This window comes from Silurus meridionalis, chromosome 4 (genome assembly GCF_014805685.1).
Source record: "Silurus meridionalis isolate SWU-2019-XX chromosome 4, ASM1480568v1, whole genome shotgun sequence".
In the NCBI taxonomy this organism is placed as follows: Eukaryota; Metazoa; Chordata; class Actinopteri; order Siluriformes; family Siluridae; genus Silurus; species Silurus meridionalis.
In genome coordinates, this window is record NC_060887.1 from 21,036,431 (window position 1) to 21,324,788 (window position 288,358).

Consider the following 288,358-nt stretch of genomic DNA (forward strand, 5'->3'; position numbering starts at 1 on the left):
ACAGTGTGTTGGAGATCCTTGTGAAGCCTAGGTTGCCTAGGTAAGATATTAAATAAAGGAGATGAAAAAAAGATGGAGAGAATACAAATGGTCTAATTTCTTCTTTGTATTTCATATGTACAAACATTAATTTGTAACAAATGAATTTTACATTGTAAACAGTCCTAAAAACAAAACAAAATTGTTTTATTACAGAACAAAAAATTAAACATTCATATAGGATATATACTTTATACTTTATATAGAATAGATACCACCTACTAGATTAACTGAAAAAAAGTTTAAAAATGTTGAATGTTTAAAGTGTTATTTTTTTTTTTCGATTTATATATATACTGTATATAGACAGGGTGTGTGTGTGTGTGTGTGTGTGTGTGTGTGTGTGTGTGTGTGTGTGTGTGTGAGGTATTTTAAAAGCAGTATTAATATTTATTTTATTTGTATTATTTATTTTTTCATTTATTTATATAGACATGCAGAAGCATATTCTGTAGCCATTATCAATAGATGCAGATGTGTTCAAGATATTCTTTAACATAATATACAGTTAATGCTTTGCAATGGGTTTTTTATATTATTTATTATATTATTAATATAGTCATGAGACATTAATTAGCAATTAACATAATATTAATAAGGTGCATTTCTCAAAACATTATAAATATTTATTATATAAATATTTTATTCTTATATTTGTTCTTCAATACACAAGTGTTTTTTTATTAGCATTATTATTATTATTATTATTATTATTATTATTATTATTATTATTATTATTATTATTAAAACTTTCTTAATCTAAGAATAGGCTTTTTGGTGTGCAATCAATGGCCAGGTTACAGTGGCTAAAAATGATAGTTTTGTTGGTCTTGGTCGATACACCTAACACGTGCCCATAACCAAACATTACTCATTGGGTCTGTATGAAGTGTTTGTCAGGGCTTGTGACAAGGGTGGCAGTTGTCAACCAGTGCCAACAGAGATGAACACACAATCCAGGGGAGAAATAATGACTATATTTAATTGGGCATTGAGGAAATTAGTAGATGGTAATGGTGACCTGCCTGTGCTATACCTATGTGTTAGGTACTCAGGAATAAAATTCAGATTATTACAAATATTAAAATTGTGACTATCTATCTATCTATCTATCTATCTATCTATCTATCTATCTATCTATCTATCTATCTATCTATCTATCTATCTATCTATCTATCTATCTATCTATCTATCTATCTATCTATCTATCTGCTACACCACTACTGACAATTTCTGGGGGCTTTTTATAGAACACTTACTCACCTTTGTGAAAGGCCAGGAGGACAAGATGATAGAAATGGAAGAGCAAAATGTACTGATAATGGGAACTATCTATCCAGATAACACACAAACAATAAGAATTATATCCTAAAGCGTCTAGTTAATTAATTGTTGGTCAAAGTAGGCAAATTGTTTGTTTTATGAGCATAAGGTATGACACCTTGTTTTTATAGACCTACAATGAGTTTTATAAAATAATACAACCTTTTCTGTCTCATTCCAAAGAGCATGTTATTATTGTAAATTGTTGACTACAACCATGTCTTTTGTCCTCTATTCAAATATACTGTCTATCTGTGTCTATTTATATGGATTTAGTTTAATTTGACTCCAGACTGTTGATCAATTTACTTGCCATGCTGCTTTTCTTTTGGGGCCATCGAAGAAATACTTAGAAATTGTTTTTAACAAAACAGTCTCGAATAAAACATAAGTCTTTTGTTAAATTGTTCCTTATATGCACTCATGCTTACGTTATAATGAAATATACAGCATGACAGGGATAAATAATCAGTATGCTTAAAATTACCTTGTACAAATCATCGAAAGTGGCAGAAAGCAGACAGCAGAGGGAGGCTGTCAATTTCACATTATGACATCATATCAAATAATCTTTAGGACGGATCACCAAAAGCTGAAATGACATTCTTTACAAACACAATAAAAACCTCCATAGTCAATTCACAAGAATGATCGTATGACAGGTTTACTATTGGAAACCTATTACTCAGAGAATAAGTAACAAAAAAATCACAGATTCCAGGTCTTCCTTGTGAAGCTCGTTACATAGCACCTACAGATTTTAATGATGCCAAGTTCTTCTGCCTTTGGTTTCTATCTTCACTCTTGGTTTAGTTAATTCTTTATACCATTTGTTTTGGTGGTTGATGTGTGGAGTTTGTTTGAACCTCAATACAGCTGTATATGAGTTGGTTTGGACTTTGTGCTGTCCCTTGTCTCAGCAGGGGGCTCCCAATTATTCCACTGATTAAGATACCCTCACGCAGGAAAAACTAATTGGCTTTTTGCTGAAGAGAACTGCAAATTTTTTCAGTATTGGCATAAAAATGAGTTTTGGAGAAAAAAAACATGATCGCAATTCTTTTCTTTAGAATCAGTGGTTATTTTGATAAATGTCATACTGAGAACAAATTTGTCCTGCAATTTATCCTACCTGTTGCCACCATCTTGTTATTTAGATCACAAGCAGGAATACACCTTTGGCATGATCACTTATTGCCTTTAAATTAATTTTAAAGTGCAACTCTTATTTTCATGACAGCAGCTGATGAAATCACACATTCTCTTTAGTCTTAGTATTTCTGCTGGCTGTGGTGCCTATGTTTGCTCCTATATGATGCCCAGTGGAACATAGAGAGGCAAGTGGTTACGTGGGGTGGGGTGGGACGGTAGATTGGCAGGCTGGGATGTGGTGGTGGTTGGGGTGGATGGGGGAGTGACATTTGTTCTTGGTTTTGTAGAGGACTCCCTGCTGTTTTCTGCTGGGCTTAGCTTGAGCCTCAAAGTGAGCTGGCCAACCAGCCCTCCAGGAGCTCTAACATTATTCTGTTCCCCAGCTCCCTCATGCACACAATGTGCAAAAATTTGTTGAGCAACGTATACAATTTTTGTTACATTTGTAGTCTATAAACCATGTAATATTATATATATTTTGTTAAATAATTTTCACTCACAAAGGTAGAATAATGTTCATGTCAGACATTGTGCATATAAATCTATTTATTCAAAGCTCAACTACTTCAGAAAATAAATATGACATTCATATTACAGTAAACAAGTGTTACAATGATACACATATCTAGCAGTTTTATGTTTGCCATGGCATACCAGCTCATCAGATTTTGAATCAGTTGACTAGTAATAAAATTCAGGTCTCACTTCAAGAAAAAAGGCAACATAACCTTTATTGTAACAGCCTCCTATCATTTCATTGCATCAGCATTAACAGTAAGTGCTCTAACACATATTCATTATCTGTCTAAAACATCTCCCATCTCCTTGAAGCCTTGAAGTTACACAGAGGGCTCGCATATGCCGCATCTGATTTGTTTCCATATGTTAGTGATTCGTGTGATGATTGCCTTCATAGTGATAATGCATTGTTTCAGAAATGGCAGGAACGTGTGCGCAAATGAGAAATCAGACCGTTTTCAACTTTTTTTTGTACTTTTGAAATGAATCATATGTGTTAAGAAGCCAATCACATGTGTTTGAAATGGTCTTGCTTAAACATTTAATCTCTTATTTGTTTAACATCTGTTTTTCACATTTGAATGTGAACATATTGATTTATCAGTAGTTTGAAATAAAAAAGGCACTAAGAAAGCAAAAATTAAAATGCATAGTAAATAAATATTTAGATATTATTAATGTCCTAGACCTCCAGGGCATTTCATAGTCACTCAAACAGCATCCGTTAATAGGATTTAATTTGTGTGTGTATATATAAAGGTGGTTACTATCTTAAGCTTTCAGTGCCTGGACCCCTGATGTTTTTATTCATCTTTCTTAACTATTAATGCTGCTCAGGGTTATGATGGATTCAGACACTATGGTTGCAAACCAGTGCACCATGAACACACAATGACAAACTCATTCACACCATAGAGTTCAATTTAGCAGAGCCTATCTGTTAAGCATTAATATATATGCTTTTGGAAGCTGGGAGGAAACCAGAGAACATGGAGAAAGAAGGTCCAGGAGCTCTGATACAGCGACGCTACCTGCTGCGCCAATGTGCAACCCCCTGATGTTTTTAATCAATGTTAGCAAACATCACAGGATGTTTTTAATTAATGTTAGTATGTTTAAGACCAGTCAGCTTTTTTGTCATTTTCTCTCTCTCTAAATGGTGCTATAGTTTTGTTTTATTGGGCTATACATTTTCACAAGAGATTTTTTCATGAGATTTTCTCAGCTTGATAAAAGCCTTAACGAAGGACATGAAAATTGAATACTTTCCCCAGAGTTGCATTGTCAAATAAACAATCAAACTTTTAATATTTATATTATATATGGCATTATACAGATAGATTTCAGTCTTAAATGTAATTTATACATGGTACTTAAACCATGGTAATTCAGGTAACACAGTCATACCTGTACTGAAATTGTATTTTTAGAACGAAAGTACAGAAAAGTAGTTTACTCTTTTCTCAAACATTTAATCCTTTTTTCCATCATGATTCCATTAACAGAAGCTGCCATGTCCTTGGATTTAATATGAAGGTAAATCCTGACCTTTAAGTGCACAAAGTGTGTACTGAATTATTCATCCTGGTCATGTTTGTGATGGATCTGGACCATATTCCAGGAAAAGCCAGGAATGGGCGCAATACCAATCCATCACAGGGCATCACGCACACACATGCACACAAACATTCAAATTTAGTCATTAATTTTGGGAGCTGAGTGAACGCTATCTGCTGTGTTACCATGCATGTTGAATTATGACCCAATAATGAATTTTTTTCAATCAAATGTCTACCTTTGAGTTTTACACTAACTCAAAATATACACAGATTTGCAAGCCAAGGACCACCACTGACTGGATTATTTGTATGGTGGTTTATTTTCAGTACAGCAGTGACACTGATATGGTAATGAGTGTGATGCTGATACAAGGCTATCAGGCGGCACTGTATTGATAGGATAATGTAACACCATGGTGTCAGATACTGGGTAGCGATCCAGTCCAACAACCAGAACTACATAAACAACAGCCATTGTGCAGGTCAGAAAAGAGTACAGTTAACACAAATTTTGCTGTGGTGTGCTAAAATTATCTACCACCTAAAAAATAGCTGGTCAGCAAAGGTACTGTGGTGGTGCATTTTTACTGATAGAGTAGAGGATGACTGGCAAATATAGGTAAGACTGGAAAACTATAATTGTATTCCTACAAAATGCACACAATGGGCACTGAGTCTATCGACAAGGCAGCTATAGTAATTTTTTTTCTATTTTCTATTTTCTATTAATCATGGCATGTTAAAAAATAGAGCAAGAAATTGTGGCACTGTATATGATCAATAGCACAGACAGTGAACTGGTGAAGTATAGTGTCATTCTAAAAGGTCGGTGAGTCACAATATTCTGGATCAATCCCTCACAGATATTTCAGTGATATTTTAAAAGTATAAATAATCAGCACAATAAGATAACTTACAACAAATTCGGCTTCATTGTAACACATTAGAGACGGTGAAACCTCAAAAGAAAAATATTATTTTATATCAAAAATGGGAGGGCATGATTTTAATAGATTTGTTTGGGTTTCTGTGTGTGTACAAGTGATAATAAATAGACACTGCATGCAAAAAACACAGCCGGATAGACAGAGTTGCAGTTCCACACATACGAGTTGCACAATGTGCAGAGGGCGAGACCATGACAGGTTAGAAATAACAGGTTGGCTGACAACATACAAGTGTTTTTTGTTTCCTTATTCACTTTTGAGGATGTATTGAACATTGTATTTGTTGTATGGATATAGTCTTTATATGCATTTTTCTATATTTTAATACATATAATTCATTTGGTGAGGTTTGTTATAAGATTTACTTATTCATTATATGATGTTATGTGACACTTATTTGATTCCCATTTAGTAGCTGCAACTGAATTGTTTTGTCTTATTTGTTATGAGTGAAATTATTTACTCTACTAAATATAATAATATAGGTTAATATAAAATAATAATAATTAAGTGAAGTTATTTTCAACTAGATATATTTGCACCATATGTTAAAGAAGTATTTATACTATTCTAAGTATTCAAAATAAGTATAAAGTATATACTTATATTTACAGTTATATTATTGTATGATGATACACGTATATATATTTATTTAACCTGTGGAATAATAGTCCATGTCTCAGGTATTTCAACAGCCAGTAAAGAAAATTAGAAAACATTTAAAATACAAAATGATTGTGGGGTAATTCAGCATAATCTATAAATTAGGTACATTTGACTGCAGTTTAACAGTTCCAGTTAACCAGAAAGGTGCCAAATTTTTGCACTGAAATTATATTAGAAATCTGTGACACATTAATTACATTCATAGGAATATTGATTAATCGTGCATTGCATCCCAGCTACAAATATGTAAAACAGTGCTGACTGTCATGCGCACACACACACACACACACACACACACACACACACACACACACACATACACATAGACACAGACATACACCCTAAATACACCTACCTATCAGTGTAATACTTACTGAAACTATATTTTACATGGCTAAATTATATTTGGATGTAATTGACATCTTTGTCTTCATAGTTTATTAGAGTCACTGTTCATTCATTATCAGCATTATTATAGTAATCAAATATTAATATTGATATTACTATAAAATAATATTAATATAAATAATTAATCACAAAAACAGCACATTTCTAGGCACAGAGCAAATCTCTACAGTACATGTGCAGCTCAGTGCACAATATGTATAGTTTTTGCTTGTTTAACTGCAGTGGGCTTTAGCTTCATGGTATCTTTCTTTTGATCATTGTCCCTAACCCCTAACCGCTAGCCCTGACACCCTGAACAACCATACTATGACAAAATAACACTATGATTGGATATTATATATACCGTATTCCTGTAGTTTGCAGTAAGTACTATTCATTATATTCTTTTACTCTGTTTACTGAATAAACCTTGTCTTTCAACTCCTAACACACAAAATATGGTATTTGTCTGTCATATGAAAGCCTGACATAATATTTAAAACTTTTTCTAAAACTAAAACAAGCACACATTTTATTTACATGATGTATCACATACAATTTACTAAAATGACCACTTAATGTAATCTTTGCTGATGTTAAATGCTAGCATTTCATTAACTGTAAAATCAAATAGGTTATCATTGAACTATTTATTTTTCAATATATATATGAAGACCTTTGCAATTCATGTCCTCTGTTTAATATAGAAAATGTAGATCATTTATAAATGAAATAAAATAACCCTGTTTAAGATGCTATTTTATGAGGTTAGACAGCTAAAATAGACAAGCATGCAGAAAAACAGCAATTCCTTTTTGACATATTTACATATTTAAAACATATTTAGCTCACAACATCAGGGTAATTGCATTTTTCTTTGGATAGCTGCAGATTTACATTACCAGCATTCATTCTGATTTTCCATTGAACTGCAGTGAACTGTAACTGTCATATGATTACCGTGAAAAATTAAGCCACTTTCAGGTAAACTATCTGCCAATTGCCAATTTAGCAAACATTGAATAAGATACCAAACTGTCATTACTGTAATTACTATTCACATAACTGTGAATAAGTATATAGTGTGACAAGAGCATGAAGTGCTAGTTTAATTTGATGGTAGTACTGTGCCAGATGAGGTTAAATGTAATTGTTGTGCTTCTCTGATGGAAGGAATGAATTTGTGTTCGGATCAGAGAACTATGGATTGGGTTGTTTAATATGAACACAATGCTGTTATTTTTATTCATAAAAATTGATAATGTACCTCATTTCTGCATGTCGGCTGTTCATGTTTGACTGCACTTATCACTGCTTTTCTTCAATAGTAATTATAAGCATAGTTCCTTTTTTTATTTCACTCAGAAAAGTTTTTTTTTTTTTTTACAATGATTTAAACAAGTGTAATTGTATTGGACATTATGCTTAGTGTGAGATAGTGGAATTTTGATGGCATTTTGTTTTTCCACAATTGTGGCCATTTCAGCCACAGATGTTAAGGGGATTTCTGCTCTCTGCTAAATGATGCAGAATGGCTAGGCAGTGTACAGCTGGAGGGACAAATAAGCAGGATATTGAGCAGATCATACTATGAATACAAATGAAATCCAGAGGAAAAGCTGAATGTATAAGATATTTTATGAACACAAAGATCATGACTGCTTTTCAAGATACATTGAGAAAAATATATATTGAACCCCAAGGCCATAAACATCGCAACAGCTTATTTAAAACACATAAACTTGGATATGATGTCAAAGGTTTATTATTGTATTATTGTAAAATTATTTTCCCATCTCTCATGCGTGTTTTATACTGAGTTGAAAGGACATAAATATTTACAGTATCCAGTTAGTATGATTTTTAGCTAAAACATACTTTCAGTACATATTTATTCCTTTTAATACTAAATTTATATCACTGAGGTATGAACAGTTAAAACAGTCTATTTGACAGTAAAACTATTCTTTTAGGTATTTTTAGCAAAGGTTTAAGCAATAAGCACTATGCACTAAGCACTAAGGCTATAGCAATAGCATGATAGATAAATATTGTAATTTTTTATCAACGGCTGTGTATGTGCATTTATTTCTGTATGCTTCTATGTAATTGGTCATTGCTTGAAAAAGCAATATTTGCAATTCATTCATAATATCTGTAGTCCATTTTTATTTATATTTTTTTTTAATTGTGCTTTTGTATACCTAAAAAAAAGTATTTTATACTTTTTATACTCAATAAAGAAATTATTAGCATAAACATTCAGAACTGATTAAAAAAAAACATTTATCGTTGCCAATGTTTTCCTTCCTTTTCTCATGGTTTCCATTTACTTGCAATTATTTTGAATGGATATGACAAATCTTGATCTCGTTTTTGATTAAAATGCTGCTCACTTAATACAAAGTTTGACACTGACTAAAATAAAAACAAAAAGACTAAAAAAAGAGAGGGGTGACACACTAAAAAGTAATGAGGTACCATTAGCATTATGCACTATGCCACCTTGGCAGGTAAAATAGACATGATGTTGGTTATAATTGGCCAGTGGAGTGGCTCTGTATGAGTGCCTCATCACACCATGTACACATATGTTACATAATTTAGGAAGGAAAAGTACAACACAGCCAGGTAGCAATCCCCTTTCACACCCCATTAGCTATCACTGATCCGGCACAGGCATAGAGCAGCCTGATCCATGGCACACTAATTATTTTTACATCAGTGACTGTTTTTTCCCCTTTTCTCTTACAAATGTGACAAGTAATGCATAATTCAAAGCACCTGTGCTTCAGGTCTATGGGAAAAAGGAGAAGATGTTATTGCAGCTATTTTACCAAGAAGTAAGTGATTAGCTCGATATCCAACCCTAACAGGTGCGGAGAGATTGCCTGGCATTTACAACCAAGAATCTCATACTAACACTGAGAATCACCTGTGCAGGTCTGTAGAGAGAACATCATTTTTAATTACAGAACACTGAAATCTACACGTCTGAGGTTGTATTATTATTATTATTATTATTATTATTATTATTATTATTATTAATAATATTATTATTATTGTCATTATTATGATAATAATTATTATACAAATCCAGATATTCTTTGGAGAATATTGATTTTTTTTTTCACAGAGAGCATGACTCTGAATACCACTGTTTACCACTGAGCAAGCATAGTTCACCCCCTTCCTTCTCTCTATGTTCAGAAACTTTAACACAAATTCAAACAACACCTGAATTTTTAAAGCATACTCACAAAGATACTTATTTGCCAGCATAAAAAAAGTTAAATATAAAAATAAAACAGCACACTACATTGGTATCCAACCTACCTAGCGTTGTTTTGAGTCTCATCTCACTGAGAATATAATTGGTAGAAAATGCCTAGGCCATCTGCCTCCGTCCAAAATGACTCCCTTTTGATGCCATCCTACGAAGAAAACAGTGTCCAAATCTTCAGTATAAATTTTGCAGCGACAGGTAAAGCAAACTATTCTTCATGTGAGAGTTTCAGGGGAGGAAAGTATGGTATTCTGGTTGCTTGCCTTGTGATATTTCTGAGCCTTGAGCCTTGAAGAAGCCGCTTTTCTTTTCCCTAATTCTGTGGACTTGGAGCTTTGAAGCCCCCCAACTGTGCACAGTATGGTCTTTGAACCGGGAAAGAAATTCACAGATTAAAAAAAAGGGAACCTACTGCTCAGCACATATTGCATTGTCTGCATTCATCTTGTTTGGGTGCCTTTTTTCTTTGTGGATGCGCTGAACATGCAGGATTTTGAGGAGTTATTCATTCCAATCTCAAGTATAATACTGAGACATCAGAGAAACTCACACTACATAGTTTTTTTCACTATTACTTTGCCATCATCTTCACTGAAACTGAATGTTTTCTATTTTTAATATAGAATTTAATGAATTTATTATAGTGATACATATATTAAAACTAATAAGAATATAATTAGTATAATGTTTGCATAGGTATATAAAAAGAATATTATTTGTATTAAAATTGTTATTAATTTTGTAAATATATATTGTAAATATATATTGTCTGGGCTATTATCTAAATCTGTACATTTCCAGACTGTGTGTTCAACATTAAGTACTAAAAAGAGGCAGACAGCCTCTTTCTTACTTTAATGCCTTTGTCAATATACTTCAGTCTTTCAGATGACAAAAACAAACAAGCACAATGTTTAGTGCTCTTTTTCACTGAATGCAACCAAAGCTGTGCAAGACCTTGTGAGAACCTAAACCAAGGCCAGAATAATACACATTGTTGGCCCGCTGTAATGTTATGCAAATGGTCGTTTGTTGAGGGGCGGCTGCAGTGGATCTGGGCTTGTGCCTTTGATAACCTCCATTACCAAAGGATTAAGCAAACGCTGATGTGCTCTGTCTCTGTGCACACTAGTCCAGAACTAATCTTTTGACCAAATTTTTGCTGATGAAAGTGCAATGCCCTTTATCTGCTGATTAATTTAAATTAAAAAATTTTAATTGGACATATTTCTGTCAAATGTATTTATATATGGAACCAGCAAATGTTTACACTTTAAATTTGTTACTTAAAAATTGACCATTTTTGTGCCTCAGTCATTAATTTATTTATTTTCTATAAACCTACGTAATACTCTGAACTATTAAAATAATCTCATAACTTGTTTTTTGCTGCATGAGGAGCTAATTTAAATGTTTCTCCTTGTATTCCATTATAACCATAATCATCTCACATTGAGCTAGTAGCTTTTTTCTTTTCTTTTTTACCACTTAGGAGTATTTACATTTTGTTATCTGATGTAGCTTATATACAAAGTGTCTTTTACCAATTCAGTGTAAATTAAAATAGGATACACCTGAGCAGGTCAGGATTAAAGGTCTTGCTCGATGACCCAACAGTTGCAGTTGGTTGTTCTGGAATTGAAACCACAACTTTCCACTCAGCATCCCAATACTTTAACTACTTAGCGACCACTATCATACACACATGCCATTATAATATATTAATTAATTATAATGGAAAAAGATAACAGAACAACTGAAACACCTATGAAGATTTATGATGACCTTTAATGTTAAACATCTTATTAGAGTTGGCTTATAACTGGACCACATAAAACACACTGATATCCCGGTTTTATTGATTACTATGCCCATCACAAAAACCACAGTGATTGAACATACATGCATTAAAATGATGCCAGGGAACTGATGAAACTTATCCTCATGTTGTCATCAATCATTTCCAATCTTTTTTGTTACTGCATTACAACCATTGACTGTGCAGGTAAAGCAATAATAGCCATTTTCAAAATCTTGCTTTCTACTGTGCTTTTTTTGACTCAATAATTTGATCACTAACAGCCCTCTCCCGCTCTCCCAGTAATGCTGTCAGCACTTTGGCCTTCAGGTAGTCTCAGTACTTATTTGATTTTGTAGCTGATTTTCTGCTAGTCTGGGAAAACAGCCATGTGTCAATGTACAGGCTGAAAGAACGATTGTATATGTTTTAGCACATTACTGCTCACGGTTACCTTTCAGCTGCCTGATTAGCGCTACAAAATAGATTAATTTATGCAAAATTATCACATAACATTTTGGTTACAGTAATTATTTGCTTATATGTTAGTGTGATATCAGTAGCCGTTTATGCATTCCCCTTTTCCAGTCCAAAAGACTGGAAGGAAAAATCCCTGAAAGTGCTATACTACTAAAAAGGGTCCTATTCATTATTTACAACATTGATGTATTTTTGCACACACAAAAAGCAAAAAAGCTTAATATCGATCCTCATTTGGGTTATGATGCTCACTATAGCTGTGATCTATTCAGGGAGCTTAAGAATTACTAAAACAACCAATGAACAGGAAACACACTAAAAGGAACATTGCTTTTATTTCTAAGCTGCATTATTTAGTCCAGTGTTTGGAGCTAAAGCTGGACTTTTTTTTTGCAGTCACTCAATATATTAACCATGTAGATAATGATTTAGTTTACTTTATTTTCAGTAAAAACATAGAAAGTTCATGAAGAAAAGAAAATGAATCATTAATAAAGTTAGAAAATGAACCTGTTTGATGGACCTGCAAGTCAAGAGCTTTTATTTGCTTAATCATATCAGCTGGGTGAATATGGACTCCAGGAACAGCACAGTGACATTAGGGATCTGTACGTTAGCTGCTGATAAATTAATAGAGGTGAAATCCAGTTAGAACATTTTATAGTGGTAAACCAGAAAGTATATTCAGCTAATTCACTCACACTACTATACAATTTAAGATTAAATACAGTGTACTGTATATTTCATATTATTTTTTGTATTTATATTTCATTGTGAATCACTTCTTTTCAATGTAATTAAAGTTATTACTATTACTATGAGCTGTCAATCAATTTACCCATAAGTGTAGTAACTATAGCAACACACAACACTCTATCCAGCTGTGGCTTCTTTGAGAACTGTTTCTATTCACAGCACAGAAATAAACAAAATATTTTAACCTATTGTGTCTGAAATGTCTGTTATTTTATATCGTAGAGCTGATGTATAAGCAGTATCACACTCTCAGTCATTGTGGTGAATATGAACAATACACATGTCTAAATCACAGCCTGTGCTTGACTGTGAGGGTAATATTTCTTATAATGTAATTCATTATATCTCTATTCTATTCTATTCTATTCTATTCTATTCTATTCTATTCTATTCTATTCTATTCTATTCTTTTCGAATGACAGTATGGAAATACTGTACCTATATACAAGATCATTTCACCATAGAAATGTGGCTAGCATAACTCTATCCACTCTATTCACTCTATCCACTCTATCCACTCTATCCAGTGCTGGCTCTGCTACCCTATTGGACTTGAAAATATTAAACAAGTTCTATATTCAGAAACACTGTGCTACCCACCAGAGGGACCAATTTGAAGCCTCCTTCACACCTTGCCACTGCATACCACACATACAAACATGCACACACAAACTCTGCATCTCATCTCTGACAGGTGGGACTGAGTGTTGGCTCTTTCAGGGGGTCTCTCCAGGGACCATCTCTGGTGTCTCCCACACATCTCACATACTCATTGAGTGGGCAATTTTGACAGGCTCAGACACAGCGGTTTAGTTTTCGAATTAACTGACCTTGGTTAGTTAAGACTCTGCAGTGGGTTTTACATAACATATGCCAAGTCAGGGCCGATCTGTTTAGAGGAACTTTTATAATGAATGTGGTTCAATAAGAAACAGACTGTTTACATGTGTTTAAAAAACAAAATCAGCTGAATAAATAAAAGATGGGTTGATATTTTACCTTTCATTATTAAGTCTTCTGTATATTTGCATTATAAACAAAGAAGGAATATGTTAAAATACTGTATATATAAATCAGGACCTGCAAGACTGAACTTGTGTAATTCAATTAAACTACATTGCATTACAAAATTTAACCTGTTTCATTAATTAGTGGCAAACTCCTGCTGGATTTAAGTAGAGAAAAAATGTGTAATTTACATTAAGAGGGAAAACAAGATGGGTAGAAATATAGGAGCTTTTTATTCATAAGCAATATTTGTGTATACAATGGCAATGAATTTTTGGCCATGTTTGTTTGATCCCTAATCCTTAGCATTGTCTTAAAGCATCTATAATCTGTGGTGAACATCCCTAAATTCTGGCATTTTGGAGGAAATCCACCCTTTCCTTCAGTCCCATATCCTGCTTTTAAACCCTGCCCTTTTAAAGACGTGCAATGCAGTGGTGTTATGATGTAAAATAGTGATGTGTGATGTATTGATGTTAGTGGAGGCTTTTATCGCTGTACACATGATTTATTAACAAATTTCTTAGCAATACCAGATTTAATTGAATTAGTAGAATAAGCAAGGTGCAAATGCCTTAAATTTTAAATGGGTTAAATGCCTTGACCTACATAGTTACTTTGGTAAATTGTATGCATGTGGAGGTTTTTTTTTTTATTGGGGAAGTTTTTTATTCCAATTAATCTTAGAAACATCTTTTATATATATCTTGGTATATAATATAATATAATATAATATAATATAATATAATATAATATAATATAATATAATATAATATAATATAATATAATATAATATAATATAACATTATATATATATATATATATATATATATATATATATATATATATATATATATATATATATATATAATAATGTATATATAACAAGATTAACAATGTCTTAGAAATCTATCCTTCACTGTAGTGAACATTATACTTTTCCTTTAAGATATAACAATTGTCTATTAATTTCTGGCAGTATATTATTAATGTCGAATCTGTATGTGAAATGTAATCATATGTAATGAAATATCAGTGTGGTGGAGTTTTAAAATCATAGTTTAATCTTAGTTAAAATCTTTTTTTTAAAAGGCAATGAGATTGTTCAATGTCTTCTTTCAGTCTTTTGCAGCTTTTTGAAAATACGAAGATATATTTGCGCTATTAAACCACTAATACCACAGTCTTGTGACTATCACTTCATTTGATCATGGTAATAGATCAAACTGTACATTGTCATTCTATTTAATTAAGATAACAACATCATTATTCTACTTCCCGACTTGCACAATTGGATTATATAGGTTTCTGATTTTATGTATTAAACAGAATTTTATTTGATTCAATGTAATATTTTACAATGTACAGAATGTCATTGTTAGCACTAAGAACATGGCCTCTTATTACCAGCTTTAACGATTATATCAAACATAAACTTGTTAATATCATATTTTTGTACTTGAATAATAGTTTTAGCCTTATCTTTCTACATATTAATAATTTTTCTTAACTTTATTAGTTAATAGTAGTGTCCATTGGCTATTTGTCTTTACCAAGCTGGAGGATAGTAACTGTTTTTTCCTGGCTGGTATTCAAATAGGATTTATCTTTGAAAAAAAATTCATTATTATTAAAGAACTGCATTTTCAAAATGGTATTAATTAATTGTCATTCATTTCAGAATGTATGTTGTGTGGTATGTTATGATGTCAACGTCAGGTGGGAAAATTTATGCCAAATCCCAATTGACTATATCTGTCTAGCAGCAGAAAAGCAGGCTGACATCAATATTAAAGTCTTTTCATTCTCTTAAGTCTCTTAACTTGTTTTCTTAGGCTGTGTTGCAATATAAGGCAATTGTATTTTTCATGTATGTCCACTGATGATTAGAATAACCCCAAGAGGGAAATAAAGACATTTGTAGAATGAGATTCCTCCATGCTCGCAGAGTCTTTGCGCTATGAACAAGCACAGTTAGGACAACAAGCAGTCGGTTTCAAACATGTTTTTTTCAATATTACAGCCAATTTGTTAGTCAAATAATAGTTTATGTAGAAAACTAGAATAAAAGACACACAAGAATACAGAATTAAGCTACACAGGAATGTCAATTTCTAATTAAATATGTATTAAACCATGAGGGTTTTTTTATTAATTTACACATTAGCTGGACACTCTGTGAGTGAATTTACTTTTATTCACAGTGTTTACAACTCCTAACTTGTAGTTTTCAAGCCAGTCTACCCATCAATAAATAGCAGGGAGCAGTGATCCAAACAAACCAATAAAGTGTGATCACTGAACCTGAAACAATATTGCACGCAATGCATGGAAGTGTGATGATTGGTACTCCCTTTACAAAAAGCTTCTGTTCTAAGCAGATCAGTTTAATTGGGTTCCAGAAGTGTCCAAAATATTCTGCTATTTTTACTTTGACAAAAAATGTGGACAACAAATTGCATACTGGGAGCATGTGTGGCACAGCAGGTAGGTTTACAGCTTACTACACTCAGATTGATATGGCACATCTGTTTGAGACAGAGCCAAGTCTGTAGATATTAGGGTTCAGTTCTTATAGTGAGTGAAATTCAAATGTTACAAATTATGAGCAAAGCATTTAAAACGACTGTAGGAAATTGTGCAGACAGGATTATATGTATCTAGGTCCAAGGAACCAATAAACAGTCTTCTGTATCTCAGTTCTGGTGATAGGCTTTATTTAGAGCCTGTTTTCTTATCAGCCTGTTATCCTTCTCCAAATAAATTATATTGTGCAAATGAGCTACTCTGCATGGCCTCTCTTTGGTGATGTCCTGATTGTCCCCTCTGGCTCTCCTCCAGACATACTGTATATGAGTTCCATGGTCTTGAACTTTGCAAACAAGAGATATTATGCCATATTTAAATTTTCCCTGTTAACTGCACCCCACAAAAATGGCATGAATTTGTTTTCCTTGAATATCATTTACTTCTGTGTTTCACATTACTGCTGCATTGAAATCTAGCAGATTGAATATATAAGAGACTGTCATGTTACAGAATCCCAATCAAGGATGTTAACGAATATTTAGCAAGACTAAGCATGTGTAGGGTTTAAAGGAAGGTTCTAATTTTAAACACTGCAATATTTACTTAGTAGAATAATACTTTTGTTTTGGAATTCAAGTTTTTGAAAAATATGTCTGAAAAAATGTCTGTGCTTTTTATGTCATATTCACCAGCTTTGGTCTAGGTGTTATATTTTCATGATTGCAGGCTTTATTTGTGTGTTTGTGCAAGAGGCTGATAAATCAGGGACATGGGGGGCTGAGGCACTTAGTTGAATAGCAACCTTAAAGAACTGTAGAGATGCTAAAACCTTCTGCTGTGTGAAAATGGCTGTTGATTATGTGTTATGAAGCCCAGTGGAGGAGTAGGGTGTAAATCTAAAGTGCCCTTAGGGGACATATCTAGGTCTGTACAGTGGTGCAGTAGGAGAATGTCTGGGGTTTTGCTCAGTGCTGTGAATTTATAAATGCTGTGAACTATAAATAATCAGGTTTGGACATTTGATTGTTATATAAAATGCCAAATAAAATTATTTTAAAACTATTACAGCTTGAAGAAACAATTTAAATGAGGGTATTAGGTTAATGAAGGTCTTTTTAGGGTCTGGGCTGTGTTAAGCATACAATTCGATTTAATAACAACATTTTTAGTACAAACCCATTTTTTGTAGAAAACCTAATTGAGAAACCTTGTTGGACTGCAGTTATCTCACTGTACAGATGCTAATGGAGCTTTGCATTAAAGATCAGCACATCTCATTAATAGACACCTACATAGTTTATGTTGGCTGTAAGAGAGACAGAAAACCGAATAAAAAATTACAGTTGCCCGATCTGTGCCGCATCTTAAATGTTCCTAAAACTTGCAGGGTGCCTTGCTTTCTGTTTTGAGTTTATAATCTGTAATTGTATGTTTAGCTTAGCTAACATTAGACTATATATATTTAAATATATTACCAGTGCTACTGATGTATTTTGGCCAAGGTGGTAAAAAAAAAGAGAAATCAGTAGACTGAAAGACCAAAGATTTTTGACCTAAAAAGATTAAATAGGACGAAACACTATACAAAAATGTTAATGGTCATGATAATGAAGTGATTCGATATGCTGTTTTAGTTCTTCTTTGCTCTCCTGCACTGGTCAATGTCAGACACATTCAAGCACTTCCATGTAGACCTTAGACAACTGATTTGTAAAAAGATCTGATTGAAAATGTAATTTAATTTTACTGTTTACTGCACAGTACACACACCTTAAAGAACGAGCAGAGATTTCACAATTGCTGCTTCTGGCAGTTCCTGACTGCACAGCTGGTAATATTATTGTGCCCACCCCGAGTTTCGAACCCAAAATAAAGGCTCATCTTAGTATTTTTTTCAGGCCATCAGTTCTAGATTATTAATTTGCTTTTAAAAAAGGCAAGGGGAAAAAAAAAAACAATATTGCACAAGTCTAGCTCCATCTAAATAGTCAATTGTAGCTATCAACATATGTAAAGCTACAGCAGTGATGGCATCCTGTTTTAACATTACACTAGAATAAAATCAGAATCTAATCTTTTTCTTGTTTTTGTTAGTAGTCGGTAAGGAATACATATTAGCTTCTTTCAATTGTAAGCGAAAGAGTTATGGGAAAGGTGAAGTTACGTTGTACCTTATTGTATTAATAGTTCAAAGTTTCTGTCACTCTAAAGAACAAATACATAAACAGTTTGGCAGTTATACAAATTTACTCAATAACTAAACTGTTTTATTGTACAAACAATAAGCAAATAATGAACAAGGTTCTGTGAAAAGGCAAATTGAAGAAAATTTGTGTTTTTCACAGCGCTAAAGCTAATTTTCATACCTATAAGGCAAATACGCAGCATGATACTTTTTGTGTCATTCAATCAGTAACAAATAATGAAACCCCATGACCTTTGTGAATATTTAAATATGAACTGCACAGCATCTTAGCTCATGGACAGATGGTCTTATATTTTCCTGTAAAATATTTTGCTAATGAGCAGAATTTAGCCAGTAATGGCATACTGCCCAGGTTCTACTCCAGTAAAGCTTCTGCAAACCTTGACATTTATGACACTATATTTGCCTGTTGGTACAATGTTATTACTGCTGTAAAAAGTTACAGGTCTACCATCCTTTATTCTTTCTTTATTGTTGAGCCAGTTCTTAAATTGACTTCTAGTAGACTAATGTATCTTTGCTTTTGTAACTGCCAAGTTTACTGTCATTTACAAGCTAATTGTAGGTATATAGTTTATCTATGTGCCAGCACTCTGTGATACTAAAGAAAGTTTTATGTCATTAATTTTCTTTCTAATCTTCATTTAACTTCTCAACAAAATAAGAGTTAATTGGGCAACGCACTCTGCTTTGTTGTAACTTATAGAGCCCTGGCAGCTATATATTTTCATAGGGAGTTTTCTTGTTTGAAACATTTAATTACTGCTATATTCTGAAAATAATCTCATACACATTGATTTAACTTTTCACCCAGGTAGCAGCTTACATGTAGTTAAAGAGATGTTCCTTTAATTACTGGTTTAATGTTTTATAGACTTAACTGCCATTATAATATAATATAATATAATATAATATAATATAATATAATATAATATAATATAATATAATATAATATAATATAATATAATATAATATAATATAATATAATAGCTGGTGGGGATGTTTGAAGACAAATCCTTTTATTGCATCAAACCTGGGATTCAGTAAAGCACAGCTTAGCATGTTCTAAAAATGCCCTCTTTATAAATACAATGCACTTTCATTTTGTTCAAACTGTAGTTGCTTTAAACTTTTTTTTCTTTGGTTTCCTTTATTTCTCCATGTATGCTGTGATTTCCCAGAAACCCATGCTAGGCCCAGGAGCCCTGCCCTTGCCTTATAATTATGAGAGTTTGGTTAGCCATACACTATCCTTCTCTGCCACGACTTCTCACAAACCCATCATTTACTGCAGGTCCTTTATGCAGACCTAGCAACCGCACCCCAGCAGCAGAGGGAGCACAGATGTCAGGGTTGGTGTAGACCAGGCCTCTGGTGATGGTGCACAAATCAGGGTGGAACATACAGTGGCTCCAAAGACGCTCCTGCTGGCAGCAAGCCTCTTGAACACAAGCTTCTCCTGACCCTGTGGAAAAAATAAACAAGCGCGTCCACCAGAGAGTCACAACTAGCAGCTACTAAACTAAAAAGTAGTAATTATTTCTTGCCGTCAGCAAGCAAGAGCAGCTACAGATCAGCAAGTGCATGGAAGTCCATGTTTTTTTTTTTATGTATCACAAAGTACCAGGTTTACCAATTCCCACATTTTACTCTGCAATTTGTGCAGTACAACACACACAGCTGTTTGTTACGATATACTGGTTGCTTTGAAAAATAATGTATTTACGTGTTCAGTATTTAATTTTTTTCTTGCCCTGCTTGAGAAACAGAGTACATGTACATGTCTGAGTGAATTAGCCATATTTTATTTCTACCTTTTTAATAAAATGGTACGATACTCTTTCATGCCAGGAAGCTTGATTAATTTACTTGGCTCTTGTAATATCCGGGTCTGTTTGTGCCAACAAGGAAATCTTTTAGGATTCAAATCAAGGACATGTTTTCAGTTGTGGGAGACCTGGTTAAGAAATAATTACATGATAATTACAACTTGAAACTGTAATTAAAATAAATTCAGTCTCTGGATAGATAATATCTTTGCATTCTCAGGTCCAAATGATTACAGAAGACCTGTAATGGAATGCTGTCCTTCATAAAACATCTTGCATATGCTTCTTTGTATTATTCATATCATTTGTATAATACATGGCTTATAACCATAAAAAGAAAGGTTAGAGAAGTAACTTAAAAAATTTGTTAGTGTGTGTGTGTGTGTGTGTGTGTGTGTGTGTGTGTGTGTGTGTGTGCGTGTGCGAGTGCGAGTGTGTGTGTGTGTGTGTGTGTGTGTGTGTGTGTGTGTGTGTGTGTGTGTGTGTGTGTGTGTGTGTGTGCTTGTGTGTGTTCCCAGGACCAGGTGTGTTCAGTATGTTGGCTCTAGCACCATGTCTGCATTGAGGGACCTTTCCTCTCATCTAAACAGATGGGACACAAGACGGACACTCTGCAAACACATTGCTAAAACATTTCAGCTTCTGTTCATGCCTCCACTGCTGCTCCTGAACCAAACTCACTAATGAAATTTGGCCAAATCCAGTCAGTCTATGGCTACTTCCAGATCAGTGAATGGATAACTGCCATGGTCAGACTAGAGTGCTGCAGCTGAGCCCTTACCAGAGGGTCTGTGTCTCAGCCGGTTTTAGTCTTCTGTTGGAATGGTGAACATTGTTAACATTGTGGCCACAGACATGAAAGAAGGGAAAATAATTAAATAAGCTCAGGCATAGAATGTAATCAGGTGTGTTAGGGCAAAATGTAGATAGGTTTAGGTGAATCATGGGAAATGAATTTTTATTATTACTATTATCATTTTTAATCATAGCGACATGTCCCTCTTATACCATAAGTAGTTGATGCCATCATTTCCTCATCCTTAATCTTACATAATGTGTGTAAAACGTTTCTGTAAATTCTCTCCAGTGTCAGAGTGAATAAAGAGCTTTAGAGAAGTTAAGTACTATATCAAAAGTTCTAAAAACATGAAAAAAATACCCAAAATGTGTGCATGTTATTTTTTCAATGATGAAGTGTCTACTGATTGCATTGCTGTAGAATTGTGCAGATGCAGGATTGGTTGATACTTGGTAATAGCAGATTAACCAGAATTTAGGTCAAACTATTTATTTTATATACCACATTCTGTGTACATGAGCCTCTCCCCAACACCATGAATACTAACACACTCAGTGTAATATATAATAATTAGGGCTGTCAATCAATTAAAATATTTACTTGTGATTAATTGCATGATTTTGATGAGTTAACTCGAGATTAATCGCATCTTAATTGCACATTTTTGTCTGTTCTAAATGTACCTTAAATTAATCATTTTCATGTCTTTAATACTCTAATATTAAAAATATAATATCTAATAAAGATATGGATCTTCTTCTTCTGGCTGCTCCTGTTAAGGGTCACCACAGCGGATCATTCGCCTCCATACCCCCTGTCCTCTACATCTGCCTCTTCCAAACCAACTACCTGCATGTCTTCCTTCACTACATTCATAAATCGCATAGACAAATATGGATGCTTTATGCAAATGTACTGTATGTTCATTATTAGTGAAACCGTACTCAACATAGATCATGAAGACAAAATATTCTTGTAAATGCTTTTTCAAAGTAATTATAGTGTTTTAATTTGCGTAAATCATCAGGACACCAAATGGAACTATGTTTCCACATTGACGGTTTTAATCGCCACATGTGTGCATTAGGGCAGTTTTTGATGCTTGATTTGAGACTTGTTGCATCAGTAAAACAAATGTTAATTGATAATGCTAAATGCTAAAAATATTTTTTTTATAGAGTTAATTATTATTTTTTTAGTTAAGAAAGGACGTTGTGAATAAATGTGTTTTGCATTGAAGGTTTATTTCGCCTCTTTTATATTTATTTATTTATTTACTGCATTAATCTTGTGTTAACATGTATTAACGTGTTAATTTTAACAGCCCTAACAATAATATTTTCTCAAAATGATTTGAGCTGAAAAAATTCCAGACTCTGAAACAGACAGTTTTAGCCAAACCTTTTCCGCAGTGAACAGTAGGATAACAATCAGTGTACCTTTTCCCTGACCGCTATTGGGCTACACGGTTTGCATGTAAGCCGCTGCTCTACATCTACAGAGCAGCAGATGGAAAAGCCTGATAAACAAATAGTGCAGATCACATGAAACAGGCTGAGAGCTAATGTTTTTGTATTGGTATGTTGGTGATTGTACAGCAGTTCGTACAAGGTTTATACTGAAGAAAAGCACTTATCTACAATTATTGTACTTCAAAGCAGGGAAAATTCTCTGCCATTCATATAGCTTAAAAATATAGTTTAAAGTAGAGTCTGTAACATCAGCAGGGAATGCTTGATGACTGAGACTTGCAGTGATACTAGTCTTACATAGGAATTGATACTGATGGCAACCTGTCAGAGTCACTGCTGCAGATTACGATGCACAGAAATATGACATTTAGTCTGATGTAGGGGGAGATAACCAGAATCAAACAGCATATTTTTGTTCATATTTAGCTTCATGATTTGTCAGGTTTATTATATACCTCCATGAAGTAGCTGTTGTTGAGTAAACTCTAATTCCTGTTATTTCTTATAGAAGTTTAAAGAAGTCAATCAGTTGCTAGTAAATTTTCCCACTTTAAAATGTCATAAAGCTAAAATGTCGCATTTCATAAATTAGAAAAGGCAAATTTCTAAAGTCCACTGTCTTGAAGACTTTCTCAAGTGAGATAAGCTTCAGCTAAAAATGCTGATGGGGAGCCTTTTTTCATAAATTTTAACCACTTATATGTAGTTAAACAGAAAAGCATTTAGCCTGTCACTGGGAAAGTGTTGTGCTCAGAGACAAGAGAGCAAAACTGCCTGTCCTCTCTGTGTCGAATTAATGGCCCTAGCGCGGATCTACTGGGGTGGCACTGGGTGGCACCCTAAAAAAAAAGCTTTGCCATTTACCACTATTTTTAAAAGTATGTTTTTCAGTAGCATGTGTCGTCAGGATTGTCCAAACCTTCTACAAATGACATCACAGGACAACAAAGCATTTGCCGGTGTATATCAATATGCTGATTAAATGTGGTTTCTGTGTATTTGTTATTTGTTTGTTTTTGACTTATATGAAACGGTAATTGATACACTGATGTTTGTATCCGTATATAATCTGTATTTTTTGTCATGCTTAGTAAATTAAACTCACTACAGGTTTGTGTAGAACTCCAGATACAGAAGTCAAATATACCTTACCATCTCTTCAATTTATGTTTTATAATCCAGATATGCAGGTAAATAAAAAGTCAATCATACATCAGTCTTTATTTAATTTTTATCGACCAATATAAAAATGTGCACCACAGCGTATACACCGAATACATATATCAATCCTTGAGTCTTAGAATTCATTCTCATGCCACCTCCTTACCACCTCATAAATAATTTTCAAGATCCACCCCTGGATGGCCTTACACTTTCCCTCATTAATCATATCTATACTAGTCAATCACGAGTAGCTGTGAGCTCATACATGCAGAACAAGGCAGATAGTGGTTTTCTCCAAGTGTGTTACAATGACCTGGGGTGTAGCATGAACAGCAGTTTAAAATATGTAGTTGACTGGCTTAACATGATTTATAGGAAGCACATGCTAGCGTTCACTAGCTGTAGCATTTGTATTATATAAATACATTTGTACATTTATATTACACATATATGCTTAAAGCATTTGCCCCTTACAGAAACCATAACTGCAAATAAGTATGTGCAATTGTAATAGTGATGCCTCTTAAGCACCATAAATGATAATTATAGGCTATGATTGTTTAATTAGTTATTTCTATAGAAACAGCAGTATATAAGAACAAGCACACTATAAACTATGTTTGATATTTACCCTTTTAAAGCAAAAGATTTGTTTAACATTATCACCGATTAATATTTGACCTGTGAATCAATACATTAAAGGTTGTGTTAGATTGCTATCTGCACACGTGTGCATTTTATCAGAGGGCATTATGGCTCATGAGTATTTAAAAATCCAAGTAATCTCATCATGGTGTCATTCAATAAGGTCACCATTATTTCTGGTGCCTTCTGTGTTTTGCTTTGGACTGTCCTTCCAATGATAAAGTACCACAATCCATTACAAACAAGATAAACATGCTTCGGCTGCACTGAAATTGGACTTGATTGCAGTCCGTCAATACTACTACAATGCCTTTGTAGATAACAGAGCTGACAAACCATTATAGGTCTTGCTGCTACAAGAAAATGTCAGTTTGTATACATGATAGGTGTAGAAAGAAGTCTGTTATATGTAAAACCTGATCAGATCCAGCTGCTTGATTCATTTAAAATCAATGATGATAATGATGATGATGATAATGTCATTATATTCAGTAACTAGAAAACAGAATTACAAACAGGACATGGACTAAAAATAAATCTCTATAATCATCTGAATAAAACTGAAACATAAAATGCCCTGGTTGCCTTAAAGCTATTTTTGTTTTTAATAAAAAATAAATTAAGGCTTGTACACATTGCAGTGCTGTGACTATGCTTATGCACGAGAGGCTTCCCAGCTCAGTCGAGGAAGAGGTTGTTGAAGGGTAAAATATGTGAAGGTTGTATGGGGTTGCTGATGATAAGTTAGTTCAGTGACAGCTCTCTGGTGGCCAGGAAGAAGCTAGGCTTGATATTATCTCCCAGTCACAGGTGCATCCTGCGGCCACATTGCCATGAGCCAGGCGCTTGGGGAACAAGCACAGGTGGCTGAGAGCAAGACGAGGAGCGCAGGGCAGCAGGCTAGCATGTGGCACTGATCCAGACTCTCCACAACATATGCCAACAGGGTGTGGGAAGAACATGGGCTAGTGTGTGTGTGTGTGTGTGTGTGTGTGTGTGTGTGTGTGTGTGTGTGTGTGTGTGTGTGTGTGAGAGAGAGAGAGAGAGAGAGAGAGAGAGAGAGAATGAAATCAAATATAATTTCACATTCGTAAGTACGCTGGGTGAACTGGGTGTAACATGATAAACAAGAGCGTGATTTGGTTAAGATGTGTACAAAATGAAAGCTCTATAAGTAGCTTAAAGTATAGATTAAAAACACTATATCTGTTTTATATTTATGATACTAAACACACAAAGCTAAACATCCCTACTCACGGAGCTGGCATTGTCATCGATAGAGGAAAATCAATCAAAGAAGCCTTTATGTCATACTCCATAACCCCCTCTCTCTTTCTCTCTTTCTCTCTCTCTCTCTCTCTCTCTCTCTCTCTCTCTCTCTCTCTCTCTCTGCCAAGGCTATTAGGCTCACCTGGGCACAGCTCCCTGGATGATGCATCAACCCACAACGCCAACGCCAGCTTGCATTATTATCATATTTCATCAATTATGTAAACATTGTCCTGCTGAGCAGAGCTGCCACAGAGCACCATCAGGTCCCGCCCCTAAATGCATGCAAATGAGCATGCCTGCAGGCGTGAGCTGACCTCCGCCTCGCCTCGTCTCCAGCTCTCACTGTGATTCGCTCCCGCGTGTGTCAGACAGGGCTGAACTGCAGTCCCACAGAGCCTGGCAGCACACAGCCTCAGGGCCAAGCTCTGGGAATGTTAGCACATACACACAAGTTTTTCTGGGCAAGAAGTTGCTCCTTGCAACAGTTAAAAAAATTTTAATTCCTTCACATGAACTTGATCTTGCAGTCAGTAAGCCAATCTTTTAGCATGAGATGGCCTTACAATATTTTAAACAACTCAAGTATGGATAAAGAGAATGTTCAACAAGCATTATAATTGCAAGAGCAATGTTTGACAAAAATACATGCGACTTATGACCACATCTTCATCTAAAACAAAAAAGTAGGAACTACTACATGCAACCACGTTCTGTTGTCATATACAGGTTAAGTGGGGTCATTATGCTCACATTACTGTATTTTAGACCACTTTATAATTAAATTTCCTTTATTTTGTTGCCAGTTATGAGTTACAATGAGATTCATTCTGTAGAACCAGTAAAATGTTGTTCTGTCAGGTACAGGTACAGGCTGCCCCCTGGTCTAAAGGGCAGTCACAGACAGTGAGTTATTTACTAAACATGGCTGAATTCCATTAAGCAAAGACTATTGAGAATTAACAGCTGTAAAAGGAACTGAGGTCGTTCCTGCACTCAGTGAAATGATAGATCTGCTGCTTCTCTTCTCCCATGTCAGCTTACTGTTGTATCTTAAGACCAGATAAAGATCACTGCCAAGATGCTTTCCTCTTTTTTTTCAACACTCTCTGTGGATAACAATTTTTGGCAACATTTCTATGTATTTTTTTTGTACAAATGTTGTAGAATGTGAGCTCTGTGAATTCTGTGTGATCAAAGAAATGTATAAATGAAGCAATGAATAACAACCTGAGTGCATTTCAAAAATTAGTACCAGCTTTCATCTACTCAATGCTATTGTTGTTCTGTTATCAGCCAATGAGCTGCCATGATGTAGTTAGATTCTACAGGTTAATGTATAAAAAGTGGCAGTGGAATAATATGGACAATTCTGAATTAATCAGTATGTGTGTGTGTGTGTGTGTGTGTGTGTGTGTGTGTGTGTGTGTGTCTAGGACACATAGAGATACTGTTATCTGTGCAGGAGAAAACATACCCAGAGAGGTCCTGGCTCACAGCGCTTGCTCTCAGCAGGGTGCTTCTCTGACTGCCTGATTGCACAAGATAACTGCAAATTACTGTTAACTCTCATAAACAACACCTAACAACACTGGCTATCTCTTTTAGAGGATGCACAGCTCTAGCTTCCAATAATTAATTGAATCATATTTTAATTGTTGTATTTTATTGTTTTTTTATTGTCTTTTATTGTCAGTCTAACTGATGTATGTATGTATGTATGTATGTATGTATGTATGTATGTATGAGGAGGTGCAGTGAAAGTGTGACTTGTTGGGGCCATAAAATACACTTGTATTCAGATGACAATAATGTTCAAAGCTGTAGTGAAGTGTGCCTGGGATCCACTACTAACAACTTTATAAACCTTGAAAACCCTCTGCATGAGGTGGTTTAAAAGCAACTGTGTACAGGGTCAACCAAATGCTAAAAAATAATTGTAAATGTGGTACAAAAAAGGTAAACAATCAATAAATGCTCTTTTTTAATGAGGAACAAATAGTCCTAGTTTAGGTTTAGTCTACCTTACTGAAAATGCTGCTGTGAACATAATCATTTTTTTTGTTGATTGATCTAATGTTTGAGTTTGTGACCCACATATATGCGATGATGAGGGTTGCCAGATCTGTACAAAACATTGTGCATCTTATTAGAGCACAAAGTTTACCTGTAATAGTTTTTTTTCTAAAATATTCTTGTATTCAAACAGATATTCTCATTAATAAATAATATTTGAATGGGATGAATAAAAAAAAACTGCATCAGCAGTTCAAATGTATCTGAGGAGGGTGACAAAATCAGGGATTGCCCAAAGTTTAGTTAATAAACATTTCACAGCTATTTTATGTGCTGAAGTCAAGTCAAGTCAAGTCAAGTTTATTTGTATAGCGCTTTTCACAACAGACATTGTCTCAAAGCAGCTTTACACAAATCAACAGTGATGGTGAATGGTGTGCATTTGTCCCTGATGAGCAAGCCGTGGCGACTGTGGCAAGGAAAAACTCCCTTAGATGTTATGAGGAAGAAACCTTGAGAGGAACCAGACTCAAAGGGAACCCATCCTCATCTGGGTGACATCAAGAGTTTGATCATAAATCTTTCAACAATACAGAACACTGGAGAGTGAGAACTAACATGATTACTGGAGTATAAGATTATAAGTAATGTTCTTTCTGCAGTCTTATACAGTCTATATGGTTAGTAGCTCCGAGTTTTATAAGCTCAGCATTTGTGATCACCACAGATCCAGCATCAGCTTCTCCATGCCAGAGCCTTTAAACACTCCAGGAGGTCCAATGTCAAAACTCCACACATGTAGCGGGATCCAAATGGCACTGGTACGTCTCTAGATGGTTCAGGATGTTTGTGAGTTCGGCTCCTACTTCTTTAAAGGTCCGTAATCATCACGAGGTGGGAGGTGACTGGAGCTGGAGCAACCTCAGGATGCCTCGGGATGGGGAGAGAAAGAGAAGCAGTGGAGAGGAATTAGCGTAGCTGCTGTTCATGATATTAACAGCACAAGTTGATAATGTGCATGTGATCAGAGTGCTGACTAAGAGTTTTTGTATGGCTTAAATAAATACAAACGTGTGAGGGATCGAAACACAATACCTTGTCTTGCCTGGCTCTAAGTTTAATATATAGGTTGCAAGTTCTTTAATGCAGAACACAGCCAAATTACACCTAAAATGCTGCATCCCTTAGTGCTTCTACTACTTTCATTGCTCTCTCTTGTTCTCTATCTCCATAGCCAAAGTTTTCTATAGTCATTTAGATATAATATTTTAAAACCATATTAACCATATTTTACATTATGTAACATTAATTTTGCATGAGCATGAAATTTGTTAAAAATATTGATTTCACAGATTACATGTACACACCAAGTATTGATTATGACAATTTGAACCAAAAGTCAGTGATCTGTTAAAGTTACTCATATGTCTCTGCTGTAATTCGGTTTTCACAGGGTCATGATGGCTTCAGCCCTGTGTGTGCACTGAGATTATATTGTGTTATACTGTGTTGTTGATCTGTGTGCAGTGTACTGTACAGATAACACTTAACTTTAATTGTGTTTCTGTGTGTTTTTCTCAGTGAGTGATTTGTGTTTGTTTTTTTGTTTGTTTTTGCAGCATTGTATCTTGGTGAGGTCTGCTTGCTCTTGTTTGTGGCTATTCCTAATGTAGAATGTTTTGTGTTAGTGAAATAAGGTTCAGGACCAGCAGAGTGGTCTCTCTCCAATGATCTTCTCTCTCTCTCTCTCTCTCTCTCTCTCTCTGTGTGTGTGTGTGTGTGTGTGTGTGTGTGTGTGTGTGTGTGTGTGTGTGTGTGTGTGTGTGTATGTGGGTGTGTGTGTGTGTGTGTGTGTGTGTGTGATTATTAGAAACTGGAATCTAACCTTGATTTAGTGTTGAAGATTTGGCAAAAAAAAAAATGAAGCACATTTCTTTGCTTTGTAAAGATTGCTTTATTTCTTTTGATTAAAAAGTATAGACAAATTTCTGGGTGTTTTCAAAAACAATCTTCCCTGTGTTTTTTCTGTATGTATTAAAAACAGCAGTAGTATTGGTCCAATCACAAGTTTTTGATCAGGGACTTCTCAAATAGAGACCAATGATAATTATTAAGAAGGTGACTGCTCTCGGTTTTTTTCTTTTTTCCTATTTTCATAAGCTACACTTGTCCTGTTTCTCATTAGTTATTTTCTAAATCAGGGATGGAAATTCATTCATTCTTTCTCTCTGTTCTCACTTGCAGGGCTGGAGTTCATTTTATATAAACTAAAACTAAAAATTATTTTTTATGACAAATCTTGTTAAGTGACTAGGGATATTTAAGTAGTGGGGAAAGCCATGGCTTGGAATATTTTTTTATAACAAATAGTTGTAGCACCAAATTGGACTTTTTCCAAACTAATGTGGGAGTCTGAGGAATAACCATTCCTCAGCATTGCCCTATAAATATTTAATATTTAGATTGCAGCAATCAGAAAATGCTGGAAACATATTAGATTTATTCACCACTTTTGCTTTTTTTCAACAAACTAATATGTTTATTTGAGGTCTTTAGTACAGGAGTTATAGCCAAGTCCCAATAGGTCAATATGGCATGATGAGATTCCTTTCTGTCAGTCAAACACACAGGCAATGGCACTCATCATCTCCTAGACAATCTTGGCTGCCACTTGACATTTTTAGTGGTAAAAATGCCAGGCTTGTTCTAGTCCTGGATTATTGTGACATTCCGACAGGAGGTCTTTCTTCGAACAAATCACAAAACTCTACAGGAATATGTCCACCATTAGTGCCCAATTGTGTGTACAATGTCATGATCAAAATTCCACAATCATACTTTATGACATTTAGAATATGACTTTTTAATAGTTGTAATAATGTTACTTGAGCCATGTCTTAGACATTGCTAGCAGTTAAGTTTATTATCTATCTATTCAGAATTGATTTGGTTTTTTTTGTTCAAGGAAAAAGAAAAGAACCAGATGCTCTCTACAGAAACATTTGATGTGCCTTATCAGCTCTAAGCAGGTTCAGCAACCCAAATGGGTCATCTGATGGCATAGAACAGACAATTATACCCTACCCACCCCACCGCCTATAAAAAAACAGCTTTTAGGCCCACATGGGGTGGTAAATTCAGTGGGACCTCAGACACTATGATGAGTCCTGTAGTGGAGATACATGTCTCCATCTGCCATACTGTCCTACTGGGTAAATTTTGGCCTAACTAATGGGATTATAAACACATAAAAAGTTGACCTTCTTATTTTGAGATAGTGTTATGGCATTTTTGAGTTGACCAATATGAGATATAGGTGGCAAATGTAACTGTAGTGAGAAATTCAACTTTTATTCACTTTTTCTTTAAATTTTCATAACCAGGTGAGAGTAAAAACAGCATTCACATATCAGCAAACACTAGTAGTATGCGGATGACTGGGGCTGGCTTTGGGCTCTGAGATTCATTCGTTCATTCGTTCATTCATTCATATATTTATTCATTCATTTGACTTCAGTAAATGCTTTTTATTTTAGTCAGTGTTTTTAAGTAAATTCTGGTAACACTTAACACAAAGTCTTTCTTTCTTTCTTTCTTTCTTTCTTTCTTTCTTTCTTTCTTTCTTTCTTTCTTTTTACTTTGTCTTTTACTTCATCCCCTTATTATTAGTAGTAATAGTACTAGTGGTAGTGGTAGTAGTATTAGTTTCTTTTTTCTTTTGAGCTTTTTCTTCATTCTGATCCGAGCATATTTTGATTGCTAACAGACTGTGAGAATCAGATGAATGTGCCAAAAGTTGGAGTTGCTTTCTCTCTCTTTACAAATAAAACGAACTTCATGGTCAAAGGTTTGTAAACAGCTGACCATGAAGGTCAATCATAACATGGTTTGCCAAAGCTGGAGTTGAAAACCCTGAGTAGCCTGTACAATGTCCTGACCTCAACTGCACTGAAAATCTTTGAGATGAACTGGAATGCTATTTGCACCCCAGACCTCCTCACCCAACATCAGTGCCTGACATCACTAATGCTCTTGTGACTGAATGGACAAATCCCTACAGCCATGCTCCAAAACTAAGCAGAAAGCCTTTTTAAAATAGTGGCGGACCAACTTTATGTGGTGGTCAAATGTCCACTTAAAGATATACTTAATTTAATGGTTCAGAAAATACCTTTTTGGATTTTAACAGGTGTGTTTATATTTTATTTTATATAAATAACTGTCATTGATTTGAACTAATACTCATTAATCTGGCCATTTAATAACCCATTTATTCCTCATATCATATTCAACATATTGTTGTCAGTGCATTATTTATTTATTTATTTATTTATTACATATTCCTACAGAGCATTCACACATTTGCACTACAGAGCTAGCTATTCTATTAGTATTTTCAACCCATGCAGCATTACTGCTCAAAGATGTACGTCTTAATCCTCTGATTATTCAGCTTCTGATCCATGTGTGTCTGCTTGTTTTGGCGTGTATATATATGTATATATATTTTCTATTGCTGTAGTAGAATTACTGGATGCCTTTTAAGTAGTGTGCTGAAATTGTAGTATGCAACAGTCGAAACATATTATTAAAAAGAATTCATACATGATTTTTTTTCCCCCTTGCTAAATTAAGCTTAATGAATCAGGATTATTGGTAGAGAAAGTCATTAAGTACAAAACACAAACAAACCCAAGTTCCTCCAGTGGCAGTGTTTGAGGAGGAAATGTAAGAGATTACTGGATATGGAACATCTGCTGCCAAGGATAATCACTATGAGAAATAGACAAATGCTCACAAAATGTATTTGTAATTTTCAAAATCATGTGCCAATTTGTGAGGCTGGTAGAACTGTAGAGATGCAGCTCGGCTACTTCTCATGCAGCCGCAGCCTCTCGTCCAGGCAGCGTATCGACTGAACCGACAGGAAAAGAGAGAAAGGGAGAGAAAGGGAGGGTGATAGCTGCTGAAAAATTCATGCCTCTGCCAGCTCTGTCTATTCGCTGCTCAGCAGGGGCCCGCCTTTGATACTTCACACTCATGGAAAAAAAATGCAAATTATTTTTTCACTGCATAACATGGAGGTAGTATATCCCAAGCAAGTGATAGAAATCTTCTGCCAAAACAACATGAAACATAGCCACTACTCCCCGGAACTTGCAGCTCTTTTTTGTAGCTGGTGGCATTAATAGTGGCAGTAGTCAACCATAAATTTCAGAATTATGCATACCATCCAATTTTTTTTTTTTTACATATACAATAAACTACAAACAATACACAAATAATAAGTTTTCAGCCTAGGCAGTGCTGACTAATAACAATCTAATGTTTTTAGCACTATGACTGAAATGGAAGAACATCTTCATTAGTGTAGTAAATATGCTTACATATCTACTTCAAATTTATATGTCCCTGAATCTGAGAATGGCAATATTAAAAACAATATATTGTGAGTATGAAGGGTGATGTTGTTGTGGGCAGCTGGAGGGGAAATATTGGCTTTGACAGGTAGCACACCAGGGGGCCAAAGCACTAACACTGGGATCTATTCTCTGAGCCTGGCTCGGTTTCAGGAATGCTGATTAGATATGCTCTGACATATCGGCTATGTCAGGGAGTAATCCACCAATGCGGTCACAAACCCAACCTTTCCCTGCTTGTTTCTTACCCACTATCTACTGCAGCCACCACCAGTGCTATTGCTTCATGCACGCTTTGTTTGGTGGATAAGAATAACATATTTTGTAATTTGTTTTCATTTGCACGTTTCTAACCTTTATGATAGGTGAATGAACATTTCTAAATAATTGGCTGATCGTTGTGTTAGAGGGATGGTGTAAGTTGTGGGGGAGGAATAAGGCATGCTGGGATATAGGGTGGGGTGTAGTGATGTCTTAGTGAGGTTGGCAAGGTTTGTGTGTGTGTGTGTGTGTGTGTGTGTGTGTGTGTGTGTGTGTGTGTGTGTGTAATAATGTGTTTGCCTTTGTGGGTGCCCACATCAGCCAATTATGAGGCGACATCTGGGTTAGCTGACAACTCACTGCAGATGAGGGCAAAGTGTGTGTGTGTGTGTGTGTGTGTGTGTGTGTGTGTGTGTGTGTGTGTGTGTGTGTGTGTGTGTGTGTGTTGTGTTCTGCCAGCAGAGATGCATTTAGGAGAACAGATTTGAGCTCTGAATTCACAGCAGGGTGGTGGGTAACAGTGACACACAACACACATGTGGCAGTCTCTGCCTCAACTCATATATAAGACAATAGATCTGTTGCTCAGAATTAATTGAAATATACTTTCACTGAACTGTTTATGGATTTGTTGTCTAATTCATAAGCTGGCATTATACACAGTGGGCTAGAAGTTTTGGAAACTATGCATAGTTTTAATTGAACATTTCATTTCTTTTGCCTACACATAAGTCATTTTCAGATTACAACGTTTTGTCTTTTCTTGTTCTTCAATGTCCACCTGAGATTTAAATGGAGTTAAATATTTGCACCTGTGCTTCATGGTTTATTAAATAATATATAGAATAAAATATAGATATAGTTATAAACTCTCTGATGTTACATGGTGGTATGGTGGGGTTTTTTGGCAGCTTGATTGGCTCTCATTGTCAGTGGGGTATGTAGCAGATGAATGGCACAGATTCCCCATGGCTGTGTTGCTCATGCTGAGGTTTGTGACATACATTAGCTTTGAGAAATGGCCTCCCATAGTGGGCCGCCACACTCACAGAGGAACAGCATGAATGCTCCAGTCACTGCGCACACACATTGTACACGTGTGTGTGTGTGTGTGTGTGTGTGTGTGTGTGTGTCATTGGGGAAACTTGGACTACTAATATTACTGTATTAATTTATTATCCAATTCTACAAGTTCTACCTCTAACCAGTAATAACTATTTTCATTAAACAATAAACTGAGGTCATTAATCATTAAGGCGCTATGTATATACAGTATATTGAGTGATATATTTAATTAGAAAGAAAATTCAAACTTATATTTTAATAAATCAAAAAATCTACAATCACTATATTAATTAATAAAATAAGGAGAGTGGGGTGGGAAAGAAACACCTTTGCACTGGTTTCAGGGCCCCCCTGTAGGGAACATCCATGGCTCAGATTTACACCAATATATTACTCTACTGAGACTATATGAGGTGCAGTATAAATATCATTCTTTATCTGAGGTGCATGTATTTGACACTAGAGCAGAAAACCGACCCTGGTAGAATGTGGGTGTTCCAGTTTTGGGCCATTCTTCTCTCATGACCTCTACAGCGTGATCTTGATGCAGAGGCTCATTGACTCTTTGCAGCAGAAAGATTGAGAAAAACACAAAAGCGAGCATGTTCTTTATTTTATTAATAACTTAATCAATCTTAAGGTTTGTGTTATTTTTCTTCTGTTGTTTTTACTGTTTGGTTATTTATTGTAGTTATATAAGTATGAAATTAGCAATAAGTGCTGCACTTATTTAGTTGTATCAGTGTGCATTTAAAAAATTTGAATGTACTTTTAACCTGTCCTTCTCACATAATCAATGACATTGGTTATAGTTAATAAAGACTTAGATGAGACACTAGTTTCTAAAACTATTTTTCCCATAGTCCTCTGCTCCTTTGTTGAACCTGATTGAAATGTGTGTGTGTGTGTGTGTGTGTGTGTGTGTGTGTGTGTGTGTGTGTGTGTGTGTGTGCCTGAGTGTGTGTGTGTATGTGTGTGTGCCTGAGTGTGTTTGTGTGTGTGTGTGTGTGTGTGTGTGTGTGTGTGTGTGTGTGTGTGTGTGTGTGTGCCTGAGTGTGTGCCTGAGTGTGTGTGTGTGTGTGTGTGTGTGTGTGTGTGTGTGTGTGTGTGTGTGTGTGTGTGTGTGTGTGTGTGTGTCTGTGTGTATGTTTCTCTCATTCAAAGGTGAGAGGATTTGACTGTGTCTCAGAATGGTTTGGAAAATCCAACTTGTTCCTAGACACCGAAATAATTAATCCCCCTGGTGTTTGCTCTTCTTTCACTCTTTCAATGCTTTTCATAAAGGCTTACCAGGCTGCCGGAGCCTGGACGAAGAGCAGAGGAAATAAAAGTCAGTGAGCGAATGAGAGACTCATCAGGGATAAGGGTGTCTTAATGTGGACTCACCCCCCAATCCCTGCCCCACATGCTCCTGAGACCATGAAACATCCGCCTTTGATGATAACGAAAAGATAATTTGGCTGGTTTCATTTCCTTTTCAATTATGCTCTAAGGATTGTGTTGTGCCATGATTACCATTTTCATGGCTGAAATGTATAAAGGGAGCATTCAGAGTCATATATGAGAATGTGTTCGAACCATCTATGACTCAGTCAGTAAAACTTTCACTTTTCAGATATGTTTGTTTATGTGTGTAAACAAATGATTAAAATGTTACTATGGGTACTGTAGTAATAAAAGTTATAGATCAGTTTTCAGAGAGAGTTCAAGCAAATCATCTGTCAATGATGATGTTACTAAAAGTGTATGAGATCCAAGCAGTGGATATGCAAAATCTGTAAAGCCTAATATTAATCCCATGAGTTATTCAATTTATTGCCGTCATAGCAACAAATAATTATTTGGAAATGTCATTATGTTGGATTACTTATGTCACTGGAAAAGAGAAGTACTTCATATTTTTTAAGGTGCCAAAGTGTTTAAAAGATATAATATATTAAATTGATGCATGCACAGTGATAGATAACAAAAATGTTATTTCAGTGTCTGTGTAATTCCTGTAAATATTTACATGTATTACAAGTACATATTTTGAAGATTTTGTGATGAATCATTTATTCATTTATTTACATTTCCCAAACTCTCTGACACTGCCAGCAATAAACTATTAAATATGAAGTAAAAAAAGAGAAGTAGTCTCTGTATTATTTTGGAAGAATTTAAAGTCACACTTGATTTAGTCCGTTGTAAATTATCATAAAAAATATCATTTTGAATGGATTATTGTCAGCACCATACTATGTCTGTTTATTTTAATAATACTGTATTTAAAATATAAAAAATATTACACATATCTGTTTAATAAATATTGACATATTGTTACATGTTCTATCCTAAATGTCCTGCTTTTAAGTTATTAAAGGAATAATTGTTAGTCAGTGGTAAGTCTGTTTAAAAGCATAAGGGAAATTCCTACCAGGTGTGTCTCAGCTGGGTGTAAGAACATTCAAGTACAAAAGAGCTTTTAAATACAAGAAGGCTACAGGCCAGGTCTATGATTACAGGGAAAAGGCGGCCCGATTTCCACAGCAGGACTTCATATTGACTGCAGTAAAATATGAAGGAATATAAACTAATCCTCTGGTAAAGGCTGCAGGCACTCCTGAAACTCACTGCAAATCCGTTAACTGTCTTCTTTATAATTTTAGTATTAGCTCTAGGTGGATAGTTTATTAGTGTGCCTCTCATGAGTGTGCAGTAATACCAGCTCGAATATAATGAGAATCCAGTTGATTCTGAAGAGTCTGAGGAGAATCAAATCTCACCTTAGTTATTAGCTAATATAAGCAAGTGATTAGACAAATAATATCTTAAATGATTATTTACAAGGTTAAGTAATGCTTTTATGTTGTTTTAAAAGTATTATATAGAAAATAAATCTCTTTTCAGTGTGTGATACTGTATTCCTGAACAACGACATATATCATTACTTTATCTTAATGCACAAGTAAACTTCATGGAGAAAGTATGTGACACTGAACCTGTGACAGTCAGGCTGACTAATTTTAACTGACCCATTTGACCTATGACTATTGCATTATTTTGTATAAATGACCATATAATCTGTGAATTATGAAAAAGTAAAAAACTGGAAAATCTTGTGCTGTCTTTCTGTATTGCATTTATATGTTTGCTTTATATATGAAATGGTTTGTTACTAGACCATGCCCCTCGATTTTGGCACAGCATGTGCCTTCACCAGATGACTTAATTACATTCTATGCAGCGATGCTCTGCAAATGAGTACATGGCCACCACTGTGAGCTGCTAATAATAAACAGTGGGCAGCAGGACCGGCACAGCCAATAAAGGCTCTGAGATACAAACATCTTATTCTGGAGCACTCATGATTTTCCACTGGTTATATTTAGTAACAAGCAGCAGAACTGAGGTGAGTTGAAGAACCCAAGCAGATAACAGTGTCATCATGTTATATCTTGTTAGCTTCACTGTAGATTAGACGATTTTTGAATAAAGTTCACAATAGCACATTTCTAATCATTCCTAGCATTTAACAAACATATAATTCTTATTTATAATGTTGATATGATTTTAACAATAATCACTTAATTATTATGCACAATTCAGTTTTAGACATTAATTTACAATGAGAGCTTCTTTATCACAGTTTTATTTGCCAGTAACTCCTGGACATTTAATTTACATTCAATGGTTTCGGATATCAAAGAAAATTTTTATCTCAACTGGATTTACGGACGTTTTCTTTATCTATATATTGGTGTGATGACTGTCAGTTTAACAAGTCAGATTTATATCATTTTACCTGCTTTATTTATTCATTAATAATTTATCAGGGGGTCACAAAGTCAAACACAGTATGTAAAGAATAGAATGACTTTCATGTTAGCCTGTAGGTGAAAAATGAAATGGGAGCATCCGCATTCAATTATATGCACTTATGAGCACACCAGTAGGTCAAATATAAAGCACAATACCCCTGAACACACATTTCTAAATCAATTCTTGTAAGTAGTCAAATAATAAAAGATACAAATATAAAAAATACAGTTTGAAAAATACAGATTTTGAAACATTGTAAACATTTAAATTGTTTCATATAGATTTTTCATGTGTTATACCAGTGATATGCATATTACATCATACTAGAAAAATTGCACTGCTATTCTGTGGAGAATACTACAGTTTTAACTGATATTTCAATGTATAGCCAATATCTAATTATAATAATGTTCTTGTTTAAAATTGGAGATATTTCCATTTACTTTGCAGCTCAGTCCTCACCCTGTCTCGCTCTAGTACCTGTTTCATTTTTATGAGTGTGCAATTTGCTTAATTGCTATTTTTAAAGTGAAGCTAAATGAAGGTCTCTTTCAAGTTGGACAAAACAAAAAGGTTTTAAGAGACAATAACAAATACATTTTCTTTCAATTCGTTTATTATTATAATATTAAATAACACAATTCACATATTATAATAATATGTATACATGATTTTGCATGCTATTTTTTAAATGCACAGTATTATTAGCTTCAGGTATTGTGATTTTTTCTCTGTTTGATGACCTCTTGGTAAGTGGATTTACAACAAAACACAATCACTTTAGATTATTTTGTGTTGCTGCGTCGTGCGTTCAATCCGTTAATCCTTCCATCACAGTGTTTCATCACAGTGGTCTGTGCTGTGACTTTGCTGCCCCCCTGTGGTACATTTATTTTATTACAAGTTTATGAATCACTATGCGATCTGTAGTTCTGTTCCCTGAATTTGAGTGACTGTAATATTGGCAGGATGTTTCGTTATAAACACGATGTTGTTGTATTTGTATTGCTTTTCTTCTTGCTTTCACTTTCGGTGAAAGTTGCGTTTCTTACGTTGCATTATGTTTGCGACAGGGGGCGCTGTTCTTGAACATTGCTGAGATGGCTAGTTTAATAGGAGGCCCTGCTCAGTCAGTCGCACTGTTAGGATGGAAGAAGAACCGGAGTCCAGAGCAGTGACCACAGTGAACAGGAGTAGCAGAAGTTACACACTGGAGGATTTGGGCCTCTCACACTCTGCTCTGGCTTATGATCACAAGTTTATGTGCTCTCTTCCAGGAATACTTATGTTAGGAGAAATAGTAAGTAAATTTTGTCATTGGTATGATATATATATATATATATATATATATATATATATATATATATATATATATATATAAGTTGACAGCAATCATGTAAGCAAATTAAAATGGTGTGATTAACCTGTAACAGCACATGTGGCTTCTGTAACTGTTACATGATACACAATTTACTTTGTGTCCTTATGATGATTTTAGAAATTTCTCCACTGTGGGACGAATAAAGGTATAACTTATCATATCTTATCTTATGATGACTGTACAATAATAAGTAAAGATACACAACAAATTAATATTCATTATCAGAAATGGCATAGCAGTAATCCAAGTATAATATTAACAATTTTCCTGTATGACTTTATTTTCATTCAGTAAATAAAACTGACAGAAATCCTACGTCGGCCATTCTGTATGTCCTGTTTGCACACTTTAGTTTGAAATATTACGTCTACGTTCTTATAATATAGTATAATGTTAAGTACTTTGCATTGAAACTACCCTCGTTCAGCCTGATCCTGAAACTTTTAGCAACAAGAAAAAGAGCCACACATGTAGATTCCACAGAGGAGAGGAAGTGGACAAACCAAAACAGTTTAGTCAAATGACTCTTCCTCTCTCCCTTATTGTTCTTTTTCCTTCCACAATCCATCCTGAATCACATCCAAGCATTCAGGGAGTGTTTAATCTCTGGTTAGGCCTATCTGCTGAATGCAAAACCACTTTTCCTGTGACACCAAGCCTTTAGTGAAGAATTCTTTGTTACTTCTAACAGGAAGGGTTGCTGGGACGGCATGGGGAAACACAGACACTGCATACCCTAATGCTCACAATCTGCTATTGATTATCCCCCAAGATTTCATCTGTATGTCTGCATTTGTTTGAGTGGCACATTAAAAGACTGAATCATATAATAATGCATTTCATATTTATAGAATTAAGGTTTGTTTTCCAGGTTTGTGGGCTTCTTGTGTGGACTCTTCTAGGTGGGACTGAGTATTTGCAGGTGCCGGGGTTGGCTTGGGTGATGTTTGTGTCAGTGGTGTGCTGGATTCCGACTGTCTGCCTTCTTTTACTGCACCTAACCACTGCTCACACAAAGATCCCCCGTGTCCCATGGTCAACTCTGGTGAGTTCTTGAGTCTGGAGTAGTTCAGTTAACACAGGAACAAATGTAGCCTATATAATAGTAGGTATTTTGTAGCTATCAATAGTATTTTTTACAGAAAATGAAATTAAGTTTTAAACCCTAACAAATTTTACAGGGATTGTGCTTCAATGGCAGTGCTACAGTTCTGTACATGACAGCTGCAGTGATTAACGCTACATCGGTGCCACAAGCCATTAGGGGGCGCTATTACTACATCAGCTGGATTGCTTCCACGGTAAGAGGAAAAATTTCACTTCCTCTTGAGAGCTTGATTAGTTTGGAATGAGTTCATTTCCACACTTGAAAACAATGCCACATATGCTGTAAACACTTCTGAATATTTCTTTCCTTTTTAAATTTTATAGACGAGACAAGAAATAGCATGTATAATACTCTGTTCCCATATTCATAGTAAAACACGAGAACATTAGTCTCCTGGGAACAACCTGTAATCTGCAACATAATAGGCACTTAAACAAGTTCTCTTCTGTAAATATGACCCATATTTGATCTCTTTTCAGGTATTCGCCTTCTTAGTTGTCCTTTGTTATGCAGCAAATTCATATGTGAGCTACAAAACCTGGAGATCGAAAACTGACGATACGTAAACAAAATGACTATGACAATGGGATTTTATTATTCTCATGCACATACCTATCAATTTTATATAGTACATTTGGTCATTGAGAATGTTCATATTTTTACGCTCACCTATAATGTTTTTAAAACAAGATGTTTTTTATATTATATACATTCAAATTTGTATATTTTCTTTTTGCATTTAGTAGTGCAATAGTGCAAAGCCATTTACAACTATGTACAAATTAGGGAATATTTGCCTGTGTTCTAATTAGGATGTGTATAAGAACCAAATTACTTAATAAAATAAATGCTGTGTTCATATTTGTTAAGTAGATGCTGTTTATCACTGTAAACTTTACTATAAGATAATAAAAACAGTTTCTAATAATACTGCACATGTAATGCTCCATAATCAATGCTTTTAATAACTGATGTAATTAAAGGTTTGAGTATTTGAAGCTCATTTTGATTTCTGCTTCCAGCTTATTTTTTTACAAGAAATATAATACGGTTGTGTTAACCTTCCCCTAACTGCTTGCACAAGCCCTTGTTTTTTTGTCTTGCTTTTGAGGAATTAATAGGAAAGTCACAGTGTGTCAGGTGAAAATAAAGTGTTTTTCTAAAGTGAATGGTTGCCATCATGTAGGTTCACAGCAGGCGTTATAAATAATAATAGCAGTTCTTAACAGAAAAATCATTTATGGAGAAATCTTGTAGCTGGACACTATATTTACATTTAGCGGCATTTAGCAGACGTCCTTATCCAGAGCGACGTACAAAAGTGCTTTAAGTCTCTAGCAATTAATAAATCTACACTGGTACGCAAGATTACAAACTTAATATAAATATAACTCTTTAGTTATATTTATACACTATATGTATTTAAGTCCTGGAGCTAGGCATGATTAAGGGCCTTTTGCTGAGGAGCCAGTTTGCTAATTCTGTGATTTTACCTCATTGACATCAAGCCACAACTGGCTAGGAAGTTCTGCTTTTTTTATATAACTGACAAGAATCCATCTCACCCACAAGACTGAGGAGGAATAAAACATGGTCTACATGTAGTGTGCTTGTCTGACCGATAAAGGTATTTTGTTCTGTAGTAGATTTGCAATACAACAGGGAAACTATTTAATTATTTAATACAAAATTGCAAAGAAACACATCTCCATGTTTAAATATTCCTACATTACTTCATTCTAATGGTTGTTCCTTCAATTCAGTAGGCAAAATAATTACAATTATTAATTTTTTCTTGTAGGATATTTTTGAGCAGGTTCTTTGACACTTTTATTAAACCACCAATAACTGGTATGAACAGTCCTCATTCTACAACCACTAGAAATCACCAGTACTATGATCATGAGTTCCTCTGGAAAAGTACTGTAAGTGAGTAAGTGTGTAAACAAGTTCACTAGTTGATCTGTGTCCACGTTGTCTCTCAGCAGGTTAGAGGATGACTATGTATGATTATGACATGCAGAGATGAATGCAGCTAGATGCTTCAACATCTTCAAAATACATAGAATCTAATGTTAATGGAGTAATAATGAGTTTGGTCCAATCCAACAGACGAGCTCCTGTAGCTCAAATTGCTGAAGAAGTTAATGCTGGTAATGCTCGACAGGTCAGGACTGTTTTGGCAGCAAAAGGGGGACCAACACAATATTAGGCAGGTGGTCATGCTGTTATGCCTGATCAGTGTAAATTACATATATTACATACTCTGTTTGAAGTTTTGAATAGAAGGTTGATGTGAGTTAAATGCATACAGGTTTTGGTCATATGTTTAACGGTCAATGGGAAAAAAAGAGTGGGACGAGAAAGCCAGAAATCTTTAAACAAAAAATTTCAGTCTTTTTAAAAATGTTACTTAAATTCCTGTCACATTACACATTTGCAAAAACCTCGGAAACAGAATTAAAATTAAAGGTCATAAATTAATATACATAACAGTCTACATGAGTAAATGACCATGTAATCGAAATAGTACATTGTAACAAATTATTGTCAGCTCTGAAACATAGTCTCCCATTATTACATACCTGCTCCTATTATAAAGACTTCATTTGAGCAGTCATTTTACTGAACCTTTTAACCTCATCAATAAATGTGTAACTGCATATTGATGGTGACTGGAGCTTGTGGCTTAGACAGTGTCATCCTGCACTTGTAGGATTACCCAATAAGTAAGTCATCATCAGAAACATTCTTGTTCATTGTGGCTTAGATGAATGAGGGGAACACTGAATGGCACCAAAGTCATTCCAATTACTGCAAATATTTTCCCTTTTAAGGGATATGCAAATACAAAAACCGAGTTAGAATTAGCCAAATACAGGCCTAAAATCTATCCGCTAGATGGCACTGTTGTACCCATAAATGCACATTCAGCCATTTCTTAACAATAAAAAAATTATAGAAAAAAAAATCTCACCGAATATAGAGTAAGTGTGTCCATGATTAAGAGCACAAACTAGGGTTTGAGGTGAGGTCCAAAGAATAATTATTTTGATCTGGGTATTATGTTTTGTATTATACCTTGGTTTTGAATTCTTGATTTGATTGAAAAATAAATGGTTAAAAAGCAAATGCTTTAATAATTTGAAATATGCATTTGTGGGCAAGTTGTAGCACTTTTTACTTTGGTATAAGATTAATAATACAATTGCTGTTGTCGTAAACTAGCTTATCTATGTTTCATCTCCTCAGGCCACCCATAATGTTTTATCCTTAAGCTACCTTGCTAATCTTAACGATGCATTATTGTAAAGTGTGTGTGTGTGTGTGTGTGTGTGTGTGTGTGTATCTGTGTGTGTGTTACAAGAATATTATTTGTTCTTTTGATTGATGACAAAACAATTTTCCACAAAACAATGTTCTGGTGCATTTTAGAAACTTCAGGCAGAAAATAACTATAGTAAGAAAAATCTGAAATCAATTGCATTTGATTCACTTGTTTCATTTTTGGTTTGTTTGTTTTAAATGCAACAGCTATAAGATGATGCATAAGGCAGCTATAAGATTACGCATTACTTTGGCAAGGGCTCTACTAAAAGGCCTAGCATATACGACATACTAAACAGCGTGGACTCTCAGGCTACTTGTGGTCTGAAAACTGGAATCCTGCCTCAGGAAAACTAATGTAATCTCCATAGTGAACATTTCAGCTACACCACGACCGTCTTTCTTGGATCTGCTGCAACACAAAAAGAATGTAGTTGCCATTATTATAATCAATTATGTGACCATACGAGATATTGCCTCTGAAATTAACCTTGGCACTGGTGGAGGCATTTATAATTAAAATGGAATACTCACTGTATTATTTGGATATAAACGATACAGTGGCGTTTAAGTGGTGAAATAATAGCTAAGCCTCTGGTGTATATGAACAAATGCTGCTTTTGTTAAACAGTAATTCTTTTTTTTTTTTAATAATAGTGTGGGCAACCTTTCATTGGAAAGCTGTAAGCATATGGAAAAAGTAATAGTATACTGGGCAAGCAGTGATCATGGGATTATTATTATTATTTTTTTTTTATTCCATGCTTTCTTCCCAATGTTAGAAAAATCCTCATTTTCCCCCAAAATTCAATAGTATATTATTTTTGCTTGCAGTCTTTCAAGAATAGCATGCATCAAGGTCAACGTTAGACACAAAGACATGTCTATGAATGTAAATTATTATTGCACAAAATCAAGATTTGAGAGAGTATACAGTAAATACATAAAGTTTTGAATAAGTAGAGTCACCTGTAATATGTCCTCTATAATAAAAGGTTTATAATTATTTTCTGTTGTGTAAGTCTGACAATAGTATTGGAGTCAGATAAGCTGGGTTTTTACAGTCTTAACTGCTGGTGCCTACTGATTCCTGACTCTATTGAAGTCGAAATGGAGGATTTGATCTCTATTCATTTTGCTTTTTCAGCCTTGAAAGCCTCTTTCATGTTCGTTTGCTCTGAATGGGGCTCAGATGCAGCTCCACATCCACTGTTCAAACTTATTAGTATTAGGTGGGCTTTTGATCTACAGCATTAAAACACTTTATCTGGCATCCTAACTGCAGTGTACGATTTAGTTTCTTCTCTCCACACCACCATGTCAAAACGCTGAAGCTGAGAAAATTGTATTTGATCGCCAGAAGCAGCATAGCAAGTAGCACATTCACAGCACACAGTGCAAATCTAATCCAATCGATGCTCTCTTTAATAGCTATTCTGAACGGTTCAATTCTTGTTTGCTCCCTCAAAACACTTCTTTTATTGTCAATGTGCGAGGTAATAAAATTGTCTGCATCTCAAGGAAAGTTAAAAGCTTGGTCCAATGAGGTTCATTTTCCAAAAAACAGTCATAAATGTGTTTTACATGATGTCAAGTATAAATACATCATGTAAAAACAACGCTATAAACAACATACTGTTTATGCATTATACACTTATTGTTATCCAGTGCGATGATGAAACACACAAAGGACCACAAACAGGAAGTAACGAATGACCAGTTTGCTCACCCATCTTCTTACAGACATTTTAGCTACTTTCACTCTCAATCTAAATAAAGTACCTAAATATGAAATATGACATTTACAATTGTTAGCTTTTCCAAGAAACCAGATGTGTGCATCAAAGAGAAGTTAAAGGCTTATTGATGAAAATAAAACTTTAATGTCTAATTCAATGCACGATTCATCAGATGATGTAACTCTCCTGGAGTTTTCAGATCCCAACACCAGGGACATGTTAAAGTAAATGCCTAACTTCAAGGAAGTTATTTAAAGGTTGAAAGTACTTATGTCACCTTCAATTAGCTTTGTTTTACATCTCCACTGCACATGGAGGCACCCTGACATTCACTGCAGGAATAAAATGGTCTGATATACTGTGTAGAAGTACTGTATACACCACGTATGTGGGATAAAACTGAGATTTGAATCCAAATGTCTTAAATACACAAACATCTTGCAGTTTTGTCTTGATCCTTTCTGTAATATTTTCCAAGCACCTCTTAACAGGTGTATTTATGATCAGTACTCTTCAACCCAAATTAATCATTCTTGTTCTTTGTGAGTGGTCTAATAATTACACTGATACTGCTGAATCGCAGAGCAATACATAAAATACCTTACAAGCACATTCCGTCTTTTGGATTGACCAGGAATGTCAACAAAACTTAGCTCTTATGGGAACAAGTATGATCCAGTAGACTCAATATGGACAAACTGAAGGCTCAAACAGAGATTCAAACATCTGGCTTGTCTCAAGTGCCCTCAAACATCATTTACTTACTGTAAATATAAAATGACAGTTAAAAGGCCTCTGTGTATCAGTTTCACTCGAAACCCTTTTTACAGTTTGATATCATAGAGTATTTTTCATCTAAATTCATCAAACAGCCACCACTACAACTAAAGTCTTTTTAGAAGGTAGAGAAACTATACAAAGTCAAATTTGCTATCTGGAAAAAATAAGGGATTTTCACTAGAAGATGATCAGAATTATTATGAAATGGTTGTGGTGAAGTCAAGCATGTATTGAATTTATATGTGTTCAATTTTTCAACATATGTGGTACTATTAAAATTTGAAAACAGAGCCATAAACAGTGTTAATTCATTTTTCTATTGTGGTCAAGAGCAACCTTTTTATTTTTGTAATCATATTGTATTAAAATTGTGTATTAAATGATAAATAGAAATTAAATTTTATTTAGCAAACACAAGTAAGCAGAGTGGTCAACAGCAAAAGAAAAAAGAGAACAATAGTAAACACAAGCCTGCAACCCAGTCATTAGGGTTGCATAAGCCAGTGCACTCTTTGTGCCAGTCCCAAACCCGGATAAATGGGGAGGGTTGCATTGGGAAGGGCATCCAGCGTAGAACATGTGCCAAATCAAATATGCAGGTATTGTAGCCAACAGGGTACCAGTGGAAATTGGGCTACTGTTGGCCGAAGGAGGAGAAGGAGAGGAGGAAGACGTCTACAGAGACGGCAGGGAAAGGAGAAGTGTAGGAGAGTGGAGGTTAATGTTGGTACTTTAAATGTTGGTACTATGACTGGTAAAGGGAAAGAGATAGCTGATATGATGGAGAGGAGAAAGGTAGACATGTTGTGTGACATGTGATATGTTCTATGTAGAGAGACTGTAAGATGTTGGCAGGGGACAGTGTAGCTAGACAGCATCAGATGGTGGTCTGTAGGGTGGTTTTGGAGGTAAAGAAGAAGAGGATGAGAGTGAGGACTGAAAAAAGAATAAGATGGTGGAAACTTAAGGAGGATGACTGTAGTGTGAGATTCAGGGAAGAGGTCATACAGGGACTCAGTGGTGTTGAAGAGGTGCTGGATGATTGGGCAACTGATGGCAATGTTTTTAACCAGGTTGTTCAACAAAATTTTGTAAAGTGAGAGGATGCTGGAGGAATGGAGAAGTGTGCTGGTACCGATCTTTAAAAATAAGGGAGATGTGCAGACCTGCAGTAACTACAGGGTAATAAAGTTGATCAGTCACACCATAAAGCTAGGGGAAAGAGTAGTGGAAGCCAGGCTGAGAGGTGACCTTCTGTAAGCAACAGTATGGTTTTTATGCCAAGGAAGTGCACCACAAATGCATTACTTGCTTTGAGAATGTTGATGGAGAAGTATAGAGAAGGTCAGAAGAAGTTGCATTGTGTGTTTGTGGATTTAGAGAAAGCGTATGACAGGGTGCCGAGAGAGGAGTTGTGGTATTGTCAGAGAAGTATGTGAGGGTGGTGCAGGACATGTATGAGGACTAGGGCTGGGACGATTCACTAATCTGGCGATTCAATACTATCCCGATACTTTTGTGCCGATTCAATACATATTGCGATTCTGTAGCTATTGCGATTCATTGTTTAAATTGTGATTTTTGTTTGCTTAATAAAGATTAGACAATGGCAAATACTTGATCATACCCTTAAAAAGACTGTATATGAGTTATATTAACACAAATAATGCATCACATCTTTCTGAATTTTTATTTCAGGAGCATACACATACATAGTGCATAAAGAACCTTGAAGCATAAAACTTTTCAAGTACCAAAAACTTGAAAATAATATTTAAATGTGCAACAAATTACTAAAAACAATACTCTCTGAAATAAAATAAAAGTGTTGTTAAACTGTTCCAATGTCCAACTCAGTCAAGGTGCTAATATACTTCTCTCTCTTCCTCACCTCGGGTGAGAGCTATTATGGCATCTCGTTGAAACGTCTGGTATAAGTTTGTGCACAGGGAGCTCCAGTAACTTTTGTTTTTCCTGCAAAACATGAAGTCCTGCAGCACTTCTATGGAAATATCCAGTAATACGTTGTACTCATCCGAGTAATTTCGCTTCAGTGCGCGCTGTGAGGCCAGATTATGAGTGTGCGCGTAGCACTTAATATGGAGAAAGCCGGTTAATTGGGCAGCGATAACCATATTAGACACATTTTCTGTGACTAAAGCAGGGTCTTTATCCGTTAAACAATTCTCAAAGAGGTTTGCTTCACTGACTTTGCAATAGTTTTGCTTTCTCGCACCAACTTAAAACGGATACGACGTCATCTAATACGGACAACGACAAAATACGTTTGGCCCTCTGTTGGAATAAAAGCGGTAACATCTTCCCACCACCTCTCTGAAAAAGTAAAATAATTAAATATATATCGATTCTGAGGTAGACAAATCGATCTCAAAATCGTTTTTAAAAGAATCGCGATAGTTTGGTGAATCGATTTTTTCTCCCACCCCTAATGAGGACAGTGTGACAGCAGTGAAGTGTGCATTAGGAATGACAGACTGGTTCAAGGTGGCAGGTGGACTGCATCAAGGATCGCCTCTGAGCCCCTTCTTGTTTGCAGTGGTGAAGGACAGGTTGACGGACGAGGTCAGACGAGTTTCCATGGAAAATAATGTTTGTGGATGATATTGTGATTTGTAGTGAGAGTAGTGAGCAGGTATAGAAGAGCCTGGAGAGGTGGAGGTATAAGCTGGAGAGAAGGGGAATAAAAGTCAGTAGTAAGACAGAGTACATGTGTGTTAATGAGAGGGAGGGCAGTGGAGTGGTGCGGTTGCAGGGAGAAGAGGTGAAGAAGGTGGATAAGTTCAGGTACCTGGGGTCAACAGTGCAAAGTAATGGAGATTGTGTTAGAGAAGTGAAGAAAAGAGTGCAGGCAGGGTGGAGTGGGTGGAGAAGAGTGGCGGGAGTGATTTGTGATAGAAGGGTATCTGCGAGAGTAAGGGAAAATGTATAGGACTGTGGTGAGACTTGTGATGTATGGTTTAGAGACAGTGGCATTGACTAAAAGACAGGAGATGGGAGAAGCCGAAAATAGAAGAAGAAGAAGTAGAAGAAGAAGAAGAGGAAGAAAAAGGAGAGCAAAAATAAGCATACAACTAATAAGCATAAACCAAAGGCATCAAATTGACATCTTGTGCTACCTTGGGTAGGGAGGAACATGAGAAAGGATCTGATTAATAAATACATTTAATAAACCCTAGCAAAATAGAATATGGTCAGCATAGTGGTACAGTGAAGTATAGAATTGCCATCTCCCAGCTCCAGTGTTCAATCTCAAGCTAAGGTAAACTCCTCTTGTGAAATAGTGCTCTGCGATGGCCTGGCTTACCAACTGGGGTGAAACTTCCCACCGTGCATCCAGTGCTAGATAATACCCACTGGGATTCCAATCAGGATAAAGTGGTAACGGAATGAGAATATGTGAAATGTAAAAAACAAAAAAATATATATAAACCTGAGAAAAATTCGAATGGTATCCTAATGGCGGGTTATTCTCTTGCCAATTAGCTTTTCTTGTTTTGAAAGGTGGTTTCCTCTAACCAAACTTAATAAGAAACAGCAGTGGTGAAATCACATATTTCAGTGTAACCAGCCCTGATGACGAACAACATAATTATAGGCCTAAAAAAAGAATGGCGTATTGTAAAATGTTCTTTTTTTTCCCTAGTCTACTGCTGTGGTCATTTATAGACACACACACATTTTATATATATATATATATATATATATATATATATATATATATATATATATATATATATATATATATATATATATATATATATATATATGTGTGTGTGTGTGTGTGTGTGTGTGTGTGTGTGTGTGTGTGTGTGTGTGTGTGTGTACATACATACATACATGTATGTACACACACACACACACACACACACACACACGTATGTATGTATGTACACACACACACACACACACACCATTTTATCTTCTCAAGGGACAACACTATACAAATGAAACTTGGATATATTTAAGAGTATTTTGTATAGCAGTATAGATTTATAGATATGTAGTACAGAGCTATTTTGACAATAATGACTGTATGTTGAGTTATTTTCAGAGGACAGTAAATATACTATACTATACTATACTATATACTACATAGTATTGTCCCTTGAGAAGATGCTAAAATGGTTGCTGAAATGAAAGGGGTGTACTCACTTTTGTGAGATATTGTATATCAATTTAATAAAATGACAAATTACATGTCTAACAAAAACACATAGTGGTTTTCACTTTACTACATGTACGTATACACAGGGTATAAATGACTCATTTGTATAAAGCCAAATAATTAGAAAAATCAAAAAACAAATAATATTCAAAATTAACTGTTTAATAAGGTCTGATTGTGTAGAGTAGTGATGGCTTATGGGTGAGAGACGAATTGGTACACAGTGGTTTTCATATGCATTGTTTTTCATTGAAAAGTGCCTAAAGATAAAACCAGTGTTGGTAAAATTAAATGCAAATTCCAAAAGCCTAAAAAAACCCATCTCTTTCCGTTCAAATTCTTTTTGTTATGTTTGGCAAGTGGAAATATTTAGTGTTAAAGTCGAGAAAAGTTTATCTGGGAAGCATTTCGTCAAGGTCTGCCACAACATACGACACCACGGCCCACACAGCTGAACAGAGATTCATCTCGGCTTTGTTCTGCATGGTCATCATGTCACCCTCAGTGTGGTGAAACCAGAAGTACTTGCTGTCTGCTGTATGCAGGCTAGCACCTAGGAAAGAGAAACATGGAATGAAATTAGAAAACTTAGCAAAAAGCACAGTTTAACCTACACCTACTGTTTATCACTCTTTTAATTCCAGTGAACCTGGAAACTAGGCACCTCTGAATGAAAAAAAATCTAAATGTTTAGGTGAGCAAAAGTTTTCGGACTATACTTTCTATAAAGTATTTTTACATATACAGTGGGGGAAATAATTATTTGATCCCCTGCTGATTTTGTTAGTTTATCGCCTTACAAAGAAATGAACAGTGTAGAATATTTATGGTAGGTTAATTTTAACAGAGTAAGAAATAACAACAAAAAAAATCCAGAAAGAAATAATAAATTAATATTATATATAAATTATTTTGTATTTGATCGAGTGAAATAAGTATTTGATCCGGTTCCAACAAGCAAGAATTCTGACTCCCACACATTCAAATTAGTCCTGTCCCTTATTATGTGTATAAAAGACACCCATCACAGAATCAACCACTTCTATTCAAACTTCTCCACCACTATGCGAAAGACCAAAGAGCTGTCAAAGAACATCAGGGACAAGATTGTAGACTTGCACAGGGCTGGAATGGGCTACAAGACTATCAGCAAAAAGTTTGGTGAGAGAGAGACCACTAATTTAAATAAGATAAGTCAATAACCATTGCAAGAAATCATACTACCTTCAACATGCATAACCGATTATCTTGTAAGCTTTTCCTTTATGAGCAGATCCTTTCTTTCTCCACATTTTGGCTTTTCTAACACTTGAAATAGGTTAGTCTTGATCCCAAATTCTTATAGCTTCTTTCTCTATCTCTTTTTGTAGTTTCTTATATGGCTTTCAGATTTTACTGCTGAACAGTGAGCTGCATCTTAAGGCATGGACTCTATATTTCTGCTCTTTTAGTATCTTTAAACAGTGGATTGTGTTACCTTCACCCCTGCCGTGTGGAGGTTGTTGTAGTGGTTGTGATGTCACTGACTGTTGTTTTTGGATTTTTTTATAGCTCTTATAATGTTTTGATTACTAACTGCTGTTGGCTTCGCTGACCTGTTCAGTGTTATTAATGCCATCTTAAATTCAGATCTATTCTCTTAAAATCCTCTTTTGATCTCAGACCTAAATGTTTCCAATGTATAGCAAAGAAACATAAGACGTGTTCCAGTACTCACATAGGGGACATTATCTGCTGGCTTTAATGTTGTTTCTCAGAATTGCTTGAGTCACTGAGCTGCACGTCATGTGCCTGAAGCCCTCAGTTAAAAGATTTGATGACTGAAAGGTCAACAATCATCAAAAGGTTTCCGATATGTGCCGCCATAGTCATATTCATTATATATCCTTTTACACTGTAATGCTTGTTTTGGAACCAAACCTTAAACATACCTCTCTCTCTCTCTCTCTCTCTCTCTAACACACTCTTGCATGCATGCACACACACACACACACACACACACACACACCACAGGTCCTGATATAAGTTGTTTGAGGAACATTTTCCATTCTTCACTCAATTGTTTCCATTTCAAGAATGAATGGGAAAATGGAAGAACCGCCATCAAAAGCACATGTGTTTGTAGTTAGAGTTCTCCAGTTTCTGTACTGTTTCCAGATGGAAATCTCTTCATCCAGAACCCTCAGCTATCCCTCTGCTATTGTTGAGGAAATGCAGCAAACAGTCAAAGGCTTTAAAAACACCACTTAGCCAGCGAATTTAGCTGTATCTGCACAGCGAAAAATAAATAGTCCAGAGGTGGAATAAATTGTTGTGCTCATTAAGAAAGGAGAATAATGGCGTGTCCAGGTGTTTTTAGAACTACACTAAATTAACAAGGCATTGAACAAATTCCAATCCAGCTTAGCATGATCTAATAAATAAGCAGATACAACAGCTCCTATTTACTGCTGCAAAACAGGAGATGCTGTTCTCCCATTGAAAGAAAAACATTTAAGTATGCTTGAAATACTGTAAAATATATTCACACAGAGAATGTGCAAAAATCTATCTTGACTGTAGAGTCACTCTACAGGGTTGTGCATGTTTGGACAGCTGGATGTTGGTGTGACTCATTTGTTTAAACATTTTTGGTTTGAAACCATTGCAGAGTGGTCTCTATACATTTCCTCATTGACATTTTACACTTCACATTTTCCAAAAGACACTGACTAATGTCATGGCTATCTATCTGCTATCAGCAGAATGGCATTTTGTACAGCAGTTCATTAACGCCCAGCCTTCAGAATACTTGTACTGTACTTCACAGAGAGGACTTTGCCATGACTAAAGCCAAACAGCATCAAGCAAATCCATTAAGCCAAACACAATTTAATTTGCAGTCATGGCAACATGACTGATAAGAACAGAAAATAGAGACAATTTCCTTTAGCATGGGAAAGCTGAATAGAAAAGTATCATAGCAAAACAAAGGATTTTCAAATATTCTGAGGAATACTATCAGAAATAACATATAACATTTAATCATGCTCAGGATGTCTCATTCTATTTATTTACTAACAAAAAATCAGCCGAATAGAAAAACGTACAATTTAAATCCCAACAGTAATATGGCAGCCATAACCAGGAGCCTAGGGAGCAATTCTGGCCACAAAATTCACCTGGCTTTTGGTGGGGTGGTGTGGTTTTCTTTCTCCCCTGTCAATCACAGTGACACAACACCCATGAAAATTTATGAGTTCATGTATGGCAGAAGAGGATAGTTTTCCTCCAGTTCCAAAAAACAGTGCTTGCTGGCTTTACATGTTGGGAAGCATGTGCTGGCCTTCCCCTTCCACAGCTGGTAGCTGCTGTGTGATGAGGGAGAGCTGTTTAATGAAAGAAATTGGCAAGTGACCAAACTGGGAAAAAAAATAGGGAAAATCCGATTTTATACTGCGTATGCTATGAAGTTATTAGGCACTTTTCCTGATCAGTAAAGTAAAAACCCAGTGGCTGGTAGCAACTTTCAACCAAATATATAAGGTAATAAAAACACTGGGCAGGTTCTAATTTAACTTTTCCATGAGTGCCTCATATTCAAACTTTATTACATAAAGCAGTGAAAGCACTGATGCAGGTCTGAAATGTGTTTCCACTGTGTCTGTTAAGTATAAATGTACTTGGACCTTAAATGAAGGCTCTTCAATGTGCCGGTCTAACAGCATCTATGTGAATCTAAGGAAAGCTCAGTTTCTCCCAAAGTATTTAAAGCATTTTATGAAAGTAATTTTATGGTTCCTTGCCTGAACTCAATTAATTTCAGTTCTTTAGTGAATAAATTACACAAACTCCCTGATGTCCCTGATGCTTTTTTTTCAAACAGATATAATAAAAAACTCTCTAGCTTATACACACTAAATAAATTATCGGTGACATTTGCTGATAATTATATGTATAATCGAACATAAAAAATTTATTGAATCAGTATTAATATAGGCAAAATGTATTCTTTAGAGCCGTGGTGCCCAATACGTCGATCCCAAAGGTAGTGTGGGTAGATCGCATGACATAAAAAAAAAAAATAGATATTTATTTATGCATTTTTATAGTAGATAGATCATTTTGACAGTAATTTTATAAGTAGCTGACATGCTGAAAAAAAGTGTGTGCACCCCTGCTTTAGAGGATTGAATTTTTAATTAAGCAATATAATTCATTATGAACTTACATATATAATAAGCAAAAGTATTGAAACACCTTAGTGGTACCACACGGTTGGAGGCTCACAATTGTATAAGATGTTAATAAATGCAGTAGCATTACATTTTTTTCCGTCACTTGCACTAGGAGTCCCAAACCAGTTCCAGGATGTCACTGCCCCAAGGAGCTCCATAAAGATCTTAAGTGACCTGCTATAGAACTCTGAACCTAACCCTATTAAAACACCTTTGGAATACTGACTGAAACCCAGGACATTCTCATCTGACACCAGCACCTGATTTTTCTAACACCCTTGTGGCAAAATGGTCCCAAATCTCAGCATCTAACCTCCAAAATCTAATCGAACATCTTGCCAAAAACATTTGTCCTTATGAATTAAGATAGACAGACAGACTATGAATAAGCTAATGTCATTTTAACATTTAAAAAACAGACTGCACAATTACCTAATTGCTCATGTTAACAATTGTTCAACTGACCTGGTACACCAGCCTGCATCCACATGTTTATATCGGTTCCTTCTCCATGTTTCTCTAGGGATGTTACATTAATGGGTGCCAGCAGTTTCATTACTTCCTTCATAATGGCTCTGGCTTTGTCACTTCCAGTAAACTGCAGTCCAACAGGGGCAAATGTGCCCATATCAGACTCCATCACAAGGTCAATGTTGGAAATGTTTGTCTGTAAAACATTTAGACGATAAGATATAAGGGAAAGATTACATTTTCTGTGATGTAACAATCATTAAGCTCTTATTTCATTGTTGAACTGATGTACAATGTATGAGTCTTCATTAATATTTATTAGACAGTGCACTAGTTTAAATTATAATCAAGAGAATTTGCTACTCCTTAATATCAGAGGAAAACAACAGAGAAGCCACATGCTGTCTTCATGAACATATTCACGTTTTAAATAAGCCCAGGGAATACTTTTAAGTTAATGCTCTGCAATAGGAAGCTCAAGGTCTCACATTCTGAACATTCAGACACTGAACTTCACATTGTTCACTGAGAAACTGTCTTTAAGAAATTGGTGAAATTTAAAATAGTATTGGATTGATTGCACAGGTTTACATAAAAAAATCATAAAAACAGCTTCAAATTTTAAAACATCTAATATGGAAAGATAAAAAAAGGAGAATGTAGAGTGCTACTTCAATGAAAGTGGATGTAGAAAATAATCTAAAAGGTAAAAGATCAATAAAAACAATTTCACAGCTATCTGTGACTGGGAGTCAAGGAAGAAAAATTGCTTGTGCTCTCTGGGTGAGAGAGATGGCATTAGTCTCTCTTCCCTGTCAGTCAACACCATGCAAACCAGCTGTGTGCATCTACAACCTACTGTCTAGATAGAGTGCTTTGAATAAAGAGTGCATTCAGGGAAAGCATGCGTTTGCCTTCATCTTCACCAGTTTGAAAGATCATGATATGAGAGTTAACTAGTGGGTGGAAATTCTTAGACCAAAGGGGAAAACAATGGCATGGATCAATAGGTGAGTATGAGCATCATTTACATAATTCACATCACATAATTAATTGTACAAGTTAAATATGAATACTTTGTGTTGATTGTAGTATTGCAAAGCTCCCACACCGCCTGCTTCCTCAGCAGTCCACAGAACAGCCCTCAGTGTCCTCTTAGGACGCAATCCTACAGATCAAGAATAAGAAAGTATTAGCCAACTATAGATCATATCACTCTACAATGAGCAGTAAAATGACACAAAATCATTTTGCTCATGAGTAAAAGAATGACTCTATGGCAAAAAAAAAAAAAAAACCCAGGCTAGAGCAGCTTCAGCATTATGGCCAACCCTTTATCTTTGGTTGCACTTAAAAATCTGTAGAATCAGCAGAATCACTGTATTTAAATAATATGGCCTTATATTTTAAAAGTAATTTGTAATAATAATAATGGGATACAAATGAAGGCTGGTATTTAAGTTATAACATGTGAAGACCTCAGAAACACAATACCTATAGTTACCCACAAGTATATGTAGTAAGCTTTAGTTTATATTGCAGTTGTCTTATGGCCTAAAATACTAATAATAGCATTCAAAATGACATACACAATTACTAAATCATTTTGCCAAAAAACAGTTTCAGTTTATTTTTCATTTGCAAAAAATCCTGCCAAAAATTTTGAACCGTAGACTTTGTTTTTTTCATGTAGAGGATAATGAACGAACGTTTAGCACTACAGCCACTAAATTGTCCTGATATTAAATTAAACCTACAAAAAATTTGCTAAAAAAAACGTACAAAACATTTGGTGTAAAGAAACGTCCTTTTCTCTAAACAAATTATGCAACATTTTGGAAGAAATTTAATTAATATTTCATTATCATTCCTCTTTCAGCATAAGAAGCAAGAAATGCTTCTAATTATTTCTTGAAAGGCTGCTTCTACACTTAAAAAAACAGCCATATGTAACAAATATAAGCCATAGTAGACTACATAGGACTCATTTCAAGACATTAAGATTGCACTATTGTATTTTCTCAACAACTGTAAAAGAACGTTGACTTACATGCAGGCTGGCACTTAGTGTAAATCTAGAGTTCAACAGAACCATGCATGAAACTGTTGTTTGGGAGAAAATGTTTGCAAATGATTGCAGAAGGATTTTCTTTTTACTTACTCCAGTAATTAGATTTAAAGCTAACCAATATTGCAAGTTATTTAGTTTCATTATCAGTAAAGCCAAAACTTGTGATTACAAATAAAAATATGATTAATTATGCAGTGATATTCCTGCCAGAAATTATGACACACTCACTTGGGAAAGAGTAAATCTACAAAACAACATTCTCAGACTTGTAATGGTTCAAATTACATGCAATTAAATGCAGAGCAGTAGCTTATTGGGCGTTTTTATCATTCTCGAGTCCCAGGAGTGCAATTCAGACAGAATGCAAACAGATTCTTACCCAGGTCTTTGATGAGAGACAAGGCTTCCCAAGAAATAGCCACTCCACCTCCATCATCCATAGCCCCCTGTCCTACATCCCAACTGTCTAGATGGCCACTCAGCAAAACAACCTTCAAAGAACATCAACATATAAATATATAACTAATTAATATTTTGCTAGTAATTATTTTGTTATTGATTTTTGTTTTTAATATATTTATCTATATACATTTTTTGCCCATGATTTGACAATTATAATCTTCTTTGTCCATTAAGCCCGGCAGTCTACCCTTTATATTTTGCTTAACCCAAAAAGCCATGGCAGCTTTGCACTGTTCTTTCTCTGCATGTAAAATTACCGTTTCTATATTATGAATGCTCACGGTTTACATAAACATGCCAGCATGCAGATATACACTTCTGCAAACAAATACATTATTTTAAACTCTCTTCCTGTGGACACAGGAAGCATTAAAAAACTCTAAATGTACCAAACCAAGAGGCATCGTGTCAGTACCAGTCAACCCAAAATGCCAACTTCTTTTCTTAGTTTAAGTTTTGTTTACATGTGGTTATGGATACTGAACTTTTTTTATTCAATGTACTGATTGCTTCAGTCCAAAGGAGAAGTAAGAACTTCCATGACTAATGGTTTGATTTCTACAGATATAGGTATGAGAACAGAAAATAGCATAAATGGTAACATATAATAACATTATACTAACACTCATTTTCTGAAAGCCAGTTTAAAGTGTAAGGATGATATACTGATTATAGGCTTGTCTCCAGGCAGTGCTCTAAGTAAAGAGTAAAATTTGGGGGGGGCATGCTGTTATAATCGACACAGGGTACTATGATATTACCACCCCAAAGTTTTTAACAACACTACTCAAATGGTTTAATTACTCCAATACCACAACAACTGCCAAAACAAACTATTCGTAAAAGAGGTTTTTTTTAATAAATGTTTATACATTTAATCATATTTAATGTTGTGGAACAGCTCAGAGACAAGTTAGTTCCTGTTATCAAGTTCCTGTAATACAAACTATAAACAGTTTCTCCACTCTCTTCATGCTTTCTTGCTGTTAAGACTAAAAAACATCAACGTCATGTTACTGAGAAGACAAAGAACAGAAATTTCCTCTGAAATGAAAATTCTTCATTGTCAGGAAATTTAAAGAACAGCTTTTTCCCAAGAATGCAAAAAAAAATTAAAAATTAAAAAAGAAAAGAAAAAAAAAACCTGCACGAAATAAAACAATTCATAAAACAATTACACATTGTGTTTATATGAACTGTTACCAAAAATGAATTAACATCTTTAGATTAACCAAAAAAAATTCAACAATGCTGTTATCAGAAATAACATCCTCACTTTAAACCAGTGCTGAAAAAGTACAATGTTTCTACTATGCTTTTTTATGCTTGTCACATACTTTTAAAGCACAGTAAAATTCTTTCTTCACATATCCTAGCGGTGTTAAAAAGCTGGGGTCAGAGCGCAGCGTCAGCCATGATATAAGGGCCTTGTTTAAGAGTCCCAAGAGTAACAGGTTGGCGAAAACAAGCATTAACCTTCCGATCAGTAAACCAGAGCCTTAACCACTGAGCTACTACCTCCCCTATTACTGAATTGCCATAACCCAATGCATTATCATGTGTCTCAAAGTTCGTTGTTTTCAATTTATAAGCCTCTAGTCACAACTTTGCCCTTGGTATTTGTCTTAAGTATACATAGGGACAAGTTATTTTCCTGACACATTCATCTTATTTTGAGGTTGAGTTGCTAGGGGCAATCATGAACAAAGATTCCTTGATATCTGCTCCTATGGGGCATCTTATTTTCATGATTTATTTCATAATGAGAAATGCAAGACAGCCACTGGAAGTCACTGAAAATCTTTATTAAAGTAAAACAACCCTTGGGGTTTTCTAGCCAGGAAACAGCAACTGCATAAATCAGACACTGCTGAGAATGTATAGTAGCACAAACATTAGACAGATAAATGAAGCACGCAGCAAGCTGAACTGCCTGATGAATGATTTTATTCTATATTCTATATTATGACTAAGGCTGAAACGATTCCCTGAGTAACTCGAGTAATCCGAATACAAAAAGCATTGAGGAAAATTATTTGTTTGTTTACTTTATGGACTATACTCCATTTGGCCTATTTAACTACACATGGAACACTGGGAGACAATTATTACTGATGCACTACCCACTAAACTCTGTTGCACTCTAGACAGTTAAACACTATGGAAGCCTTTTTACACCACATTAAAAGTTTGCATAATTTCGACAATGTTTAAGCCAATCAGGCAGCTTCACCTCTCTCTATCGTGCCAGAAAGATTTACACATTGAAAATGAAATTGGCCACATAGATTTTTATATACAGTACAGACCAAAAGTTTGGACACACCTTCTCATTCAAAGAGTTTTCTTTATTTTCATGACTATGAAAATTGTAGATTCACACTGAAGGCATCAAAACTATGAATTAACACGTGGAATTATATATGGAATTATATACATACACAAAAGAGTGTGAAACAACTGAAAAATGTCATATTCTAGGTTCTTCTAAGTAGCCACCTTTTGCTTTGATTACTGCTTTGCACACTCTTGGCATTCTCTTGATGAGCTTCAAGAGGTAGTCACCTGAAATGGTCTTCCAACAGTCTTGAAGGAGTTCCCCGAGAGATGCTTGGCATTTGTTGGCCCTTTTGCCTTCACTCTGCGGTCCAGCTCACCCCTAAACCATCTCGATTGGGTTCAGGTCCGGTGACTGTGGAGGCCAGGTCATCTGGCGCAGCACCCCATCACTCTCCTTCTTGGTCAAATAGCCCTTGATGCCTTCAGTGTGACTCTACAATTTTCATAGTCATGAAAATAAAGAAGACTCTTTGAATGAGAAGGTGTGTCCAAACTTTTGGTCTGTACTGTATAAATATTAAATATTTATATTTTAATTATGATTTATTTTTATTTATATATTTGTATTTTAATGTAAACAGGTTCCACTGCATTCTGATGTCATAAAAAGAAATTATTAAATCATATTACATAATACTGAATCAATGTTTATGTGATAATGTAAAGAGATAAGGACTTTGAAGAGAATAAAGTCATATAGTACATATATAACATACAGTGTTGCAACACAGTGTTGCAGTCAACAATGAAAAACATGCCAACATGTTCTGTTAAGACGTCTGTCTGAAATGGCACCAAGTAACCTTTCTAATCAAGAAGATAATCTGTAAATTGAGTCATGTCAACTAAACTTCTATCTGGTTAGTTCGATATATTTCACCACTCATCCGATCAGCTTCTTCATTCCTGGAACTAACTTTCTAACCAGATAGAATTCCAGTTGACATGACTCAACTCCCAGATATCTACAGCTGGATGACTGAGAATATTTTATTAATTTTCACATTATAAAACAAAATACTAAACACCCTATACATATTCCCAAGTGTTGCCAAAACAATCCTGCTGTGTGATTTGATCACAGCTGTCACAAATGTGAACAAGATTGGCAAACCTATTAAGTAATTTATTGCTAACAACAATGCTATTCATGTCCCAGCATCAGTTCATATAACATACATACTAACTGTCCGACATTAAAATAGGATCCCACCTCCCACTGAGGCATGAAAGTAAGAAATTGCTTTCGAAAAAACACTGATTCTTTAAAGAGACTTATTTAGATGCTATAAATATATCTAAATAAAAATTTCATACCAGATACAGAATTGGTTACATCCACAAAAGATAGTTGGTTGAGGAATATCACAGCATAAATGAATTAAATTAGGTAAATGTTTTTTTTTTATTATGACATGCAATAAAAATGTCTCCTGAACTCACTAAATTAGACTTAGCAAACCTGTTCCTCTTATAAATGCACACCATGTTATCCACATTACACAGACAAAAACATTTACCAATTTGTCCAAACTGTTTTCTACATTTGACACATAGCCGCTGTGTGGGAGGGACTTCTGGTCTGTTAGAAAGCAAATAAACATAAAAAAGACCCAAAAAAGCATTTGGTGGACATATCTAAACATCCAGCAGACATTCCATTTCCTCACATATTGACAGTGAATGTTTACAGGAATCTACAATTATAGAAAACCCCATCAAAAATATACTTGTAGACAGACACACAGAAAACACCCTGACATCTTCCTGTAGTGAAAATCCACATTCAACCTGACTAAAGATATTAAACCAACTATCCAGGAAAAAAGATGCATCTTGAAAGAAAAAACAATATATAAATAAACGCTAAATGCAAGCATGTCATAAATCTGGAGCTCTTATTTAAGAGCTGCCCGTTGTGTGCTGTAACTCCAAAAAAAAATCACAGCATACATCATTTAGACCATCTGTATATATAATGCAATGTTTGCAAAAAGGGGAATTCATTACAGGATATAAGGTTATAACAGCAGAAAAAACTCATGGGTCATCACAAGGCTGTCATATGGCAATGAAAATAAAATGTTTGCATCCTAACATTGAGATAGAGTAAGGAAAGACTGCATACGATTTGTGTGTTTTAATGATAAATGGTCCTGTCTTACACAAGCAGTGTCACATTAACTAGGGCAAAGTACAGTCATGGACATTAACATTGTCACTGCTGAAACTGGCTCTCTGATCAGAAATGTGTTCAAATAAAATGACCTGAAAACAGACTCATGTGGTTTTGACACCAGCATCAAATAACTATGTACCTTCTGTGTATTAAAACAGACAACAGCATACTGTAAAAAATAACTGTTATATCCGACCATACTGCTGTATCTAGTGAAGAGGCATTTAAACCCAAGCTGGTTAAAAAACATGACACTATGCAGCTATTAGAGTGTCTGACCATTTTAAAACCAAAACCTAATTTTGCAGGAACATCACTGAGATATGAGTCCAGAAAAAGAAAAAGTTGGGTAAAAAAAATTCTATAGATAAAAACAAACAATAATTCAACTGTGCTTGAATCCAGATAAGATAGACACTACTGAGCACATGCTAACCAATGTCTAACTGCTGATGTCACGAGCATATAATACTCATACTGAGAAAGACAACTGCATGTGTCTGGGTATTAGCATTATTTTATTTTTCACCTTAACAAACAGTTATATTGGGACATTCACAGACCACTGCTCAGAGTCTAAACCTCATCAAATCTCATGCAGAGAACATTTACATTCCTAATCCAGAGTTTAGTCTTTGCAGTTAGAAGTGTAACACTTAAGCTATTGTATTTAACATTTGAGCTTCAACAGAGAGCAACAGTGTATAGCTTTTCATAAGTAACACCCAAACATAGATTTCCCATTATCCACAACTTCCTATTATAAAAATATTTTGAGACGTCTTCCACTTACAAAACTGGCAGCCTTAAATCTCTCTAAAAAAGTCTTACATGATGAAAACCCAAAAGGCTTGAGAAATCTTTTAAAGATGTTCTTGAAGCTACCAATCTTCCCTGGTGGTCATGAAGATGCTATGTTTGGTGCCACAATGCTTTATTATTGCTTGATGCATTATTTATAGGACATAGGGCTGCCTGAAGAAATAAATGGATATGACATGGCAAACCCCACAAGACAACAGCAGTGTAAACTTTCAGCTCAATTCTCCAAACTCACTGAAAACAAACTGTCATTCCAGACAGATAATAAAATTGTATGTGCAAGGAATACAAAGTGTCTTAAATATATATTTTTAGCATGCCATCTCATTTAGAAATGCACTGGTTAATTAAGAACCAGGTACGAACAGTACGTTTCTTCAGATTTTAAACATGTTCTTATCTAATTAAAAATCATACAAATACAGGATAAAATCTGTTAATGCTAACACCAGCAATCAGAATGGGGAAAAAGACTGCAGTGACTTTGACCATGGCAGATATATAGAGTTTATACAGAACATTGCAAAAAAAACATCTAGTTAAAAAGGTCAGGGGAAATGGCCAGATTGGTTTGAGACAACATGAAGGCTACAGTGACTTTTATATATGCAATCAATGTGCACACACACAACACTCTAAACATTGGGTTAATGGGCTACAATAACAGGAGTCTACATCAAGTTCCACTACTGTCAATCCAGAACAAGAATCCGAGGAAAAATGGAACTAATGCGTAACTACTGCTTCCATGCTATAAAGGAAAGCCATCTGTGGAATGTTAATGAGAGCTATCTAAACAGGTTCAATGAAAATGATACTGAAGAATGCAAAAGTGGTAGAAATTGTATCAACATTAACATTTTAAACATTCCTCCACATTTCCTTTGGCCATAAAATTGCATAAGAGAAAAAAGAAAACATGTGGATCTAAAACTCCTGTGTTGAGACACCACCCTTCATCCTATGAAGATGATTCAAGCTGTATAGTGTATATGTGTGTATGTGTGTGTGTGTGTGTGTGTGTGTGTGTTGGTGTGTGCGAACTTTCCAGACCATGTCTATGTTTAATCAACTAGCAATGTCCTCTCCAGCAGGGCTTTCAGCTCCATCACTGTGGGGGAGGAACTGTCTGTGGATCTGTAATTACTGCAGACTGGGGCAGCATGACTGTCACACATCTCCAACTACAACCCAACTGGCACCACATGGGATAATATAGGATGGCAAAGCACCATAAAGAGTAGGGGTCATTTCATGTCACATCACCTGAAGTGTAGAGGGATTTTTTCACAAGCTATTGCAAATATCACAGCCATTTTTTTTCAAGTTGAGCCAAAGATTTTAACTTTTAAAATGTTTTGAAAAACAAACAAATAAACACAGAAAACAACACTCTTGTTGTTTGTCTGTCGATCTCTACATAAGAAATATGCTGTCAGAAATTAGATTAATCTTCTATAGCAGGAAAGCATTCGCCAGTTGTCCAAAGATAACAAGTCTAATTCTCAACAGTGCCACAATTTTTAATGATTGGGAATTTAAGAGAGGAAAAACTGTCAGTGCTTCCTGTGTGGGAGGGGTGAAATACACTCATTTTACTGTCAATCACAGCAACATTTGTCAATCATGGCTGTCGGTAAACTCATGCGTGAGGAAGGGGCACCTAGAACTTTCCTCTGACACCTTACTTATGTTACACTACAGCAACTCACAAAGGTAAGACTGGCTTTATGCATCTCATGTCTAAGAGAAAGCAATCATTAATTTCCATCTACAGTTGTGTGACTGGGGATACCTTGGTGGTGATTGGCCAAGACCAAAATTAGAAATAGGAAAATAAACAAAAAAACTTAATTAATTAATTAATTAATTAATTAATTATTAATAATTGTAATAATAATGACACTTGAAAATACTGTGGCATCAAAAGTCACATTTACTTTTTCAACACTTCTAGAATTCTTCTATTACTGTGGCCCTAATGTTTACTGGAGTTGCAATATGAATAGGTAAGTTGGTGTACATGAAGCCTATAAACAGAAATAATGTGCTCAAACATCATAATCATCCCCATGTACTAAGTGTAAGTGTGAGTTATTTAAACTAGAATGAGCAAACATGTGACCATAAGGAACTTGACCAAGAGAGAAAAATCCCAGAAAATGTGAACCATTGCTTTTCACATGATCTGTGTGATGCAGCATTTGATTATCATTAACAAAAAATATGTATTATAACTCATGACAGTTACAAAATAACAACTATTACTCAAAATGACAATCTTCCTCCTAATAATAAAGAGGTTTTTCAAAGATGCATCTATATCTTGCCATTGTAAACAAAATACTAAATTCACTAAAACAATTTATCCTTTGAAACTTGAATAAAAAGTTATAAACCTAAAAACAATGATGAGTGGGAGATCATGAAAGAAAAGCTTCTTCAATCATTAGGTAAAATTTTCTCCTAAATCCCCCCACAACCAACAGCAGGCCTGTGACAGAAAGCTAAAGCTTTCCATGCAATAAAAACACTGCAAACAACCACTATGGTTAAAAAAAGAACAGCAAACACCACACTGGAGCTCCACAAACAGGCACCTTTCTTATTTACATCCATGACGGATGTCGTGCCCCACACACACACAGGCACACAGACACACACACACACACACACGCACACAAAATCTGATGGCAATAAAATTATTCTTAGTGGAATTGCATCTTTGTTAACTTATATAACAGTCCACATATTACATTAAAATTAGGTTTCAGTATTGTATAATGAACATATGTAAAGGTACAGGATATATTCACCAAATATTTTATTTGGTGGTCACCTGTACACAATCTCATTCATACAATTATTTAATCTGCTAATTGTGTAACAGCAAAAAATCATGCAGATCCAGTCCAGTATTTGTAAATCATTAAAATGGGGAAAAATGTGATCTCAGTGAATCGACCATGGCATGATTGTTGGCTGGTTTGAGTATTTCTGTTGCTGCTGATCTCCTTTTCACACACAAGTCTCTAGAGTCTACTCAGAATCATGCATTAAAGACAAAAAGCATCCAGTGAGTAGCCGTTCTGCTGACAGAAACACTTTGTTTGTGATAGAGGTCAACAGAGAATGGCCAGACTGTTTCAAGCTGAAAGAAAGGCTACAGTAACCAAGTCGGGATACATTTCTGTCACCAAGGAAAAGAAAGCTGAGAATGCAGTGGGTTACAGGCTCAACAAAACTGGACAATTGAAGACTTGAGGAATATAGCCTGGTCTGGCGATGGACACAGATAGTAGGATCAGAATTTGCCATTAGTAGCATAAATCCTGCCTTGTGTCAACAGTCCAGGTTGGTGGAGGTGGAGTAATGGTTCGGTGATTGACTTTGGCCCACTTTATCCCCATTAATTCCAAACAATCATCACTTAAATGCCATTGCCCAGTTGTGGATTGTGGCTGACCATGTGCATCCCTTCATGGCCACAATTAACCATCTTTTAATGGCTGCTTTCAGCATGATATTGCACCAAATCATAAAGAAAAAGTCATTTGTAAACCCAATTTAAGCCATCACAGTCAGTTTAGTATTCTCCAGTGGCCTTTCTAATCACCAGAACTGAATCCAGTTTAACACCATTGGAATGTGGTAGAACAAGAGACTGGCAGCATGAAAATGTACACTTAGGTCTTTCAGTGGCTAAGATAGAAAGGTGTCTAAAACACAAAGTGCATTATAGCCGGTATAGTTTGTATAGCCGCAGAACAATCCAAGTCATGAGCGCCGTCCCTCACCTAAAGCACCTACAATAGGCATGTGAGCATCACTTGTGTTGTATTACACTGCAAAAATATTCCAGTTTTGTTTTGAGGAACATATAAAAAAAAAGTGAAGTGTTGACTTAGGCTCAAAATTCACATCTCAGTCTAACAGAGCTTTTGTGGGAGGTGCTTCAGAAATGTAGACCCTACTTCAGTCCCTCCTCACAACTTACAGAACTTAAAAGATCAACTGTGAAACCAGAAAACACAGCACACCATTAGAGGTCTTGCAGAGTGCATGCCTCAGTCAAGCAGGACCTACACAATATTAGGCAGCTGGTTTTAATGTTATGGCTGATCAGTGTATATAATTGGTTCTTATATATTTATATTAATAGTCAGAACCAATTATTGAGTTGGTTTTAGATGGTGTGATTACTTCCTGGTGTCATTATTTACTGTCAAGAGTGTTCCCCCATTAACTTTCAGAAATATGAAACAGTAGGGATATGCATTTATAAAGAAGTTGTGCTTGATCAGTGTATAAATGATGATTTCTCACTGCTCTAGACAGGACATATCAATTTGTCTCACTTCTAGTTTGGTGTCAATGCGGAATATAATATTTACAGACATTCCTACTACGGTACTACTACTACTACAATGTTGTTGCTTTTGCCCTGTTCAATTCATTGCTTTGTCAGTCTGATATTCCTGTCGGACAATGTTATTGTTTTGACAAAATCCCAGTTTGAATGACCATAAATCTTTGAGGCATTTCTCAAGCACGGCTTGCATTTGGTTTCTGATGGTTAAAAACATTTTCAGCCACAATTTTGTGTAACAAAGCCCAATTGCAAAGGTCAAATTTTCGAAGATTACCTGGATGACTGAAAACCTTAATAATCATGTTGAGAAAAAGGAGACTTAACTTTAACCAGCTCCAAATACAGGAAAAGGAAGGTGTGAAGCCTGTAGGGTGACCATAATACACAACCTCCTACTGAAGTGTCTTACGCAAGTCTTGGACAACACTATGTGCTTTGACGACATGAAAAATCTACAAAAAATAAGTTGACAAGTGAGTACATGTTCCCTCAGACAACAGATCATCTCTAGGATGACATCTGTGTAATGATTTATTGTCATTAAGGGTTTTCTAATAATATCCTTTTAAAGGAAAAACAAAGAAAAAAAGCAATTGTACGTGCTCTGTGTTTTATGCACAGGCATGTACATTACATTTATGATGTGACCTCTACCATTTAGTCTCATGACTGAGAGAAAGGAGAGGGAAACAACCATAACCATATTTCTCTTTGACCATATTATTAATTATACTTGAGAGCTAGCAAAATACAATTAGATAAAAAGGATATATTAAAAATAAAAAGACTTGGTCAAATATAAAACCAATAAAAAAGAAATGACTGGTTGACCACAATTTAAAATATGAATGGAAAAAATAAGAGCTTTTAAAGGTAAAAACACACCAATGTGAAAATCACTGTCATCACTGATTATCATCCGTAAGGGAACTTTCATTCCAGCATTTTTACTACGATTATTATTTACTTTTATCTTTCAAACAGTGATTTTAAAGAATCAGCAACTGAAATGAATGTTCACTGTAACTTCTACAATCAGTGGCTGCATATTTGTATGCATGAATGTGTATTTTCAAGTATGTGTAAGTGCAAGAAGCACAGTGTTTAAAAAAAGGCAAAGCCAAGGTCTGAAAACCATCAGGATTATCAGGTCTTTATTACCTCTCCCCACTGTATTACATAACTGCATCCTTTCCTTCTTGCAAAAACACAATTAAAGGGAATACAGTTTTAAAGGGGAACAGTTTAGACAATTAGATAAACACTTGGGTATTTTACAGCAACTGTCTTAATACAAAAATATTCAAATTACTTTTAATGCAGATATTGTATTAAAGGACGATTATTATTATAAACAGATGAGCTCGCCTGGAACACTAGGACTTTTAAAAACAGACTCTATGTTCAATACTGTGTATAGAAAACAGCAGTTCAATGTACTAGGACTTTTAGAGAATTTAACAGGACTGTTCAACTTTTGGTATTATGACCTCGAAACAGCCATCAGACATTACCCTTTACTAACAATTTACTCACTGGGATATAGAGTCATGGAGAGTTCTGTCATTTTCAATGTTAAAATTGTCAATGCACAGTGGGCAATATGAAGCTATCCTATTCTGTTAATTGGTTGAAAGCTGAAGGCATCCTGTTGTGTTCATCTAGGCTCCAAAATCTCTCTCTAAAACATTAATCACCATTTCAAGAGAAACCACAAAACTGACCTCACATGAGTAGTCAAAGGGCAACTTCTGCTATCACTCTATAATTGGCTCCCAGAGGCTGCTGGTGAGTCATGCAAAAGCACACGTCATATACACGTGAAATGGTCACTAACTAGGCAGTTATGAAGCACAGCAGAGTCTAAGACCATGTTTGAAGCCTTTAAGCACTTACTTGCTCTGGGTGCTCAATGCCTTTTATCTCAGCCACTGTGTTGAAGGAGTCCACGTATTCAAGATTCTGAGCCTCCATAGTTAAATGCAGCACAATTTTTGTGCCTCTGTGTGCCATCCTGGCCATCATCTCAGCATCTTCCACCGTAATACAGGCTGTGGGGATCTGAGATACACCTGCCTGGTACCACTGCCACCCAGTGTGGGGGCTGCAACAGGTACATACAATGAGTCAGAGAGTAAAGTGACTATTCATCATGGTAAATCATCTATTATATCCAACAGCTGCAGACCTGTTGATGGAAAATGGGGTGATGGAGCGAATGAGTGAAGCCACTGCTCCTACTTTAGCTGCCTCTGAGGCTCCTGAAACACGGTATGCCACTGTCTCCCCATAGCTAACAAAAGGCTGATTATACACCACAATCTTCCCCTTAGCTTCACCTGCCCTTCTTTTCAAATCATCAAAAGACTCGACCACCAACACTTCAGCTTCAATACCTGCAAGAAAAAGAGATTGGACATGTATTGGAAATGTCACAAGAAGTCTTCTTTTTGCAAGAAAAAAGATTGTAAAGAGGCATGTTTGCTTCTTGTAAATAGCAATGCTTATTGGTGCAATTCTGTCAAATAATCGCTTGAACAATCACAAACTACTAACCTCCTTTGGGAGTTCCAACACTACTCCCCAACCCAAGGATTGCCAAGGTGTGGTTTCGAGGAAGAACCATCACTGCATTCTCCCGTCCCCTTACCCAGTGTGGAATCTTCACAGGTTCTAGATGTACATTCTCCAGTCCATCCTGCCTCAACACATTGTACATGTACTTGATAGCCAAATCCAGATTCCTTGACCCGCTCACTCGGTTTCCGATTTCATCTGTGAGCGCTGCAAGTCGTTCATATGAGCGGTTCTGAGCTTTCCCATACACAGCCAGGTCTATTATTTTCTGGGCAATGCCAGAATAACCGGATAATTCCTTGGATACTTCTGCCAATGATTTACTCCTGTAGTCATGTGGTTTACAGTAGCACTGTAATAAACTACCAATCAGAATAAGAAATGTCAGTAGGCCACTGTTGTATATCCTTTCTGTCATCTGAAGGCAGAAAAAGAAAGAAAATGTTACTTGCCATCCAAATACTAAACAATATTTTAAATGTAGAACATCAGGTACTAAACAAAATTTTGCATCTGGCTGATACTGATGCAGAGATTAATATTTGTGTGATGTTTATTAAATATATACTAGAAACTGAAGAGGTCATATACTGTAAAAACTTACATATTTAGTTTATTGATATTTTTGTAAAATAAAATACTTCACATTGTAGCACTTTTACATCCATCAGCTGTATACAAAGCGGTGTAGTGGCCAATCAATATCAAAAGAATCAAACGGAATAACAGATACCTCAATAACAAAACTTTACAATGCCAAGCAAAAGAAACAAACTAAGGTAAGGATTGGCCAGGTGATGATCGGTGCCTGGTTTCCTTCAGACATGGCACTTGGCATTCAGGCCGAAGCGTTAATTCTTTGTTTGCTCAATTTTGAGTGTCATGGCAAAAGCTGTAAATACTTATGTATTCTGTGAATGTCGTGGAAAAGTTCATTTATTCAGTAATTCAACCCAAATTGTGAAACTCATGTATTAATGAATTCAGTGGACTGAAGTATTTGGTTCTTTTAATTGTGATGATTTTGGCTCACATTTAACATAAACTCACCAATTCATCTCAAAAAATTAAAATATGGTGACATGCCAAACAGCTAATCAATTCAAAACACCTGCAAACTTTCCCTGAGCCTTCAAAATAGCCCCTTAGTTTGGTTCACCAGCCTACACAATCATGGTGAAGACTGCTGATCTGACAGTTGTCCAGAAGACAATCATTGACACCCTTCACACGGAGGATAAGCTACAAACATTCATTGCCGAAGAAGCTGGCGGTTCACAGAGTGCTGTATCCAAGCATGTTAACAGAAAGTTGAGTGGAAGGAAAAAGTGTGGAAGACAAAGATGCACAACCAACTGAGAGAACCACAGCCTTGAGAGGCTTGTCATGCAAAATCATTTCAAGAATTTGGGTGAACTTCACAGGGAATGGACTGAAGCTAGGGTAAAGGCATCAAGAGCCACCACACACAGACATGTCAAGGAATTTGGCTACAGTTGTCATATTCCTCTTGTTAAGCCACTCCTGAAACACAGACAATGTCAGAGGCACCTTACCTGGGCTAAAGAGAAGAAGAACTGGACTGTTGCCCAGTGGTCCAAAGTCTTCATTTTAGATAAGAGCAAGTTTTATATTTCATTTGGAAACCAAGGTCCTAGAGTCTGGAGGAAGGGTGGAGAAGCTCATAGCTTGAAGTTGCTTAAATTCCAGTGTTAAGTTTCCACTGTCTGTGATGATTTGGAGTGAAATGTCATCTGCTGGTGTTGGTCCACTGTTTTTATTGAAACCAAAGTCACTGCACCTGTTTACCAAGAAATTTTAGAGCACTTCATACTTCCTTCTGCTGACCAGTTTTATAAAGATGCTGATATAATTTTCCAGCAGGGTTTGGCACCTGCCCACACGGCCAAAAGCAACAAAAGTTGGTTAAATGACAATAGCGTTGGCTGTGCATGCAAATGGCCAGCAAACTCCCCAGAGCTGAACCCCATTGAGAATCTATGGGGTATTGTCAAGAGGAAAACGAGAAACAAGAGACCAAAAAAATGCAAATGAGCTGAAGGCCAGAGTCAAAGAAACCTGGACTTCCATAGAGTAAATTAACATACTTTCCAGAAGGCCAACAAATCACTAAAAATGATATATATATATATATATATATGTCTTATGAAGTATTAAAACTTTTTGAGATAGTGAATTGTTGGGTTTTTGTTAAATGTAAGCCCAAATCAACACAATTAAAACAACCAAAGACTTAAACTACGTTAGTCTGTGTGCATTTAATTTATTTAATACAAGAGTTTCACAATTTGAGTTAAATTACTGAAATAAATTCCCTTTTCCATAATACAGTATTCTAATTTATTGAGATGCACCTGTACGTGATTTTTTAGTTTTTTAGTTTTTTTATAAATTTGCAAAGATTTTAAACAAACCTATTTCACGTTGTCATTATGGGGCATTGTTTGTAGAATTTTGAGGAAAATTATTAATTTAATCCATGTTGGAATATGGTGTAACATAAAATGTGGAAAAAGTGAAGCACTATAAATACTTTCTGCACTGTATGGGTAATATGAGCAAAACCCATCCGTCACTATTTTATTTTATTTATTTTATTATTTTTTTAAGTAACGTGATTTACTCATGGTCCAGCCTGTTCATGACCTTCTGACAAACCAACTCTAACCCTGACCATCTATTCTTCTGACACATTTATTTCTCTTGACAGCTCGCCTCTTCAGAAACTAAAACAAAGGTACATTGTGCACACTGATGCTTCAAACGCTTCTAATGCTGATTGTAATCACACATTACTCACTTCACTTTTAAATATACTGATTAGTAATACATGATAGAAACACATAATACATCAAGTAGGTGGTAAAAGGTAAAAAACGCACCCTAGCCGTAGTGTTATAATCTATTTACGAAACAATGAATTAATTCAGCTAAACATACATTACAATTTCATATCTATGTATATTCTGTTCCATAAAACCAATCGGTATATTTAATTCTACAAACCTTGTTAACATTGGGCAGGCAGATCATATGACTTTTATCAGACAGTTTCACTTCCTCAATTTTCAGAGCGCCGAGAGCGCGCAGTGCTACGGCAAGCCGCTGGGACACGTGTGTGTCTCCATCACGCACATCAGTAACATTTATTAATTCTTATTCTTATTCTTATTATTATTTATTTATGTATTTTTTTTATTATTATTTGAGTTGAATCAAAGTACAAGTATAAATAAGATTTAAGTGTTTAATAATTACATTTTGCTACATATTTTAGGTCCACATTCATTTTTTATGTCCTAAAAAAGTCATTACATTAAACGAATCTTAAGGATTCTTAAATAAAAATTAAAGGCACAGAAACTTCACTAGTTAAAATCACTAATGACCTGTTTTTAGCTTCAGACCAAGGCTACATCTCTCTTTTAGTTTTACTAGATCTTAGTGCTGCATTCGACACTATAGATCATGATCTTCTCCTAGATCGCTTACAAAATTACACCGACATTCAGGGACAGGCATTAAGCTGGTTTAAATCCTACCTGTATGATCGTTACCATTTTGTAGATTTAAATGGAGAGCTATCCAGGTTGATGCAAGTTAATTATAGCATGCCATAAGGTTCAGTTTTAGGACCCCTGCTTTTCACAATATACATGCTTCCCTTGGGAAATATTATTAGAAGGCATGGAATTAGCTTCCACTGTTATGCTGATGATACCCAGCTATATATCTCTTCAAAGCCAGATGATACAACTCAATTGGCTTGGATAACTGAGATTGGATGACTCATAACTTTCTATTATTAAATTCTGATAAGACAGAGATTTTGCTCATCGGTCCAAAAACCAGTACACAGAAGCTCCAGCATTTCAACCTGCATTTAGATGGATGTTCTGTAACCACTAGTACTGTTCTGTACTACTACAATAACAGCCTTCATTCACCTTAGAAATATTGTTATCTGCTTGTCTATGCGTTCATGACCTCCAGAATAGACTACTGTAATGCATTACTAGGTGGATGTGCTGCATCATTAATAAACAAGCTACAGTTTGTCCTGAATGCAGCAGCCAGAGTTCTCACTAGGTCAAGAAAATATGATCATATAACCCCAATCTTAGCATCCCTACACTGGCTACCTGTTAAGTTTCAAATTGACTACAAACTACTGCTTCTCACTTACAAAACACTAAATGGTTTAGCTTCCAATTTTCTTTCCAGTCTTCCAACACGCTACAATCCGTCACGCTCCTTGAGATCTCAAAACTCTGGATTTCTAGTAGTTCCTAGAATAGCAAAGTCCACTAAAGGTGGTAGAGCATTTTTACATTTAGCTCCTAAACTTTGAAACAGTCTTCCTGACAGTGTTCGGGGCTCAGACACCCTCTCCCAGTTTAAATGCAGATTAAAAACGTATCTTTTTAGCAAAGCCTACACATAACAAACATTACATCATAACCTTGTGCTCCAGAACATCTGATCACATGCACATTATCAACTTGTGCTGTTGATATCATGAACAGCAGCTACGCTAATTTCTCTCCACTGCTTATCTTTCTCTCCCCATCCCGAGGCATCCTGAGGTTTGGCCAGCTCCAGTCACGTCCCACCTTATGAAGATTGTGGACCTTTAATGAAGTAGATGCCAAACTCGCAAACATCCCGTACCATCTAGAGACGTGCCAATTAGATCCCACTTCATGTGGAGTTTTGACATTGGACCTCCTTGAGTGTTTAAAGGCTCTGGCATGGAGAAGCTGGTGTTGGATCTGTGATGATCACAAATGTTGAGCTATTTTATGAGTTGATCAGTAGCTCCTAGTTCTATAACCACAAATGACTGTGAAAGACTGTAGAAAGAACATAACTCATAATCTTACACTCCAGTGCTCATGTTAGTTCTCATTCTCCAGTTTTCTGTATTGTTTAAAGAGTATAATCACTGTCTTGATTTTACCCACAAGAGGATGGGTTCCCCTTTTGAGTCTGGTTCCTCTCAAGGTTTCTTCCTCATAACATCTAAGGGAGTTTTTCCTTGCCACAGTCGCCACGGCTGCCCACCTCAATCTTAACTGTTGATTTCTGTAAAGTTGCTTTGAGACAATGTCTGCTGTGAAAAGCACTATAGAAATAAACCTGACTTGAGTTAAAGGTTGTATACATTTATAGAAATGTAAATATAAAACTCATATAATTGTGTAAACATTTTACCTTTTTTACCCATGCAAATAGTTTTCATTTGTGTTTATTTCAGTATTCACTGTTAATGAGACCACTGCACGTGTGTGTGTGTGTGTGTGTGTGTGTGTGTGTGTGTGTGTGTGTGTGTGATACAAGGTGTATTTCTGTCTTGAGGTCACTTATTATTATTTATTTATGTATTTTTTTTATTATTATTTGAGTTGAATCAAAGTACAAGTATAAATAAGATTTAAGTGTTTAATAATTACATTTTGCTACATATTTTAGGTCCACATTCATTTTTTATGTCCTAAAAAAGTCATTACATTAAACGAATCTTAAGGATTCTTAAATAAAAATTAAAGGCACAGAAACTTCACTAGTTAAAATCACTAATGACCTGTTTTTAGCTTCAGACCAAGGCTACATCTCTCTTTTAGTTTTACTAGATCTTAGTGCTGCATTCGACACTATAGATCATGATCTTCTCCTAGATCGCTTACAAAATTACACCGACATTCAGGGACAGGCATTAAGCTGGTTTAAATCCTACCTGTATGATCGTTACCATTTTGTAGATTTAAATGGAGAGCTATCCAGGTTGATGCAAGTTAATTATAGCATGCCATAAGGTTCAGTTTTAGGACCCTGCTTTTCACAATATACATGCTTCCCTTAGGAAATATTATTAGAAGGCATGGAATTAGCTTCCACTGTTATGCTGATGATACCCAGCTATATATCTCTTCAAAGCCAGATGATACAACTCAATTGGCTTGGATAACTGAGATTGGATGACTCATAACTTTCTATTATTAAATTCTGATAAGATAGAGATTTTGCTCATCGGTCCAAAAACCAGTACACAGAAGCTCCAGCATTTCAACCTGCATTTAGATGGATGTTCTGTAACCACTAGTACTGTTCTGTACTACTACAATAACAGCCTTCATTCACCTTAGAAATATTGCTAAGCTAAGAAACGTTATCTGCTTGTCTATGCGTTCATGACCTCCAGAATAGACTACTGTAATGCATTACTAGGTGGATGTGCTGCATCATTAATAAACAAGCTACAGTTTGTCCTGAATGCAGCAGCCAGAGTTCTCACTAGGTCAAGAAAATATGATCATATAACCCCAATCTTAGCATCCCTACACTGGCTACCTGTTAAGTTTCAAATTGACTACAAACTACTGCTTCTCACTTACAAAACACTAAATGGTTTAGCTTCCAATTTTCTTTCCAGTCTTCCAACACGCTACAATCCGTCACGCTCCTTGAGATCTCAAAACTCTGGATTTCTAGTAGTTCCTAGAATAGCAAAGTCCACTAAAGGTGGTAGAGCATTTTTACATTTAGCTCCTAAACTTTGAAACAGTCTTCCTGACAGTGTTCGGGCTCAGACACCTCTCCCAGTTTAAATGCAGATTAAAAACGTATCTTTTTAGCAAAGCCTACACATAACAAACATTACATCATAACCTTGTGCTCCAGAACATCTGATCACATGCACATTATCAACTTGTGCTGTTGATATCATGAACAGCAGCTACGCTAATTTCTCTCCACTGCTTATCTTTCTCTCCCCATCCCGAGGCATCCTGAGGTTTGGCCAGCTCCAGTCACGTCCCACCTTATGAAGATTGTGGACCTTTAATGAAGTAGATGCCAAACTCGCAAACATCCCGTACCATCTAGAGGCGTGCCAATTAGATCCCACTTCATGTGGAGTTTTGACATTGGACCTCCTTGAGTGTTTAAAGGCTCTGGCATGGAGAAGCTGGTGTTGGATCTGTGATGATCACAAATGTTGAGCTATTTTATGAGTTGATCAGTAGCTCCTAGTTCTATAACCACAAATGACTGTGAAAGACTGTAGAAAGAACATTACTCATAATCTTACACTCCAGTGCTCATGTTAGTTCTCATTCTCCAGTTTTCTGTATTGTTTAAAGAGTATAATCACTGTCTTGATTTTACCCACAAGAGGATGGGTTCCCCTTTTGAGTCTGGTTCCTCTCAAGGTTTCTTCCTCATAACATCTAAGGAGTTTTTCCTTGCCACAGTCGCCACGGCTGCCCACCTCAATCTTAACTGTTGATTTCTGTAAAGTTGCTTTGAGACAATGTCTGCTGTGAAAAGCACTATAGAAATAAACCTGACTTGAGTTAAAGGTTGTATACATTTATAGAAATGTAAATATAAAACTCATATAATTGTGTAAACATTTTACCTTTTTTACCCATGCAAATAGTTTTCATTTGTGTTTATTTCAGTATTCACTGTTAATGAGACCACTGCACGTGTGTGTGTGTGTGTGTGTGTGTGTGTGTGTGTGTGTGTGTGTGTGTGATACAAGGTGTATTTCTGTCTTGAGGTCACTGTTCCCAGTATGGAGTCATGGAGCTATTGTGCCCCAGACCAGAATAAAGTGTTTACTGAAGATAAATGGCAGAATGAATATGATCAGGAAACAAATGTAAATTCATGCATATTTTATGTAAATTTGACAGAAATTATTGCCGTCGCTGCTAATATGACAGTTACCCCAACCCATCATTTCTGCTTTGTTTTTGTTTGCCAAGCAATCCAAAATCCAAGAGTAATATTTGAAAGTCTTACATTTTCTTCCCATGTTTGGTTCTTCCCATCTTTGAGGCACACTTGACAGAATATGGGCTTGTATGTTGTGATTTAACCTTGTTCTGCTGACATTCTAAATTATTTTCCCCAGACTAACACAGACTAGTACTGAAAAAATGATGACAAAAGGCCAATATTCACTGAGAGCATCACAAGCATTTTAAAATCAGAAGTTAATAACCACAGCCTGAGAAAATATTAATTCAGTAGAGTTTATTACAACACTGTTTTTTTTTATATAACTCCATAACTATTCCATTATCAGTCATGCTTAGGAAACGCCATCCTTCATTCTGTTGTACAAATGTCTTTAAATGCCCCAAAATCTTTCAAAACAGCAGGCACTTCAAGGGCATTTGAATGGAAACATATATTTAGCTAGATTATTTTCTATTTAACATATTACACTTAATATGTTATTTATAAACAGCTGTAATTTATAAATTATGATTTGTAAATGAACATATACAAATAAATCATTGACTTAAACGCCCATATACTTAAAGGAAATTAAGCAAAAGTAACTAGGAAAAGAAATTAAATGATAATGAGCCTTCATGATAATAATCAGAACAGGCTTTGGAAAATGACAAGTTTTAATACTTAACAAGAATCAAGAATTCATTCATCAAGAATCAAGAATTAAATTTTTAAATGTGTAAACACAGTATGTATAAAAAACACAAAATGTGTAAATGAAGTGCACTTATGTTTGGAATCTTCATATTTCCTGAAGCACTCTGCCTTTTTTGGTCATTACTCAGTGATTTTGGATAACACATGGATGCTGTCTGTTTAATCATTCTAGCATAATGGAATTTTGATCAATAAACAGTCTGAGTCTCTAAAACTCTCTGCATTAAGACTTAACGATTTTCAGAAGATGCAATTTTAACATTAGCATTTGTTACCAAATCTGACTAAAGCATGTAAACAACCTACTCCTACACAAATACAGACATCAGACTGAAGAATAATGTGTGGTTAGCTCTGCAGACTGATTCTGAGAAGTTAAAAAAGTTTCCAGCCTCCCAATAATTTAGCCTTGATGACCATGGAAATAGAAGGATTAGGGTTCATTACTGAACATTTATGCACTTATGTGCTACTGGTTTTGGCTTGGTTTATTGGTCAAGATAAGCGTTTAATAAATATGTAGACAGTATTAAATGTCCCTGGTACATTATATTAATACAGGAGTAATACAGGATTATAAGGACTATATTTGGGTAAACAAATTGATACTCAGATTGTTTAAAGAAGAAAATTCTATATTTCTTTAACTGTCATGAGAACTGTGCTTTAGAACCAGAAGGAAAAAAATCACCAGGAAATATGGCAGTGATTTACGATGAGTTTAGTTTAACAGGAAAGGCAATATAAAAGAGAGAGAGAGAGAGAGAGAGAGAGAGAGAGAGAGAGAGAGAGAGAGAGAGAGAGAGAGAGATGGGGAGTTCAGGATTTATTTGTTCTTGGCTTGTTTAAAAAATCTGAACAAAAAAGACATTTTGAAAATTGTTTTCCCTGTATTTTGATACCTAATTGACAAAATATACACATTTTTGTTGGCAGTACAACATTTACAAGCCCTAACAGAGAGAATTAAAATGATAATTATTCATAAACAAAAAAAAATCAACACTTTCTATAATACCTAAATTAAAAATAATATCTATATTCACAATATGGAGATGCTGATATGTAATGTGGGTAATTATTATATCATGAAAGATAATACATTTACAATCCAGATTTCAGACCCTTTGTATATTTAAAAAATACAAATATGTACCTCTATAGTCATAAAGTAGTCTATGGATGAAACAAATCATGACATTTATTGTTTTATATTACACTATTTTCTTCAACAATTTTTCAAAAAACACATGAGATCCATAATAAAAACATAATATCTGATTGGCTTTATGAAGCAAAAAATACTGTTTCTTTGTTATTAAATAAGTTCCCAATAAAAACCTTCTCAGACTTTTATAATTCCAGATTTTTTGTATTTAATCACTGAGGAAATGTTTCTCATATGTCACGTGGAAGTCTATTAGGCATAGAACTCCTTGGTTGGGGCTTTCTGGTAAGCTGTACTTGGTAGCTTGCGCTCTCCCAGGTCATAGCTGCCCTCGTCCTTCTTTCTCATGCGGTACACCAATAAGAGAATGAGGAAGATCGCAAACAGGAAGCCAATCACTCCGCCAGCTATAACAGCTAAAGATCAAAAAGATAAAAAAATCAGTGTGATTTCTTTATTTACAAATTGTTTAGCTATTAAATGACTAGTGACTTAAGACTTGAAAACAGACAAACAGGATATTATGAGACCGAATATATAACCTCTGAAACAAATGCTAGACATTTTTAACAAATTCAAGCTTTTATCTCTAACAATAAGCATATATTTTTGCATTTATTTCTAATGTATCAGCATATGACAAATATCTAAGCATAGCTTATTTGAGGTATAAAGTGTGAGTGTTACTCTCAAGCATCAATTAATTTGTTTAGTCAGCTAAGATGTTGGAACAGCCAATGAGCTATATATTTAGATTCAGACACAGAACAGACATGACAAATCTATAACCTTTTTCTGTTTACCCTAAGACTATTTGTGAACAGTTAGTATAATGAAAGTATTAATGTATGATGGTATCAGCACAAAATAATTGCGATGTATAATTGTAATGTATTTTATATGATAATAAGTCAGCTAATGCCCTGCAAAAGCCTAGGATCCCATTCATGTACTATAATTGTCTCATGCTCAATGTTTCTGAGATAAAATCATGTCCCTGACCCGGATAAAGTTACTGAAAGTGAGTGACAGCCGAAATAATAATCGTATGCATTTTATTTTTTTAAATCATAATGAAAAATATTATAGAATTTGTGGTCTTATTCAATATATCATCACATCATCATCATTTTTGCAGTGTAAGGTTGAGGATGGTAGGATTCAATCACATTCTAAACATGTTTTGTGATTCATGATTGAAGAATGTAACCTAAATTGTAGTTGACATAATTAATTATGAATAAATCTTAAAAAATCTCATTCTAATGTTACCATACCTGCTAGCACTTCAGTCCTCTGGAAGAGATTTTCAGACTGGACCTCATTATGTATGTCAGATTCTGATCCTTGTTCTGGAGAACTGCTAGCACTGCCTTGGGGTTTCTTCGTCTAACATGAAAATATGTGTGGAGGACCCCAGGATTGATAGAGAAATAGAAAAGGACAGAGGAAAACAGACCAACAACAGCATGTGAGATGAATAATTGTATTGCTGGGCACTGGATTTTGAAGTGTCTATGTGGTTTAAGTTTAATACCTACTGGGTATATCATAAAATAATTCATGGCCCATTTCATTCATATTAAAACTGATAATCTGCATTTTAACTTAACTAAAATATAGAAAACATATACAGTAGAAATGTGTACAAACTATGAATAAATATATGTGTAATACTGTATGCTTAAGCAGACTCATTACTTATATGCAATATTCAGATTTCAAACGGGTGCAATACAATCAAGGATACTTCTCCTCTTTTGGGGATTTAAATGTTTTCTTACTCTAATATGCAATACCAGACTATGTTAAGCTACAATAACATCAAAGTAAGTGAATAAATATGTCTTAAGAAATGAAATGGAAAAACATTTTACCTCTGTGACCTTTTCTCCTGCATCTGTGGGAGCTATTTGCGTGCCTGACATAGTAAATGAGTTGATCTCCAAGCTTGGGCTGCTTGTATAGGTGGAATGTTGAGTGGGCTTTATGTTTTGCTTTTTCCTCACTGTCTGCACATCTTCATCATCGTTGTCAATAAAACCTGATGGTAATACACAAGGCACATGGAGTGTATCAAACAACACAGTTGCAAAACTCATTGAAACAGTTATACAGAAATAAGGACAATTTAAATGGATATAAAAGGGGGCAGCTTATTGGCCTTGGGATTTACAAATATAGTGTTCTGATTAGTAACCCAGAAGCTTTAGCGTTAAGATACCATTGGCCTAAATATTTATCAGTGATTTTGCTGTCTATTTATCTCATATCTTACTTATTTTAATAAACTTTGTACACAAATTTCAGTAAAGTCAGTACTTGGCACAGTCAACAAAGCCTATTCACTGTTCTCAACTGTTGTGTGAGGTAGAGTTTGACTATGGTCAGAGGTGGGAGGGCTGATATATTAATAATGCAGGGATCATGTTTGGAGCAGATGTCTTCTGAAAAAGCCTGGTGGTCTTGGCTGACCGTGTTTGACCGCAGGTGAAACATCTGTGCTCTCATCAAACTGCTGCCATGGTTTAGGAGCCAACAGGCTTCCCTTCTGTTTACAGCAGCCTTGCAAAGTCACACCAGTACCTCCAGACTCTCTAAGAAAGGCTGCTTAATGATCTGCATCAAAGTAGCCACATTCTGAAGCTTATCTTGGCTATTAGAACCAATACTGAAAAAAGTTAACTACTGCATTCACTGCATAGCAGTAAGCAAAAACTCGTTTGTATATATGATTAAATGTGTGTACTTAACAATTTATGTAAGAATGGGCTTAAAATAGTTGAATAATATTTATTGATTTCTACTGCGCACAGAGTAACGACACATATAGTGACACATACAATACCAATTAATTGGTATTTCTTATTATTTATGCAACATTCACATGCTGCTTTCAAATCAACTAATAATGAGGATAGATTTTCTTCTTCTTCTTTTCATCTGATGAAAATCATGCTTTTGCTGTTTTAAAGGTTATTCAAACATATTACCTATTACTTTTTCAACCAAATTATGCACAATTGAACAGTGATATTTAATGTAACCCAACTTAGCTAGGAGTTTGGCCTACCTGATCCTGAGCCAGAGTTGATTTCATCATCTTCAACAGAGTAATCACCGGACTGCTGTTCATCCAGGTAGAAGTCAGGAAGCTTCCCTGTCACTAGGACCTGTAGAAGTAAACACATAAAATGCTTTAGTTATAGTTGGATTTAAAGAGCTCTCACTAACTATTATGTAAATCTGATACAAAGCTGCTGAAACAATGCCATAATATGTCAAACTATGTCACAATTTCTATCTGTCCAGCTGTCCTGTGCCTGTAATGGATTCACTGTACTGCACAGGATACATTTTTTTAAATAAAAATAATATCTGGTAGGAGTGGAGGAGGGCTACATTAAAAGACACAAAAACAAATATAATCTTTTCACTGCGTTAGAGAAAGTAATGAAAATATGGAGTCTGTTTATATTTGACCTTTTTTCTAGTTTTCTTTTTGTCCATGTGACACCCTTGTGCTGCTGAGTCTAATCTTTCACAGTCATTCACACTTATCCATTCTTCTTAAAAAAAAAACACCTCTGGAAATTGGAAAGAACAGGCAATCAAACCCTACTGACAATAGTGACAAAAGAGTGTGTGTGTGTGTGTGTGTGTGTGTGTGTGTGTGTGTGTGTGTGTGTGTGTGTGTGTGTGAGTGACAAAACCTGTGGTCCATAAAATTGTTGAATTTGAAAAAAGTTGAATTTCCAAGCTAAAAGTAAAATCAACAAATAACAAATAATTTGCTGTTTTTCATTTAAAGATTAGACTTCAGTAGGTGTGGAGGAGGATCCGTCTTATTTGCAGAGAGAGCTGGATAGCAGGAGGGTAAGAATGTGCTGCTTGGAGTGTGTTGAATAATATGTCTGATTCCAAAACAAACTCCTGTCAGCCATATGAAAGTGAGAGTGGCATTCCTGAGTTCCTGGATGCAGCACAAGTAAGGTATTGTGTGATGGTCTGAGTCACTTTCTTTCAGCATGTGCCAGCGCTACAGCTGGACAGGAAACTCTAAATCTCACAAGCCACTCACTCTCTTCTCTGCGCCAAACAGCCTGGCCAAACAAAGTCAAACACCTCCCCCCGTTTCTCCCTTTTCACTGTCAAACCATTTCTTGCTCTCTAACTCTTTAACACATGGATTTAGTACTTCATCACTGGCCCAGTATCTACACAGACATTAAGGATCAAGTCTGCTGCATGTCCCACAGCAGCCAAATCCCTCAGCAAATGCAGACTAAGAAAGTAGTCCCACAGGACGAATTGGTCCAGCCACAACCACACACACACACACACACACACACACACACACACACACACACACACACACACACATATATATATATATATATATATATATATATATATATATATATATATATATATATATATATATATATAAAGGAAAATGTCATGCAAGATTTGGGTGCTAACCAAAAAATATATATTAAAAATAACATAAACAAAATAGCAGTAAACTGTAAAACTCATTTTGGAATTTCTCTACTAGTTCTGCCAAAGGTAGGACTACTGATAGAGTACTTTTACATGTACAGTATGTGGAAAGGGTAAGCTTGACATCAAACTAAATGGAAAGCTCTACTGTGAATATTAAACCAGTGGTACATTTTGTAATGAATCAGAGATGTGCTCCATGCTTGCTTCAGAATATATGTATGTCACATGGGTACCATGACACGAATGCCTATAAGACTTGTCAAAGAGGAGTACAGGCATTTGGATTTGCCTTTATTCCACATAATTCATAAATTGTTGTTGTAAGGACACATTGACTATAACTTAAATAAGTGTTATGATCACAGTTTTTACTGTCAGATAAATGGGTTCATATCTATGTCTGGTTAGGGCGGATCTGTTATAATTACTCATCCAGATGACACACACAGGGTCTGGCTGGATTAAGCCAGAATCTAACGCATCAAAACTGTCCATGTCTCTACAGAGTGAGCTGTAAAAACAATGCAATTTTTAGCTGCAGGCCACCACACAGACAATATGATAATTACACTCGAGACATTTCTTTCACATTTCAGACTGTTTTGCCACTCTTAATATATGCACAAAGTGGACAATATATGCTTCTTCTCCAAACCCAAAAGCACTATTGTTTCACGGTCTTAGAGTAATGCTGCAGATCTTTCCCCACATTCATACAAATATTATACAATGATGTGTTAAAGCTACCAACTGTTACCAAACCAGAGCCAAAGTCTATAAAGCTTCTGGGAAAGCAGAATCAATCTTGGAAAAAACCACAAGGCCTGGATTCATGGAAAACCACTATAAAATCAATTCATACTTCACCATTAAAAAATCCTATAGTCTGGTATATTCAGAATCAAAAAAACTTCCATGTAGTTCAGTATTAATATATTACCAGGAAAAGGAAGGGCATGCATTACATGAGGCTTAACCTGTCTCTTGGTCTTTGTAAATTAATTTCTTGAAAAGCATTTTTGTCCATCATTAAGAAAAGTTGTTCCAATCACTGTTACTTTAAAGGCACTGAAATATCACAACAGAACACTAACTACAGGAGAAGAAATTGCTTTGTTGTAGTCTGAGCATAATATTAAAATTATGTCCAAACCCTTAGACAAATTTCTTTGCCTTGTATATTGCTGGGTAATGATATATCTAGGAGGCATGTCGTTGTGCACAAGCAATAAAGCACCGTAGGGCTGATGTCTTTAGGCAGTTACGTATGATGTCCGTTGTTTTTATGCCTAACTGTTTTACATCATTGCTTTTTTACCATACTATATACAATGATAAAAGTAACGCAAAAGATTGTGATCTTCACACACACACACACACACACACACACACACACACACACACACACACACACACACACACACACACACACACACAGTCTTTAATGACTAACAAGGGCACATACACAAACATCTTACCTAATAAGTGCAATAATTAAAGCCAAGTGTATCTTTCCTGTGCAGTGGATATAATGTGTGAAGTGTTGGAATGCAGATGTGCCTGTGATATCAAGCTGGTGGAGCTTTTAGGGCTATGGATATAAAGAGCGAGACCAGCCATTGATTCATGTTCATCCATGCACACACTCATACACACACATGCATCTGAATGTTTTAGTAGAGAACAGCATGCATACACACACGGACACACACACACAGACACACACACACCCACAGACACACACACACACACACACACACACATTAACAAGGAGTGATCTGAAAATGACAGCAGTGATGAATACAGCCCATTCAGACCTCAGGCATGCAAGGTATTCTTAATATGTCTGCTTACACACAGGTGCTGCACTGAGTAAAGTGGTGGAGAGGGGAGGAGGAGAAAGAGGCAGACAGGAGGAGAAAGGAAAGTTTGGGGAGACAGGCAGCTAGAATAATACTTTATATGGTTATAAGCCATAGTTTAAAACATTGTTAAACAGAAGACTGCGTTTTCTTAGACTAAAAGGTGAGGTTTTAAACTTGTGGAGCAGGTGAATACATATACACAAACATACATAAACAAGAAATAGAAGGACATATTTATTACAGATTTATCTTGAGTTTGTGGTTTAGCTCTGCTAGTTTTTTTACACCATGTTTACAGAGATTTCTCCAAACTGTTTGAAAATGCCAGCTAAATTGTAAAATCCACATTTCCCACAGCCAGTGTGACATTTAAGTATAAAAAAAACTCCAAAACATCAGTAAGGACCCTTGTATGTATAAAGCAAAACATTTTTAGTCTGCTGATTAATGCAGAGCAGATCAAGAACTGAAGGCGGTACCTCATGTGGGCATTGTTCTTCATGTTAGCACCTGGGGCATGTATAGGGAGTCTTGTAGCCACAATGGCTCATACAGAACACACCTGGCTATGGAAGAACTGTGAGCCCATTTGAGGTCATTACACACCTGTGCACAAACATTAATCAAATACCTGAAAAGAAGAACTGCTGGGGTGGCATGACACAATGTCTTAATAATATGGTAATGCACTACAAAAAAAAAACAACCTTGAGAAGAAGTCATTGTGTCAGAGATAATAAGAAACAAAATAGTAGACAACAACAAAATCTGTGGCTTGTACCGAGGTACAGTTTGCCAACACGTCTAAAAGAAAACAAAATCATCATAAATCATTTACATAACTGTCTGAAGACTGTTTTCAGGTACTTTAAGCAACATGCAGTACTTCATGCTAACACAATGTACTGTTAAATAAACCTGCTGATAAAAGTAGGAATAATGATAATAACTATTATAAGATTTGTTGTACTGGCTTGAACACTGATAAAACACAGACCAAATATGAACATTTGCTATCTCAGGGTAGTATGTCCTGTACTTAAAGACTGCTGTTACACTTAAGTTGAACGCATCTTCGTAAAAGTTTTTACCATAGGAACAATGAGAAACACAGACTCGGCTATTCAAAATAAAAGAGCTTTCATTTACTGCATACCATTTTAGTGCAATCTCACCAGATTAGAAATTTTTCAGATTATAATATTACAATTTAATCCAAATTTACATCATGATATGACTGTTGGGTGACAAACCTATTAATGCCACATCATAATTGGTTTTAGTCAAATGTGTCTGTGAGTCTGTCAGTGCTCGACACTGTGGTAAAATACGAACATGTGTAAACTGAATGGTAAAATTGTTTGGTGGAAATGTATTCCTCAGTGTCGTGTGCACATCACATAAGTGAAGCACGTTTCGATGAAATAGACAAAACTCTCCCGTTGTATACATATTCATAGCTTACTATTAATCTGGAGATCTGGGAACACATGCTACTATGACAGAGAAAGGATGAACAGCTGCACTGTAAAAAAAAAATCTGGTGTGGAGGTGTCTGTTGTCTGGAGGAAAAAAAAAAGTATGCCCATTTAAGGACTTGGAGGAGGCCTGGGAGTCACACGTCAGCATTCCTCTAACCATGTCCACAGCAGCTCCACTACGTCAACATGCTTCCACAATGTTTCCTGGTAGACTTATGGAACTATAAATCACTTCCTGGAAGAAATCCAGCAGATATATCCAAATTAACAAGGAACGTTGAATAACAAGATGAAACTTGCTGAGGTGTCAAACACCAGATTCCCAGATGTGAATACACTTTTGCTGTTTCTAATGTATACCTTATATTTAAAAATGACCATACATTTGTCAATTAAGCTTAAAATTGAAATATATCCCAGTTTCCCCAAATGATTATTATCTTTTCTAGAGTAATGATTTTTGCTGAATTCTACCGAGTGCTTAATAAAGGCTTAATTTTATAGTTTTTTCACCTATAGAATTTCAAAAACACTCCACCCTGAACTGAGCCCACCTCAATAGGATAGTGACTTACTCTTTTACTCACTACTTCCATCAAATACTAATAAAAAAAATCCTTATAAAATGAACCCAGAATTAGGTTGAGCGAACACAAAAAGCAGACAGCACATTTAATTCCCAAGTGCACTTTTCTTGTAGTCCCGCTCACCACTGCACTTGCAGACGTCCAGACCCCAAAACATACCTAAAGGACTTTCCATTTGCTCATCTAACCGAGTGGCTAGAGGAGCAAAAGCCTATGATCTTAAGAATTCGCTCTGTACCACTTTTTCACCATTAAAAAATCCTTCTATTTCCCAACATCTCTGTTTTTACAGCACTTTCCGTCATGCTTTGTATATGTTGTCAACCTTTTCCAGATGCTTGCTACAGTGGAATATGTTTAGGGAAAGGCTAAAAAGGTTCATTTCTGTTTATGAAAGATGTCTCACAAAAGTGGATGGGTGTCTCCTACATTCCATTCAGGAATAAATGTAAACTTACTAAACACTGATGCACATTCCTTTAAAAAAAATCACATAATATCATGCTTTTGCATATTGTGATGTCAGTCTGGAAGAATTTCCCAATGTTTCCCAGAAAAAAGCCAGACAACAGATAATGCAATGCACTTGTGTGGCAACTCGGGGGGGAAAAAACGTTTATTTTTTTTTCTAATCTGTTCAGGTCATAAAATGATGGATTGTGTATGCTGTTTAAACACTGTAGCATTCATACTAATATCATCAGATCTTTATAGTAGTTAGACTACCTCTGTTTTACACTGTAGAATGACAAAAACATGTTCTATACTGTTCTATACAGAGTCTTCAAATATATTGATAATTGATACAACACATGAATTTTCAAATCTTAATAGCGATAAATCGTACATTAGTTTTTCTATGACAGAACAGCTCAGGCAATGGTTTCCATAGTATGGCAAATCACAGTTTTTATAAATTTTTTTACTTTTATTTAAAGCTTTTCTACCGTAATAACCTACACAGAGACACGTTTAGATGAGGCTCTAGGAGAAATGGTTTACGTAGCATTTTGAAAGGAGTCTCCAGTTTGAGAGCAATAGATCGTCTTATCAACTTAAAGAAAGACATAATGAGAATGCTGATTAAATCTGTTAAGTGACTTCCTAAAAAATTAATAACCTTTTTTAAAAATTGCTGACTTGTCTTTTGGGTCTATCACCTCATACACAACCTTACTCAAATGTATTTAATACAATTATAGCATATCTCAAAACAACGTTAATCAAAATTTTGGTTAACAGTTTCTAAGTGAATAAAAAGAAAAAGACTTACAGGGGCTAAAGTGTCAGGGATAAAGGGATAAACATTGTCACATACCCAAACATGTCAATATGGTTCAAACTCCACATCAACCAAACATTATGCCAATATTTGGAAATAAGAGCAAATTCAGTCTTTTCCATTTACTGATTAGGCAATATTCTTCTGTGGAGTGAAATGATTAACCTGGGAGATGCTGGTGTCCTCACATGCTTCTAAAAGTTCTGATTCTTTAGTTACATTTGTATTATTTTTATTTTGCTAGCTGCTCAAGATAATAGGTCATACTAAACTAAACTACTCATAAGGAAAAAATGGAAGGGGAAATAAAAACGTAACTGCTTCAAATAAAATGGAGGAAATATTAAGTTTAAAAGAATATAATTGCACAATTACAAAAATACAGATAAGCCATAACCAGCACATGTTGTGGCAACAAACCCCATCAGACAATCTTTAATTAATGCAATTTAAAACTGATAACAGCCTTAATGTACTATAGACTATAAAGGACATCCAAAGCTAAAGACGAGTTTGAGCATTATGTGTGATTGTTTACTGTAGGTTGATATATTCGTGAACTTCTGAACGCTGAAGTACAGACTATTTATTCAACATAAATGATTAGCAAACCGATAATGTCAGGGACGTGCTGTAACTTCTTTAGGGTCAGGGGAAAATTGTGACATCTCTTAAAACTAAGGCGCATACATCTAAAGGCTTACTAATTCTATGACCAGTATGAAAGATTCCCAATGTCTGCTGTATTCACTTGGGTTCAGGATATTTATAAACAAAATCGTTTTAAATAAATGACTGTTAAATGTATTTGCTGATCAAAATAGTTGCTTCAATGTACTGTTTCATAAAGATACACTAGAAAGTGTCTGGCTTTACAAGATGAGTGTATAAAAGACAGAATTTTATGATCTATTCTATATACTTTTTTTTCTCCATGAGAGCTGTCATGTAACTTACAGTCAAGTTATTTTAGTTTTCCGAATCGGTTTCTAGTAATGATTCACTGTGCTGCATTGGACTGTGTTCAGTGAGCTAACTGCAAACGCAAGAAGAAAATCAAAAGAAAAAAAGAAGGGGAAAAAGTAATCGCACCCATGCCCATGAATCTCACATCTCTGACACAGACTTTCAACACTGTAGTGAAGGGCACTGGGATACGCACAGGCTTTATCCAATTTCCCCAAATGATGTTTTGAGAAATTATAAGAAGAAATAAAGACTTGAAACGTCAAACTTCAAACGCGACATGAAGCGGACCAAAAATTAACAGTGTGCACATGATTGTACTCTTAGAAAACATCATTAGTTGTGGGTAACATTCAGTTTCACATCTCTGATCCAACTTACCCCTTTCCCCAGAAGGCAAAGTGCCGAAAGAGCGAGCAGCATCCAGCCGTTCCTCATTATTCCTGTTCAGAAGTCTCTCTCTTTTTTTTTTTTTTTTTTTGTAAAGAAAATTCACTCGTTTTCTTTTCCTCACTCTTTCTTACGGGATCGGTGGTTTGTGTCCTTTTCAGATTATAATCTCAGATCTGTTATGGCTTTTGAGTGCTGATTGACGTCTTTGGCAATCTCCTCCGCTTTCTCCACTTTCCTTTGACGATTAATCTAGCCCTAGATAGAGGCCATGGCAGAGGAGCTGTAGTGAGTGTGTTTGTGTCGGCAGTAGATGTGGCTCAGCGGGATGAAGCTGGAGTGAACTGGGGGCGGTGTGTGTGTGTGTGTGTGTGTGCGCGCGAGCGCTTGTTTCGGGGTGGGTTACGTCAGAACAGAGCGGAGGCCGAGACGCGCATTTATTTGTTTATTTATTTATTTGTTTGTTTATAAACGAGCCACAGTGTAAGTCTTACACCACATTGTAAAACGCTATAGATTCAGAGGGAAACCTCTCCTGGTGAGCTTCAACCATGCTTGAACAATAAACAAGTATTAAACAAATATTTACGTTTTCTCCACTCTTCTGGGGAGATGTTCCACCAGCTTTTGGAGTGTGCTTGTGGAGACTTGTGTTCATTCAGCCACAAGGGTGTTAATAAAGTCAGGTACTGATGTGTAGTGAGGAGGCCTGGGGTGCAGGCAGTGTTCAATTTCATCCAAAAGGTGTTCATTAGGGTTGAGGTCAGAGCTCTATAGAAGGTCAGTTAAGATCTTTCACTCGAACCCATGCAAACCATATGCTCATGGAGTTGGATTGGTGCACAGAGGCTTTGCCATGCTGGGATTGGTTTTTGGTCTCCTAGTTCAAGTGAGAGGGAAATGAAATACTACTGCATCCAAAGACATCCTATACAATTGTTTCCCTCCAACCTTGTATGGTTGTACATATGGCAGGAAAAGTCAGGCGTCTCCATTTTCTTTTGTATTTATAGTGTATGTGGACCTCAAAGTTTTTTAATGAAAACCATGGAATACTTCTTTTATGGCTGGCTTGATGTTTGGAATCTGATTTCTTCACCAAAATTAATAGTGAGAGTTAAACGGGTAATAATCTGAGAGTTTAATAGTTCAGAGTGTCTTTGCTGAATGAATGAAACCCCACTGTTGTCCTTAATGTTTCATCAGAAAGACACATAGCAAACCTTTGGGGTTTTTTTGTTGTAAAAAATTTTTGTTTTTTTCTTGTTGTCAAGAATGTATGCAACACTTAAACTTCAGCAGTTAGAAATATATCTTTAGTTTAAAAATGACATCACCCTGAAGCAAACCAGCCCGTTTAATATGACAGCTGAATAAATAGGAGATTAACCGAATTCATCAGTAGCATTGTTATAAAACAACTGAAGCTACAATGACATTCTGAAAACCTCAGTGTAATGCAATAGAACTATGATAATATTAACGTGTTTGTACTACTACACAATTAGTATTCATTAGTATACTGCTTGTATACTAGTTTTATACATCAGTACACGTTGTAGTGTACTAGGCACGAAGAAACGAAACTCGTACAATGGGGTATGTCTCCCCCTGCTGGACTAACTGTGCTTTAAAACAGTGGTCCCCAACCACCGGACCGACACCAGTCCATGGGTCAATTGATACCGGGCCGCACAGAAAGAGTACATAAATTACATTATTTCCGTTTTATTTATTATGATTCTGAACAATGTTTAATTTTGGAAAATGACCGGCTTCTCTCCGCCACATCTGTCTATGACTCACTCTTGATGCATGTCATGATGACTCGGCAGGGGCGCCGTTAGGGGGGGTGCAGAGTATGCCAGGCATATGGGCCCAAGAGAACGCTAGGGGGCCCCACAATTCCAATTAGTTTTTTTTTTTAATTGTACATACACACATATATTTTAAATAATAATAAAAATATTGTCCGATATTAAACCGGTCCGTGGCGCAAAAAAGGCTGGGGACCGCTGCTTTAAAACATACACACTGAATGCACCCCCAAAAATAAATGAATGGATAAACTACAAATAATACACTACACATAATTTATTAAGAGCACCTGTGCTTTTATAGTTATTTATAATTCTTATCAGCTAATCACGTAGCATCAGTACAGTGCATCAAATTATGAATATAAAGTCTCTTCTTGTTTAAGCCCATCAACCCCAAAGATCAATGTTTTGTGCATGCTCAACTGCTTTTTTTTTGCTTACCACAGTTATAAAAATTGATACGAGATGCCATTTGCTTTTGACCCTTACCTTTTTTGTATTTTATATTCTATAGTCTGTTTTGTGTGAATATCCCAGAAGTTCAACAGTTTATGAAATACTCAAACCAGTCAATTTGGTACTGAAATCTATGCTACTAATCTAAATCTAACACGTTTTCTATATTCTAATGTTTGATTTAAACAATAAATGAAGCTCTTAATTTGTATCTACATTGTTATTTGTTTGAAGTGGGCAGCTGTCACATGATTGGCTGATTAGATAACTGCATTAATGAGAAAGTGTATGTGTTTTTAATAAAGTGCGTTTTTTCAGTTGCAGTCAAAGTTGTTCAACATAATAACATATTGAAACTCTTTATTTTTCCAAGTTATGCACCAATCAGCATGGGCCGTCGGTTATTTAAAGCATACGGAACCAGTAACATTTTTAAGGGCTAATCTAATTAAGATTAACACAGCTTAAAACCAAATCGAGGTATGCACAGTGTGTTCATAACATCACACCAAGCAGCAACATGCCACCATTTAAAGTTAAATTGTAAAAATTGCTGGATACAAACATAGTGGGTAAAAATCAAACTGCTTTCAGTCTTCAATGCTTTTTAGAGGTACCTATAACAGGGGGAAATGTGTAAATTCAGTGGCTTTTTTTGTGGGGGAAAAAAATAAAAGCACAATATAAGCAGTTTACAATAGATTTTCTTCACACAGAAAAACAGAAGGAATACCACTGTCACATGATCATCTAACTCCAGGTTTTAGATCTGTGCCTTTTAAAGTGCTGAGTTGGCTTTTCCTCCAAACAGGTGGGATCTGGGCAATGAAGATAATAAAATAATTATAACAAAATCTAAAGATTTCTTATTTGACCACACCATAATTTATTAAAATCTACAGAGGTGCTGATTTTATCGTCTGATCACTGTGGAAATATGTGACATGCAATTATAGTGATCCAGACAGTAAGTCAACGATACTGCACAGAACATCGTTAATGCAATCAGGAGAAGAACATTGGAATTAAATCATTTTACAGCTAAACTTAGTTTAGTGAGCTGTGAGTTTTAATTATTACAGAAAAAGAGGGGGGCTGCACTGCTGGAAAGGACTACTTAAATTTACAATAGAGAAAATTAAGTGTGTGTGTAAATATTTAATTACCGGAGGAGGAGAGCTGGGCTCTAAGTGCCGTCCCAAGAAAGAAAGCAGTCGCCTCCAGATGAGTCCACTGCCTAGAAACATGACTCCTGTCACTAACCAGAATGCACGTGGGTCCTAATCACAAACACACATTAGCACACACAGAGTGAGTTCATGACCCTTCATAACCATAGAAATACATCAAATACAAATATGTGCTGCCTTCACCAACTTATGCAGTTATATACATTAGTCAGTTTCATACAGCTGCCAGTCCAAGCACATGAATCTGTAAGCTACCAAATCTGTATACCTCTTCAAAGGAAGACATCAGATTCATGCCAAAGGCCACTCCCATCAGGCCAAATAAGGAAAGGGAGAAGGTTCCCATGGTAAGCTGGAGGTTCAGGCGCATCATCACATTCCGATGGCTTATTGCAAATATAGTAAAAGAGACACAATAACTGACTCTGTTCTAAACTTATATCAGCATTCACAAATCATCCTAAGAGAGTGAAATTGTCCATTCCAACATCAAGTACCATCTGTTAAGAGTATTTATTTATTTTATGAAGGACAGCATTTATACATTCCTGTACCTGTCCAGGTTGATGAAGATGACACTCTCCGAGTCGTCAATAAGCCCCTTCAGCTCTCGAGCTTTGTTTCCCAGCTCCTCTGCCTGCATGAAATAGTTCTCCAGGAGTAACTCCATCTCGTGAGCATGATCCAAGCCTAAACTACTCTCCTCACTGCCTCCACACACAAATAACACATGCACACCCACAAAAGAAAATAGAAATAAGATGAAAAAGACACTGACAATCAATGACTAGACATTTCTTTATTGTAAGTTATTTATTTAAGATTAAATGACTCCAATAAAATTGGCAAGTATTTCACCTACAACACACGAGGGTCAGTCCATTTGGTGAGACACAGTTCTTCGATTAGCTCATCCTCATCCAGAATCTTCAGCAGGCTATCCTTAAATACTTTAATGTCAGTCTCGAGTTCTGAGAGACTACACAAACATACAGTTATATTAAAAATATGGAGTTATATGACTTTGCAAGTAGAAAGATCAGAGTCCGTGTGTATAATAAACGCAATTTAGAATGAAAATAAGAAAATATCTAACATAACAGAGTGCAATATATTTGGCTTTACTCACCAAACTCTTACCTTTTACTGCTGAGGAGAAGCATGTGCAGTTTACTGCGGTCTGCAGACAGGAGCTTGGGATCAACTAATGACTCGAGGCAATCTAAAATCTGAGGTTGAACCTCATTCAGCCTTGCCTGGAGGGTGTTTATCTGTATATAAACACACAGGCACAAAATGTTTTCTTAAACTTTACAATGATAGATATATACGTATATACATACTCTTCTTTGAAAAAATAATTCACTAGAACAACATGTTTGCTTGTTGAGACGAAACTGAAGTGTAATGTAAACATCACTAGATATCCATTTACCCTGTGCTGTAGAATTGCCTCCAAGGCTCTAAACTCAAAGGGTAGAGAATAGGTGGCCAGAGCACCATCACCTGCTAGCTGGGGCCCCAGCTCCAAAACCAGCCACTTCTCCAAACCAAGTCCACGAAAATCCAACACCAACAAGCATTCTGGAGTTACCACTGCTTTAAGAGACTGAAGAGACAGTTTTAGAAGTATAAAATGTACATATTTGGTACTCATTATTATTAAACAAAAACATAAAATAATAAGCAAGAAACAGGAGATTCAGCAGTCATGGTTTCTTCTCAACTACTGCTATGGTACATTACAGTTCCAAGTTGTATTCTGTATTGCATCTGTATTGTAATAAAGTATGTTTCTTAAGCAAATGATAAGTAAGAATAACACAACCATATAAAGAAATATTTAGAAATAAAGGGAAGGAGGAGATTGTTTAGATGTTAAATAAATGTCTCCTAATAAAAGACTTCACTATTAAAATAATAAGAATTACTTTATTAAACAATACATTTTTGTTCATGTTACTTGTGCACATAACACAAAAATAATGAAATCCTTCTGACCAATCAGAATCAATCACACTGTATTAAAAAAGTCTATCATTCAGAGAAAAAAAATTATATAATTTTATATATATATATATATACACATATACATATATATATATATATATACATATACATATACATACACACACACACACACACACACACACACACACACACACACACACACACACACACACACACACACACACACAAAAGTGGTTAAAAAAGGAGGGGGGCATTACATCCATGCGAATGATGATTGCATTATTCCGTGATGTGATACTGGTGAGATGTTGGAATCTCAGGTCTCTTGCCTGCAACCCAAGTTCCTGATAAATCTCGGTTTTCTTTTTCTCTAAAAAAAAATTTAAAAAATACATAATAGACACACAATTTTGTTGTTCATTTCCTACAATACTCCTGTTACATTTTGTTGTTATAAGTGAATCACAAAACTCACCAAACGAGGTGACATTCCCCTCGGGATCAAATTTCATCTGTTGAGCAAAACAGACTTGAGATATGACTAATGAGAATTTCAAAGAAATGCTGTTCTTCATAATGTACGTTAAGAGTAAAATAATGTATGCTGGTCCTGTTCTCTGCTTCAATGTAATGTGCAGAGCTACAAATACCACTGTTGATATAGCAACACCAAAGGTATTACATAGTTATGTTGTGTGTTTACTGAAAACAACTACGAAGAGGAAAAACACATCCTTGCACAACAATATAAATACTTCACGAGTCTGAATGCACAATATTGTATTTCTGTTTAAACACATTGTGTGTAATGCCTTTCAAATTTTTCCTGACAGTGGCAGTGAAAAATTACAGAAATTTATCTCTACATAATGCAACCGATGCAGCACTGCTATAGGCTTTTACACTGTCCAGTTCTTTCACCTGCTAATCTGTATACTCCAAGCAAAAATAAAGGGTTCCAAAGCTTCAAATTTCTCACTCATTCCACTCATAGAGATTCCACTGTGCTTGTAATCGTGTACAACACTAACGTGTCCACAGTGTCATATAGCCACATTGCTGTGTCCTATATTTGCTGGCGCCACTATGATGAATTTATCATTAATTGAGTCATGACTGGAACAACCGGCATGAGGAAAGAAACTCAAGCAATAAACTCTTTTCATCATATTTGATGAAAGTCCTATTAAACACCATTGTAACTGCTCCAGCAATGTCCTCTTCCCTCAGGTCGTGTGGCACAGAATCACCAATTTACCTAGAACAAGAGATCTACAGCACCAACCAACAAATTGGAACAAAACCAGTATAAATCTGTTTGATGTGTGTTTCAGGATGTTTTTTGGCAAAGTGACATGTCATCACTTACCACTATAAAGACAGGAGCCACACTGGACAAAGCTGTGTGTGAAGAGTCTGTAACACTGCGACGACAGAAAAGGGCTGATGGGAGGAAGAGTGATCAGTTGCATAAAGAGGAATATTTGTAACAGTTTACCAAAAGATGAGCCTGTGACATGGGATGATGTCCCATGGTTTGCTTTTGCAGTTTGGCTTTTATAACAACTAGACAGCAAAAGTCACTTTACGTCTAAATGAGCCAGATGCCTTTCGACCACTTTACTTGCCTATAATGTGCTAGAATATAATATATAGATATAGAATAGCTTTGCCCACACTTACCGCTGTGGCCGGGTGTGTGTGTGAGTCGTGCTGTCTCTGGAGGAACATGTCTGCGGTGTGTGCAGGTCCACACGGATGCTGAATGATGAGCACACAGAGCACGACTCAGGGGTGATCTCGAGCCCTTCAATAATCCACCAGTCCAACATTTCGAAGAGACAATCCGTAGACCCTCGCGATATAAAAATCTCACACAGGCCTCCATTTTACCTGAACAAGGTCAGGACGCTGTTAAAAAGCCTTTTCTAGGACTTAGGATCACATAGTCTATAACAGCGACGCGCCCTCCAGGTGGATCCAGACAGTCCTATGTGGCTCCAAGTGGCTTTAACAGTTAACGATTTGGTTTAATTTGGAATAAGTTCCTCCGGCTTTACAGATTATATCTCCAAACTAACATGCATAGGGGCAAAATTACATCTGGGCGAGCAAACACAGTAAGATAAACATGTAGCTCTCGTGCTAAGATGTGTATTTACACAGCGAATGGAAAAGAGCAACTCTTCATAAACTCATTTTATCGCCTGACTACGAATATTATATGTGTATACAAAGCATTTTAACTTTTAAAATCATTACTTTCTCCGGACTGGGATACCTTAGCCAACCCAAAATGCTGCAAGTGTTTTCGGAAGCAGTTTCGGAAGACCAGCATGCATTGGGGCAATTGCCGGTCCATTTAGCACGTGGTACCAGAGACGCTTTAGCTCCGGATAGTCGCCACTATCAGCACTTCCGGGGTCTGTTTTCCGCTAGATGGCGTTCGAGGGCAGGTTTGGAAATGAATGGGACGCGCACTAATATACCGTTTAAATAAACAAAATCTTGGCTTTTCTTAACACAGAATGACACTATATATACAGTATATATATATATATATATATATATATATATATATATATATATATATATATATATATATATATATGTGTGTTTAATTGTCATCTATTTGACAAAATCAGAAGAAAAAATAAACATTTATTTCACTTTTGGGATGCTATGTAAGCGTATTTATTGCTTAATTACATCAGCCAATTAGTACCCTGAGAAGGGGAATAAAAGTCAGTAGGAGTAAGACAGAGTACATGTGTGTGAATGAGAGGGAGGATAGTAGAGGGGTGCGGTTGCAGGGAGAAGAGGTGGAGAAGGTGGAGGAGTTCAGGTACCTGGGGTCAACAGTGCAAAGTGATGGAGAGTGTGTTAGAGAAGTGAAGAAAAGAGTGCAGGCAGGGTGGAGTGGGTGGAGAAGAGTGGCAGGAGTGATTTGTGATAGAAGAGTATCTGCAGGAGTGAAAGGGAAAGTTTATAGGACTGTGGTGAGATCTGAGATGTTGTATGTTTGGAGACAGTGGCATTGAGTAAAAGACAGGAGGTGGAGCTGGAGGTAGCAGAGCTGGGAGTGATGAGGATGGACAGGATTAGAAACGAGTTTATTAGAGGGACAGCACAGTAGGACGTTTTGGAGACAAGGCAATTGAGATGGTTTGGACATGTGCAGAGGAGGGACATGGGGTATATCAGTAGGAGAATGCTGAGGATGGAGCCACCAGGAAGGAGGAAAAGACGAAGACCAAGGAGTCGGTTTATGGATGTGGTGGGGGAAGACATGCAGGTAGTTGGGTTGAAAGAGGCAGATGTAGAGGACAGGGGGTATGGAGACCCCTGATGGGGGAAGCCAAAAGAGGAAGAATCAGTACCCTGTAGCTGCATCCACATAGTTACCCATAGCTGCTAAAAAATGTTTTAGTTATAGAGCACCTCCCCGCCTTTATGGTTTTATATATTAATCTCACATATATTTTATATCATAGAATTTTCCCTTTGAATTTCTAGTATCAGGTGCCAGCAACAATGTCAGACCTGATGATGAAGCTTTAATGTGAGTTTGAAACGAGTTAAGGAGTTTGTAACCAAAATCAACTCTAGGTACATGTGTGTATTAGTAAAAAAAATATTCTGGGATTTTCTCTTTTATTGAGAAAGAAAGAGAGAGAGAGAGAGAGAGAGAGAGAGAGAGAGAGAGAGATAGATCTGCGGCAGGCTTATTTTTGCTGTTGTTAAGACCATTTACAGTTTCATATTTTAACATTTTATGTTTGTCTCATTTTTCCTCTGAGGTCTGATTGGCTACTTTTAGTTCATTTGTCATGCAATCAAACTATAATAGGTAGTTGAAATCACATAGGGGTTCATAACCCAAATGTTAAACACTTGTTCCTAGAGTTGGCTATCTAGAAGTAAATCAATCTGGACCAGTGGTTTGTGATCTGTGGTCTGACAGTAGGCTGTGATCCGCAGGGATGTGTACTGGGCTGTATGAGGAGGATTAGGAGGCGGGCTGTGAGTGCACGCGCTGCTGATGCGAGGACAGCAGGTGGAAACGTCATTGGCCCAGATTGACTGAGGGACCAAAACCTGCAAAATGGCGCTCTCAAGCCCCGTACAGAGAGCATCTGTGAACCGGTAAAGGAATAATGGAAAGGAATGGTGACAGCTGAACAGATAAATCACGTTTGGTGGATCACAGGATAAAGAAAAATGTTCAGTTCACCCTCTTGTGCGCTTCTGATTTCGTCTTGGCGCATCGGTTCAGAAATTCACCGGAGATTTAGTTCAAGCACTGAGGAGGAGAAATAATGGTCCTGCTCAGCTTTCCACCTGACAATAAAGCACCGGATTATGAGACGGCGTTACTGCTGAGCATCAGTGCTTAATGTCGTGCACCTGCATTCTTATACTTTAATTCATTCATTTTATTTATTTATTTCATTGTTCGGGGAAGACATGTTTCCCTCGTGCTATTCGAAGCCCAAGAATGGCTCTCAGTTCAAAATGTCGTACACGAAAGTGCTCTTTGGGGTGTTGGTGGTTTATGTGCTTCATACATGTTGGGCCTTATATGGCTTCGTGCACACCAAAGCCTGTGACAGCGCTAAAGGTGACGACTGCGTTACATCTTATCTTTCTGCTAAACCACGACTCCAGGTAAGGACACATTCACTCCAGACATGATGTTGCTCGACTGCTTGGATGCACTGCATTGTAACCTGGGTAAACTGTTTTGAATGAAATAGCTGAGCGTGTATTCGACACTGGATCCCAGTGATGAGTCTGCTCACACACTTCTGCTCAAAGTGGACAAATTTGAAGTCCATACCAAGCTTGAAAGGCAAGTAATGTTCTTCTGAAAGGGATGTATGAAACACAGGGTTATAGAGTATCCTTGATTGGATATTGAAGTACATCCATCCATTATGAGTATAAGACGCATGCATGGAAATATTGGATAAATAATGTCTGTATATTTTATTATTTAAAATTATTAAACATGTGCATGTGAATGAATACCAATTTTTGAGTCGCCCAGAGAGGGTCAAATCGAATAAATCATCAGATAGGCAGGACTGCACCTTCTTTTCATATCATGTACTTCATTTTACATGGCTCTCACTTGGCATTGAGGAAGGAAGGTGAATGTGGCATTGTCTGCACTAAACCCAAAGAATGGGACCCTGCATGCTGTGGTGTTTGTGCATAAGAGTGGAGTTTCACCATGGAAAGACAGCAAATATGTACGAATAGTGGCTCGCCTGACCATTCAGATGTCATCTGCTCCTCCTATGATCATCACTGGCTCTGCCGCACAGCCCCAGAAGGTAATAATGTAATTTTGCGATGTTGATCGAGGCTTTTTTTTTTGTTTGTGTCCAAGTTTGTGAAATGTGTGCAGGTGTAAAATTTGTAGTCACTGCAGACATTGTAAAAGAACGAGGAGCTAAAACTAAACTTCATGTTTACCTTTATTGTGTAAAAAACACTAACCCCCCCATTTTCTGTTGCTTTCCCCCGGTGGCTTCAGGGAACAGAAATGCAAAATGTCATGTCCTACTGGAAATCTCACATCACTCTAAACATGATGACCGAGGACTTCACATTTAATAATGCAGCCGTCCCCAGCGACTTGCGCAGATACATAAAAATGTGAGTCTCACGTTTAAACTGTTAAATGGTCAATGTATTATAGGAGATAAGTTTTAAAAGCTGTGTATGAATCCAGTGATGTCTGAATGTTTACTTGGGTGATAATCCAAAATGTTGTTCCTTAGAGTTGAAGATGTAAAGAAGGACAAAAAGAAAATATATCTCCCCCTTTTACTCATTGATGAAATGAGGAGCAGACTAAAGGATTTAATCGTATGTAAAATGAATGCTTCTTCTACTCAGAATGGTTACAGAACAGTTCTCATGCGTTTTATATACACTCTCTGTCCACTTTATTTAAAACCTCTGTAGACCTTCATTTATCTAATTAGCTGATTAAATATATGATGTGTTTTCTGATATACTTTCCTGCTCAACAGAGTTGTAAAAACCTCCCATTAGCTCAGACCAGTCTGATAATTCTTATCTGAGCTCTCTCATCATCAAGGTGTTTCAGCCTGGAGACCCTATATTTACAGTATGCATTTTGTTTATATACCATTCTGTGTAAACTGTACAAACAGTTGTGTGTGGAAATTCTCAAACTAACAAACCTATCTGGCAACTGCAACCCTGCCCAAAATTCACAAAGGGCACCTTTTTTTTATTAATTGTGATTTTTAATATAAACATTACCTGGAGCTCTTGACTTGCTTCCATGTGATTTTATGCATTGGGCTGCTAACATGTTTGGCTGATTAGATAACTGCAAAAATGCACATGTGTACATGTGTTTCTAATAAAGTGGACAGGAGCTGTATGTTCTTTATAGTTTGAATTCAAATTAAATATATATTGTATGTCCTCTTAAAGGAGATGAACAGCACCACAAAAGCAGTCCCACTTACTATATCATATGAAACAATAACACTTCGCAAATTTAGAATGTGGATCCACATCCAGGGTGTCATATACTCACTGAAACATTTCGGTAAGTCGTTTATAATGTTAATTTTTTCACAATAAATTTTTATTTAAATATTTAAATACATGCAAGTTGATTTAACTTTCAGGATTTTCAGAGGAAAGACTTGATGAAATTAAAGGCATGTTTGTTGAGACTGGCCTGCACATTTTGTTGTTGTCAATCCTGGTACCTGCATTCCATGTGAGATTACTTGTGCTTTATGACATCACATGAATACATTTATTTCAAATAAATAGAACTTATGTGATGCAATGCGTTCAAATGTTTTGTAGCTCTCGTTTGAAGTATTTGCTATGAAAAATGATGTGAGCTTTTGGAGAGGAAAGAAGAGTTTAGCAGGCATCTCCAGGCGATCAGGTGAGATGTACATTATTAAGTGAATACACTTCTCTCAAGTTACTTGTGAGTTTTTGTGATAATAGAAACATAGCATACTGCTCACAAACTTGCAAAAGAGGTACCTGTGTGCTGACAATCTAAATATTGATGTTTGTATTCCCTTTAGTGATCTGGAGGTGTTTCAGCACTGTTGTGATATTCTTCTATATGGTAGAAGAGCAAACTAGCTGGCTTACCCTCATCCCGATGGGATGTTTAGCATTAATTGAGGTAAAAAATTCCAAGATGTGTTTATTTAAAAAAAATAAAAAATAAATTATTAAAAAAAACATTTTATATCAAGCTGTTCTCTCATGTTTTCAGCTATGGAAAGTAAGCAGAGTCTTTGCATTGTGGTCCAGATTCAAAGTAAGTACATTTTTATAACTATACCTTCTGGATACAGCTGCTAATTTTTTTTTATATTGCTAACAAAGTTTTCTTGTATGCTCTACAGACACTGTGTAGTTTCTTTTATCTTAGTGATCATTATAGTGTTGTTCTCTTTAGGATGGTCGCGCAGATGACATAGAGCGAGCAACAGAAGAACATGATTCCCGGGTAATAAAATGATCCGACACTGAACAACTGTGACACAAAAGATGCTCTAAAAATAACATGGCTATTTCTTTCCCTATAGGCAATGAAATTCTTGCTTTATTTAATGTATCCTCTATGCATCAGTGGGGCCGTGTACTCTTTCATATATCTCAGAAATAAAAGGTATAAACAACTCTATGGTATGGTATAATGATATTGTTATGTAAATGCTATATTTCCTTGTTATTGCATTTTAGTAACCATTACAATTTTTTTAAATCATAGTACTTGGTACTTTTGGATCATGAACAGTCTTATCAGCGGTATGTCCTTAATAATCACAAGTTAGTAGTTATTTCCTAATGAACATTGAAAGGTCCGATTTATTATTTTGTTTGTTTGTTTATCACAACAGGAGTGTATGCCGTAGGATTTTTGTCTATGGTCCCTCAACTATTTGTCAATTACAAGGTTTGTTTTCAAGGTATCCAATTTATACAACAAGCCTTATCCTTTACTGAATGATATCCAGCTATTTTGTGTTCCTTTCAGATGAAATCAGTTGCACAGCTCCCGATGTCAGTGTTACTCTATAAAGTGAGTTTTCTCTCCATTTGAAAACAAAATATGAAATTGAAAATGATTATGTTTATCTCACTGCTAAAGATCACTGTTATTTCTTATACTTTCAGGGTTTAAACACGTTTATAAGTGATATATTTAGTGGAGTTTTAAGCACTCCTGGACCACATCCATTGGCCTGTTTCAGAGATGATGTGATATTCCTCATCTACCTCTACCAGCGCAGGTATGCAACCTATATTACATAAAAAAGATATTTTACCATATTCTGAAAAAAATACTGTAAATTGGAAGAATGTTACTGTTAGCTGATGACTAAGATATAACAATTTCACTGTGTTTTATACTTTGATGCATTTAGCATTTAGCACTGTCAATGGGTTTTAATTAGAAAGATCAGGCAAACACTGAGGTTTGAACAGTGGTCAGTTAAATGCTAGCTAAGATTGTTTTGTTTAAGCTTATTTTAGTTTATTAGAATTAGTTCATTTTATGATCACATACAATGTAAAATTGTTCAAGCTCCTGCACAGTAAATCTATACTAAAATGGTTGCTGAACTAACTTTTGTGAGATACTAATATATATATATATATATATATATATATATATATATATATATATATATATATATATATATATATATATATACATACACACACACACACACACACACACACAGTGGAACCCGGTTATGTCGATGTCCTAGGGGTGTGCAAAAAAGCATCCAGATAAACGAAAATCAATATGGCGGCAATATATTAACGTGCTTGAAATTTCTTTATGTACATGATGTGCGTTAATAAATGAGAATGTGCATGCAGGAGGGTTTTTTTACACAACAGCGTTGCCGTGATTTGTTTGATGAAGGCATGCTATAAAAATACATACAGTACATGTTTGTTAACTGTCAGGAATCCACCTGACACGCCGAAGGGGGCGCCGAAGGGGGCGTGGCAGGTGGATTCCTGACAGTTAACAAACATGTACTGTATGTATTTTTATAGCATTTTTATAGCATGCCTTCATCATAACATGTTTGTTAACAACAAAAGGCATATGTGCACTAACTAACAGCAGAGATTCACCAGTATACAACACCTGTAAGCCTTGATTTTTCCGCCACTTTCGCGAGTTCTTCTGCGGCTGCACAGTGCTGATCGAGATAACTGACGTTAAATGGCAAATTTTTCCCCCCTTGTGCTCGAGATATCAGGGTTCGGCGACATAAAAAAGTCGACATAACCGATAAAAAAGGCTAAGACAAAACGAGAATTTGGCGGTTCCACTTCAAAAACGTCGACTTAATAGGGTTGTCGAGTTAACCGAGGTCGAGATAAGTGGGTTCCACTGTTCCACTATATATATATATATATATATATATATAGTTTAAAAATCATATATTGTGATTTCTTATATTATCTTATATTAGAGCAGTTAGAATTTGGCGCTTTAAGTACAATTCTCTCATACTGACCACTGGATGTTCAACATGGCACCTCATGGCAACAAACTTTCTGAGGATTTGAGAATTAGAATTGCTGCTCTCCACAATGAGGCATAGGATATAGGAAGATCGGTAACATCCTAAAACTGAGTTACAGTACAGTAGCCAGGGTCATACAGAGGTTTCTCAAGACGGGTTCTACTCGGAATAGGCCTTACAAAAGTCGATCAAAGAAGTTGAGTCTTCATGCTGTGCATCAGGTGCAGAAACTGGTTTCAAAAAACAGATGCATGAGTTTTACTTTAGAGGTTGCAAAAGAGGAAGGTCCACTTTTCAGTGCTCAGACCATATGCCGCACACTGCAACAAGTCGGTTCAAATGGCTGCCATCCCAGAAGGAAGACTTTTCTAAAGATGGATTTCAGGAAATCCCCAAACAGTTTGCTAAAATCAACCTGTCCAAGACTATGAATTACTGGAACCATGTCCTGTGGTCATAAACTTGATTTGTCTCAGATGGTGTCCAGCATTATGTGGCAACGCCCTGTGAGGATTAAAAAGAAAATTGTGTCTTGCCTACAATCAAGCATGGTGGTGGTAGCATCATGGTCTTGGGGTGCATGAGTGCTTCTGTTAATGAGGAGCTGCGGTTCATTGCGAGAAACATGGATTCCAACAAGTACTGTGACATTCTGAAACAGAACATGATGTCTTCCCTTCAGAAACTGGTCCAAATAGCAGCAGTTTTCCAACATGAAAACAACTCCAAACACCACCATGATGACAAATGCCTTGCTGAAGGTAATGGAGTGGCCAAGTAGGTCTCAAGTCCTGAACCCTATTGAGCACCTGTGGGGCATCCTCAAGCAGAAGGTGGAGAAGCACAATATGTCTAACATCCAGCAGCTCTGTGATGACATTATAGAGGAGTGGATGAGGATCCCAGCAACAACCTGTGCAGCTTTGGTGAATTTCATGCTCAGGAGGATTAAGGCAGTGCTGGATAACAATGGTGCTCACACAAAATATTGACACTTTGACACAGTTTGGACATGTTCACTTATGGTGTACTCACTTTAGTTGCCAGCTATAATAATACAGACAATAATGGCTGTTGTTATTTTCAGAGGACAGTAAATCTATACTGCTATACAAGCTGCAAATTGACTACTCTAAAATATATACAAGCTTCATTTCTATTGTATTGTCCCTTGAGAAGATACTAAAATGGTTGCTGAAATGTGAGGGATGTACTCACTTTTGTGAGAGATTCTGTATATAGTAGGAAATGTCACAGATATTTATGACCTTAGAGCACATTTTAGATTGAAACTAAGTAACTGATCATTACTTTGTTGTATTTTCACCAGGATTTACCATGTGAACAAATCTAGAGGTCGCGATTATGCATCACACAGGAAGAAGCCTAAAGGAAAATCACACGAGGACTGATGCATTACAGGAATCCGAGAAAGAGCTCAAGTTTCATGCATGCTATAATAGAGAGCAGGAAGTGTAAATATGGAAGAAGACTGAAGGTTTAATTCCAGGACAAAACACAATACTTTCAGTTTCTCAGTGTTCAGCATGAAGCTGTTCTAATGCTCAAATGCAATTTCAGTACTGCATGACATGTTTTCTGCTGAACAAAGCTGGAGTTTAGTGTTTCCCATAAACAACTGTTAATGAACAAGGACATCTGCCACTGTAAGAACTAGAATATTATATAGCCTTATCTATTATACAATGACCTGCAAAATATTAACATCCAACAAACTCTAACCAAGTTGTTGTACCTGTGGCTAAAAAAAACCACATGGCCATAAGAATTCATCTATAGCTCAGGAGTCTGGTATTTTTCCACAGCCTACATTTACAGTATTATAAGGTGATATTATTTGATTTGCTTTATTGTAGCATGGAGATTGTAATGCTCAATGGACAAATGCTGCCTTTGTTTACTGTGAAATGCTGTGATTTACACACTGCTAATGTTTAAATGGAGAGTTTTGTCACTAAGGAGGATGCCAATCTATGTCATATACAGAATAGTGTTGTACCTTTACCTATCAAAGGCAAGAATGCTTCAGTACAGTATTTATTGAAAATGTTTTACATAAGCGTTTATATTTAAACCAATTTATTTCAACCTTGAAATACAAACTGCAATATTTCTCCAGAATTTAAAGTATAATGTATATTTAATTTTGTTCTCAAAAAACATCATAACTAATAAAAAAAATTGTTTCTATTTGGTAGCTAAATAGAAACAATGGTGAATCGCTTTGCATTTAATATGGTTTATTTTATTTAATCTTTTTCTGTAAAGCTGAATTTTTTTACTGAATTTACTATGCATTGCAGATACAGTATGTGCTCCTGGATCACAATCGTAGCAAAATACTGATGTACATCTACTGTAGTTTGAACTCTTTCTAGTTAGATTAGCTGGTGTTTGATGTCTGCCTGTGAGTAAATTATAAATGTAAATGTGTCTCGTGAATGTTCTGACTGGGAGCTGAGCAGTCTACACTGACGTATGTACACACAATGCTCTCTGTGTGCACTATCATCTCCAACTCCAGTTGTTCTGTAAGAATGTTATTGTGATGTCGTGCCACCGGGTCAAAACCATGAGGGGGTCTCAGCTGAAATAGCTCATGCCTTTCAGGAAGATAAGAAGAAAAGTCTGTTGTATTGTTCTCTGAAAAGAGAAAGTCGTTTAGTCTGTGAGACACAACCACATGCAGATGTTTGTAGAGAAGCATGGGGAAGCTTTCTGGACTGCTGGTTTTCCTCCTAGTTGTACACTCAGGTACTGATTATTCAATTGTTGAAAGTACTTTTTTTTAATAACAGGTTTTATGAAAGTAATAAGTACTAACATTATCAATAAATGATGTTTAAGAATGTATTTAATTGAATGTTTTTCATTTCAAGAAAAAAAAGTCAATTTATCCAGTTTCTTAGAGAAAATGCTATGCTAGTATGTATTTATCCACCTAATGTTACTACAGTCAGCATTATTAGTGACAAATTGAATACAAATTCACATTGAATTAGGACTGGATTATATCTCTCGGTTATGCTCACTTGTTTGTTTACTGGAAAATTTGTCAGAAATATGCCAAATATTTGAAATTCTATACAAGCATTTATAAGTAATAAGTACATATTACACTAGTGAGCATGAAAATAAATCCTGTAAACCCATTTGATGTATATTACAGTAAGTTCTCTGAAGTGTTATGTGTGCAGTTCCACATCCAACGAGCACTGCAACAGAAATGCTGAGGAGTGTCGGGCTCCTCTCGATACCTGCATGACCACTGTGGACATACTGGGTAAGATTTACCTTTGTCTAAACTCCAGCAAGTGGGAAATCCTACAGCTAATGTCTAAATTTCCAGAAAATAACTAATGAAAAGTATTTAACCCCCTTGATTTATTGTTTCATTATTTTACACACCTCGTTACAGATCTTCAAACTATGAGAAAGAACCTGAATACATTTTATTTCTTTTAAAAAACATTCTATTTATTGAAAATGTATTTTATACATTCCACTATTAGACAAAGACTGGGTATAAAGGGTAGTTTCAAGTTGAAAGCCACCGATAATTGAGGGGGAACAAAAGGTTCTTGCGACATCAAGCACCTTGTTTTGGGATGATGCCTTTGGAATTCATGGGTTGCATTATATCTGGCATAAAACTATCACAGAACTGCACAAGAAAAACAGCCAACCATGACAATTGTAGTACGATGGTGTGGGGTTGCTTTGCCACTTCAGGGTCTGGGTGATTATAGAACCGTAATTGACAATCATGCACTTGCACTGCATTGAGTTTGCAACATGCAGTTGGATATCATGGAATGAAAGCAACTCTGCAAAGGAATGTGGGTCAGAATTCCTCTAGAGTAATGTGATACTATAAATATTTCCAGAACCTCAGCTAAAGATGAGTATGACGTGTATGCAAAAATAGAGGCATTCAGGAAGGAACAAATACCTTTTATTTTTTTTTTTGCAACAATTTTACAAATTGAGTGGGAGAAGCTGTAGTGTATTCTTCACAAATTAGCCAATAGTGAAAACCATTATTAATTTACTTTCTGTTTAGGTCAAGTAAAAGCGATTGTGAAGCAGTGTTCCAGTTCAAGAACATGTACAGGAGCTTCAGGCACTGCCTCACTCGATGCAAGTGGAAATGGAAATGAAGTTACATGCTGTAGCAGTAACCTGTGTAACCTCAGCACTGCAACAACCACTCAGCTGTGCACTTGGCTACTGAGTCTATCCCTGTGTCTACTCATCCTACTCATTCAACAAGATGGATAAAGGACAAACACAGTTCAATTTAGGTTGCACAATGAACCAATGGGTTTGCCTCTGCCCAGGCAGGTGTCAATGCACTAACAACCACCCAAATTAATTCATTTACTAAAATGAATTGTACCAAGACAAGTTTTTCTATTCTAAAGCTGGTATAGTTCTGTTAATGACTAATTACTTGGAAAGGCAGTCAGTAAACACTAGTACTGTACTGACATCATATGTTTAACTATAAAGTTATCACACTAAGAATAATGTGGGTTATATTTACATAAATAATTTTATTGTAACAGGTTTTTTTTTTTTCATTCCTGATTAATGTCTATTGGCATATAAAAAGGGGTTCAAATATTCTAAATACAAAAGGCTTTTTAAAGAAGCAAGCTGTTAAATAAAATAACTGTCCAGCTCATACTAATGTTTGTATCTCAATATTATGGAAAATAAAAACATTTCCAACATGAATCAATCTTTATTTATTAAGACTTAAAATAAATAACAATAATACATTTACACGGTGTTGTACAAAGTGTACAACAAAATTGCATTTTGAGTCATGAATTTTAGACAGATTTTGTATTAGTGATGTGGATTGAAATAATAAATCCCCCAAAATTCCACACAAATGTGATTATACAGTAAATGTTCTTTAACAAGGTAGCATATGGGACTGCATTACATAGCATCGATAAAACCACTGGCCTAATTAATGCTAATGAACTTCCCTTAGACATACGGGGTATAGGTTAGTGCAATATCAAAGTTTATACTATATTAACCCTGCAGATGGAATATAAAAACCCTGTCAATATTTCGTGCTGTTTGAAAAACAAAAGTCTCAGGCGGGGAAAAATACTTGTTAAATTAATGAGTGTGATTGTTATGGTAATGCTTCACCAGAGAGTTCTATGGAGAGTTTAACGTCTGCGTCTGTCTGAACCAGAAGAAAGCCAGAAAACTGGCCTACAGCAGTGGGCTTGAACTGCACAGGCAGGTTGATATAATGCTGTGTCCTGGAGAAAAGGTATAATGAACAGAATCTCTCAACAATTTGACAACGATTAAGCAGTAAAAAATAATTTAAAAGCATGTATAGAATTATACTTTTACACATCATTGTAAAAGCACCAATATGACATCACAGGTTTACAAAGAGCACCCAGTGAATATGGATTATTTATATATTAGATATATTATTGTTGTACAATATTTACCAAAATCACATAAAAAGACTTCTCACAGCAATCAACAGAATACATATATGCACAACTGCCAGTGTATGCATGCATTAACACTACATGCATGCAAACATACCTGCAGTTTAATATTTAGAGGCCCCAGTGCAGGCATGTGCAGCAGGAAGTGATACACATTACATTTGTTCAAATACAAATGTACACTGTGCTTTAAATTAAAAGTCTTTAAATTTTTGTACAGTTAACAAAACTGTACAAGAGGAGATGGAGATGTAAAAGAGAAGCAAAGTACCATAAAGCAAGAGAGAAGTAGACATTGATATTGTTTAATATTATTTAACTCACCTTAGAGAATATTTTGAATGCTTGATGAAGAAAGGCTCTGAAGGACTTAAAAATCTTAGCTGTAAGTAAATTAGAGAAGCTCAACATCACTGACATGCAACATTTACAGTAATGGATAATATTGTCTCTGATTCTGCTGTTCAAGTCCAGTTTTTGCTCCATTGTTAGAAAGACTCAAGATGCAGTGCTTAGTCTGTTAATGGTTATGAAATTCTTAACTCTCTCCGTGAATTTACCTCATGCGTATCACAAGAATTGTTGCGAAAGTTGACTTTCAATGTGCTGACCTCACCCACACGTGTGGCAGGGAACGTATAGAGACTCTGAGGGGCATATACTCCCTTCCTGGAGGACTCCATACTTAATGGAAATGGTGGGGGACAAAAAACATTTAAACTTTAGCATGAAAATATGTTGCTATACTGCTTACTATGCTTTATCTTCAGGAAAATATGTACATATTAGTTCTATACGCACACATTATGAGATTCAATTTGAGTCAGATTCAGAAACCAGTACAGTACACATCTTACCCTGTCTTTGAGCCTACAGATTCCACTTTCTTCCTGTTCTTTGCACTGAAGTCTGTCCGCACTAGAGTACAGTCTTCTTTATGGCCTGTCCCTGCACCTGCTCTTATGCCCTGCAACACAGATCCATTCAAAACAAAAGTTTGCTACTGAGGTTATGTCTTGCTCATGGAACAACAATAAGAGGACATTATTCGCACAACCATGTGCGAGAACCCTCACCATTCCACTGAGCTGGAACCGGATGCGGCTTTTTTGCTGTGGTTTTGTCACCGGGTGGCATTCAAGATCCCAAAACTGAGCATAGTCGCCCCCGTCCCGCGGGAGAAACGTAAACGGCACCTGAAAAACATGAACAAATCAATCGATAATTTACATTATTTTTGTTTAAGAAAAATCAGTACAATGCTGTTAACGTTACAAAAACAAACACCTCAATCTCTCACCTGCATCTTTTCTTTGACCCCAAGCATCCCAGACATTCTTTCACATCTGAAAGCTGTATATGTGGCCCGATAAACATCCCCACTTCCATCCACACCCTAAGGGTAACAAGAAAAGATTTGCACATTTTTTACTTTATAAACTGAAAAATATTAACAGAATGTGTAAAGTGATTCCAATCCTCAAAACAGATTAAAATACCTTAACATATGGAGGGGCAAAAGAAGAAAGGTACCACCTAACTTCTTCTCCATGGTTCTCCACATCTACAGAACATTCTGAAAATGAGACAAATTTGTTCAGACTTGTTTCGAATTTGTGCTTTTCAGGGGTCTTACAATAATGATTATTCTTTGTTTTTTTCTCCAGCTCCACTTTGACACTGTGGTCAAAGCAAAGACCTGCAGGAACTCAAAAATTAAGTTTGTACATATTGTGAGTTCATGAAACTTTTAGAATTTGAGCTGTTGCTGGTTATCGTCTGTTACCTGAGGACTCTCCAGAGCATGTCGATGGAAAGACCACTGTGCGGTTCTTAATTTCCACGCTAGTGTGTGGGCTACTGCACTGAGCTTTAAACCCTGAGCCTACAGGGGTCTCAGTCTGGGGTGGAAGGGGGCAAAGGGAGCGGTCCGAGGATGAATTTACAGCAGAGATATCCATAGCCAAGTCCTGACGGATCTGCACTTTAATAAACTAGACAGCAAAAGTACATGATAAAATTAAACTTTCTACAATTTTACATTTATTATTTGAAGTTCAGCAATAGCAATACATTGTTTGGCTAAGCACTTTTTTTATCTACAGAAAATAAAAATGCACAGTTTATAAAGTCTTATTAGTACCTTCTGCTGATCATCACACTGGATATATATCTGGCCACTCCACGGAAGCATTGAGGATTTGCTGGCCAGTGAGGGGTTTGGGCTAATTAAAATTTGCAAGTGACTCCTGTACAGAGATGAAAAGCATATAAATAAGGTATCTTATATAGGTTATAAGTGTATATTTATTTGTGTGTGTGTGTGTGTGTGTGTGTGTGTGTGTGTGTGTGTGTGTGTGAGTGAGTGAGTGAGTGAGTGAGTGAGTGAGTGAGTGAGTGAGTGAGTGAGTGAGAGAGAGAATGTGCATGCCATACTGAGGCTCGAGGATGCCATGTTGAGGGGTGACTGTCAGGCAATGGGCAGGCCAGGAGAGCTCAAATCTCAGTTCACGGTCTGAACAGTTCAGGATCCGCACATGCTTGGTATCAGCTGCACCAGCTGTGACCATTCATAAATTGAGACAGTTCAAGAGAGACAAATTTTAAGATAGGAGGCATCATTACTATTACTTAACAAATATACAGCCGGACTAAGTTTTTACACTCACTGATGGTGGGTGCAGTAAGGACCAGTTGTTCAGGCTGGATACTCCAGGTGTTGTCCACAGATGATTCAGTCCGTTTCACCACTGGTTGTGACGGACATAATGGAGGCCCTTTTACTGGAAGAACGTCCAGGGAAACGTTACTGAAGTGACGCTCTGAAGTCCCCAGACCACTAAAGGAAAACAGAATATTGCTGCTATTGAGAAATGGTGCTTTAAACCCCTATCTATATATTGACTTATAGACATCCAATATTTGTTATTCATAAGTATTCAGGAATAATAGTCGGTTGTTCTGCTCCAAAGCCCCTATAATACAACTATACAAAACACAAGCTGTTCTCCTCAGCCCTGTCTGCCTAACTCAGGTAATTAGCTAAATTTTCTTCATGACATATATAATGACTTATTGCAAGTACCACCTGCAATGTTAATATGATTGTGTGTTGGTTGCAGCCAATACCATTTCCCTTGGGAAAGTCAAACACTTTACTACCTGTCTGAATCCATGGCATGGTGCTGTGAGGCCCTGACACACTCGATATGTTCACTCTCTCCTGAATCAGAGGCTTCCACTGTACCGAGTAATGACAGGATGACCTTATTCATATTCCCATAGAATATTTGAGCCTCATTTGGCCTCTGGGGAAGGTCAAAGGCTGAAGGTGGGGGAAAAAATGCATGCATTATTTAGCTGGTCATCACTCAGTGTGGAAAAGGTATGTTAAGGAATCTTTTTATGTCAAATTACATGGACTACACACAAAAGGACCTTACCTTCCTGGACCAATTCCTCACCAAGGAAGGGTTCATCAAAGGAGATGCTCTTTAGTAAGCTGTTTTCAGACAACACTTTTTTGCTCACATCAGGCTTGATGCGTAATAACCTAAGAGACATCAACATTCTTCAGACATCCTATCAGAGAACAAACTTGAGCTTGATTTGACAAGAAAATAATTGGTTCAACAAAATTGTTACTGACCTCCGGAATTGCTGACGAGAAACTTCATCCCCACAAAAGAGGCAAATGGTGGCTAGAAGAGCAGTGCTTGACTGGCAGAGAGCCTGCTCCCTACACGATGCTTTCATCACCACTGTAATCACCTGAAAATAAAATGCATTCAAAACTGATTATAGCCCACCACAGATTAATAAAAAAAAATAAAATCAATGAAATACATTTTCCGAAATTACCAAAATCCTTTACGTAAATGACACATGAAAAATCAGCCCACCTCTTGAGTCCTTTCTTTCAGTATAAACTGTGAGGGTGATAGGCCAATTACTGTCGAGTCCATGACCATGCGCTTTTCCAGGTCGCTGTATGGCACAGCTCGAATGAAGGCAGCTCTGGAGCCTGTGTTTCGCACACACACACAAAGTTTGCTGACTCTGCCTGTCTGAATACTGCTTAGAGTGGCCACATAACCATCAGAACGCTTCCTTAATTCCTCCAAAATCACATTACTTGTCCCTCCATATCCAGACAGAGGAATCTAAAATAAGAAAAAAAAAGGTACAAATAAAAAAACAGCAGTTACAAATTTACTGGTATTTACAAATGAGTTACAGGTTAAAAAGAGTTAAAGAAAAAAAAAAAATTTTTATTTTTTCTGAAAAATAAGTCAAGAAATAAATAAGGAAATAAGAAATTATTTGAAAAATAAAAGGTTTATCAGATGTTTTTCCAACTGCCAAATGGGTCAGTGCTTTCTGAGATACTATTCTGCTCACCACAACAAAATAAAGATAATCACTATACAGAAAGAAGTCAGAATTTTATTAACAGAAATGAGGTTCCCTGGATTTCTTTTTTCCTCTAGAGATCACACTGCTGTTAATAATCCATGCTGGCTGACATCAATAATTATGCCACAATAAAAACATCATATTTCCCCCTATTATAAAGGATGTAAATATTAAAAAAAAAAAGCTGCTGTTCCAAACTGCATGCCACATGATAGTGGTGTATAGCTCTCTGGAATATAGTGCTCCGGGAGTGTATATAGTAGACATTTACACATGGACTTCTGACAAAAGTTTCAATTAAAAGGGGTTAATAAAATGTGTGTGGCTGTTTTCTTTAAAAATACATTTATTTAGCACTGCTGTAAAGAGTTTCCTTTGTCTGAGTTTTTTTTAGAAATCAGAAAATAACTTCTTTCAAAAGGAAATCTATAGCAGAGGACCCTGAAATTTCTGACAAGCTGCAGAGGCAACAATGAAAGAACAACTCAATAACAGGATAAATAACTTATCACACGGGTCTTCCACAGTATTATACATAACTGTACATGGATGAAATAGAGTTCCTTTATGTATTTATGTAAGCCAATCACAGCATGCCTTGTATATTTAGACATGTCCACCTAAATATCTGCAATAAAAAGTGTCTGATGATCAAAAAAGCTGAAACTAAACAAAATATGTACAGAATATACTTACAGTGAATTTGACTCCAGGTTGAGAGGGCCGCACAGCAGACTGTTTAATCTCAAGCTTGGCCAGCATGGAAGCAACACGTGTGGGAGCAAAAAGAATGTGAACTGTCACATCCTCTTTGGGTTTAATTATTTGCTCTCTGCTACGAGTCAATCGCTCCTCAGGGCCAAATGAACTCTGCAACTGAAGAAAAAAAAAGGACAGTCATTAATCGATAATTCTTTAAATTACATTTAAAAAAAAAAATAATTCATTACAAGCATTATTTTTTTTTTTTGCCTTGGCACCCCTAACCAACACACATCTAACTATATGCTTAAAATGTTCATCAAAGGATTTTATTTCACATTCAAAAGCTTAACGCTACCATATATTAAACTATTGAGTTCATGTACAAAATGTCACGTCAGCCCATTTTATGCAACAAACCTGAAAGCAGTCCTGGTCCTGCCCTCTAATAAGTAGTCGTAGCTGCTGTGATGTTGTGGGGGAATTATTTCTCAGTACCAACTTCTGCTGCCTGCAACACAAACATTGTTTCAAATTAAATCTAATTAAAGCAGTGCTTCTGCTTGTGAATCTGCTTCTTCCTGAGGACTTACACAGCTCTGCCTAGCGGAACTCCTCCCCAAGCCATGAACTGCTTGTTGGAGAGGATCGGTGGCACTTCACCATGAGGCACGGACACTTGAGCAGATGTCACATTCCTAGAATTCCCCTGGACCACCTCTCCTTTTAGGACAACCTCATATTGTGGACCACTGGGCAGTACAAGGATTGTCAGTAGACTGGGGAGGAGAGAAAAAAAAAAAAAAAAAAAAAAAAAGAAACATATTTGAATACTGGGAATTTTACCTCTCATCTAGGTCATGCATTTTACCACCGAGTTAAACAAACTAGTTAAAAAAGCTACATACCACTCTTTATATTTTCTGTTGTTCTGGGCAGTGAAAGAAACAGTGACTCCCTGTTCCTCTCCAGTTTGCAGAAAAAGCTCTTCAGGCTTCACAGTAAAGCAGTTGTCACCATCATTACTCTGTAAATCCACATCATCACACAATATAGTCATTACATCTACTTGTAGCTTTTAAAATAATAATGCAAATTTATAAAGCTTTCAAACTTTGCTTAGAAAAAATGCAATTCCAGCAATTTGAAATCCTTCCATAAAAAAAAAAAAAACAAATTAAAAAGTACCTTTAGTCTAAGCTGGACATCAATGTTTCCTGCATTTTTTAAGGGCAAGGTCTGGCTGGTTGACTGTCCCAGTGGACACTGAAGACAAACAGTCTGTAAAGACCAGTTATAAGCAAATAAGTCATGTGTAGTAAAAATCTAATTACCGCTTAATGAATAACCAAACCAATACTTTAAGGCTCCTGGGATCATTCAAAAATGTCAAGTTGATCATGCTGAAAAAGAATGTCAGGAAAAAGCAGTCAAATTTAACACATTGCAACTTCTTGCCTGCAGATCCTTGGGAGCATGAACTCTGGCTGTTCCAGACCTTGCTCTGAGGGGAACACTTTGGATCACACGACTGGGGCCAGGGCTGTCCACCTCAATATCCACACGAGCACCGAATTCATCTGGTGTGCCTAATTCACCTGCATCACAAGACAGAGTTATTTCAAAATTATAATTATACCAAAATAAAAAATGTAACAATAATTAAAAAAAAATCACCAAAATATATCAGTACCTAATTTTGCATTGAATCTCTGAGGTGCGTTAAAGTTAACCCACACCATAAAGCTGTCAGGATTCTGTTAACAAAATATTAAGGGTTTTAATACAGCTCAGTGTAACATCTGGAATTCAGTTTTGATTGGTGCCATGCTTACAGCATACTTACATCTCCATAGCTAGAATGCATTACATGGTTTATGACAGAAACTGAAGTCAAATTCCCACCAGAATGGAGAGAGCTATCTGCCGTCATAGTGACAGGACTCTTAGAGAAACTGAAACAATGCCAGGCCGAGGCATTCTAGGGGAAAAAAAGTAAATGTTGCAGGAAATCTTTAAACTTCAAACAAAAAATAAATACAAATAAAAATTAGGGGTCATGCAAGATATAGTTCACTAACTGCACTTATCACTAGACGAATGGGCACAGTTGCTCGAGTCCTGTTAACCATTTTAAGTGACAAGGACTTAGCAGTGCCCCCTGCCAAGTCCCCGAAGTCCAGGCCAGTCTTACCAACATCCACCTTCAAACAATACAAATTCAAAAGTAATTTTTTGCAATTTTACATGTAGTTACAGTACATTATCTGCAATATTAAGTATGTTAATATTAAAGAAACTTACGTCTATTGCTGGATTCTCAGCGACTGCTATAAGTACTACTTTCTTGGCAAAGGCTTCAGCCTGTGCCACAGTCTCGCTCTCAGCAGAAGCAGGCCAGGATGACACACTGAGAGTACACTGGTAAAGGCCAGCTTTTGGAGCAATCAACAGCACCTTCTGCTCCTCTGTGCTTTTAGGTCCAATGATGGTCTTATTCTTCACAATCAGCCACTGGTATGGCAGGGAGTCAACCTGGTAGAAATGTTCAGAATTGCAAAATTACCATACAACTAATTTACTTCCACTTACTAACTGCCAGCATTAAATCAAGTAAATGACTAAGATCAATGACTAAGATAACAGTTAAAAAATAATGAACAAGCTGTTCTAACAAATAGCTCTAACAACAGGTAAAAGGTTCATTTCTTAAAGCTGCAAAGCAGCAAAGACATTATTGGAAAAGTTCTCACCTTCTCGCCATCAATGGAAAGATTCACTACAGATATGGCCACCTGTTGCCAGCGTTCTGAGGGGTTAAAGATGCTGAGTGATGTCTGGCAGGCAATGCCAACACAACATGCACCAGGAAACTTCAGCTCATCCGGGACAACCACTTGGGTTAAAAAACAGGCAAGTCAGAAACAAGTTATATTGCTTCATTATTATTGAAAAATTCATTACCAGAAACAGTTTTCTTAACTTAACATTTCACCTCATTAGAACTTAGAAATAAGTTGTTGCTGATATTTCTCACTGACATGCTAATCACAAAAAAAGTAGGAGCCATTTGTGTCTGTTCAGTTGACAAATTATTACTAGTAAACCAATAATTACTACAAGCAAAAACTATAGCTACAGTACACAATCACTTAAATATCAAACACTTACCTCTGAAATCTGCCACATCACGTACACACCATGCCCCCATGCTGGGCTGTCCATAAGCTTTGCTAAGAGGGTAATGATGAGGATGTTGACCAGCAGTCATATAGACAGATGATAAACCTGTTGTTCCTGGAACATGTGTTTGTGCAGCTTGTGAATTAGCACCAGTCATTACTGCTGGCATGCCATACGGTCCTGCCAGAGGCCCTATATGGTAGGATGGTGCCTGCAATGAACCATCTGTGTTTAAGTAATGCTGGGGAAGCTGAGTGCTGAAAAGTGATTGACCAGTGAGATGAGCTGATACACCACCAGTTAAATCGGACAAAGCACCCTGAGCGTTTGGGGCCAACCCATACCGCAAAGGTTCAGATTTGTAAGAACTAGTGGGATGGCCAAAGTTTGAGTCAAGGAAAGCCCCACTCCCTGCTCCAGGGATGTTAGAGACTTGTTTAGTACTCTGCTCCATTGGTCCACCAGGTTGATTGTTAATGTTGAGGTTGCTAGAATAACCAGAGTCTACTGGAGCGTACAGACTAGGGTGAGGCTCGGATTGTTGATTCACTGGCCCACATTGACGCTTGTAGTCGTTGTGGATAATGCCCTCATTTTGGACGTGTGAGCCATGTTCTATGGTATGTTGATTTGATCTGGGAGCTTCAGCAGGACAGGATAATTTTGAACTCAAGTCTCCATTGTGATGGATAGTTTTAGTTGCATCAAAAGGATCCACCGGTGGGGTGGGACTTGCTCTGATTATTGTGGTACTCAAGGACATAGAGTTATTTTTCTGACAAAGAAAAAAAAATATCCAGTTACATAAAAATACTGCAGTCACGTTAAACAAGAAAACATTTTGTAGATGCTGAATAAAGTGGGTTAAAAGCTAGAATGCAAACATACAATATTTCTATGGAATACACTACAATTTAAATAAAAATCAACTGTGTGTTCATTTGTACATTTTCACCCAAATTCAGGTCCATTAAAGACAAGAATATGATATGAATCAGCAAAGATTTACAAACTCTATATTTACAAGCTCTATACAAGGTTAAATGCATTAATTATGTTTTTGTGCGTTCTTATTTAACATGTTCAGCTAATCAAAGTTCTCAAACTCTAGTACTGAGCGAAGCACCCTGATTTAAAAACTGACCTGATGATTAGCAGGTGTAGGAAGTGTAGTGTTCTCATTAATAGAAAGGTAGGTAAGTCTGCTGATGGATGGACTAGAACAGTGAGATTGTGGTGACAGTGGGTCAGTCCCAGGACTTCTCTCACACATACCACTACTAGAGGAAGGAGACAGGTCTCTAAAGAGAAAAAGAAAAAAAAAAAAAAATACTGACTTCTTTGTTCACACTCGATACCACAGAATAAAACTTTACTATCTAAATATATGCTACACTAAATTGTGGCCAGACACAAACCTATTTATGTTACTGCTGTTTTTGTCATTACACTTAAATAGGCTACATTGGTTAAGCTAGAACGATCAAAGAACACAGGAGTTTACCCATATCCACTAGGCAGTGATGTCTGACTTGGGCTTGAATGAGTAAGTGGAGAGGTGGATGGTCTGAAGTTGCAATGGCTAGCTTCCACAACACCAGAGGCACAGCGCTCAGGTGAGGCTATAAAACAGTCAAGAAAAACTCAATTATTAACAAATGCTTATCTATAGTTTATTTGTCCTGAAATGGCCTGATTTAAAGAAATCAGACACCTAAAACACATCCTACTTAAATGAATCATTCAACAATACTATAATATCAAATAATAATTGTGACTTGAATCAAAGAAAAACTTGCCAAAATTTGCATCAGTGTTTAAAGAACAACTTGGTCCAGCAAGTGTCAGTTTCTCTTTTGCAACAGATTGAGCAGCTCGTGGACTCCCAGGCGATTGTGCTGCTTCTGAGCATGGTCTCCCCTCCTGCCTCAGACAGGTTTTGCTTTTGGTTGTGTGCTGCAAGCTCCCTGATGTAGGTAAATCTGAACATCCACTGGTTTGATGGTTTTTGGGTGTAGACAATAATTCTGATATCGAGTCATTACTTTTTAAAGATTGGCATGTTCCAGAGGCCTGCGGTCGTGCTGGGCTTATTTTGATCCTGGACTCTGAGCAACTCCTGTTTCCTGCGGGTGTTGGTATGTGGCAGCCACTTTTGCTTCTTTCTGGTTTTCCTTGAACAGATTTAGGCTTTAGAGTTGAGGTCAAAGACTGCCCTGCACCTGCTGATCTTCTAGCTGGGTGAGCTGTGGCTGTCGGAATGCAGCTAGTCTTCGGACGTGGAATAGAACTTCTTTTAGCGTTAGACCTTTTACATTCAGACACAGATTCTATAGATTGTTTGGATGCATTATTTTGTGAAACCTGACTTGAAAAAACACCCTTTGAAGTTGAATGCTCTACTGCATGAAGACTGATGCTGTTTTGTAAAGGTGGAGTCTGTCTTTGTGTAGTACCGAGAGAATTACCCAGACTGTCCGCCATGCTAAGAATGTCAAGACAGGAATGAGAGCTGGAAGCATCACTATCACTGCTTGACACTTCTGCCTTCTTCAGGTATTTCTCCATGTCAAGAACACTCAGCTCATCCATGGATATGGTTTTCTGAAGGTGATCCTGCTCAGGCAGTTTTTCAAGCTCAGGAGTCTGAACCAACACGCCTGTCCTGCTTTTGGACTGCCTCTTTTTTGATAACTCCATGATCATTGCTGCAAGCTGGGCAGGGTCTGAGCTTATTGAGGCATCAGCAATAGCTGATGCAATTGTGCTGATGCTAAGTGTTACATTTCCACTGGAGTTTGATTCAGAACTATGACTGGAATTTTCTTTATGTTCTAGTGATACCACAGGTGAAACCTATTGCAAATGAAAAGAAATCAAATCACTTGTGTACACTCCAAATATATGTAAACATATGAATTTATAAAATAACCCATAACTGTGAGTAAATAATGCATTACCTGGACATCTTTTTGGTGTGAATGACCCATTTGTGGCTGCCCAGATGGTGTCAGTACAAGGGTTTTTTCCAAATCTTCTATGAATCCAAAGTAGCAATCAATTAGCATTTTCTACAAAGATTTGACCCAAGACCATACCCTAATTCAGTTAATTGCAGGAAATAATTTCATACCTGGATTCATGGTATCATCTGCCTCACTAAGCTGGACTGTTTCACTGTGAACAGAGCTTCCTCTAGAAGAGAAATCAGAGGGCCGAATCAAAGCAAAGGGCTCCCTCTTCTCAGGTGAGTTGATGATATAACCAAATGAAGGCTGAGGAAAAAAACAAGACAAAATAAATGAGAGCACACAAAATCCTGGTATACTACAGAAACTGGTTGTTGGCCAACATTGTAAAAAACTTTCGTGAAGTTCTCACCCTTTTAATGTCTTCCTCACTGCCCCCTAAACATCCCAACGCTTCAGATCTCTGCTGAAAAAATTCCCCCAGGGAAATTCGCAAATAACTTTGGTTTCCCTTTTCAAACTCATTTGAGACTTGGGAGGATCTCATTAGAATGTGGCTACTAGGGGGAAGTTTCCATGAGGTGTCGCCAAGAAGTACGCTTCTATTGACCGCTTCAATCTGTTCTTCCTAATCATAAGGAGAAAAAGGAATCCCTTCATGAATCAACACTTAATTTTAAACAGTCTCTCTTGCACAAAGGGAACAGTTTGTCATATCAGCCTAAAGACTAAATCAGAAACAAAGTGCACCCCTTACCTGCATGAATTGGTGCTCTTTATCAAACTCTGCTTGATCTTCAATAATCTTTTCCATAGCCTGGCCTGAAACACAAGTTAACATCTCAAACATTTGCAAAATAGTACAATGTTCTAAGGCATTCGTCCACCTATACTTACCACCAACAACAAACTCCTCACACTGCAATTGGTTTGCAATATCATCAGGGATATTTGTCTCCTTTTCAAAGGAGGAATAGTAGGCTAGATCAGTCACCCATTTCCCATCCTCATTCTGGTAGACAACACTGTGAGTGGCATTGGCATCTACAAAATGAGAAGCTTGATGCATGATATCCCAAATGGTTTGACACAAAAATGCTTGTTGCCCATATAAAATAATGTTATACAGAGTCAGTTAAGATGTAATTAACTGTGAAAGGACAGTACATTTGTCAGCTTGGTAATCTCTTATTTTTACAAAATAACCAATTTAAAAAATGACTAGGAAGATGGGCTTTAAGGACTCCTTGCAGATCAAATTTGTTGTGAAAGATCTAACCTTGTTGGAATGCCAGCTGAACATCAGGGCAGGATACTTGATTCCAAATATCACTCCGCTCATCTTCATTCGGATGGGAAGCTTGAGACAGGTACTTGACTTCAAGAGATTCTCCTGAATGTTCCTCATTGCTTTTTGTGTATTTGTCAACACTGACAGAGTTCCTACAAGGGCCCCCAAAGAGACCCGAATCACTAAAGTTGATTGTATGCCCTTGGCTGACTCCCGCTTTGCTGTTTTTGGTAAAAGAAAAGTCAAAAGCAAACTGGGTGCCTTGAAGGGCACCAGAAGTGGAGTCCTGTAGGTTACAGACACCACCAGGCCTAAGGTACATAGAGTCAAATTGTTCCTCCAGAGATTCTGCACCAGAGTGTGAACTATCCATGGAATTCTATTAAAGAAAAAAAGGTTTGGCGTTACTGACTAGTGTTTGAATTTCACACACAAAAAACCTTAATTTTAAATGCTGCCCAACACACAAGTAGCATAATTAAGCAATTAATACAATGAATAATGCAGCATTCTACAGATAGTTTCTCTTGTTTTATCACCCATGTATGAAACTCAAATATAGTCAGCTTTGGGAGGGGGAAAGCAGCAAACTTTAATATTGCTAAGCTATATAAAGACTGATCAAACCTTACCAGTGCCTCTTGCCTATGCTGATTCATACTTTGGTTTGTAGATTGAAGCCTGGTCAGTACAGAACCTTGAACTGAAGACTCTGTTTCAACTGTCCCAACTGGGCCCACACGGTGTCCCATCTGAAAATAATCACAAATACATAATAGTTGCTGATTTGGATATTTACTTCTTGCTAAGAGCAAGTTTTTGCTCCTCTCAACACCTCACCCAACGTATTAAGAGCATAATAATTAACCCGTTAAGCTCAAGCATTTATTAAAGTGCTTATTTAAAAAATAAATTAAATAAATTAAAAAGGAATGCTTTACACACCAAATATCTACCACCTAAACAAATGCTGGAGAAAACAGTGAATGTGGTTTGGTCTTCGGAATATGAATTACCTGGCTATGCTCACTTGATGCAAATCGGCCTAATCCAGGGAGCTGTGAGAATAGGTGTTCATCCTCGCCTGTTCCATTTCCTCCCACAATTCCCAGTCCCCGTAACACATCATACGTGGTCTGGACACCTGTGGGTGGCGGGACTGTAGACACACCCCCATCATTTCCATCCTCCTCACTGCCACTGCTACCATCACCACCTCCACCATCTCCTAAAACACCCAAAAGTGTAAAATGCTGAGTTTTCATCATTGTTCTTAAAACAGATTTAACATTTATCAGGTTACACAAATGGAGAATTAAATCTGGATACCGGTTATTGGCAATTCAATCACTCTACCCTCAGCAGAGCACCGTTGTTCAATGCCTGTCCTGGAGTCTATAAATTGATCACCTGGCTGAGACTCATCATCTGAGCTTCCACCCTCTAGGCCTGGCCTACAATGAGTCTGATTGCTTTCACCAACCTGTATATACATCAACATAAATAAACAAAATGTATAACAGCAAAACACAAATGTATGTTTCTGTTCCATTACAATTTAACATGGTGTGAAACAGACTGATTAAACAGACAAGATTCCTTATCAGACAAGATTTTATTGTTCTGAAATTACATGTATCCCCATGTGCAATTAAACGATTACAGCTTTCCAAACGTGTCAGTAAATTAGTATTATATCTTCACTTTACCAGTTGTCTGGAGGTGCTGGGCAACAGGAATCGGGCTCTACTACGATTCTGTGAGGCTTCCAGCTCATCCTCAGTGTCTTCATCACTAGCAGGACACGAATCCATACCTGTGGCGGCTAGTCGCACATCAGGCATGCAAAAATCCCCCTAAGGAGGGAAATTGACACAATAGTGTTAATTACATTTAAAAAAAAACAAAAAAAAAACAAACAACAAAAAAAAAAAAACAGGCTGTAATATAATTCAGATACAGATGCATATATAGTTAGCAATATAAGCAAGACTGCCACAACAATGCTAAAGCTATAACAAACTTGCTGGCTTAAAATACTGAATCCTACCTTATTGTAGTCATTTAGAAAGTTGCTTCGGTTTTTGGTCGATGTAAGTTCAGTAGCAAGAGGCTGAGATGAACCAATTTGGCTGCCAGGTAACTCCTAAAAATTGGTGATATAAATTTTAAAGTAAGTATATATAAGTATATAGTCAATAGTATGTCAACACATGGTTATTACATCAACACGTGGGCCTTCTCCAAACAATTACTACTAAACTGGAAGCACACAATGATGTATGCTTTGGCTGTAATTTTTCTTCACTCCAACTAAGGGACCCCAAACTTAAGCATGATAATGTCCCTGTGCAAGGTACATAAAGATGGACAGCTATGTTTCAAAATCCTGAGGATAGCCTACCTACAAAAATGGAGGTTATTACAACAGTAAAGCACATTGGGGATATAATGGTCAGGTGTCCAAAAACTTTTGACCAGTGTACACAACACTAAATTAAATTGAACTACATTTCAGTCTCACTGCATACTTTTTAGTCATTAGTCAACATTCTGCAGCACAAAGAAAAATGTGAATGTAGGACAATCAACGTAGTAACACCAACTTACAGCAGCGGAGATTTCCTGGCCCTCCACTCGACCTCTCTGCATAGACGGAGGAACGAGCTTATTGAAGTACAGCTGCAACTCTTCATCGTGTAGGTTGTCTACATCAATGTCATCATCTGCAAAAGTATCAACCGAAACAAACATTATACTAGTGTAGAGTTGGCTGTACTTCCTCAGAAGGCTGACATTCTTAAACATCTGCTGCAGATGTTCTTATAGACTGTCGTGGCGAGTGACCTCTGGAATGCGGCGGTGTGCTGGGGAGGCAGCATCAAGAAGAAGGACGCCTCACGTCTGGACAAGCTGGTGAGGAAGGCGGGCTTGGTTGCAGGCTTGGAGCTGGACAAACTGACATCAGTGGCAGAGAGATGGGCACTATGCAGGCTTCGGTCAATCATGGACAATCCACTGCATCTACTGCACAGTTTCATCTCCGGGTAGAGAAGCAGTTTCAGCGAAAGGTTGCCATTACCACCCTGCTTCACTGACAGACTGAGGAAGTTGTTCCTTTCCCATGTTGTGTTGATCTTTATTTCTACTTGGGGTGGGGGAATCAGTGTTGACTTTCCTCGCTGTTCTGAACTGCACTACACACTGTACACTATGCAAATTAACACTCCGGTTTGCACAGAACTCTCCAAAACAGTTTGAGTCGCACAAGACTCGAAATAAAACACCATTTTTTGCAAAGAGTCTATTCTTGAACTTACCTTTACATTTTTTGTATTTATTGCATGGCTTATTGTCTATATTTGTGGATACTGCTGGAAGCTGTAAATTTCCTATTTGGATGAATAATGTATGCATGCATGTATGCATCTAATTATCTATAAATTAGATGCATACATCTACAGATTATCTACTGCTATCTGAACAGCACATTATAAATAGTTACCTGTTAAATCGCTGTTCATGCTGTCAAGCGACATGAGCTTCTCATTAACCAGGAAGCTAGCGACACTGCCGCTCATCCCATCACTGTCCGCTGCCTCACTCTCTAGACCCTCTTCAATAGGTAGTGGAGCCAACACAGTCTAAAACAAGCAACAGTTAATTTAGTCTAGAACTGAATGGCTAAATTATTAGCAACTGATTTTTTATCTTACCGGACTCGCAATGGTTTCTTTTCCTCCAAAATGTGAAACTGTTAATAAGCCAGTAGAAATATCTGCAAACATTTTTTTTTTTTAAAAAGGTACATTTTAGTTTCCCTGGAACTGAGCGATAATATGACAATATTCAGTGGTGAATCTGAGAGGGTTAATCTAATATTGGCAGGACCAAAACAATCATAGCACAACAAGTAAGAGTACATGTTCAGCTACAGTATAACAGGCTGCAAAATTTGCACAGCAAATCTGCGTGAGCCACAGCATCACGCAGAAAATAAGTTTAGTACCATCAGGGTAATCAGAGGGCCGGGCAGACGCAGCGTGAACTCTCATATCGGAGGCTTTAGACACTGGCACACATTCTGACTCATCCAAATTAACCTTCACTAACAGGCCTGAAAAACGATTGGCAGCTATGAAGTCATCTGCGTTCTCCCTGAAAAAATGAATTCAGAGAAGATTCAAGTAAGAAATCTTATTTAAACTTTTGTATCCATTGTATTATTTGAACCACACTTTCAGAAAGATTTGGACAAAACATGAAACAGGAGTCGACACTTACAAATCATCTTTGAAGCTGAGTGCAAACTTTTCCCTCCCACAACTTGAGCCTTGAGAACCTGCTAGAGAAAGTGGCCCCGGTTCCAAGTAGGAAGCTTGTACATCCGTTAGCCTGGGGAATAATGTCCAGGGTTAAATGTACAGTCCAGTAAAAGTCCTTTTATTTCTACCGAGCAGCTTGTAAACACTGCACAGTTTGCAAATAAAATTCATGTCAGGTATTCTTAGTTTAACCTGAAAGTGAGCAGTAGTTTAAATGCAAGGGTTAAAGCAAAAGCCTTTACTTTCGTGACACAATAACAATTAGCAAGTCGGACTACAAGATAGACTTTTTAACCAAATGCACAAGTTATTATTAATATTAAGAATACAAGAAACAGGAGTTAATTCCCACAATAAAAGCACAAGTGTGCAATGTTCGGTCATATTGTTTATTTATTTAATTTCATATCTGCACGAGTCAAACTACCGCAATAACAAGTTTCACACCACTGCAATGCAGTGAACGTACAATCCAGAGTCGCACACCTGTTGTCTGCTGTAGCTCTACTTTTAGCCACAGTAGAAGCAGCCACGGGCACACCGAGTGTGGAACCCAGCGTAACATCACCCAGAGTGACCCGGCCACCGCTACCCAAAGACGTGTTGGAGAGGAAGCTGGGAAATGTCTCATCCCCCAGGTTTCTGAAGCTTTCCATGTCGTGACTCAACAACACAAGGGCTCATCACATGGAGCATGAGCTGCAAAAAGTATAAAAAAACGCTCAGTATGTGTTTCAGAAAAAAGACAATCAATCAATTAGTCTACAACACACCACATTTTTTTGTTTTACAAATACTCTGTAGATAATATAACCAATGGATACGAACCATTGTACAGCTATATCTGTCATACCACTTTATACTGTATCATACCAAAAACCACACTATATATACCCTTATTCAGTTATATGTACATATTACTACACCTTCTGTATAACCTCATACCCTTATTATTACACTGCCACTTGTAAATAAGCTATTTATGCACTTCTGGTTAGATGCTAACTGCATTTCATTGGCTCTGTACATGTACCCTGCACAATGACAAAGTTGAATCTAATTCAATCTAATATAAATATGGGGAGGTTTGGATGTCGTATGAAAAGGGTATCTTTCTAAATTGTTAGTATTTTGTTTACTAAAAAATTCATTACATTTTAGCACTTTGAGTACACTTAATTAAATTAAACACGATATAAACAAAGCTTGGACGTCTACGTTATGTTTCTGAGTTGGGGAACTCTGACAAGTTGTTTTCACACCAACATTGTATTTTTTCACCGAGATATATGAGCAATAACACTTAAATCAATACCACAGATCGGTAAATACATGTCTTAACTCTCTAATTACCCCAAACCTGAGATTTGCTAAAGCTGGTTGGTTAAAAGTGCTGGTTTTGTTCCATGTTGGAAAGCTGCCGTTAGCTGAGCATTAACCCCGGCCATGAAAGAAAGACATGGGCTGTGTGTTATCGAATTAACACGTCTGTCTAAACTAAATACACAAAGACAAACTGTTGTTCGAGCTACTCCGCTTCGTTGAATAATTACTCACCGTGTTCTTCTAAACATCCCCCCCAGTCCTAGCTTTCCCACTGCCGACTATCTAACGACCTCCACCAGCAGCAGCAGCTGTAACTAACTGCCTCGGAAAATGTCCGCAAATTATGTCTCCAGCTCCACTTCTGCGGAAGGACTCAGATTTTACAAGCGATATATGCAAAGAATTGCTCCAGCAGACGGCTTAGTGTTGATCCCCGTTAAAGTTTGTAACCGTTTAAGAGCTCCGGCCTGCACAATCCTAAGACACAGTTATATAAAATGAGTCTAAAACGAAGCCCCAAAAAAGCTCCAGAAAACTAACTTGAGCTGTAACCAAAGCAGCCCGCCTCTACATTTTTTTTCGAGGCGGGCCTTAGCTAGAAATCTCAATTGTCATTGGAGCGCTGCGCGTCAATCAAGAAAATAACGAACCAATCGCGTTAAGCGTGGACTTGTTTGAAACGGTAGCGGCAGTGCGCTTCAGACCCCGCCTGCAGTTAGAGGCAGTATGGCGCATGTTCACAATCACTCAATACTGCAACGATTTACTCGTCTATTATTAGGAGAATGCGTATTAATTGCATGGTATTTTCAAACCTTAATCAGTTATATGGAAGTATATTAGAAATTAGGATTGTCAATTTTGTCTAATTATATATATATATATATATATATATATATATAAAATAGTTACGTTACATATCAGCAATGCATAATTTTACATAAGTACAAACGTACAAACTTCAGATGAAGGCAGTTTGTGGGAAATTATATTTGGCAGCTGCACTTTGGGTCCGAAGGTCACGAGTTCAAATCCCAGCCACGCCAAGCTGCCTCACCTGGGCCCATGAGCAAAGCCCTTAACGCCATAGCTGCTCAGTTGTAAGTAGGAAACAAATGCAAACTGCTCAGAATAAGGGCATCTGCAGTTATTGTAAATAGTTTTCTTAGTTGCCTTGAGTTTACAGTCTTTACAAACGATATACAGATTAAATGCAGCTTCAGCAAGATGAGCGTTACATAGGTTTATGATGTATATTCAAGTAGCACTTTGTTTTTTTATAACTTCCAGAGCACAATCAATACTAAACTACAAAAGTCACGCAATAAACCTCTGTAACCACTAGGGCTAAATATTTTTAAACAATGATCTTGATCAATCATTTAGAGAAATCTTTACATATTTTAAAATAAAACTACACATAAAAAGCTGTTGAGTTTATAGTATTAATATAAAAATTCCAAATTACTTCCAAGCTACAACTTGGAATCCAAAAAGCATTTTTTTTTTAAATCTTTTATAAGCACCAAACATGCCCCCACAACCCAAACAGACATTTATTTTAATAAGAAATTCGCATTCAGATGCATATTCAAACATTTTATTTTAGTCATTATACAATCTACAATTTCTAAAACAGATTTACATTATAAACTTTTTTGATCAAAATTCAATTAGCCTTCATAAATTCCCCCCCAAAGTGCTGACTGGTGCTTCTTCACCCTCCAATAGGAAATTAAAAAACCAAAAACATACTCCAAATCCCAACATAGATCAAACAACTTTATACAGAGAAGGACTTAGATATGAAGACCAATTATCTGAGCAATAACTAGTGCAATCAGGGGGATTGATTCTATTAGGACCTCAGTGCCTCTGTTACAGTAGTTTTCATCACAGCAATTATTTGTCATTTTGTAGAAGGTAGTCTTATTTGCAGGAAAAGTCACAACAGTAGTCTTGTTGCAGTCATCTTTAGCAAGGCATCCCATCGTCTTGATTTTAACCACTGAGGCTGAAATGCAACACATTACTCATTGAAATTTTGCAAGTCTTGTTACAAATAAACAAAATGTTTAGTGGGTCTTTATTAAATAAATTACACACCTGCCACTCCGATGCCAACATAACACTGCTCTCCAGCACTGCAGTTAATTTTGGTAGTGTGGCACATATCCCAAAATCCAAGTTCACAGTGAAAACATTCAAGTGTTTGTCCTGTAAAATAAAGCAATATCAGGATCATACAATTGATACATCCAGAATACACTCTGATCAAAAAAACAATGTAGGTGAGGGTTGCACTAAATCTGGAGTCTTGGCAGCATGCTGAAACAAGATGCTTTCAGGTCATTCAGAAAAATCTAACTGGTTGCATGCATGGTTTTCATACATAAACATTAAAAAATAATAATAATAATAACTACACATCCAGATAGTAGCATATCCCAGAAAAGAATCTCATTCTACACATAGTTCCACACATGCTCTCCTAAATCTATTCTAATTTAAAAAGGACCAGATAAAAGGATGACCAGCATTACCTGAACATGAGACACAAACCATCAACACCACACAGAGACCCAAAATGATTCCAGCCATAGTTATACCACAAAAAAACTAAAAGGAATGAAACCACAACACACTCTCTACCCGCCCTCTACTGTGTCTTATAAGGGCTGGCTGCTATAATGGACCAATAGATAACCCATTTATCTGATTAGCTCTTCATCAGAGGCATCTGTGAGAGTGACGTGAAGAACCACGTGGACAAAACAGTGTTACTCTGAATGTTACACTACAGCATAAAAAAAGTTGCCCAGTATTGATATTTTGCTAAATATTTAGTATATGGTACTATAAATAAATAAATAAATAAATAAATAAATAAATAAAAAGCCCCAATGAAGTGCGGTTGTTAGATCAATTAAGAATGAGATTATTTTAGGGCGAGTGTGGGAAAATAGCTGTGTAAAGTTGTTTTGAGACAATGATCATTGTTAAAAGCGCAATACAAATACACATTAACTGAATTGAATTAAATGGGGGATGAAGTACACCATGCTTTTACGTTAGTAAAAGTATAAATGCTCTGCATATTCCCCCCAAAAGGGAATGTACTTCTTTTACATTTTTAGAAAATAAAAATAATAAAATAAAACTGTTAAAATAAAAATTGATTTTTAAGCACTTCAATGTTCGTCCTGGTTTTTGATGGAGAGAGGGTTTTCTCTCGCTTGCAGTTAGTCTCAAACTCTCGCGAGAACTGCGTGGGGTAGTCTCGCGATAGGTTGTCATTTGATGCAATTTATGTAATCGCTTCAAGATAACGAGAAAGGGCGTTTATATATATATATATATATATATATATATATATATATATATATATATATATATATATACCTACGTAAAAATAAAAAGGTTATCAAAATGGAAGTTCTCCTATTAAGCACATATAGTTTTGGAGTAAACCCGTTAGTGAGTTGATCGCGAAACATGGACAACCTGCTAAATCTTTTCTGTCTGAAGTAAAATCTCTACTTGATTACTACACTGGTGACCTGCTGAGGTTAGTAAATGAAGGTATCTAGGCTCTGTGCTGGCGCTGTCTGTCTGCCTGTCTGTCTGAAATCATTCGGTGGGAGGGAAAGTGGGCGGGGCCTCTGTCACTTTCTTCGAGCTCTAGTCAGGCTACGGAAGTAGCCGAGGTACAGTACAGGACCTCCACACATTGTTGATGCTCAGAGCGCAGAAATGCATGCTCTCTTCAGCTCGACAATTCTCATCTCTGCGCACGGATCTCTCAAGAGTCGTCTGGTCTCGCGTAAAATTTGACCTTTATAAATGACTGAACCTGAGCAAACATGGACCAGGATGAGTTTAATCACATAGATTCACAGGGGCAGTGGCAAAACCTGTATAATGTAAGTTTTTTTTTTTTACGAAATTTGAAGATGTGTGCTTCTGTGTGTCCTGATCAGTTGAATTCCCCTAAACGGGCTGTAAAACTCGTCTGAAACACAGTAAATCCACATCGAGCTAGCTTTTAGCCTGGGTTTCAGATTCGGCTGAATGTGCGCATGCGTGTGATACCTAGAAACGCCGAAGATCAAACTGTGAATGTTGTGAGCATCTGTGATTTTCTTATTTCTTTACAATTCAGGAGAAAGCTACGATTTTGTTAAAATGTGTGAAATGATGGGACATGTCAATAAGAGCCATGTTTATTTACAAATCTTTATTTACAATTTAAACTTGAGCAGACTGCATTACATGAGCAGGCAGTGCTGCAATAACAGGACAAGCACTTCCTGTGAAACGTGTATAGATAGCTGTTTTTCTCAGAACTGTGTACTTGAACTGAACTTTCTCCATCTTGCACACAGCCTCTTTGAACAAACACTTTTACCACTTACATCAATTGATCTCAACAGCAAATCTGTCACTTTACTGTCTTATTTAAGTAAACATGACATCATCTCAACATTGGCAATCATCAGCATATTTCCATTTATGCAGACTATATATATTACTAGGCTACAGACTCTAATAATATGGCATGTATATTTGATTGGCAGGAAATCCGTAATCAATCCCAGGAATGTTCCTACAAAGTGGCAAAATTTCCAGAAAACCGGAACAGAAACCGATACAGAGACGTCAGCCCATGTAAGTAACTTAAACTATTTACAAGACATATGGAGTTGGTGTATATTATCCATTCATTAATGTGGCAGATATATGCACATGTATGCTCTTCTATGACACACGTATGGACCATATACTGTTAAGTTTATTAGGAACACCTGCTTATTATTCTAATCATTTAATCTGCTGGTCATGTGGCAGTAGAATTACAATTCTGCATCTACAGATCAAAAGCTTTAGTTATTCATCAAATATCACAATGTGGAAAAATGTTATTTTAATGACTGACCATGGCATAACTGTTGGTAGGGATTGTCATGCATAGCAGTCAGTTTACAGGGAATGTGCAAAAGGATCAAATGAGAGGCAGATCTGGGGGTGAAAGCACCTTTTTGAACAATAAAAATGTGTGCAGTAACTCAATTACTCTTTACAGTTATATAAGCAGGGGTACAAGTCTTCCTAATAAAGTGGCAAATGTTTTTATTTTTCTATTTACATTCATTTAGCAACATCTTTTTTTTTCTTTACAGATGATCACAGCCGAGTGAGATTAGAAAATTTAGAAAATGACTACATAAACGCAAGCTTGATAACCATGGAGGAAGCTCAGAGAAACTACATACTGACTCAGGTATGAAAACGCATTAAATGTGCTGTAGAGTTGAACTGTAGATGGAGTGTTCGAGGTTCTTAACAGAATTTTGATTACAGGTTCTAAGTATTTTCCTTAAAATGTCTTTTTTCAAAAAACATTTATTGCAGGTAGTTTAGTTTGTTTAGCTTTACATTTATATTTTTGATGGATGGTAAAAATCTAAATATTTAATAAAAAATCTATCAAATAACAATTGACACAATATATTTCATCATTATATAGATATGTAGAAATAAACAAATCACACCCATTACATTATAATTTTTTTTTTCTTTTGAGGCTTACCGAGGCTAAACCAGGCATGTAATAATATGTGAATTGACGTTGCTTTTCTTATGGAAAAATAATGTTAATAATGTGAGGTTTAATTTACACTCCATTTATAAGAATTCTATGGTTCTTGGATTTGAACTCTCAATCTGCTAGAAGCACTGATAGAGACGACTAGGGTACTATGCACACACACTTTAGCACATTAACACCTAGGAGCAATTTGGAGAATCTAATCTACTTAGATCAGCTAGCCTGTGTCCATTCTTACATTGTTTTTAAACTATGTGATACACATTTAACTCTTTAATTTTAGAATGGGAATAATTCATGTTTTTTATCTTTTATCTTTCAAATTAGTGGTATTATGTTTATATTTTTTTCTGAAACACAGGGACCATTGATTAATACTCGTGGCCACTTCTGGTTAATGATTTGGGAGCAGCGTTCAAAAGGTGTCATCATGCTCAACAGAGTCATAGAAAAAGGCTCAGTAAGTAAATCCTAAATAGTTATTTTCTGCTAATAAATGATGTTTAAACATGTAAGTGTCTGACATGGCCAGTATAAGCCTAGGCTAAATCATTATTGTTTTTGCTGTTCATAACAGGAGAAATGTGCTCAGTACTGGCCCTCAGAAGAAGAGAAACCGATGTATTTCAGTGACACAGGGTTTGTGGTGACTTTAGTGTCTGAAGATGTTGAATCTTATTACACAACAAGAGTGCTCAAGCTTCAAAACATCAAAGTATGATGCTCTCACATTGATTGTTGTCATTTAGATTTAATAAACTATTAGCATTTTTTTTTTCTCCATAAATAAGCTGTTTCATATTGAACATCCTTCACCCACGATCACTGGGTTATTCAAGCATGGGTTCTTTACTTGGTCATTTTGTCCGTCTATAGGTTGAAAGTGGAACAGGACCCTGTTTCCCCCCAAAATATTTGCCAACACAAAAACAAATCTTGATTTATGTAGAATGTTTCACATTAATGATTTTAAAGTTACACTCTGTACGTCTTGTTGCATTTGTTTAGACAGGAGAGAGAAGAGACATCTACCACTTTCACTTCACCACTTGGCCTGACTTTGGTGTGCCTGAGTCCCCTGCATCTTTCCTCAACTTTTTGTTTAAGGTTCGAGAGTCTGGCTCACTGGAGCCCGAGAATGGGCCGTCTGTGGTCCACTGCAGTGCTGGGATTGGCAGATCAGGAACATTCTCATTGGTTGACACCTGCTTGGTCCTGGTAGTTATTTACACTGCATTATTATTATTTTAATTGAATTGAACAAAATGTAATTTATTTATTTATTTCATGGGTATAAGTTATTGTTTAAAAAGATTGTATTATTAGCTTGAGACAAGATGTGTTTTAATACAAGGTGTTTTTCATTCTTTAGATGGATAAGAGGAAACATGCTTCTGTAGATATACAGAAAGTCCTGTTGGACATGAGAGAGTATCGCATGGGCCTCATTCAAACCCCAAACCAGCTTCGATTCTCTTACATGGCTGTAATGGAAGGACTTAAGTGTATTTTGGGAGACTCCATTTTGCAGGTATATATACTGGTCATTGTGAGCAATGCCACAAGTGTCCCTTTAATTACAGCACTACAGCACTGAATACTGTTTTTTTTGGTTGGTTTTTTTTTTTGGACAAGTTCTGGTTGACCTGATGGAATACAAATGCATTGATCTTTTTTTTTTCTATACTGCAGCAGCAATGGCAAAACATATCTAAAGAAGACAAAGAGCCACAGACTGATCTGGGTCCAGTGCTGAAGGATACTGCAAGACAGACAGATGATGGTCTTATCTCAAAGCTAGAAGAAGAAAATGATGAAAGATTGTTAGGAAAGGAAAATCAGCAAGTATATTTAAAAGCAGAGAGGTATGTTCCTTTGGTCATGGGTTACTTACTCATGGAGTTGCACTCCACTTACATTTGGACTTTGGTTCCATGTTTGGCATGTGCATTCATTCACATATACACATGCATTCATTTTTTTTCTTTTTCTTTTTTTATTACACGTTTTAAACAAAATGTAAAAAAAAAAAAGTGTTTTAGTGTGCATGTAAAACTTAGCACACTATAAACCCTCATTATTTTAATTAAAAATAAATAATACATCATTCATGGAAATTGGCCCCTTACAGGAATAAACCGCTTTACCTCATACCTGGAAATCCACTAATGCTATTTGCTTTGATGTTACATTAGATTAAAGCTCTCCTTTTCTCTCTATCAGCGGCAGCTTGCGAAAGCGACATCGTGAGGAGCGGATTGCCAGTACAGCAAAAAAGGTCCAGCATATGAAGCAGAAGATGACTGAAGCAGAGAAGAAGAGAGAGCTGGTTATACTGGAGGCCCATTGTCCTAAATGTAGGAGCTGGAACAGCTCTAGCACTGGGACTGTTCATGTGCTGGGCTTTTCTGTCCCAGTGAAACTTCTATAATTGTATTATGTTTTTTTTACACTTAGCCTGATTTGGTTCATTATGAGATAAAGGTCAGTTTTCTTTTTTTTCTATTTTTGCAAACAAAGGCTGCTTATTAGGCCTGACTTCTTAAAATTATTATTTATACTGCTTTAAATACAAGCTTGGTTCTTGATAATTTCAGTGTTTAGAAACTTAGTCCGTTAGCATTACTACAATATATGCTGGCTCAAGTAAGACATTGTTTTACAGAAATTTGTTAGTAAATGACTCTGTTCACTGTTCTGGCTTCACTCACCAGTGTGGGACAGTTTTTTTTTTTTTTCTTTTTTTGTACATGCTCCTTACGTTCTTACATCTCAGGAGGTATTATTAATAAATGGAATACAAAATGTGCCACCATATTTTGCAGGTGGATCATGTCCAGTTTTGAATAATGTTGTATATATTAAAGTTTTTTGCTGAAGAAATAAATTGTTTTTTTTTTAAAGTGTACAAACGTCATCAGAGCCATTTAGACACAAAAGGCATGCAAGTATTAGCAAGTAACACTGAGGCAGCTTTGTTCTAAAGTATATGCAAATGATACAATCTAAAATAAATGTTTAATGCCACTACTTTAAAAAATAAATTAGTTCAATTTCTTTAGGTTAAATTCCTTGTTGGCCAGAGGAAAATAGTCAGATTGGTGCAAATTGCCAGAAGGAAATAATTTTGTAGGCCATTATTTTTTTATAATTATTTTTTAAGTTTTCCCATAGTATCAAGGGGCAGAACTCACGTTAACTCCTAATTATGACAAATGGTTAGATCAAATCAGAATGTTATTACATCTGTTCCTTTGTTTAATAATTTCTCTAAATAAAATTCCATAAAAAAATCATAAATTGTGCTATATCTACATCACTTGACTTAAGGTCTTCTACTACACAAAACAGTGGAAAATCCATTTCATTTGCTTAATTATTAAATGATGATCCCTTATTAGTATGAATAGGGTTCGAAGAAAATTATTGTGCAGAATCGACTCTTGGAAGTGACTCATTTACTTCTCATGACTCAATGATATCGAAACCAAACTCGACTACTCGACTCCTCACGTTCAGGAATCGGGTAGCCGTTGACTCTTTTCATTATGGCGTACGCGTAGGCGGGGCACGGTGGCTAGCAACGCGGCGTCTTCTACTGGTTTTGAAATCCACAAGCGCGCAGTTTTCCGCCAGTATTTGATCTGTTAGTGATTATATGTGGGCGTTTACGTTTTTGGTAGCACGTTAAAGCTATTAGCATGCAATAATATAACTAAAATTATTCGTCTCATATATTTGTGAACGATGATTATAATTCTGGAAAGTAAATCACACATGAGCTAGGTAGTAGGTTTAGCTTTGCGGGTTTGTTTGGATTCTGTAGAAGCGACTGAGGCATGTCTCTACCGCCGGAGAAATCTAATGAACTAAAACAGATCATCCATGATCACCTTATGAAGGTTGGTTTAGGACTGTTATGTTGCTTCCTGTTAGATTAAACCTATTTTAACCACTTTTGCGGTCTACCCTGAATTGTTTTAAGCTTGATCGCCTCAGCTCCGGGGCATTGTGTGTGACATGATGTGAATACTGTGTCCTCAGATGGACATTCAGGGGCAGATCCGGGATGTTTTAGCAGAGGCAGTAAGATGTCAGGGGGATCAGAGGCCACTGTCTGAGGATGATCTGCTGATAGCACTGCAGCGCAGGGGCATCGTGGAGGACGCCATGAAGCAGCTCAGCTTCCCCAGTGCAGTAAGTTATTATTAACAGCTCCAATGTTTGGGTTTCAATTTAAGAGCCCAAAAGCACTGCAGACTCCTTCTGTCTTCCAGTGCACAGATTCCTGACCCTGGTCCTGGAGAACCCTCTGTCTTGCACGTTAGTTTCCCCTTCTCCTCTAACATGGTTAAAAAATGTGAAGAAAAGAAAAACAATAAATGTATAGGACATGAAGTTTTCTATGAATAGAGTCCTGGGTTTTATTGTAGTGGTTTTTAAAATCACTTGTTTGGTTGGTTCATTACACTATTAATCGAGTAATTTACCATTAAGCCAATTTCAATTATTTTATCAAAAACTCAAAATCAGGTAAGAATATAACTTGGATCTACTGTATTCTAGTGGAAAGTTAAGTAAGTGACAGACATAAGGATCTAATAAATAGACAAAAAGAGCAATAATTTTATGCAATATTAAAAATATTGTGTGCACAAAATGTTTATGAAAAAATGTCTACTGAGGCAGAATTTGGATTTTGACAGTTAAGAGTCTCTGCTGCCTAAAGGTTTGATAGATAGATTAATAGTTTAATGGATCAATCAATCGATCGATTAATGTATTAATTATAGGGAAAAAGTGGCGTATTACAGCTGCCACCCTAAAATATAAAGAAACCAAACATAGTAGTGGATCTGACCAAGAATATGGAGACAGCGACTCACTGAAATTAATATAAACAACATTTCTTAGATGCTAATACACAGTACAATGCTGCTTCTCACTGCAAAAATCTGCTTACAAATGTGGAAGACTGCATGTCTGCAGCAGTGGCATTTGAACCCCATCCATATTCCTGGACAAAGCTACATTTTATAAGACAAAATAAAAAGAAATAGGGTTTTGATTGATTCACTATTGATTATTTATTTCACATTCATTTTTGAATGATTGACTATTCTCATTGCTATGATCGATATATTTTGCAGTTCTACGATTTTTATTTACTTGTTCTTTTTCAATCCGCCTTTTAAGCATTAATAATGTAAATCTGCTGGATGTAAAATTTGTTCTCTTTGGTACAAAAATCCTTTAACAAGCTACTGCTGGAATATTTAGTAATGCATCAAGATCTTCAAGCTTTAGGAGAAACCTCGAACAACTAAAGCATGAATTGCACATGCATATTTGGCAGTAGTTATGGAATATGCTTTAATTTTTTATTTTTTATTTCTTTAGGAACTTTCACAAATAGAAGAGGATCTGAACAAGTCTCCAGAACGCATCACTGAGAAGGGCATTACACAGATTAAAACAGGTTAGTCAAGAATGTAAATTTTATTTAAAAATATTATTTATAAAAAAAAAAAAAATTAACTTCCATGAATTGTTTTTCATTTTTGCTAGCCAATATCAATCCACTGAGGAGATACTTGTACCTGCAGGTTCTTGGGGGAAAGGCCTTCCTTGAGCACCTGCAGGAGCCAGAGCCTTTACCTGGTCAAGTGTGTTCTACATATACACTCCACCTTCACTTCTGCAACCAACGCTTTCACTCCAAACCTGTGCCCTGTGCCTGTGAACCCAACTTACAAGAGGGCTTTCTTCTAGAAGTACACCGAGCTGGTCCAGGTATATCACAGCACTTGTATTTTTAATACAGAAATAACAGCTCTAGCCTGCAACCTAAAAAAATGTAAAATGCATCTGTTTCTTTCCAATGTGGCCTAGGTGATGCCAGTAAGATGGCTGATGCCACCACCATGTTGTCCATTTGTGACCCAGTGCACATGGTGTTGATACGGACAGACACAGCAGGAGACACAACGCTCGTCTCCTCTTATTTCTTTGACTGGCGATCTGTTCTCAGTGCCCCCAATGGAAAGACATCAGTGTCTGTGGAGCTGCTTGGTGTAGGTAAGCAATTGATCTTGGTCAGAGTTGTGGTGACACAATGACAGACGCATTCACACCTAAGGTGAATAATAGCGTAGACTGTCATCCTACTGGCATGCTTTTTACAGTAGTAGGACAGAGACTCTGCACTGACAGGAAGCTGAGATAAGTGATTCTGAAGCTGTGAGGCTCCACTGTGCTGCCAGCTTCTCTTTAAAGAAGATAATAAATGAATTAGTAACTTCATTAGTAATATATTATTGGTTTAGGTGTAAGAGCTAATGTAAAAAGTGAATGTGTACCCTGTTTTGATTTCACTGACCATTTATCTGTGTGTGTTTATTTTTCTACAGGCAGTGAGTGTAAAGTGCCTGCTGGTGTCCTTAATCTCAGGCTGGAACTGTACCCTCCACTTAGTGAAACTCTGAGCCCTGAAGTAATCAGCACACAGGTTAAATAGGATTTTCTTTTCCTTTTTTTGCTGTATTCAGTAGTGATCACTGTGCAAATGTAGCTACTTGTTTGAATTTATATAGCTACTTAGCTATATTTGAATTTATATAGCTACTTTTTAAAGGATTGATATTAATCAAGTGGCTTCCTTGTTTATTGTGCCTTTCTTTGATAAAATAAAAAAAAAGTAATTATTATTAAAATAAAATCTAGAATACTGGTGGTGGGTATATCTTTCTGACTGCTTACAGCTTCACTGTGATGCATAATTTTAGTACTCCTAAGAAATACACAAACAAAAGATTTTCATTGGATTATTATAAACTTTATCATATATACCACTATACAAAGTTATATATGTTTAAATACAAAACATTAAAAGCATACATATCAACTTAAAAATGATCAGTCATGTTAAAGCTAAGCTTTTCTCGCCTGCCCGGTCCATGCAGAGAATAAAAAAATTGTAATAAAATAATTTACTAACTGCTGGAGTCCATTCTTTAACACTGACATTAAATTTAAGATCTTTTGCAGGTAAAGTAGTGTAGTATTGTAATATTAACAACTTAAAGCCAAATAACTAAATTACACTGAATTAATTGCTTAGAAAAATCATTTTGGTAATTTAGAAAGAAAATAAATGCAGTACTCTTTCATTTCAAACGAGTTTAGAGAAATTATTGAATTGAAAGATTCTAATTATTATGTTTATTACTATCCATACCTTTCAGTGGCATGTAAAGAAGAAATACACCCATGGTTTATTTTATTATAGTTAAATAATCTTGTGCCATTGTATGTTTGTGGTCTTTATTTTATTTACATTTTTTTTTTTCCTTTTTCCAGAGGTCACTGGAGCGCCAGAAATCTGCAGAGAAAGAGCGCTTGTTTCTGGTTTATGCTAAACAGTGGTGGAGGGAGTTCTTAGAAATACGACCTTCTCACCAATCCAAGCTGGTGAAGATCTTTGCTCAAGTAAGTAATTTGGACTGGATATGATAATTATTAGGAGAGTAACGTTACTTGTATTCATACTGAACTTTTGTGTCCTGAATGCAATCTTTTACGTACGGAACAGTGTTAAAATCTAAGTTCCCTCGGGAACTTATTAACTGGAGGACCGCAGGTTTGTTGTGTAGTGTCACTGTTTTATTATTATTGATTTTAAACATACACAAAAATGTCAGCAGTATATAATAGAACCTAGAGTCAGCGCAGTGTCATTGTGGCTACTCACTGCATACCGGATATGCGATTTGTAGTGCTGCGTAAAACTCGGATTTGTTTTGTTTTGCTTATGCGCAAAATCGGTGCTATTTTTACGACAGACTAGCGATATGGATTCCTTAGTGTTTGCTTCAAGAATTTCTCTTAAAGGGATTTGTTGCACATCGAGGGAGTGAATGGAATGATGAATGGAAGGAATGAAGACATTTGTTAAAGTTTTCTGAAATAAATAGAACTGTTAAATAGAACATATCTTCTAAAACTTTTATATTAATATTAAATGTAAAAAAAACACACATACACATCTGACCCAAATAGGGTCTAATAAATGCAAAATATTTAATAAAATTTTTCAATTTATTTAATTTTGAGATGAGCTTGGAGAGGTGGATGTATGTGCTGGAAAGAAGGGGAATGAAAGTCAGTAGGAGTAAGACAGAGTACATGTGTGTGAATAAAAGAAAGGTGGAGGAGTTCAGGTACCTGGGGTCAAAGTGCAAAGTAATGGAGAGTGTGTTAGAGAAGTGAAGAAAAGAGTGCAGGCAGGGTGGAGAAGAGTGGCAGGAGTGATTTGTGATAGTAGGGTATCTGCAAGAATGAAAGGGAAAGTTTATAGGACTGTGGTAAGACCTGCGATGTTGTATGGTTTAGAGACAGTGGCATTGAGTAGAAGACAGGAGGTGGAGCTGGAGGTAGCAGAGCTGAAGATGTTGAGGTTTTCGTTGGGAGTGATGATGATGGACAGGATTAGAAATTAGTTTATTAGAGGGACCGCGCATGTAGGACGTTTTAGAGACAAGGTGAGTGAGGCGAGCTGGTTTTTAATTAAAAAATGTAAACGGTTAATGTTTACAAATGTTAATAATAATAAACTGCGTTACCAAAAAACACAAGCAATTTTGTATTTGCATTTCTTCCCTCTAACCGTACGAAATGTAACCATACTGTGACTTAAAGACATACGTACCAAACCGTGAATTTTGTGAATGATCTCCTACATGGTTACTGTTTTTTGGGGGGGACTCAGTGTGGCTTGTGTCATGTGTATTTGTAGGATGAGAATGGGGTAAACCGCCCGGTGTGTTCATACGTACGTGTGTTGCGTGCTGGCCGGCTGTTGGAAAGTCCGCGGCAGGCAGCTCGCTTTGTGAGTCTGCTGGCTCAGGAGAGGGCGCCTGTGCTGGGTGGAGGAACACGGCATGAGCAGTGGTGCAGTATGATGGCATTCCTCTGTAGGAACAAGGTAACCAAAGATCTTTCTCAATTTACCAATTGTAAGTAGTTTAGCAGAATTATTTATAATTGGGTTATATTGTTGATTTTTATATATAATGTGTGTGTGTGTGTGTATACACACACACACACACACACATCACATATGTATTCATCATTTATATATATATATATGTGTGTGTGTGTGTGTGTGTGTGTGTGTGTGTGTGTGTGTGTGTGAGAGAGAGAGAGAGTGAGCGAGACTAGTGATCGGTCTCATTTTGATTCAGAGCTCTGTTTTTGTCACTGATCATTATTCTATAACTGCGCACCTGGTGGTGTTTTATTCCATACGCAACAGATGGCTGTTATTGTCAATTTAAACATGTACAGCTGGTAGCGGTCACAGTCAAATGAAATAACACTTTCCTAGGACCATGGTACTATACAAAACAATATGGATTAACACACAGTATGCTGAATACAAATACTAAACCAGGCAGTGATGTAGCTGCTTAAGATGTTTTTGATAGTTTCTCTGTAGAAGATGGGTGGGTGTGGCTGGACTTTCCTTCTAAGAAGTGACTGTTTTTGTGTGATTCTCTGTTGCAAGGGTGACTGTGAGGACCACGCCACACTCCTGTGTAGTCTGCTGCTGGGTTTTGGCCTAGATGCTTATGTGTGTGTGGGCACCAAAGCTAAAAACACCCCCCATACCTGGGTGATGACCAGTGGTACTGATGGCACAGTCACTTTCTGGGAGAGTCAGACAGCTCACAGGTAGCATTTTGCATAACAAATCCTACACAGTTCAGTTATACATGCCCTTACAGTTAAAGCATGAGTTATACGAGCAATTATTTTCCTCTTAGATACCTACATCAGCCAGTAGACCCTGAGGCCCCCCCACTAGTTGCTCAGCCCAAACCAACCTACCCATACCGCACAATTGGTTGTGTTTTCAACCATAAGACTTTCTTGGCTAACTGCCAACCTTCAGACTTGGTGGAGTTGTGCGTGTTTGACTTCACGGATGCTTCCCGATGGAAGGCTATGAGTGAAGAAGCTGTTTCTTCAGTTTGTGCCCCCAGTTCAACTTCTTCTCTACCTCCTACTCCTCCTCTCTGTCCTCCCTCGGTGCAGGCCAGCGATGCCAGTAACCATCTAGAGCTTGAGCTACGTTACTTGGTTACTGAGCACAGGAAGGTAGGACTTTAAGATGTTAATATCTAAAAATGAAGGGAACTTAAGTTAATAAAGTGCTTAACATTGTTTTTGTCTGTTTTCTTTTTTTTTCTTCAGGATATTGGTCTGGCTACAGTATGGGATGATCACCTGTCATACCTGCTCTCCTCTGCTCTGGCAGCCTATGAGCTGGAGCGCTGTACAGGCATGTCCTGTGGAAACGAGGAATTTCAGGATGCTGTTCGGAGAGCTGTTCCAGATGGACATACATTTAAAGGATTTCCTATTCAGTTTTTACATCGAAATGCACGCAGAGCTTTTGCTACCTGCCTCAGGTGCACACGCCTTCTAATCTTAGCAGATCAAAAAGCCTGCAATATACAAAGCTGGAAGCACAGATTTAATGCCATGTTGCAAAAATCAAGTTTTTGGTTTCTCTTATTTCAATGCTTTTGCAGTAATGAGTGTTGCCGTACCAATGAGGGATGTGTAGCTAATATGGCTGTTCTTTATTTCTAAACAGGTCACCATTCTGTGAGGAGGTTGTGTCATGTCGAGGAGATCATGTCCGTCTGGCGGTACGAGTGCGTGTGTTCCCCTACCTCGAATCAGCCTCTGCTGTATGGATCATGTTCGCTTGCAAGTACAGATCAGTGCTGTGATCATACAAAACTCAGTGTGTGCGCCGTTTATAAATTGTGTAATATGGGATTTTATTTTGGCACATTTGGTCAGTCTTCATAGAATTTTATTATTTAATACATTTTCAAATTTTTTGTCATTATTTAGCTATATTAATATCCAAGACATAAATATTGTTTGTTAGGCCTTTTTTAAATGTGTGTTTAAAGACTTTTATTAAAATGTGTGTTTTCTATTGACTAGATCCTGTGTTGGAGTGTAGTGTTATTGTACAGTAGGATTTTTGTACAGTTTACTCTTAAAATATATATTTAATTGTTTCTGGCCCTCAATTTAAATACAAAAACTCATAAGGACAGTCGTGTTTTCAGAATTTTCAAAAATCTAAATCTGAAATACAGTAATCCCCGCATTATTGCGATTATTTTACGCCCACAGTTTATCGAGGAATTGCATTTGCCACATAACTAATTTGTTTAGCTGATTTTCCCGGTCTCTAGCACGATAGACCAAAAAATTAAAGGGAGTTGTTTTTATGTTCAAATAATAAATAAAAATATAATTATAAAAAGAAGTAAAATGTAAATACAATACAGTACTGTATACATAAAATAGCATTTTTAGGGTGGCATCAGTTTATCGCGTTTTTTTTTTTTTCTCATTAATTGTCGGCGGTTTTGGAGCGTAACCACGGCGATAAATGGGGGATTACTGTATCTGTAAGGTCCCACATTTCTCAGTTTACACATCATGAAAGAAATCAAACCAAGACCCTAGCTTTAAATGAATGTCATTTTAACTTTGATTCAATCTTGAGACACTTTTTTTTTTATTCATTATTTGCCATACTCCATCATCATATGGCAAAATATTTTGAGAAGTATGAGATATTTTGTGACAAGTAAACTAGATTGTTAATATGTCGAAGATTTGATATAAGTCAGAATTGTGATGTCACCATTTCTTCAACCTCATGATGTTCTAAGCTTTCTTTTTGTAAAACACAATATATGATTTTAAAGTCAATATTTGTCCATATAATGAAAGTCATTGGTGACTAAATTGTTACTTCTGGTTTAAATATAAAACATTTTTTAAGATACCTTCTGTATGTGTTCATTTGTATGTGCGGGGAGTATTAAAAATATACTTTCAAATATCATATTTTCTAAATCAAAGAAAGTCATATTTGCTAAGTATAATAATGTTTCTGAAGTTAATGAGCAACTCAATAACTACGGTTAAGGAAATTATACAAGTGCTGTAGTTTTCTTGCATGATATTTGAATTCATCCTCTTTTTCTTCTTCTTTCTGCTGCTCCCATTAGAGGTCGCCGCAGCGGATCATCCGTCTTCATACCCCCCTGTCCTCTACATCTGCCTCTTTCAAACCAACTACCTGCATGTCTTCCCTCACCACATCCATAAACCTCCTCCTTGGTCTTCCTCTTTTCCTCCTTTCTGGCGGCTCCATCCTCAGCATTCTCCTACCGATATACCCCATGTCCAAACCATCTCAATCTCGCCTCCCTCACCTTGTCTCCAAAACGTCCTACATGCGCTGTCCCTCTAATAAACTTGTTTCTAGTCCTGTCCATCCTCATCACTAACATCTTCAGCTCTGCTACCTCCAGCTCCATCTCCTGTCTTTTACTCAATGCCACTGTCTCTAAACCATACAACATCGCAGGTCTCACCACAGTCCTATAAACTTTCCCTTTCACTCTTGCAAATGCACTTCTATCACAAATCACTCCTGCCACTCTTCTCCACCCTGCCTGCACTCTTTTCTTCACTTCTCTAACACACTCTCCATTACTTTGCACTGTTGACCACAGGTATCTGAACTCCTCCACCTTCTCCACCTCTTCTCCATGCAACTGCACCACTCCACTGCCCCCCCCCCCCAGAATAGATAATCAATTTCTATTCTGTTCTTAAGTGTCTTAATTAATTTTAAATACAATTTTAAACCTTTTTTAATTCCTTGTTTTTATTATTGTGATTTGTTTTTTAATGATAGTTTTACTTTCTTTATGTAAAGCACTTTGAATTACCATTGTGTACGAAATGTGCTACAGTTAAAATGACAGCGAAAAGGAAAATGGACATAAGATAATTTTTCAGTTCACCTAAACCATATCTTTATAAGTACAATTTGACTGTATAATTTTTGTCCCCATGGGAAATTTTTCTATTTATTGTCCACCCCTACTGTGAAATGAAATTTACGCCCATGAGTTTAGGCTAAATTAAAACTTCCCATTGAACACCACATTAGTTTTTTATCTCTGTGTCTGCGAGCCATTTCTGGATCATGTTGTATTGGGGCTACAGCCCTGTCACTTTGACCCCTGAGACCCCCGCGGTGTCCCATTCACTCACAACGAGCTGCGGGGTCTGTACCCCGGCTCTATCAGTCACCGAGTCTCGGCTTACTGAACAGAATGCTGCGACACAGTGTTTGTTTGCAATTTTTACTATTTTATTAGTGAGTGTTTACATACAATCTCCGTAGAAAGCGATTCATAGTAGAAAAAAGCATAAAACATGCACGATGGGAATAAAAAGTCTGACATGTTAGCAGTGTAGATAAATTCAATTAAAATTGGGATAATGGTAAAATTACAGAGTGCCATGTGTTTATCTAAAACTAATAAGGCCACCTGTTTAACGCACAGCGTTTTTATTGTTTACATTGGGTACAAAACTTCCTCCGTGCCGCGGAAACAGCGCCTACACACGCCCTCACAGCGCCCACACACGTGTTATACAAAAGTTTACAAGCGTCCGATCATTTGTAATCTCGCCAAATGACCACCTCCCTGTAATCTGCACGTGCACAGAACGCGCGAGAGAAATTACGTCACAGAGAAAGAGGCCAGAGCGTCACGTGTCGACGTCACATTAGGACGTAGCTATAAATAATATATAAGGCAGTGCAGGACGCTGTTTGCTCATTAGCGAATTTGCAGATCAGAGAAGACTTCTCGTGATGGCGCTATTTGACAGTTAAGAGAACTAATTCAATGTTAAAAGGACCCGAGTGATGGAGTTGCAGACACAGGTGGAGAAAGTAGTTGGACAAATCGATGGATTTAAGAGGAGGGTGGAAGAGATGGAAGAGAAAAATAAGGATGTAGAGCAGGAGAGAGAGAGCTGGAGAAAAGAACTAGAGCAACTGCAGAAACGTGTGGCTAAGCTAGAGGGCATTTTGGCATGTAGGAGATATAAGTGGGAGAAACAAAGAGAAAGGGCTATGCTGAACATACAAAAAAAGAAAGACGAATGCAAGAAGATTAGCTTAGATATCAATGCCACTTTGAAATTGTTTGAGAAAGAACAGAAGATTGCGGAGGAGGCAAAAGAAAGGACGATGAAAATACAAGACCTCCTGAGAAAAAACGTACAGCAGGTGGCTGATTTGACCTCAGCACTGAAAAAGCAAAAGCAAGAAAATGAGAAGACTAGGCAGATAATGGAGAGAAGGAACACCTTTCATCTCCACACCATCATAAAGCTTCAGAATACCCTGAAATGCCGTAAGGAAGAGAAGGAGCTTGTAGAGCACCAGAAACATAATTTGATGATAAAACAAGAGCAGCTGGAGAACTGTGTTGTTCAACTGGAGGCCATTTTGGTTTCTGAACGAGAAACACAGAAGCAGTACAAACAATTGACTAATCTAAATATTAAGGATGAAAACATGAACCAGAAATGAATTGGTCTAGCTGCATGTAAAACATTATAGAGGGCTAAAACAGACCCTTGAGTAACAAGTGCTGACATGACAATGGACAAGTAAAGTGAAAAACCAGCTCGAAAAGGTCGTCTATATTGCTGGTATAAATTTGCTTTATACTAGTCACGTACATTACGGCACAGTTGCATTCTTTTTTCACATATCCCAGTGATGTTAAGAAGCTGGGGTCAGAGCTCAACCATGATACAGCGCCCCAGAGCACAGAGTGTTAAGGGCCTTGTGTAAGGGCCCTGGAGTAGTAGCTTGGAGATGTGTGTGTGTGTGTGTGTTTGCTTTTCTTTTATTAAATTGCTGAACATAATTAAAATCTTAACTGTAGATTTCTCAACTGGCTGATGCTGTTAAATGCAAATCATGATGAAATGCAGTGTTGTAAAAATATGACAAAGTAAATGATAATAAAATAAATAAATAAATAAACCCCTTAGCACCAATTTTTAAAACCAATACCTACACACCAAAATCTATATTTATATTGTAACTTTCAACATTTGACATTTGTTATTCAATTATTTTTATGCTAATACTGCTCGGATTTATATATAAATTATATATTTGTGTATATATGCAAACAAAATATATTTTAAAACAAAATGTATTACTCAATCTCAACCTCCTGCCATTTTATTAGAATTAGTGTATGCAGTGAACAAGGAGTGTTTAATGTTAGTATTATTTAGTTTATAACTGTAGCTAATTAACAGCTATTTATTATTATAGTCAATACTAGCAACGATTATAAAAGGAGAAAAACATTAAGCAAAGTATGAAACATTTTAAAATGTATAAAAAGTCACAATCACAGAGAAGTTAAACATAATAATAATAATAATAATCAATTTATTTAATCTTTTATACATTAAAAAAACAGCCTATAGTGCTTTACAATAGAAGTAAATATAAACTCATAAAATTGTTAAATATTTTGGTATGAAAAATGATGGGTTTTCTGGTATGGGTATTCTGTAGGTCTTTTTATGGGATTACAATAAACTATATTTATTATACATTTTTACTCATTAAACAAATTTGTTCAGAACTATTTCCAGCATAACGTCTTTAATTATTATTATTTAATTTTGTCTTTTTACAAGTAATATTAGATGCATATAACAATATTTAATACATTTTCTCTTGCTTAAATATAATTTGTCTGAAATAAATATTCACCAAGACAGACTTAAAAAAAACACATACACAATCATATAAAATATTAATATCTATATAAAAGGTGTGCACAATTTAATAAACGTTAGAATCTTGAAATAATATAAGACGTTATAAATATAACAGTATTGTCCCAGGGAATTAATGCAAACGGTAAAAAAAAAAAAGGTAAACGGTAAACCCATGCATAGTGTAATAATCATTTATTAATTTGAAGCCATTACTTCTCTTTTTTTCTGCCGCAAATATCTGGTAAAATATACTTGGAGAAAACCACATTTTTCCAAGCGTGTAAGTGTAGTGTTTCCTCAGTTTCGGAATTATGAAAACATAAAATTTATTAGAATTAAAACATATAGAGTTCAAAGGGAAAAAGTTCATCATCACTGATTCATTTTAAATATTATATTTATAGGTAACCTCCTTTCAATCATTACCCCTGTGCTCTAGTGTGATAGGATTTTTGTTTGAACAATCATAATAATAATCATAATCATAATCATCATAAGCAATGCAATACAGTTTTCCTATGTCTGAAACATAACCAGGTTAGTGTTATGAGGGTTATGATTAGGATTGGACCTGTTCCACCTCAGTCGCCGCATGTTTTACTTACAGGTGCGCATAATATGCTAAGATCAGATGAACTACTAATCATTTGACGTTCATATTCCAGTGTCAACATGTTTGCTTACTTTTTCCAAGTACATCTATATTTATACAAGAAGCAAAGAAAACCCTTTCGGGTCCTATGCGCTCCTTGACTGCTAGAAACACCTCCTCCATGTGTGCTCACTTTCCCGGTACTCACCCGAAACAAGCCGGCCTCCTGTTAAGCGTCACTTTATTTGATTTTACTTTAGAAAAAGTGTTGAAAAGTCAGAAAAGTTGTCAAGAAGCTAAAAAACTATCCATTGCATTCTCATCAGAGGCCGGCAAACCTGCTTTTGGTGCCACCTACTGGGATAAAGTGTGGGGGATTGACTTTAAGGGATAAATCAAATCAAATCATATCAAATTTTATTTGTTACATACACGTACATACAGGGTCCGACATGCAGTGAAATGCTTTTTACGACGGTCCGACATGAGGGAATAGAATGGGGAGGGAAAAAAAATAAAACAAAGAAAAAGAAGGCAGATAAATAAACTATAAAAACTATATAAAATATAAGAATATATAATAATGTATATCACTTCACCAGTCACTTCATATTATTAGAAAACATGAATCTAGATGCTTTGTCAGATGTGGGAGCACTGAAACGGGCATGAATGTTCTAAGTGTAATGGATATGATATAAAACTAAAGGTGTCTACACGTACATACCTGTATATTCAGTCTTAAATCCTGTTTATTAACTTTGTTTTCTTTAGATATTTAAACTGTATGCTGTTGCATCTTTGTTTAACAAATGCTTCAGTTAAAGCTGATTTTACTATATAGGCTCCCATAATTCTAAGTCTTTACACGTTTTAGTCTTTTATATCATACTAAAGTCATATGTCATGTACCAGGTTTTCTTCTTTTTTGGTATTTGTACTTATTAAAAGCTGAAAGTCAAATACAGACATTGGGAATAACCAGGGTGGTGCTGCTGAAACTACAGTTAGGCAAACAGTACAGTTACTTATCAATTTTATAGTCTCTTTGTTTGCTCTTCATCCCATGCTATTTAGATTTACATATTCATGTTCATAATTATGAATAATTATAATATATATATATATATATATATATATATATATATATATATATATATATATATATATATATATATTTTTTTTTTTTTTAATCAAATTGCAAAGTGGAGGAACAAAAATAAATCTAAAACTAGAATTAAACTAATTCTTACACTTGCACAGTGAGGAATGTGATCACTGACTTTTTTCCTCTTTGAGTGGAATTAAAGATTCACATGGCATTGATTAGGAACAACCTCAGTCTGTCAGTGAAGCAGGGCAGTGACAGCAACTTTTCACTGAAGCTGCTCCTCTGCCTGGAGATGATGCAGTGCAGTGGATTGTCCATGATTGACAGGAGCCTGCATAGCACCCATCTTTCTTTACTTTTCTCTTTCAGGTGTATAACCCCCACTGAGTTCTGATTTTAACTTTATTAATTTTGTCTGGGATTACATAAAGACAAAGAAGGATTGAGGCAGACTACATCTACAGAAAATCTGTGGTTAGGTCTTCAAGATGTTTGGAACAACCTGCCTGCCGAGTTCCTTAGAAAACTGTTTGCAAGTGTACCTAGAAGAATTGATGCTGTTTTGCAGGATAGTCACTCTAAATATTGATTTGATTTAGATTTCTCTTCTGTTTATTTACTTTCAATTTTGCTCATTGATATAAACAATCTATTAACACTTTTATTTTTAGCATTCTTATTTTATAGCATTTTTAACACATTTCTTAAACTTTTGCACAGTACTATATTCCTATATGCCCTGTTATAGTTGGCCATTTAACTAATTAACTTACAAAACTTCAACTGCATCTCACCCATTGCAACCTGAGGTGCTGCCACAGAGAATGTTTTAAATGCTTCACAGCATATTCTTATGTTTGTACTTTATTAACATAATCATGCATGCATGCATTCTCTACCTGCTTTCCCTCCATAATCCATGAATGTGCACAGAGGGTGGTGAGGGGATATATAAGGAGCTGCAAAACCACATTTATTAGAAATTGATGAAGAGCAAGCTACTTTGTCTGCTGAACGAAAGTAATGGGAACAGGACACCAGGGAGAAGGCCACCAAACTCCACCACAGCATCAATGAGCTCCAGGTTTCTAAGAATACTGCAGAGCTGGAGAGAGTGCTTGATGAGAGAGATGAACTGGAGAAAAACAGCACACAGCTGGAGGCCGATTTGGCTTATGAGCAAAAAAGAAAATGTGAGCAACACTGAGCTTCAGTTTTCTCTCAAAGAATTTGATATTGTACAAGCCATTATACAAAATTATGAAATATGTGAAAAAAGGTATAATATGGGTTAATGAGATATTTTGCCTAAAGAAATGTACTTTTAATATGGTATGATAAGAAATGTTTTGTAAAATCATACATTTTAACACAATGCGTGTAACCACTCACTGTGAACACAAGGGGGAGTCAAAGTCTTTACAAATCATTTGCCATTGCTAAGTCTACTGTGTCTCAGAATTCTGCTCTGTCATTTACTGTAAATACCGTTTCATATTTGTATCGTTTTAGTATCGTTCTTGTTTGGTTAGAAGAGGTGGATTAAACTAGTCCTTTATTTGAACCTACTTGTCTACTACCTTAACTAATTTTCTTATATCTTTTCTATTTTAGTTCTATTTTAAGATATACCAACTTGCCAAATCTTAGTAATTTTGTTCAGTGAGGTTTTACCACCAGCAATTTATAGGCTTTAAATGAAATTTTCTTTTTATCTTACTGAGTTTGGAATGTGTCAGAAAAGGTAAATTATAATCTAAATGTAGATGTGTGTTTATAGTGTCGATGACTGTGAAATACATACAGCCACATCTGACTAAATAATCTGAAAGGCATGTTTTCTTTCTTGACTAACCATCTTGTTATCCTTCCACAATTTATTCTAATCGCACATCACTAACCCGCAGCATGTGTGTGCAAGGACATCCAATTATTTCTGTTTTACCCACTGCTCATTATCAATTCTTTGTTCAGCCCTGAGCTGCAAAGGAGTGTGTGTGAGTGTGTGTGTGTGTGTGTGAGAGAGAGAGAGAGAGAGAGAGAGAGAGAGAGAGATATGCTTTAGTTTGGGCTAATGAATAAATTCCTCTTTGACTGAAGTGCACCTTCACTCTTCATCACATTTCCTGTCTGGGAGAGAAAGTGTTTAATGCGATAGGCAGGTATTTTCTTCACCTCATATTAATCCTCTGTTTGCAGGTGCAACTGATTAATAGGTCTTTAGGGAGTGGCACAGGAAAGTTAAACAAAGTGAAAAAAAGTCCCCACTCACATTGTTAAACATGCAAAAAGAAAATGAGAAAGGTCTTGAAAATGTAAAGGAACTTTGCTGTTTTTAAGCTGTTGTTTAGATCAGACATTTGGATTAGATTCAACTGTATTGTCATTGCATCTAAAAAGAAATGCATTGGTAGCAGTGTAAAATGTTTACATAAGTACAGGTTGGTATGGCTATGATATATGATACATATGAATAATGATAGATGAATGAACAATATGAATTAAGGCATGTTGTGGTGTTAAGATTTGAGTTTGCTGGTAGAGCAACTGCAGGCTACTTCTGGAAAAAGAAAAATTCTCTCAATCTGCAATTAATTACATACAAAGATATGCTCTGTGTGACCAAATGGAAGCCTTTTACCTTCTCTTATACTCTTCAAAAAGCTCATAAATGGAAACATTATTAATTTATTTTTATGTTAAGGCATAATGCCATGTACAAAATGTGAAATGGGATTATATACTGTATATCAAACTATACGATAATTAATAACTTTATACTAAAACAATTACAACATTTAATAAAAAAAGAATGTAATTGAACATTCTGTAAATGTTCTGCAAGTCAAAATGGAGAAATAAAAAAAAAAATTGTCACCTACACTAAAAATATAACACTTGATTAACAAGATGAGAAACGCATGCTCCCCTTTTCCATCATTATCTAAAACAGTTCAATTATAGAATCTATATGTGAATGTGATGTTTGGAAATAATGATTGCTTTTGTACAGTGAAATGTATTCGTACACACCTGTTATGCTAAAACAATTAACCTCCTGCGACAGAGATCTTTCACTGTCTCGTTAATGCTTTGCAGTGCCAAGCAATCAGTGGCAATTTGCAGAGACAACCGAAAAGTGTATTATCAATGTTTTTAATGGATTGGATTTTAGAAAAATATTATGCCTTGTAGTGCAAAAATAGTCGAACTAGAGCAAAACATTTTACACTACAAAAAATGTAATATCTTAAATATAGTTAAATCTATATATTCTTATTACAAGATTACATGAAGATCATATTTCAATGCAAGCTGGGAAGGTTCCTCTTCTAATAGCAGATCATTTTGCTTCCTCCTCAAAATAATTGATAACGATTTGCAAAATGATCTGCCAATAGAATAAGAAAACTCCAAGCTTGAAATGAGTAATTTGGTTATACTTATATTTGGTTTATTGAAATCTTGTAATAAGAAATAATAGATAGATTTGACTATATTTGAATTTGAACAAATGGATTGAATCTTATATTTGATTTATTGCAATCTTACAAAACTTGCCCGTGTTTAGGATATTTCTACTTCCCAAAGTCTAATTTTCTTCTTGTGTATACTGATGCTGGTTTGCTGGAAATAAATAAATAGTCTAAACGAATAAGATGAAAAAGGAAGCGTGAAAAAAAGAGGTGCAGTGTTTATTAGGTTCTGGCAGACAGGCCTGGATAGTCTGGAGTAGTATGGGTAATAAAGTCATTAATTCAGCTGATGAAGTTGGCCTTTAGGTTAAAGAAAAATCATATCTGTCTTCCTCTAAGATGTAACTGGGGAGGCATACAGGGAGTTGGGGGGGTTGCCTAATTAGAAGATGAAAAAGAGAGGGAATGTGCAGAGGGAGGGAGAGGATAGAGGGAGTGCTAGAGGTGCTTCTACTGAACTCCTAATGAGACATGTTTGGGGTGAGGGAATGACACACTCATCACACACTGAGCCTGAGATGCAGCAAGCTACACACCAGCTAATGATATCAGTGGGAGGAGGGTGCCATGGTTTAATGTCAGTTAATACACAGTTCTAATGAGCTTCTTGTGTCATTAAATCTATAGAAAAGAGCTAAGAACCAGACACTTCTGATTGACTTTGCCTTGAATCGAGTCAGTAGATGTCTTTATGCTGGACAAACTGTAAAATAGCACAAGTTTTGTTTTTGTCTCCTCCATTTAAAAAAGAGAATAAGACATTTCTTTCGAGAGTTGTATGGAAGGTTGTGCTGTACCTTTTTAAACGGCTATTTTTAGGCAAAAGCAACCATGTTGTAGAGACTGAAGTCAGAGATTGGTAGATTGAAAGAGATATTGCTTACTTACTGCTCTTGCTTTTCTGCTCTCCACTATCAGCAAGTCCTGTCTTTCAACCAAGCCTGGCCCGTTGTGTCTGCTGTCTCTGGACCTTGCTGCTTGAGTGACAGCGCTGCATACGGTGGACAAGCATGTCACGTTGATGGACAGGATCCATCTACTTGGACCTGTCAATCATAAGAACAATATGGGGGCTGTCAGGTTGCTGTGTATTTTGAATGTCACTGATCAGAATTCCTGCTTGTAATAAAGACAAGCTGTACCTAAGATAATTAAGTAGAACTAAAATAAAGAAACCCAAATATGTCATGTAAAACTCATTTATATATATATTAATAATATAAACCTTGCCACCCCCCCTAGTCAGGTCATTATTGCATCTAATAAATCTAATTAATTAAGTACAATGTTCATAAAGACCTTGATACAAAGAAACCCTGAAGCAATAATATTATGGCATTAATTATGTTATTGCCATTTTAGAAGGTTAGTTTACATTAATATTTCATTTTAGTATGGTGTGGCTTGTGTGCATCTATGTGTTGAGTGAAACATTGTTTTATGTTTTCATTATTTTTCAGCACTGCTTTTTCATTAAAGCTGTGCTTTAGGCATCATGTCTATAGTTGTTCTATTCTGCAGTTCTCTTTCACTCTCAGTCTCTAAACAGCAGTATTATTACTATGCCATGCACAAGGGAGTCCATGACCTTAGCATGACTTCAATTCCACCTGCATTGTGTTTCATTGTGTGCTTTCTACGAGGGAAGATGCGCTACTGTGTTCGCTTGTGGCCCAATTTAAGCTGTAAAAGCAAACTAGATTTTGAAATTCACAGCACATACGCAATAGCGCAGTGACTAATTTGTGACTGATGAAAAATAAGCCAGGAAAGTCGAATTGAAAACAGTTTAGCTCTATATAACTGTGTAGGAAATAAGCTGAACTTTACTCAGCAGTGGTGGAGTGAGATTTTGTTCAATTTTTATTTGTGTCATCAGTGCACAACATTGCAGACACAGGCAGAACAAAACACTTACCAATACCTTAATGTGAAAATATTTAAATAACCGTTTAAATTAGTACTATTTCTTTTAGAAGAGTGTTATTAATTTATTTATTTATCTTTAAAGTAATTAATAACAAATAAACACCTCAAACAGCTTATAAGCATATTTTATAATTCTGCTTTACAAGTGTTTCCATTTTTTTGTCCAAATGTATAACATAAATTGTATAAATAGCTATGTTTGCTCTTTTATTTGTAGCATGCTGCAAGTCTGTCTATCATCTGTTAAACTCAGACATATCAGTGTGAAGTTATCTGGAATTCTAGAGCCTTGGCCCTTCTTATAGAGAGGGTTCTTTGTGTAATTTTGGCCTGTTTGCAGAGTGTTTGAGAGACACTGTGGCCTCATCTGGCAAAGCTTCTTCTACAGAGGCTCTGATTCCCAAACAAATGTGTATCGGGTGAGTGTTGCCAGAGCCACGGCTCCTCTCCTGCAGTTCCACTGAGAGCCAATGCAGAGGAAGCCTCAGAGCCTGAGAGCACTCAAAACATCGAGAGCTATGCAGTGCCAGTGCTGGTGTCAAGCCAGAACTACTCTTCAATGGAACATCAGACAAAGACAGAAAGGAGAGACTTATATGCGTCAGTGTTTCTTTTACTTAAAGGTTAATGTTAGTTTTAGCTTTATTATTAGACTAAGATGTTGCCAATCACTCACTATATAAAACCCAGTAAAAGCAACATGCCATCACTTCCAGTTTCTGAATCAAAAAAGGACAAACTTAATTGAAGCCTTTAAGTAACAAAGGAGCATTGGCTCTGACCAGATCTATTTGGATTAACTCCAGCTCCAGTGGCTGAAAGGTTGCTATGCTTTTGACAGCAGATCTTGCTGAAAGACATAGAGTGTGGCGAGGAAACCCGAACTTCCTGGACCTCCTCCTATGGTCATTTCTTTCACTGGACCAGAAAACATCCAAGAAAACAAGAAGGCAAGCATTTTTGTCAACTGGCAAATGTTTGTGTGCTTAAAATTTTCTCATCAAAAGCAAAACATCATTATTATAATAAAATATATATATTGTTTCAGAGGTAAAAATGTTTGTGTAAAACCATTTCTGTCATGCATATAATTTATATATACTCCTTTGCAAATAAAGTAACTTTACTTCATGCTTGTTTGTGACTCTGTGGCACTTTTCAAACTAAAAAAAAAGAGAAAATATAAGTACAATTATAGCCTGAGGGACCTCTGGAGAATTCAATTACCAAGTGTGCTAGAGATGGAACCAAGATTGCTCTGTATCTAACAAAAACAATTAAAGCCTATCTGATTGTAGGCTTTAACAGTGGAGTCAATTTTGGAACGCTATTGAAGAACACGGCTGATGAAGATGTTCTCTCTCATTTATTTTTTTTCACATTTGCAATTCATTTTTTTCTTTATACCACTTGTGCTTTATTTGCACCTTTTTCTTCTGTGACTTCATGTTCTCCTGTCCTGTCATCCATCTCCTCTTTGTTTATGCACTGATTTGTGTGTGTGTGTGTGTGTGTGTGTGTGTGTGTGTGTGTGTGTGTGTGTGGAGATGTGCAGCCTCTTTGCCTCTATAATAAAAATATCACAGTGAAGCTGGAGCGAGGAGGCTGACCTTTATCGGCCTGGCGCATTTTCGCCACGCTTGCTTGCTCTTTTGTAAAATGCCTGGCCACACTCCTCTCCCACGGGCAATCCGACTGAGAGACCGCAGCGGATTGAGTGTTTGTAGATCTATACCCAGTGTAAATAATTTACCGTGTTCAGCCGCCGCTCAAGAGGAGTAGAGGAAAAAATATGCAGCACCGTGTCTGAAAATGGAGAGCTGCTCTATTTGGATGCGGCGCAATGCACCCAATTACTGTTAGGCTTAGAAGCAGTGAGAAGAAAAAAAAAACAATGAAGCAGCCAACTCCTAAATTTTACATGATAAATCAGATTTGAGTGAAAGATTTCTCAGTAGCAAAACAGTTATTTTTCAAAGAATATGCCTATGAGGTACATATTGGATTAATAACATTTTTGTAAATTATCCTGATTCAAAAATTGCCTCAGAATCCAAAGATGATTCAAGAGATTGTGTGCTCACAAAAATTATTTTTCGACAAGTTTTATTGTCATGATGTTACCTAAGATTCTTATTATATGCTCAGATATCAGTGAAGGGGGTTTCTTATAGAATGTACATTTAAATATCAACTCTATCGAAAAACAAGAACTAAAGCTATAACTATAACTATGCACATACAATAATTACTGTGTTCCAGATTTCATACAGCAGTGCAGCTCATAGTGCTTCACAATGTCAAAGTAATAAAACATGGTACGATATAACAGTAATGCATGTAGACACAATAAGGGTAATAAAACACATTTCTACAATAATAAAATATGGTAGAAAGAACATAAAAAGACAAAGGTGTAGTACAAATAAAATAACAAATAATATATCAAATAAATTGGAGTGCAGTGATAGCCCTGAATACTCATTTAACCTTTGAATTGATAAGTTTATCTAGAGATCTACTTTCACTTTAAATGTTCTGAGGCTCAAAAATAATTTCTGTAAACTTTTTGGCAGATCAAAGTACCCCACCCCTTATGTGAAAGTTTTAGCTTTATACCAAGATGTTACTTTATGTTCTTTCTTTCTTTCTTTCTTTCTTTCTTTCTTTCTTTCTTTCTTTCTTTCTTTCTTTCTTTCTTTCTTTCTTTCTTTCTTTCTGTCTTGTTAAAAATAATGCTTTAAATAATGATGAAATAATACGAATACTACATCTAATATAAAAGCTAATACTACAATATATACATAATACTGCATTTTAAGTTCAAAGTTCACATTTTATTTGTCACACACATACATACAGAGTACGACATAAAGTAAAATGCTTTGTACGACTGTCCAACATTTAAGCATAAAAAGGAAAAGAATTCAAGGATAAAAAAATAAAACGTAGATAAATAAAAAAAATATAAACTATAGAAAATGTATGTATATACATGAATTTAGACTGGGATGGATGCGTATGGCAGATATTGACAGTACAAATTAAAGTGATTTAGTGTGATTGTCCTTAAAGTGTCCATGTGCAGCATGGTGTGGTATAAAGTGACACTGTGCTGTGTAAGTTCAGAGTTAAAGTGACAGCATTTAGACTTAAAGCATAGATGCTTGTATAAACTACTTGGAATTTTTTAACTAATCTATTGTTTAATAGCTACCAGTTCATTCTGATCTAGTTTTCACCAGATGATAAAAATAATCTTAATAATTATTAAGATTCAATTAAAGTCAGAGCCACTTCCTTATAGGAATAATTTCTAACTGGTTCATACTGACAATAGCTCATCTTACTTTCAGAAGATGTGCAGGAATCTGGATGAATTACAGTGTTTGCCTTGCTGATAGAATAATTGGCCATAATTAAGACTCAATCAAGCTCTGTTCTGTTAAAAATAAAAGCATAGTGATAGGTGACAAATTAAAGGGAAAAAAAGGGGGGGTGACATTTCTTTAGTAATTTGATGATTGTTAAGATCTGGTGACTTTAAAGGCAAGAGCATTTGATTTATACTATTTTTATACTCATCAAACTAGTGAACCTATGCTCTGTGTATGGGGACATTATCATGAGATAACTCCCATCAAAATAAAACCTTATAGATAGAAACTTTATTATAGATAGAAATGAAGGTGATCAATAAAGAACAGAGTAAAATGTGTACATCAAAAGAATTACTTGTTATCCATCACTACATCGATGTGCTTAGTGTGCATAGCCTCTAACTCTAGACCTGTATGAAATCCATGCTGTGCTCTATGCCAGTCTCCAAGGTTTATCTGGGCAGCATGCCAGCAAGGAAACAGGATGCCAGTTAGAGTAATGCAGTCATTTGATGTTAGCCTGCAAACTGTGTAAGACAATGAAAAGGAATTGACAGTGCTTTGCACAGCATTTGCTCATATGTCATGTGAGAAGAGTTAATGAACCAATGTTTGATGAATGATATCTGTTGTTCAGGGTCCATAAAATTAAAATGATCGAAACTTTTTCTTAAAACCAAATGTAAAACAGTGGTGTGTATGAGTATGATGTAAGACTGATTCAATTTTTTTGTTGTTGTTTTTTTTTTTTTTGCATTTCCCCACACCGCAGTGACTCAGATTTTGTTTTACCTTGATATCTGAAAGGGTTTGTGCGATTGCATTTAACGACTACTTACCTGCCACCGAGGTGGTGGAATGAACTTTCCCTAGATGTCCGTACAACAGAGTCCCTGAATATCTTCAAGCGACGAGTAAAGATCTACCTCTTCCTGAAATACTTAAATTAGCACTTTTCAAGTTTGCTTTGTAGAATTCAAGAGTTATATTTATATTAAGTTTGTAATCTTGCGTACCAGTGTAGATTTATTCATGGCTAGAGACTCAAAGCACTTTTGTACGTCGCTCTGGATAAGGGCGTCTGCTAAATGCCGCAAATGTAAATGTAAATGTAAATGTACTTAGACAGTGTTTTGTACACTCCATTGCAGAATGCATAGTAGAAATTTGGTGTCTGTAATTGGGACAGATTCTAATTCAGTCCTTGACTTTGAGCCCCTTTAAACGATATTTTCTGTTTTTCTACCCCTTAAGCACATACAGCTACCCAACATATGAACCTGCACATTAAATCGCAGACTGGTTCACATTTACTCCAAAACTCATTATGATCATAGTGTACTTGTTAATGAACTATTACAATTCAACCCATCTCCAAAATGAAGGTGTTTTATTTTTGGATTTTGTCCAAAGTTTGCAACTCAAACATATTTGAATGTTCAAATGAGATCAATATTAGCACACTATAATCAATATTAGCAACATAACATAGCTTTGTGTTACAATAAGTTATTCAAAATGCATAATTGTACACACCTGATATTCACAGAAGCAAAGTTATATCCAAATGTAGGAGTCATACATTTATACTGTGTCTGCAGTGTATTATAGAACTAATAGGATTTCCTTTTTTTACTCTGTTATTATATTGTAATTAATGTGATTCAGTTTTCTGCACTGAAGCAGTAGCAAATGAGTTAAACTGAAGCTGCAATTAAAACATTTCCTCAGGATACAAGTTAAAAAATGTATTATCAGATAAAAGATTTCGAGACAAAAAAAATCTGTAAAGGAAAGGCTTGTATAAGCGGCAGCCTGTTGGAGGCCCTAATTAAGTGTGATTGGTGGTCGAGGAGAGAACTGGGACATGAGGAGACTGAGCCAAGGGACAGAAGTGAGACAGGCACATGATTAATGTACTGGCTGTGATGCATGGTGATAGGAAAGACAGGACTGAGCCACACAATGCTGTTGACTGCCACCTCAGACTTCTGAAAAAAAAACAACAACAACATGCTAGTAACATCAAGCAATTGTACAAGTGTCTTAATTTATAAGGGTTCCTGTTAAAGATAGCCAGAGCTAGCAAGCTCAACTGGAAATGGTCATTTCCAATAGTTCATTTAGTTCTGCTTATGATTTTGTAAATTACCCCCTTAATACAGGTATTTTCTGACAGAAATACAGTCACATTTCTTCAGCACCTCTTTGCTCTGGAGAAGACATGCCGCATTGAGACTGGGGTACTCAGCCTGGGGCTAAATTCTAAGCTAAACATTCGTGTCCTGTCTGGTTAGCTGGCAGCACTGTGCCAAAGCTGTCATTGTGATGGGTTGGTATGTAGAATATCCCAGAGAGAAACGCTTTCTAGGCTAATTAAAATGCAGGTGGGTGTTATGGGGCTCACACACCTGCCTCATGCGTATACACACTTCATTGCCAATCATCCAACCCCCCCTTAGAAGAAATGGGATTAGAAGAGAGACTTAATTTAAGTTAGTGATAATGATTCTTACTATATTGTTTTCCACAGTGTTAACAAACAGCACTATTTTAGGCAGCTTGGAGACAACCTCCCTCCATTTTCAGACCTTTCTCTTTCTCTCTCTTTCCCTCCAATAATTGTTGTAGGTAATGATCTTTAAAAAGTAAATTGCTTCCTATATCTGTCTTGAATTTTTGTTTCTCCTTTATTCTCTTTTCCTTGTTCGTAGCTATAAAGAAGTGTTGCTTTTCACTCCTGCCTGTGTGTGTTCTTATTAAAACGATGTACGGCCAGAGTAACAGCCCAAACATGTACACTCACACACACACGCACACGCACACACACACACACACACACACACACACACACCACAAATTGGTTTCTTATTATCCACTGAATCAAAGGCCACTTTTAGTGGCTGACTTTTGGCAAATCATGTCAAAACTTGTTAATGAGATGCTGAGACAAAGAGACGATGGAATATTTTAAATAATTGTTTTGAATGCTTCACTCTATTTTTCTAAATACAGTTTTACTCCAGATGCTTTTGAGAGATGGATACCACTGTTTTACTTCATGTTTAAATTACAAACTTTGATTTGTCTGTACAATAGATAAAACTCTTATTGCACATTTTGCTGAACTCTTCCACCTTTTCATAGATTCCCAGGAGAGGGAGCATGCATCTGTTCTTCTCTGCTTATGTTAGACCTGCACTGAGTAGCTCCAGCAAGTTAAATAAGAGAAAGAAAAAAAGAAAGAAAGAGAAAGAAAGAATGTGTGTGTGTGTGTGTGTGTGTGTGTGTGTGAGAGAGAGAGAGAGAGAGAGAGAGAGAGAGAGAGAGAGAAAATAGCAACCCAAGGGAGTGATAAGCGAGCTGTTTCTAGGTCAGTGCAGAAGGGATGCAGGTTGTGGTGAAGGCCTCCTGTTCTCAAAAAACAGCGGTACCAACCCAACCTCCAATTATAGTCTAAGCGCCTGTCATCTCTCTCTCTCTCTCTCTCTCTCTCTCTCTCTCTCTCTCCTTTCTTAGCCAAGCATGAGAAAACATCCCCAAAGACTTTGGACAGAGACAACACTAAGAATTTTCAGGATCGATGATGAAAAAAAGAAAGTTATTGAAGATTTTTAAACTATAAGATCTCATCTAATTAAAGTGCCCTGCTCTCCATTTATTTGTATTCCTGAGAGCTCGGAAGTATGCATAAGAAATTCATTGTACAACTTTTAGACTAATCCCAAAAGCATGAGGTTTTGGAACAAGCATGGAAGCTTTAGTGCATAATCAAATTAACATTTAAAGTGATGCCGAGCAGAAGACAATGGGTTGAATTTTTCCAAATACATCACATTGCTGAGAGTTCTGAAGTATGTATGAGGAATCTTGCGTCTGAGCTTTTGACTAATCTCAAAAGCATATTTTGGAAGAAGTAGATGCTTTAGTACACCAACAAATTTGCATTTAAAGTAATGCAGAGCTGAAGACAATGCATGACTTTTCCAAATGCATCACAGGGTAAATACCATTATGGTTGGCATGATATATACATTCCAATATATGCATCATGCTGTAATGTCATTGTAATATAGAGTGTAGAATACACTCTCATAAATGATAAAATGACCTAGAAAATGTTTTAGATCAGATGTTTTTCAATCTCTTTTTTGCTTCTGTGAGACACACGAATTTTAGGCCAAGAAAATTGCTGGTAAAGCAAAATTCCCCATCCAACATTTATAATGGCTAAAAAAGAAACTGAATTCCATTTTGGTGCAGCGTGAGAGACGCGTCCTTGTGCATATATAAATCTGTTCATAAATCCCCCCCCAACACACACACACACACACACACACACACACACACACACACACACACACACACACACACACACACCTAAGTGTTACTAGTTTTGCATGTGGACAGAAAAAAAGTTATTTAATGTACTATATGTCTTTATTTTTACTCTCAGGCATTGTCTTGAAATTGCTTTGTTCTTTGGTTTTACAGCAATGCACAGTTTACCAACAAAAATGTAAAACACAACATAATTTAAAATGTTCATAATTATATAATAGAAGAAAAAATCCCGCTCAGGAGGCGGCCAGTGCTACAGTTTTATTCACCATAAAATACAGCAGAGTTTTGGCTCAACAGACTCACCAGTAAGGGCCATGCAGACTTTGTGATCACATTACTTGAGATTTGAGCAGCTACTTTATCAACAAGACTGCAAGGCAAGCATGGAGTTTTCCCTCTACATTTAAATATTAATGCCACCACAGAATCAAGGGGAATTAAGTAGGGTATAATTAAAGTCAAGTTGTCCCTTTAAAGTCGTCCACCAGAAAAGCTTGTGTTCGTATGTAAACAGTTTGTGAAGGTAGAGGTGCTTATGTTGTAGGATGAAAGTAAGTAAAAGTGGTGATTAAATACACAAAAAAATGTAATTATCAATGCTGCAGTTTTACTGATATTGTACATTCATTTCACGTTTGGGAATGGCAAAAAGACAAAAAGACGTTTTTCAAAATGTTTTTCTTCACCCCATTTTCTGAACCATTCATTATGATAATACCATGCTTGTAAGTGCCCATGCCGTGTGTGTATATGGTTATGTGTGTGTGTGTGTGTGTGTGTGTGTGTGTGTGTGTGTGTGTGTGTATGTTTGTGTGTGTGTTTGTGCTGACATGGACATGTGTTTGTTGGTGGCAGGCCCAGTTGTCTCTGGCTTGTTTCGCTCAGCCGATAATTTCCTCATTTGCTAGCGGGAAAATAGCTAATTAAAACCCTCTTCAGCTAACAGGCTGTCTGGGAGTATGCTAATGCAGTCCTGGGCACGCTGTTATTTCCGCTCCTGTTCCTCATGCTCCTGGCTCTTTCCCTCCCATTAGAAACACGACCTGGGACTCTGGTGCACTGATCCCATTTCTGTTGTGGTTGTGTGCCAAAAAGCAAGCATTTGCATTGTAGAAAATAACTTGTTACAGAGAAAAAGATTAGGGTAAAAAAAGAAAGTTATCCAGGTGTATTATTATTACTGTTCAATAAACAGGCATTTGGTACTGGATTATATACTGACCAGCAACATTTGGATCCCACTTTATGTACTGTAGAGTTTGGACACTTGACTTAAACTTGATCTCAGATGTTTAGCTATTTTATGAGTTGCTCTGTAGCTCCTGGTTCCACAACTTCAACTGACAGTATAAGACTGTAGAAAGTGCATTGCTTATAATCACACACTCCAGTGCTCATGGTCGTTCTTTCTCTCTGGTGTTTTGTATTGTTTTTATGAATTATAATCCCACTTATGATATCACCCAAATGAGAATGGGTTTCCCTTTTGAGTCTGGTTCTTCTCAAGATTTTTCCTCATATGATCTAAGAGTTCCTTGCCAATGTCACCCCAGGTTTAATCTTTGTGGATAAATACACATAATTCACTTATATTTAAATTTTAAATTCTATAAAGCTGCTTTGAGACAATGTCCATGGAAACGAACTTGAACTGCAAAAAAGGTATACCACTTTTCTTACAGGGTTGAAATAAGTTCAGAAACGTATCTGGAGCCTATTCTGGTAATTCAATGCTAATTATTCTGTGAGGCAGAAAAACATTTAAATGGCAATCTATTTCAGGGCACAATACACACACATATGATCAAATCAGAAACTCTGGAGCTGAGAGGAATTAAGTCTACATTTTTGTTAAAGCCAACTTTTTAAGTTTACCAAACGTTTTGTTGTTTTTTCCATCAAAATTACTTAATGGAACATTAGATCTGACAAAATACCAACAGTGTTTTTTGTCAGCAGCCAAAATACCAATAGATTTTTTGTGTACAATGTTCCTAAATGGTAAGAATCACAAGTTTTATATAGATCAATACACTATTTGTAAATGAGATTTAATTAGGTTTATCATTTTATTCTACAAACAAATACAATTTTAATTTTATATATTTGTATAATACATAATTTTTGAATATATGCCTATAGAATCAGGTGATTGAATGAAGACTTTTTTGTTGTAAAATTATACATGGTTGTAAAAGCAGAAGAGGGTGGAAAAAGTCCCCTATACACAGTATGGGTGTTATTACAATCACTGAGTGACTGTTTGCAAAATAATGTTTCTTTACCTTTCATAAACTATTTATGTAGCCTAGCTAGTGGCATATTTGGTGAAGATTCAGTCCAAAAACAAGGTTATAGAAGAAACATACATACTTACATACAACTAAACTGCAACTGAAAAAAATTGCTTAATGTGGAACAACTTAATGGGACAAAAGCATTGGATGTAAATTGATTTTGCAGACTGACATCTTAGTTAAATACCTGCATTTTCTCTAATGCTAAATTACTTAAAACCTTGCATTGTGTGTAGATACCTTGATCTTTGTAAAATAGTAATGAACTGAATTTTGTCTTGACATAACAGCACTGTAAAAAGCTCAGCTGTGAAAAATCTCCCACACATCTGCATGTGTCATTTCCATGCAGTAGCAGCTCAAGGGATTTTGAAACAATGCACAGGGAAAAGTACTGCCAGCTCAAGTACTGATTTAATGCAAGACATGTCCAAATTTGAATAATCCCATGCTCACCCAGTGGAAATTTATTGCTCTTCCCAATAAGTATAAAGCTTTTTTTTTTTAAAGATCTTGAGACATTAAAAAAAAAACAAACAGCTGAATTGCCCCCTCAAGTTTCTGTGTGATTAGGGCATTTGATTGTTTCCACAGACACAGTGAGTGGCTGTCAGAGGCTCTTTGAATATCTGCCAGTTATCACATCAGCCAGTATTTCTCAACAATGCTTCTGTGGCACATCATTTGTCAAAAAGTTGCACACTTTCAGAAGTTAATTAGATTTTAAAAAGCAATATAAAATCCCAGGGAAAAAACCTGCCCTTATAGATTTTTATTTCATCAATGTCAGGTGCTAATTGTGGCAGTCTGAATAGCAGAAGGTGCCTGAAATTACTTTGAGCGTATTTTAAAGAATGCATGCTATCTTAGTAAAAGGAGAAAATTAATACAGGATATCAATTATTAGTCTTTTCTTTCTTGTAGACGTAAATGAGGGTCTATTCATCTGAAGGTAAAAATATTTAAAAGGTTAGAAACTTATAAATGTATATTTTTATTTATCTTTGGAAAAAACTGAATTGGGTAAAAAGAACTAAATTGAGAATGATAGATGTTAATATGACATCCTGAATATCTGAATGCATGGACATGCATTAAAATTCTATCCTTCTCTTGTATTTAAAATCATCTCTCTTTTTTAACCAATCACAGAATTTTCCGTTTTCATTTTTCTATATAAAACTGAACCTCAACCACAAAAGGCTGTAATTAAAAAGCATAATTATTATAATAGTCAAAAATATTCATGATTGGTAATTTTGTAAATAGGTACTCAGGAATGGAGTACTGTAATAGCAAATTGCAACCTTGTCTTGTTATTGAAACAGCTACATTCACATCATGCATTTCAATCATTCAAAACAATCTGGAAGCTAATACACGGCACTCACTTTGTGAGCTTTTTTTTTCTCCCGCCCCTTGTCCTTCACCAAGAACAATGTAATTATGTCTGTTCCAGAAACAGGAGATGACACACAGCACAAGAGTCCGATAATCAAAGGGAGAGAGACTCCTCTCCTGATCACATATTACAGACTAATACTGAACTGCATGCTTAAATCCTGTACTCACTGTGCACTGAACAGCATCTCTTATTGCCTTGCCTTTTGCATATTTTCCAGACATATACATGTCATCCTTGCAGGCTAACTTATTGTGCGATTTATAAAGTGTTTTATTATTCAATCTAGATGTTTTATGTGTAACTCTGAAGATTTCAATTCTAGAGAGAGCTGTTTGTTACATGGTTCTTTCATATCTATCAGGCTAACAATTTAAAAGAACAATGACAATTTTGTACAAATAAAAAAAAATGTACACAGACATAGTTATAAAGAATTGTACATATTTTTATATTTCAATATAATAATTCTCCATTCTATGGCTTGTATACGTAACCTTTGATGCAAAAAAGATGCAGCTAAAGTTGCAAATTTAAATTCAATTATTTTATGTGTTATCTTGAATTAAAGGTTTTCTCATTCTGAACAAAAAGGATAGAACAAAAGAAAGGCAGCTCAGGGTCAGTAGTGCCTCGAGCAGTGGGGATCCACCTCCTCCACCTGTCACTCAGGAGCCTCTATGTCCAAAGCCCAATTAAATCACTCCTCTCCATGTGAGCTGACCCCGCTGCTATGAATATGTATGAGAGCAAATGCAAATAAAATTCTGCACCATGCGCATAAGGGATTTGAGGGGAAAAAGAGAACAAAGGCGAGTCTCGATTGGGGGACAGGGGCATGGATGCCATCACTTTGCTGTAGCATCACAGGGTAGATGATAAGAGAAATCTGGCAGAGTAAATGGAAACAATCACATTAACGCAAGCCTCCATTAAAACCTACACTGTTCTGCATGCTTTAAAATTGCTTTGCATAAATGATAATAAATATAATTGGATATATATATTTCATTTAAAAAATATATAATTTTGCATTGTGTAATAAAAGAAAGTTTATATATATATATATATATATATATATATATATATATATATATATATATATATATATATATATATATATATATACACATGTAAACCTTCTCACATTGAATTTTGTTTCCATTTAAATTATTCATAATCAGCTTATACTCAAAGAAAATTTATTTCTGAGGGAACAACCTGATGATATGGATATGTCAAGAGAATAATCTTTAAACGACTTAAGCCTTTTTAGGAAAATTTCACTGTCGCCCCTTTAATAATGACAAAGGAATCGTGTGCTTGTAGTACCTCACACATGAGAGCTGATGTGCTGCTGCTGGTGCAGAGAATATTCCTCGCCCTGTTTCAGAGATATTTGTGTAAAACGTTCATGCATCACAATCAAGAGGTGCATGAAATAAGTAGTAATGGCACTGGCTTCATAGATAGTGACATTTAATGCAGGAAAAGTGCCAAGTCGTCACAGCATACAGGGGTGTGCTTGTAAATAATTAATCTTTGCTCTTCATGTCTGCTTGTCAGTACAGACTGGGGGCTTGTATCCTGGCAACGCGCCATGGTTTCCACATGCTGCAGGGAGCCAGAGGCCCTCAGGGGGGAGCCAATCCTTTTCCTGCCTGGAGCTGAAACAACACGCACGCACGCGCAAACACACACACACACACACACACACACACACACACACACACACACACACGAGTAATGTAAACGCACAGGCAGTTCACATAGGGCTGAGCATGCGTCATATCTAACAGAGCTTATTCAGTTCTATTCAAATTGTTTAGTAATTTCATATTTTATTTTGCAACATATTCTGATTGTGGTTCAAAAATATCTTTCTTTCTTTCTTTCTTTCTTTCTTTCTTTCTTTCTTTCTTTCTTTCTTTCTTTTTCTTTTATTATTATTATTATTATTATTATTATTATTATTATGTTTATTAATATTATTATTATTATTATTATTATTATTATTATTATTATTATTATATATTTTTAACTATTTTTCATTTAAATCCCCACTTTATTTGTTTTACCCTATAACCACAAATGCTTACAAATAGAAATCTTACAATTCTTAAAATATTGAATTAAATTGTGGATGGAATTTTTATTTGCCAAGAGTTGCTTATTTTGAGTAGCTGTAATTATTTATTTTTAATTGCTGAACTATGTCTTTTTTTATTAAATCTCTAATCCTTTTACAGTCATTCTATTAATGCACTACCTTGTCTATGTGTTCATGTATGCATGCATTCATTTAGCTATTAGCATATGTGCTGTTTCTTTTTTTGCTTCAGTCATCTTTACATTATGGCCTGATTATTATCTTTTTATAGCATTATCATAATCATACTATAATATGCATATTTAGCACAGCAACATTTGATTGCTTTATTTACTTTTGTTAATGAAGACAGATAAACAGACTGTGTGTATCTGAGTTTAGTGTTAGTGAGCTCAGGTTTATTAACTGAGACTGAGTAAATGCAATAGATTATACTTTAAAAGGTGCCAACACTACTGATTAGCTGATAAAACCATATGACCTGTTTCTGAAGAATATCCAGTTCTCAGTGCACAGAGTCTAAAAATACATCCTCCATTCCATTGAAAAAATCTGGCAGTTTTCAAGAAGACCCCTCTTTAAGTCAGATAAGGGCTTATGTCACCCTTTACTGTGGTTCAGGAGGCACAAATCCAAATCCTGTGCTCTGGAAGGCAATTAAATATAATTATTTTAGCCTTCACAAATGAGTAATTACAGAAAATGAGAGAGTTGAGATTAATGCCATAATGAGGCAGGAAATCATGCACATTAGGGAAAAGCTCCACCCAATAACAATGATATTCATTTTTCTTCTAATTCACCAGCTATACATTTTTATAAGGCATTATGAGGCAAATTCGTGAAGTAGAAGAAATATTGATCTAGCCATGCAATCTGTCTGCATCTACAGAAATACAGATTATTGTAATATCCATAAAATATTCAGAGCATAAAAATAACTATGATGGTAACAGACTAGTTATGAAAAAAAAAAATGAATTAATTGATTCAATAATACAAATTCTGCTCTTATTACAGGGTTGGAATGCGTTATTTAGGGCTGGTGAAGTCCTCCCTCCAGGGTCAGCTTCATTAAAATTCTAATGGCTTCTCAGCCAAATGCAAATGACGGCAATGACAAAGCTGGAGAAGAGAGAGAGAGAGAGAGAGAGAGAGAGAGAGAGAGAGAGAGAGACAAGAGGACACTATTTGAGTTATGTATTTTCAACAAACTAAATTCAATATGAGACTGTGTGTATGAAGGGTGGAGCTCCTCAGATAGTGGTTGTGAATCATATGGTACAGTTAAAGTTCTCAAGCTCTAAGCAATAAGGACAGATTCATGCTGATGCTTTTAATGCAATTACTGCAACTACCATCAATGTTTTAAAGGAGTTCCACCTTCCAGAACTGACTCTTATCTTTAATGTTATAGTGATATTCCTAACATGAAATGATTTTTTTCAATAATGCGTACATTTAGTAAATGTTATTTTATTGTAAGAAACTGTTTGCAGCTCACATGTTTGAAAGGTACAAAAGGAGCTGATCTATTAATGAAACCATGCCTCGGCTCTTGTCTCACGGCTCGTCAGCTCAGCATGGCTTGAATTCTCTGTAACCATTGTGGAAATAAAATGCCTGGAGATGGCATTTCATTCAGAGAACTGTTTCAGAGGGGAAGCTCTGCACAAAGCAAACGGTTGTTTATTCAAGTTTATTCAAGTTTATTCCCAGAGAAAAAAAAAGAGTGTGAGAGAAGAGAGAGAGAGTGTGCGAAAAAGCGTTAGAGAGTTTTGAATACATCCTCTCTCAGCTTGTGATCCCTAAGTGAAAGCATATCTCGCCTGCCAGCTCTTCACTACTGAACTTTTTGTCATAGAGCTGGAGTCCCCTCACGCTTGCAGCTGTGGGTTTGATGTGCCGTTTCCCAGAAAGCAAGCCAAATTCTGTCCCTCTGCTTAAAGACACACGCGCACACACATGCACACACATGCGCACACACACACACACACACACACACACACACACACACACACACACACACACACAGATAGATGCACATACCATCCCCAGTGGCTTCAGGAGAGGCTCCTGTCTGAAGAGCTTTGCCTTATGTCCATGTGTCAGTAGGCAAGGATTCCCATACTCATTATTCTGCTCCAGGGCTTAAGAAACCTGAGCATTAGTTTTGATTTGCATGTCACTAGGAGTTTTTCTTTCACAAATGAGCATAAATTAATGCCTCATCTCTCTACATTGTGTTTATGCTTTTTATGAGGAAGTAGAGAATGCAGAAACACCTTCTATAACATATGCCTAATCCCTGGGGAAATGCACAAATTAATACAACTACATGAAATGAATACATTGAAAATGATGTCTTACATTCATTTGGACTCAGTCGAACTTGACTTTGCAACAACTCCCCTCGAACATGACTCTATCTAGCCCTGGTCTTCAACTTGCATTGTACTTGACAATGGTGGTCTTGAGTCCTATTTGCTACCTCTGTAGATTTTTCTCTGTCTGTATTCAGGACCACAAAATCATGCAATGTGTTTTGTCAGTAGGAAAAAATAACAAATGTGCTTTTGTTTGAAATTCTGATTACATGCCGGTCTATATGCATTACAATGCTTTACAAGTGCCATTAGGAAGCACAGGGCAGAACAAACACTTTGATTACCTTAATTTAAAATGGCTTCCAGCAATGTGACGTTGGATAGCTTAGCTTGGCAACACAGTGACAAATGTCTGCATTTGGAAAATGTAGCTGGTGTTTAGAGATTAGAACGCAAATGGACTGACTTTATTCCACCGTACAAGAGCTTCACTTTTAGTAAGACTATAACAGACATGATTTTTGATTAATTGTCTTGAGTTAAGCCAACAGCCATAGTTTCTTTTACCTTATTTAAGACACTATAACAAAAATTATTTCAGAACATTTATATTTCTCAATTCTCCAACGTTGCCAGTACAACTCTGGTCACCAGAATATTTGGTTTCCTACTACTTTTTAAAAAATGACAGTTAAACTATCCCATAGGTTTAAGTAAGTTTGTGTTTATATGTGCATGGTGCTCTGCAATGCTTCCCCACAAGTAATGCTCAAGTAATGGTTTTAGGGTAGAAAAAATTGACAAATAGCATAAACAGTTATCTGTAGATTAATTAATTATATAGTTCTAGTAAAGTTATTAAATTACAAATCACTGTGAAATGTGAAACCTTTTGGGGATGCAAGTCATTGTAATATAACTTTTTAGTTTTGTCTTGAAAAAAAATTTCCTTTTTATTGGAGGTTTCAGTTTCAGTGTCCTCTGGCGCATCTGTGCTGATCAGTGGGTGGTCAACCTATCTCTCTGAGCTTTGTCTGAACCTTAACCCTGGCCAGCATGCTTCAGCTGCTCATGACAAACTCATAAATCCAGGGGTAGAAAACATATGAAGAAGGACATGAAGCGGACATCTCACCTGCTGTCTACCTGCTGCTTACATTTGACGAAAAACCCTAGCTCTTTCTGTGGAAACAGAAAGATGGACAGGAAACATGCAGAACCAATGTTCAAGCATATCGCATGGGCCCTGGGCATTTAAATACTAATTGCATTTGATCTTTTCTGACATACAAATGAACATCTAAAGTTCTTTGAGTCCTAGATTTTCTTGCTCAGGGAATTATTTGATCACACTTGAACTACAGTATGTACATAGTCAGAATCAGACCTGAGGTCAGATGATCTGCTTTCCCACAAGGTAAGCATGACTGATGTGTATGCTATCTGCACACATGAGGGCTTGCTGCCAAACTGACCTAGCAACTACTGGAAGAGCATGTGGTTGTCAACAATGAAAGCCCCTCCATCTGTTAGTCCAGCAGAGGGCTTCAGTTGCCCGGCAAGGGCTGAAGAAGTGCAAACCTGCTGGATTTGACCGTGTTTCTCAGCATGATGCCATAGGCGAGCTGTCAGGTCGTTGTCTAACATGGACCTGACTTCTGTTGCCTTTGAACATGTCTGACCCATTTAGCCTGTTAGAGGACACCTGTTCAACACCTGTCAAAGTACAGAAAGGACCAATAGGAGATCTAGACCTGTAGACCTTTTTGACCTTGTGTTCACACATGAAAGTGAACAGAATCCTGAAAACATTTGCTGCTAGTTTAACTGGTATAAATCAGTGGCTGAGTGCAGATGAAATCATTCTTGGCTATATTGTAAATTTTGCTTTGCATCTATTGTACATGGATTTATTCATTGAATTTTTCATCCTTGCTGTGGTGTGTTGCCTCGACTGTGAATGTGTTTGCATCAGATTTGAGTGAAATAGACAAGGCAAACACAATAGGCTGAGCAGTATTTAGCTAACATTTTAATTCTCCTCTTTGTAATGGCTCATTATCATTTGGAAAGGGGTTACTTGACCTACCTTATAGATTAAAGTTCATGACCCAAGGTCAAGCATGCCTCTAATAAATGCACATTAAAACATCTGAAAAGCTATGGATTAAGGTATTAGAATAGTGTCTTCAATAGTGATGAAAATGACAGCACAAATGTCAGAAATTGAATGGAGTAATAGGGATGTCAATACATAAAAGGGCTGGCAAAGTGAAGGGAAATCTCTATACAGAAAAATAGAGATTGTAAATTGTGTGATTTACAATTTTAGTAATTGAGTTTTGGGGTGATTATTGGTTACAGGTTTTGCAAAAAGAATGTGCATGATATTATTAATTATAATAGACAATAATTACTGTTCCACATTGCACAACCTAAATCAAAAACCCAAATTGACAAATGATCACTTGCCTGTATCAAAGTGAATTAAAATGTCATCACTAACCTGCATTGTTATTTATACGTGGGTTATCTTGTGATATCTTGCTGTTGCTATTTTGCACTGCTGTTGCTGTTTTGCACAACCTTTTGTGTTTACATTTTGTGTTTATTTACAAGTACACTCTACACTATATAGTTTCCTTTTGCACATTGTACTATATAATACATTATTAAAAGGTTTCCTGTTTATTTTGTGTTTTGTGTATCTGTCCCACACTGTCTTGTGTTGTCTGTTTGCACTGTGTTTTGTCTGGACTGTTTGCACTGGGTTGCACACAATGCACTTTATGTGGCTAGGACAACTTTATTTAGTCTTTAGCTCTGTGTACTGTTATGAAGCTCTGTGTTGTGTGATGTGGTTCTATGTTGTTCTACGTAGCACCAGGGTCCTGGAGAAAGTTGATGAAAATGACAATAAAAGCTTCTTGAATTTATTTGACTTGATATTTTGCTGCCAAGAAACTTGCAAAAATTTGCAACAGAAAATGAAAAGCAGGCTAAAAAACAATTTCATGAGTCTGTTTTAAAGTCTTTCACTCTAGTCAATTTTAGGTTGACATTTCCTGCTCAGGACAAACATCTCCAATATGAACGTTTTTAAAGAACCGCTAAAGTCCATAAGCTGATTTAAATTCTGATTGGAAATGTTTGAGTTCTGTTTTTTTATTTGCCCCTAAGAGCAAAGAAAGTAGAAAAAGCTTTTAGGGTAAATGACACAATTCTCTACTAATGTAATATGGCACATAGTTATCTTTTTCCTTTCTTCAAGATTGATCACTCAGACAGATCAATAGTGTGATAGTGCAGAAGTTACCTTTCATCTGCTCATGGACACTGCACCAGCTTGTTAATTGAGATGTACCCTTCGAAAGAAATGACTATCCATTCTCAATGCTCCACCAAGCAACATCTGGCACAGGTCAAAATAATGACAAACCTCTCTCTCTCTCTCTCTCTCTCTCTCTCTCTCTCTCTGTCTCTCTCTCTCTCTCTCTCTCTCTCTCACACACACACACACACACACACACACACACACACACACACACACACACACACACACACACTCTGCATATGGCTTTGAAACTCACTGTAGGCAGTCCCTATATTGTAACCTCCTTAATGTTAGCACACTTCTATTGTGCATTGTACAGATGGAGGCCATGATGAGTCAGCAAAAAAGCAGTAGCCTGAATGTTATCCGTGCCCTAACATCTGGGCGTAGGTCCAGAAGTGTTCATAGAAATGACCTCTACAATGTCACCCATTCTGCGGCTGTCAAAGACTGTTAATTTTCTCCTTTACTATATTTTTCCTTTCTTGTTGTGTTCTGTTTGACCAGAAACCTTTTCAATGTTACATATTAAATGGGATTATACAGAGTTCACAGAATAAGCAGAAAATGAAACATGCAGGTGCACTCTACTGTGAGTACTCTGTAGTGTTTAGCTTGACAGGAGTTTGGCATATCATAATATCTTCTATTATCAGTATTGCATCACCCAGCTACTCGAGGGAACTGAAATCACATCCATATACACAATATGCATTTTTTTTTTTTTTTACAATAATATGACAATTAGCCTTTTTGCATGTAAGGACAATACACAATAGGCATGACTAAAGAATAACTGTGTGATCTATTTCTCTTGCTACTTAAATTAGCATTTACAGATAGTTATATTTTATATATATTTATTAAATGTGTAAATATATGACATAATTTTCAGTGTGTAGAACAGTATTACCAGTTGTCATTACCATGTTTTTCATTTTCATGGTACAAATGAGAAAACTAATAAAAAGTGAGCAGCTGCAGCCATTTTGTGTTTTGTGTATCTGTCCCACACTGTCTTGTGTTGTCTGTTTGCACTGTGTTTTGTCTGGACTGTTTGCACTGGGTTGCACACAATGCACTTTATGTGGCTAGGACAACTTTATTTAGTCTTTAGCTCTGTGTACTGTTATGAAGCTCTGTGTTGTGTGATGTGGTTCTATGTTGTTCTACGTAGCACCAGGGTCCTGGAGAAAGTTGATGAAAATGACAATAAAAGCTTCTTGAATTTATTTGACTTGATATTTTGCTGCCAAGAAACTTGCAAAAATTTGCAACAGAAAATGAAAAGCAGGCTAAAAAACAATTTCATGAGTCTGTTTTAAAGTCTTTCACTCTAGTCAATTTTAGGTTGACATTTCCTGCTCAGGACAAACATCTCCAATATGAACGTTTTTAAAGAACCGCTAAAGTCCATAAGCTGATTTAAATTCTGATTGGAAATGTTTGAGTTCTGTTTTTTTATTTGCCCCTAAGAGCAAAGAAAGTAGAAAAAGCTTTTAGGGTAAATGACACAATTCTCTACTAATGTAATATGGCACATAGTTATCTTTTTCCTTTCTTCAAGATTGATCACTCAGACAGATCAATAGTGTGATAGTGCAGAAGTTACCTTTCATCTGCTCATGGACACTGCACCAGCTTGTTAATTGAGATGTACCCTTCGAAAGAAATGACTATCCATTCTCAATGCTCCACCAAGCAACATCTGGCACAGGTCAAAATAATGACAAACCTCTCTCTCTCTCTCTCTCTCTCTCTCTCTCTCTCTCTCTCTCTCTCTCTCTCTCTCTCTCTCTCTCTCACACACACACACACACACACACACACACACACACACACACACACACACACACACACACACACTCTGCATATGGCTTTGAAACTCACTGTAGGCAGTCCCTATATTGTAACCTCCTTAATGTTAGCACACTTCTATTGTGCATTGTACAGATGGAGGCCATGATGAGTCAGCAAAAAAAAAGCAGTAGCCTGAATGTTATCCGTGCCCTAACATCTGGGCGTAGGTCCAGAAGTGTTCATAGAAATGACCTCTACAATGTCACCCATTCTGCGGCTGTCAAAGACTGTTAATTTTCTCCTTTACTATATTTTTCCTTTCTTGTTGTGTTCTGTTTGACCAGAAACCTTTTCAATGTTACATATTAAATGGGATTATACAGAGTTCACAGAATAAGCAGAAAATGAAACATGCAGGTGCACTCTACTGTGAGTACTCTGTAGTGTTTAGCTTGACAGGAGTTTGGCATATCATAATATCTTCTATTATCAGTATTGCATCACCCAGCTACTCGAGGGAACTGAAATCACATCCATATACACAATATGCATTTTTTTTTTTTTTACAATAATATGACAATTAGCCTTTTTGCATGTAAGGACAATACACAATAGGCATGACTAAAGAATAACTGTGTGATCTATTTCTCTTGCTACTTAAATTAGCATTTACAGATAGTTATATTTTATATATATTTATTAAATGTGTAAATATATGACATAATTTTCAGTGTGTAGAACAGTATTACCAGTTGTCATTACCATGTTTTTCATTTTCATGGTACAAATGAGAAAACTAATAAAAAGTGAGCAGCTGCAGCCATTTTCTGTTCTGTTTCTAAGTTACACTTTTGTGCTATTTGTCTATGACCTGAAGATTTAGATAAAAGCATTAAACAAGCACCCTGATGTGGAAAACTTGCAACATGCAATAAACTCCTCTAAGTGAACTGGAGTAATACTGCAGTTGCTCATCCTACAAGAAATATATTATTAGGAAAACTCCAATATAATTCTTGTTTTTATTCAAAATATAATTATTATTTCATTTTAAGCAGGATGTAGAGTGCTTTATATAATAGAAGATAAGCCTGAGATTGTGGCAGTGTTTAAAAATCTTACATGAGTAATAATTAATTACACTTCTGCCATTGATGATAATGGTTTACACTGCAATAAAATGTATTGCATCTGTTTGTTACTATTCGGTATTCACTATTCTATAACATTACTTGTTATTTAATCACTGTTATATAATTTTTTTTTTTTAACAATAACTAATTTCATTTATTAAACAGTTCTTTATTCCAGTCAGCCATATTATGACTATTGATTTAGCCTCTTCTTTTTCTTTCGGCTGCTCCCATTAGGGGTCGCCACAGTGGATCATCCGTTTTCATACCCCCCTGTCCTCTACATCTGCCTCTTTTAAACCAACTACCTGCATGTCTTTCTTCACCACATCCATAAACCTCCTCCTTGGTCTTCCTCTTTCCTCTTTTGGCTCAATCCTCAGCATTCTCCTACTGATATACCCCATGTCCCTCCTCTGCACATGTCCAAACCATCTCAATCGGGGCTCTCTCACCTTTTCCCCAAAACGTCCTACATGCGCTGTCCCTTTAATAAACTGGTTTCTAATCCTGTCCATCCTCATCACTCCCAACAAAAACATCTCCAGCTCCACCTCCACCAGGTCTCACCAGAGTCCTTTAAACTTTCCCTTTCACTCTTGCAGATATTCTTCTCTCACAGCTATTGATTTAGCTCTAATATTTATTATTGCAAAATAATGTAGGAACACAGATGGTGATAATTATGCACAAGCGTCCACAACACCATTTGTCTTAATGTTGCAGTGTAATAATATATATATATATATATATATATATATATATATATATATATATATATATATATATATATATATATATACAGGAGTGCAGAATTATTAGGCAAATGAGTATTTTGACCACATCATCCTCGTTATGCATGTTGTCTTACTCCAAGCTGTATAGGCTGGAAAGCCTACTACCAATTAAGCATATTAGGTGATGTGCATCTCTGTAATGAGAAGGGTGTGGTCTAATGACATCAACACCCTATATCAGGTGTGCATAATTATTAGGCAACTTCCTTTCCTTTGGCAAATGGGTCAAAAGAAGGACTTGACAGGCTCAGAAAAGTCAAAAATAGTGAGATATATTGCAGAGGATGCAGCAGTCTTAAAATAGCCAAGCTTCTGAGCGTGATCATCGAACAATCAAGCGTTTCATTCAAAATAGTCGACAGGGTCGCAAGAAGCGTGTGGAAAAACCAAGGCGCAAAATAACTGCCCGTGAACTGAGAAAAGTCAAGCGTGCAGCTGCCAAGATGCCACTTGCCACCAGTTTGGCCATATTTCAGAGCTGCAACATCACTGAGTGCCCAAAAGCACAAGGTGTGCAATACTCAGAGACATGGCCAAGGTAAGAAAGGCAGAAAGTCGACCACCACTGAACAAGACACACAAGCTGAAACGTCAAGACTGGGCCAAGAAATATCTCAAGACTGATTTTTCTAAGGTTTTATGGACTGATGAAATGAGAGTGAGTCTTGATGGGCCAGATGGATGGGCCCGTGGCTGGATTGGTAAAGGGCAGAGAGCTCCAGTCCGACTCAGGCGCCAGCAAGGTGGAGGTGGAGTACTGGTTTGGGCTGGTATCATCAAAGATGAGCTTGTGGGGCCTTTTCGGGTTGAGGATGGAGTCAAGCTGAACTCCCAGTCCTACTGCCAGTTTCTGGAAGACACCTTCTTCAAGCAGTGGTACAGGAAGAAGTCTGCATCCTTCAAGAAAACATGATTTTCATGCAGGACAATGCTCCATCACACACGCCCAAGTACTCCACAGCGTGGCTGGCAAGAAAGGGTATAAAAGAAGAAAATCTAATGATATGGCCTCCTTGTTCACCTGATCTGAACCCCATTGAGAACCTGTGGTCCATCATCAAATGTGCGATTTACAAGGAGGAAAACAGTACACCTCTCTGAACAGTGTCTGGGAGGCTGTGGTTGCTGCTGCACGCAATGTTGATGGTGAACAGATCAAAACACTGACAGAATCCATGGATGGCAGGCTTTTGAGTGTCCTTGCAAAGAAAGGTGGCTATATTGGTCACTGATTTGTTTTTGTTTGGTTTTTGAATGTCAGAAATGTATATTTGTGAATGTTGAGATGTTATATTGGTTTCACTGGTAAAATAAATAATTGAAATGGGTATGAATTTGTTTTTGTTTGGTTTTTGAATGTCAGAAATGTATATTTGTGAATGTTGAGATGTTATATTGGTTTCACTGGTAAAATAAATAATTGAAATGGGTATGAATTTGTTTTTGTTTGGTTTTTGAATGTCAGAAATGTATATTTGTGAATGTTGAGATGTTATATTGGTTTCACTGGTAAAATAAATAATTGAAATGGGTATGAATTTGTTTTTGTTAAGTTGCCTAATAATTCTGCACTCCTGTATATATATATATATATATATGTATATATATATATATGTATATATATATATTTTTTTTTTTTTAACAATAACTAATTTCATTTATTAAACAGTTCTTTATTCCAGTCAGCCATATTATGACTATTGATTTAGCCTCTTCTTTTTCTTTCGGCTGCTCCCATTAGGGGTCGCCACAGTGGATCATCCGTTTTCATACCCCCTGTCCTCTACATCTGCCTCTTTTAAACCAACTACCTGCATGTCTTTCTTCACCACATCCATAAACCTCCTCCTTGGTCTTCCTCTTTCCTCTTTTGGCTCAATCCTCAGCATTCTCCTACTGATATACCCCATGTCCCTCCTCTGCACATGTCCAAACCATCTCAATCGGGGCTCTCTCACCTTTTCCCCAAAACGTCCTACATGCGCTGTCCCTTTAATAAACTGGTTTCTAATCCTGTCCATCCTCATCACTCCCAACGAAAACATCTCCAGCTTCACCTCCACCAGGTCTCACCACAGTCCTTTAAACTTTCCTTTCACTCTTGCAGATATTCTTCTCTCACAGCTATTGATTTAGCTCTAATATTTATTATTGCAAAATAATGTAGGAACACAGATGGTGATAATTATGCACAAGCGTCCACAACACCATTTGTCTTAATGTTGCAGTGTAATAATATATATATATATATATATATATATATATATATATATATATATATATATATATATATATATATATATACAGGAGTGCAGAATTATTAGGCAAATGAGTATTTTGACCACATCATCCTCGTTATGCATGTTGTCTTACTCCAAGCTGTATAGGCTGGAAAGCCTACTACCAATTAAGCATATTAGGTGATGTGCATCTCTGTAATGAGAAGGGTGTGGTCTAATGACATCAACACCCTATATCAGGTGTGCATAATTATTAGGCAACTTCCTTTCCTTTGGCAAATGGGTCAAAAGAAGGACTTGACAGGCTCAGAAAAGTCAAAAATAGTGAGATATATTGCAGAGGATGCAGCAGTCTTAAAATAGCCAAGCTTCTGAGCGTGATCATCGAACAATCAAGCGTTTCATTCAAAATAGTCGACAGGGTCGCAAGAAGCGTGTGGAAAAACCAAGGCGCAAAATAACTGCCCGTGAACTGAGAAAAGTCAAGCGTGCAGCTGCCAAGATGCCACTTGCCACCAGTTTGGCCATATTTCAGAGCTGCAACATCACTGGGTGCCCAAAAGCACAAGGTGTGCAATACTCAGAGACATGGCCAAGGTAAGAAAGGCAGAAAGTCGACCACCACTGAACAAGACACACAAGCTGAAACGTCAAGACTGGGCCAAGAAATATCTCAAGACTGATTTTTCTAAGGTTTTATGGACTGATGAAATGAGAGTGAGTCTTGATGGGCCAGATGGATGGGCCCGTGGCTGGATTGGTAAAGGGCAGAGAGCTCCAGTCCGACTCAGGCGCCAGCAAGGTGGAGGTGGAGTACTGGTTTGGGCTGGTATCATCAAAGATGAGCTTGTGGGGCCTTTTCGGGTTGAGGATGGAGTCAAGCTGAACTCCCAGTCCTACTGCCAGTTTCTGGAAGACACCTTCTTCAAGCAGTGGTACAGGAAGAAGTCTGCATCCTTCAAGAAAACATGATTTTCATGCAGGACAATGCTCCATCACACACGTCCAAGTACTCCACAGCGTGGCTGGCAAGAAAGGGTATAAAAGAAGAAAATCTAATGATATGGCCTCCTTGTTCACCTGATCTGAACCCCATTGAGAACCTGTGGTCCATCATCAAATGTGCGATTTACAAGGAGGAAAACAGTACACCTCTCTGAACAGTGTCTGGGAGGCTGTGGTTGCTGCTGCACGCAATGTTGATGGTGAACAGATCAAAACACTGACAGAATCCATGGATGGCAGGCTTTTGAGTGTCCTTGCAAAGAAAGGTGGCTATATTGGTCACTGATTTGTTTTTGTTTGGTTTTTGAATGTCAGAAATGTATATTTGTGAATGTTGAGATGTTATATTGGTTTCACTGGTAAAATAAATAATTGAAATGGGTATGAATTTGTTTTTTGTTAAGTTGCCTAATAATTATGCACAGTAATAGTCACCTGCACACACAGATATCCCCCTAAAATAGCTAAAACTAAAACTACTTCCAAAAATATTCAGCTTTGATATTAATGAGTTTTTTGTGTTCATTGAGAACATGGTTGTTGTTCAAATTAAATCCTCAAATAAAATTAATCCTCAAAAATACAACTTGCCTAATAATTCTGCACTCCTGTATATATATATATATATATATATATATATATATATATATATATATATATTTTTTTTTTTTTTATATTATTACACTGCAACATTGAGACAAATATATGTAAAACCTGACAGGGAGATTATAAAATAGAGATGGTTGTGGTTGGCTACTGAGTGATTCCACTTTCTATCTATTTGCTGCTTCTTGGCTACAGCCCATAGCTGATTTTTTTCTGACTTTTCCAGCCATATGTGTTCCTCAAATTGTTGAAGATGGATGCACACAATTGAATAGGATGCCTTTGAATGCAGTAGCATTACATTTTAATTTCCATTGAACTAGAAAACAAAAACCTGTTCCAGCATGGCAATGCTCCTATGCATAAAGTGGACTCCATAAAGATTTAGTTTACATGGGGTGAGTGGGCTGCTATAGAGCTCTGACCTCAACCCTGCTAAACACCTTTGGGATGAATTGGAATGGTGAATGCACTCCAGGGCTCCTCACCTTACATCAGTACCTGACTTTACTAACACCCCTGTGGATAAATGAACACAAATCTGCACAACCAAATCTATGGAACACCTTCCCAGAAGAGTGGAGTTTATTACAACAGCAAAAGGGAATGAAATGTGGAATGGAATGCTTAAAAGGCACAGGAGAATCTTATGGTCAGGGTGTCCACAAACTCTTTTCCATAAAATTAAACATTTTATAAATTGTATGAAACGTAAAAGGACTTTCTAGAGTCACCAAATATTTACATCACACAAATTGTAGTTCATTGTAGAATTGGCTGGGAAATTTTCAGAATGACAAAGTCTTTCTTTTTCCTTACCATCTACCATCTTGCTAAGTAAACTGAGCAGATTAGCTTCATTCTATACATTGGCATTGTCATTGACTTTGAAGCCAATTATTTTTTGGAAAAGCTTCTTAATTTTGGCTGTTAGGCAGTTTTTTAATTTGCAGTTTTTTAATTTTAATTCTATTTGCATTATTGTCAAGCTTTATCTACTTTATCAATTCAAATGCTTAAAGTTTGATTCTGTCCTCTGTGATAGTTTTCTGCTCCCTCTGTTATCTATTTTTCTAATCTCTCATTTGTTGGACATGAAAAATAGGGGTTAAATAAGCCTATAAGCAACACAAATAATAATAATACTTATAATAATAATAATAATACTAGACCCTAGCACACCACCCACACATGCACACGCAAACTCATATTTTCTTTCCACGTCTCTCTCTCTCTCTCTCTCTCTCTCTCTCTCTCTCTCTCTCTCTCTCTCTGCACATGTGCAATCATATGAAAAGAAGAAAAGAAAAGAAAGAAGTCCCCAATCAATCAGCCAGCTACTTATCTCAGCCATATAAACTGGAACTTCAGAAATTAGCTCATTTACTTTGGACAATTAGGTTTATTGGAGTGTGACAGGGAAAATTTAGAGTGTGCTGGAGCATGAAGCTGGTAACAATAGAGTGAGAGGGCGGCTGACAGAGAACTGGTCTTCTTTAGCCCTATGGTATTTCCTTATCTACATAACCACTGCTCTGAGGTGATCTTTTTGCAAACCCTGCCTCTTGCTTTATATGCCTGAAAGTTTGCAAAGGAATTTGATGAAATTGATTGAGGTTGGCACAGACAAAATTAATAGGAAAAGTTCGGGTACTGAATTAATGAGTTTCCTAAAAGATTGTGCTATTACTGCCAAGGTTATCAACCCACTGATACTCTAAATGAACACAGAGAATGTAAAACAGAATTATTTATTACAGCGTTTGTGGGAATAAGACATGTATTGAGGGATGGCTTACTTGTAATTGAACTGTAAACAGTTTGTTTGACTGCAGTTAATTTCTGTTGGCACAACACACCTGTCTTATTGCAGGCAGCAAAACATCACTGAACTGTAGGAGGATATTTTATTCAGGAACAGTTCTTCCTTGTGCTTTAACATTTACCTAAGCACTCAGATTAAAATTTAAACCCTTCCTCCGCACATTTAATTTCCTCACCACTGCCTACATAATTCATCAGACTATGCTGGTTGATTTAAATCCATCTCTCAGAAGGAAGAGAATGATTTGCTCTGAGATTCTGTATGCACCCACCTCGTTTTCTTTCCTCTTGATCTGATTCTGTGGGGAGCAAACCCAGAAAACAAAGGAGGCCATTTATTTGCTGATTAATATTTAAGACTACATTTTAATATGTAATACTAGGCTACATAAAAGAGATGTTTGTTAAAGCCCCCTGTCTCATTACTGATGCAAGTGACTTGCTTCTTGTGTAGCTTCACTTTTTCAGTATTAACACACCCGCAGATGGAGAACTCATTGTCCTTCTAAATATTTCTATCCTGTACTTCTAAATTATTCTTGGTTTTATCATTATTAATGTGTGTTCTGTTTGCATTTGAGACACAACCAACTTAATGAGAGTTTTCTGCAAGTTCTAATTGCACTTATGAGGTTTATTGGGCCAGGGAGGACTAATAGATATACTGTTCTATTTGTAAAATATCACTATATCCTAATTTAGAGCAAAGAAGGTGAGGATGTTTTGGTCTATTTTCTGCAAAGAGAGCAGAAACTCTGTGTAAACCGCTCATGATGCTATGGAATTTAATATGATGCTTTGCATGTAGTCAACAGTCTAAACTATGGATCTATACTTTAGCTTTAGCTGGATTTAGCTTTAAAATAGTATATTTTATAGTGATGTTTTAAGGTGTCTTCAAGTTTATGATAATTAGTTGTCTTCGGTGGGTCATAGTTTTGGTCTCTTTTATAGTATGAATTTTGAGCAGAGCTTATTTAGATGAATTGGAGGTCTAGCTGTAGTCTATTTAATCTTAAAATGTTGTTACCAGGTGATGTTAATAGTCTCATTACCTGTCCCCTCTCAGCTTTACTCAAACTCACATAGCCTCATGCTGATCAAGCCTTCTAGACCCTTAATTCTTCCTTCTACTTTTGAATTAGTCACCTTCCTTTCTTTACTTTCTTAAACATGGACTGCTTGGCTGTCAGATGGCTTGTGCAGCAATTGAACAGAACTAATGACATCTGAGAAAAAATGTAGGAAATCACTACTTGATACTGATTTCCTTTCATACAGCTCTCTGCAGATGTGACAGGGGTTAAGACCTTCTACAGCTGAAAGCAAAAACATCTGCACATGATCTTTCCAAGCTCCACATCAAGCTTTAACATCTTTTTTTTTATTATTATTCTTAACGCATCACCTCCCACTTCACCCTCCTCCCTGACTGTTGATGACATTGTCACTTCATTTAATGAGAAGATTGGTAACATCTGACAGCCTTTTACTCCAACCACTATTTCTAGACTACACATTCAGTCCTACACCCTCTTTCTTTGATACTTTCTTTTAACAGAAAATATCTTGCAGATGATTTTATCCTGCAATCACACCACCTGCTTGCTGGATCAAATCATTTCAACAAAGTTCCAGATCATCTCACAAGACCTTCTCCACACTATCTCTTCTATAATGAATAGCTTTGTGACATCAGATCATGTACAGACAAGATGCAATGCAGTAAGGATTATATCAATGCTACAGAAACCTTCTCTGGACAACAGAGACATAAGCAACTACTGACAGCTCATAAGTTGAAACTAAATCCCTGCTGTACATCCCAAGAGATATATCCCCAATGCCAGGACCTTGTGATCTCCCTGGATCTCTTAGATCTCACCATCTGTCACTGTACACAACCTTGGGTTAGTCCTGGACAAGCAACTGTCCTTTATGCCTTATATTGTTAAATGAGTTTTTTAATTTCCTTGTTATTTTGAGGCTGATCTACTGCAACTTGCTTCTGGCAGGTCTGTTCTTATGCATCATTTGAGTTTTATAACTAATCCAGAATGAAGCTGCAGAGTTCTCCCACCCACCACATTGCTACACACCTTCCACTGGCTTCCTGCATTTCCTGGATTAGATTTAAAACACTGATGCTTGCCTACAATGGTAACATGTACTAGTGCCTGCCTATCTTACGGCACTTATCACACTCTACACTGCATCACACTTCCTCTGAGCCCCTAGCATGGCTTGACTGAACCCACCATCACCCTCAGGGTACAAGGAAGACATACATCTAGCCTCTCGTCTATCCTGGCACCCAGATGGCGAAACAGACTTCCCCTGGCTGTCCATTCAGCTGAGTCACAAGCTGTCTTTAGATAAAGACTAAAGACCAAGCACCTCAATTAGCACTTTTTTATTTTTAAAATGTGTTGTTTTTTTGTTTTTTTTTTAAGGCTTGTGGGTGTGTTTTTATGGAGACTACAAAGTGCTTCTATGTGCTGGATAACAGCCTTTGACAAATATCATAAATATAAATACAAATTATGTTGATGCTTTTATTGTAAGAGTAATATTCTGCAGCAGTCATTATGTTAAACAAAATCATTATATTATGATAGAGTATACATTAATGAAAGGCATTATAGTACATGTTTATTAAAGTTAAATGTATCCATCTATTCATTCATCCATTCATCCATTCATCCTCCCATTCATTCATTCATTCATTCATTCATTCATTCATTCATTCATTCATTCGTTCATTCATTCATCTATCTTTAAAGTATTCATCTATCTTTAGGGTTTTAAGGCAGGATTGTCTATACGCCCAAGACAATGTTCAAACACAGTGGCATGGAACTTCTGAAACTGGTTTCCAGACCTGAAATTGTAGTCTATAATTATTTGATTAATGTATAAAAATGTCTATAAGATAACTTTGTTTAATATTGCAGATGTAAGGGAACTACTGTAATATTATCTATTTTAATTTGTTATTGTTCAGGTTCCTAGTCTAATACACATACAGTATGTATGAGAGCTTGAAGAAGAGAGATAGTGAAGAGTGCAGGGTAAAGCTGGCAGCCAAAACACTTGGCACTGGTCCTAATGATGCACTGCATGTGCCAGCTTCCAGCACCACCTGATCGCACAACCTGCCAGCTCCCAGTTAAATAAAGACATCTTTATTAGTCTTGTCTCTCTCTCTCTCTCTCTCTCTCTCTCTCTTTCTCTCTCTGACTCTGTAACACCTAATCATTTATGTCATATCCCTACACGTTTGTAAGATTATGACAGACCTGTAATACCCTGGCAATACCTAATTCAGGTGCTTTCTCTCGGGGTGGTGACTGAGTGCCTGATAAACCAGAAATAAACAGTTGTCAAATGATCACATTCCCACCACCCACTCCTCCCACTTTTTATCACATGGTACACTTACCTTAAGCAGATATGCATCTCCTCCCACATATGTACCTGCACTGTGGGTTAACTGCCAGATTAAATGCTTACTAATCTTGTTTTAGACATAAAGGTACATCTGAATCATTTATAATTTAGGCAATGTTTCAAGCTTAGAAAAGTGTTTTGAATGTTTTTGAGTTCAAGATCATGGCATGTATAAACTACCACTGATGGGTCCCTGAGAAAGCCCACTAAGCCTTTAGTTTTGAATAAAAGTAGCAGTCAAATGAATAAACTTTACTGTCAAGACAATATGCAATATGACGTTAATTTTAGTATGTTAGTCTTTGACTAGTAAGACGTTATTCTACTGCTTACTATTTCGACAATAATGGCTGTATGTTAAGTTATTTTCAGAGGACAGTAAATCTATAGTACTATACCAGGTGTTCACTGACTACTGAAATGTAAGGGGTGTACTCACTTTTGTAAGATGCTGTATTTCAAATACGTATTGCAATTTGATAGGGTTGATAAAAGCTTCATATTTGTATCCAAATACTTTAGTGTTTTGTATTTTTGTAGTTTTAAAATACTGTAAACTACTTTGTAAGGAGTCTACATGATGACATCATAAAATGCAGCCTTTGATTGGTGCCTACTCAGTAGTTCGCCCAGACTTGTTAAGATCAGAATATTAAATGTATCCATATGAAAGAAGGTGGTGAAGGTAAGATACATGCAGGGTGCCAGCTTTCAAATCGGTGTCCAATGTTTGATAAATAAATATTTGATTGCCGAATATTGTACCCTCTTTGAAGTGTTTAGTAGGATCATGGTTTTGCATACCATTGCATGAATGACTGCCTGACATAATTTATTATTATATTTATGATAAATAATCAAATGATTAATTAGTTAGAAACTAGTTGCTATGGATACAGGTGCCATGTTTTCTTCTTATGAATGACTTGTTTGTCATTATATCAGTGTTGCTGATGTAAAGTAGCCCAAACACCAAGAAACTAAATTCGGATACAATTATGAGTCATTCAAAAACTGTTAAATATTAAACTGTTGGTTACTTTAAAAATAACCATTATTTAGGAGATTACAGGTATATGCATGTGAATATTTAATTTGTTAACTGGTTGCATATGTTAGATTTATTGCATGACTCAGCCAGAGAGAATCTGGTGCTATCCAACTTTTTTTTTCTTTTTCTTGATACATGGTGTGGCTGCTATATTTTGTAGTTTATTTTGATAGTTTATATATATATATATATATATATATATATATATATATATATATATATATATATATATATATATATAAAATAAATATTATGTATTTTTCAAAATACAGTTTGATGTATCTTTGCCCAACCCTAAATGGATTATTAACAGTTGTATCCCCTATGTTTTTCACTATTGTATTATCCCTTGTAGTGCTACACTGCTTCCTGATTTAGGTTTTTGTGGTGACACCCACATCACAAACACAGCTCCTGATGCCAATGCAGCAAGACATTTATGATGTGTGCTGGATTGAAAATAATCACTGAAAAAAGCACCTATCAAATGCTATCTGTCACGATTTTGAATGTCATCCTTGCGCAGGGGCCATGCTAATCTTCTCTGTATCGTTCCAATTTCAGTATATGTGCTGCCGTCACCTGGACCCACAGCAGTAAATAAAGATGCAAAGTCAACCACTTTAAAGAAAACTTGTTAAGACCTATGAGACCTATACAATAACATTTGTGTTTCCTTGGTTATGATGAATGTTTTGTGTGCATATGTAAAGCTGATAAACATTATAACACAGAGTATTTCTTCTACAAGACAGATGTGCTTATAGATGTTTATATAGATGTTTTCAGATGGATGGTTTATATCTGGATTAACGCATTTACTATAACACTTAATATTAAACAGTTATCAATATATTGTGATTGTTTTTTGTTTGTGCTGGGCAATTCCTCAACCAGTGTTTTCAAACTTAAATGAATTTAATAATCACAACAGAGTGTGCAGTAGACAGTGAAATGTGAACATCCTAGAAGTGTGCACTTGTTTGCATACAGTATGTTAATGCTGTTAGTATATGAATTATGTTTTTTTATGTAAAACTAGTGTGAAAATATGCGTGGTCAGAGGCTTGTTGCAATTTGCATGCACTGTTAACAGAAAGGGTTTAGAGGAATTGAGAGTTTGGGACTTTGTGCAGTGTTTCCTATTGTAACACAGCTGTGTTTGGCCAGGCTTTTGGTGTGCTGAGATATGCATAGTTAACAGCCACTCACAACTTCTAGAAGTGGTAGAACAGGTCTAGGCTGTATTTTAGTTTAATTTACTCAGACGTGCACACAAGGATGTTAAACTTCAGCAAATATGTTAATGACTGTTTGTGTTAAGACTTTGTAGTGCATCTAATGGTTCTTGGGAATTATTAGGTTTACCAGACAAGTAAGTTTAAGTAATTCCTGTCATATGTTAATTACTACTGCTACTACAGAATGACACAATCGAGTGAAATTAACACCAATAACATAGCCAACTGGCCTATAAGTGCAACAAACAACCAATAACAAACTGAAAATGACACATCTGCTAATAACATTTAGTTTATGTTTGTTTTTTTTACCAAATTAAAATGCATTTAAAGAAGCACCCAACTGTTACCTTTTATAACTTTTTTCTACTATGCAGCTGGACCAGGGTGATATTTCTCCATCCCCTCAACATGCTCTTTCTGCCTCAGTTACTACAATAGGCAATCAGAATAATTTTCTATTAGCAAGAAAAAATTGAGAGTTTTTGCCATCATCTGTTCGACTGCATGGTTGTACAGTGACCATTTGATGGTAGCTATTTGTATCAGCCACCTAGATTTACAGAGAAGTAGAACATTGAATTTGGACATTGAAAGTTGGTAAAGTATCTGACTGCGTAAAGAAAGTCTTATTTTTGGATTTGAATAGAGTTCATATGACTGGGTGAAAAGGATTTCTGTATTTAATGTCAGCAAAAAGTTGTTTTTTAGAAAAGTGTGATTTCACAGCAGTGACTAAAGAATTAAATATCTTGTAGTATGTAGTGATACAGTCATCAGTGGCAGTTGACGGCTTACCGCTAGAGACTTTGTTTCCTTCAACATATTACCTGTATTCATGTGTTATTAAATTTGATTATAGTAATTTACTTACTTTACAGACCTTTACACTGAAATTGATGTCTTTTAAATTATTTTTATATTAAACTGTGTGTGTGTGTGTGTGTGTGTGTGTGTGTGTGTGTGTGTGTGTGTGTGTGTGTGAGTGTGTGTAAGGATCTAAATTTCAAGAGTTTTTGAAGGTTGAATACTGGTATTAATCAGCTAACAGAAACCCTAATGTTAACATAATAAATAACCTTTAGGTCATCAAAAAGCAGCACCTCCAGGCTTTTCAGGTGTGTGTGCATTTACGTGTTACAAACTGCTGTGACCTTTAAGTCCACCTGCATTTGGTGTTGTTTGCAGATTTAATTTTATGATGAGGATCTTTATGGAAATTGACAGTTGAAGTGTCTGCTGCTTCAGTTTAGAAAAGGCACCGCAGTCCACTTTTCTTCTCTGAAGACACTAATGTTTTTGTGTATATGAATAATGCACCTTTAAAAATAAACAACAGTTCAAAAGTATATATATATATATATATATATATATATATATATATATATATATATATATATATTTCACTCTCATGACTCGTGACTCATTCACACAGTCTTTGGTCTGATTTATTGAGTGATGTGTGTGTTCTGATGGCTAAGAATTCAGCAACACCTGCTGATTACTGAGAACTCCTTATGAATACAAGCCTGCTTGTATTTGTTATGTATCAAAAATGATTAATTCAGTCCTGATTAAGACACACAAAGGGAAGTATCAAAATGAATATTTTTCATGCTACATTGAAATAAACGTTTGAAAAATGAAGTACATCGTGGACTAATATGAATGCAAATTGACTATAAGGCAGATGCAGCAAAAGTTCTGTTCAGATTCTCGTTTTCTAACCTGCAGCAAATAAATGATTGTTTATGAATCCTGAATGGGATTGGCATCAATCTTTTGCCAATCCAATGATAACAAAGCGGTTATTTTTTCTAGAAAACATTTTTAAAAGTGCTGCCGAGATATTCATGATAAATCATTTACAGTGGCCAAACCTCACTGCTCCTGCAGTTTCAGCACTGCTCAACCCCACTTTATATGACTATCAATTATTAATGCTGTATTAGCAACAGAGATTACAAATGGCTGCAAGATATAGGACAGAGACTGGGGAGAGGAAATAATAGGAACATCTTGCATTTTTGTGCATCTTAGTGGTGACCAAATGTCCCAAAAAGGAAAGAAAAATGTAAATAGAAAGTCCTTAAAAGAATATTTGTGTGTGTGTGTGTGTGTGTGTGTGTGTGTGTGTGCCTTATTGCTCAGTGCAGGCCATCGTTATTTTACGGGGCTGTGGATGTGTTCTGACAGGTGGATTATGAGGTGATTATTTACGGAGGTTTTTTAATTAAAAGAAAAACTGCCTATTACTATTCCTCCACTTGCTCATTAATATCTGCCATCTGATTTGGGTGTTGATGATCTCTAATTAAAATACACACACACACACACACACACACACACACACACACACACACACACACATACACTGAACTGTAAAATATCTGTAAATTATTTTCTGGAGCATGCAGTCATAGCTTTGAGGAGAAGAGCGGTTGTAAATGCTCTCATAATTTCAATTAGTTTGCAATTACAAAAGTACAATGTAATGAGTTCAGTGTCCAGTGTTACAGCTATCTATAGTACTATTCTCTGGTGACTGGGGCACTTGGAAATGATCCCAAATTATAGACAACAGTTTATACAATGGCATGCATAAGCTCAAAATATGGATTAGACCATGACCAGTCATGCTTTGCCTTTCTCCTAAACAAATGTGAATAATATTTAATGTAAATACCGTACAGAACTGTTATGGTACATGCAGACACTTTATACATGGTGTTATGTTTGCATCCTTATTTAATTTTTTCAGTCTGATATCACAGACTGGATGTCAAAGTATTAATGGAGCCGTAAAACACAAATTCCCCAACTGAAGTATAAATTGACCAAAATGTAAATTTGATGGAGGACATGGGTGTGCAATGGGATGATAAAAATGATGGGAGAGTTCAGGATTAATAGGATTTTGCACTTCTTGCACTGTATATTGCAACAGGATGCAGGGTTGTTCAGAGCTCTGACGAGTAGAAGATTTGATATGAAGAAGAAGATATGAAGAAAACTAAGCTGTGTGTTCTCTAGTGTTATATTGTATCTGATGTGTTTGTGTGTGGGTTTGAAAAAAAAAAGAATCAGAAATATTATAAAGAAATAAAAAAAAATTTGTGTGTAGTTTGTACACAATGTCTGGATTACATTGCTAATGCAGAAGCATTTTATTAGTGTTAAAATGCGCACACACACACACACACACACACACACACACACACACACACACACACACCTGAAAACCTGAGAAGGCTTCCCTTGTACTTTAATAATGACTCATTATTCAGAGCCATCTGCTTTTAGTGGCCTTTCTCCACTTGTCTTTAAAATGGTGCTTTTGTTTACATAAATGCATATAGCCAGTCAGTTAATGTTTCACACACACACACACACACACACACACACACACACACACACACACACACACACACACACACACACTTTTGTACCATTGACTGACAGCTGTCACTTAAGCTAACGTTAGGTCTTAGCCTCAAAATGCTGTTTACTGAGCTTTATCGGCACTTTGCCTATTATTACCTGACTGTCAGTCACACCTTTGAGAAGTTATGTGTGAGAATGTATGTGTCAGAAGAAATGGCTTTGACCCCAGAATTTTATTTTAAGATGAAGGATGCACATTGAAGGACATTTCTAAATCACCCTCCCGAGCAGGATGTGTAGCAGTTTACTGTTTTATGCAAAAGTGCTTACCCAGTTTGACTGTGAAAGAGTATCTCTGAACCATGGTTTAGTGTCTGTGTGTTCTGTTGTGTCTGGGCATGTTGCTTGTTTAGCTTTTTAATCCCTGTATTAGGTTTGTAAACATGGAGAATAATCCTACTTTAGATGATATATTTTCATTCTGAATGGCTTTTTACACTCTAGCTACTGGAATAAAGCGTGAGTTATGTTAAGTAATCCGTTCCACAGCGGACCTCAAGCTGTCTATACTCTGTCAGAAAGTACTGTAAGCCAAGCAAGGGTGGAGTGCTGACTAAGGTAACAGACGTTCAACAGTTTTCATGCGTACACTACACATTTTAATCTTTCTCAATCTTTGCAAACAATACAGGGATGAGCTGTTAACTTCACTGGTCTGATATTATCTGCATGTTTACCTGAATTTGATTAAAGTGTTACCTAAATCTAATTAATGTTTAAAGCTGCACTGTGTGCAATTTTTCCTTACTCTTTTAAAAAAGAAAGATATCCCTATAGAACAGATTATTCCTGAGCTGCCATGTTTCTTTTTACTTTTGTTCTGTTTACCCCTGTAACGGAACTGTTCACCTCACAGTTAAAAGGATCAAGTCAACATTGTTTATAAGTGGAGAAAAGATTCAAAGTGAGGAATTACATATAAATATATATATATATATATTTGCTTCACAGATTGTTTGCTCTGTAAATATGTAACTATCTTATAACTAAGCAACTTTATTGTGAAATTGTTGTCTAGTAGTACTCAGAGTATTTTTCATTAAACATGGAATAATGGTCTAATTGTCTTTTTTTTACCTGACCATAAGATTGGTATGCTCTTAGTGAACTTCTTTTTCCCCATTTAGTCAACATTTGCTGTTATATTAATCTAAATTTTTCTGGGAAGATCATCCAATACATTTGAAAGCGAGCTTGTATAGATTTGTGTTAATTTAGCCACAAAGGTTTTAGTAAAATTATGTACTGATGTAGGGCGAGGAGTCCTTTGGTGCAATCAGCATTCCAATTCATCCCAAAGGTGTTCAGTAGGATTGAGGTCCAAGCGCTATAGCAGGCCACTTAAATTTCTTCCACTCCAAACCATGTAAACAATATCTTCATGGTTTGCTGGCTTTGTGCACTGGGCTATGGTCATGCTGGTTTGGATCTTCTAATTTAAATGAAGGAAAAGTTTAATGCTAAATAATCCAATGATACACAAAAAAGTCTGGTGTCCCAATATTTTGTCTATATAGTGTTTGATGTGCCAGTTTATTTACAGCCATCTTTTCCTAGAACCTGTTTGCTAAGCCCAATCAGATCAGCAGATTAGAACAATAGGCAGCACTAGCAGATACATAGTCACAGTTACATAAATATCTTGCATTCCTTTCATCAAACCTCCAGGAATGGTGAATATCATTTGGATAACATATACCACAATGCAATGTCAAGACGAACTGGCATATATACAGGTGGACATGACTCACATTGCTGGGTGGAGTTGTGTAAGTCAAGTCAAGTCAGGTTTATTTGTATAGCGCTTTTCACAACAGACATTGTCTCAAAGCAGCTTTACACAAATCAACAGTTAAGGTGAATGGTGTGAATTTGTCCCTGATGAGCAGCCGTGGCGACTGTGGCAAGAAAAAACTCCCTTAGATGTTATGAGGAAGAAACCTTGAGAGGAACCAGACTCAAAAGGGGAACCCATCCTCATTTGGGTGACATCAAGAGTTTGATCATAAATCTTTCAACAATACAGAACACTGGAGAGTGAGAACTAACATGAGCACTGGAGTATAAGATTATAAGTGATGTTCTTTCTGCAGTCTTATACAGTCTATATGGTTAGTAGCTCCTAGTTTTATGAGCTCAGCATTTGTGATCATCACAGATCCAGCATCAGCTTCTCCATGCCAGAGCCTTTAAACACTCCAGGAGGTCCAATGTCAAACTCCACACATGTAGCGGGATCCAAATGGCACTGGTACGTCTCTAGATGGTTCGGGATGTTTGCGAGTTCGGCATCTACTTCTTCAAAGGTCCGTAATCATCAAGATGGTGGGAGGTGACTGAGCTGGCCAAACCTCAGGGTGTCTCGGGATGGGGAGAGAAAGAGAAGCAGTGGAGAGGAATTAGCGTAGCTGCTGTTCATGATATTAACAGCACAAGTTGATAATGTGCATGTGATCAGATGTTCTGGAGCACAAGGTTATGATATGTGATGTGTGTTATGTGTAGGCTTTGCTAAAAAGATATGTTTTTAATCTACACTTAAACTGGGTGAGTGTGTCTGAGCCCCGAACACTGTCAGGAAGACTATTCCAGAGTTTAGGAGCTAAATGTGAAAATGCTCTACCACCTTTAGTGGACTTTGCTATTCTAGGAACTACTAGAATCCCAGAGTTTTGAGATCTTAGGGAGCATGACGGATTGTAGCGAGTTAAAAGACTGGATAGATACATGGGAGCCAAACCATTTAGTGCTTTATAAGTGAGTAGCAGTAGTTTGTAGTCTATTCGAAACTTAACAGGAAGCCAATGTAGGGATGATAAGATCGGGGTTATGTGATCATATTTTCTTGACCTTGTAAGAACTCTGGCTGCCGCATTCTGGACTAACTGAAGCTTGTTTATTAATGACGCAGGACATCCACCTAGTAATGCATTACAGTAGTCTATTCTGGAGGTCATAAACGCATGGACGAGCTTCTCTGCATCGGATATAGACAACATGTTTCTTAACTTAGAAATATTTCTAAGGTGAAAGAAGGCTGTTTGTGGAAAACTCTGGAGAGCCTGAAAAAAGCTACAGTGACTCCCAGGCACCAACAGTGGAGTGATCACAGAATCAAACTTCAGACATGGCCACCCCAGACATTTAACCTAAAACCAGCAGAAAAAAACGTGGGGTAAGCTAAAGTAGAGAGTCTATAAGAGGGGATCTAGAGTACTGGAACATTTGGTGAAATTCTATTTTGATGAGTTTTTCTCATATCGCTTGCTCTGTAGTCTCAAATATCATCAAGCGAGCACTTATTGATGTTATGTTGGCAACTTGAGATTATGTCAAAGTGCACATGACTATGATGTGGTTTAAAAAGCATACAATACTTTTGGTAAGAGGTTTTGTATTTTCTTAGAATTAACTAACTTTAATTATAACTTCATATTTATTGTGTCAGAACTGTTTAACTAATATTTTTCCTATTACCTTTTTTCCAAAGCTGGCAATAGTTTTTTATGGTATCTTTGAGAAAATACTGCATATTCCCTGTGCCTGCTTGATCTCTCATGTCCCATATTGTAGATCTGTGGAGGGAGCAGCACAGCCTGTCTGAATGTGCCAGGTGTTTCCGTGTCATCTACTACACACCCATAAATCTCTCTCCGCTTAGCTTCTCTGCAGGTGTGGGAGAGATTACACTCCTCCAAATGGCAGTCAGGCCCTCTGCAAAGGAGTCCTCTTAACTGTTAAACTGGATCCTGCCCTGCATGTGTGTGGGTTTATAGGTAAATAATAAATGAAGTTTAATATATGTACAGTATATGTACAAAAATATTTGTATGTAAAATTTTGTAAGACTAGAGATCTCTTAATAATTGATAGAGTTAATTTTTGTATTTCACGTCTTGATGAGTAACATGGTCTTCTGCATGGTATTTCCACGGCCAGTTATAAAATGTAGAATATATGAGAAACCCTGGGAACTCGATTTGTGTAACAATAAACTTTTCCAGTAGTGTAATGCAGTTACTCGATAATTCATATTGCACATCATAAATTAGGAGTTATTTATTATTTTTAATTAAATTACTCATGGTATTTTATTTCCTTTTATATTACATACTTTTATGTTATGATGACTCCTATGCTGCAGCACTGTAAATGTACAGCTATATTTAAAGATGTTTATACTTCTTCATCATACTGGGCTTTGGAATATCCCTCACCTGTTTGTGCACCTAAATAGCAAAGCAAAGTACTGTAAAGCAAATAGTGCTGTAATTGCTGTCCTGTCTCAGAAGACCTCTTAACCCTTATGATATCCAGTTTAAGCCTTAATAAAATACACATTTTTATAATATTATAAATAATTATTATACATGTACTTGAGTTACAGTACTAGACCTTACTATGTGACAGAAATTATCGTATTGATTGATCGAGCTTCTTTTGCCTCACAGCCACATTCATTCAACTCAGGATTATAGATCCTGGAGTAGCAGGTGGGTTTACTTTAACATTTATATATCTATGTAAAAGTGCAACCTTAATATAAAATATTAATTATTCAAAAAGAAATAAATGCATTATTTTAGTAAACAGGCCTAACTAAATAATCACTTAGCACAGTATGCTGTGTGCTATGCATCATTATTATTTTGAAAAATTAAATATAATAGTATAATAATAATATTTAAAATAAAACCACAAATGGCTGTTTGTGTTGCAGAGTGCTACTTTCATCTAATACATTATCCAAAATGGAGCTTGAGTAAACAGAAAGCTCAGGCCAGGTAGATTTAATATTAGTATGTGTGGATTAGCTGCACCTCTGTATTAGTTTCCGACAGCACAACAACTACAGGAAGTTAGTTATTAGGTATTACACTTGATTACAAAGAGCAAAAAAAGAAAACCATTTTTTTTTTTAATTAAACAAAGAATCAAGAGAAAAGGATTATTGCAACACAGTCACGCCCAGCATTGAGCAGTAATGCATGCAAACAAAAGTGGTAAATAAAAAGTGTGCACTATTTAACATAATAATCATACAATAATAAGGTAGTGATATTAAAAGTTTAGTCATGAGACAGTAATTATTGCAATTATAAAGGTACAAACAGTTTGAGGTTTAACTGTTTCTGATCAGGTATTTAAATTATATTAATCATTCAGCTTCAGGTTTAAGCATTGCTTCACTTTTTACTTCAACATAAAATATCTTAAAACAGCCATGACTGTACTTGGTTGTAAATCAGAAATAAAGCTTATGTAGTTGATTATATTAAATTTGAATTACAAATCTTGTACCACTTTAATCCAATGATTCTCGATAAACATTGTGTTGCTAGGTTTAAGTAGTCCCACTGTTTCCTCTTTGTCCATCACCTAAACCTCTTTTTGGCTGATGATCCTCTCTCCACTTTTCCTTTCTTGGACTTGTCTTGTCAAATCAAAGTCCTCAGAAATGAACATCGGGGGAAAAGGAGCTTGGTGCCTATGATGTCTGACTCCCTTGTTTTCGTATTGTTCAATCAGCCAGTTAGCCCTGCTGTCAGAATGTATGTCTGTCTCTGTGACAACCCAGTCAGTCAAATCGAATATTCCTCTATAGAAAGGAGGCCTCTTTTTGATTCTATGAGCATGTCTTTGGAATGAGACTTTCTTCTGAATAAATCAGAGCCTGCGAAAGCATGTTTTTGAATGTGTGTTTTTGTGTGTGAGTTTGTGTGAGAGTTTGTGTGTGTGGATGTGGAAGAGGTTGAGTGCACACACGCACGCATGCACGTGCACACACACAAATTTGTACATGAGATGCAGAGATCTGGGAATGTGTGGAATAATGCAATTAACTTGCATAGCATCCTGGGAGAAAGGGGGAGGAATGAGTTTCAAGAGAGAGAGAGAGAGAGAGAGAGAGAGAGAGAGAGAGAGAGAGAGAGAGAGAGGCGCATTTTAATTCACATTTTGATCCTCTCTTAATAGCTTTGAGCTGTTGACATAGCTAAAGGGCTAAAAGCAAATCTACAGTGCACACAGTGAGTGGACCAAACAATCTGTCAGTCACCACACACTGGCTCTTGTAGCTCATTATAAGAAGTCAAAGGTACACAACTCTTCTCAGGAAGTCCAGTCTGAATACATAATATTTCAGTATGACTTCTGATGTGTCCTGCTGAAGTGTTCATCTAAAAAAATTTTGACAATTCCACATATCCACATATCCACATAGCATTTTTTAAGTATGCTGAAATAAGTAGAACACTTAAGTAGATCATATCTTAAGAAAATAAAAAGATTTATGTAAAACACACACACACACACACACACACACACACACACACACACACACACACACACACACACACACACACACCTGTATTACCCAAATTATGTCTCACAAATGTTAACTATACAATTTTTCTATTTATTTAATATTATTGAATTAATATTAATTGATTACTCTATTTAATAAATATAATAAAAAGTGTATTGCAGGAATTCGATTTTATTCTACTGGTTTGAAATACTATAAAATATTATTTTATATATTAATAAACCCAGCAGACTTTTGATTTAATCTTGTTTTTATGTTGGTGATTACAAATGTTAATAATTATAAACCGTTTCAAAAACAACAAGCAATTTAATGTTTTGCATTTCTTCCCCTAACTGCACAAACATTTAACTGAACCTTGATTTAAAAGCCAAGGTACTGAAGCATACACACATATGTACACATTATATACACATATGTACACCAAGGGGTAACTGGTAATAAGGTAATTTATCTTAGCCAATCTACCTACTGACATCGTTCAGAGCTTGTGAAACTCTGTACAGTAACCTTAGTTTAGGATTAAACCAGACACCCTGAAGCCGTTGGAAAATAAACCTCTGCTGAGAGATACATCATCAAAAGAAAAATGACTAGCTTTTAAATAAAAATATTTTGCATAGATTATGATCATTTTTTTTTATATAATATTCATTGAAATGTATATCAAGATGTATGTGCGGGCTAATGTTAAAGAAGCATAATCTTAATTTAGCTTTAGCATCGTGTTCATTTTGTTCTATAGAGACCAGCTCGAATTAACATCCATGTGTCCATTCAGCTCACCACAGATTTCAGTACTAACTTGAGCTTATGGAGCTGAGCACTTTGCTATAGTGTAGCTGGTTAATTCTCCAGAAGTTTTCTATGTAATTTAGTTTGAATGATTCTGAAACTTTTTTCGTTCTTTTAAATCCTTTGTAGAAAGATTGGGGCGGGGTGGGGGGTGTTCAGAGAGTTGTCACTGGATCATATGATTTCTCATCATAAATGGCTCATTTACTTTCTGCTAAAAAAGACCTAATCATCAAGGAACTAAATTTGGCAGCATTCTCCACAGTGAGCATAGATGAGACTAATTTACTAAACATACCCTCCAGTCACATAATTACATGTAATTTTACCGGCATAATTAACTAATTTAATTACTACTCCTCAAGAGCATCAATTATTGATATTATCGAGTGTTCAGATGGGCTGTGGCAACACGTGAAGCATTCAGAGGACATGAAACACATGCTGGGGTTCCAGGAGCTTTGGCATGAGTACAGCAATCTGTGAGTGTGTCATGCCACACAGTCTGCTGTGGCACAGAGCTGGATGGATGCCCAGTCTTTCACTGGTTTGTGGAATGGAAGAGGCAGGATCACTTGGATATATGGATTTCTGTGTATGCCTGTGTTTGTGTGTGTTTGTGTGTGGGGTGTGTGTGTAAAAGACTTCAGAGGCCTCTACAGATATATCGAGATCCCCACTGACTCTCACAGTAGTTGAGGGCTTTGACAATCTTTAATCTATGCAGCTTTGATTACTTGCCTTCATGTGATCACATTTTTCCCCATGTGCTTTTGGATTTTTCATAGAACAGTAACTATTTAAAACAGTGAAATACAAAACAGTAAGTAATAGCATTCATCTCTCTCACACACACACACACACACACACACACACACACACACACACACACACACACACACACACACACACAATTTCTACCCCTTTTCACTCTTAGCTCTGCTTTGAATGAAATAGATTTAAATATGTAAATATAAGAAGTTGTGCTGAAGTAGGCATTGCTCAGTGATCTTTAATATATTTATAGAGTTTATGAATGCCAAAGGAGACTGCACATTAACGTTAGTCATACATCAAATACCATCGTGGTCTTCGTCAGTTACTACATTAGAGAACTGAAACATTAAAAAAAAAAAATAATTTAATGCATTCCCATTCCTTTATACAAGTTAAAAGCTATAGAAGTTGGAAGCTATGGAGCTATGTTTTCTCTTACATGTTAGTGCCAGAATGCTGTAAGATGCCTTTGATGTATGAAAGAGCAGTAACATCTTAAAATGCAGATTGCAACTGGGATTGATGGGAAAAATAAGAAAGAAAAGCTCTTCCTTAGATTTGTTCTTTTCAAAGCTAATTACATGCACATCAAAATGAAGTATAACCTGATTTTTCTCTTCTTCAAGGTTTTTTTTTCTCTTTCTGTTTTTATTCTGATCTCCCATAAAATACACAGTTTCTCCATTGAAAATAAAAAATAATAGTCACAATGTACAGTTAGTTAGTAGAAAGGATGCCAACAGCTAGCAGTGATGATAATAAAATAAAGTTTTTCCTGTCACTTCTGTATTGGCCTGGCCTCATGTGCATGTTAATGTACTACAGCCAAATTTTTGCATACTTTAAAACAGCTCTGAAATTATGAGGTAATTATAACGTGATTCGTGACACAATGAAGACAATTAGCATTGGGAAAACATTAAATAAGATAACAGGTTTGCTACCTATATTTATTGTAACCTCCACTCCACTGTGCATGCATTTGTACAGACACCAAGCAAATGTTAAACAATTCTGAGGACTCATATCTCATGCCAGTAAATTTATTTGCATTTACAAGTTATACTTACAGGTAGCCTAGTATTCAATAGCATAATTTCCTATCTGTTTGAAATATTTAGTTTTCTTTTCCTGTAGTTTTAGAACCTTGCTATCTTTTAGTGATCACACATGCAGAATTTTATCACAAGTGTGTCTCTGTGCTTTGCTCTATAATGCCTTTTCTTTACCAAAAAGGAGCATGACTAACACACATGGCATAACAAATGTATTCAGTGTCAGCCATACAAGAACAGGAGTGAAAAAGTCTCATTGAACAAATCACTTGTGTGTTCCAGTGTGAAGTTTTATTTCAGATTATTTCAAGCATGGATGATGGAAAAACAACAAATGCAGACAATATGGTTACTTGCCTATGGTGTTCTTTACAAGTCTGCAAATTGACATTTGATGCCCTGACAGTTGATGTCCAGTCTCAATTCTTAATTATTTTGTGCAATAAAAAGTCTGTGTAAGTCAACATTGAATAAGAGTAACAACTCAGACTTTACATTAAGGCATACATTTTTGGTACCAATATGGGTCTATTTTGGACATGTATAATATGTATAAGAACAGGCACAGATTATGAATATGTTTCATAGTATATTCGTTTACTGCCTCCAATAAAAACATTTGATTTGTGTGTAGTGCCATCAACTCTTTGCTTGAATGATCGGATTAAAGGAAAGATTTTTAACATGAGAATAGAATACAATTGAATAAAGGTGGCAGTTAGAAACATTTAAATTCATGATATAATTATTCAGATGTGAACTTGTCTCTTGTACATATAAACATTTCATGCAGTGAATATTAATACCTCCATACTTGACTGAAAGAAAAGCAATTCCACAATTACATGATCCTGCATTTTCTATGCCTCTGTATTAGAGCCGACCCTATTCCTGCTGCACAGCCGTGGGGCACCATTGTGGATTACTGCGACTGGAGCTCCAGGGTGTGTTTGTGTATGGATTGGAAGGGGGTGGGTGGGTGGTGGGGGGTCGTAGTGATCACAGATGCGAGACTGATGTGACTTTACTTCAGCAAGCCTGGGTAGTGCAGCACTCTCTAATTAGATTCATAACAGCAGCCTGAAAGTGCAGGCTGCGTGATGAATGTGTCACCCATGTGCTGTTCGATGGAATCCAATGGGACTCACCCACTGTATATGTCACCCTGGTGAACACAACTTTGTTTTGTCTACTGTAGTTGCAGCACAAACTGGTCAGTGGCTTTACTCTAAAATGCTCATGTGCCCATCCCAGAGTCCCAATCCAATTACCGAGTTAAGGAGATACAAGATATGCTGTCCTCACATAATACCCGCTGCTATAAATGAGTGTCGTTACACATTTTCAGCATGTCTGTCAACTGTCAACTGCAACCCATTTAACACAGATCAAGAGCTATAGGATTTTTTTTGTAACTTAGAAGCTTGTGTTAGATGAAGCTCCTGTATGCTTCAAGTAGGCAGACATGCTGGTGGAGTGCACACTGGGGCCCTTGACACAGGGGAGACACTGGTACCAGTACTGACACACCATCTGCAAGTTTGTGATTTTGGATTGCAGTTTAGTAAGGTAGATGAAAGAAGCACAGAGGAATGACACAAAGGGATGATGGGAATCAGACAATAGATGAGGGGATAGGTAGAAAGATCAAACCCACTCTGCTAGAAGAGCCTCAATCAGACAGGCCCTTATCCTAAGAGAGGAGACATAATCCCTCTCTCCTCTCTCTGTCTCAGTCCCTTGCTCTCTCTCTCTCTGCAAGCCATAGGGCCGGGTTGCTGAGGGACGTGGGTGCCGTGGCAACAGGAATTTTGTTGTCCCTATGGGGACGTGCAGATGAGACTGATCCCGACCGATCCCGGTACATAAAACCGCTGGGTAATATAGTAAATATAGTGAAAATAGTGACTGCAAAAGAATGCAAGAGGACAGAACACTGATACAGACATGCAGTATGCTTTACCTGCTTCAACACAGCTATCATAAGACACAGATGGTCATCAACACACAAATGATGAGAGAAACGATTGTCATTTAATTTTGACTATGAACTCAGTCTTTCTCTCCGAAGGGGGGATGATGCCATCTGTAGCGTGATCAGTTTAAAATAGTGGACTTCCACATTTTGATGTACTGTATATGAAATTGAGAAACGCTGTCTGCGACTGCATCCTCAGAAACGTCTCTGTTGATAAATGAAGCTAATTTTAACTAATGTTACTATACCATATGCTTTCTTTCCTTTGAGTCCTCAACACAGCTTTCTATTCTGTGCCTTATGTTGTCTGTTTATACATACGCTTAAATATAAACAAAATATAAATGTAACATAAAAGCAACATAATATTTATTATTATGGCTATGAGTTGAATCATTATAATAGTTAAAAATTTCCCCAACAATTTGATATTTCTTGAGAAGAAGGGTAAACAATCAGAATTCGGCACGGGAACCATTGCTGTCAAATGTGGTTACAATGAATATGTTGCAAGTATGGTAATTTGTTTATTATACATATTAATGAATATTCTTGCACCATGGAAAGCTTTCCTGAGGAAACTATGGAGTTTAATAAGGTTGGAAGCAAAGCAATACTAAGGAGCACATAAATATTGCAATGAGTTCTCAGCATGTCCCTGGAGTCCTCTCTCGGTAACAGAAGAGGTGAATAATGCATGAAAAGAGCTTGAAGGAATTGAAGTACATTTGAGTGCAACGCACAACGGGAATTTTAGTGAATGTTATTTTAGTTGTGGGGAGGAGCTCATTTTCTTTGTATCATACATGTAAAGTGCTGTATTATTCATTTGTGAATTTAGTTTAAATAGTCAAAATATCTTCAAACACACTTAAAGAGCCGTCGGGGGGGTGGAAAATTAAATAAGGGTCAGTGCCAAAGATGAACTCTACTTGTTAAGCCAAAATGTAACAAAATGTGATTGAAAACTTTGATGTCAAGCATGAAATTAATAATTTAACATAATGTCTCCTCTTTGAGTTTTGGGGTGGCAAAGATAAACTCTGTGTAAAGGAAATGTCAGTAACATTTTCAGAAATCTGTACTCAAAGTGTATTTTTACCAAGGAGCATGACAGTGTAATAAAATTATATCATTCCCTTTTCATGCTTGATTTTTTACTGGTCTCCAATTGATGAGAAATGACAAACTCCATCTCCTCTCTCATCATTGCTATCAATTGAAGATGAAAGGAGGAAAAATTATAAATTAACTAAAAAATAAAAACTGAAAAGCTTGAATTTAATGGGGCAAAAATGTAAATCATTCTCGGGTGTTTTTTGAACATTTCTGGAGAAAAAAAAAAGCGATGGATAAAAATTAACTACAACTTACTAATTATACAAACTGTGCAGCTTTGTACCTTGAAATTGACTTGGGCTTCACAGGCAGGAGGTAAATAGCTTGGGCCTCTCTGCTCACTGCCTCCCCGCACCCTTTCACCCAGTAAACAAATGTCCCACATCTAAAGCATTCCCATAATTGTCATGCTAACCTTGGGAGAAGGAAGCCTCGCCATTAGCATTTGAAGCAGCTAAATATTAGCCAAGAAAGAGCGCTTTCCTTTTTAAAGAGCCTGAGAAAAAACTCTCCTCTTCTTTTGGTATCCAGCCATCTGTGCCACACTGCTTTTCCTCGCTCCCCTCAGTTCAAAGCAGGTGGAGGCTTCATTCGTAAGGTAGACGTCAGGTGCTACCATGTTTTCAAAAGAACACAAACCACATCATATGCCACCGAATGACCCATTTACTGATTTCTTACCTTTCAGCCTTGCACTTTCAAATGTATCTCTTAAAAAGAAAAAAGATGATTTAATGAAAGCAATGAAAATTATTTGATGACTTCTGAGTACATATCAATGAAACATGGAAAGAGCGGAAGGATTAAAGAGGACATCAGATGCAAGTACATGGAAGCAATGACGTAGGTGAAAGGATGAGTTAATGAGTAGGATCAGAGTCTGGCCTTTTGCTCTCATTACAACCCTCTCTGCTAATCCTCTCCCATTCCCACAAGAGTGCTTATTGTGTTGCCTTAAAACACATTCTTTTACAAACACTGGGAAACACTGAGATTGTGTGTGTGTGTGTGTGTGTGTGTGTGTGTGTGTGTGTGTGTGTGTGTGTGTGTGTTTGTGATCAAGCTGAAATTTAAAAGATTGTGCGTGGAAAAAAAAAGCATTTTCCCAACCGTTGGCTGCAACTGACTGTATTAATAAATTGTTTGGAACAGTATGAGGAAAGGCAAATGGACTTGATACCCATTTAACCTCTAAGGACATTTGCATTTGGAAAATCTCAAACAGGAAGGGATAATTAAGGTGGATGAGATCTTGAAAAAGCAATGGCACCAATTTTCTAACTGTGGCTTTATCGTCTCTAATCAGCATGAAATGCAAAAGATTGTGTAACATATTGACTAAAAATCATAGCACAGGTTACGAAACTATTAAACATTATACAAAACTATACAAAAAGTTTTACATAACACTACAAAAGTAAACTGTCTATTCTATATGTGGCATCATGTGGCACCTCGTTGATATAAACATACAACTGAACAAAAACCTTCAAACATGAAACTCCACAGTAGTGAACAATGTAGCAACATCTTAAAAGTATTTTGGGGGTAAGTTTTATTTTTCATTCATCAATGAATATGGGTCACTTTAAGCCCCAGTTTCTTTTCGCATCATGGCATTAGGCATCTTAACCTTTAGGAAATAAATTACAATGGCTGCCATCTCACTAAGATCTGTGCACAGTGATGATTTTAGAAAACATATCTTGAATTTGTAAAGCTAATAAATAATATACACCCAAGCCTACAGATAAAAAAAAGGAATATGAAATTGGTATCATATTAACATTATCTCATTATTTCCTATTTATATGGCAGGCAGTTGTATCCAAAGTATCTTACATTTGAGGCAGAAGATAATCCATGCATCCATGATAAAAGAATCGATAGACATGTAAGCTTAAATTTTCACAAGCTGACCAAAAACATTTTACGTTAGGAAAATAAAATCATGGACCCAAAACTAAAAACCATGGAGCCACATTTACATGAAGGGCTAAAGGTACTTTAAAGCAGTCACTCATATTTCTTACTAACGCAATTTAACTTTGTGTTACATTTACTCAACAGTGCACACACTGGTATGCTTTGTTGAATTTAGATAACCATTAAAGGCACACAATAACTTGTAAACTTGTGTACAGTACATCATTGGGAAATTGTATTATTATACATTCTTAGACTTCCTAGAAAATTGTGTTTCCAGGTTTGTCGCAACAAACATTGTGGTCATGTGTCCAAAAACATTTGGCTGCTGTAATGCAGTTAAATATCAAGCTCAAGTATTTTATATATAGCTGACATTATGTAACATTCATAAAAATAACAGTTTCAGATAGCTATTTTATCACTTAGCCTAAGTTAGCAGACAACCTAACATTCACCATAGTGCACAGTTAATGAAAAAACTACAGGATATTAGTACAGTTTCTTGCAACAGCTTTTAATGATGCACTTGTTTCAGTTATAAATATTTTACATAAGTTATGTAGTTATGGTAAAATCACTTAATTGCTAGTAGATCATCAAGCTATATTAAGATAATTTTACAAGATGTAAATGTTTTATGCTTTATAGCTTCATTTAGATTCATATTGGTTTATGATAGATTGACATGACTGTGTTAAGTGAGTTTTAAGTGTGTGTGTGTGTGTGTGTGTGTGTGTGTGTACATTGTATTAAAGGTTACAGTACACCCACACTCTTTTTAAACTTTGAATTTGAGGTTTAATATCATTAATGTATGAGTATAGAAATCTTCCCCCACATATTTCCTTTGAATTAAAATTCAGTTTTATTGCGTTTAACTGACTGCCTCATCTCATGCACACATGAAGCATAAAATAATATACATTTTAGTAAATATTTCCGTAAATTTACTTTTACTGTTACTGTTTAGAAAACTGTAGCCTGATCCTTATAACACTGTGATGATGTAACACTTTCTATAAAAAGGGTGCTTAACTAAGATTTTGAATATGCTAAAATATTATTAAGATGTATTATAAATAGTAGAGGATACTAATTTTAGAGAAATTCAATTTCATTCATTAGCTCTCATTTTTTCACCATTTCAAAAATTCTTTTCCCGCTTCTTCTCTGCTCTTCATGGTCTTATTGCGATCTTTAGCTGAAGCATGTTGTAGCTTAAGTGGGCTATTCACAAAGGTACAGCAGCGACCTGGTTCCTTTTTTCACTAATGTGTACTGGTCCCCTAAGCAGCCAATTTCTTTTCTTAAAGAATTAGCTTTCAGTGATCCCACCATCTGCCCAGTGCATACCTTTGCACTGGTCCGAGAGTAAGAAAAAGAAGAAAGGGAGAGCGTGAGAGGTAGAGAGAACACAAGAGGGAGAAGAGAGAGAGAGAGCTAGAGAGAGGGAAGAAGAGAGAGAGGGCTTTCCTGCATTCTGAAAGGACGGGGCTCTGACAAAAGCTCGCCATCTGCTCTGCGTCTTTCTGGTGAGCGGCCCCGGAGCGCTGCATGCTGCCTCTTCCCATCTCTGATCCCATTCCCTGCTACGCTCCATGAGAGGAAGAATGGAGTGGAATGCAGCAGTGACTCTAAGAGAGGGAACTGAAGAGGTTGATGGGGTGCTTGGGTTTTGAAAGTGAGTCTATAGGAATGCAGTTTTATGAAAACAAAAGGGAAAAGCACAGGCGCTTTTGCATCACAGAAATAATACCATAATCCATGTAAAAACACACAAATAAATGAACCAATAAAAGTCAAGTGACTGTTAATTCAAATATAAAAAAAAAACAAACAGTGATGCTACTATATTTGGAGCTACTATACTTACATTTAACAGAATAAGATTTTTTTTTTTATATATATGATATATGGCAGAAATCAATAATTAAATATCGTTCTATAACTTATTATAAATAATGTCCCTAAGCATTTTTGTAGTTTTGTCCGTAGATCATCATTAAGCCTTGTCTGACAAGCACATATAGGTGTAATGGTTTCAGGTGTCCATCTATATAGTGTGGCTCTAGTAAACAACGCTAATGAAGGTCATGTGGTTCAGTAAGTGTACTGAGCTAACAAAGGCAAACACTTAGCAGTTGTTGTGGTTTGAATTTTGTAGTTCACATTACATTGTGTAAATGTTTAGCAGATTTTAGAAGATTTATTTTTTGTTTGTGAATGGTCATAATGTAATTTATTCCGAAGACCTCAAGAAATTTCCTCATCCAACATATAAATACAGGACCTTTCAAAAATCTATTACGTAGTCTGAAGTTAATATTCAATATCTTTAATGCAATATATGTTGCATTATATGTTAATTCGAGTTCCTGGAGAGGATTCTCTGCAAATACTTCAATAGTGACCTTCTGCCTTCTTCCAGAACCAAATCCTGTTTGAATTATGTATTTTTCACATTGAAAAAAATCTATCCATAGATTGCATGCCTGACTCATGCTGACTGGTTTGAATAAGAAAGTTCAGAAAGTTTACATAAGTGAAAGTGGAGCTATCATGCACACAGGGTGAGAAACGGCTCTGGGTCGTTTGGGTTATGTGTGGGTAATGGTAAATATAAACATGGGCTTCAGAGTAGCATCTTTTTTTGCACAGTTCTAGAGGTTAACATGCATTCTCCTTCCTCATTAATGGTGGCAGCATCTCTTTAATTGTTTATCTGCAGGAGTGATGCGGTTGTAATCTGATATGTACACAGTGTTGAGAAGTGCTGTCCTCTACAGCAACAAACAAAATGACCAAAGATGAATCATCCACATGATGATTCACTGAGCTCATGATGCTCCCAGTTAGAATACTATGAATACAAATACACATACTTGTAAATGCTTTAACACATTACATTTAGTTCATTTTCTGAAAATATTTAGATACCTGTATTAAGGGTAGGAAAATATCTGACAAGATGTGTCCAGATTCACAGCGAGAGAGAGAGAGAGAGAGAGAGAGAGAGAGAGAGAGAGAGAGAGAGAGAGAGAGATGGGGATGGTACATTCCAGGAAAGGTCACCATCAAAGATTCATCCACTTCAGGCATTTGAAGAGCTGGGTTTGTGTAAGATTGTGAGATAGCAGGTTTGGTTAAGCTTGCTGGACACTACACACAAACTCCCACAAGGTCAATATGGAGATGAGGTCCTACTACACGCTTCTTCTCAGTGGATTTTTTAAAAAAACATAAAAGGGGTCGTTTGGGCACAACAGTTTATCAGTATTAAATGGTGTGTTATTTACTGATACCTGTACAGTCAACAAACAGAATACAATTATTTCATCCATTTAAACTCAATATGTGGTAGAGATAGATAGATAGATAGATAGATAGATAGATAGATAGATAGATAGATAGATAGATAGATAGATAGATAGATAGATAGATAGATATTGTGTCATTGCACATTATAGCTAGACAGAGAAAATTCAGTTTTTAGGGGAAATAGAAATGTAATATTGTCTTGCAAAAATATATATATAAAAAAAAACATTACTTAGTGTATGTTAATTTATATGTATACTACATTAATGTCAATGTTAATTAATATGTAAAAACATTTCTTTGGATGATTAATGATCTATGTAATGGAAATCCTCTGTTGTACAGTTCTAGGAAGGATATTAAAAAAAATGGACATGGACATAAAAAAATGTACCTCTTTAAATGGTAGAGAAAATAAAAAACATAGATAATAATATTATAATAATTATAATAATTAACATTTATTTAAATGCAAACGTGCATCTAAAATGACAATCAATGTATCATTATATATATATTATTTTCCAGATTTACATCAATATTTTGAGTTAATGTAAACCCAGAATAAAAAAATGTTTGAATAAAAAAATCAGCTACAATAGATTTACTATACAACAATAGCATTTGTTGTGTGGGTGTTTTGTGTTAAAGGGGAAACTGTTAGGATTTTTGCACAGTAAGTAATTTTGTTATGGAATGAGGATACCAGCACCGGAGGTACCCCCTCACCCCTCCTCCTCACAGAACATGAGTGATAGCGCTATTTGGAAGCTCTTTGCACCTGCTACGCTGGAGGCTGTTTTGGAGGCAACCTCCATAAAGCAGGTAGTGGTTTTTAAAAAATGACGTTAGTTAAATAAAACGTAATTCTTCATTTGTTTTACCGGGTCATAACATGTCATGAAGCTAGAAATGATGACAGTGAGGAATGATAAGGAATCAGACTTCAGATGAAGCCTAGTGGTCTCTGTATTTGGGTGCAGTATTTGATTAGATGCTAATCTGCGTAACTGTGTGTGAATGAGTGACTTCATGTAGTTGGCACTTTTCCCTCTTCTTCCTCTGGGAAGCAAACCAGTTGCCAAAGACAGGGAAGAATTCATCACAAAAAAGGTGTGGAGAAGCTCACTTTTTGTTCTTTTTCTGTGAGGGAAGCAAACTGACGGCAAATACTGAAGCAAATACTGACTGTATTTAATAATACAGTCAGTCATTTGACATGTTTTTATTCCTATTTGAATATCATGCATTCATACACAGCTTTTGATAACTGAAAAATGCAAAATATAAAATTGCTTGTTTATTATTATTAACCTTGTTAATTTGTGATCATCATCATTTGAACAGTTTACATTTTAAAACAATTTTAATTTAAATGTCTGCTTGGTTAAATAATATATAAAAATTATATAACAATAAAATAGAAAAAAACTATAATGCAATACATTTTTTTATATTGATTAAATAGAGTAATCAATTATATTGGCACAAGTGTGTAAAATGTATTAAATAGAAGGGAATGGGTGGAAAATGTAATTAAACAGTTTACATTTGTTAGACATAATTTGGGTAATGCAGATGTGTATGTGTGTGGTTTACATTTAATATTTAATTTTCTAAATATATGATCAACGCAATTGTCAGGATTTTCTCCTGTTAAGCTGGACATAAAATGCTAAAGAATCAATAACGCTAGCATTAGCCGCTAAACAGGAAGTGGCTATCTTATTTCCGGTACGGCGTGAGTAGTAGTGACACTGCGCTAACTCTAGTTTCTCTAGTGTGTGTGTGTGTGTATAATGATATTTGAGCAGTATTGCGTAAGTATAGTATTGAGCCATATTTTTCTATTTTCTGCCTATGCAACTACAAAACCATATACCCAAATATCCACAAACGCTCTCTCTCTCTCTCTCTCTCTCTCTCTCACACACACACACACACACACACACACACTCCACCAATTCTGTTTGCTAGAGAGACCCACCGCAGTTTAGAGACCCGCCTTGATCCAGGTCTCCGTGCTCCATCACTCTCATGGGGGGAACGTTGTGATAAAGCGCCTTCTTCTCCAGCACTCTGTGTGTGTGTGTGTGTGTGCGCGCGCCATGAGCGACACCGCCTCCTTTTTCTCTCCTATAAATGCCGAGCAGAGACACATCAGCTCCAGACGGCCCGCGCCTGAGTGAATGGAGCTGGAAAATGGCATCAGAATAACCATTCCTGTCTCTTATCGTCTTACTGTAGTCCAGTGCTTTTTTCATACTGATAACCGAGACGCGAGCTGACGCTTTTCGATTTCTTATTTCTTTTCATTTTTCTTTTCCCCTCTTTCTTTTCTTGTTTTTTTCCCCCTTTTTACAACACTTGCCTTGAATGAGAAGATGAAGGCTACCACTCCGCCTCGGGCCCGGAGGGACTCGTGCAGCTGCGCTGAACTCTCGGCCGAGCCGGATCTGAGCTGCTTACAGCACGACATGAACGACTGCTACAGCCGCCTGAAGCGCCTGGTGCCCACCATCCCGCAGCACCGGCGCGTGAGCCGCGTGGAGATCCTGCAGCACGTCATCGACTACATCCTGGACCTGCAGCTGGCGCTCGAGCGCACCGAGCACAGCGAGCACAGCGGGACGTGGCCGCGGAGCTCCGTCCGCACGCCGCTCTCCGTCCTCAACACGGAGCAGGTGAGCAGCCTGCAGCCTGCCGCGCTCCGGCTTTGTCCTGCTCCCACTCTTCAACTGTAACACTGTGTGATGTGATTTCAGCTAGACATCCTTCTTTTAAAGCTTAATTAATTTTTTTTTATCTCCAAATATTATATTACACCCGCTTACACGCCACATCACGGGTACGTGTTCAGCTTGCACGCGGCCTGGGCGCTTTCTTTCCTTCTTTCTTTTTCTCTTTTGTCCGGTTTTTACGCGTGACCAACACACGACCGTTGTTCATGCTTTCATTGGAATTAAAACTGGTTTATTTAGAGCAGGTCGCATACGCAGTAATTAGGCACCTTGTATAAATAGTGTGGCCTTTCTGTGTGAGAGGACAGTGAGAGTGCACCTGTTTACCTGTTTGCTGTTTACCTGTTTTCAGAGGACGCCAGTTGTCAATAAGCAGGAAGACACGATTTTGTGCCTCTGAAATGCAGCATATCTCAGTGGTGAGTATATACGATTTTGGACATTTGTAAATACTGAATCTATTTGCACAAGTCTGTGACTTTTCTGTTGTCAATAACCAGTATATGATCATGGCATCATGGTATTTTATTACTGTGAATAACATTGTACTGTTCTTCACAATAACAAAATGACACACTAATAGAGTGTTATGAATGTTTTAGGGATTGGGCGAATCCAGATGTGTAGTGCAATAAATCAAGGTGAACAACAGTATTTCAAGAGAACAAGAGGAATTGTATCTCAAAAAAATTCAGATTTGTCTGACAAAAACATTGTCCTGGTTGAGTTGTTACAGCATCCTCATCCATCCTTTACTCCATACTGTACACTGATGATAAATTTACCATGCACAAATACCAAGGAAATATTTAATCTTGTGACAGTGATAGTGCTCTAAATAAATAGATCCTGCAGTAGAATTTACTGTAATAACATCAATTTTTCATTCAGCTCAAAATAAAAGGTGGACATAGCAAATAGCACAAGGATGAGCAATATAAAATTAACATTGTGGTGCATTGATATTTAATTGTGATTATTATTTGTATTTATTTTTTAATATGAAGAATAAAATGAAGTGGTGTGTGCATGTATGTGCGTGTGTGTGTGTGTGTGTGTGTGTGTGTGTGTGTGTGTGTGTGTGTGTGTGTGTGTTATATGTACTAGTGGTTGCACTGTAAGCTGTGACACTCTGCTGCAGCTGTACTTTGTGCAATAACTGTCCCTAGTGTAGCAATCTCACTAACGGAGGGTTAAATCAGTGGCTCGAAGGTGAAGTATCCAGACTGGTTTGACTGCAGCTGTGTGTGTGTGTGTGTGTGTGCGTGCGTGCATGTGTGTGGACAGAGAGACTAGGAGCTGTGGACTGAGTAGTGCTATGCTTGTTGTCTGAGCAGGTTTGTTTTGGGTTGTTGATCAAGCGTGCTCTCTGTTTTGTCGGTGGCGCCAGTCAGTCTGCAACATGCCGTTCACACACCCCCTCTATTCATTCGCTTCTCACAGGTGTGCAGTGAGCCCATCCAAAGCCAAGCCAAGCTTTGGCAGCGAATCCGACACACACCAGGCCCAACGTGGGATTGCAAAGCAGTTCTGAATCTAATGGCTTCTAAACCATAATTTATAAACATTTCAGTGTTAACTGTCAGTGATGGCTGAGGCAGCCAATGTTCTTCTCCATTCACTCTATTTTCTATCAGTGAAGGAAAATGCTGAATTTGGTTAATGAATTTATCTTAAACTCTCTTCCTCATCTATCTATCTATCTATCTATCTATCTATCTATCTATCTATCTATCTATCTATCTATCTATCTATCTATCCTCTCTCTCTCTCTCTCTCTCTCTCTCTCTCTCTCTCTCTCTCTCTCTCTCTCTCATTTCTTAAATTTGGTATTTCAACATACCAGGAAAAAAAGCTTGTCTAATTTTTACTAAGGAACCTCGCACTGTAAAGCTTTACAATAACAATAAAAGTAAAAATGCTGACATCTATTGTTAAAAATAGATGATTTGTTTTAAACAGGGATTTCTCTGCAATTAAATTGTTTAATATTGTAAAGAAAGATAATACATGTTGACAAATAATCCTGTAAATATATAAAAAACAAATAGGATGTTCTATAATTGTATGTGTAAGAATATCTATATGCTACTGTAATTATAAGATATTTTTATTGAACGTTTTTTTTTTGTAAATATTGTGTTTTCCATAAGTGTAGTGAAGAATTACATGATTGTTCTGCTAATAAAGATCTCACATCACAAGCTAATTATGCTTTCCTCTGTCATGTTTCCTTATGTTTTATAAAAAAAAAAATACATATATACACAGCTGTAAAAAAGGTTTTCACATTTTGCCATTTAAAACATTTTTGTTTGTTTTTTTTAATTGGAATGGTGTGTCATAAATAAATATATCCAATGCTTTCTAAAGGATCAAGTACATGTTGTGCAGTAAATATATGATTCAAATAATTTTTTATATAGTACAATTTCTAAACTAGCCAGAAAGATTCATTATTTTAGATTCTACATAACAAACATAATTTATATAGGTGTACTTTTATTTATTTTTGCACTACATATATTTTAACAATTTAATCTTTTTATCTATTCCCCAAAAAAGATAAGAGCAACATTGTCAAAGTTGCACATGTCAAGATACCACAGGTTAAGGTTGGGGTTAGATGTGGGAGGACCTTTTTCTTTTTTTTTTAGCTTAATTTGGGTGAAATCTATCGAAATCCTTCCATGTTGCTTTTGTTAGTTTGCATTTGTAAAAATTTATCATGTGGTTAGTTTTGTGTGAAATTGTTTAAACAGTATTAAAAAACTATTAGAGACCGGCAAAAACCACTTCTCTCTTTTATGAATGATCATGTCAGTTTTGATGAATGTCATTGGTGTTCATTACTCTTCTCCTTACTCAACACAAAAACGTAAGAGGATATAATAATGACATCACTAATCCAGTGCATACATTAGTGAACTAACAGCCGAATCCTAAATACAGAATAAAATATTGTTTAGTCAAAATGTAAGCCTCTGTTATAAAGCTGCTTGTATTTAGAATAAATGTATTGAAATGCTGGCATTCAGATGCGTTTTTAATATTAATTTGTGCCTCATATGTATCAAAATATCGTTTTTATTAAAATAAAAGGCTTCTTAGCTTTATGCTATTACAATATTTATACAACTGTTTATATATTACACTATTTCCACGTTGTGCTTTTATCTCTTAAATTTCAATAGTTTAACTGGTAATATTGTTTTTAATATTTGCATTTTAAGCTGAATGAGCATGCTGTATAATAATGTGTACAATAATATGTCAATGCTACATTTACAGAAATAATGCAGAATATCCCTAATCCACATGGCCTTTTATTTACACCCTATACGCGCTTGGTTTGCAATTATTTTACCACTGTAAATGCACCAAATGAATACTTTGCATACTTCACAGTGCACAGGCTTCTGGGAGTGATTGGGTGTGCAGTAGTTTTTTTTTCTTCTTACTCTCAACTGTGCCCTCTAATGGAATGATCTTTTCAGAATCTGAATATTAAGCATAGCAGATTTTTTCACTTTCTTTCTTCTGACAGACACTTTATTAAAAAATAGCTTACATCTTTGACATTATTATAATTAAAGAGAAATTGTGAGCTAATGTGAGTTATTTGTATACACAGGAACCACATAATCCTGATATAAATACATTATTTTTTTCAAACATGACCAGAAATAACACACCAAATTAAAAATGAGAGAGAACTTCATTAAAAAAAAAAAATTAGTCTGTAATTTAATTTATGTTGAAGAATATTAAGTGTATTTGGTCTTGTAAGAGACTTTTTTAAATCCCTCCCATATAACATGTAAAATTCTCTAGACTACTACTAGTGATGATTCTGCTCTAAAGCTGAAGTATTTAGTCTGTCTTGCAAAATCACTGTTGCCATTTTAATGTTATGTTTCACTGAGATTCATCAGGCAAGATAAGGTAGTGTAAAATGGTGTATTATTTAATGAAATCAACTTGTGTATGTATAGGAGCCTTTATGAGCCTGTCTCTTTGTTTGAGACTGGCACACCTGACTGCCTCCGTCTCGCTCTCTCTGGTGGCGTTCCGTCTGCTTGTGTATACTGAAGAGGTGGATCGTGGGAAATGATCACATCCTGTAAGATAAGAATAGGCTACAGAACCTTCCTGGTCAATTGCCACAGAGCAGCCGTCACATCGAGATCAACAGCTTGGAAATGTTTTCAGCCAACGTTGTTTTTACCAAGCAGGCCAGGTTTGCTGTTGTAAAGTCGATGATTGTTTGAACAGGTGTGTGAAAGTGTGTGTGTGTGTGTGTGTGTGCATGCATGTGTGTGTACTGTAAATATAGCAGAAAGGACGATCCGGACACCTTATTGTAATATAAATATGGTTATGATGTGCTTGTGGTTGCCTGACAGAATATTTCCATCGCCTTCAACAATTTATATGGATGCAATGTTTTTTTTATGTGCTGTACAATTTTGCTATAACAAATCTATATACCAATTATGTGTGCAATAGCAGTGTAAATGCATAGAGACACAAAAAGGATGCAAAAGAAAGATAATTATATAATTATATACTATATCTTACTTTATAGACAATTTTATTTTGTACAGGTTGCTCTCATTTACACAAGTACACAAGCCAATCCTGCATATGCCTTTACCTTGTCAACTACACACTTAAAAGCAGAGAGATATATTTTCTCTTTCTAATCACTTCTACCCCCTACACTGGAATGGCGAGGGTGGATGGTGGAGAGAAGAACGAAAATATTCAGGGTCTTGGACACCACCTGATTACAGGCTAATAGCCCTGAGTGATTGAACACCTCAGGCTTCTGGCTAATTGGTGCTATTTAAAGCACCTATTAGTGCACAATGCCTGCTACAGGCACTCTCATAAACAAAAGCAAGAACCCTGCAGCTAGCAAATATAAGAGGCATAGAAATGATAAATCTGAAAGCAGGAGATGTATTCAAATGTCACTGTTTATATGTATATATGTTTATTATGAAAAGACATTTATAACAGACTGTAAATTGTGTGTTACAGAATGTGCAACATAATAATAATCCTGTTACCACTAATAATAATTAATAATAATAATAATAATAATAATAATAATAATAATAAACATTGATATTAACTCTAAACTTTTAATAATAATAATAATAATAATAATAATAATAATAATAATGAGAAGACCGATAGATAGATAGATAGATAGATAGATAGATAGATAGATAGATAGATAGATAGATAGATAGATAGATAGATAGATAGATAGATGATAGATAGATAGATACTTTCAGTAGAAAGATACATCTGCTTTCAGTAACTAATTCTATAATCTCAGAAACACAGGGCACAAAGAGCACCATAGGCACATATTCACACACCCTGAATGTGGAGATATGTTCGAGCGTGTCAGATGTGAAATATGTCATCTATAAAGAGAAGTGCATGTGCAATTTTTTACAGATTTGACGCAACACAGAAATAAGATCAAGCTTAATCTGTAATTTTAAAAGCGTTAGTCCATTTGCATCTAGTATATATTCCTGCAAGCAAAAGGAGAATCTACAATAAACGCAATTTGAATAGTTGTTTTATTCTTCTTTATTTTTGTTTTATTCTGTTCTTGGATTTTCAGTGAATGCTTTAGTGCATTGTTTTTTTATTTAACCTGGTCTTTTGCTGCATGCTCCCCTGTGTGCAGTCTTTTTTTAATAAAGCCTGTTCAGATTCAGTTCTGAATTCAAATGTGATGAGTTTCACAATAATAGCTGCATCTGGTCCAGATTAAGTGTGAAACTGTATAGAACAATTGATAAAGCTCCATGTAATATTTATGACTAATGTAAAACATAAAATTGATTGATAGCTGTTTTTCTTGGTGCCGCAAAATGAAAAGAATTTTCACATCATAAATATTGTGTGGAAGGATATTGATAGTGGATAGTGGAATGACAGTCTTAATTATAATGACCTGAAAAGCACTTTCTTTAAGCCATTCTTTATTTCAATATAAAATATCTATAATGTGCATGTGTATGTGTTTGTGTGTTAAGATGGTCAAAATCAAACAGTTTCCGGCAATCAGATAATTTGAATGTCTGTGTGCATAGGTTTAATATCCCCTTTACCTATATTTGTGTATTCTTCATTACGTATGTTGTTCTTCATGTGTCTGTGTATTCTTCATTCAGTATGTTGTTTTGATATAAACAAATGCCAAAAGGAAATGAAAAAAAAAACATTATAGAGGAGAGGAAACACGGAGAACAAAAGAAGGGAACATGAAGGAATGGGCTACATGCAGTCTGTGCCAGCTCCAGGGGGATGAATTACAGAAATGAGCTCTACATCCCATGCCAGGCTTTTCTCTCACTTCCAAATGCCTCTTCTCCACCCCCTCTCAATTCATCCATCCATCCCCAAGAGAACAAGTGATTAGAGAGGAGAGCAAGGGTTCTGGATCCGTTGCAGCTGGGATGGGATGCCAGCCATGGAGGACAAACACGACCCCAAGGTGCCATGATCACACAGGCAATATGTCACGGTAAATGCCAGAGCAATGTGGCAGAACTGAAGCTACAGGTCTTTTGGCATGGTGCCTATAGAATGGGTGAAACGTAAACATGGGCATGGAAATTCTCTTTAGTGCAAAACTAAAGGGTTTTTTTTAGTATCAGTGCAAAGAAAAACAGCTTGGCGTGAAGCTACATAATAACTTAAATGTTTTAATCTAAGAACAGCTGCTGTGAGAAAGAAGAATTTATTGCTGATATGCATTTCTGAAATTAGATCAGAAATTATATTCCCGCTAAATGCAGAGATTGCCTGTGGGGGTTGCTGTCAGACAAATGCCATTTTGCAGCCTGGGATGATGCATGAGCTCCCCTGTTCATGTATTAAGTTAGAAAGCAGATCTTTCTTAATATACAAATCCTCGTCTTTAGAGTTTCCTTTACAAACATTGTGACAATACAGCTAAATGTTCATGGCATTTATAGTGTTATCAAATTCCTATTAGACTGTAATAAAGAGCATGTCTGGGTGTACTTACCTGCACCTATTTATTTATCTATTTATCTATCTATTTATTTATTTATTTATTTATTTATTTATTTATTTATTTATTTATTTATTTATTTATCATAAAATGTATAATGTTGGAGGTGCACCTGAGTAAAATGTAAATTATTTTAGATTTTTTGATTACTTATATTTGAATCAGTTGTTTTTTCCCCTTCCAGATTACTGTGCACCTATGGTGATAGAGATATAAAACTGAAGAATGTAAAACCATTACCTTTACCCTTTTAATATGCAGAACAGACTGATTAATTTGCCATCTGATTCCTATGTTAATATGTTTCTGTTGAGGAGTTTTTTTTTTCAGTCACTCAGGGATTAATGTCCAGATGGTACGCTTCTGAGAGTATGACTTTTGTGTGTTGCCATGATATGGCCAGCAGCAAAAGCAATAACATCCCACTGTCTGTTTACCACAGACTCCCTTGGCCTGTCAAGACCTCCAGTGTGCTCCTCATTATAGCAGCATTAAATAGTCACTTTACACAATGTGGGGAATAAACCAGTGAGCTGCTCATGAACTATTCATGTGAAATATTTTACTAGATATGGAAAAAATTATAATAAAGCTAACAGAAATCTGCCCATATTTTTTTCATTAAAAAAAGTGCTGGAAGCTGAATTATGGTATTGTATTTATCCCACGTCATGGCTAATTTAACCAATAAAGTATACATATAAACTAAACTTTACCTTTGTAATAGGTAATCATGGTTTCTTATTATGTCTGTACAATAATAAGATCTGTGTATTTATCTTGATAAATGTGGTCCTATTTTGATGTTTAAATCCTTCTATATCTGCATTACCAATTTGACTGTTGAAGTTCCATACTGAGCAGTTTGTTTATCTGACTATCCCTCTGCATGAAATGTTCGTTATGATCTCTGAAGGATGAAACATAGCTAAAGGCACCAGCACTCCTTCATGCTTCTGAATTAAGAAATTCTATATATTTTTGTTCTGTCTACAATGATTCATAGCATTACAGAAGACAGTGGCTTTACTCATACTTCACAAGTAAGTGGTGCTCAGTCTCTACAGATCCAAAGTCCACTGATCCAAAGTCGATGCTGGACTAGTTTATAACCAAAAATTGGTTTTTGATTCAAAAATGTTTGCTCTCGAAGCCAGCATATCCATCCCATTGCTTATTTAGTATAACAGTGTTGTCCCTGCAATTCTTCTGGTGCCAACAGGGTAAACAGACAGACGGCTGGGTGGCTCGGGGTGTAATCCTCTCTTTATTTGAGCAGGTAAAGAGGTTGTGGAGGTGCCAGCTGTTCTGTTCTCTCTCTCACACAAAAAACGGCAGTGGGTGGCTTGGCACTGTGGCATGGCGACAGTTTCTATGGCAGGCGTGTGATATTTGTGGACCATATCTCAAAAGCAGGAACTGCAACAATCTCCACCACTTAAAAAACCCACCTACTTTCTTTCTTTCTTTCTTTCTTTCTTTCTTTCTTTCTTTCTTTCTTTCTTTCTTTCTTTCTTTCTTTCTTTCTTTCTTTCTTTCCCTCTCTCCTATCTTTAAATTTTTTATTTCCCTTTTTCTCTATTAATCTCTTAATCTCTCTAAGAGTCTCTCTCTCTCTCTCTCTCTCTCTCTCTCTCTCTCTCTCTCTCTCTCTCGCTCTCTCTCTCTCTCTCTCTCAGTTTTTACTTCCTATCCCTCCCTCACCCTTTGCGTGTTTGGGTAGAGGAAATGAAAGGTCCCTGGAGCTGGTGGCAGCTATAATGAGAAATGAGACTCACTCCTCCAATCTCTCACTGTGCTGCTTAATGGCCTCATACTGTAGCTAAAGCAAATGGTGAGCTCTGAGACCAGACGTAACCTATTTCACAGTTCATATTACTGAGAGGGAGAAAAAAAAGACTCTTGTTAAGAAGATTCTTGTTAAATGTCTAAAACAAAGACTTCTCTCAGAATCATTTGCACTAGGATTCCATAAAATATATCTGTGACTGGCATTCACAAGACATACATACATGTCAAACTGCTTGTAAATACTGAATAAGACTCTGTTAAGAGAAGACAAAATTAGTTAAACAAAACAAATCAATGTTTTATAATATTGCTCCTCAAATTTTAAGCCATATTCTGTTACTTTACCCACCACATCAAGACAACACAATTGGATCACAAAAATGTTTTTGCATAATTACAGACATCCATTGTAATAGTAAAATTAGGGTATAAAGGTATAATGCCAAAAATGTGGATTGCATCTGAAGTATTACAGCTGCAATGCTAGTTCATCTCTGAAGAGCTGCAATGTATACCACAGATTTTTCTTGAGAGACACAGAGAGAGAGAGAGAGAGAGAGAGAGAGAGAGAGAGAGAGTGAGAATGAGAGAGAATGAGAGAGAACGAGAGAGATCTGAATAATTGACCAAAGTACTCTGCACAATTTGATAATTACCAGGGGAGCCTAGCTGGGTCTCCTTGTGCGTTTGTCTGTGGCATCCCCCACCACATGTATCAGCTGTGGAGCTGCAGTTTATTAGAAAGGTGTCGTCAGTGTTAATTTATGCTGATTCATCTGACAGCCTCTGTGCTGACACAGGGGGGTTCTGGACTAGCAGTACCCTCTGCTGAATAAAGAAAAAGCTGCTTTCTAGATTGGCATTTAGAAAAGAAAAAAAATATGTTTTACATATTGTTTTTTATTTGCCGGTAATAGTCTCCGCACAGCACTGGTTTCTCTACAACAAAGATTCTTCTTCTATGAGAATCAGCCTTTCTGAAACACTGAAATATTAAAAATGAAGATTCCATACAAAAACACAAAAAGGATCAGCAAAGCGATAAACTTTTTCACACTGCAAAAGGAATGCCTAATCTTCTCCTCTGCATGACATCCTCATGCCCATTCATGTCCATACTCACCAGTCTAATAAGCTTGGTTATTTATTTATTTCAATGTGCAGATATTTATTAATATATTTTCACATACACTCTAGTTAGATTAGGTCTAATATGGCCCCTTCAGTAACCCTGGGCTTTATTTGCACCATGTAAATCTCATCAGCCATTCAGGGCCATTCCTAATATGCTTAGACAGCTGAGAGTCATGTATTATTCATGAGCTCGGAAAATTCTTCATATAACCAGATCCCTATTCTGGATGAAGTAATATGTGTTGTGGCGACATCCAGGGATCATCTATATTCTGAAAATAATGAGGTGGCTTGTATACTTTTCAAAATGTAATCCATTATGATTACAGAAACATCAAACCTTCCCAATTCCATGTATTATTCAACAGATTTGAGGGTGTTTCATTGCTAATACTAAATTTCTATAGTAGACTATGTAGTCCAATTTCTTCTTCCATCTTCTCTCATTATTCAGCTATTGTTTATATGGTAAAAATACAGACAGTGGACTGCACATGATGATGAATGATTCTTAAGTGCAGCAGTAGGCCGCTTTTTTACCCATTTGATTGTGGAGTACTAATTATAAATTGTTTTGAAACATGCTTAATATTATGTTGCAGATGTTCACCAATCACCAGTCATCATCCTCCATTCATGAAATGTAAATAAAATAGTAAGGAAACCATTTTGTTTTAGGGTCTCTCTGTAAGGGGACTGAATTTTGTGTTGTTTAAAAATGATTTCATAAAATCGATTGTGTGAGGTTAGGCCACGTTCAAAAATCTCAGTCAGTCTCCCATGCTATTATGAGTCACTCTGCACAGAAAAGGCTGTGCATGCTATTCTGTGAGGTCTTTGGTGATTTTTGGCTTGCTGATACCCTAGAGGAAGATAAGGATCTCAGGCATATTCATAAAAAAGTAGTGAGGAAGAGGATGTTGCATGCTGGTCAGGGACAAGTCTTTAGTGCTGAGTGGAATGCATCGGTCTCAGATGGCACGCTAATTGTTTGATTATACAGGTCTCCTCATTAATGAAGCTCTTCTCCTGCGTTTGGGAACATGGCGTGCCTCTGAATTACCCGCATGACTCTCATGCTGGGAAAGCTGATCACTCATTAGTGGTGACTGAACGACATAAACAAGCCAAGAGTACAGTAACTACACAAACACATGCACATACACACATACGCCCTCATAGTGTTTTTTTTTTTTTTTTGCGTGCATCTACTGGACTGTGTGTAACTCTTTTGCTTTGCTTTAATTTAAATGTTGCTTCAAGTGTACATTTAAATTACTTTTTGTGTCAATGGCATTTTACTTGATATTGAAATATAAATGTGCACATTTAATGACTCATACACCAAACCATTCTACCTGCATTTCACCTATATAATTCCAAGTGCCCAAACACACACACAAACACACACACACACACACACACACACACACACACACACACACACACACACACACACACACACAGATTAGTAGAATACCTTTATGCAAGGTAGATCTGAGGCCTTGCATAAAAGCTAAATTTTCTCTTGACTTCGTTTGCTGACTTCTTTGTGATGCAGAACGAGAGTAGACTCAGTCTTTGCCAATGAGTGTGGAGGAAAACACAAGGTAGCCTGGGGAGTAAGAAAGACAAAGAGCAAGAGAGGAGTGTCAGGGGGGAAAGATAGAGAAAGAGAGAGAGAGAGAGAGAGAGAGAGAGAGAGAGAGAGAGAGAGAGAGAGAGAGATAATAACAGGACATGACTGTTGCAATGAGACAAAAGTTAATGAGGGCTGAAGACTGCAGCAGCAGCCGTCTTTTCTTTGTGTGGCACACGCCACTCCCTTTGAGCCTCCTGGCCCTTTATTAACACTATAATACAGTGGGGGGCTTCAAGTGTTCAGCTGCAGAAAGAGAGGGAGAGACAGAAAGAGAGAGAGAGAGACAGAGAGAGAGAGATGTAATTTGATAAACCAGAAAGAAAGATCATACCAAAATCAGTCTTACCAAAAAAGACTGTCTATTACATTCATAGCTTTGCCGCCCCAGTTCAGTTAGCAGATTGTACATCGCCAGTCTACTGACTTATTGATTCTGATGCCATATTTCCTAGAAGCTGATTCACACACTCTTGTGGTGTTTTAATTTTCTCATTTTCTTGTCTCCAGTGAAGCATCAAATTACACAAACTAAATATTGAGGACACTTTGCATAGTGTAGCCTCTCTATCCTAGTCTTTATAGGTATGAGCTGTGTGTTCGCACCAGGTGCGGTGTGGTAATTTCGAGGAATGTTATTTTGGATTAAGCAAGCGTTTTAGGCCGCCTGATAGCTGAATTACCTTCTCATATGCCCCCCTTTCAGGTGTGCAGTCCTGCTGTGCTGGGCAGAGACAGGTGCCCGAGAGGTCTCGTACACGGTAATTAAAAGGCCATAATCACAATTACCCTTGTCTCATCTCTCTCTTTTCTAAGGGTGTATCACATTGTGTGTATATGTGTGTGCACAGACAGGACAGCCCCCCCCCGCCCACAAACACACACACACACACACACACAAACACACAAACACACACACAAACACATTCACAAACACACACCAGCTTTGGGAATAACACACAGACACCCGACAGATGCATGCTGGGAGCTTCATTACCCCTCAGACAAAAGGCAAGAGACACTCAGGAAGCTCATGAGTGTGTCCTGCAGAGGATATTAACATTGACTGTGTTAGGGGCTTGAAGGTTTGAGTGGAGAAGAAAAATATAATAGTGCCTGTGGTGTGGGCAGAACTGTCATGTAGGTAATTATTCTGATTAATCGTCTTGTAGAATTTTGACAAAATGTAAAAAGTATTGTAGGAATTAAAAAGCAAATTAGCATTTTTACAACCATGCCAACCTCTTGTAGGTCCTTTTTTACTACTAGTAAAAATAAAACTGTATCTAGACTAAACAACTTAGTCTAGATACAAAACTGTGCAGGGCAAATTAAAGTACTTTGCAGTTGGAGAGCAAAACATATATTGTGGTCAGTGGACACAGAAAAACTCTATAAGGTGAAAAGGAACAAGCAAATTTGAGAAAGAAAACTAAATGAAAACTGTGTTAATCTTGAGCTGAAAACTTCTGATACACACCTACCGGACATAATTACATTATTCTATAGAGTTTGCAAACCGTAATTGTATGAATGCCTATGTTAGATGACAAACTTGGACTAAACACCCTCTCTACAAAAATAAGTTTGTGGACACCTATAAACTGATATGTGCATTTTAAACATTTCATTCCAGATTTAGTTCATGCCCTGCTGTTACAATCTTCACTCTTTTGTGAAGGCACATGAACATTGTTGTGCTAGATGGCTAATTGTAATGTTACAGAATAAAAAAGACTTACTTTTACACTTGTGTTTTTCCAACTTTGTGACAAGAGTTTAGGGATGTATGGGTGTGACGTCTGAAAGCATTTGGTGACGTGGTGTTTCATCACTATTAGCTAGGCTGCATTAGTCAATATTTATTTTTACTGAAAGGTACAGCAAAGTAGTTAGTAAGTCATTAATTGGACATTGTCTTGCACTGTCACAGGGACAAGTTTAATGTAATCTGATTATTCACAAAACATTCACTAGGACTATGTAAGTTTTTCTGATCACATTATTGTTATTTGACATGAGAAAAGTTGTTGTACACTCCAGCTTTCTTACCTTTTGTGAATGATGACTAAAAGACAGTATAAATGTAAACTACGCAAAATACAGGATGTAAAGGTATCTCAATTGATATAGACATTGCCTTCCTTTTCAGCAATATGACAAACATTTCCTACTTGTATCATATCTAAAATGATTAGAGTGGGCCTGTGATATGTTCATTTCATTTAGATGAAATTTCCTTGCAGTATCTTGGTTAGTTATCTTAAATAAATGAATTACCAATCTCTCTTTCTCTCTCTCCCTCTTTTGTTTTTCAATCACTTTGTCTCTGCTAATCTATTCACATATTTATTTATATTTATATTATCTAAAAATGTAAATATAATTGGAAATAATATAATATCTCAGCTCATACGTTCGAATAAAGATTTTTTTCTGGGTTAGTTAAAAGTTACAACATTAATGGCATTGCAGGCAGGATAGATCTCATGGCCTGGGGAAATATCTTACAAGCTATAATACATTCCAAAGCAAAATTAGAATAACCTTTCGGTCACCATTTCCCATGATGAAATCTGTAAGGCCTATAATTATTCATTTGTGAATTTCATATGAGCTTCTACTAATTTGTAATATAAAAAAATAAGGTATGAAAAAAATAAGAGGCAGCAGTTACATATAATTAGTTTGGTCATATGGAGTTTTATTGGATTGACATTTTTAATTAGACTGATTTTTTTATGGTCACACTTAGTGTATGTAAAATGTTTATAAATATTCATATATTCAAGTAGTCATATTTTTTTTGCCTGGAGTGTTAGAATGGCATGTGGTTGGTCATACACTGTCAAAAATTCACTGTTTATACAGAGCAGATCAGGTGAATAAGAAATCAGCAGACATTAGAGTGTCTCAATTCCATAACTCAATGCAATGTTTTGTTGATTCCCAAGCCTTATTAAGAAGTGAAAACACGGGTGTGATTCAGGGGGATAATATACCTGCCTCCAAATAGTGGAGGAGACCCACACAATTAAACACCTATGTACCTCAGAGGGCAGAATGCCTCCCTGGCAAACAGGTATAGTCCCTCACCTGTAACAGTAATCTCTATATTTGTTTTTAAATAATCCTATTTATTTTCTTAAAGTCAACAGACAGAGCAAGCATTGGAGATTTAGGGCACTGAGCAGCACATAATGAGCTGTTACTAATATTACTAATGATTTTCATCACTGATTTACACATGAATGCTGTCCACCAGGAGGAACGGTGTGTTTGTATCAATCTAGTCTCATCATTACACATTTGTTGGAATTCACACAAGTATAAAAAGAGGTTTTCTGATGCTACTCTATAATGACTTTGTATTGCAGATTATCCACATTTTCAAAACATAGCTGAGTAATGAAACCTTTATTTTTACAAATTAAAATAATCTAATTATATATACTATAACTCTTAAGAAGCAATGATCAAGATTTGTGCAAATTTTATTTTACATTTGTGAAGTAAATTACAGTGTGAAATCTTTGTGAATAAGAGAGGATTTGTGATGTTATTTATTTCAGCTTCCTGACACTGGAAGAAGAAAAAGTGAGATATGAGAAATGGGGAAAGAGCAACAGTTTATAGCAGCTGTGATTGCAGGGATTCATTTGTTTTGTTGATGTTTTACAACATTAGGTCTATGAGTAAGTATAAATGCAATGTTGTTCTAAAGACAAATGACCATGGTATATAACAGATATAACACTTGGGGGCAAGGAAAATAGGACTCTAATCAACTCCAGCCTCTTGTGTCAGTCCACTTTATTATGGTGTATTTCCCTCTAGGCTGAACTGCAAACCATTATGCTCTGTAATGTTTACCTGATTTCTCTGCAAACATTGTTCTCATTTTTAGACCCATATTCTTTTACGTAGTTTAATGCTATATTTCAGCAATTCGGTAACATCAATATGGATTATGTTATCTCAGTATTCTGTATGCAACCTTTATTTTCCCGTTCCATTATCCGCACTGGAGTTCTTTTCAGGTGACAATTGTGCAGAGAGCTTTCTGTCTCCAGCTGCAGCATTGTCTTCGACTGTTTGCATAATTGAGATGTGTTTATGTGTTAGGCTGATTGGATGAATTCATTTTACAAGGGCCACTTTCCATTAAGTGATCTGAAACTCTTTAACCCACAAATAACAGACTCTCCTGGAAGGATTAGTTTGTTAACCAATATGTGGTATTATTGCTGTTGCTCAACACTTCTTACAGCTTTACTCACGTTCTCCGAAGCACATCGGTTTGAGTTCGTATAATATTCAGCGGCTTCTTAATGCTGCTCTGGACTGATGCTACTGTGCTAGTGCAATCCAACATTTGCATAGCGTTTGATGTCGAGTTTTAAGATGTTTAGGTGCTCCGGGTTTAACAACTGTTTCAAGTGTTTGTGCCCTCTATTTACTTCAGTAACGACATCAAACAATACATCGTCACTGCAACACTTATGGCTGGCAATCCAGACTCGTCGGCAGTGTTCGGCAGATTAGCTTTACAATGTCGTAAACTAGACCCGGATAAAAGTCCAAAGCATGCTTTGTTACTTTACTGTGTTTCAAAAATGCTCTACTGTCTTTTCATAGAAAGCTAAATAGAAGCACACATGACCAAATGTGAAATGTATTCTCATATTTGTTTATCACTTTTTCTTACTGCATTCTTTTTTCTTCCATTTTTCTCAGGGGCAGATAAAAGAGCCATCGCATACGTGGACAAGACAGACCTGATGAATACAGAAGCAGAGAGGGAAAAGACAGGAGGAGAGGAAGAGCGAGGGACAGAGAGGGGAAGGTGGAGATTAGAGGGGTAAAAAGAGAGAAGGAGCTCTCTGGGAGAGAGGAGATAAGAGAGAAAAGGTGAACAGGAGCACTTGTCACTGCAGATGCTAGTCTCGATTTGCTGGAGAGCTAAGGAGCACTGCAATGAGATGGAGGGAGAGAAGGCAGAGAGTGTGAGAAAGAGAGAGAGAGAGAAAGTGGTATGGAATGACCTAGAACACAACGTTTTACCTGATTACAGACAAAACTATGTCTAGCTGCCGAGCTTTGCATCATGTGGTGGCTGAGTCTGCAATAGATATGAATTTGAGTTCTTTACTGATTCAGCTAAGAGACATGGAGTTACAAGAGTTCAAGATGCCATGAGGTCAAAACACAGCTCTTGCTATTTCTATTTAATCTATGCGTCTACATTTACACCTTTGTGTGTATTCAATGTATGTGCCTGCGTATGTGCACATTTCTATCAGCAGAGTCCTGCTTTTAGTTTGACAAGTTGTCATTGTGGCACAAAGTGACAGTCATGCCCTTTTGATAGGAGGAACATTCGAAAGGTCTTTCGCTTGAGCTTGATGTGTGTCAATCACTTATAGGAGAACACTCCTGTCAGTGCATTTGAACTACACACACACACACACACACACACAAACACAGATAATGCTGCAAATATCAGGTGAGAGGACAGAGTGCTGGCAGAAAGGAGATTGCTTGACCTTATTGTTTGCCTTCATCTCGTCTTTGTTCTTCACAAATAAAGGTTTTTTTAATAAACTGAAAAGGTCCTGCGCCACAGCCCAGGGAGCTGGAGAAAGGAGGCAGTGAGGTATGGCACAATGTGGTAGCGCAGAAAGGAGCAGCTCATCAGAAAATAACAAAGGTGCAAGTTAAAGATAAGGCGGCTGTCCGAGATTAATCCTGACGCCTTGATTGTTTTCTTTAATACCAGTCTTGCCACAGCAAGCGATAAGTTTGCTGAGTAATTTAGGCTTTTTCTTTTTTCCTTTCTTTTTTTTTTGAAAGGAGTGAAGGGATGGTGCAACGAATAATATTCAGGTGTTCCTGGTAATTGATTTTCCTCTTTTTCAGCTCTCTTGCTCAAGCTTTTGGTGAAATAAAAAAGAAAGGCAAAGTGCTTTTTGTTCCACTTTTTTTCTTCTGCTCTTTTTTTTACACACCTCACATTTTCCCTCAAGGATTAATAAACGTGCTTTATTCAAGACTTTAAAGCAGAGCTTGTTCCTGTGAAAGCTCCTTTATGTAGGCCAGTTAAGATTTTAAATCAGAGGATGGCAGACTACAGTCATATTCACTTGATATAAATTTAGGAAAAGTATAATAATAGGTTGGTGTGCAGCCGGAAGAACTGATAAAAGATTCCTGATGTTTAAATTAAACTGAAAGCGTGTCTGGCTGCAGCATTTATTTAAAATGGCACAAGAATGAAGGAGCACACACAAATGAGTATGTTCTATACTTATGTGTGATTGTATACTGTTTTTGCTTGTGCAATATTTTGAACAATGGTCTTGTATATCTTGTGTATCTTAAAGAGAAGAATGATCCATATGAAATAAACATTTTTTGAACAACAGGACCTATCCTATGTCATGCTCTGGATAACAGAATAGCACCACACTCTGTAATAAAATCAGCTAAATTATTCTGAGCTGAATTAATAAGTCTAAATTTGTATCTAGCTGTAGAAAACCCACAGGACTGACTGTTGCTTTGTATTACATAAAATTAAGCTGAATCATGTCCAGTATTTTCTATATATGGTATCCCCTTGGCCGCACCTTGTTTTTGTTTCAGGGGTGTTCATAAAAATTAACATACTGTAGGATTTTATTTAAAAAAATCATTACAGTACTAGTAGTTCCTCCATTTTTGTTTTTTGTTCAGTGAAAGCAGTGGTAGATGTTGTTTTACTGCAAAATTGTTGTTTTACTCTTGATGCCTCTGCTGTAAGTGGGCCTCCAGCCTTATATGAAGACATTAAGATTACCTGCAGGAAATGGGAAAGACATTTTGGAGTGGGGGAAAAGGCCATCAAAATCAATATCGGACAGTATCTATTGTGCACAGCACCGTTTTGTAGCCCAGTATAGCCAGTGGTGATGATAAGACAGATTAAATTCCCTGCAGTTCACTGAATACTGCTTTCACTATTGTCACATTTTACAACATTGTGCGGTCAACACAATATGTTTTGCTCTGAAGTGTGACAAATATTTCGACTGTTTTACATGTGCATTATTCTGAACATATGTCTAACATATATTTTCTCTAATCCAAAAACGAAAGTGCTAGACATTCATACTGCTATGGTGTTATATATTTAATTGTTGCTGTTGTGTATGTGTTTGTGTGTGGGTGTGGGTGTGTGTGTAGGCTCTGTAAGTGTTCTACAGATGTTCTTCACTGTTTTGTTTATCACCATTCATTTCCTGACTTCCTGTTGCCCATTTGCAGAGCCTCACTGCAGTGTGCTTGGAGCAGATGGCAAAGGACTGAGGCACCATTGCAGTAGAAACAGTGTTTAATTGCTTTAAGTAAATCGATATGAAGCAGCAGCACCCAGCGATTCCACACTGCATCAGAACCTCACTGTAATTACTACATTGATTGACCAGAGCTAACTGAAGACTTAATTTCAGGAAAGTTCACAAAGGAGAGCCCATGCAAAAACAATGAGATTTACCCTGTCGAATCAGATCACCAGTGGTTAACAAGATTTGGGTGGATAATAAACCATGGCGTGACAATAAAGTCAGAATGATCATATACTGTATTAAGAGAAATATAATGAAAGGTCTTTCATATAATTAAATATTTGACTGTAATAGTTGAGGCTTTGAGGATTCAATGATTACATTTTAAAAAGATATACAGAGTGTGGATAATCTAATAGAGGTGCCGGGAACTATGTTGTGCTTGTAAAATTATCACTCTGAGGCAATATTAAGTTTTTATTCTTAAAAAATAACAAATTGAACAAGGCAACATATTTCAAAACATTCTCAGCTTTTTTAATGTGTGACTTTTAACATTTCCATTGCTCTTTGGCTTCATGTGGTTGTGTGTGGTGTCAAGTTATAAATCAGTATGATTAATTAGTCCTTATATGAATAAACACGATGGCTTAATGCTGAATGCAGAAGAGAATGGTATTAAGTGAATGCAACTACTTGGGAGTTATTTTTTAAAACAAATGCTTTTAATTACTATCATCAAGCGTGTTAAGAGTTTGTGTAAGTTATAATCAAATGTATAGCATCAATCTTTTGTGCTAGCTTGTGAAGTTTAAAAATCCTGCCCAAAAGGTTGGGAATGCAGCAGTCATTGCCTTGTACTCACAATTTTCCATGAGTTTCAGTTTCAAAGTGACCTTTCTGTCTGTCCCCACTGAGGCATATCCCTTCAAATTATAATAAGGGCACCAGACACATTAATTAGTTTTTTTATTTAGATAAATATCTGCAAGCAAATGTGAGGCTGTTTGTTATTTTTTCAATTGGAGAAAATAGCATATTTATATGTACCATGTGTTTGACTCCTTTTCGCTTTTTTTTTTTTGTCATGTTAAAATTTTCTTATTTCTTTTCTCACATTGCTCCACTCTGCTACACTGATTCGGTCAAATTGGCATCTGGAGAGAAGGCTCCAGAAATGACTGGTAATTAAATAGCTGACAGTTTTCTTGCTGCTTTTTGACATTGTGTGCATGTATGGGTGGGCTTATGTGTACCTGCTGCATGCCCTGACCTCAATCACTTCCTTGTACATCTGTTAAACATCACGCCACACTTTTTAAGGTATCGTTTATGAAAAGTTTTACAGTCTGATGATTGCAGATTTAGATTAATAATAAAATGTTGAATTAATTGCTCTCCTATAAATGTCTACATGTAAATGTTTAATAGAATTCCTCCTCAAAACAAAAGTAACTGACATTTTTAAAGAACTAAACACTAAACTCTCAAATCAATTTAATTTGACTTTACAAAGACTCTCCTATTAAACGTTCTAATTTAACCATTTAGAGAGAAAAAATTTCTCATGCTTCTAAAAAATCTAGGATATAGTAGTTTGTGTAAATTAATCCTAAAAACTTTCACCTATTAATATGATATTCATTAAATGATTGTCAGCAACTGTTCAGTGTCACTGTGGTTTCAGAGACTACAGCAGGAATACATGCTGGATAGGACTACTTACACACACACACACACACACACACACACACACACACACACACACACACACATGCTGAAAGAAACCCACATAGAGACATGAAACACTCTAGACAGACTCTTGAGGATTAATCCAAGTTTGGTGGATCTTGGCACCATTTGTGTATATGTGTCTGTGTGTGCATAAGAATGTGGCTGGTTCTGCAATGATTGAGTGATATGGAATATACTGCACCCAAACACAAATTTAAACTCTTTTATTATAACCTGATGATAATGTTTACAATTTGTTCTATTATATATGCAAATATACTGTGTATTGAGGTCATAATATTAGGTTTAGCAGAAAAACACAAATATGCATGCATACTGATACATACACACACACACACACACACACACACACACACACACACACACACACACACACACACACCACCCGGTTAGGACCTCTCTTTGGCTCTGTGCCTAGTGAGTGTAATTTGGATGAGTGCTGCTTGCTTGCCTTTGGGCTCATTAACAACAATATAAACAGTAATTACAGTGATCGCCTAATTAATTCATTAAAAACTGAAGGGAAAAAGAAAAGTCCTGCATAGTGAAGAAGTGCAAGCAAATCTTTTTTAAAGATAACAGTTTTATGATAAAACTATCACATAATTAGCAATTACATGTACAAAAAAAAAAAACAATTCTGATAATTAAAAGAGTTTTTCTTTTTTTGTATTCTGCTTTTCTATTGTTTCCAGAGACTTTGTGAAGTCTCTTTTCCAATGTGAATAATTATTCTCATTCTGATCCTTCCTAGACTGAGATTCATCAACTGATAAATTAAATAATTGAAAAAAATTTCCTTAGACAACGTCTTTTGTTTTTGGGAATAATAATTGAGCACATTTCAGTTTGGGGCTGTGATTCTGTGTGTGGCTATAGAAAAAACCATGAAATTACAATCTCTTCATTATTTGGGTTAATTAGTTTAATTAGTCAATTGTGGTAAGTTAAAAAGGATTAACACCCCACAGTTAAGAGGCTGATTAATTATGGTGTTTGAGATGTATGGAAATCATCACAGTTCAAATGAGGTGAAATTGGATTGAACTTGCTATTATTGATGCATGATATTTTGATGTAAAGAAAAGTGACATGGCATTCACATCAATGAATAGGTCAGAGGTGCCTTTTCTTTGAAATCTAATTGCATTTTTTAAATGAATTATGCTCTATATACTGAATGTTTCTGCAAAATGTATGCATTAAGAGAGATTATTTAATAAATGAATAAATGATTAACCATAATACTATTCAAAATGATGAATTATTTGATTGATCCTTCAAGCTCACTTTTGATTTCTGAACAGACAACTGCTATGCATATTTACTTTTCCATCGCTTTACTTCAGTATAAGTGAAGGTGATCATATATCAACAAAGAAAGCAGAAAACTGGTCATGCTTTGCACTGAGATTTGACTGAATGAGCTGCTGGGCCTCATAGAGACAGAGGGACAACCATGCCAGCTGACTGGGTGCCAGGGATGGAAACTTCCCTCAATTAACACGAATTACTGACAGTCTGCCAGCTATCAATGCCTGGCATCAGCTTCAAGACCAGCAGCCAAGCAAAGAAAGAGGTGGAAGCACAGTGCAGCAGGGAGTATGTGTACACTTCCACAACACATTAACCCTAGTGTTAATTCTTGTGTGCCCATGTGTTTGCCTTCATGTAGGACTAAAGGTATTTTCCATTTTTATTATTCTTTTTCAATTAAAACATTTAATGACTCAATAAAAAATAACCACTACCAACACAATTCAATAAAACAAGACATATTGAGGGAGCTTTTACAAATTCCAGTTTAATTTACAAATTTAAATTAGTGTTTTTTTACTGTGCGCTACACTTTATTTTTCTATTGTTGCACAAATAAAACAAAAAAAGTTCTGCTTAAACAATTTTTAAGAACAATTATGGACAAAGGAGAAACTTAGAGATGGGTAATGATAAACCCAAAAGCAAGGTTAGATAAATTCCACAGAGAGATTCTCTGTGAATCTAATGATAGAGAAGCAAATTAAGCTGAAATGTTTAATTCTTGCCTAACTTTTTTACTCTGGTGCCATTTATCCAGGTTTCTAGTGAACACAACAGAGTCAATCTAAAGACTATCAAACAACTTCCAACGCAGAGACACAAACATTAGACCAATCATAAGGGGCCACTAACTTTCACAGCCTGATAACTTCATTTAGCTCATAGCTGTTTGTGGAATTAAATGGAATATAATTTTTATTTTCAATTTTCATCTTTTTATCCTTTTATCCTGGCTCTCAGTAGATTCAAAATCTATTCAAGGGACACTGGGCATGAGACTGAAATGCACCATGATTGGGACGCCAGTTTATTACAGTGCATGCAGTACAGTACAACGCGCACTCACACACACACACACACACACACACTTTAGAGCAGCCTATCCACCAACAGGCATGCATAAATGATTAAAGCATTTATACATTATAATTTAGGTAAACTAAAAAAACTTGAAAAAAAGAAAGAAGGCTTAATTTTCCATCTACTTTTTTTTCACTGCACTAGAAAGAGCATGGTCTTGTGCAGCCAGTTTTTTGTCTTCCAATTCGCAATCTGATTGGTTTTAATAAGATGATGTTTAGTTTGGTTCTGTTTGGCCATCTTGTGATCTTTGCTTATGATTGTAGGAGTAGACCACAAAACCCATAAACCCACCCTGAAATGACTATATAGTCAGAAGGAGGTAAAAGATTGCACTGGAAATGGTTTAGCATTAGCAAATAAATAAATAAATAAATAAATAAATAAATAAATAAAAATAAAAGTTGTGTAAGTTAAGTGTAAATGTAAGGGGAAGAATTTAAATCTTTCACGTTTCAATTTCTAATGAAGCTCTATTTAGAATAACGCCTGGGTGCTTATTTTAGTAAAAGCCAGCTGTACATAGTGGGTGTGGTTGACCAAAACATGGCTGCTAAAGTTTGCCAGAGGGTGTGACTTCAGCACCATGGAGAGCAGCAATGTGGCAGGCATAAAGTGTGCAGATCACAGTCCTACTTGCTCTCAGTTAAGAGTTATGTGAGAGCAAGTAGAGTTAAGTTTATAATTGTAAACTGTTATAAGTATTTAGTTATTTATAGTAATAGTCACGGCAAAAGATTTACAAAAATGAACAAAATACGACATGCCAAAGAGTAAGCGCGCCATCTGGTGGTCACATACTTTCATTTAAGCAGTTTTAAATTAACCATTATTACCATAACATTTTTGTAGGGATCCTCCTTTTACATTCAACACATTTTTATTTACCTACTAATTAAAACTTAATTTTTATTAACAGAATTTAATTAATTGCTTGTTCACAGCCACTAATGTGGTTGAAACACTAAATACTGAAAGAAGTGAAATCCATTCTTAATATCTAGGCATTTCATTATTCCATATTTGTTCTTCAAGTCATTTCTTCTTCACTTGCTTTCAGTAAATTTGAAAAGTACTCAGACTTCAAGTTTTTTTTATTGTTAAAAATATAACTGTAACAATAATCTAAAATGAAAAAGCAAAACATATTCAAGATATATATTTAAAAGGAATTCCGTTTGCTTTAATGTTTGTTTTGATACAGTCAAGGTGATCTTGATCTCTCTGTTGAACTTCACTATGGCAAATTCAACTTGACACATTAAACAGGATGGCCAAGAAAAACATTTTTTTTCCTCCACCATGACAGACGATATCAAGCAGTCATCCAGCATCTTGTCATTTGTTCTGCAGCTTACATATCTTCATGTCTGTAATGCAAACACCTCAAACATAGGTTTGTCTGTCCATAACACTTTTTAACAATCATCCTCTGTCCATTGCCTGTGTTCTATTGCCCATATAAACCTTTTCAGCTTATTGGCCTGTCACATATATGGATCATTCTGTGAAACTCTGTGCCAAAAAGACATCGTTTGTAACATCTTCACCGTTGAAGATTAGACTGATGTTTTATGGCTACTATTTATTAGAGCTGATAGCTAAGGTCCATCTAAGGTGTCTGTTTCTCAAAGTAGAGATTCAGTTACAATTAAGTAGTTACAATTAAAATTATTTTTAAACGGAACGTCCTGATTACTAAAGATTCAGTATATTAAAACAATGTTTAATATACCACTAGATGGCAGTAAAATCATGGGTTCAATATAATCTAAATTTCTGAGCGTGACAAATACCTGACCAAGTTACTGAAGATTAATTGAAGGAATTTAACAGCATAATATTTTGATTTAATGTAGCAAGAAGGTAAATTTGTAATATAAATATATATCCAATCAATAAAAGCTTCTTGACTTGACAATCACTACAGTATAATTTTTTCTATCTGCAGTGCATCCAGAAAGCTTTTACAGAGCTTCACTTTTCCAACATTTTATGTTCCAGCCTTATTCCAAAATGGATTAAATTAATTATTTTCCTCAAAATTCTACAATGCCCTATCATGACAATGTGAAATGTTTGTTGGAAATCTTTGCAAATGCATTAAAAATAAAAAACAATACAAAAATAAATAAATAAATAAAATCACATATATATGTATTCATAGCTTTTGCTCAATACTTTGTTGAAACACCTTTGGCACCAGTTACAGCATAAAGTCTATCTGAGTATGATGCTACAAGCTTGTCACACCTTTTTGGGCAGTTTCTCACATTATTTTTTGCAGAACCTCTCAAACTCCATCAGGTTGGACAGGGAGCATCGGTGCACAGCCATTTTCAGAACTCTCCAGACATTTTCAATCGGGTTCAAGTCTGGGCTCTGGCTGGGCCACTCAGAGACATTCCCAGATCATCTCATATCCACTCCTTTGTTATCTTAGAAGATGAACCGTCACCCCAGTCTGAGGTCCAGAGTGCTCTGGAGCAGGTTTTCATTAAGGATGTCTCTGTACATTGCTTGGACATGATCAATCAAATTGTGGAAACATCTCAAGGATGATCAGTGGAAACAGTATGCACCTAAGCTTAAATTTGAGCATCATGTCACAGGCTGTGAATACTTGACTATCATCATAAAAAACAAGAAAAAAAAATACATTTATAATTTCATACAAATCTGGTGACTTTATCTCAAATATAACATATTGGGGAGGTGGTATCTCAGTGGTTAAGGCTCTGGGTTAGTGATAGGAAGGTTACGGGTTCAAGCTCTGGTATTGCCAAGCTGCCACTCTTGGGGCCCTTAAGCAAGGCCTTAACTCTTTCCAGGGGTGCTGCATCATGGCTGACCCCAGCTTCCCATATCACTGGGATATGTGAAGAAATAACAATTTCCATGTGGGTTCAATGATGTATTCTATAATAATTTAATTATAATAAATAATTTAATTATAAAATAATAACTTTTTTTTTTTTTTTTGCAAACTAACATTCATCCTGAGACATATTTTATTGTCATTGTGTTTTAAATAGCTTGGTTTGTGACAGAAATTTAGTTTTGTTCTTCTTCTTGTTTAAGAAACAACAGCACCAGAACACAGATCTCCACTTACCACCACCTGGGATTAAATGGATTTGAAGAGGACTTGCTTGGATTTTGTGGGGATGTAGAGATCTTTAGCATGTGGAATAACATGCATGGGCTGATTATGTTTGCAGGTGTAATATGAAAGCAAGTTACTGAAAATGCAGTTTGAACAGATTGCTGGGATTTGTAGGCCATGCCAAATGCTAAAATGCATATTTACTTTTCACTACAGTGGACACTTAGATAGGAGGCACTTGTGTTAAAGATACTGAATAATGAACAGATCTACAGATAGCTTTATTCATAATGGTGGATAAAAAAAAAACTATTTATACAAGCATAGTCGGAGGTTTTGGAGTTGTACAAAGTTATGCGTGGGGATTTTCCCCAAAGCCACTGCCCTTTTTAACCACTAGGCCAAGACAGATTATTTCCGCCTAAATAGCTGTATATAAAGACTGGTTGAGAACAGTGCTTTACTCAAGAACCTACAGAAGTGCAGCATAGTTCTCGGTGTCTGCACTTCAAGTCATTTTCACACGCTATTCTGCATTATAATGCACATATAAGGACATTTAAAAGGCGTGGAGAAGGAAAAGAAAAAACACTCGAGCCGGGCTGCAGAAGGGGCGTGTGCATGGCGCGTGAAGTGACGTCATCAGCCTGCCCCGGGGCCCTTCAGTAGCGCCGCGGACGGGAACCGAGTGCACTTTTTCCTCCTCGTCGGTTTTATTGCTCTCTCTCTCTCTCTCTCTCTCTCTCTTTTTCTTTCTTGCGCGTCGCTCTTGCTCCTGTTTTTATAACATTTACAGGCTGCAAGGTGTCACGGCTTTCCGCGAAGGTTTGTCGTAGGTGAGTAGTTTTTTTATTATTACTTAAAGAAAAGCTGCTCCTGGGTTTCGTCTGCAAGACCCAAAGTTTGTTGTTCCGCTCTTTAGCTTTGTGCTAACCGAAGACTTGGACTCGTTCGGTGCAACTTGTTGCTCCTCGCGCGGAGAGTTAGCTCACTAGCTCAAAGTCTTCACGGAGACTGGTCTAGAGAGACGCGTGTGCTCGTGTTCAGCTCTCTTTCGTAGCCCGGGGTATTGTATTTGTGAGTTATAACAGGGAATTAGCACGCTAATGTTTAATAGGAAGTGTAATCGAGGCAGCAGGTTAGCGGTGATTCAATCATACCGAGTCTTAGTGAACGAGTTTGATTTGGACTGATGAGAGATGGTGGTCAGAGGATCATCTGTTTCATCCCTTCCTCAGCCACAGAGAGCTCCAGAGAGCAGTAAAATAAAAATAAAAATAAATTCATATTTTATAACCTACTTATTTTTGTGAAGTTACTTTGGGACAATGTCCGTAGTTAAAAACACTATACAAATAAAACTTTAACTTAAATACAGGTCCCAAGTCTGTATGTATGAACACCTAAGGGAGTGATTAATAAGGTTACTTTCTTTTATGTATCAGTGATGGACTCGAGATTAGAAACATGGTGAGAAACTGTTAGACTACAAAACAAATCCTGGGGTCATGTCTGTTTTTTAGCACTAAACCCCTTCACTGTGTATCATATACACACAGCTGTGTTCATTGTATCCTACTAGACTGTTTTTTATTTTATTTTTTTATTTTTACTGATTTTACCAAATGAGCAATGTGCATTTTTGACAGACATTTGGTTGAAATTGAAGTTTATATGACTTTAATGAAGTGTTGTATAATGCAGCAGACACCAAACTGTTTTGCATCACAGATCCGTTGCATCATTCAAGACCATTTTCTCACGGGCCGAGTGGTTGGTGTCATGCATGTTATATTACTTTTATACATATTATATGATTGTTATAAATTTGATTATTGTATATATATATATATATATATATATATATATATATAATGGAAATGTAACTCAACTCACCATAATGCAGAATCAGGAAGCTTAATTTATCAATGCATTAAAAAAAAAAAAACGAAAAAATTGCAGGAAATTGGTCATTAAAAAAACTAAACACAGCAGACTGCTGTCAGTATATCAATATGATAGACACAAAATAACAATGTTTTTATTCTTTCTGTGAGGCCTGATGCCAAAAATTTACAGCCCAGTACTAGTTCACTGCCTGGTTGTTGAGGACCCAATATTTAAGAAACATTAATAGAGACCCTGTAAAGCAAAGACTTAAGACATCTCGCCATATCTGCTACTCTATTGTACATGAAACAGTATCCTATTTTCAGTATCCACTTTTGAAAACCTTTCTCAAGAAACATTTTGTAAAATTCACTGATCAAGTGAGAATTGGGTCTTGTGAAGCACGCAGCATCATGGAAGTGAAACGGTTAGAATAAAGGAAGAGGTTTATAGGTGATTGATCTGTGATGGTGGTAAGCATTTGTTTAAAACTGCTATGCATTGAATCAAGTTTGAAAAATCTGTACAATTTGATGTTGTTGGACTGCTGTACTCGCAGCACTGTAATAGTAGCTTCCAGTCAGTAGTCTTTTAGGGGTGTCTGCTCCATATTGGTAGGTAACTTAGGTCATGTTTCACTTTTAGATCATTTAATTACCACAGTGCCATAAAATGCATGAACGTAGTTAAATACAGTACACTCTGATTGGTAGGAGAGGTGGATCAGCTTGTGAAAGATTGCATTATATATTAAAACATTCACTTAAGGCTATAATTTGGTGGGAAGCCAGTGAGTGGTATCTGCTTTATTCTTATTGTACAGTGTCTCTCATTCCTACTTCAAAATGATAACCAGCTACTAAAAAAGAAGAAATGCTGGTGAGTTTTCCTGTATTTATTTATTCTTTATTCTTATAACTCATACTATCATAGTGTTTTGATTTTTTTTTTTTTTTTTTTTAAAGCTGGTGCTTTAACACTATTGTTTGTACCAGCAGACTGACGAACAAATACACAGTTTAGTTATTAAAAAAATTATTCTAATTTTAGAAACAGTTTTGTTTTCTGCATTATTTTTTAGTTTTATGAGGTAGTTAGCTGCCTCTATCCATTTTTAAAAAAAGCTGCCACGCTTGTGAGCATATCTGCAGATGACTGTAAAAAAGCTGTGCATGGGCCTAATTAATTAGGGGAGCTGATCAATTGGTTGACTGCACTAAAAGTACATAAGTGTCTATAATTAGCTAGTTACTGCTTTTAAAGGGTTGCAGCCATACCAGCGATTTCCGACAAAGTAAAAGTGTGAATTTATAATTTTTTTCTAGTTTTAAGCAATCCAAATCATCAGGGAACATTTTATTTTGCTCTGTTGGTTGCTGCTGTGTAATGTTAGCTATCAGGCCTCATGCTGACTGTTGTGTTTAAGATGTCGGGATGTGTCTTTGAGACAACACTTAATGTTGACTGACATGAATACACCGAGCCATTCAGTGAATGTGGTCAATAAAGTTAAACTGAAGGTGCTGTGAATTTCACCTTGACACACATGCAAAGTTTAGACTCAGGCAGGTAAGAGGAAAAGAAGTTTGCATGTCTCTGCTTGCAGAAGAGAAATGCTTTTACATCTGACATTTTTAATGTCCACACTCACTGGTTCTGCTCTCCATTGCTCAGCCAGCGTCACACACTCTGTTAAAGACACTGTTTAACAGTATAAAACATGCTGTTTGTGTCGTAGGTGGCTGCTGTAGTACATCCTCTTGATATTCTCACAGATCCCGGTTTGCAGTTTGCTTGGATTCGATTGCCGTCATTAAACAGTTATTTGGTGCCATCTGTGATTAGCTCAGAAATGTACACTTGGCTTAAGACACATTGTTGGACGTGATATCGGATTTCTGCATAAATGATTAAAGTATCAGTATCAGTACATCACTAGTAAAAATAATTGTTGTAATTGTGCTGCGGTATCATTAAATGCAGCCCACATTTATGTCTGGTTTGTTAAGGCATGCACCTAAATAACATCACTGTGCATCACCTCACAGACTCTGAGAGAGAGAGAGAGAGAGAGAGAGAGAGAGAGAGACGTGGTTAAACTTAAGCTTTTGTGGTACATGCAGTAGAAGGAAAATGTATGTGGGTTTGTGTGCTGATCTGACATTTTTAAAACTTGTACCTAAGAACTGTTGTCATCCTGTCCAGACATTTTTGTATTTATTTTTTTACAACAGAAGAATTTCTTACATTAGATTCACACTAGTTGGTCTTGGAGATTACTTTTAAAATCATTATCATTAAAAACATTCTACAGTGAATAATTGTGGAAAAGTAAGGAACTGTGACCAACATTACATGTAGATCTGGACTTAATTACACCATATGCCAGTGGTCATAAAACAAAGGCAAGTTAAACTGCTCTACTGAACCTCTGATCATGTATTGGGGTCTTCACTCTAAATAGAGCTTATAACAATTTGTCCAACCAAGGTTATAGATTACCAAAAAAAAATCTGTTTTTAGAAATTTGGGAATCGCTTTTAATGTGGAAGTCAAATGAACGTTAGTGTCACTGACGCAAACAGAAATTACATGCACATAATTGCATATTGCTAATTTTCTCTCTTTTTGCAGTGACTAAGTAGGCACACAATATCCGCAATGAGTTTATCTGAGATCACTGTTCATTCTGTCACTTTCTGTCACTGTTTCAGGAGAGGAGACCTAATGTGAGGTCCTATTGGTATAAACAGGAAAGAGCAGTTTCTTTAGAACCTTGGGATTCTACATTATATGGACAATTGTGGATACCTGACCATAAGATTTGTATGCGCTTTGTAAGATTTCCAGTACACATTTAGTCTCTAATCGCTGTTATAATACCCTCCACTGTTTTTGGAAGTTGTAAAGTCAGATTGTGATGTGGGGTCAGTGAGGAGGCCTGGGGTACAGTCAGTGTTTCAATTAATCTTAAAGGTGTTTACTAGGGTGTAGGTTGAGGTTCTATAACAGGTCACTTAAGATCTTCCACTCCACACAATTTCTTCCTGCAGTTTACTTAACTGTGGAAAATATTCATTATTCATAAAATATTCACCAGCAGAGCACTTAGATGATTTTCTTGCTATAATTATTATTTTCACCTGGGATTTTGTGATTGTCACAGGGCTTCAGTGTGTAATATTGTCAAATGTCAAACAGCCACAAACATTTTATTTGTACAAAAAAACCCATTTTACATAAATATGGCTTTAAACTTTCCTCAATAAGGCCTTTGTGCATAATCTTCAACATATTGTGCATTCTTTAGATTTCCAAACTGGCAGCCAACTCATCTAGCTGGTTAGTTAATTCTATGATTTATATTTTTTGTCCTCTCTGTTGATGCTTATTGTGAGTTGAATCCAAGTCATTTGGTTCTGCACATAGTCTAGCAGTCCTATTTGTGATGCCACTTTTTTCATGTTTTATCAATTTCTGATTAGATACGTTCTTCCTCAATGAACAGTGAAATGAAAATTCACTGAAGTAAAAATCAATAAATTGGGGCCATCAATGCTGATATATTGTCGTTCTAAACTATGACCTAATATAACTGACTGTGCACCGTTGGTGTACCAAACTATGGTTTTTAAGTACAGCCGTCAGTTGTTGCGCACACCTGGTGGCACACACTTACTTTCTATGGGGCACATGCATTATTAAGTCTTTGAGTTGTTAACTCGCACCTGTGTCATTAAGAAAACGGTCCATAGGCAGGCATCGCTCTGCTGCTTTCTTCATCAACAAAATGAAGTGTTACTCGAAAAAAAATTTTTTTCTTTGCACAGACTTAAAAAATTTGATTTGACTTCTGCAGCTGATCACTTAAGTGTCTTTTATTCAATTCAGTTCAATTTATTTTTATAGTGCTTTTAACAATGGACATTGTTTTAAGCAGCTTTAATAATGGTATAAAGTGGTAATAAAGAATAATTATATAAAGAGACAAACTTACATTTATAAGAAACAATCAACAAGCCGGTGGCTACTGTGGCAAGGAAAAACTCCCAGAGATGGCATAAGGGAGAACCCTCTGAGAGTAACCAGACTAAAGAGGGAATCAATTCTCATCTGGGTGGAACAGAATGCCCATTTCTTACAGTTAAACATTGAGGTGTTCAGTGATCAAAAGCTAACTATAGTCTGAGTCAATGTAGCAGACTGTTGACATCAAGTACAGCCCAAATCCTTCCCCAAAGCTCCGGTGTTGAAACCAAGCTGCACCTAGTGGCTTCCAGTCGAAGAGAACCCTGTCTAGAGGCAAGCCAGGACAAAGCAGGCAGATCTGAGGAGAGGAGAGCGGCATGTACACTGGTCACGGTCACCTCAGGAGCATGTTTAACTTAACCGAGAGAAAGAGAGAGAGTGGGATATGGATTATAAAGTATCCTTATTGTTGTATAGAAGAGCAGGTGCAGGACTCGCTATGGCAGCATAACTAAAAGGGAGAGCCTGATGGTAACACAGACATAAGGGATTTCTGGGATAAGGGACACCACTGTCTACAAATCTGAGTGAACGCGTGAGAGTGAGGGAACAGCATACAATTATCCCAGTTCACCAATCACTTAGTCACCACAGCGGATCATCCGTCTCTATACCACCCTGTCCTCTACATCTGCCTCTTTCACACCAACTACCTGCATGTCTTCCCTCACCACATCCATGAACCTCCTCCTTGGTCTTCCTCTTTTCCTCCTACCCGGTGGCTCCATCCTCAGCATTCTTCTACCAATATAACCCATGTCCCTCCTCTGCACATGTCCATCTTCAGATCTGCTCCTTTAACAAAAAAAAAGCCTACAGATAAAAGGCTTGGCTAAATAAATATTTTTCAGCCTCGACTTGAAGACCGAGACTGTGTCTGAGTGCTGAACACTAATTGGAAAGCTGTTCCATAACTGTGGGGCTTTTTAACAGAAAGCTCTGCCCTTTGCTGTAGTCTATATTTGAGGTACCAACTAATAGCCTGTACCTTTTGATCTAAGTAGGCATAAGGGATCATAGTGGTAAATAAGTTCACTCGGATACCGCGGCATGAAACTGTTAAGTGCTTTATATGTCAGTATGTCATTAGGAGTATTTTATAATCAATGCACGGTTGCTTAATATATTTGGTCAATTGTCTTTTTTGGTCTCCAAGACATGATGCAGAAAATTGCTTGAATTAAACATTTATTAAACAACACAAGCTTCTCCAATCAGTGCACTTGTTAGCAGGCTTTGGTCCCCGAGCCTACCTTAAAATACGGCTGCTTGAAAACAATAGTCAAAACATACATACATACATACCGTATTTTCGGACTATAAGCCGCTACTTTTTTCCCACACTTTGAACCCCGCTGCTTAAACAATGAATTGGCTAATTTATAGATTTTTCCTGGGTTTTTCCTGGTTTCACAAGCTTCAAGCTAAAAAAACTGAGCCCCATAACATTAGACCAATGAAATTATTAATGGTTAAAGTTAACCATTGAAACTCTTTATATCAAATCAGATGCGCTCCCACTGAATCGGGCCGCACCACATCATAAATATGGATGAGGTTCCTCTGACGTTTGACCTGCCCCTCACTCGGACTGTCTACAGGAAATGCGAATTATTCGTCACGCTGAAAACAACCGGGCATGAAAAAACACTTCACCTGTGTTCTGAGCTGCACGGCATCGGGAGAAAAGATTCACCGATGGTGATTTTTAAACGCACGACAATGGCAAAAGAAAAACTCTCGAGAGAAATAGTTGTGAAAGGAAGGAGAAGACAGTGAACAATGACTTTCTTGGTAGGCTACTGTTTAGATACAAGCCGTGTAACAGGCACTGTCTTTCATTAAAGCCTGTGTAAAGTTCATTAGTTTCAATGTAGACACCTGCGGCTTATAGACAGGTGCGGCGTATTTATGTTCAAAATAAAAATCATTGTAAAATTCAGTGGGTGCGGCTTATATTGGGTGCGCTTAATAGTCCGGAAATGACGGTACATACTTTCTTTCATGTTTTTATGATGGATGCCCTTTCTACCACAACCCTCCCCATTTATCCGGGCTTGGCACTAAGAGTGGCTGGGGTTGGTTGCCTGACCAGGGATCGAACCGGGGCCGCAGCGGTGAGCGCGCCGCATCCTAACCACTAGACCACCAGGGACCCGAATAATACAGTATAATATAGTAAAATAACAATACAGTTCCAAAAAACTTGCTCTCATTCTCTTTCCAAATGTTATTCTCATTCTCTCTCCAATCAGCATCTTATTTAACCAATGAAATATACAGTGGAACCCGGTTATGTCACCGACCTAGGGGACGCCAAAAAGCGTCGAGATAACCTATGATCGAGATAAACGAAAACCAATATGGCGGCAATATATTAACGTGCTTGAAATTTCTTTATGTACATGATGTGCGTTAATAAATGAGAATGTACATGCACGTGTTTTTGGTGGTTTTTACACAACAGCGTTGCCGCGATTTGTTTGATAAAGGCATGCTATAAAAATTTACATACATGTTTGTTTACACCAAAAGGCATGTGTGCACCAACTAACAGCAGAGATTTACCAGTATACAATGCAAACTACCGTCGATTCTCAAAACAACCTTTATTATATTCTCCAACATTGCAAACACAAAGATCGCTCACAAAATCACAAAAACGTGCGGGGTGTAGTTCGTTTTTACAAAAAGCTAACCAGTGTCAACATTAAATTCTCAAGTCATTTCACTCTGACACACAGCTCTGAAAAGTATCCTACACCTGTAGCATCTGTAAGGCTTGATTTTTCTGCCACTTCCGCGAGTTTTTCTGTGGCTGCACAGTGCCGTCTCACTACCGTATTTTCGCGTATATAAGACGCACCCTGGGTGAGGGGTATGTAAAACTTTCTATAAGACGCGTCTTATATACGCAAAAATACGGTAGTGAGATGGTGAGGTGGCCAAAGCCGGCGATTGGTCATGCGGATCGAGATAACGACGTTAAATGGCAAATTTGCCCCCCCTTGTGCTCAAGACATTAGGGTTCGTCGACATAAAAGAATCGACATAACCGATTAAAAAATGCTAAGACAAAGCGAGAATTTGGCGGTTCCACTTCAAAAACGTCGACTTAATAGGGTTGGCCAGTTAACCGAGGTCGAGATAAGTGGGTTCCACTGTATAAGTTTAGATTAAGAGCAAATGAGAAGTACTTAAAGCCCAGGACACGCGAAGCAGAGTGTCTGTTGGTTTTAGTTTTGTTTCGCGTCGTTGGCTCGAGCTGGACGGCATCAGTAGAACAGCGGCGGAGCTTATCGGCGAGAAAGAGAAAACCGATTAGCTACAAGCACATGATTGATCAGACCACACGGGGAACTACCGTCAGAAACATTTGCAGTTAGTGTGCTAGCATAAGGTCCAAGGCAGATATTTTATGCTTTCTGGCCTCTATTTTTTTTTCACATAATTGGTTATTTCTAATTAAGAAATAATCGTGGACCTGTTACTCACCTATTCTCATACCTATTTTTACACATTGAAAGAATTTAAAATAATTGAGCCTCCAAGTAATACTGATTCCAGTAAGCTCAAGTGGACTTGAAATCTGGAGCTTAAACACCCAAGATGGTGCAAACTAAACCAGAAGTTAACAAGTACTATTTAATATGTCTTTCTGTATATTTGTCTAGAGTTGTAACAGATATCACCCACTCAGATCTGTTGGCCAAATGTAACCACAGATTCAAGATGAGTCACTCAGCCATTCATTGTTTCAGATTTGTGAACAGCCAGTCTTCATGGTGAGGTGTGAAATGTTGCATGCAGTTTGCCTCCACAGAGGAACCAGCACCGCTAGCGCAAACACATTAAAGCCTCCATATGAAATGAGATGGGAAGTTTTCTGTCTGAGTGGGCTGAGAATCGTGACTGCTGGCTCTCTCGTGAGGAAGAGAACCGAAGCACAAGTAGGCGTGCTACAGCTCCCCCACACAAGCATACACACACCTGCTAGCATCTCCACTACTGCATGCTGCTTTCTGTGCATTTAAGCAGAAACCCACATTAGCACAACAGGTTTCCAAGGAAACGAGTGTGCTGCTGTGTTCCTTTACGTGTTCATGGTGCTGACTATGAAGATTCTGTTCAAATTTATCTTGACTAAGTGATTTAAATCGAACACAATTTCAATATAAAAATTCACATTAAAATGTATTTTTACTTTATGGTACAGAGTCATGTCGTGAAATGTTGGGCCGTGTCAGACCTGTTTTTCTAAAAGTCACAGATGTTCACTGTTGTTATGAACATCTGTCTTATCTCTTGTGATTTAATCATAAGTGAACAGCTGAAACACAGCAGTTTACAGCTAGCATGTCTCAGTTTACAGCTAGCATGTCTCAGTTTACAGCTTACAGTTTACAGCAGCACGTCTCAGTAATCATTTGTGGTTTTCTATGCAAAATTTCTGTCACACGGCTTTTTGTTCATCCTCTACTTCATATGCTATCTAGTGAACTTGTGGCCACATGGTTTGCTAATAAACTAGATATGAGATGACAATAGAAGCAATAAATAGCAGCTGTTTTCATCTCTTTTATTTTAGCACCCCATGTGAAGAAAAAACCTTGAGAGGATTTATACTCAAACGGAAACCCATCCTCCTTTTGGTGCCTCCCTCAAGTCAGATTGCCACCTACTCTCTTATAATCGGAAGTCAGACATGTATAAGCTTCAGTAACAGAAGCACATACCGCACAGAGTGGCAGGTCATGGTGGCGTGCCACTGTTTAGCAGTAGAGAAAAGTCAAAATGCAATTAATCAAGAAAAGCCCCCGGCTCAGACTATGAGGTAAACATTTTTCGCTTCAAACCATCCAATGCCTCTGTTGCAAATCTTATGTTCAGCAGAATTTTCTGCACTGTTAATTTTCAGTTGGTGATTCATTCTGATAGACCAGATTTAGACTTAGGCAAGCAGAGTAAGGGTGCCAAATCTCACAGTCCATTTGGGATTAAAGATCTACTTCTGTTTAAAACAATTCTACTGACAACCTGTAAAATCAACAGTAGGAACCAAGGTCTTGATAGCCATCCTGTCTGCACATGAAAGACCATGGTCTTATAACTCCTACACAATGCTTCTAATAATCAGCAGTTTGAATAGCTAGATGCCGAAGCAATAAGGAGGGCTCTGTTAAAAAGTACAATCCTCCAATTAATGGGCTAATCTAAAGATTAATTGAGACTGTTGTGGACATCCTTATTTGTCATTGCTTGGCCTGGCAGTTTATGACTAGCATGATGTAAAACTACGAAAAGCTAGATTAATGGTATAAAAATATGCTGCCTATGTTTTATTTATTTATTTATTTATTTTTTTTTTTTTTTACACCACAGTATTAGCCAACACACAGACTCAAGATTTAGGTGGATTTCTCTAGAGCTTCTTTGCTTCTTACTACCTTGTCACACCCTTAAATGAAAAAAAACTCTTCATAATAATTATCTAGTGTTTATTAGGAGAACAAATACTTACTCAGGCAGGTATGTAGTCAGTCATGTGGCTGCAGTGCTTACAATCGTGCAGATACTGGCTAGGAGATGTTCAGGAAATGTTCACATACATCATCAGAATGTGGAGAAAATGTGATGCCTGTGACTGCCAATAATTTTTGTTGGCAGACAGGCTGGTTCAGGTATCTCATGGGGTTGTTGGCACAAGAGTCTCTAGAATTTCCTCAGAAGGGTGCAATAAAAAAAACCCAGTGATTGGCAGTTCTGGGTATATAAATGCTTTGTTGAGAGGTCAACAGGGAAGGGAGGCTCTTCCGAGTATTAGTATAGTGCTCATTATTAGGTGCTTTGTAAATGCATATGTTTAATAAGGTCTGAAATATTCCTTCATAGTAGTAATTTGTAGTAACTATTATCCCCCCTGAAAACAAGCATTTTGAACGTACAGTATAGCAAAGCCGCAGCAAATCACGTTTGAAAACAGAAGATAACTGTTGTAGACAAATGCTATAAAAAGAGATTTGAATGGAGAAACGCAGCGAGTTAACAGGCCTGATTAAAAAAAATTAAAATGCATAAGCATTTGCTGAAAAAGACAATAGTGAGTAAAAATGTAATTGTGTACTGCTGCTGTTATTTGCTGCTTTTAGATTTAGTGTTTGTTCGCACCGTTTTATTTAAATCAGTCACTGTCGCAAGCGAGGTGATTGCGCAACCTGATGCTCGTGAGTCTCGACAGAACAGATCCAGTGCGACTGTCATGAAGTTACAAAGAGTTTACACAATAGCACTTCATTAAACTACGCCATTTTCACATGATGGAGGATTCTACAGTGTTTACTTACCGTGCTGATGTTTCGCCTTCATCCATGACACTCGTGTTTTCTTTTCACGTGCTCATGCATCACTGCGGTAATACCATTTAGAGACCTGCACTCAACCCAACGCAAACGAGAGACAACATTTGATGGGCGAAAGCGGGTGTGGACGCTAAAATACTCGTGTGTGAGTTACCTGAGAATAAAATAACTCGCGGGACTCCTGCAAAATAGGCTGAAAAATATATATTAAAAAAAAGAGTACATTTCTAAAAACAAATAAACTGTTATGTATCTACTGCACAAAAGCAACAATGGCAGCTAAAAATTAAACGATTTACAGGCACAAGGTCGGAAGCAAACTCTCGGGTGGTTCATGTGCGGTAACTACTAGAGCACAGTGAGGCACAGTGTCTGAAGCACAAGATGGAGGAGAATCACTGAGTGCTAGGAACATGGAACACAACAAAACCCTGGCCTTTTTTTGTTTTTTTCGTTCATATTCAAAAAGGAAGCAAGTGAAACTTGGAAAAAAAAACAAGGTAGCAGGAAGAAGCAGTCAGTGTATTGAAAATAAAATTACTTATACATTTTACCTGCAGGCTTTTTCTGGGCGGGGACGGGACAAAACGTTAATATTGTGGGTGGAAGTAAATAACATTTTTGAAGAAGCAGGCAGGAGCGGGACCGCAAAATCCATCCCACACAGGTTTTTACCTGCAGGTGAGAGTGGGACTAAACTTAAATATTGTGGGTGGGAAAAGTAGAAAATAATATATATTTTTGCGGGTGGGAGCGGGACTTTGATAAAATCCGCCTCGTGCAGGTCTCCATGCCACACAAACTCTGCTTTGTATAACTTCCAGGTACAGTTTTCTTGGTTGCATTTAATATCAAATATTCCCATGCCTTGCTCATGTTATTTGTGATGAGTCAAAAGTTATGACAAGGAGCCAAGTGTATAAAGATTTCAGGGGGCCAAAAATGTTTGGTAATTAGGAGACATAATCCATTTGTCAAGTGTTAAGTTTTCCATGCTGCTTGACCCTTTGTGCGCCTCGTCCTGTAGAACCGTGGTAATGACAGCCTTAAAATAATCCTTGGTGTCGGAGGCCAAGACTTACAGGCTGCTGGTTTTCCTCTGCAGATTAGCTGGCTCTGGGCTTTTCTCTCACAACTGTGGGGAACATCGCAGACAGTCAGCCAATTCTATGTGAGTACCAAATGTAAGCTTGTGTATATATTTGCATGTGGTGATTAGATTCATGCTGTACATGTTTTTGTATTAGCATCCATCCATGGATTTATTGTATACTAACTATATCAATTTTTATTTTTATTTATTTATTTATTTATTTATTTATTTATTTTTTAACATCAATTTTTTTTTTTTTTTACTCTTAAACAGGACTGTACTAGTTGTTGACGTAATATATGGTGGAAAACATGGCATGCACCATTAATTTCTCTTCTGTGTGTACGTGTGTACGTGTGTGTGTTTTGTGACCTGACCTATGATTAAAGAGCACAGCTAACTGTAATGTGTGCTCTTGTTCCCATGACTCACTGGCAAGGGGAGATCTCTGGCCAGAGATTCCCATGCTCTGACATACACTTCGACCCAGACCACATGCACACTTGTGTATATGTGATTGAGTGTGTGCTCCTGTACGGCTGCACTTTGTTTTCTACCAAATGTTAGTGTTCGCATGCTGGTCATAAAAATGTGAACAAATAGAAGTAATTCGATGAAGGCAATACTAGACTGCTCACTGGCAAAAAGATAATAGCATTTGCACAACACTTTGTTCTACAGATGTACCTGTTTGGCACTGCTGTTGTGTTCAACATCATGTTATTTATTAATTTTTTTATCACCTGGTCTGTACATACCTTGTTTGGCTGACTACTTTGTCCACTGGTAGCTAGGCAACAGCAAAGATTCCTCTATGCTGAGCTGCTGCTGTCGTCTACCCCCAAATGTTATCTTACTAAGTACAAATATAACAAAATCAATGCATTTGGCTTGCAGCCTATCCTATTTTTAGGTAATGTGCTTGTAATAAGTGAGATATTTGTAGATAAATTCCAACCTCCTTTCCAGCCATGCCTTTTGCAAACCATGATTTATTCGTTCTCTCCAATGTGAATATACAATGTACATTAATTGTATTATGTGGTCAGTCTAGATTTTTTTAACTACTCTCCTCTGAAGAGTGTCCAGAGCATGAGGGACTTTATGATATTGGTGCATTATTACCTATGAATATATACTGTATTTCTTTTAAACTCCAGCCTTGCATTTAGGGATAAAGAATTCACTGTGCTCGTACAATGTAAAGGTCTGGATTAAAATATCCAGGAATAATGCTGTAATAGAGGTGCTGTTGTCTAGACCATATTTGTTCTGATGATAACTATCGACTATCGATCCCAAATGAAATGTCCAGTGCTGATAAAGCCATATTTTATTAGTGTTCAATTCTAAATCACTTCTGAGGTGGCAAGATGCAGATCCTTTAGATCACGGTTCGGTACGTACCTCGGTTTTTAAAGTTAAATTTCGGTACGGTAAGGGGGGAAAAAAAGTGCAAAACAAAAAATTGCATGTCGTTATTAACATTTGTGAACATCAACAGGTTACATTTTTTAAACATCTAAATAAAACGAGAATTTCGATTTGAACTATGAATGTAAAATGTAAAAAGGATTGCATTACCTAAAGCCCTGTACCGAATAACTTCAGTATGGATACGTATACCGTTACACCCCTTGTAAGTACCCACTCTTTGCTTGTCAGAGATCAGTTTGAAAAAAAAAATTGCCGTAATTTTTTTTCATATTTGTAACAAGAGGAATGCACTGTGTGCAGGTGGCTGTTAGGGCCAGCAAGGCTTTCTCTGCTGACCTAAATGCTTTTAGAGTCGTTTATTTGTATTTTTGTCCATGAATTTGTATTAGATTGTTTAGAATAGTGAATTCCTTTCATTGCATTTCTCTCACTTGCTCTGCTTCTGGGTGCTGTGCAACTGGGTGTCTGTTTACATTCGAGTTTCTATCCAATCACATTTCAGCCTTCATACACAGGTTGCATGGGTCAAGGGGAAAAATGTAAATGCGTTGCCGAGGTCAAAAAATCTGCCCCAAGTCTTCAGAACAATGCAGGGGCTCTGTAGCTTACAATCCATATAGCTTAAAGCTGTCACTCTAACAATCAGATTTTAAGTTAACGACTCTGGGGTCGTCTAGCAGGCACACAATAACGTCTGCATTTTCACGTTCTTTGATTGGATGGTCGGAGAGAACAGTAGTCAGAGCTTGCAACCAGATCTGTAGCAAACTCCGGGGCTCAGACTGCGACAAACATAATAAATTGCAAGTAATATTTTTGCCTAGATCGCCACCTGCGACTATAAAAACGTACACGTTATGACCATATAAACTGCATGAGTTATGACTTTTTATGTGCATGTTCTATCACATCATTTGTTGATGTAATAAACAGAGACGCATGCGATGCCTACGTTTAAGTTAAAGCGGCAAAATAACCGGACAGTTAAATCAAAACGTACCTTTCCTTATCGGAAAAAACATGCTGAAACTAAAAATATCAGACTTTTTTTCAAAACGGTCTCCATTTGTTCAACTCTTCAGCTGATGACACACCTGTAGTAAAAAGGCAGAGGCACTGAGGACCATCTTTCGATGTCAGTCAATAAAAACATAAATAAAAGTGCCAAAAGACATTTGAAAATCTTCTTGGATTCAAGAGTTTTCATGGCTGAGGTACGATCACGAGACGCAGAAAATGTTTTGCGACTTCTGCTCTAAAGCGGGCAGAGAAATTGCGGGGAATTAAAGAGACGGTACGAAAACACGGCGATAGTCAAAAGAATAAAAATGATCGTGATCACATAATGGTGGAAACACAGTTAGCACTCGCAGTGTCTCGTGGATGCGGACTGCGTGCTAAAAGAGCTAAAAATAAAATTCAACACCGCCTATATGATCGCTTCAGTTCCCAGGCCATGCTGTAAAATGATGGCAGATGTGCACACGACAGGATGACTCGAAGTGTTTTACATTTTTTTAAGTTCATTCTTGTGTGCCACTTAAAAAATGTAATTTGGCACCTGTTGTTTTTCTCATAGGAGCCAATGGTTCCTTAATTGATTTTTTTATTTTTTTTGTCTGGAGCCCTTAAACTGCATGGTCTCAAATATATTTGTGCGCATTTAATAGATTTCAAGGAGAAGAAATGTATTTGGTCACAGACATACTTACAAGGACATTTACAAGATGGACTTTTCAAGAAAAGCTGGACATTGTGAGGAAAGGTCAGCCAAAACAATTCAAAGCAGTTGTTAGGTTTTCCAAAGATCATTTACACTTGAGTTTTCTTTCCTGTGGATTATGCACATAAACACACAATTTGCCATAATTTCTAATCCCCAGGAAAACCGTAATGCATAAAATAAATGCACTCTAAACCCAGGGTCATTCTGTGAAGTTAATATTGATGCTTCTGTTAGAGATGATTTATATCTGGTGGTGCAGCTGTGGCTGTAGTGAAAGGAGACTTGTTGGATTATTTCTTGCTTTTCTAATGCCATTCATTCTCACTGCATGTCTGTGATGCAGTAAACTGTTGTATTATGTTTCAGCATAATTTTGATGATTTCTATAGCCGTGATGTCATAATAATGGTCTTAATTGAATTGATCAGTGGCATCAGTAGGATGGGTTTGAAATACATGGCTTGCCACTGGTGGACAGTGAATATGCAATCATATACTGTGTTTGTTCAAACAACTAGAGAGATTGGTCTCTGGATGTGATGAGGGAAGACATGCAGGTAGTTGGTTTGGAAGAGGCAGATGTAGAGGACAGGTTAGTATGAAGACGGATGATCTATTGAACTATTCTGAAATAATGTCATCTTTACTGCTCAACAGTTGGAGTTTTTGTCCTGTCTATACCATGCTACCAGAACACCTTTTCCACAAAATAACTACACCATTTAAAAAATAAATTAAACTTGCTTTCATCACTGAAGTGAACTTTGGACCAGTTTTCCTCTGTCCACACAACATGCTCCTCAGCAAAGCTTAGTCTAGCCTTTTGATTCTTTCTGCTGATGAGAGGTTTGGTCACTGCAGAGTGGGCTTTCAGTCCAAATGCTCTTAAACGTCGAGACACTGTATGAGGAGACAGATCCTTACCCTGTTCAGCGCTGAACTGGTGAGCAATTCCAGCTGCAGTGTGAAAACGATTGCCCATTGAGATCCTCCGCAGTATCCTGTCCTCTCTTGTATTTGTCTTCCGTGACGACCAGCCTTCTTGGCGGACTTGAATGAGTTTGTGATGATGTAAAGATTCAATATTCTTGAAATCACAGATTTGGAACGACCAACTTGTCTTGCTATGGCTGATAGGGTCATCCCTTTGGCCTTCATCTGGACAACCTGCTGCCGGGGGCTTTCAGTCACTTTAGAACGGCCCACCATCTTGCAGAGTCAGTGAAACTGGAAGTTAGGCTGCCAGTTAAATAGGGGTTGACAGATAATCAAGGAAATTAGCACCAGGTTCCAGATTGTGTGTGTGTGTGTGTGTGTGTGTGTGTGTGTGTGTGTGTGTGTGTGTGTGTGTGTGTGTGTGTGTGTGTGTGTGTGTGTGTATGTATGTATATATGTATATGTGTGTATGTATGTATATGTATATATATATATATATATATATATATATATATATATATATATATATATATATATATATTGTGTGTGAATATATGTATGTGTGTATATATATATATATATGTATATGTGTATATATATATATATATATATATATATATATATATATATATATATATATAGTGTGTATATATATATATGTATATATATATATATGTATGTATATATATACACACACACACACACACACATATATATATATATATATATATATATATATATATATATATATATATATATGTATGTATGTATATATGTGTGTGTGTGTGTGTGTGTGTGTGTGTGTGTGTGTGTGTGTGTAAAATATTTTCTAGCAGTTATGTTTGTTTTTGCAGAGTATTTTCAGTTTTTCAAAAAGCTACTTATGACATTTTCCTAAGGTGTCTATCCATAGAACTTTGATTTTACTGTGGTATCTCACGGATCATTTGTTAATGTTGGTAGGATTTTTATGGAAATATCACAGTAGTCAGAAGATGAACTGATAAGATTTTGGATTTGATCCAGAAGGGGTCATAGTCACACCAAGGCCAGATGTCTAAAATAGTTTTCTTATATAGCCTACTTCCTGTTTGAAATGTATTTTAAGGGTAGTTCTGGCATTAAAAATAAAAATCAAGAGGGGTTTGTTAAATATTTGAACTATCCAATTTTATTTTTAATTCATTCCCTTTATTTTAAATGTATAGTTAGACAAGCTCTTGCTTCTCTGGTTTGTAGTATGCACTTTTCCAATGTTGGGCAGAGATCTCCATTAAGAGTTCTAATTTATGATTTGGGAGTTAAGGCTCTTCCACCGTACCCTGTAGTCCTCATCTTCATGACCTTACCCCTCCTCCATAGGCAACCCTCTTTTCTGTTTTAAATGACTTGAATCTTCTACTCAGCAGGACTCCAGATGGTAATCAGGCCCCTTGTATAGAAAAAAGGTTTTCCATGCTCTGTGGACCAGGAGCAAGGTCAGCTCTGAAATAGTGACCCAAAGACAATAAAGTTTGTCTGTTTCATTGTGATGGAATCCAAAGGCTCATTGTGTGTTGCAGCAGAGCTTTTTACGTAAGTTAAATTAAACCCCTATAAAAGAATGTGCTTTATGAAAATGTAGTTATAATGACATGCTGTTAGACATAATCTTTTATTTAGTAAAAAAAACTTTTCTTTTTTTTTTTAAAGATATCTTGTTGTTAAGATTAAAAATGCTAATACAAAATTAACATGTAGTGTTGATGGTCAATTAATAAATAAAAAACTCAGAAGTTGGTGCTTAATTACCAGTTCTGGTTTTTTTTTTTAATGTTAAAAAAAACTTAATTTGATATTAGAGGTGCGCTGGGCAAACCAAACTGAGCATTAGTCATGTGTGCACAGTAGTTATAGATACAGCCCAAACCTGTATGACCCAGCCCTGCATTCTAATTAAACTAAAGGCAAACTAGTTTAAAACTAAAGGTAATCTGGTGCATTGTTCATGAACGTTGCACTTTTGCTTGCTTGCTTAACAGCTGCCTCTGTTTTAAACACCCAAGTGCATTAGAGTCTACTCATAGAATGATTTCATTGCATTATTTGTTGCATTTTTACACTTGGCTGCATCCATTCACCTTCACACACATGATTGGTGTTTTTTACGCTTATAATTTCTGCTTCTTTATTTTATGCCTTTTTTTTTTTCTTTTACTGAATGTTTTTATTGGTCTTAAACTATTTACTTGCTCTCACTAATCTTGCATTTACCTAATATGTCTGTCTTTCATTCTAGCTGTCAGACCTTGCAAAATTAGTCTACATAGGAGCACGCAAGTTGTGATTGGAAATACAGTTTTACAAGCTTCATGAGTCACTTGACAGGAAAAACATGTAATTATATACCTGAGTTGAACTTTCAGTAAAACCTTCTAACCTAATCAAACAATGGCTAGGTCACTGTGCTTGTCTGCTAGATTTCTTGAATGTCTGTTTTGTTGCCAAAACCTTTGGCATATTTGGTATAGTTCCCATAAAGAAAGTAAGAAATATCTGTCCATCCAATATCTTTATATATGATCTAAATTTAAATAAAAAAACGGAAATGTTACATTTCAACCAATAACTCTTCTTGTGACTAGCAAGTTAGCTTGTTGGATTCCAATGACAAAGAATAAGCACAGGTCTTGCCAGTACACTTAATTGAGGTCAAACTGGAGTGTAATGCAGATTTTTCTTTTTTTTGTGTGTGTGGTAGCTAATCGATTTTCTCCTTCTTATATCAGGGCTGCATGTAGCAGATAAAGATGGAAGCGCACGGAGGACAAAAGAGTCTAGTCACTGAGCAAATTTTATCTGGATTTAATGCGAGAATCTAAAAGCAATTAAAAGGGGTGAAGTAAAACTTATCGGCCAGTGGGCTGGCCAGCAGTTACGGGTGCCCCTCTGAGCAGAATCTGACTGCAACAAAATAAATTTTATAGTTGAAAGGTTTGCTTTGAAAGGCCGTGGAGTGGTTTAAAGCAGGCTTCAACAGAGCAAGCTTCAGCTAAAATGTACAGTACTTTTCAGTGCATAGGAATGGGCGAGAATGAATTGTGAAACTTTTCTCATGACTCTGGAAGTATTGAATGTGCAGGATTATTATTATTTTTTTCCCTCTTGCTCTCGTCCTTTGTCTCTGTCTGTGTGCACACGTGTTTTTTTGGAGATTTTTTTTCCCCCCAGCGTCTCTGAAGGAGATTGACCTATTGAAATCACTGTGCAGCCATGTCTCTGTTGCCGTGGCAACGAAGGCTCACTTCTGCTTTTGATGAGATCATGTGACTGGAGTCTGCGTCACAAGGGGAGGAACTCTGTGCGAGTTTGCTTTTTTCATTCGGCTACTTGCGGCTTCGAAGAGTCTCCGAGTTGGTGAGTTTGACGAGGCTGCTCTCTGAACTGCCTGCTGCATAATCAGCCACACAGGGTTTGTGTAGTCGCCTGTTGCTCTCTGCGTTTGTGGCTCAGGGGAGACTGCAAGGTTATGGACATCTAAGGACTTGTATTGACGTAAAAGAAGAGGTATGTCTCTTCTGTGCTAATACCCAATTATTGCCTGAGCATCTCTTTCGCATATTTTAGAAAATAATAGATTATCGCTTTCTGTGTTTTACACTTACATGCACAAACCTTTTCCCATATTTTTTTCTCCTTCATCCCCATCTCCATCCACCCTGCTTCTCTTGTGCTTCCTCTATTTAATACATTCACAGTGAAACTTATATAATTTCCCTCTTATTTTCTCTTCCAGTCTCATTTTCTCACATACTCAGCCCCCTACATTTTTTCTTTCTCTCTCTCTCTCTCTCTCTCTCTCTCTCTCTCTCTCTCTCTCTCTCTCTCTCTCTCTCACACACTCTTTCTTTCTAACGGATATGAGGTCAGTGAATTCTCAAGAGGCTTGCCCTGGTATTTATGTTCAAGTTGATGTTGTGATTTAGGAGAAATTGAGTGTGGGGGAAGTGGGAAGGTGGGGTATTTTTTTAAAAAGATGGAGGGATGGAATATGCTTGTGGTTACATAGACTACAGGGTTGTTTTGATTTCTTGTTATGCTCATGTCTTATTAAAAGGACCAGGAATCATATGAAGAAAGTAAACCATGTGAAAGATAGTGGGGGAGATAGAGAGATGAAGTGAAGCTAGCTTGATCTCTGAAGTCATACAGCTCTTCTTTTTTTCTTTGTTTTTTTTCCCTTAATGTCTCCCCTCCTACTTCTTCAGAGTGTGGCTCTGTTTTGCAGTCTACCAAGGCATGACTGTCGAGAATGTATGTAGCTTATATTAATACTATTAATATTATTTATTATAATTTTTTTTAAAGCATTATGCAATGATGGTGTCTTCGGTGTCTGCAGTTGAAACAACAAAGTCTCTGCTATGGCAGTAGTGTCCATTCTCTTACACACACTTTTTCTCTCTTTCTGAAGGCCCGATGACAGGAACATACACACACACGCACACCAAGTGTGCGTGTGTGTGTTCCTGAAAGAGGATAAGATACAGTGCTGGCAGCTACATCAACACAACCCACATGTGTGGGAGGAGATTAGGCTCACAGCAACCACTGCTATTGTGTGTTATCAGCCTTGTCTGTTATTACAGACCCAGATTGTGTGTGTGTGCACTTGCACTTGGGCGTCAGTACTCAGATGCAGAATTATTCACATGATGATGATCATAACAAAATGATCATTACTCATGGATTTCAAATAATAACAGTACACACACACTACATTCATAGGTGGAGTGTGAATTGATTCAAATATTTATACGTTTATAGAACTACTTCTGTATCCTTCTTGCTGATGTGAAAATTGTATGTATGTAGTGCAGGCAGTAGAGAGCAATTAAAGAGCCTGGTTGTGTTAACACATTTTAACAGTAAAACCTGTGGCATACAAAATTAAATATATTGAGAGGATCCCTTATCTCTAAAACTTTAAAAGATTAACTTCTTTAAGGACACAGAGACGCATTGATTTTGTGATACTGTATCTGTTATACGGTTATCTATCTATTAGTCCTGCACTATTAATTGCATCGCAATCGTGATGTCAGCTTGTGCGATTATATGACAGCAAATGTTGCGATTTAATGAAATAATTAAGGGCATGTGTAGACACATACATTCTGAGAACAGTTTGCAGATTTTCCATGGCAATAACAAAACAAAACAAGACCATATAGCTTCAGTTTAAGCAGTGCACATGTGGTGTGTGTGGTCACGCGACTTTCCGGTGTGGAGCACCAGAAAAGGAGACCAGGTGAACGTGGATGCCGAGCAGACAGACACTGAAGTGGTAGCAAAAAACCGCTACGCCTGTTATATGGCGATATATTATCTTTAAGATCACCAACACTGAGCAGAGAGAGGAACTGTGCAAAATTGCTACATCACGTGGCAACATGACAAGTCTGTAACAGATCTCACTGATTCCAGGTTGGAAGGAAAAGATGACAGAAGACGGTTTAACAGACAAAGATTTCTTTTCTTTTCATTCACTTTCGCTCCGCTGCGTTCCTTCCCTCGTGCTCACGCACATCTTTCCTCGATGCGGAACACATTCCCTATTTGTTTGGACAGAATGTTTTTAATATCTTATTTTTTAAGACTATACAAATATGTGTATCTTGTATTAGAGCAGAATTTGGTGCTTTAAGTACAATTCTCTCATACTGACCACTGGATGTTCAACATGGCACCTCATTATAAAGACTCTCTGAGGATTTGAGAATTAGAATAGTTGCTCTTTACAAAGAGGCCGAGGCTATAAGAAGATCAGTAACACCCTTAAACTTAGTTACAGTCAGTGGCCAAAGTCATACAGAGGTTTTACAAGACCAGTTCCACTCGGAACAGCCCTCACATGGGTCGATCAAAAAAGTTGAGTCCTCGTGCTGTGCGTCAGGTGCAGAAGTTGGCTTCAAAAGTGGATGCATGAGTGCTACCAGTATTGCTTTAGAGGTTGTCAGTGTTCAGACCATACACACGTCCACTGCAACAAGTCAGTTTGCATGGCTTTCGTCCTAGAAGTAAACCTCTATTAAAGCTGACTCACAAGAAAGCACTCAAACAGTTTGCTGAAGACAACCTTGTCCACGAGCATGAATTACTGGAACTATTTCCTGTGGTCTGATGAGACTAAGATAAAATTGTTTGGATCAGATGGTGTCCTGCATGTGTGGCGACGCCCTGAGGAGTACCAAGGAAATTGGTGGTGGTTTCATAGTGGTCGGTCTGGGGCTGCATTAGTGTTTCTGGTACTGGGAAGCTACAGTTCATTGAGGAAAACATGGATTCCAACATGTACTGTGACATTCTGAAGCAGAACATGAGGCCCTTCATTCAGAAACTGGGCCAAAAGGCAGATTTCCAACATAACAACCCCAAACACACCAGCAAGATGACAACTGATTTGCTGAGGATGCTGAAGGTGAAGGTGATTGACTAGCCAAGTATGTCTCCAGACCAGAACCTTATTGAGCATCTTCAAGCGGACGGTGGAAAAGCGCCATGTGCCCAACATCCAGCAGCTCCATGATGTCATAAAGAGGATCCAAGCAACCTGTGCAGCTCTCGTGAATTTCATGCCAGGGGGATTAAGGCAGTGCTGGATAACAACGGTGCTCACACAAAATATTGACATAAAATATAAAGTGTGTATGTACACGTGTGTATGTATGTGTGTGTATATATGTATATAATCTGAACTCAAGCTTTGTCATTCTTCCACATATACAGTATAAAGAGATTGAAATGTTTATATTTGTGTATAATGAGAGAGAGAGAGAGAGAGAGAGAGAGAGAGAGAGAATTACTAGTTGCTAATACTAGCATTACTCTTTACTAAGGAATCAACATCAGGGTCTGTCTTGTGACAGAGAGAATCGGCTAATGAGTAAAGTTAATGCGTATCATGACATTTGTTAGTTCTGTGTTGTAATTTACAGTGTGTTTATTACAGTGCTGGCTAAAGGAGTAGAAACAAGCTCCTGAAGTTTATAGTTTGAATGGGGTGGTGAAGCAATGTGAGGATATTAGATGCTCAGATGATAATTGATGTGTGAAACTTGGCATTAAGCAAAAGCTTAGTGTACATGAGTGCCTGGCTGCTATTGCTGCTTGTTATACATTTATTTCTTTATTTATTTTATCTGTACAGCTGAAGATAAGTTTCTAAGTACGGCGCATAATAAGCACTTTTTCTTTGCTTAGATGTTTAAACTATTTGTGTTTTGTGTTTTTTTTGTGTAGCTGTGAGGCAGTGCTGAGCAGACACTGAGCTGTCAGAGATAGCTGTGTGGGCGTCCCCATTGTAGTATCTCAATGGCATCTTAGGGAAGGTCAGGGGTCACTGAGGCTTCACTCATTAAAGGGTTGGATTAAAAATAAGTCTTAAGATCCTGCTCTACACTCACTGGCAGAGGATTTTGTGTAGTTGAGCAACAATATGAAACTGGCTGAGAAATATGTGCAACTTATTTTCTAAATTCCAGCACTTCTAAGCATTAATAGGATTAGGGATTTACCTTGGAATAAGTGAAATCAAACCATTATTTTATATAACTGTAAACGCTTTATAATTATACATTTGTAAGCATTCAGGCTTAATAAAACTTTCCAGTGTTAGTAACATCTCCCCAACCTGGACTAGTAGGAGCAGTGAGAAATGTTCAAAAGGCTATTTTTGCTCATCATGTCTCCTCTGCTATAGGACTGTGTGTCAGAATATCTGTCATCACACAGCAAGCTGGAGACACAGCTGCTCATCTTTTGTAGTTCTTTAGTAAAGGCTGAAAGAGATGATGGCAAAGGAATGCTCATTATATGTATAGTTTAGCTCATTGCATGTGTATTTTCAGTTTTTTTTTTTGAAAGAATTTGGCAGCTGTTATAGCCTCCACAGTTCGTTTTTTCCTGCTACTTGACAGTGTGCTGATGACTATCAGTGGCTTCATGTGTCCTTGTAAGGAATGTTTTATGTGTTACTCCGGCAAGTCCAGCACTCCTTACATCTCAGCCACCATTAATGAAAAATAGCTGAAATACTAGAGCACTGCAGATTGGTTGGGATCCTCTGCACACAGTTTTATCCGCACTTGTCATTGAGTTGTTTTGAAAATATCAGTAGTCTAGCAACATGGACCATTTTGTCTGCTGTTTTATTAAGTTTATATTAAGAAACAAGGATTAATTATTCATTTATACATTTTACTAATGTAGTCAGGCTTCTTTATCAATGAGGAATTCCACTGTCATAAGAGTCATGTACAACTATATATAAAGATATTTTTCTTCTCACTGTAAAAGATCAAATATTATTGATAGTCCTGCAGGCTTACTTTTTGTTCTGTCAAATTTTCCACAATGATTTCTGCTAAACAACAAAAATCGCATGAATACTTGCGTTCTATAATGTCATATTTTTTAAATTCAGGATGTAATACACTAGATGACATATAGTGACTGTACTCATGCATGCAATAATAGAGATTATGTGAAGACTAACAGTATTGTGTGCACAATGTCAAATTTAAGTACCATTTTTGCATTTTCAGAAAATTTCCATTAGATTCATTCTTTGATGCGAAACAATGAAGCTGAACACTTACACAGCCTACAGCATGTGAGTGTGGTTGCGGAGCAACACCACCCCACTGATGATTGAAAAGTCACAGATTGGCTTTACATCTGTGGATGGTGCTGTTCCAATCTATCTTCCATTTAAAAACAGGCACCGGGCTGCCAGTCATATCAAATTACTACACTGCTTTCACATGCCTTGTGTGATAAATATCTGGTGACATTTCAGTAAACTGCTTAAGACCATATTCAGGAATCTTTTAACCTCTAACACTGTGTAACAAACGCCATCAGATTAATTCCGTCACAGTAGCATCATGTGTACGTCATGCCCTAGTCACATGGTATAAACCTGGCTTTGGTTAGTGTTGTCTGTGGCTTAAAATTTTAAGGAATTGGATAATGTATTTGCAGATCTGAGAGAGTTCACATCAGTGCTGATATATTAACACTTTAAATCCTGCCAAAAGTCAATTTGAATATAAAAATATTTAACTGTCTGGTTGTTAAGTTTGTTTAGAGCAAAGAATGCAAAGTAAGTAAATAAAATGTTTAGTGTCTGTAACTGGCACCTTCGCAGTCTGGTTATGCTAAAACATTGATTATATTATTCTAAATATAATTAAGTGTTCAATATAAGTGACAAAACATTTCTGCAAAAGGAGGACAATAATTGAGAATCTGAAATTTACTTTTGTAAATTGATGAAATGTTAACATTTGAATATCTGCCTTTGTAACAATTCATCTGAATGAAAATTTACCAACCTGTTCATCCGGTGTGACAGAAAAGGTTTCCCAATCAAGACGTTACAGTGGTTGCACTAGATTGCACAAATTCGCTGAATCTGTTGTAATAATAATAATAATAATAATAATAATAATAATATGTCGATTTAGTATTTTAAAAGCGCCCTTTTTTTTTCTAAGCCAAAATGAAGCATGCTGTATAGGGATGAAAATAAAAGCCCGGATGTGCTAAAAGGCTATATGTTTTACACCGTCTCTGACAGAGAGGTAGTGACATGTCTCCTGGGTCATGTCATTCTCACAGCTGTAATATTGGAGAGAGACAATATCTCTAGCACAATGGAATGTTTCAGTTAAGATTGAGATGTGGGAAGAAGCAGGAAGGCTTTGTTGTCTGTGTTTTTCTGAACATTAATGCAAAACATTGTCAGGTAGTCAAAGTAGTCACTGAAAATATAGAAGTTTTGTATAAAACCTGTTCTCAACTTATATTGGAGAAAAACAGGTGCTAAATAAAAAATTGTTCCTAATAATCACTTTAAAACAGGTTTGGTTTCGATCCTCTGATATTAATCTCTTAAACTCACATATTTGACATTTTTACATTAATTACTTATTAACTTTTCTATTATATAAAATATGGACTTTAAATTCTTCTTCTTTCAGCTTCTTCCATTAGGGGTCGCCACAGGAGATCATCCGTCTCCCCTGTCCTCTACATCTGCCTTTTTGCCTCACCACATCCATTAACCTTCTCCTTGGTCTTCCTCTTTTCTTCCTTTCAGGTGGCTCCATCCTCAGCATTCTCCTACCAATATACCCCATGTCCCTCCTCTGCACATGTCCAAACCATTTCAATCGCGCCTCTCTCACATTGTCTCCAAAACGTCCTACTGTGCTGTCCCTCTAATAAACTTGTTTCTAATCCTGTCCATCCTCCTCACTCTCAACGAAAACCTCAACATCTTCAACTCTGCTACCTCCAGCTCCACCTCCTGTCTTTTACTCCATGCCACTGTCTCAAAACCATGCGACATTGCAGATCTCACCACAGTCCTATAAACTTTCCCTTTCAGTCCTGCAGATACCCTTCTATCACAAATCACTCCTGCCACTCATCTCCACCCACTCCACCCTGCCTGCACTCTTTTCTTCACTTCTCTAACACACTCTCTATTACTTTGCACTGTTGACCCCAGGTACCTGAACTCCTCCACCTTCTCCACCTCTTCTCCCTGCAACCGCACCCCTCTACTATCCTCCCTCTTATTTACACACATGTACTCTGTCTTACTCCTGCTGACCTTCATTCCCCTTCTCTCCAGCACATACCTCCACCTCTCCAGGCTCTTCTCAACCTGCTCCCTACTCTCACAACAAATAACAATATCATCCGCAAACAACATAGTCCAAGGAGACTCCTGTCTAAACCTCGTCCATCACCACTGCAAACAGGAAAGGGCTCATAGCCGATTCTTGATGCAGTCCAACCTCCATCTTGAACCAGTCTGTCGTTCCTGCTGTCACACTGTCCTCATACATGTCCTGCACCACCCTCACATACTTCTGACACACCTGACTTCCTCATACAATACCACAACTTTTCTCTCTGCACCCTGTCATACGCTTTCTCTAAATCCACAAACACGCAATGCAACTTCTTCTGACCTTCTCTATACTTCTCCATCAACATTCTCAAAGCAAATAATGCATCTGTGGTGCTCTTCCTCTGCAAAAAACCATACTGTTGCTCACAGTTGGTCACCTCTTCTCTCAGCCTGGCTTCCACTACTCTTTCCCATAACTTCATGGTGTGACTGATCAACTTTATTCCCCTGTAGTTACTGCAGGTCTGCACATCTCCCTTATTCTCAAATATCGTTACCAGCACACTCCTCCTCCACTCCTCAGGCATCCTCTCACCTTCGAAAATCTTGTTAAAAACTCCACTGCCATCTCTCTTAAACATGTCCACGCTTCTACCGGTATGTCTTCTGGTCAAACCGATTTTTCACTCTTCATCCTCTTAATAGCTGATTTTACTTCCTCCTTACTAATCCTATCCACTTCCTGCTTCACCATCTCTGCACTATCCAACCTCTCTCTCTCTCTCTCTCTCTCTCTCTCTCTCTCTCTCTCTCTCTCTCTCTCTCTCTCATTTTCCTCATTCATCAGCTGCTCAAAATACTCCCTCCATCTTCTCAACACACTCTCCTCACTAGTCAACACATTTCCATCTCCATCCTTTATTGCTCTAACTTGCAGCACATCACACCAAGAACCTCTCTAGTTGTCTCCCTAATCACTTCTGCAGTAGTTGCCCAATCATCCAGCACCTCTTCACCACCACCGAGCCTCTGTCTGACCTCTTCCCTAAATCTCACACTATGATCCTCCTTCTTTTTAAAATAAGTGTTCATCACTGCCATTTCCATCCTTTTAGCAAAATCTACCACCATCTGCCCTTCCACATTCCTTTCCTTAGGGCCATACCTACCCATCACCTCCTCATCACCTCTGTTCCCTTCACCTACATGCCTATTTAAATTTGCCCCAATCACCAATCTTTCATTCCTAGGTTCCCCTTCCACCACTTCATGTAGTTCACTTCAGAATTTTTCTTTCTCCTCCATCTCACAACCCACTTGTGGAACATAAGCAGTGATGACATTTATCATCACGCTTCAACTTCCAGCTTTACGGTCATCACCCTATCAAAAACTCTCTTCACCTCCACTACACCCCTACATCATTTCTTTTTCCATCCACACCATGATAGAACAGTTTAAACCTCCTCCAATGTTCCTGGCCTTACTCCATTTCCACTTGGTCTCCTGAACATACAACATATCAATCTTTTTCCTCCCCATCATATCAGCTACCTCTCTCCCTTTACCAGTCGTAGTAGCGATGATGTTTGATTACTGCATTCCTCTGTACAAAATAAGACCATGTTATCTGCCATGGATGGTAAACAAAATCTTTTTGTCTATAATTTATCTAATGAATTGGATGAAGCACCAAGACCAAGGGCTCAATGTGCTTGGCGGTAAAATGCCAGTTTGGCACTGTATGGGCATTAGATTTAATAGAAGATAAAGTACCATGCTCTGTACCCTTTTCTCCCTCAGTCTTTACCACCTTTACATACATGTTACAGAACCTAATAACATTGATTTTAATTTTTTTGAGCACCATTCTATTAATGCAGCTGCCAGGCTACATGTGAGAACATGAATATGCAAGACAATGCCACAAATGCTTCTCTCATCTCCGATAGCTAACTGGCTAACCAGTTGGCAGTAAACTAACTTTATCCTCCGTAAGACACAAGTGGGATGTCACATTTTCTGTGATTTACTTACAACACAATGCTTAAATAAATTGTAACTAGGGCTGCATGTGTTGTAAACACTCTTAAGCAAATCAAGTGTTGCAGAATCTCTCAAAGGAGAGCCAAATACTTAAAACACACTCATGCCTTATGAACATTTATGGAGATGAAAATTAAATAAAGGTTGAGTTTTTCTTCACCAAATGATTGAGTAGAAAGCCAGAGATTTATGTTACAGAAAGCTGCATGAGATTGACATTATGGTGAACACGATTTCTTAAGCAAGTGTTTGCGTAGACCATTTGTATGGATGCCCGTTTACGCCACTGAATAAAAAATAGTTATTGCAACTTTTTAATCTCACAATTCTGAAATTCAACAAAAAAATTCAGAAAAAAAATCTGAATTGTGAGATATGAACTCGCAAATGCGAGTTATAAAGTCAGAATTCTGACTTGTTTTCTCAGGATTGCGAGTTTGCTCATTTGCTACACTTTCTGGCAAAGCACCATAGAAAACCACGTGATGTGATTCTTACAGAATATGGGAGCTACCTTTTTAAGGTAAACAGAGCTTTGTATGCCATTTTCCAGATGATAAGTTATGGCTATATTAACTCTTTGGCATGAGAATCCTTTACTATTTGTGTTATAATAGATATGAGAGGAAAAAGTCAAAAACCAGTTTACATTGCAAAACTTTCTCAGAGCCTGATTTATGGGGGCATCTATTATGAATGCTGAATATTTTTTTCTGTTTTGAGTATTGAGTGTTTCTATAGCAATGTGGCAAAAGGTCAATCTCAGCTAATTAAACAGAAGAGTCTCCTGGGTTTTGACTGACTTATGAATTAAAACAACACACAGTGAACAGATAACATTAACCCATGCAGCAGGCTACACAAATATTAATATTATAATTCACTATATTAATATATGTAATTATCAATAATTTCTTGTGTGTGTATATATATATATATATATATATATATATATATATATATATATATATATATATATATATATATATATATATATATATATAATATGCATTCTGCTGTATTCATTCATATTTCTGTCTGTATTTGTTGAGCTGATTAATCGATTAGTTTTTAATATTCTAATCAACATGGGCATGGACAAATATAGATGCTTTATGCAAATGTATGTTTATTATTAGTGAAACCAAACTCAACATAGAGCATGAAGACAATAGTCTTGTGAATGTTTTAAAGTAATTATGATGTTTAAATTACATTAATTTAAGGACACCAAATGGAACTTTACTATGTTTTCACGCAGGTGGTTTTAATTGCTGAATGTGTTCATTATGGCGGATTTTGGTGCTGAATTGAGATTTGGCGCATCAGTAAAACAAATGTTTATTGATTCCAAAAAAATTGTCGTGGGAGTTTATATTTTTTTATATCTGAGTAAAGAATGAATGTTGTGAAAAAACGTGTTGCATTGAAGGTTTTAATTTTGACTTTTTATTTATTTATATTTGTAATAAAAATGGTCAAACATAAATGCATGCTGCATTAATCGCATGTTAATAAAATTTGTGCCCATTAAAATTAATTTGCGTTAACGCGTTATTAATGCATTAATTTTGACAAAAATAAATACAGGTAGTCGTCGACTTACGACTACAATTGGGACCGACAAATTGGTCGTAACACGATTTGGTCGTAAGTAGAGTAGGCTATATGTACAGTACTGTGAAATGATGCCAGAAGCTGGTTAAAAAATAACGTACGCCGCGGCTAGCGATTGTAGTCGTAAAGTCGAATGGTCGTAAGTTGCATAGGTTGTAAGTCGACGACTACCTGTATATATTTGCATTTTCATGGCAAGCAGAGTGAAGGGGCATTTGAAGAGGGTCTATAAAACCATCCATCCAAACCTGACAATTATATGGTATTTTTTCATTATTTCTTTGAAATCATAATCTCTGAATTTTCAGACTGGAAACACAGTGTTCGAACCATAACAGTTTGCTGATTGAAGAAGATTGGAGGGGATAATGACTGCATGTGTTTTTTCATGCTCCACCCATTACCATGCATTGACCATGATGCTAAGCCTAATTGACCAATATTGGTAGGGCTCGGGGCTTTCATAAATCAGAACCTTGTCTTACACTCTCATCAATCTCACAATCTCCTCTTTCTCTTTGTGAGTCAAACACTGTGGTGAGCTCTGCTTCACTCAGTCTCAATCAAGCCATGAAATGTTCAGAACAGATTTCCATGGCAACTGCCTGATGAATCTGACTGGTTATATTACCTGTTATTATGAAGAGACTTCTAGAGCCTAGAGAATGAGCAGGGCACACAGTTATTCCTGAAGCTTCCAGGCTGCTGTATTCATTCATATTTCTGTCTGGATTTGTTGAGCTGATGAATCTATTAGCATCACTATTGTCCTAAAACAAGTGGTTTGTGAGGGAAAAGGGTTAAAAAAATAATCCATTTGAGGGAAAATGGCCCAGGTGTTAAAAAAAACTGAATGCAAATATAATTAAAATACTAAAGACTTATTTCTGACATCTATTAATTGCATTTATATTAAGAAAATTAATTATCATTCTAATTTTATTGAATTGTGTGTGAATTGGGTCCACTAAGAGAGCATTTGTGTAAATGTGGAAAAATTAAATGCAACTCGTAACCTTATTTGTGCAAATATGTGAGATGCATTTTAATGGCTGTGTTCAGACGGCATTGTGTGCAGTAGTGAGCGTTGACTGCTTGTTCTTTAAACATCCATGCTGTTGTGTGCAGTGCGCAGTTTCCAGTCCTCCTGAGAAACATGTATAATACAAAAATGTAGTGCAATTAGAGCTGTGCTTAATAATGGTGTTACTATGGTAACATGCAGCCACAGTGCTGAATTTTAAGTATAGTTCATATATATATATATATATATATATATATATATATATATATATATATATATATAAGAACTATACTTAAAATTCAGCACTGTGGCTGCATGTTACCATAGTAACACACACTATATACTCTGATTAATAATGATTAATTAGATGACTGACTAATCTTGCATTTCTTTAAAAGTATTTATCTGATATATAAATGCATCAGTTTTTAATGTGCTTTATAATGCTTTATAATGTGCAGAAGGTATGGTGTGGCCATGCCTCAGGGTTTTGTGTAAAGCGGCCAAATAAAGTCCTGCCTAGTGTGAGGCTGCATATATCTTGACACAAGCAATATAATGCACTGTTTAGATTGGTGGACTAGAGTTATAAATAATACATTATTGCTTTTAAATTCCAATTAGGGGTGTAAAGGTAAACATTAACAGTTCGGTACGTACCTCTGTTATAAGTCACAGTTTGGTTCAATTTCAGTACAGTTGAATGAAATGCAAAACATAAAATTCCTTTTTTTTTTTTGCAGTTTATTATTATTGACATTTGTGATCATTTGAACAGTTATTATTTACTCAAACAGGCATTTTTTCTAAATGGTTTTAAAAATAAGTAATATTTTATAAAAAAAAAAAAATAAAATAGAATAAATCTAATTAATGCAACACACTGTTTATTATATGATTAAGCTGAATATTCATTTAAATTGACACACATTAAAATGTAATAGTTAACATTTTTTTAGACCCCATTTGGGTAATACAGATAAGTATGTGAAAATACAGATGTGTGTGGGGTAATACAGATGTGTGTTTTACATGTAATATTTAATTTTGATCTGTCTTCATATGAAGTGTCTTCAAATGTCTTCAATGCTTCCATCCTTCAATTATTCACTCCCTCATTATGTGGAATTGTCAGTTTTTTCTCCTTTTAAGAGAAATTCTTGAAACTGGACATAAAGCGCTAAAGAACCATATTGCTAGCATTAGCCAAAAGTCATTTCCAGGCTAGCAGCTAATGCTAGCGCTATTGATTCTTTAGCGTATTGTGCCCAGCTTCAAGAATTCCTTGTTCCTTTACTTTATTTACATTTTTTTACTTTCATTTTACTGCAAGTTGTCCTGTCCTTTAGCGTTTTCATGCATATTTCCACTACGGTGTGAGTAGCCACAGTGGCACTGTGCCAACTCAATTTATATATATATATATATATATATATATATATATATGGCACTGGCATTGTTGTTTAATAACAATAAAAACTTGCACTTAAAGTGTGAGGCAGAGACGAACTGAACAAACTTGTGGTCCACCACTTAATACTGTATGTTCCTGAGGGAATTCTGATTTCCAGATGCTCTGCACATAAAAAGGATTGCGAGCCCTGTACCGAAAATTGTCGATACAAATACGTATATCGTTACACCCCTAATTTATTTATTTAATGTGACTGAAATGTTATTGTCTGCTAGACTACTTGGTTCTTGTTATGATGTACATTGTAGCCATGATAATCAGTTGATATCTCACCAGTATCTCCTTTTTCTTTCTTGCTGTTTTTAGAGGAAAACTAAAACAGCATGTCTGTTGTGGAAAGTGTAGACTCCTCTGTCCTGAAGTCTTCAGCCAAAAAACTTTACAAAGCCCTGGTACTCAAGAATAAAACTAAATATATGCCTTCCCCAGATCAATGATTATGTCAGAGTCTACCATACTGAGGAATAAACAGCAGAAAGCTCCTGTGCTGCTGAATTCAAATTGTCTTGGTTTATTTGTATATTTGAACAAATAAAAAAATTAAAAATTCATTGAACAAAAGGTCACAATTGCTTATGATTAATGTAACATTACTGTTGTAATGCATATTATTTAAAGCTAAATAATGTTTGAACAGAGTTATTATATATTTCCTGTTGTGTCCTCATTTAAACCGTCATGCAGATCTCATTCATAATGACACATTGTGTCAGCGGTGTTTAATCCTATGCCTCTATCTACATCAGAGTCGGTGTGTGTTTGTGCACAGGCTACGAGTGGGTGATCATATATGTTATTAAATAATATGAGTAAGTCTTCCTGCCTCAGACCATGTCAGTGTGAGAAGCGGTTTATGTAACATATTCTATATCAAAGCATGACTGTGTTTCTGTACACAAGGGAACTGTGCTTTATATGAAGTGAATCATATGAAAAGGTAAAAGCCTCATTGGGCAAATTACCTTGGAGGATGCATCAATCCAGCTTGAGCTAACTGACATGTATTGGATTTAAAACGCTGCTTTATTGAGTAGCATCAGTGCCCCAGATCTCTAAAGTCTCAGGATTGATCCTGAACTCTGGTTGCTGTTGGAGTTTAGTGCGTTTCCCTGTAAAGAAGCAGTTAGCTCAGACAGTGTGTCTTCATTTTACTTGCGGGAGAAAAGGCATGTTTGCAGGCACTGCTTAGGACAGATCTCAATCCCTTTTAAGGATGCAGTTTGATAATCAATTTAGTTAGAGAAGGATCAAATAATTCTTAACACAAAGATCAAATCAAAGATGCGTCTCTTTATCTGTACGTACCTGTATGTTTTATCAGTTTCATTATATTAGAGCATATATATCAAATAAAGACGCCACATTAGAAAATGTGAAAAAGTTCTTTTCCACCTTAACCACGTTTGTTAGTTTAGTCTGCATTCTTGAATTATTTCTAAAGCAAACAAGGTAATTTATTGCAGTGAGATAAGAAATGATGTTTGCTCTTGTTTCTGGGATGGTGTATGGAGCAGTAATGTCTGCATAAGGCTGTGTGCATGCGTGTGTGTGTGTTGGCACTCTAAGCAATGCTCAGGTTTCATTACAGTAACTTTGTGTTCTATTATCTCTGTTTTATAACCTTGTAGTTATATATCAGTGCAGAGAGTTTTATTTTGCCTCTTCTGATTTTAGACCTGCATGTGTTTTCCTTCTTGAGCAACAGTGATGTCAGTGTGCAACTGAAATTTTTTTTATTAATTTATTCACTTGATATGCATTGATATAATGAAATGTGGAAGAAGGTAGATGATGTCTTGAATAACTCTTAATGTAACTTTCTTTTCTAAAAAAAGAAAATTTTCATATTATAAAACTAAGTGGTGGATCTTGTTTATTTATTGGGTATGAAGATTTACATTAACTATTATTGCCCTGAATTTCACAATATGAGTAGATGAAAAATATTTTTTCTATGTTTTACTATGTGGTTTTTCTCTGGTCTTTTTAAAGCTCTAACGTGAATCTCAAGCATGGGGAAGCAGAACAGCAAGCTGCGGCCAGAGGTGATGCAAGACCTGCTGGAGAGCACAGATTTCACCGAGCACGAGATCCAAGAGTGGTACAAAGGCTTCTTGCGGGACTGCCCAAGTGGCCATCTATCTATGGACGAGTTCAAAAAGATCTATGGCAACTTCTTTCCTTATGGAGATGCCTCCAAATTTGCTGAGCACGTGTTCCGTACCTTCGATGCCAATGGTGATGGCACTATAGACTTTAGGGAGTTTATCATTGCCCTCAGCGTCACGTCACGAGGAAAGCTGGAGCAGAAGTTGAAATGGGCTTTCAGCATGTATGACCTGGATGGAAATGGGTATATCAGTAAGGCAGAGATGCTGGAAATTGTGCAGGTATGTGCAAAAAAACTAAGAATAGCTCATCTTTAAATGGGTGGGAAATGGGTCGGTGGTAAAACATCACACCAGTGCTAGAATATATCTCACAACTGAAAAGAAAGTCAGTCTTGTTTTGATTTGGTTTCAAACAATAAGGCTTTCCTTCAGATCCTGCTTTTTTACAAGTCTATTTTTGTCTGTTCTTGGAATTGGGCCTGGCTGAGATTCTTCTGACTCTTTAACAGTAATTTAGCAGCAAGTGGCTGCTCAGATTTTAAGACTCTGCCCAAATAGGGCCTGAGTAGGAATTTGCACATACTGACACTTGAACATGTTTGTTTGAACATTATCTGTTTATGCAGCATTATAAATGTCTAAATAAATTGGGGTGTGAACAATGGTTACTGTGTTTGTGACGATTGCAGTTAATGCAACTTGATTCGTTTCAGTGAATCATTCGAAATGTTCTGTGTCGTTCCCAGAGTAGTTATATGTAATGCTTTATGATCGTTAGTAAACTCATGGTTATTATTGTTTAGGGAAATTAATAGAATTGTGTTGTTGTTGTTTACCAGCTCAGGAAGATAAAGTCCAGATTACTTTCTGTACTGCATAATTTTCTACTGTTTACATTTCCATGGAGATGAAATAGTGGTTGTTCTAAGGCCCACACCAGCAGTTTAAAGCAGTGTAATTAGAGCATGTTCTTTTGTGTGTGGTACTGAACGACATGTGCCTTAAAAAAACGAAGAGTTGCCTTTGCTGTAGCACAAGAGAAGGAGTCACTGCTTCTCTAAAATATCTGATCTAATGTATGTCTCAGTGCTCATGGTGTGTATTTGCTTAAATGTATAAGCATGGTATTATTTATTCTCATATCTTTTCAGCATCTTATGTTTGTGCTTTTTGTTCCTCTGCTTTGTCCTCTTCCTAGTCATGTTACAGCCAAGACAGTCACGTATAGATAATTTCAAAGCTATATTCACACTTTCACTGTTATTTCACTTCAAATGGTGTTTTTTTTTATATGCCATCTTAGAGTAACTGTGAATGTTAGGCAGAATTCTGGATTGCTTGTATCGTGGGATTGTTTGGGTCTACAGGATAGTGATTCAAAAGCAAATACAGTGGAACCCGGTTATGTCGATGTCCTAGGGGGTCGCCAAAAAGCAGGTGTTTTCTCGGCCGCTTTCTCTGAAGCTCTCGGCTTCAATTGCGCACATACGGTGCTCGTTTAGCATCATCACCTGCTCCTATTTAAACTTCCACACTCTCACCGTCCGTTATTGTTGGTATATGTTGGTTCACGGTGGTCGTTGTTATCGCTCATGTGTATCCCGGTACGTGCCTTCCCACCGGCACTCTCTCAACGGCTGCGCTTTTCTTCCCAATGCACATCCCGGATTTCCCCCCGATCCTGCCGGTGTTCATTCTATGTTTTTGCTGCTCATCCCACGTTTCGCGCCGCCAAGCGCGGCTTTCGCCTCCCGTTCATCGCATAACATTTAACAACAAAAGGCATATGTGCACTAACTAACAGCAGAGATTCACCAGTATACAACACAACACCTGTAGCAGCTGTAAGACTTGATTTTTCCGCCACTTCATGAGTTCTTCTGCGGCTGCACCGAGATAACCGACGTTAAATGGCAAATTTTTCCCCCCTTGTGCTCGAGATATCAGGGTTCGGCGACATAACCGATAAAAAATGCTTAGAATTTGGCAGTTCCACTTCAAAAACGTCGAGGTAACCGAGGTCGAGATAACCGGGTTCCAATGTATTTTAAATACGTGATCTGAGGTGTAGTCTTTGCATTTCCTGCATGTGCACAAGCAAATCACTTGCTGTCCCGATATAACAGAGATTCTTATTTTGGCAACCAAACAATCCTTTTTTGTCTGAAATATAACCAGTCCCCATTTTGTATGTGTTGGATTTAGTTAAATGTGAATATATTATTAAAAACTGAAGCATGGTTGATTTCCAGAGAACATTTAGATATCTCACATTTATACTGTGTTGTTACTGTTCTGTTTTTGTATGTTGTATTTTTTGTCCTGACAAATTGGCGTCCTAATGTGTCTTTGGTCCCTCCTAGGCTATTTATAAAATGGTTTCATCAGTAATGAAGATGCCAGAGGATGAGTCTACACCAGAGAAAAGAACAGAGAAGATCTTCAGACAGATGGACACCAACCGAGATGGTAAGAGTTATGTTTCGCTACACAATAGTCATGTGTTTTGTCTGTTTTAACATGGTTTTGACACAGTGCTTTATTTATTTTTTACAATCAGTGCTTTACTTTGGTGGTGTGTGTGTGTGTGTGTGTGTGTGTGTGTGTGGTAAATTCTTTTAATTCATTTCATTTATGTGCATCTGTTGTCCTAAAAATACCTAGTTTCTGCATCTAGTAAAGAGTAAGCTGAGGAAGTTAAATAGTCCCATGTAATATTAGCTTCTGTGAACAGCAGAGTCCAAGAAAAATGGCTAGACTGATTTCTTGATCAATGACCTGTTGCCGTTCCTTCACATATTATTAAAGCCTCTGGCATGGTGTGTGTGTTCTACTTTGAGGTAGTCATTAGAAGATGGCAATGATGCACATCTCAATAATACTCAAACAGGCTATGGCAGCCAAGTAATGATTGATTGGTATTTATTGGCCCATAGTCTGCAGACAGAACATTCCCCACACATTACACCACCTCCAACAAGCCTGGACTGTTGACACAGCATGGATTCATGCAGTTGGCACCAATATCTGACCCTACCATCTGTGTGCTTAAACCAGTCTGGTCATTCTCTGTTGATCTTTCTTCAACAAGGCATTTCATCACTGGATTTTTTTTTTTTTTTTCTTTATTGCACCATTTTGAATAACCTATAAACTATACCATGAGAATCCCATAAGAACAGCAGAATGGAAATGGTCAAAGCAGTCTGTCTGGCCACACTCAACACTTCACTGTAGTGCTTTTAGCATTCTGATGTTTGACTACTTAATGCTGCATATCTGCAGTATTTTATTCACTGCACTGCTGCCACATGATTGGCTGATTAGATAATTGCATGAATAAGTATGTGTATAGGTGTTAGCAATAAAGTGTATAATTAGAAAATGTGACTTTCTGCCATCTGCTGGCCGTTACAGCACACTGCAGGGGTGCTTGTGCTGTTTATGGATCATAAAAGGAATAATTGAAATCATTTTTCACTTGATTTTCTAACCAATAAATCAAACCAGCCAGGAATGAAACTGTTAACAGTTTATTTGTGCTGTTGTTTAGGTAAGCTGTCTCTGGAGGAGTTTATTAAGGGAGCGAAGAGTGACCCATCCATCGTGCGTCTGTTGCAGTGTGACCCCAGCAGCGCAGGACAGTTCTAAAAGCAGCACCCACACTTTCTCCTCCTCTGTTTTATTTATTTACGGTTTTTAATTCAGGCTTTGAAACCATAGTACCAAGACATGACCGGGTCTATTTACAGGGGTCTGTATCCCATCAAACTGAGCTTCATCAGATATAGGCACTGCATACACACCCATACAAGCACACATTACACTTTATCTCTCGCTCTCTCTCACACTCTCTCACTCTCTGTCTCACTCGCTTACAATCCTCTCAGTCACACACATCACACGCTTGTACTTGCTGTGCTCTCTCTGTGAAGATGTCTGATATGAATTAGAGGATATCGCTGGGCTCTGGGATACGTTACTTGGACTGCCTGATAGACGTTTTATTCACGCAGCATGAGGGGTGTAGGTATTTTGGTCAAATTAAATTTGAACAGGAGATGGAGAGCTCCACTTTAATAACGACAAAGTGAAGCACTGTGGAAGAAGAGCTTCACACCTTCGCACCATCAAGTGTCTAACAGTATTGCTACTAGAAGACTATCACTTTCACACGCTTAGTTTTTGCCCAGCAGTGATTAAGTACACATCCTTACCAGATGCCTTTGACATGATTTAGTACTAGCACCAAACTAACAGATGCAGTTAAATAGATTGATAGTGTAGGTTTTATTACTATTTTAGGTCAAGTACTAGTTGGAAAGTCTTGCAGTACCACACTGCATTTACAATCATGATCTACAAAATGCAATTGAACAGGGGATGGGAGTTCATGTTTTGTCCCTGGTTTAGTGTATCTGCTTGCCTGAGACGGTTTTGGTCGTCACTCTGGATATGCACGATGTATGGCAGAGCCTTACAATTTGGTTGATCTTTTTTTTTAGTATTTCAGGGGAAATTTATTCCCAGTAATGGCTGTTCCAGTGTCTTCCCATTAATTATTAGCGTATCAGTGTTACTATTCCTGACAGCCAATATGTCCACACAATTGTGCAGTATGTACAACACTACACTTCTCCATAATCCCAGTAAATATATACTTATTAGAAGTGCACTCCTTTTCCTCCCTTGTGCATTATTGCCTGAAGGAAATAAAATGAAGAATTGAGACTTTTCTCAACTTTAATAGGCCTTTAATATGGCCTGGTTTTTTGGGGTTTTCTTTCCCTCCAAATGATGAGAAGCATGCAAAACTGTCAATTGACTATTTTAAGATGCAACATCTGCGTGTTTTTAGTGTTTTTAGTGGAGCATGTTATATCAATTTAAACTGTACATAGAAGAGAAACGTTTTTTGTGTTCTATGTATGCATGCTTGTTTGTATGTATGTGTGTGGCCATACAGTGTCCTGGTACTGTTTGCGCACACTGTTCCTAATGGTTTATCATTTTTCCCCCCTGAGAGCTTGTGAGCAGCCAAAAGTCTAATATTAGAAGACCAGAAGATTTATGGATGTAAAAGTTAGTATGATGTACATTGCAAATCTAGTATGAACTGTAGGTTGTAGATATGCAGACATTGGCTGGCTACTGAGCTACCCCACACACACACCACACAGACACACACACATGCAAATAATTGTGTTTCTATGAATAACTGCTTTATTGTTGCAATGTTGCTTTTTACTAATGTAAATGCTTGTAATGCTAAAACCTAATCTAGAATTAGCCTCTTACTACTGGAAGCGTATAGAACAAATGATCAGGGTCCAATTTTCCAAAAGCGTTATAGTGTTTAAATCAATTCATTCATTCTAGAAAATGTTTCTTTTTAAACTTGGTACATTTTAAGATTAATGTGATGTATTAGACAATGTTTAGACAGCTGGTCTGGAGATTTAGTGGTATAACCTGCCTGTATCTGATATCTTCTTTAGGGTTTAACAGTGTGGGATCTGATCTCAGAGACTACAGTTCTTCACTATTAAACAAAAACGTTGTTATTGTGTGTATATATAAAAATAGTCTTACAATTAGATGCCGTTTTAAATCTAGTTACAAAATTAGATACCCACTTCACCTGTATAGTTCCTGTTCTGCTTTCAGTGCACATGATAAACACATTGGAGCTCCAGATGCATTCTGTTGCTGCTGCTGTTTATTGTAACTTTTGAATGTTATCGGACGCCACTGCAAATTGTTAAATGCCTTATCGCAGTAATGCTCAGTTACGGCCTTGGGAACTTCACGCAATTCACATTTGAGTGCTCTACCGTTGCTCAAACACGAGAATCAGCTTATAAAGACTTTGATTGGGTTGTAGCCTATTAGAGTTGGTTGCTTCATTAAAATGTGCAGAGCATGTGGTTCCCCAGACCTGCAGCTGAGATCCACTGCTGGACTTCATATTTTTCCATTTCATAAATTTGCCTTTTTTGCAATTCCATTTCTGAAACTGCTGTTTTGTACAGTTGGATAATGTTCACAACTACTGCATCAATTTATTCCATGGTGTATGCATATGTTTCATTTTGTATTTTTTCTTTTTTCTTGTTGAGAATCACACATTTCTATATCACAATTTATATCATGTGGTTAGGTGCCAAATATACAGAACCAGTATTGTATAAATTTATACTGTACAATTATTTGTCGAAAAGAACATTCGTAATTGCTGCAGTTTCTTCTTTGTTTAATTTTTGTTTTTTTTTTGTTTTGTTTTTGTAGATTTTGTATGGTAGCCTGTATTTTGTGGCAATGTCATCTTGAGATATAGAAATCTGTTTTAGTTATGCTATAAAGCAAAAATTAAATTTAGAAAGTAAAGACTTGTTTTTGTCTGTGTGATCAATTACTACACAATATCAAAATGTCAACAGCCACAGTAATTTCTCTTTTTAAATATAGAGGATTACAAATGGACAATTGAATGGGTCATAGTAAAGCGTGGATCAATGATGTGAATGGGAAACAAAGAAAAATCATTAATAAAGACGAGTATTAATCCATGCAATTCCACCTGGGGGAAAAAATAAATACTTTTACATAAAAAAAAAACAACTTAGATTAATTGTTTTCATGTGATATTATCATATGACTTGCGTGTAAAACAGCTCTCGGTTAAGTCAGATTTAATGTTTGATGTGATGTTTATCGGACAGTGCTGGCTAAAGTTATTACTTTAATTCTCTAAATGATGACACGAGTAGTTTTCACTGAGCAAGACATTGCAGTGAGAATAATCAACCTGTTCAGATTTACAATACAATCTCTCTCTAAAATTGGGTGCCTACAGATACCTCATAACATAACACCTGATACATTTGCATTTATGGCATTTGGCAGGTGCCTTTAACCAGAGCATATTTACAATTATCTCGTTTATGCAACTGAACAGTTGAAAGTTTTTCGGCTTTGCTAAGGGGAGCAGAATTTTGCAGCTTAGTGGTCCTGGGATTTGAACTCACAATCTTCCGATCAGAACACCGTAAACACTAAACTTACCACTTCCCTTTTGTAGGTTTTGGTCCCTTTTTTAAAAGCTGTATTGTTAAATGTTTTCCCTTGTGTTTCCCACAGAAATTTACATGTGCTTCAAATAATATAAGTGAGGACTTTTATGCTAAAAGTCAGTTTGTTATTAAATTAGCTTAAACAGTGTCCTGCAGCGTTGTGCTTTCACATGGTATAATGTAGAGGGCTGAAAAATTAGAGTTTTTTTATACCTTAAGGTCTCATTTAGCTGCTTTGGTAGTTTGGATAACTAATGTACTGATGAGCATTGAGTTTTAAGCACTACAGTCAAAAACTGGAAAAGAAATATAATGGTTTGTGTATGCAAACCTTTGACTATTTTTACTTCTCAGGGAAACAAATTATTCAGGTTCCTGTCTGTGAAAGGTCTGTAAAGGTCTCAAAAACATGCTATTAAGATTGGCTAAGATGAATTGCCACTAGAATGTGAGTGTATTGCTTTTCAATTCCTGACGTCCCATTCATGGCGTATTCTTGCCCTGCTGCTCAGTGTTCCTGGAAAAGATGAGTGCATTTTTTTGTTTGTTTTTTTGTTTGTTTGCACATGTTCTGGTGTTGCTATGTTGCTGTTATCGTTCTCTTTTGTGGTATCTGACAGCTCAGTTTTCTGTATTCCCTCAAGCAACTACTTCTCTGAGCAGCTGACACCATTTTTCCAAGTTTTGTTTAAGGTAATTACAGTAACGATACTATTTTGTGATAATCTTGTGAGTGGGATTGCACTTTTTGAGAATCTGTGATTTTAGCTAATTATGACCAATGACTAATGTAAAATATTTCTAAGTGGCCCTTAATAATAATGTACATGTGCATAATATAAAATATAACAAATAGTGTTATGTCCACTACGGCTGAAATGTTCTTTAAATGAATGAAAATGATTCGCTACATACAGCACTACCCCAATGTTTGTATCTAGTATAGCATACTGGCACATGGATGATGTCATCCTTTTCTCAAAGTCAGATTTGGACAGAGGAAAAAAAAAAAAAAAGAACTTGAGTGTTATATTGTGTAATATGCAAATTAGCACATTATTATCAAGTCATTTAAGTGCACACAAGTCCAAGGCTTTATCATAAAAATGAGTTTCTACATAAAGTAAGAAGAAGAAAAAAACATTCTGTAACTTTTTGTCTTTCCTCATTAATTTTCCAGCATGACTGTATCCTCCCAACAGTTGAGCAACTGTGCTTTATGTGCCAATCTGTTTGCTTTCCAAATGAATCCTATGAGTTAATGCCTGAGTGGCTCACATCGCTTCAGGAAAAACACGTCTTCTGTCTAACATGTATAGATAAATACATGTTAAATATAATTTAATACAATACAAAATATAAAAACGTCTATTTATATAAAATCCTGAGGCATGTAATATCCTTAAACATGACACTGAATAGAAAAAGAAGCTGCAATAAGTAGATCAATATAGATTATATACATTAAGTAAATATTTACTAAATATATGAAATAAAATGAATTGTGTGAAAAACATAACTAATGGTTTTCTTTATGCATATAATCATAAGATACATTAGTGAGATCCAGGAATTAGTGCATTTTATTATACCGTGCCAAATTTGGCACAACACCAGTTTTATTACTTATGAGTTGCCAGTTCATTTATCATCAACAAGACCAATCTGAGAGCTCATTTTAATTATAGATAGAATAAATGTGTTCACACTCAGAGAAGACAAACAAGCAGGGCGAAAACTGCACTTGACTTCATGTGATTCATCACAGCTTCAGTGGGATTAGTCTTAAATGATTGCATTTTTTCCCAGTCAACAGAACCGTTAATGCATTTAAATCATAGCTTTTACAGACTAAGCAGCGGTCCAGAGGTCTGCAAGAAATTCTAATTCCCCTGAGGTGGTATGGTTAAGACAAACATGTGCCATTACAACATCGCTTATTGCCCTGCATTTTACTGCAAGTTTGAGCTTTCAGCTGATATGGAAGATAAAAGAAGTGCCTGTGTAACCAGTGTGTGAACATGCGTGCATGCGCGCACACAAACATACCGCTCTCAGGCCCACCCTACTCTGCAACCGTTACCTGTCAGACAGGTAGAAGTAGAAGCAAGTTTTTCTTCACAGACTCTGAAGTGCCACACCTCTTTTTTTAACTGTCCCGTGAAGAAGAATAAAGATTCAGGAAAGATCTGGCATTGCATTTGGCTGACGAGGAGCTTTGACCTCAAATGACCGAGACAGTGCTCTCGAGTCCAGCCAGTACATTTGACATTTGAAAGTCCTTGCCTTTCTGCTGTAAAAAAAAGAGATAACTTGTATGTAATGATTCCCCATCTACAGTATACTTCTTTTGATTCAGACCCAAAAATGCTTTTCAACAATGTGAACACAGACTTATAAAAAAAAAATTGGACCAAAGGAGTAATCTAACAGCACAACTCTAATGGCCCCAGTGCAGGTAGACATCATTGCTCTT

At 36.5% G+C, this 288,358-nt stretch overlaps 13 protein-coding genes and 1 pseudogene across 24 annotated transcripts; 7 read left to right on the plus strand and 7 right to left on the minus strand.

Moving 5' to 3' along the window:
- The first annotated feature begins 37,937 nt into the window (after positions 1–37,937).
- Positions 37,938–41,894, plus strand: cmtm8b (CKLF-like MARVEL transmembrane domain containing 8b). The gene is made up of 5 exons (XM_046847873.1): positions 37,938–37,986; positions 39,470–39,696; positions 40,649–40,822; positions 40,959–41,078; positions 41,365–41,894. Exons 2-5 carry the CDS (start codon positions 39,544–39,546, stop codon positions 41,449–41,451), a joined length of 534 nt encoding a protein of 177 aa, XP_046703829.1. The 5' UTR covers positions 37,938–37,986; positions 39,470–39,543; the 3' UTR covers positions 41,452–41,894.
- A 9,164-nt stretch (positions 41,895–51,058) lies between these two features.
- On the minus strand, positions 51,059–73,546 carry LOC124384554 (carboxypeptidase Q-like). Of its 3 annotated transcripts, XM_046847503.1 has the most exons (9): positions 73,456–73,528; positions 71,985–72,229; positions 70,408–70,846; positions 70,040–70,247; positions 69,748–69,955; positions 58,056–58,167; positions 56,682–56,773; positions 55,600–55,801; positions 51,059–51,470 (listed from the first exon to the last, which is right to left on the minus strand). In XM_046847503.1, the coding sequence occupies exons 2-9, from the start codon at positions 72,036–72,038 to the stop codon at positions 51,310–51,312; spliced, it is 1,476 nt and encodes a 491-aa protein (XP_046703459.1). In that variant the 5' UTR covers positions 72,039–72,229; positions 73,456–73,528; the 3' UTR covers positions 51,059–51,309. The 3 variants fall into 3 exon arrangements, with proteins under 3 accessions (XP_046703459.1, XP_046703460.1, XP_046703462.1); XM_046847504.1 differs by lacking the exon at positions 71,985–72,229 and having other exon boundaries at positions 73,456–73,546; XM_046847506.1 differs by lacking the exons at positions 71,985–72,229; positions 73,456–73,528 and adding an exon at positions 73,332–73,352.
- A 4,931-nt stretch (positions 73,547–78,477) lies between these two features.
- On the minus strand, positions 78,478–91,520 carry LOC124384500 (syndecan-2-A-like). The gene is made up of 5 exons (XM_046847415.1): positions 91,152–91,520; positions 83,157–83,256; positions 81,961–82,127; positions 81,361–81,472; positions 78,478–80,499 (listed from the first exon to the last, which is right to left on the minus strand). Exons 1-5 carry the CDS (start codon positions 91,206–91,208, stop codon positions 80,336–80,338), a joined length of 600 nt encoding a protein of 199 aa, XP_046703371.1. The 5' UTR covers positions 91,209–91,520; the 3' UTR covers positions 78,478–80,335.
- Positions 91,521–93,779: 2,259 nt separating this feature from the next.
- Positions 93,780–98,965, minus strand: mrs2 (magnesium transporter MRS2). 2 transcript variants are annotated; one of them, XM_046847414.1, is made up of 12 exons: positions 98,281–98,965; positions 97,967–98,040; positions 97,073–97,109; positions 96,855–96,967; positions 96,062–96,235; positions 95,767–95,897; positions 95,489–95,605; positions 95,181–95,333; positions 94,895–95,012; positions 94,603–94,716; positions 94,170–94,254; positions 93,780–94,053 (listed from the first exon to the last, which is right to left on the minus strand). In XM_046847414.1, exons 1-11 carry the CDS (start codon positions 98,483–98,485, stop codon positions 94,183–94,185), a joined length of 1,308 nt encoding a protein of 435 aa, XP_046703370.1. In that variant the 5' UTR covers positions 98,486–98,965; the 3' UTR covers positions 93,780–94,053; positions 94,170–94,182. The 2 variants fall into 2 exon arrangements, with proteins under 2 accessions (XP_046703370.1, XP_046703369.1); XM_046847413.1 differs by having other exon boundaries at positions 93,780–94,254.
- A 1,644-nt stretch (positions 98,966–100,609) lies between these two features.
- LOC124384274 (cleft lip and palate transmembrane protein 1-like protein) lies at positions 100,610–108,430 on the plus strand. Of its 2 annotated transcripts, none has more exons than XM_046846995.1 (17): positions 100,610–101,265; positions 101,355–101,449; positions 101,747–101,936; positions 102,140–102,261; positions 102,387–102,474; positions 103,075–103,192; positions 103,284–103,369; positions 103,462–103,546; positions 103,695–103,798; positions 103,892–103,936; positions 104,078–104,128; positions 104,208–104,290; positions 104,393–104,430; positions 104,523–104,578; positions 104,660–104,704; positions 104,800–104,915; positions 107,506–108,430. In XM_046846995.1, the coding sequence occupies exons 1-17, from the start codon at positions 101,065–101,067 to the stop codon at positions 107,585–107,587; spliced, it is 1,605 nt and encodes a 534-aa protein (XP_046702951.1). In that variant the 5' UTR covers positions 100,610–101,064; the 3' UTR covers positions 107,588–108,430. The 2 variants fall into 2 exon arrangements, with proteins under 2 accessions (XP_046702951.1, XP_046702950.1); XM_046846994.1 differs by having other exon boundaries at positions 100,611–101,265; positions 103,275–103,369.
- Positions 108,431–108,566: 136 nt separating this feature from the next.
- On the plus strand, positions 108,567–110,936 carry LOC124384275 (prostate stem cell antigen-like). Of its 2 annotated transcripts, none has more exons than XM_046846997.1 (3): positions 108,567–108,950; positions 109,366–109,479; positions 110,260–110,936. In XM_046846997.1, the coding sequence occupies exons 1-3, from the start codon at positions 108,902–108,904 to the stop codon at positions 110,475–110,477; spliced, it is 381 nt and encodes a 126-aa protein (XP_046702953.1). In that variant the 5' UTR covers positions 108,567–108,901; the 3' UTR covers positions 110,478–110,936. The 2 variants fall into 2 exon arrangements, with proteins under 2 accessions (XP_046702953.1, XP_046702954.1); XM_046846998.1 differs by having other exon boundaries at positions 109,394–109,479.
- Positions 110,933–130,472, minus strand: cep192 (centrosomal protein 192). 2 transcript variants are annotated; one of them, XM_046846993.1, is made up of 48 exons: positions 130,132–130,472; positions 129,061–129,273; positions 128,534–128,644; positions 128,259–128,407; positions 127,966–128,027; positions 127,755–127,893; positions 126,860–126,975; positions 126,300–126,395; positions 125,959–126,105; positions 125,579–125,732; positions 125,266–125,477; positions 124,882–125,001; positions 124,238–124,628; positions 123,856–124,002; positions 123,716–123,780; positions 123,371–123,586; positions 123,123–123,264; positions 122,950–123,023; positions 121,789–122,845; positions 121,494–121,611; positions 121,134–121,290; positions 119,978–120,764; positions 119,560–119,702; positions 119,111–119,341; positions 118,888–119,010; positions 118,653–118,787; positions 118,500–118,563; positions 118,265–118,404; positions 117,995–118,087; positions 117,715–117,833; positions 117,400–117,585; positions 117,227–117,317; positions 116,801–116,980; positions 115,591–115,851; positions 115,338–115,459; positions 115,132–115,241; positions 114,851–115,013; positions 114,358–114,527; positions 114,125–114,248; positions 113,832–113,937; positions 113,475–113,682; positions 113,188–113,264; positions 112,989–113,084; positions 112,765–112,884; positions 112,546–112,655; positions 112,249–112,372; positions 112,013–112,071; positions 110,933–111,484 (listed from the first exon to the last, which is right to left on the minus strand). In XM_046846993.1, the coding sequence occupies exons 2-48, from the start codon at positions 129,228–129,230 to the stop codon at positions 111,352–111,354; spliced, it is 8,118 nt and encodes a 2,705-aa protein (XP_046702949.1). In that variant the 5' UTR covers positions 129,231–129,273; positions 130,132–130,472; the 3' UTR covers positions 110,933–111,351. The 2 variants fall into 2 exon arrangements, with proteins under 2 accessions (XP_046702949.1, XP_046702948.1); XM_046846992.1 differs by having other exon boundaries at positions 122,950–123,026.
- A 1,012-nt stretch (positions 130,473–131,484) lies between these two features.
- On the minus strand, positions 131,485–132,603 carry LOC124384866 (sperm acrosome membrane-associated protein 4-like). The gene is made up of 3 exons (XM_046847846.1): positions 132,444–132,603; positions 132,007–132,117; positions 131,485–131,914 (listed from the first exon to the last, which is right to left on the minus strand). Exons 1-3 carry the CDS (start codon positions 132,499–132,501, stop codon positions 131,700–131,702), a joined length of 384 nt encoding a protein of 127 aa, XP_046703802.1. The 5' UTR covers positions 132,502–132,603; the 3' UTR covers positions 131,485–131,699.
- A 970-nt stretch (positions 132,604–133,573) lies between these two features.
- Positions 133,574–138,209, plus strand: ptpn2a (protein tyrosine phosphatase non-receptor type 2a). 2 transcript variants are annotated; one of them, XM_046848088.1, is made up of 9 exons: positions 133,574–133,823; positions 134,478–134,568; positions 135,081–135,181; positions 135,870–135,968; positions 136,086–136,223; positions 136,517–136,726; positions 136,881–137,039; positions 137,201–137,373; positions 137,732–138,209. In XM_046848088.1, the coding sequence occupies exons 1-9, from the start codon at positions 133,764–133,766 to the stop codon at positions 137,937–137,939; spliced, it is 1,239 nt and encodes a 412-aa protein (XP_046704044.1). In that variant the 5' UTR covers positions 133,574–133,763; the 3' UTR covers positions 137,940–138,209. The 2 variants fall into 2 exon arrangements, with proteins under 2 accessions (XP_046704044.1, XP_046704046.1); XM_046848090.1 differs by having other exon boundaries at positions 137,204–137,373.
- Positions 138,210–139,033: 824 nt separating this feature from the next.
- cep76 (centrosomal protein 76) lies at positions 139,034–147,389 on the plus strand. The gene is made up of 12 exons (XM_046848087.1): positions 139,034–139,410; positions 139,553–139,705; positions 140,909–140,987; positions 141,077–141,301; positions 141,401–141,586; positions 141,919–142,016; positions 142,868–142,996; positions 144,303–144,491; positions 145,074–145,240; positions 145,333–145,666; positions 145,763–145,980; positions 146,169–147,389. The coding sequence occupies exons 1-12, from the start codon at positions 139,348–139,350 to the stop codon at positions 146,305–146,307; spliced, it is 1,980 nt and encodes a 659-aa protein (XP_046704043.1). The 5' UTR covers positions 139,034–139,347; the 3' UTR covers positions 146,308–147,389.
- A 44,528-nt stretch (positions 147,390–191,917) lies between these two features.
- LOC124385400 lies at positions 191,918–192,018 on the minus strand (annotated as a pseudogene).
- Positions 192,019–210,904: 18,886 nt separating this feature from the next.
- LOC124385192 lies at positions 210,905–215,684 on the minus strand. The gene is made up of 2 exons (XM_046848353.1): positions 215,408–215,684; positions 210,905–211,749 (listed from the first exon to the last, which is right to left on the minus strand). Exons 1-2 carry the CDS (start codon positions 215,682–215,684, stop codon positions 211,418–211,420), a joined length of 609 nt encoding a protein of 202 aa, XP_046704309.1. The 3' UTR covers positions 210,905–211,417.
- id4 (inhibitor of DNA binding 4) lies at positions 215,590–218,370 on the plus strand. 2 transcript variants are annotated; one of them, XM_046848355.1, is made up of 3 exons: positions 215,590–216,104; positions 216,514–216,580; positions 216,764–217,196. In XM_046848355.1, the coding sequence occupies exons 1-2, from the start codon at positions 215,805–215,807 to the stop codon at positions 216,559–216,561; spliced, it is 348 nt and encodes a 115-aa protein (XP_046704311.1). In that variant the 5' UTR covers positions 215,590–215,804; the 3' UTR covers positions 216,562–216,580; positions 216,764–217,196. The 2 variants fall into 2 exon arrangements, with proteins under 2 accessions (XP_046704311.1, XP_046704310.1); XM_046848354.1 differs by lacking the exon at positions 216,764–217,196 and adding an exon at positions 217,605–218,370 and having other exon boundaries at positions 215,591–216,104.
- A 24,670-nt stretch (positions 218,371–243,040) lies between these two features.
- Positions 243,041–285,198, plus strand: ncalda (neurocalcin delta a). 4 transcript variants are annotated; one of them, XM_046847307.1, is made up of 5 exons: positions 243,041–243,216; positions 255,764–255,829; positions 278,691–279,088; positions 281,173–281,278; positions 282,363–285,198. In XM_046847307.1, exons 3-5 carry the CDS (start codon positions 278,711–278,713, stop codon positions 282,458–282,460), a joined length of 582 nt encoding a protein of 193 aa, XP_046703263.1. In that variant the 5' UTR covers positions 243,041–243,216; positions 255,764–255,829; positions 278,691–278,710; the 3' UTR covers positions 282,461–285,198. The 4 variants fall into 4 exon arrangements, with proteins under 4 accessions (XP_046703263.1, XP_046703264.1, XP_046703265.1 ...); XM_046847308.1 differs by lacking the exon at positions 255,764–255,829; XM_046847309.1 differs by lacking the exons at positions 243,041–243,216; positions 255,764–255,829 and adding an exon at positions 263,139–263,246.
- The last annotated feature ends 3,160 nt before the right edge of the window (positions 285,199–288,358 follow it).

What these genes read in the sequence shown, in the direction of transcription:
- LOC124384866 (XM_046847846.1), bottom strand. Translation starts at nt 132,501, where the DNA reads ATGGCTGGAATCATTTTGGGTCTCTGTGTGGTGTTGATGGTTTGTGTC. An exon ending in GGTTTGTGTCTCATGTTCAG is followed by an intron (nt 132,118 to 132,443) that starts GTAATGCTGGTC and finishes TTTATTTTACAG; the next exon opens with GACAAACACTTGAATGTTTT. An exon ending in TGTTGGCATCGGAGTGGCAG is followed by an intron (nt 131,915 to 132,006) that starts GTGTGTAATTTA and finishes GTTGCATTTCAG; the next exon opens with CCTCAGTGGTTAAAATCAAG.
- ptpn2a (XM_046848088.1), top strand. Translation starts at nt 133,764, where the DNA reads ATGGACCAGGATGAGTTTAATCACATAGATTCACAGGGGCAGTGGCAA. An exon ending in GAAACTACATACTGACTCAG is followed by an intron (nt 135,182 to 135,869) that starts GTATGAAAACGC and finishes TCTGAAACACAG; the next exon opens with GGACCATTGATTAATACTCG. An exon ending in TGGGAGACTCCATTTTGCAG is followed by an intron (nt 137,040 to 137,200) that starts GTATATATACTG and finishes TCTATACTGCAG; the next exon opens with CAGCAATGGCAAAACATATC.
- LOC124384554 (XM_046847503.1), bottom strand. Translation starts at nt 72,038, where the DNA reads ATGAAGACTTTGGACCACTGGGCAACAGTCCAGTTCTTCTTCTCTTTA. An exon ending in TCTTCTTCTCTTTAGCCCAG is followed by an intron (nt 70,847 to 71,984) that starts GTAAGGTGCCTC and finishes TTCTGCCTTCAG; the next exon opens with ATGACAGAAAGGATATACAA. An exon ending in GTCTCTCATCAAAGACCTGG is followed by an intron (nt 56,774 to 58,055) that starts GTAAGAATCTGT and finishes CTTGATCTGTAG; the next exon opens with GATTGCGTCCTAAGAGGACA.
- cmtm8b (XM_046847873.1), top strand. Translation starts at nt 39,544, where the DNA reads ATGGAAGAAGAACCGGAGTCCAGAGCAGTGACCACAGTGAACAGGAGT. An exon ending in GTGTCCCATGGTCAACTCTG is followed by an intron (nt 40,823 to 40,958) that starts GTGAGTTCTTGA and finishes CAAATTTTACAG; the next exon opens with GGATTGTGCTTCAATGGCAG. An exon ending in TCAGCTGGATTGCTTCCACG is followed by an intron (nt 41,079 to 41,364) that starts GTAAGAGGAAAA and finishes ATCTCTTTTCAG; the next exon opens with GTATTCGCCTTCTTAGTTGT.
- LOC124385192 (XM_046848353.1), bottom strand. Translation starts at nt 215,684, where the DNA reads ATGAAAAAAGCACTGGACTACAGTAAGACGATAAGAGACAGGAATGGT. An exon ending in AGGCGGGTCTCTAAACTGCG is followed by an intron (nt 211,750 to 215,407) that starts GTGGGTCTCTCT and finishes CAACCTCTTCAG; the next exon opens with TTCCCTCTCTTAGAGTCACT.
- LOC124384274 (XM_046846994.1), top strand. Translation starts at nt 101,065, where the DNA reads ATGTTTCCCTCGTGCTATTCGAAGCCCAAGAATGGCTCTCAGTTCAAA. An exon ending in CTGCCGCACAGCCCCAGAAG is followed by an intron (nt 101,937 to 102,139) that starts GTAATAATGTAA and finishes CGGTGGCTTCAG; the next exon opens with GGAACAGAAATGCAAAATGT. An exon ending in GCAGACTAAAGGATTTAATC is followed by an intron (nt 102,475 to 103,074) that starts GTATGTAAAATG and finishes GTCCTCTTAAAG; the next exon opens with GAGATGAACAGCACCACAAA.
- LOC124384500 (XM_046847415.1), bottom strand. Translation starts at nt 91,208, where the DNA reads ATGAGGAACGGCTGGATGCTGCTCGCTCTTTCGGCACTTTGCCTTCTG. An exon ending in TTTGCCTTCTGGGGAAAGGG is followed by an intron (nt 83,257 to 91,151) that starts GTAAGTTGGATC and finishes TTACTTCTACAG; the next exon opens with GTCCTAGTGACAGGGAAGCT. An exon ending in GAGGACTGAAGTGCTAGCAG is followed by an intron (nt 80,500 to 81,360) that starts GTATGGTAACAT and finishes TTTGATCTTTAG; the next exon opens with CTGTTATAGCTGGCGGAGTG.
- LOC124384275 (XM_046846997.1), top strand. Translation starts at nt 108,902, where the DNA reads ATGGGGAAGCTTTCTGGACTGCTGGTTTTCCTCCTAGTTGTACACTCA. An exon ending in CCTCCTAGTTGTACACTCAG is followed by an intron (nt 108,951 to 109,365) that starts GTACTGATTATT and finishes TGTATATTACAG; the next exon opens with TAAGTTCTCTGAAGTGTTAT. An exon ending in GACCACTGTGGACATACTGG is followed by an intron (nt 109,480 to 110,259) that starts GTAAGATTTACC and finishes CTTTCTGTTTAG; the next exon opens with GTCAAGTAAAAGCGATTGTG.
- ncalda (XM_046847307.1), top strand. Translation starts at nt 278,711, where the DNA reads ATGGGGAAGCAGAACAGCAAGCTGCGGCCAGAGGTGATGCAAGACCTG. An exon ending in AGATGCTGGAAATTGTGCAG is followed by an intron (nt 279,089 to 281,172) that starts GTATGTGCAAAA and finishes GGTCCCTCCTAG; the next exon opens with GCTATTTATAAAATGGTTTC. An exon ending in GATGGACACCAACCGAGATG is followed by an intron (nt 281,279 to 282,362) that starts GTAAGAGTTATG and finishes GCTGTTGTTTAG; the next exon opens with GTAAGCTGTCTCTGGAGGAG.
- id4 (XM_046848355.1), top strand. Translation starts at nt 215,805, where the DNA reads ATGAAGGCTACCACTCCGCCTCGGGCCCGGAGGGACTCGTGCAGCTGC. An exon ending in CCGTCCTCAACACGGAGCAG is followed by an intron (nt 216,105 to 216,513) that starts GTGAGCAGCCTG and finishes ACCTGTTTTCAG; the next exon opens with AGGACGCCAGTTGTCAATAA.
- mrs2 (XM_046847414.1), bottom strand. Translation starts at nt 98,485, where the DNA reads ATGGAGGCCTGTGTGAGATTTTTATATCGCGAGGGTCTACGGATTGTC. An exon ending in TGGCTCCTGTCTTTATAGTG is followed by an intron (nt 97,110 to 97,966) that starts GTAAGTGATGAC and finishes TTTGCTCAACAG; the next exon opens with ATGAAATTTGATCCCGAGGG. An exon ending in CTTCTCCTCAGCAGTAAAAG is followed by an intron (nt 95,606 to 95,766) that starts GTAAGAGTTTGG and finishes ATGTTTGTGTAG; the next exon opens with TCTCTCAGAACTCGAGACTG.
- cep192 (XM_046846992.1), bottom strand. Translation starts at nt 129,230, where the DNA reads ATGGAAAGCTTCAGAAACCTGGGGGATGAGACATTTCCCAGCTTCCTC. An exon ending in CTCAGCTTCAAAGATGATTT is followed by an intron (nt 128,408 to 128,533) that starts GTAAGTGTCGAC and finishes TCATTTTTTCAG; the next exon opens with GGAGAACGCAGATGACTTCA. An exon ending in CATGGCATCCTCGAGCCTCA is followed by an intron (nt 113,938 to 114,124) that starts GTATGGCATGCA and finishes ATCTCTGTACAG; the next exon opens with GAGTCACTTGCAAATTTTAA.
- cep76 (XM_046848087.1), top strand. Translation starts at nt 139,348, where the DNA reads ATGTCTCTACCGCCGGAGAAATCTAATGAACTAAAACAGATCATCCAT. An exon ending in AGTACACCGAGCTGGTCCAG is followed by an intron (nt 141,302 to 141,400) that starts GTATATCACAGC and finishes AATGTGGCCTAG; the next exon opens with GTGATGCCAGTAAGATGGCT. An exon ending in GCTTTTGCTACCTGCCTCAG is followed by an intron (nt 145,981 to 146,168) that starts GTGCACACGCCT and finishes ATTTCTAAACAG; the next exon opens with GTCACCATTCTGTGAGGAGG.